Below are 288,358 nucleotides of genomic sequence, written 5' to 3' on the forward strand. Positions count from 1 at the left end.
GTCTGCCTTCGGCTCAGGGAGTGATCCTGGGGTCCCGGGATCAAGTCCCGCATCAAGCTCCCTGCATGGAGCCTGCTTCTCCCGCTGCCTGTGTCTCTGCCTCTCTCCCTGTGTCTCTCATGAATAAATAATGAAATCTTAAAAAACAAAAACAAAAACAAAAACATTTTCATCAGTTTTCCTTATTTTCCAGGCCCCTGGGGTTCAGATTACCTGGTTCTGGCCTCCCCGGGCCTTTCCTACAGATGGATATACTTAATCACTAACAGTGGATAGTGCCTTTTGATGTTATGGTCAAAAAGTACAATAATCATGGAGATATTTTGGACTTGCATGGATATCTTCATATATTTATAAGACTTGATCTCAAATTTATGGCTACATGAAATTTGAACCACAAAATATATTTCAAAATCTATTCCCATATTATTTTGTATTTGTTTCAAAACTGGCATCTGGGATCTTCCTTCTCCCTAGAAATAACCACCATTTACCCATTTCTAAACTGAGACATTTGCTAAAACCTTTACTTGGGGAACCTGAGTCTCTTAAATGTGATCTTGTTTTAAATGCTGTAATTAAAATGCAATTATTCTTGTCTAAAATGGGATGTATTAACTAAATGCATGCACTTTTGTTCTGTATGTTACATCCAGAAAGAAAGCAAAAGCTGCTTTTTAAAGCTGAGCCCCCTTTCTATTTTTACAACTCTAAATACATTATTTTCTTTGCATTTTGACTTGCTTTTGTTACATAACTTGATAGACTATAATGACTATCATTTTCATTAGTAGTTTAGAGAATTGTGTAATTTAAAATATGCTCTTAAATTAAGACAGGTTTTTAAAGTTTATTTTAAGTTTTTTTTCTCCTTTTCCTTCGCATTTCTACTTTTTAGAAATTGTGCACATAAAGCAGAAAGAAGTGATGTAGTACATATGAAATCAGTGCCACAATTTTAACCATTTTTTATAGGACGGAAATAAAGGAGATGCTCTTCAATGATGTCTCTCAAAAGAAACTTAAAATCTTTTAAGTGTTGTTAACATGCTAGGCAAAATGCTTTAAAATTATGAATTACTTAAGGTGCAAATAAATACTGTCTTAGGTCAGGCTGCTACTGGAAGGTTACCATAGAGTGGTAAGAAATGTATTTCTCATAGTTTTAGATGCTGCAAGTCAGAGGTCAGGAATGCCAGCTCTACATTGGTTCTGGTGAGAACCTAGCTCTGGGTTGTAGACTACCCACTTCTTGTATATTCACTCACATGACAAAGGAGAGTGAGCTAGCTCTGAAGCCTCTTCTTGTAAAGGCACTAATCCTGTTCCTCAGAGCTCCACTTTTATGACCGAATTACCTCCCAGTGGCCCCCACTGTCATAATCATCACTTTGGAATTAGGGTTCCAACATATGAAGGGTGGGGAGGTGAACCTACAAAAATATTGAGTCCATTGCCAACACATTATGCAAATTATTGTGGTAAGGCATTTCCTTTACCATAAGCTTAGGTACTAGAGTAGGAAAATAACCATCTGAATTTTATTTTATTTTATTTTATTTTATTTTATTATTTTATTTTATTTTATTTTATTTTATTTTATTTTATTTTTATTTTATTTATTTTTTCCATCTGAATTTTAATAAGCAAAAGAAAGTTATTTGGGGGATTTAATGTTTTTCTAAAGTGCACAGATCAGGAACAAATGGGTTATCATGGAAAGTATTTTTTTATATATATACTTGGTATAATATTCTACATTGTTGTACATCTTTTGCCCAACCTCCTGCTTGAGCAATTTGTGGAGAGTACATAGACTTTCTTTCTGAAACTATCTCAGAATTTTTTATGTAACAAAGAAGTAAAATAGAGCTAAGCCATATCTATCTATCCCTCCCCCCCTCCCTCCCTATAGCTATCTACCTAAATTAATTCAGTTTTGTAGAGCACTATTTATAATCCTAGATGGCCATATGTTTATTCTCTGCGAGATCTACTCTCTGATGGTAGTAAGGACCTTGTGCCACATTTATATAACACATAGCTGTCCCATTCATATCATTTATTGATCTAGGTGTATGCTCTGATTTCATGTGCTCAAAATGATGATTAAGTCAGACATGTAAACATCCATGTCACTTTTTTGAAAAGTTTTTTTAAGATTTTATTTATTTATTCATGAGAGAAACAGAGAGAGGCAGAGACACAGGCAGAGGGAGAAGCAGGCTCCATGCAGGGAGCCCATGTGGGACTTGGTCCCGGGACTCCAGAATCAGGCCCTGAGCCAAAGGCAGATACCCAACCACTGAGGCACCCAGGTGCCCTTTTTGTTTTCTAAGTTTTTTATCTTAATTCCAGTTAGTTAACATACAGTGTAATATTAGTTTCAAGTGTACAATATAGTGATTTGACAACTCCATATATTACTTGGTGCTCATCACAAGCGTGCTCCTTAATCATCATCACCTATTTAACCCACCCGGGCCCCCCACCACTACCACCTTTCCTCTGATACCCATCAGTTTGTTGTCTAGTTAAGAGTCTTGTGTCTTGGTGTTTCTGTCTCTCTGTCTCTCTCTCTCTCTGTCTCTCTCTCTCCCTTTACTCCTTTGTCTTGTTTCTTATATTTCGCATATGACTGAAATCATACAGTATTTGTCTTTTTGACCAACTTCGTTTGCTTACTGTTATACTCTCTAGTCTGTGCATGTCCTTGCAAATGGCAAGATTTCATTCTTTTTATGGCTGAATAATATTCCATTGTAAATATATACCTCTTCTTTATCCAATCATCAATCAATGGACACTTAAGCTGCTTCCTTATCTTAGATATTGTAAATAATGCTGCTATAAATATAGGGCTGCAGGTATCCCTTTGAATCAATGTTTTTGTATTCTTTGGGGGAATACCCAGTAGTGCAATTGTTAGTTTGTAGGGTAGTTCTATTTTGAGGAACCTTCATACTGTTTCCCGCGTGGCTGCATTAATTTGCATTCCCACCAATAGTGCAAGAGGATTCCCCTTTCCACATCCTCGCCAACACCTGTTGTTTCTTGTGTTTTAGCCATACTGACAAGTGTGAGGTTTGATATGCATTTCCATGATGGTGATGAGTGCTGTTGAACATCCTTTCATATGTCTTGACTATCTGGATGTCTTCATTGGTACCCTGGAAGCATGACCTGAGGTAAAGGCAAATGCTTATCTGACTGAGCCACCCAGGCGCCACCCCTTTCTCTTGTTGATGTGATGTATCACATTGATTGATTTCCAAATATTAAACCACTCTTGTAACATAGGAATATATTCCACTTGATCATAATGAGTAATTTTTTTATTATATTGTTAGATTCAGTTTGCTAATATTTTGTTGAGGATTTCTGAATCTATGTTCATTAGGGATATTGACCAGTAGTTCCCTTTTTTAGTGGTTTCTTTATATGGTTTTGGTGTCAGTAATGCTGACTTCATAGAATGAATTTGGAAGTTTTCCTTCCTCTCTAGTTTTTGGAATAGTTTCAAAAAAATAGGTATTAACTCTTCTTTAAGAGTTTGGTAGAATTTACCTGTGAAGGCATCTGGTCCTGGACTTCTGTTTGTTAGAAGTTTTGTTGTTGTTGTTGTTGTTGTTGTTGTTGGAAGTTTTTGATTAGTGAGTCATTTTTTTTGCTGGTTATTTATCTGTTCAAATTTCTATTTCTTTCTATTTCAGTTTTGATAGATTATTGTTTCTAGGAATTTATGTAGAATTTCTTCTAGGTTGTCCAGTTTGTTGGCATATAGTTTTCATAATATTCTCTTATAATTAATTGTATTTCTGTGGTGTTGACTGTTATTTCTCTCTCTACTTTGCAATTTTCTTTATTTGGGTCCTTTCTCTTTTTTTCTTGATAACCCTGGCTCAAGGTTTATCAATTTTATTGATTTTTTTTTTTTAAAGATCTAGCTTCTACTTTCATTGATCTATCTTTTTTAGGCTCTATGTGATTTATTTCTGGTCTAATCTTTCTTTTTTATTTTATTTATTTGGGAGAGGGAGCAAGCAGTGGGGGAGGGAGAAGCAGATCTAACATGGGGCTTGATCCCAAGACCCTGGAATCATGACCTGAGCTAAAGGCAGACATTTAACTGACTGAGCCACCCAGATGCCCCAAATTTCTGCTCTATATAATTTCCTTCCTTCTACTGATTTTGCATCTGTTTTTGTTTGTTCTCTAGCTCTTTTAGATATAAGATTAGACTGTTTATTTAAGATTTTTCTTGCTCCTTGAGATAGGCCTGTATTACTATAAACATCCCTCTGTTTTTGCTTCATCCCAAAGGTTTTTAACTATTATGTTTTCATTTTCATTTGTTTCCACGTACTTTTTAATGTCTTCTTCTATTTCCTGATTGACCCATTCATCATTTAGTATCATGTTATTTAACGTCCATGTATTTGTGGTCTTCCCAGATTTTTTTTAATATTGACTTCTAGTTTCATAGCCTGTGGTCCAAAAAAAGATGCTTTGTAGGACTTTGATATGATTTAATTTGTTGAGGCTTGTTTTATGACCTAACATGTTAACCTGTGGTCTATTCTGGAGAATGTTTCTGTGCAATTGAAAAGAATGTGTATTCTGCTGTTTTAGGATGGAATGTTCTAAATATATCTATTAAATCCATTTAGTTCAGTATGTCATTCAAAGCCATTGTTTCCTTGGTGGTTTTCTGTTTAGATGATCTGCTGATGTAAGTGGGGTGTTAAAATCCCCTACTATTATTGTATTATTATCAATTAGTTCCTTTATGTTTGTTATTTACTGTTTTATGTATGTTTTATGTACCCATGTTGGGTACATAAATATTTACAATTTTATATCTTCTTATTGGACTGTCCCCTTTATTATTATATAGTGTCCTTCTTTGTCTGTCATTACAGTCTTTGTTTTAAAATCTAGTTTGTCCATTATAAGTATTGGTATTCCAGCTTTCCTTTGACATCCACTGCATGATAAATATTTCTCCATTCCCTCACTTTCAGTACGCAGGTCTCTTTATCTTTAGGTATAAAATAAGTCTCTTGTAAGCAGCATATAGATGAGTCATGTGTTTTTTTTATTTTTTCCCCTTTATGCCTTCAAATCTTTTGATTGGAGCATTTAGCCCATTACATTCAAAGTAAGTATTGATAGATAGGCATTTTTGCCATTTTATTACCTGTTTCATCATTGTTTCTGCAGATTTCTCTGATCCTTTCTTCTCTTTCTTTGATGGGTTGCTGGTTTTCTTTAGTGATATATGTGCATTTCTTTCTCTTTATGTTTTGCATATTTATTAGTGGTTTTTGATTTGTGGTTATCATTAGGTTTGTAAATAACCTTTTCTGCATATAGCAGTCTATATTAAATTGATGGTTGTTTAGGTTTGAAACCATCTTTATTCCTCTCCTCCTCACATTTTAGGTATATATTGTCATATTTTACTTCTTTTGTGAGTTTCTTGATTAATATTTTACAGAAATATTCATTTTTACTGCTTTTGTGTTTCCTACCTTCGTACTATCACTTTTGGTCTTTCCACTCAAAGAGTGGAATAAAATATTTATTGCAGGGCTGGTTTAGTGATCATAAACTCCTTTAAGTTTTTATTTGTCTGAGAAACTCTTTATCTCTCCTTCTATTCTGAATAATAGCCTTGCTGGATAGAATATTCTGGGCTATAGATTTTTCCCAATCAGCACTTTGAATATAACATGCCTCTCTCTTCAGTTTCTGCTGGAAAACCCCCTGCTAGCCTAGTGGGATATCCCTTTTATATTACTGTCTCTTTCCTTCCTTCCTTCCTTCCTTCCATCCATCCTACCTTCCTTCTTTCCTTTCTTTTTTAAAGGTTTATTGATTTATTTTAAAGATTTATTGATTTATTTCAGAAAGAGAGAAAGTATGAAAGTGAGTTGGGGGAGGGGCAGAGGGAGAGACTCCTCAAACAGACACCCCACTGAGCATGGAGACAGACACAGGGCTTGATTCCATGACCCAAGTGATCATGACCTCAGTGAAACCAAGAATTGGACACCCAACTTAACTGAGCCACTCAGGCACTCTGTCTTCTTTAGTCTTGCTGTTTTTAAGATTTTTTAAAAGATTAATATTACTATGTTTTGTCATTTTAATTATAATATGTCTTGGTGTGCATCTGCTTTCCAAACATTTTCTGTCCCCTTTTCTGTCTCTTCTTCTGGGACTCCTATAATGTGACTGTTACGTTTGATGGGGTCACTGAGTTCCCTAAGTCTATTCTCATTTGCATATTCTTTTTTCTCTTTTATTCATCTTGATTACTTTTTTCTGTCTTCTAGGTTATTAATTTGTTCCTCTGATTCTTTCAGCCTGCATATTTCTAACCCCATTTATTTCACTCTTCACCTATGATTGTTTTTTTTTTTTTTTAATCCTTGTGTTAAGGGTTTCAGTGATGTCTTCCACTCTCTTATCAAATCCATGGAGTATCCTTAGGATCATTGCTTTAAATATTCCTTCAGAAATGTTACCTATATCCGTTTCACTTAAATCTTTGTGGCCCTTTCTTGTTCTTTCACTGGAGATAAATTTCTCTTTCTTTTCATGTTGTCTATATTTCTGTGCCTGTTTCTCTGTTAGAAAAGGCAACTACATCTCCTATTCTTGAGGGTAATGGCCTATGGAGCTCTGTAGTGTCCCACATTGTAGTCCCCTGTTCCTCAGGGGTTGGGGCTTCTGGTAGTGTCTCCAACATGTGCTGCATGTGCTCTGTTTTGCCCTGGCTGCTTTATCCTTCAGGCCAGTCATCTTCAAAGGCTCTCTTTGCCTGTTGTGGGCAGTGTTCGATCTCTGGTTTGAAGGGTGGCACATTTCAACTAGGTGTGCTCTTATCTGCTTGTGGAATGAGACTTGTCACCACTGCCACCAGCTGGAACCAAGGCTTTGTAAAACTATCATGTTGGGAGATGTGGTGTAAGTAGAAGTTTGGGTTTGCCTTCTGGGACAGAGGTCCCACACACTGACAATGAGGTAAGTGTGACATGAGATAAGGGCAGTTCCAGTAGAGCATGAGGCAGAGGGCAGGGCTTAGTGTAAGCAAGTTAGATGCCAGGTATTGGCACTGCACTGTTCCCACAAGTGGCCCTGTGCTTACATTGAGGGATGGGAGAAGAAAAATGGCACCTGCCAGTTCCTTTGTTCCCAAAGAGGTCTCTCTGTGAGTGCTGCCTCTCAGGAACAGGCTATGAGATGAGCAAGGAACCTCCCCACTGTGTGCCCCGGGTGCTCTTCTGGTCACTGTTTCCAGGCTTTATGTCCCTGGACTGTGCCCTGCCTTATCTCCAAAAGCTGCCCCAGTGCCTTTGGGTTTTCTCTGAGCCAAGCTCCCTGACCCTTAGAACTCCAGTCTTTAAGCCTCAGTGTTTGCAAGCACATATGAAGTATGGCCACTCTTGCTTTCTAAGACAAAAGCTATGGGGATTCGTTTCCCATGCACTCCCCAGTGTGTTAGTCTCTCTCACCTTTTGTCATGCCCTTGGCTCCCTCTCTACCTCAGCAGCTATGATCTGTTTCACTCAAATTGCATCTCTACACGTCCTACCTTCTTCGAAGTGAGCTCTTCCCTACCTTTAGTTGTGGGGTTTGTTCTGCCAGGATTCAGGTCAATTTCTGGGTTATTTAGGATGGATTTGACAATTATCTAGTTGTATTCAGGGGATGAGATGAGCCTCCAGTCCCCCTACTCTACTGCTCTCTTTCCCCCTAAATCATCGTTACTTTTTAAATAATCATAACTAATATATATTGAGTTCTATGTGCCAGACATTGTCCTAAGGGTTTTGTGAGAATAAATATATTTAATTTTTTAAAGATTTTATCTATTTATTCATGAGACACACAGAGAGAGAGGCAGAGACACAGGAAGAGGGAGAAGCAGGCTCCCTCCCTTGCAGGGAGCCCAGTGTGGGACTCAATCCCAGGACTCCAGGATGACACCCTGAGTCAAAGGCAGATGCTCAACTGCTGAGCCACCCAGGCGTCCCAATATATTTAATTCTTAGAACAATCTTAAAAGGTAGGTATTTCTTTTATTCCATTTTAGCACAGAGAGATCAAGTCACTTGCTTAATAGTTGGTACCTTGCTTAAGCAAGAACTAAACCCAGGAACATGGGCCTGGAGTCTTCGTTTACTGCTATGAAATGGTTTTCTTGCCATGAATTGGGTAATTCTCTCAAAGACAGTATTTTCTCTTCTTTCCTGTACTTTGAAACAAAGGCTATTTTGAGTATCTAGAATGTGTGAGATGTCATACATACATATGTTCATCATATTCCCCTTTTTAGCTTATTAGAGAAGGGAATGTATAGAATAGCCCAATTAATCAATATTTCTGCCATTATTCTATACAAGGCAGAATACTCCATCCACATTGTTATCTATTAAAATAAAATTGAAGACTGAAGAGGATGGACTCTGGCTAAAAAAGAAAAACAAAACAAACAAACAAAAAAACAAGTATGTGGAAATAAAAAATTCCCAACTAGAATATACTACAAGAAAGCTAGCAATCTCTGAATGTAAACATAAACTCTGTACAGATGCTATGAGGGAATCTTTTCCAATACCCCTTTCTAAAGCATGGGTCAGGTAGTGGACACTGGCAAAGCCCCTGATGGGACAGCTAGTGTTGCTGATTGATGAAATTATTCCACTGGCAAGAAAATTAATCAATAAACTAATCCTGGTGAGATTTGTTATTTTTGTGTGTGTGTATGTGCCTGATATGTTACAACCTGTAGAGTGGTTTCCATTTTGACTTAAGTATTACTTTAAAAATCTAACACTTAGACTTTTTAACTTATGCTTTGTTTTTGTTAGAACACCTATTCTGTATAAGTTCTTCATTCACCCTATTCCTATAAAGACTACATTATAAAAGATCATATAGGCCTTTGAAAAGAATTTGCATTAATTTCCCAGTAAATCAGAGTTTTCAGAATGCTCATGTTTTTAGAATTGTTTTTAGAATTTATGGCAATTTTTTGATACTCAAATTCCAATTTTAATAGAAAGATTTATATGAAAGACATGGTTCTGTTATTAAGACTAGCTTTATCAATTCTCAACTTTTAGAATAATTTGGTTAAAATATCAAAACATATTCATGTGAATATTTGATAATATAATATTAAGTAAAAAATAAAAGATAAAAGAAAATTCAAAAGAAGGAATAAATTATGCTTAAGCAAGCCTATGGTATCAGCGAGAAACACATATATAACCAATAAGTAACACTTACAATTTGCAAGCTATAAATACAATCTATGATTCAAAAAAGTTGCTTTTAACAGTAAGAATCAAATAAAACATTATAAAAAGAGGAAAAATATAAAATCAAGTGTGGAATAAGAATTAAGATTCTTCAAGAAACAGGGACAAACCAAGAGACTATAGCTAGATTTTATCAATTAGGAATTATACATCCATAGCATAAAAACTGCCTTACAGAGGAAAACATCATTCTCTCTTCATTGAAATCACTAGTGGTCACTTTGGTAAGAGCATGCTTAGAAAAAAGTCATTTTTAGCCCCCTGGGAAGTATTTTATTTATCATTAGATGAGTCTACTTGAAACGAATCAAGGCTGTATTTATATACCAACAAGTAGCCACATTAAATACAAATTATAAAGAGTTCTTTTCATTGAGAAAGGATAAATGAAGGAGTAATTATAAAACAGCAAAAATATCCATATAATATATGAAAACATCCATCAAAATAATACTCTCAACAATGCGCTTTATTATTATGAATAGTCTATGAAAAAAAGCCTATGCTGGATATAGGATATTATACACATAAACACACACACTCACAGAGTGATACCTGCTCTTCATGAGATTACAGTCTAATTCCATAACAATTCAGAACATTTCTACATTTAAAAGGAAAAAATTTCAAAAATTTACCTTCCAAATGACTACTTTACAAAAGAATATCAGATTCAAATTAGAGTTGCTATTTGTTTGCAATAAAGAACTTGTCATAGTGAAAATTGTTGTATATATGTTACATCAAATTATATGATGTAATGTCTTCTTTTCATTCTTATTCCTATTACTTCAGTTTTAGAAGTGACGTTCAAATGTGAAATAGTATTTCTCCTGTCTTTAAGTCTTTCAATGTTAATTTTTATTATGGCCTCATGAAAGTATGTAAAGCAGTGGCAGCTTCATTCATTTTATCCCACACTAGCCCACACTTATCAAAGCCATTTTTTCTTTTGTATTTATTTCTCTCTTTTAATTTTTTTTTATATGAGAGTGAGCGAGAGAGAGCATGAGTGAGGGGGAGGAGCACCTGCAGAGGGAGAAGCAGACTTCCTGTTGAGCAGGGAGCCCAACTCATTTGGCAAGATCCCAGGACCTCAGGATCATGACCTGAGCCCAAGGCAGATACTTAACTGAGCCACCCAGGTACCCCTGTTTCTTCCTTATAGTGATCTTTTCTAAATTGATGATTCCCACCTACCATGGCATATTCATTATGTCTGCAAGTCAATTAACCCTGGTGCATCAGTAACAAACTGTCAAAATCAGCACATCTAAAACACCTTCATCCTTACCTTATTGGCTATTTTTCTAATTATTCTATAACTTATAATTGAGGAGTTCCTGATGCCAACATTCTAATTTGCCTGCCTGAATCAAATCAAAATGTGTGCTCTTTCTACTATGGCATTACACAAAGAATTCTTACTACCATTTATTATAATTCTTTTCATTTTTGTCAAATTGCTGTTATCTTCCCCAGAATTTAATGTGTGTGTGTGTTTTCCATATGCATGGATAGATATCTATTTGTCTTGTCAACGTGTGGAACATAGACAATTTCATCACATTTTGGAGAATAATGTAAAGAATTAAGAGGAATTCTAATATCAATTACCCTATAGTTTATGTATATGACTTAACATTAACAAATATTAAAACCGCCTTATGTTTTAACTTTTCTGAGTTATATCAAAAAAGAAGAGAGATTTAGGAATACTTAAGGTCCATTTGATTCAAATTACAAGCCATTACAGAAATATGTTCTGCGATATCACTAGCCTGTAATTTCCACAGTTCTATATGTATATGTCCATCTTCATTATGTTACTCAGCCCATTGTTACATAACCTTAGTTTTCTGAAAGTTATATCTTCTGTTAAAGTAACCTTACCTTCATCTATAATGCTGGTTCTTTTTTGTGAAAGTTAAAATCAACCTACTAAACAATTTCAATCACTCTTTTCCATGACAACTTTTCAAATACTCCAGACAGCTGTCAAAAAATCCCATAGTCATTTTTTTTGTCAAAGCATTTTCTTATGCTCAAATATGTCTTGTACGACATACGGAGTAGAAAAAGTTACTATTGACTATTTTTATAATAGGCTTTGTATGTCATTTTTCATTGTAACTTCAATAGAAATTTACCCAAAGATAAGCTTATATATTTCAATATAATTAAAAACTGTTTATGGTATTTTCCTATATATTAGACTCACAATAAAATGGTTATACTTAAAAGACTATGTTTGACTTTTAATTAAAATATAATGAATTTCTAAAAAATGCCATTACCATGAAAATTGCTTAGAATAAGGAAGAGAAATAATCCCCACCCCCTGTAAATTCATAATCTAATTCAGAAGACAGACTATGTATGATGCATGCTGTGACCATGATGGAGAGAGGTCAGATGGCTTCAGAGACAGAAATGAAGGAAATGCAAACCAATCTAGGGGCTGTTAAGAGAAGGGACATGTAAGGAGATTCTTGAGTCATGAATATCAGCCTCCCGCTTTCTAGATGAATAATGATGGAATTAATAGATTTACAATAAAAGTATCATGAATTTGTCATATTTTCCTGATACTTCCACAGTTCTGGTTTGAGTACCTACTTCTTGACCCTTACTCTCACCAAACTCTATACTTCTATCACATATGCATTTAGCACAGTCCTCATTGTTTCCATCTACTGTAGAATATATCAAAAGAATACAGAAAATAATACAGCAAATTCTTGTATATACGTTACTCAGTTGTAAAGGATATTAATTTTTAAGCAATTTTGCCTCAGAAAGTAGAACATTCATATCCTTTGACCATAGTTCCCTACTTTATTTTTCAGTTTTGTTTTTTGATTATTTGGTTTTTTTTATTGAAGTATAATGAACATATAGTGTTATATTAGTTTTAGGTATACAATATAATGATTCAGCATTTCTGTAAATTATTCAGTGCCCATCATGATAAATGTATTCATAATTTCCTTTATCTGTGTCACTCATGCCCCACCCACTTCCCCTCAGGCAACACCCATTTTGTTCTCTGAATTTAAGTCTGCTTTTTTGTTTGTATCTTTTTGTTTTGTTTTGTAAATTCCACATATGAGTGAGATCATATGGTATTTGTTTTTCTCTGACTTATTTCCCTTAGTATTTTATCATTTAGTCTCATCCATGTTATAGCAAATGACAAGATCTCCTTTTTTATGGCTAAGTAATATACCATTATATATATACCGCATCTTTATCCACTTAGTGGATACTTGAGTTGCTTCCATATCTTGGCTATTTTAAATAATGCCACAATAAGCATAGGGATGCATATATGTTTTTGGATTAGTATTTTTTCCTTCTTTGGGTAAATACCCAGTAATGGAATTGCTGGATCAAATGGCAATTCTATTTTTAATTTTTTGAGGAACCTCCATACTTTTTTCCTAGAGTGGCTGCACAAGTTTATATTCCCACTAACAGTGTACAGGGTTCTCCTTCTGCACACTCTTGCTGATAATTATGATTTCTTTTTTTTTTTTATTTTAGCCATTCTGACAGCTATGAGGTGGTATTTCGTTGTGATTTTGATTTGTATTTCTCTGATGATTAGGGATGTTGAACTTTCTTTTCTATGTCTATTGGCCATTTGTATGTCTTTGAAAAGATGTCTATTCAGGTCATTGGCCCATTTTTTAATTGGATTATTTGTTTTTGTTGAGTTGTATCTGTTCTTTATATATTTTGGATATTAACCATATATTGGGTATATCATTTACAGATATCTTCTCCCATGCAAGAGGTTGCCCTTTTGTTTTGTTGGTAGCTTTCTTTGCCATGCAAAAGCTTTTAAATTTGGTGTAGTTTTAATAGTTTATTTTTGCATTTGTTTCCTTTACCTCAGGAGACATATCTAGAAAAATGTTGCTTTGGCCAATGTCAAAGAATTTATTTTTATGTGTGATGTAAGAAAGTGGTCCAGTTTCATTCTTTTTCATGTAGCTATCCCTCCACAATTTTTCCTATTTTTGATGGAAAAATGCACATAGTGCTATCTTCCTTCTTTTATTTATTCCTTTGTCTATTTATTATTAGTAATCCAGCCCTCCTGGTTGATAAGTTCATTCCAAAGACAACATTACAAGTAAATCTTACTCTGCTTTAGAAAAAACGTCATTGACATAAGGTGGTTTACATATTTCTTCTAACATTCATTTTTATTAGTTGAATTGTGTCTCCCAGGAAGATAATGTGAAGTCCTAATCCCCAGTACATCAGAATGTGATGTTACCTGAAAATAGAGTCATTGAAGACATATTTGGTTAATTTAAGATAAGGTCATACTGGAGTAGGATGGGCCCTTGATGCAGTATGACCAGTAAGTATACTTACAAGAAGATTATGAGAAAACAGAGGAAGAGGGATACCGGGGGGCTCAGTCAGTTAAGCATCTAACTCTTTACTTTGGCTCAGGTCTTGACAAGACCCCACAGCTGGCTCTGCACTGGATATGGAGCTTACTTAAGATTTCTTTCTCTTTATCTCCCTCTCCCTGCACCCTTCCCCACACCCTCTCTCTCCTGTTCTCTCTCTCTCTCTCTCTCTGTGTGTCTCTAAAACAAAAACGATAACAAAAGCCAGCAGAAGGAAGATGGCCATCTGACAACAGAGGCACAATGTGAATCTACAAGGCTGGTAATATCAAAGGTTTCCAGTAAACATTAGAAGCTGTGAGGAAGCAAGGAAGGATTCTACTCCACAGATTTCAAGGGGTACAAGGTTCTCTTGACACCTCAGTTTCAGACTTACAGCCTCCAGAATGGTGAGAAAATAAATATCTGATGTTTTAAAGTACCCAGTTTGTGATACTTTGCTATGGGAACCCTAAGAGACTAATACATTGCATCCATTTATTCCAAAGTATTTGTTTATTGCTATCTACCTGCAAGACATAAGGAGAATAAATATAGCTACTATTATTATAGAGCTTACAAGAAAAAAGAAAGAAGCTAAATATACTCTTACAAATTGTGATAAGTACTTTGAAGTGAAAACTAGAGTACAATGCATGATAAAATAGGAGTGGACCTTATATAGTTTGAATGATCAAAGATTACCTGAAAAAATAAAGTGAAGACTAATAAAGATAACTTCTGAAAGAGTATTCGAAAGATCATTTTAGAAATTAAGATCAGTTAAGAAATCTGGAGTGTATTTGAGTGCTATTGAAGGATATTGGAGAGTTTTAAGAAGGGAAAAAATTCATTTTAGATTTTTACAAGTTCAGTCCTATGCTAAGTGGAGAATTAATTGAGAGATAAATAAGAAGAGAATTAATTGAGAGATAAATGAATCAGTAGGCCATTGTGGTTGACTGGATAAAAATTTCTGGTGACTTAGAAATGGAAATAGAAAATAATTGGTTGTTTAAAGCTATAATCTATAATCTATAATTCTCTTGTAGACTCAAGAGAATACAGTGCTAAAATGTATTGAAATATTCTAGTAGATAGCCAAATAACTATTTTCTGATCATACAGAAACCATCTCTGTTTTCTAACAGTATCCAAATTGCCTTTAATGGTGTTGTTATACCCTCATAATGTATAGAACTAATAGAACAAGAAAACTATATATCCCATTTTCTCCTGAAAACTTAAAATATTCCTGAAGGCCCCTTTGTCAGGTATTTGCCCCTGGGAAAATATTAGCAGGGATTAGATACATGAAGCATAGCCCATTGGGCACAATCTCCTAAATGTTTTCATCTTGAGAGAGTGGTGAAAGTTGGAACAGTGGAGTTCATTGGCTGCAGGGCAGTCTAACTATTCAGTTCCTGCCAAGAGACCATTGCTAAAGCTCTTGTTTCCTGTCTGGATCAAAGCTTGGTTTTTCATTATTTTATTGCTTTTGGGAATCTAAATTTACTTAGAATAATTTTACATTTATGTTAGCCAGAGTTTGATTCTGTGATTTATGTATAAAGATTCAGAGAAATTCCCAGCTTTTGGCTTAAACATCTGAGTGAATGGTGGTGCAACCTGAGGAGTTAGGGAAAAAAAAATGGGGCAGACACAGGCTTATGAATAAAAGTGAAGAGTGAAGCTTTAGGTTTGTTAGTTTGAGGTGCCTCTTGATGTTTAAGGAAAGAGTGAGAAGCGGTTGGAAATAAATGTTTAGTGGTTAAAAATGGAGCATTAACTAAAAATTTAGGAACCATTATCATGTATATGGTATTTTAAAATGATAGACATTATGGAGACCATTAGAAAATTGAGAAAGACAGTGTGGAGAGTTAGGACAAACCTGGGAATTCCAACTATTAGGGATGGATTAGGAGGATAGGAGTCAAATGAAACCAAGATGGAGCAGCAGAACAACAATGGCCTACTAATGGACTTATTTCATAGCACAGCATGTTCTCACAGAAGAAACATAGGTAAACGTGTATATTAGGAAAAGAATGACCAACATTATGGATGCCCCTGAAAAACTAAGTAAGATGAGGACTGAAAATTATGCATTTATTTGGCAACAGAAGTGTCACTGATGACTTTAAAAGAATAAGAAGAAAGATTCTTCAAAAGCTATCTTGGACATTTACTGCTTTGAGCTGATTAGAATTAGAGCATCTCTTTCTTGGGGGAAGAATGCTAAGAACAAAGAGAGGCAAGTCTCTTTCCTGCTAAGATTTCCAATGAAGTTATGGCAGATTCATTCTCCCAGTGCCCTGGCAATTTAGGACTAAGGATTTGATTTAGATTCAGTCAAAACGATGCTCCTATGTGTGCTTTCAGTCATGATATAGTAAAAGAAAAGCTAGAAATTATTCAGTGGATGATCGTGGGGCTATAATGACAAGTATTGGATAGTTAGTGTTTAAGCTTTAGCATCTTCAATAAATATATCTTGTGATTAGACTGTGATTACATGATGTCCCTCTTGGTTCTTGTTAAATTTCCTGTTTCTACTGTACCCACAAGCTAAGTGGCCTAACACATTCACTTTATAATTCTGGAGGTCATGTCTTAAATTCAAGGTGTTGGCAATACTGTGTTAGGGGAAGGTCTCTTTACTTGCCTTGTCTAGCTTCCAGAGGCCAGCTGAATTCCTTGGCTCTTGTCCCCTTACTCATGTTTCATATCTATGAACTAACATCTTCAAATCAGTCAGTCAATTAATCAGTCTCTTTCCATCTTCTTCCTTTCCTTACCCTCTTTTGCTTTCATTGTGACTTCTATCATCACAACTTTCTCTCTTTGATCCTTCTTGTAAGGATCCTATTGATTATGTGTACCCACCCACATAATCCATGATAATCTCCCCATCTCAAGATCCTTTAGCTAATCACATCTGAACAGTTCTTTTCCTTTTGAAGTCATACATTCACAGATCCTTAGATTATGATGAGGATACCTTTCTGGGCACATTGTTCTGCCTAAAACAGTTCCTGATTGATTTCCAAATCTGGATCCCTGGGCTGTTAGAGATATTCTCGCCAGAATTCTATCCCCCACCATTTTTGTGCTTATATTGAGCATTGTATATTTCTGTGGTTTGAATTATAAATATATTAAAGATTTTATTTATTCATAAGAGACACAGAGAGAAGCAGAGACATAGGCAGAGGGATAAGCAGGCTCCATGCAGCGAGTCCGATGAAGAACTTGATCCCAGGACTCTAGGATCATCCCCTGAGCTCAAGGCAGATGCTCAACAACTGAGCCACTCAGGTGTCCCTATTTCTCTGGTTTGAAATAAAAAATCTTAAATAGCAGAAAGTTAGAGGCAAAAAAGTTGAGTCCTCAATGTAGAAAGTGAGAGAGCAATCCAAATGATTGAATGAATGGATCAATAAGATTATAAAATAATATGAAGTGCTTAATTGAAGATTTGAAGTTGAAGAAAATGGATATAATCACTAAATTGGCTGGGTGGTATTACTTTCTTGGACAGTATTAAACGCATTGGTACAGATCTGAAATAAAGAGATGAGGGGCGCCAGTAGATCGTCAGGTAAGTGGCTATCTTTGGCTCAGGTCATGATCTCAGGATCCTGGGATCGAGCCCCACATTGGGTTCTCTGCTCAGCAGGGAGTCTGCTTCTCCCTCTCCCTCTGTGTATGCACATTCTGTCTCTCTTAAATAAATAAATAAGTAAATCTTTGAAATGAAGAGATGGAGTCACTTAGGTTACAGTTTTGATAGCCCAGTAAAATGAATATTTTAACTCTTAGAAGATAACTCAGTTTCCCAATGTAACAGGATATCAAGGGCAACTTTTATTGATAATTCACAATTTTTATCCAGGGTTTATGACTGGAGGTAAAGTGTCTATTGCTCCAAATTCTAAAGAGAGTTAATGACACTTCACTCTCAATAGTGTGGCAAGCTAAGTATTCTAAGATGACTGTACTGCCTCAAATCAATGGCCCCTAAATAAAACAATTATTTCTGTGCACTTCTGGATATCTATAAATGATTATATTAATAGATTTGTTGAAAAGCAGAAATCATTATGAGTAAAAAAGAACTAGATAAAATATATCACTGACAATACCATAAAATTAAGGAATACTTGAGATAGAAAAGAAAAATGAGGGACAAATAAGCATTTAACTGGGTCTAATTATAATTCTCATTTTGTTTCGACACCCCTTGTCTAGTGTGTAGCTTACCTGGGTGGGTCTGGGAAGATAGTTGACCCTATGGAAAACTCAAGCACTCTGGCTATACCAAACAGTGACTGCTCCTTGGCCCCTCATTCTCTTTGATCTACCATATATCTTATAGCCTCCCTCTATGATATTCAGTTAGTCAGATAAATGATGAACAAGTCCACAAACACTGGCCTTTCATATTGAGGTCAAGACAGATTCATTCTCACAGTGCTTTGACAACTAAGGAATGGAAATTCTATAAGGATGATGCCACTCAATTTTGTTCACACTCTTCAGTGGCTGATTGTGGAAAAGACCTTGGTCCGATTAAAGAAATAGCAAATGGCAGATCGGAAATTTGGACCCAAGTTTTCTAACACCAGAGCCCCACTGTTTTAGTTTTCAAAAATGGAGATCAAGGAGCTACAGACTTAAGAGGTAGTTTTTAATGATGGAACTATATTAGATTTTATTTTGAAAAGGAAATAAACACATATCTTAACATGAGAAAGTTGCATTTATGAAACAATGTAAGTGCATTCAGATGAAACCATTATATAAAAATATGTTTGTGAAAGTATATCAACATTTTATGAAGTTTTGTGAATGTTTGGTAGCGGTATCATCAAATTAAAAGCACAAATTAAAGCTCTATATTGAGAAATTTGCTGAATAATTCCAGCAAGAAAGTAAATAAGTGGGTAAAATACAAAGTTCCCCAAATCTTTATACCTTTCTCTCAGTGGTCTAGATAAATCTCAAAATAGACACATTAATGTAACTTTGGAATTAACGTTATCATTATTAATTTTTTTTGCAAAATTGTACTTCCTTTCAAATAAACATACATATGTCTCATCAAAATACTCTGAATGTCAATATAAATGTCACACTTGAACCAACAAGGATAGCCATTAGACATTTTCTCTATGAAGTGTATAATTAACTGACACTTTGCACTTTTTAAAGAGGATAGACATGATTTGTCATTCTATAATTGGTCTGGTCTCAGGAATTTTCTAATTTGCTAGGTAGAAATAGCTGAGATGTAAGCCTTCATGAAGCAGTATCTTGGCATTTAACGGACTTGACTCTTTTCCATGCTGAAGGGAGACTTATTGATCAGAGAAATAAATGCCCTTTCTGGCCAACAGATTTTCTAGAGAACCAAACAATTAGATGGTCACCAACCATCTTAACCAGATTAGATTGGCTACTCAGCAGTTTTATCCATTGTCCTGTTTTAAACTTTTAAACAGTCCTGTAAAGCTAAATTGTCTTTCATTGAGGTTAATTTGGTACACTTGGTTGGCAGAGCACATTGAATTTTTTAAAAATGAAATGTAAATTAAATTTTAAAATATTTTTGTTTTCTTGAGTAAACAGTTCATTGATTTTTTTTAAAAAAAAGATTTTATGTATTCATGAGAGACACAGAGAGAGAGGCAGAGACACAGGCAGAAAGAGAAGCAGGTTCCCTGTGGGGAGCCCGATGCGGGACTCCATCCTAAGACCCTAGAATCACGCCCTTAGCCAAAAGCACATGCTCAATCACTGAGCTACCCAGATACCCAACAGTCCATTGATTTTTTTTTTCAGTTCATTGATTTAAAAATGTTTTCCTTGTGGCTTTAATTATTGCAGAATTGTGTCCATCCTTATGTAGAAAGAAACTTAAATAGTATCACTACTATATCAGGAAAATAGAGATTGAGACATCAATAGAAGTCTCTTGTAACTGTCCTCACCACTGATTTTTCTCTCCCTGGATATGAGTTGCCCCTGTGGTGATCACTCAGCAATCTGTGTTGGTAATTAGAACAGGTGACAGAGGCAGAGAGCATTCTTTCTCCCCTGCAGTCTTTGTTTGAAGGAAGATGAGTATGAGTCAAGGCTCTCTGAAAGTGTTGTGGGTGTTAAAACAAATTTAATTATATAGTTTATTGTCAAATTTAATTCTTTCTTTCATATACTCATTGACACATTTACATTTTACATTTATGACTCAAAGAATAAATTTTGAAATATTATAAGAAATCAGTCACCAAAAAAGCTGCAAACTGTCAGTATTCTTATATTTCATATAATACATAACCAGATTGAATAACATGGGGACATATAACCTAACTAAACCTGACAATACACACTAAAATGAATGTACAACTTTATTGCCCTTAAAAATGTGTCAACCTTATGTATTTTTTATTCTTATTAATAAATCACACAGATAAATTGAGGCTTGTTTTTTACATTTTTACGATAGACTCAATGTAGTACATTTTAAATATTAAAATGATATTTGTCAAAGTACAGTAATTTGAAAGCTGAATCAATGTTCATAAAGTCAAGAAATGAGTCAATTTTTAGATAGATATCACACTTTGTTAGTGTAACAAAAATCTATCTGTCTCTGAGTTTTAGCTTATGTGCAGTATTTTGGACAACATTAACCTGTAATGATTGGTGGACAATATAAGGACATTGATTTTAGGTTGATTAAAAATAAGAGGTTTTGAGTTAAAGTTCATTTTTAAAAGTCATTATCAGAGTTTCCTGTGCAACCAATATTTAACCCAAACTCAAAGTCATTTTTAATCTTTGAATTTTTACTTTTGGGCAGTACTTATTATGAACAGGTAAGTGCAATCCATTATATTTGAAGTATACAACCAAATACAAGATTCGCTGACCTATGGAATTTTAAAAGTTATGTATTGTTTACTAAGTGTGAATTATGGGTAAGTTATGGAAATCAAATACCCAATTGCCTCTTGTTATGATTCAGGGTGAGGTAAAATCCTGAACAATAGTTCAGTTACAAAAAAAAAAAAAAAAAGTTCAGTTACAGTAGTTCCATTAAATTGTATTTTCTCTGTGATCTGTGTCAATTATTAGGCTATTGGCTTCCAACTCCAAATCTACTTTTCTTTACTTTTGTGATGCGATGGCCATAATTTATGTTTCTTTTTTCTCCACTAACTTCTTGGTAGATTGTGCCAGCAGGACATAGAGGAAGACTAGTAGGATGGAGAGGAGGACCAGTACTACCTCCTCCTTTGGTGGCTCGTCACCCTAGTGACGAGCCTTCACATTGGTGCAGCCACCAGCTTGTTTGGCACTTCCAGAGTCAACCTCCTTATACCCTGAGAGGGACCAGCAGCTGTAGAGCTGTCTCCTTCCCTCAGAAGTCCCAGCTCCCACTCTGTGACAGCACATCTTTACGGTACCAGCAGAGACTGGGCTGCGTTGCTCAGCTCCTCAGAAACCCAAGTGTCAGTTCCATGGGGCTGCACCTTTCATTTTGTTCATTCAGCCCTGGGGTTGTGGCTGCTTCTCATGCTTCCTTGTTACCTGCGGTTTTCCATTTTGCTTTGCCTCAGCTCCCTCAAGGAATTCTCTCTGTTGATTTCTATTTTGCTGACTAGACTGATTGATACATGATATATATTTGTCCTTAATAATATTCATAGTACGTAGAACTGTGTTTGTCCCATAAAAGGTACCTAGTAATTGTTGAATAAATGTTTCTTTTGGTTCTTAAGAAAATCAGTGAAATGGGTAAGAAAATGACATGAATGTTCACTAAAAAAACACACCTCTCCCTTTCTCTCATTCTCTCTCGATCTTTTTTTTTCCTTTCTTTCTCCCACCCTCCTACCTTCCTCCCTTTTTTTCTTCCTCTCTTTCTTTTATAATTTCACTTAAATCCCCAGAACAACTGGGAAGGTAAATATCATTATCTCATAATTTATAGGTAAATGAACTGAGAGAAAATTAAAGTGACTTGCTCAAGTGAGAAATCCACTAAATGGCAAGGAAGGATTTGTATTGTCTGGGCCTAAAGTTCAAACATGATTTATTCTATCATCTTGCTGATGTAGTAACCAAATAATAACAAAAAATAGCAAAATAGTGGAGAAAATCCTTCTTTTCTTCTGTAATCTATAGAAAATGTCATTTAGATAATTGATATATAACATTATGTTCATTTCAGGTATACAACATAAGAATTTGATGTTTGTAAATTCTGTGAAATAGTCACCACAATAAATCTAGTTAACATCCATTAAAAAAAAAAGAAAATGTCATTTAGTATTCAAAATATATAGCAATTTTATTTTAATGTCTGGAGTTTGGCTTTCAAGTTTTTATAAGAAGTACTGTTATTACTATCCACTTCTAATATAAAGATTAGAAACCTAAATATTCAAACATAATTGAGATGGATATATGCCTTGCAGATTGGCTACTAAGGTCAAACCATGTAGTTTGAGAATAAAAATAAAGGAGCTTTATGGTATTTTACTATTACTCCTACCTTGTCGTTGGTTTGACAGAGAAAGGAAAAAGAGCTGTTTTGAAGTTTCTCTTACTTATAAATGTTGAGTTGAATTGCAACCCCAAAGTAGGTCCTGCTATAGATTACTTCTACGTAAAGATGTTTTATGAAAAATTTGAATTTTTTAAACGTTTCTTAAGCTACACAGAAATTAAACCATACATACATGATTTATTTATTTAAATAGAGTTAATATTTTTAATCTCTAATTGTATATTTAATATTGGATAGCTGAGTTTATAGAAATTTCACAAATTTTTACTATGTATATTACATACACACACACCAGGCACTGGAATCTAGGGATAAAATAATAAGGACACAGCCTTTGCCCTTGAGGAGCTTACAAATTTTTGATCATATTGAATGTTACTAAATAAAATATTAAGAAAAAATATAGGGAAGAATGTATAGAGTCTATAAGAGAGAAGAAAGATGTAAATATTATGAACCAAGCCCTTGGTTATGGTCCACACCTTTACTTAGAGAAAACAGAGCCTCAGAACCATTTTCAGTCACTATTGGAATGAGTCCTTTGTGAGCCAACTGATAGGAACTTCTAGACAATAGGTGGGTAACCTAGTACAATAATGATACAAATCTTTTATTAGATGGATAAAATGAAATCAATTAGGTAAATAAAAAGAATACTTAAGCATAATGGTAGTTTAATTCTCATGAAGATAGGGTCTTTGAACAATTGAATGTCCAAGGGATCAGAAACCCATCCACTGAGTTACAAACTCTAAAGATGAATATCTTGGGACTCCTGGGTGGCTCAGTGGTTGAGTGTCTTACTTTGGCTCAGGTTGTGATGGTGGGGTTCTGGGATTGAGTCCCACATCAGGCTCCTGCAGGGAGCCTGCTTCTCTCTCTGCCTGTGTCTCTGCCTCTCTCTCTGTGTCTCTCATAAATAAATAAATAAAATCTTAAAAAAATAAAATAAAGATGAATATCTCAGTATAAACTAAGCCTCATTAAACAAGTGTTCACAGAACAAGCTATCTAGAATTCTGGATTCTTTTTGTCTAAATCTGCCTCTGACCCAAAAGATCACATCCCTTCCCCTTTCAAGCTGTGAATAAAACTCTAGCTGTGAATGAACCTCTTGACCCAACCTGTATCTTGTTCTAAGTACCGCCCAGCTTGATAAGATGCCTAGAGTGACTTAAAACCTATTTCTGTTATTCAAATATATTTTATCAAAGCCTGGTATGACAACTCTCAGAAGGTGGGAGAAGTGGAATATGACAAAAATTGCACGAGAATCGGAACAAGTCCTAGAAGCTTTTGCAGTGGACATTTTTAAATTTTCAGTATTTTTGTTTTCAGTGACACTCATTTCTAGGCATAAATCCCTCATTTGTTTGATATTGTTGTAATTTGGAATTTACTTTTGGTCTAAGGTTTCAAGTAGATTTTTCATGAAGAACATTTTGGGTGTTATGTATTCTGTATCTGCGTATCCTATACAGGATTTTGTTGCTTTCCTATACAGGTGACAGGTGGTATGAATGTGGAATTCTGTGTCAGAGTGTTTGTCTTCACTATTTTATGGGTGCTATTTCTTTTGTTATTATATACCACTCAAGATTGCATAGAGAAGTTGAAGGCCAATCCAGTTTTGTTTTTTTTATATGGTATTACTTATAATTCCTTGGATTATTGTGGAATCTTTTTTCCTTATCTGTAGAGTTTGAAAACTACCCTCAGATTTTTTTATTTTTTTGTACATTTTCATGCTACAGTCATTATTTGCATCAGTAATGCTTTTCTTCTATTATTTATTATTTATCGTGGCTTCTCTGTTTCTTCCTAGTCTGTTCTCCAGGGAAGTCATCTTTTCTCTCATTGTGAACATTACTGTATCCATTTCCTCTAAGTTCTTAGACTATTTTTCTATTACATTTTCTACTACTGTAATTTGATCTTCTATGCCAAACTTCCACCTAATGCTGTCATTGTGATTTTTAATCCATCATCATTGTTTTGCTCTACTTGAAATTTTTTCTGACCTCAAAATATTTCATTATTCCTGATACAAATTTTAGCCTCATTTGTGCAACATCTTCTTGAATTCTTTTGAGAGCACAAGTCTAATACATTCTTTTTATTTTTAAGAGTAATTTAGTTCAAATGGAGACATTCGCAATTTCCTAAAGTGATTCTTATCTTTCTGAGATTTTCATATTTCTGAGCCCTAGGATCTTTTCCAAGACATTATGATTTTGCCCTGTATTTTCAAATCTTAAAAGAGCTGTATTGACTCATCCTATATTTTCTTTTTTTTTTTAAGATTCTATTTATTTGAGAGACAGAGAGTGAGGCAGAGAGAGAGCACAAGAGCAGAGGGCAGAGGGAGAGGAGAAGCAGGCTCCCCTGCTGAGCAGGGAGCCCGATGCTGGGCTCCATCCCAGGACCCTGGGACCATGATCTGGGACCATTGACATGAGCCGAAGGCAGCTGCTTAATCGACTGAGCCACCCAGGCACTCCTCATCCTATATTTTCTATATGTCTTTATTCCAAGATGTACAAGAACTGGGTTCTGAAAGAGTTTATTTACTAGGGTCACTTTCTGAGTTTTTGACAGTAGTATCTTCGAGTTATAAGAATACTTTACTTGCACATAGAATTGTTTTGTTGTCTCTTGTTTATTTTTAACACAATAGCCTGGTTGGGTGAGGGGGTAAGGATTAGAAAGAAGGAATAATTTTTATTCAAAGGGATTTTCAGCATCTTGACAGATAATTAGCTTTGAAAATGCACACTATTGGCATTCCCAAATCATGAAACAAAGGGTTCCACAGTGGAAGCACAAGTTTACAAAGCCAAATTATTTTTACAGGTGATGAAAGGCAAGTCAATTTGATTATCATCTCTTTATAATAAAATATTCTTTTAAAAAGTGGACTTTGCTGTAGGTTTTTTTAAATTAGTTTCATAAATTTCCCTGAAAAAAAAATCCAGTGTTAATTATAATTACACTGAGACCTTAGTCCTCATACATTCAGGAAATCAGAACTTGAATCCAAATTTATTTGACCATCGATAATTACCTTTTTCCTGAACAATAAATAGGTTGAGCTTTTATTGAATGTATAAATTGTTTCCATAGAAAATAAGTTATTTCTTAAGTTAGTGAAAAAAGAAAGATAAAAATACAAATTTACTTCTTTTGGTATGGTGGTGTTTTTATTTACCCACTTAGAATGAGTTACATTAATAACTCTCATCATTATCATTTATAGGACTTTATTCCAAAGTGATTCTAAAATCTCACTGTTAGTGTATGTTCTCATTCACTTGGGGAATACAAATAATAGTGAAAGGGAATATAAGGGAAGGAAGAAGAAATGTGCGGGAAATACCAGAAAGGGAGACAGAACATAAAGACTCCTAACTCTGGGAAACGAACTAGGGGTGGTGGAAGGGGAGGAGGGCGGGGGGTGGGGGTGAGTGGGTGATGGGCACTGAGGGGGGCACTTGAAGGGATGAGCACTGGGTGTTATTCTGTATGTTGGCAAATTGAACACCAATAAAAAATAAATTTATTAAAAATAATAATAAAAAAATAAATAAAATCTCACTGTTAAATTCTTATGTAAAGCATGGGATTCATTCACTTAAATCCAATTCTAGAGCGTTTACTTTTCCAAACTGCAGAGAATGGAGATGAATACCAGGGACAAAATTTAGAAGGACATGAACACAGAAGGAAGAAAACATTTTAAAAAGTGAACACATGCAGTTGTTGGTTTAAGCAACAGTGTAGCCCTCAGATCTTTGCGATCATTTTGTTCTATGAACATGATCTATCAATTTTGGAATAATGAAGTGTAGCAAAGGTCGAATCTGTAGAAGATGGGCTGCAAGAAGTGATGACACTACAATAATCCTGCTATCCTCCCTCAACTCTAATTTCATTTTATTGAGTTTAACAATGTGAAGGTGAAAGGGTAACTGCATTCTTTTCACCAACACCCATGTAAGCTGCCGTCCCCAGAGCATGGCGTTACATCAAGAGCTACAATAATTGTGTTAGTAAGGAAAGCATCATCACATGTTCTTACACATTGCAAACATCAGCTAAAATTGTTAGGACCAGGCCTTTAACTCTTTCTGACTTATATTTTTTGTTGTTGTTGTTGTTTGTTTGTTTTTTGTTTGTTTTTACTATACCTTCCCAATGGGCCAAACTGAATGGTTTTTTTTCTTCTTTATATCTCATCTTTTAAAAAATGTATTTGGGGTGCCTGGGTGGCTCAGTCAGTTGAGCATCTGACTCTCTGACTCTAGGTTTTGACTCAAGTCATGATCTCAGGGTCCTGGGTCAAGCCACCCGTCAGGCTCCATGTTCCGTATGGAGTCTGCTTGGGATTCTCCTCCCTCTGCCACTCACATGCACACACACACTCTCTTTCTCTCTAAAATAAAATGGGTAAATAAAATATTTTAAAAAATAACTAAATAAAATAAATATGTATTTGAAGTGGGTAAGAAGATGTATATTATTACAAGATCAAATGGAAGTGAGAATCAGAAGAAAGGGAAAGAGGAGAAAAATTATAAGATGAAGCAAGGGTTACGATTTAGGAGTGAAAATCCATATCATATGAATTTTTCACAGAATGAACTTCTGGGCTGTTTTTTCTTTGTTGAAGTCAAGTGAAAGGAGAAAACAACAGCTTCATCACTGTTTTTATTCTCTACTAAAGAGTGATTATACAGGTTTTACTGATGTAAAGAGGCAGAAGCAAGAAAAAAATGTCAAGTCTCATGTTTCTCTTCAAGATCCCTAGAAAATTTGTTTTCTCCTTCATAATACAGTTTTTACATTTTACATGTTACAAATTACTACCCATGGGAAAAACAAACTAAAATTCTCATCATGTTATCTGTGATTTTACCTGGTTTCTACATTACCACATGCTCTACTTCTATAAAAACAATGCATGTTCCAAAGTGACCACAAAATAAAAAACAAACTAGTCGCATAAGAAAGTGCAAAATTTGTTCAGTCATGAAACCTAAGATAACATTTCTTTAGAATTTTAATTGTTTTAATGTATGTGAAGAAGACTTTCTAAATAAACCTGTGCTAAATCACTGAATTTTTTTTTAAATTTTATTTATTTATTTATGACAGTCACACACAGAGAGAGAGAGGCAGAGACACAGGCAAAGGGAGAAGCAGGCTCCATGCACCAGGAGCCTGACATGGGATTCGATCCCGGGTCTCCAGGATCGCGCCCTGGGCCAAAGGCAGGCGCCAAACTGCTGCACCACCCAGGGATCCCTAAATCGCTGAATTTTATACCTGAAACCAATTTTGCCATGTGTTAACTAACTAGAATTTAAATAAAAGCTTGAAAAAATAAACCTGTGCTAGAAATGCAAGATCATATAATTAATGATCTCTGTTGACATTAATATACTAGCATCATTAGTTCATAGTTTCCTTCTCCTATTGGCAGTGTGCTGTCTCCTAATCCATGAAACAAAGTCCAAGAACAGGTTAGTAAAGTTTGCAAATTATTTTGTGTGTGCACTGAAAGATTATTCCCCTAAGAAAATTAAATATATTTCACAGTAACCAATAAAACAATAATGGAAAGTCTACCTGATGCTAATACAGAGTATTTCAAAGTAACCAATAGGGAATGTAAGTAGCAATCATGATGAACCAAATCTTCATGGTGTGGTTATGGATAGCCTTTTGTATATAAATCAGTTTGGGTCATTAGGTAATATTGCTAATGAAATGAATATATAATATTCAATCCTTTTATATCCCTGCTTGGTACAGATGGAAATTATTCAATAACCACAGGCAAGGCCCCTATATTATAAATCACTTGTTTCTTCATCAGATGTCTGCATTTTCAGGGCAAGTAGATAAAAGGATTCACATCTGCCAATAAAAACACATCCACTACTAAAGTATAATATGTTTTTACATATTATGTAGATATAAATATGTGGCTTGTAAAAATGATTATGTTCATAATGATAGTTTTTATAATAAAAACAACAGCACTGTAATTGCATTGTCAATAATGATAAATAATAATACTATTATCATTAAATTATCTATAACCTATGGAAAATATTAAATCATTGCCTATAGCAAGTAATCATTAATTCATTCATTACTTATAACACATACGCTATTACGTTATGTTATTTAGATACATGTTTGTGTTCAGAAGGGAAAAATATTTCTCTTTTCAAAAAGAGCTTCAGTGAGTAATTAGCAAAAGAAAAAAGAATAGATAATACATTGGAGGCATTAGATACAGCACTGACAGTGTTACCAAAATAAATCACTTCCTGGAAATCCTTGACTGCTTTGCTTACAGAAAAAGGTCATTTATCAATTTATCATGACCATTATAGAAAATTCATTTATGATGTCCATTTCAGTGCAGAATTCAAGCATACTTGAATTTGTAATACTCAGTTGTACAAATTGTGAAGAAATTTGCAGAATAAGAATAAAATTGATGTCACCCCACAGTTTTCATTAAGGGATGCAAGGAAGGTCCTGGCCTTGTATTGCTTCTCAGTGAGACAAATATCTGAATCTCTTTCATTGCTGGGTGTGTGCTCTCTGTCTCTCTGTCTACTCCTCTCTGTGTCTCCCTCTCTCCTTGTCTCCACCTGTCTCTTCCTGTCCTCCCCACCCCGCCCTCACTATGTATATAGAACATTTATTAGATATAGATATACCTTAAAGGGGTAGTCTGAAGCTAGCTTTAGCTTTAGCAATACAGTATTACCAAAATTCTACACATTTCCCCTGATCCTTTGTTGATAAATATGACATAGAAATATGTTTGTGACACATTGGATAAAATACATATAAATTCTGCTGCAAAGTAGTGAAAATCCTTCTTGGAAGTCAACAATGACTTTTACATCACCAACATCCTTTGTAATTAATCCATATTTTCATTCATTAAGACAGGTCTCTTTCAGGATATTTTCTACTTTGATATTTCTTGTTTTCTCTCCTTGCTTCCACCCACCAAGTTTAAATGCATCCACTAATTCAACACACTGTCTTCCACTTTTTTCATACCTTTAGGCAACACCTGTCTACAGATGACTCCAAATTGCATCTGTAATTCCAAACTGTCTCAAGTACAGCTTTTCAAATACATTAATTTCTCATTTACTTCTTAAACTCACCCTGTCTAGAACTAGTTCAGTCATCTTCCTCTTATACTTTTGACCTCCTCCTCTGTCAAATCCACTCCTATAGTCTCCAGATCAAAGCTTTGTAGATACACTGAGTGTTATTTCCATTTCTTTGCTTACATAGAATAATGTTTTTCCCTCATTTTTTGACTCTTCATAGTCTGCCAACTGGGATCCCTATCTCAAATCTCACTACTTTGAAATTAAGAATCAGTCTCACTTTCATATATGATGATTATTCACACACTATTCTCCTCTCATCCTGAATTAGTCAAGCTTTCCCAAACTGTGCCCTAATCTATCCTTACAGGCTAAGATTTGATTACTCCCATATGGTCCATAAAATGTTCCAATGATTTCTCAAACATGCCATTGCCTTTTCAATTTCTTCATCTTTATTCATAAATCTATTTTTTCCTCCTTAGCATGCCAATTGCCATCCTCCCCATTCTTTGAAATTATGTTTTTATTATAAACACGTTTTTTAAAAAATACATTTATTTATTGAGAGAGAGAGAGCACAAATGTGCGAGTGGGGGAGGGGGCAGAGGGATAGGGAATATCTTGAGCAGACTCCCTGCTCATGGGGGAACTCAATCTTACACCATGAGATCATGACATGAGTGGAAATCCAAGAGCTGGAGGCTTAATCGACTGAGCCGCACAGGTACCCTACTAACAACACATCAGACACTAAATATGTGGGTTTTCTACAATAGGCAATTCTCCAGTTCTCCGTAGACACCAACTGGGTGTCCTACAATTAAGGTCCATTTGATAGTAATTATCCAGAGTTAGCCTAGACTGTACAGGATAAGATCTCAGTCCCACAAAATTGCTCTCTCTTCAGATGCCAGTCCCAAGTCCCAACTCTAAATTGGAGTTCCTACAATCCCCTCTGTGATTTTGATAATTTGCTGTAACAGTTCATAGAACTCAGGGAAACACTTTATGTATGCTTACCAGTTTATTATAATGGATACTATATACACATGAACAGCCAAATGAAGAAGTACATAGGGCAAGGTAGAGAAGGGTCCTGAGAGCACGAATTGAGATACACCACTCTCCCAGTACGTGGGTAAGTTCACCAACTCAAAACACTGTGAACCTCATAGTTTATGCTTTTTATTTTTTGGAGGTTTCATTATGTAGTCATGCTTGATTAAATCATTGGCCATTGCTGATTAACTCAATCTCCAGCCCTTCTCCTCTTCTGATAGATCAGGGAGGAGGATTGAAAGTTCCAACCTTCTAATCATGGCTGGGGCTTTTGGTGACCAGATCCCATTATGAAGCTATGGCTTCCAGCCACCAGTCATCTGGTTAACATACAAAAGAATGCCCTTATTGCACCAAAGATTCTAAGGGTCTCAAAAGCTCCTGTGTCAGGAACCAGGGAACTAAGGCCAAATATTATAACAAAGGATGCTTATCCCTAGCACTCAAGAAATTCCAAGGGTTCTAGAAGCTTTTGTCCCAGGAACCAAAGTTAAAGACCAAATACATAATTCTCATTATATTAGCATATCCCAGAGACTCACTCAAATGTCACCTTTCCAAGGATTCCTTCTATGATTTTCCAAGTCCTACATTATCATAGTAGTCTCTAAATCCCTTCAGCAACTTCAAGTAATTTTCTTACAGCACATTATACATGTGCTTTAGAACAGTTCTTTGTTTGCATCAGCTTCTCCTACTAAAATGCAAGCAGTCTAGTGACAATATGGTACATTATGTATCACAATCACTCCCAAGACACATTGTACTTCATAGGATATCAACACATATTTGTCAAAGAAATTAATAATTGATGTAAAATTTACTTATTGAGTTGCTCAAAATGTAGCTCATAACAAAACAAAAGATATGTGAAGACAAAAGAAAAAGGAAAGGGAAGGGAGAAAAGAAAAGAAAGAAAGAAAGAAAAGAAAAGAAAAAAAAGAAAAGAAAAGAAAAAAGAAAGAAAAAGTCAGATACTAGAGATTATATGAGCCTGAACAAGTCACTTATCTGTTCTGAATGCAGGTAATTTTCCTATAAAGGGAAAAGTTGGCCTAGATGATCTCTGAGGTTCTTCCTGGCTCTAACATTCTATAATTTCACGATTCACTAGAGACTATCATAAGTCAATGCAAGCAGTAGGACATGCCTTGAGTTCCTGGCTGCACTGTCCACTTTTTTTCAGTCCTCTCCAGCTATGCTCCTATAGACAGAAAGTCAAAGTGATAAAGTGATTTAATTCAGCATGCAAATTAGCACAGCTCATAGCCTAAAAGAAATCATGCTGTGGGCAGGTAGAGAAAATTGGAAAGATGATCCACAGCTCTACAATGTGTTGGTTTGGAGTAAATAATTTTCTCATATATTAGGTGTGTAATCTCTATTAATTGAAGTAAAGAAAAATAAGCCGGTTTGGAAGTTATTTTAATATATATTATACAAACAAATACATCCAGGCCCTCGTTGTGATTTTATTGTTTTTCACTGTATGCTTTTATAAGTTACTAAGTGTAACACTTTTGGTCCTACTTTTCACATACACACTTAGAAATAATTGACATCTGTCATTTTATTTGAAATCAAGGAAAATGTTGAGTTGGTGGGGGTGGTGATTTTTTTGTTACTCTATTCTAATAAGATTCCAATTAATCATCATTCAGAGCATAACAGGACTCCTTAGTAATTAGGCTAGAACAAATCCCCAAACTACCTTGAGTTTCTTATAAAGGCACTCGAAACTTTTAATACTGGGTACATTAAAATATCACAAAACAAAGCTCTATGAGCTTCGCCATTTTCTTCCAGCCACTCTTAGCTTCATTTCCCTACATTTCCCTGTAGACAAACATATTTGGAACATTTTTTCCCCAAATGTGGGCTATTTATTTTGTTTCTAAATCACACAATTAATGCTATGTCATTTTCTTATTGGAAACAGAAAGTACACAAGGATAAGTTAAAAATAAGTAGTTCTTTCTGTGCAGGTGGCACGGATCTTATTTATCCCCTGGGAAGCACGTGCCACACTTGGGGAACCACTAGCCTGGAGTCCTACAACATTCACCTACTTGGATAAATTGCCTTGGGTCTTACCATCTTCATATAACGATCTTTCTAAAAACTAAGTATATTCATATCTTTCCCTCTTAAAACACCTCTGTCTTCTTTTTTCCCCTAGGATGAGATACAAAGTCTTTAAGATGCATTGTGAAGGCCCTGTATAAGCTGACTACTTACTGCTTTTTCTTCCATCTTTATCTCTTGCTATTCCCATTCTGCTCTTTCCCCACATCCCACAATCTTTTTTGTCCATGTCGAACTATTTTCAGATCCTCTACTGGATGGCCATGCTTTTTTCTCCTAAGACTTTGTGTATCCATTTAGTTTTACTTAGGACATTTTCTCTTTTCTCCTACCCTCTTCACATTGCTAAATCCTATATATCTTTGATACATCATTTCAGAACTCATTTCATCTGGATTGAATGAGATAAGCTTCCTTAGTGAATGAAACCCATCCTTATTTTGATCCATGCCACTGAATTTTATGGTCAGTGTATCTTTCACATTGGCTCAGTGGTTATTATACTTTGACATAATGAGAATCGTCTAGAAAACTTAAGTGCAATTTTTCCAAGTTCATCCCAAGACACTTTGGTTGCATGAGTCTGGGATAGAGCCCAGGAATGTAAGCTTTAAAAGCACCCAGGTGCTTCGTATGTGGGTATTTGCCCTGGAAGAGATGCTTATTTGCTGTTACATGTTCAGCATCTTCTAGGTGGGTTGGCCCATAACAGATGTTTTATATTTGTTGAATAAGTAATTGAGAGGAATCTGGTTGATAAACTAACTGGTTTCTAGACAGAAGTAATAGTAAAACCAAGAAGATGGTTGCATGGAATCTTAGCATTTGCCAGAAAACCTTCAAAAACAATTTTTCCTTCTTCCCAGTCCCCCAGATTCAAGTCTTTCAAAATTCAGTGCCAGAGACATAGAGTATGTATAATGAATGGGCTAACCTGAAGGTACTTTGTACAGCAACTAAGAAGAGGTTTCTGGCTGGTAAATTATCTTTTATATGAGTTTTGATCAAGGACAACGCAATTAGTTGGGTTAGAGTGTGTGGCTGGGAAAAAAAAAGGTTGTGGCTGGGTAGCAGAGAGGAAGAGGAAAAGTGGAGGCCAAGTTATAGAGGGTTTTATAGACTATATGAAAGGGTTTCAACTTCATCCTAGAGATGCCATCCTGGTCCCTAAAGAACACTGACTAACTCAGAACATTGACCAGACATGGGATATTAAGTTACCACATCTTCAGAGGCTAGAGTCACTTTCCTTTGGCTCCCTGCATTATGCAGAACCTGTGATTCATGCTTTTTCTCCCTCCTGCCACTCTCATTGCTCGCATGCATGGGTCCCTGCCAGTGCTGCTGTCACTGCAGACCCAAGCAAGAAGGAAGGCCTAAGGCCTCAGCCAAATTACTGCATACTTTTCTCAAGTCTCCACTGAACCCTTGTGAGGCCCAGGAGGCCACTCTCTTCTAGAACTTTAAATGTTCTCCCCTTCAGGTGCCTTTGATCATCCTCAAACTCATCCTGACAATACTCTGGTTTGCATTTTCCTGAACCCAAATTCACTTTTCTCTATTCTTTCATATGGGACTTGTTGGTGTATTTGCCTTGAAGTTTGTTTGTGTGTTTGGTTTTTCCTCATAGCCCTTATTCTTCATGGAATTTTGAGAACAGTAATAAATGACACTCTTTTCATACCCATATTTGTGAAAAAATTGATTGACAAACATGTAAGTAACATAGGTGGAGATCCAAATACTAGTTTTATTGTTAATAAGAGCAAGTTTGGAGAATATGGGGCTAAGATCTCCAGACAAGTGAGCTTGTTAACATTTTACCCCCAAAATTAGGTTACACACCCTTGCCAGGCATCAGACTGGACAGCTGTATGTCTCTCTCCATGGGCCAACCCCATGACCCTTCCTGTATAGAGGAACAAAGAAGTCCCTGACACATGACACGTGTACATGAAGATCCCCGAAACACGAGGTCAGAAGGGACCGCCTGAGCCACACATGGGCCGCTCCTTCTCCAAGTTCACCACTCATGGAAGTCAGTCTGCTGCTTTGGGTAAGTAAGTTGGAGGGAGAAGCAGAATTGTTATTTTAAAGAATGTCTTTCTGTGTGGGAACACGAGCGAGGAGTAAGTGACTTGCCTCACAGACCATAATCATTTTCTAAGAACATCCCTCCACCTCCTCTCTTTAGGTGTAAAGTCTCCCTTCTCCCATCACTTTCTCAAACGCAGGCTGCTTATGCACGCAGACCCACCTACGTGTACATCATGACTTAGAATCATTCTCTCAGTCAGCATCCCTGGTGCCATTGCAGAATCTTTACTCATCACCTTCGGGTGAAAATCCTGTTTTTTAGAGGCTTATAGTCTTTGTTTACTCCCACTGTCTGCCTAGCACTACTTCCTGTTCTCTCTCTCTTTAATTCAAGTATTTGCCCATGACTCCCACTCTGCTTCTCCATACCTACACCTCATGCAGTGGTATGAACTCATAATTAACTAATTAACCCACCCACCTAAACCCTCTATACCCACAGGCATGTCACAAACGCACAGTTTCATCTCCAGAATCACTAATGGAGGAATATCATTCTCTGCCAGTAACTCCCTTCATGTACCTCTGTTGCTCGTCCTCACTGAATCTTCCATTGCATTAACCTCCTCTCAATTTTAAAATCCATCTGACCCTCCAGCCTTCAGTCCCTCTCTTCATCACTATATAGCCAAGTACACTCTCTTACAAACATATTTGACCTTCTTTACCCACTGTGGTCAGACCATATCCATTGACAAAAATGCCAAAACATGGATAAGCCCAACTCATTTTCCTCCTTGCCTGTGTCTAGACTGGTGAGCGCAATTAAAGTAGATCGCACAATTAAGGAAAAATGCTATAATAAATCCACCAATACAGAGTTTTCCTGGCCTTCAACATTGCCTGGCAATTAATAGGATTAGGTTTCTCAAGGTAATGTACTCCTCAGTTATCCAGAAGTTTGATAATTTTCACTAAATCAAGCCTCTGATAGTTAATCTAAGTATGTATATGTGTGAGTGTGTGTGTGTATATATATGTGTGTGTGTAATATATATGTGTAATATATATGTAATATATATAGAATTATATATAATATATATTATATGTGTATATTATATATGTTATATATTATAATATATGTGTAATATATTACATATATGTGTTATATATATATGTAAGTGAGTGTGTGTGTATGTGTGTGTGTGTGTATATATATATATATTTATCCACCTGTGTGTGGTAGGGAAGGAAGGATAGTTATTTCTACTTTATTCTTACAGTTAGTCACTCAAAGAAGGCATATTGTAGTTGCAGGCAATCCCATTGTTCGAGAATGAAGTTAGGGTCCTGAGATACTGCCAGCAGGTAACCCTACATTCATAATGACCGAGGTACATGAATTAGATCTAGGCTCAGATTGATTTCTATCAGCAGTGTTTAATTTGTTTTTACAAATAACCAGCAAACAAGGGTAGAGGACTTTTTCCTAAAGTGTGCATATTAATTAAAACAAAATGAAAAAAGTCTCAAAAGCCCTAATTGTTAACAGGTCATCTTATTCATTATCGGTGTTTAATTCTCTCCATTTAATAGATATATTTTTACTCTAATCCATTCATTTACCTGATTTATATTTTGAAGACACAATCAGCCATAAACATTGATCCCACAATCTGGTGATCTTAGGAACTTAATCAAAACTTCCAGTTGAGATACGTTCAGAGTTGATCCATGGTGGGGACATAAATGTAATAATAGAAATCTTATTAGGATCATGATGTCAGAAAACATTAAATTCAGGTTCTCCCACTTTCCGAGTTCCATTTTGTATTCAATAGGGTCCTCCAGGTGATATTCTAATAATAGACCTTGACCCATGCCATTTAAAGTTTTAAAATAGTATTTTACTATATTATATGATAACAAAAGATACTCTCAGGTGCCTGGGTGGCTCAGTGGTTCAGTGTCTGACTTTGACTCATGTCATGATCCCAGGGTCCTGGTAGGGAGTCCCCCATGGGGAGCCTGCTTCTCCCTCTGTCTATGTCTCTACCTCTCTCTGTGTATCTCATGAATAAATAAAATCTTTTTAAAAAGATATTTTATCTCTCTCTCCTCACCTATGCAAAATAATTGGAAATTTTGGTTACTGTTCTCTATACATCATTCTGAAAAGTGGTCCAGAATAAAGGTAGAAGCAATCATAGGCCTTGCCCCATCTGTTTTTCTTTTCCTTGGGATGATAGTTCCCCACTTTCTGATGTCCATTTCTGAGAACAATTGCTCTGGCCGTCTGACAATTTTTTAGGTTGTTAACAATGGGGGCACAAATGTGGACTGTATGACACTTTCATGGATGAAAACAGAATTCAGAATTCAAACCTACCTTTTTATGCCTTTTTTTTTTCACAGCCAAGGAAAAGCAGGCTCATGAATTTACCTAACTTGAATAAAGAAAATGCAATAAATTGATAAGAAGCCAGGATTTGAAACCATATTGCTGCACTGAATATATTTAATTCCATTTAAATACTTAGTGATTCTTTTTTTTTAAAGATTTTATTTGTTTATTTAGAGAGAAGAAGAGAAAGAGAGCATGACTGGGAGGAGAGTTGGAGGGAGAAGCAGACTCTCTGCTGAGCAGTGAGCCCCACTAGGTGCTGGATCCCAGGACCCTGGGATCATGACCTGAGCTGAAGGCAGGTGCTTAGCTGACTGAACCACCCAGGCACCCCTTAGTAATTCATTTTTATTAATAATTTTACAGCACGAGACACTATGATAAGCACTATATATATATATATATATATATTTAGTCCTTTAAATCTAAGTATGAGAGCAGAAAATATATTTTAAATAATTTTGTTTTATTATACTGACTTTTAGTTGAAAATCTATTAATTTTCTATTTCAAATCTATGTGTGCTATCAGTCTCTAGTTCCGCATTGAGGAGATTTTACAGTAATTCATAAGTGTCTTCTTGATCTTAATTTATGTCTTGATATCTCTCATAAGGTATTTGATTTTGATCCCCCAACAATAATTACTGGTAAAGCTGTAGGACACTAATGCGTTTCTTGAAAAACATACTATTCAACAATTGAGATGAGCTCTTCAGGTCATATGTTTTGAAGATTTCACCATGATGCCACTAAACATAAAAATCAACATTTATTCCTGGAAATAAAGTTGCATTTTGGTTAGAGACTATTATGACACCATTCCTTTCCCAAATTTTTAACGTCTGCCCAGTGGAGATGTGTTAATTGAATCTTCCTTGTCATTTGTGTACATGATGGATTAAGGAGAGAAAGAATTGTCTTCCTCCCATGTATAACAGAATTCCCTAAGTAGAAATTTGTTTATTTTACTCAATCATTATGTATTTCTTGGCTTTACATCCTCAAATGTGAATGCTTTAATATCCACCCACCTCCAAATGAAACCCAAGTCTAATGTGACAATAATAGATTATAGTTTGTGTCATTACATTCACTAATCAAAAATAACAAGTGACATCATATGCTGCAATGAATACAGATAAGATTCAAAAACTGAAATACTCAAGAGAGAAATAAAATTCTGATGTTATCAAATCTTTCAATACACACATTGAGAATAATCAAAGGTAGACCAAACTGTAAACCTAATGGATCCATGTTTATTCTAGATTTTTTCTATTGTGGTATACTATTATTTTCATATATATAAATATAAACAAGTCCATATATAAGTCTGATTTTTGTAGTAAATTCACAGACTATATCCTTGGCACAGTTAATGTTTGATTTTATTTTTCGATTTGCAAAGTAAAAATGATGCTATGAGGAGGATTACAATGCCAATATTAACATTAGTACCATTTATTAAATGGCAGCTGTGCCCTAGACCTCAAATTTAATACTTAAGTTTTCTATTATTAAAGTCAAGCTTTGCATGTCTCAGAAATTCTCCACATTAAAACAACTTATGGAGGTATTTGGGTGGCTCAGTCAGTTAAGCCTCCAACTCTTGGTTTTGGCTCTGGTCGTGATTTCAGGTTCATGGGATCGAGCCCCACAGGGGGCTCTGTGCTCGGTGGGGTGTCTGTTGGAGATTCTCTCTCCTCCTTCCTCTGCCCCTTTCCCCCGGCTTGCATGCTCTCTCTTTCTAAAATAAAATAGATACATCTTTTAAAGAATGATAAATAAAACTACTTATGTGATTTTGTTTTAATACTAATGTCTACATCTCAACTATCAACGATTCTGACACAGTGACAGAAGAACTGGCTTTAGTAATTTATTACAATATTTCTGTATTCACAAGTGGTTTTATATATAGCAAGTGATAAGAACTTCTAAACAGTGCTGATTCCAGATAGGATTTTAATAGTTTTATGTCCCTCTTTTTTTTTCCTGTTTGAAATATATGTGGGTTGAATGTAAACACAGATAGTATGCAGAAAATCTGGGTCTTCTGTATTAATGTTATTTACAATTGCACTTTTAATTAAAAAAAAGGAATCACTATTTATAAAATCATTATTCAACGATGAAAAAAAATTTATATAAAAAATATAACAATGTAGAGGTTAAATCTGAGCATATGTTAAAAATTAAAAGTAAAGGAGTAAAGCACAGTACCTAGAGTGTAATCAAAAAATGAACTATCAAAAAGCAAATGCTATGGAGGAGTGAAATGAAACACAACTGTTTTTATATTTTATATCAAGTTTCATAATTTCAGAAGGAAAATCGAGACCCGTTTCAAATAGTGATAACTGAATACTTTTGCTTTTTTAAGATTTTATTTATTTATTCATGAGAGAACAGAGAGAGAGAGAGAGAGAGAGGCAGAGACACAGGCAGAGGGAGAATCAGGCTCCATGCAGGGAGCCCAATGTGGGGCTTGATCCCAGGTCTCCAGGATCACCCCCTGAGCCAAAGGCAGATGCTCAGCCGCTGAGCCACCCAGGTGCCCCTACTTTTGCTTTCTGAAAAACATTTTGAGGTTGCTTCGGAATAAAGGCAAACCTTTTAAGTTTACTACCCAGATGTAAAACTCTTGAGTAAAATAAAAGGAAATTATCATGCATTCTGTGTGACACACTTTTCAAAGACAAACTACTGCAAGGAGAAACAATCAGTCTGCAGGGAGCAAAGACTGAATTCCATAATACTCTGGTGTCACCATCTTTACATAATGTACACTTAACCATGAAGCACAACAATAACCAGCTACTTCCAAACCATTAAACCAAATAAAATTTAATTTTACATAAATATCTCTATCAAGATAAGATAATGAAAATGAACATTAGTTGCTGTAACCAAGACCTACCTCACAGGCATGTATTATTTCAAACCAATTACTGAATTCAGCTTCATGCTCACTCGTAAAAACTGACTTATCATTTTATGTAGCATCTACAATAGAACGTTTTCAAAATAAGCCAATACCACTCTCTCTCTAATGTCATTTGCATAAGTTTTGAATTTTCTTACTGACTCTGTTGACTCCCAGGCAAGATGGCAGTGCATGCACAAGACTCCAATGATGACCCTTTTAAATTTTAATTAAAATATCCAACCAAATGGAAAAATTGTGCATTTTCCCTAAATATATGGGTCTGAAACTCAGGAGAGATCGAACAGGAAAAACAAAATTGACAGTCATTAGCATTTTAATGGAATTGAAACCAAAGAAGTAGAGTTATGAATTGGCTCAGAGATGTCAAGTAAGGTATGTGCCCACTGAATTTAGCAACAACAGCGTTAGGAGTGACGTTGCAGACAGTTTAGTAAAGGAGCAGGGCAAGTAAATGGATGTTAGAGTGGAGAATTATGGATGTAAAGGGAAAAGAGCTCATTTGGCAGCAGAAGTGGGAATTCAGGGTCAGTGGAAGAAATATAACTTAACTTGCTTGTTTTGGAGGGCAGGAAATACTTGCACATGTTTTAAAGCTGAATTAGAGAGAAATTGAGCTAAAGAAAAGATTTTGGATGAGGATCCCTGAGGATATACGAAGAAGAGGTGCAAATCCTGGATATAGGTAGAGATACTGTCATTACGTGGGAGGAAGGACAAAATAGCTCTGACCACTTGTGGGCTGGAGAACATCTTAGAATATTTAAGATGAAAATGTTTGGAAGTACTAAGAAAATTGATAGAAACCTTGCAGTAGTAGAAGATTGGAAACTGTTTCTATCAGTTCTAAAACAATCAAATAAATGAAGTAAAGAAGCACAGAGAAAATCTAAAACACAGAGTTGGGACACCTGGATGGTTCAGTCAGTCCATTAAACATCTACCCTCAGCTCAGATCATGATTCCGGGGTCCTGGGATGGAGGACCACATCAGGTCCCCCACTCAGCAGGGGTCTGCCTCTCCCTCTCCCTCTACTGCTCCTCCCCCTCCCCCTACTCATGCTCTCTCTCTCTCTCTCAAATAAATAAATAAAATCTTTTTAAAAATTTAAAAAATAAAAATAATGAATAAATGTTGCTTAAGGAAAGATGAATAGAATTGCCTTCTGTTATTCTCAACCATGTTTACATAATCACAAAAAAATTAGAGTATTGCTAGTGTTTGGTTAAATCGGAGACAAATGATTCCCCTAACATTTTTAGGAGGGATCCAGGGATAACATAAACTCTAGACGACCTCATCTAGCCTCATGACTTTAAACACCCTACGACAATGGCTTCACATTTTTATCTCTAAGTTCAACCTGGTGTCTGAGCTCGAGGCATTATTAACAAATAATTTCTGGACATTTGCACTTAGACATCTTGTTTTAACATGGCTCCATAACCCATGAAGGGTTGATCTGTTGCCCCGTATCCTGCTTCTCTACTACCCTCCCTTTTTCATTAAAATCCCCAAAGTCTACCTTGAATATAAATCAGAAGCCTAGAAAACATCTTTTGACCCTTCCTCTCTTTCTTTCCTACGTTAACCTTATTACCAAGTACTGATGATTTTATTCCAAATATACATATGTCAAAGCTTCAACTTCTGTCCATTTCGACTGCCCCTTTCCTAATCCAAGCCACAAGCAACTTCCAGTTGAATTGCTACCAGTTCCTCCTTGCTCATTGTTTTTCCCTGTTGCACATCTAATCCACTTTCCAAGTAGAAGCCTGAGGAATCTTTTCATAATGCAGATCTCTTCATGCCCCACTGAATAAACTCCATCAAGATAATACCTCCTATTGCATTTAAAATAAGATCCAAATGACTTAATATTGCCTGTAGTTTTTGTGTGTGGCTCCAAAGTTATATTACACTGCTATTATCACCAACTCTATTTACTCCTTACGCTAGCCTGTAGGCCCTAGGGAGGGCAGGGTTTATGTTTATGTTATTCATTATTATATACATGCAGTGTCTAGCAGCGTCTGGTACAGAACAATAATCATAAATATTGAATGATTGAATAAGTATATGGTGGATTGCTCTTAGGACACAATCTCTTCCAGGCAGCTGGAATGAAAACTCAGCTCCTGCTGCCCGCCCTGTCGTGAAAGGACCCATTCAAAGGCCACAGGCATTAGGGCAAAGGATCTCGCTCTCTTTCTTTTTCCACATTTGCTCGTCCATGTTCTCTGGGCTGTTTTTTTCCCATTGCCCGAATATGGGGTTGGAATTGGGGAGAGGAGAGAGACTGATAATTGAGAAGACATGGCCCATTTTTGGTTTTGTTTGGTTTAGGTTCTAACCTACTGCTAATCCATAGAAATTTTCCACCCAACAGTCCAACTCACTGGGTTTCTACATTGGATTTAGATCTACCCATAGAGATCCATACATCTGGGACTCCAGAGGGGCGCCAAGGACATTGGAAGATTTAAGGTGCCTCAAATGACCATAGACAAAGTAATTTGGGGGAACTTCAGGGCCCATTGGTACAAAGGCATTTAAATGCAGCTGTATCCTGCACAACTCTTCCCCTCTTCTCCAGGCTCTCACCCTATCTATCATTTTCTTTCTTTCATAGTAACTCACAGTAAATATTCAAGAAGAGGAAAATCACCCATTAACTTGCACCCAAGGGGTTTGATCATGAATAAATTGGCTCCCACTTCCTTAAGTCCAGAGAGAGCATTCATTTGAGAAATACCACTTTTTATTCTGGGGACTTGTTTATATAACATCCTCATAAAGGATGTAACGTCTAACCCCACATATCATTCCAGTAGGAAGTCGGAACTAAATATAGCAAAACTGAAGCAAAAGAACTTACATTTCACGTGCTGAACGTTATACCCTGCTATGTAACGTTCAGTTCCTGGCTCTTTTCCTTATTTTCCAATACTGAAATAAATTATTACCCTTTTTTATTCTTTGTTCATTTCAATCAGAATTTGGGGTGAAGGGCAATTAAATGTGTTAGCATAAATCACAATCGTGATCTTGACACTTGCAGAATCTTTTTTTTTTTTAAGAAACAAATTCAATTAACATCACATTCTGTGCATTTCCCACATCATTACATATTCCTTAAGGCATGATTTTTAATGCCTTTATAGTATTCCATTACTTGAAAGTATAATGATTTATTTAATATTCTCCATGTTGCTGGTTATTTAAAGTTGCTTCCAATTTTGTACTATTATAAATAATTCTACCATGAATATCATTGTACATAAGTCTTTGTCTACATCTCTATTTATTTCCCTGAGACACATTTCTAAAAGCAGATTTACTGTGTCAGTGGCCCTTAATACTTATTACCAGATGGCTTTTCAAAAAATCTGTATTTATTTAAAACCCAACCAAGAGTGTATGTCAAAAATATTACAATTCATATAATTGCTTACATGACAGGCCTTTTTAACCGTATCTCTATTATTAATTTATCTTTATACTTTTGGAGATTCTTTGTTGATGCCCTTAAGCCTTTTTTTTCTATTAGTGTGTTATAACTTTTTTATATTAGTACACTGTAACTTGTAGTTCTTAATATATAAAAGGTATTAATCATTTTTGGTTCTATTTATTTTTTTCTAGTTTTATGATGTTTACAATGATTACTAATATACAGAATATTTTTTTTAAAATGTAGTCAAATGTATTAATTTTTTTACTTGTTATTTGTTTTACTTGCTAAAACCACATTCAGGCTTATTGTGCATGAACCATTACATTTGTATAATTGCTTTGAAATTTAATAATTTTTTGTCTGTTTAATCCATCTAGAATTTCTTTTTTGGTTTGTATATAACATGAGGATTGCATTAAGCAACGTTCTCCAGAGAACCAAAACGGTATAAACAGCGACAGAGAGAAAGAGAGAGTGAGACAAGGGAGAATTTATTTTAAAGATTGGCTCATCCTAATGGGAGGGCTGGCAAGTCTAAAATGTCTAGGGCCAGCCAGCCAGCAGAGTGGGTAAGTCTTGATGTAGTCTTGAGTCTGAAGTCTGAAAAATGGGCCAATAGTCTGGAAACTTAGGCAGAATTTCTCATTAGCAGGAGACAGAGTGATATGGTCTACGACTCTGGTGCCAGTGGCGCTAGCTGCAGTGGCTGACTGCTCCAGCAATGACAGCATGGTGTACTGGTACGTGTGACAAGGGTAAGCATCCTTCATGGCACTTCCCCGACTTACACAGGAGATTCTCAAAGCCAACTTGCATCAACTTTCCATAAGTCTTTACAAAATGTTTACACTACTTACCCATTAAGGAACCAAAGCAGAGGAGCTTAGAATAAGGAAGGCTTTTAGATAGAAAAAAAAACTCAATGGAAGCTAAATTCAATAATGTCAAAACCTCAGAAGCATACAGAGAAATCAACAAAATACTACATTTTTGCCCTTACTAAACTTAATCCACAACTCATTATTAACTTTCTGGCAGCTTTATGAGGTGAAAACGAGAGACATTTTAACTTGTGGTGAGCATGGCGTAGCATATAGACTTGTGAAATCACTGTGTTGTACCCCCGGAACCTACGTAACATTGCAGCAACTATATTTCAATTACAAGAGAGAGAGAGAGAGAGATGTATGACTGTTGTCATAGAACCGGGGAGCCAGTAACATTCAAAGTCATCATCATCGTAATTACTAATTTTCAATTTAGCTTATATGGAGATTTTAAGTGAGAAAGGTGTATTGAACATTTCTCTTGTGCCAAGTGGAAAGGTGGTTTTCTGGAAAATTCTAGCTGTTTGCTTTCTCCCAAGAGACCTTGCAGAATGCCTTTAATTACCTTGGTCCATTCATCATAATCCAGTATCTAATGTGCAACTACATGTGAACAGAAATCTAATTTTATACTCATAATGAATATGCCTTCATCTTTCCAAAGCATGCCGACATTATCCACCATTGATGAGTGATACATAAAACCTGAGTACAAATCTTTAAAACAGAAATCAAATTAGCATGTATTACAGAGTATCCATGTACGAGGAAAGGGTGCGCACACCTAGTAGATAGAACCACGTAGAGATCTAGACCGTAATCAGAAGTCTTCAATGAACAGATAAACCAAACACAAGTAGGTATTTAACTGAATCAAATAGTTAATAAATAGGCTGAGAAATAAATGCCCAGCTCACAGTAAATATGCTCTTGTCAGTGGAATGAAAATAATAAAAACTAGTGACCAAGACTTTTTTTCCACCCAGAGTTTATGTTAACATCTGAGATGATATTGCCAATCTACATGCAATCCATTTGTTAATAATTATCATCAAAAAATTATCATCAGCAAGAGTTACAACTTTTCTTATGTTTCTCTTGGCTTCCTTTTTATTGGATATGCATTTTATAGATGTGTTAATTCAGTCATGCTGAAAATCTAGTTTTCTGGTTGGGTATCCATTTTTCTGTTCAAAATACCTTTGCATATCCCTGTCTGTTTGCAATATATGCTTCTTGTTTTCAGTTTAACTCATGGAAGGAAGCTTTAACTTCTCGTTTTGTAATTCTTAGGGAGTATCTTGCTGTAACTTGCAGGTGCGGCATGTTTGAGTCTGGGGTTTATGAAAGGCTTTAGTCTGTATCTTTGTTGAAGTGCGGTATTAACAGTTATACAGTGTGTATGCATGTCTGTGTTCCAGATGGTTCTGAGCTCTCTGGGAGAGTAAGTAAAAATGATTTCATTCAATTTTGAGTCTCCACCATCAATGACTTTCCTAACACGTCATGGGCTTTTACTGTGTAAACTGTCTTTATTTGAAAACCAATGAAGGAAGAGTGAGCATTCATTACCGAAGTGAGGAAAGTGTATATTTGGGGTAAAAATTACCCCAAAATGAAGGCAGAACTTCAAGAATGACAGAGTAAATACTATGATAGGTCCTCTCTGCAGTAGCAAAACAACAATTGAACCAATGAATATTATTTTAAAAGATAATAACGTTTGGAAATTGTCCCGTGAGGAAACAGTAAATGGGGAAACATTCTTTGAGGAAAATATGATAATCTCAGTAGGACCAGTGAGAATCTGTGGCATTTGAGCCACAACCCGCTCCCTCCTCTGGTTCACGCAGCTCCATTTTATGGAAACCATTCTGGGCATTCTGTTCTGTGCAAGTGCTGCCAAGAAGACAGTTTCCTTCTCCCCCAGGCTCCAAGCCTAGAGTAGTGCTTTCACTCTGGGAAGAGCAGAACCCTGGTGGTCCTCCTCTCTCCAGTTTTGTGTCCTAGACGCTGTTCAGGCAGGTGTAGCCAGGAGGTCCGGGGCTCCTTCCTCAGACACGGGAGACTGAGAATAGAAGGACTCAAATTTGCTCTCAGAGTAGAAGATCTACTCTAGGAAAGACAAGCCCAAAGACCAGGGCTTGACCTTCCCAGTCTGGCCACTCAAAGAATGGGAATGTCACTTCAGGAAAAGGGACTCACCATCTCCAGATTGGGTGCAGGGGCATAGGGATTCTGTCCAAGGGAGAAGGCAAGCAACCTAACTGAAGAGCTCCAGGGCTCTGCCTGAGGGGGACTGACTTCAGAGCAGAGAGGAGGGTACCTTACCTAAGGGCATTATTGAAAGCAAGTTTAAAAAGGATGTAGCTCCAGGACACAGGCAAATATCAAAGCAGCTGGAAGTTTAACAGAGGGGACCAGGGAAAGATAGAGTCTTTAGGAGTCTTTTGGGGGGTTAGAGTCAAATCTAGAGGTTAGAAGATATTCCACATCATTAGTCATAGAGAAATGCAGTCAACAATCACAGTAAAACACCACTAAAACTCACATGGCTGTGATCAAATAGGGAGACATTAACAAGTGTTGGCAAGGATGTAGAGACATCTGAACCTTCATACCTTCATCACTTGCTGGTGGGAATATTAAAAACGCTCCATCCACTTTGGGAAACAGCTTCGCAGCTCCTCAAAATGTTGAGTATTGATTTACTGTATGATCAGTGAATTCCACTCCTAGGTATACGCATATGAGAAATGTAAAAAAGACATGCAAAAATGTTACACCGATGTTCATAGTAGCATTATTTATATTATCCAAAAAGTGGAAGTTGCCCAAGTGTCCATCAGCGGATTAAGGGCTAAGCAAAAGGTGATGTATACATCCAATGAAGTATTATTCAGTAATAAAAAGAAATGAAGCCCTGATACATGCTGTATCATAGGTGAAACTTCAGAGCATTACACTCAATGAAAGAAGCCAATCCCCAAAAAAATACCACATACTGCAGGATTCTGTTTATAGAAAATTTACACAGTAGAGACATCTCTTGGAACCAAATGCAGATCAGTGTTATCTCTGCCTGGGTAGATATTGGGGGGAAATAGGAATGACTGCTAATGGGTACAGGGTTTCTTTTAGAGGGTGGGAAGCGTTCAAAATTACATTATGGTGATGATTGTACAACCCTGTGAATATACTTTAAAAAATATGAATTTTGTATTTATACGGGTGAATGTGGGGTATGTGAATTATCTCTAAATAAAGCAGTTAAGAAAGAAGTTGGGATGAATTGTAGTGAGATATCCAGGTAAGACAGGCCAGGCTGTTGATCTGAACCCTGAAGCCCATTTGTCTGAGTGAAAAGTACAGGTTAAACATGTATGAATCCTATAGTTTTCTGCAGATCATCTTTCACTCACCCAACATAGATCTTTTGTGCCACAAAATTTCTCTTTACTGAATAAAGTCCCAGTTATTTAAAAGGATTTAATGTAGTCCTAAAATAGACACACAATTATTTATGTGTATTATTTATGTGTCTACTTATTTGCCCTTACCATATTTATCTTTGATTTCATTGTTTGTGATAATTAAAATATATCTGTATCTTTTAAGGAAAAGTATTATCTATTACCCAGTTAAATAAAGCCCATTTTTGCCAAATGGACTTTTTATTAAAAATAATAGACCAGGGCACCTGGGTGGTTCAGTGGTTGAGCGTCTGCCTTGGGCTCAGGGTTTGATCCCAGGGTCCTAGGATAGAGCCCCACATCTCCCTCTCCATTTGCCCCTACCCTGGTTCATATTCTCTCTCACTCACTCACTCACTCTCACTCTTTATCAAATAAATAAATAAAATCTTAAAAAGAAATAATATTTCACCTCTAGTAATCCTAATTTTTATTACATTTACTTTTTGAAAATCCTTTAGGCGATAAATGTTTTCTTACATCAACAAAGAAAGGAAATAAATATTATAAAAATAACTACTATTCATCATTTAATAAGTACATATTTTTGACTAGAGTGTCCTGTAATACCCTAACAGATTTTTCTCAATAAATGTCTTCTTTTTTAACCCTAACACTAACTTAATCACTTTTTGTTGCTCTTATCTTTCCCCTGCAAGCATTATATACGTACACTCTTACTGTATTTTTTATTAGTGTTTGATTTCTTTCGTTTTCTTTTTACAATTCTTGACATCCCTTTGTTTTGTTCTTATCCAGCAAGGCTTCAGCAGCCTTTCAGATGCAGAGTATTGTGTTTTTTGCCTTATTCCTATTTTCAAGGAAATTGCAGTCTGGAAAGTTTCAGTATAGAACCTTTCAAATGATTTTAGCGTTGTTCAAAAGTTGGAAATTTTAACATCTTTACATCACTATTAAACTCAACAAATTTGGGATGCCTGGAAAGCTCAGTGGTTGAGTGTCTGCCATTGGCTCAGGGCGTGATCCCAGGGTCCTGGGATCAAGTCCCGCATTGGGCTCCCCGCATGGAACCTGCTTCTCCCTCTGCCTGTGTCTCTGCCTCTCTCTCTCTGTGTGTGTCTCTCAGGAATAAATATAATAAAATCTTAAGGGGAAAAAAATTCAAATTTATCAAATCTACCCATATCCTGGAATAACATGAACTTTTATATCTGTTGGCAGTATACTCATATTTTATCAGTTCTTAGTGTTTCATGTTATAATTTTTCATTTTGTTTTTCATCACCTTGTGCATAAGAATTGAAAACATGGCTTTGTATAAACCAGGGGCAGAATCGGGAAGTGAGAGTCAACTATTAAAGAAGTTCAGGACAGGAATCCAAGTCAGAAATTAAAGTATTTTCAAAATTTTTCTTGACTCTTCAATCCCTAAGAAAGAATATGCTTCAATTTTATGTTCCAAAATAGCTTTTCATGAAGCTAATCATGTATGTGTTCTCAACACTCTTTTTGTTTTGAATATAAGCTAGGTAATCACGTAATTATAAAACTGCATGCCCGAGCTTCCTAAACACACATACGTACACAGTACACAATTTTAGTCCCTCCACTGTTTATCTTCACAGAGTTAAAAATCAATGAAAAAAACAAGACAGGCTGCTTCTTCCTCTAATATATTACCAATCATAAGACTGTTGTTGTTTTAATAATTCTGCTTAGTTGGTATCTCTTGACAGATTAAAATGAAAGTATGAAAAGTGAAATGTAGTACATTGATTTGGACTTGAAAATGCTGCAACCTAGAATCATAAATACCACGTTCTTTCTATAAAAATGATTAGCAAAACCAATATTCTTCATGAAATATAACAAGTGAGAGGTCTTAGCCCCTATAAATATAATGCCTATGCTTTAGAGGAGTTAATATTTTAGATACCAGGCTTTGTGCTATTGTTTTGTTTAACCCTAATTCCCTATAGCAAAAAAGCAAGTAGGCAGCTTTCAAAAAAGCTACTCTTTGTTCCCATTATTTCCCGTATCTTAAACTAAAGTAGTTTTGCCACTCTTCTTTCCATTATCAATTTTTACAGTGGCATTTTAAGTGCTCTGATATACAGTGTGAAAGAAATTGCCTGAATTAAAATACCTGGAAATTTCACATCAAGGGTAGATTTTAAAAGAAGAAGAATGCTCCATTATCAGAAGGTTATTTCCACATATTTCCACATGCCTATGAATTAATAGCTCTGTGTTGTTATTAAAATAAAAATGTGCTTAGAATGGCCCTCTCAGTTGTCCTTTTATCCTTAAAGAAAGGTAACAGATAAATGCAGAAAGGTACGTTGATTGGAGGTATGTACTTTAGGCATTGACTGGAAGGATGCTTCATGTTTAAATCACACAGTCATTTTGTGACTGTGTCTCACAGCATTCAACTCTCCAACTCTGATTTTAGAATAAACACGCAGTCGCTAAACTTCACAAAGTTATCAACAGGGCAACAAGACCAGCATACAGTCAGATATGCCAGCCGTAGTCCCCTAAGTCAAGAATCGCTATGTTGAAGCACCTTAACCAGACTAAACACAACACAGGAAATGTCCTAAATCTCCTCAGCAATTGTTAGCCTAAAGTTTCCAGTTTTTCCAGAGGATGAATTTAACTCACATTGTAACTGTAATATCCATTTGCTACTTTTAACCTGTCTTGGGTTATGACACAAGCTGTGACCTTGCAGCTCTAGCAGTTTTTAGTGCATCAACCTTACTGAAAGCCATCAACTTCTCTGCTACTCTTCTCATTTCTTGTGAGGTTGCAGAGAAATAAGTCTGTTTTTCTCTGGCACAGTCTTTCTGAAAAAGGAATCTCTTGATTTAGCCATTCTACTTCTAGGGATACATTATAAAGTACTAATAATAGATACAACTATAGGGATGTTCGTTGCAGTACGTTTATGGGAGTGAGAAAATATATGTGGAATATATGTGAAAACTGAAGTTTTGATCCGTTTGTAAAGCATGCTTCCATTTTTTTCTAAAAAAAAAAATGGATGTATACGCTTGAATAGAAAATTGGGAATGATGACAACATGTTGGTGGTGGATACATTTGGCTATGGCATTATGGCTGACAGTTTTTTACTTGTACTTCTTTCATATTTTCAGAAGTTTTTAGAATAAACATTTATTATTTTGTAATTAGGTTAAATTTCAGTTTTCAAATGATGATGTTTCTTTGTATAACAAGGTTTCCTGTTTTAAATCTGGTTCCAAACCATTAAAAAAAAGATAGTGAGAGAGAAACAGTATATGCCTGTGTTTTATTATCATTGTTCTTTTTTTGAAGATTTTATTTTTAAGTAATCTTTACACCCAACATGGGACTTGTACTTACAATCCCCAGATCAAGAGTTGCATGCTCTACTGACTGAACCAGGCAGGTGCTCCTATTTTTGATGTTTCTGTTTCATTGTTCTCAAAATAGGACAATCATTTAAAGACAGAACCTTTAGTTTTGCCATAATGCATCCTTCTGGTTAGTGTAAAACATGGAATTATCTATTTATGACCAAATAAGCTCAAATCACATTTAAAATTTTAAAAATTAAGGGAAGATATTGCTTATATTAATATTCTCTAGGGGAGATATATATAAATATATAAAACCCTTCTATAAGTACCATAAAAATCATCCATATGCTACATTTGATCCTCAGTTTATATAACACCAAAAATCAAAATACACCATCTGTGTTAAATGATCACACAATAGAAATCCAGGCCCATCCTATAATCAGATAGTACATTTTAACTGAAAGAGTGATTTTTAAAATGTGATTCGTTTGTATCAAGAATGATAATATTTTTATTCTGGTAACATAGTAAAATGTTTGAAAACAACCTAGGCTCCAAATATGTACTGTCATGTATCTACTCTGTTGTATTTATTTTCACAAATTCTGTATTCCAGTCTTTCTGCTGACCTCCTGATATAGAGCTTTTGAATACTCTAATTGTGAGGGATATGCACAAGTGCTGGGGGGAATGCAGAAAGTTCTTTTGACCAGATGCTTCATATGCATAATTAATCAAGCCTCAGCTGACATTGATACAAAGTATAAGCCAGCAGACATGGAGTCATTAAGAGATGCAGTGTCATCTCAGATGTTAGAATGTTTAGCTTCATAGGAGACTCCAAGGTAAGCTCCAATCTTCAAGGATGGTGAAAGCCTTCTGATGCATCACTTTGGGCTTGTTATTTACTTGAGACTTGATGACAAACTTGATGACAAAATTGACAGATCCTTGCCAAGTGCACCTGTGGAAAGTACAAGGTTAATATAACAGCTGAGGGTTTGCCTTTGGTTCAGGTCATGATCCTGGGGTCCTGGAATCGAGTCTGAGCCTCAGGGAGCCTGCTTCTCCCTTTGCCTGTGTCTCTGTCTCTGTGCCTCTCATGAAGAAATAAGTAAAATCTAAAAAAAGAAAAAAAAACAGCTGAGCGAATACATCTGGTAAATGGGAGAGCAGAAAGTGTAGTTGACTCAAGACTGCTCAAGACTGCAGTTGGTTTGATATCCTGGAGAAGTAAGTTTTCTAGAAATCGGTTTTCAAGAATTGTAATTTAAACATTTTTAAATATTATGTGTCAGTTATCATTTTTGTTGCATTAGGTTTTTTTTAAAAAAATCAACAAGATTGCAGCCTTATTGTAGCAAAATAAAGCACAAAGGCCAGGAGTCTGAAAACTAAAAATTTCCTTTCAAAATTGTACATAATATGTGACTGTGTTTACTTGAGAAAAAGTTAAATGGTATGGCTTTGTGGAACAAAGTGGCAATGTATTGTGAAGTGTCCTTGGATCTGCGTGGTTAAAGTTAATAACCACCCCTCCTCAATTTTACATAATGCAGAATGATGATTTTGTTTGGAAAATAATAGGCAGTAGACAAATAGAGAAATAATTTCCACTTCAGCAACCTGCAGAGGAATCACGCAGCTTAACTTCAGAGCAGAAAATTCAGGCTGGAAGAACTGATATTCAAAGGTGTGGTAATAGGATGTTTAAATATGTTAGCCCTATGTTTGTCCCTTCATATATTTCATAAGCACTGCATAATGTTTGGTCTCCTGTGGGGCCGCCTAAGACAGTGGTTCTCACTGGGACAGGTCATAAATACTGTCCTGCTGCTCACTGCCTTACTGGGGTTGAGGGTAATTGTGTGAAGCTTAAAAATATATTGGTATCATGACCCCATGCCCCCATGAGCTCAACATGAAAAGAAAGTCATGAACATAGAAAGTTTCCATTTTATTTGAGGGTCACAAAGGACAAAAAGAAACAACACAAAGCCCCTTGGCATATAAGATGATCTAAAAACGATTTCACAGAACTGTGCCAGGGCGGTGACTGCGAGATGGAGGAAAACTTCCTTTTGCTCTCCTGTATGGCGGATGAGCACACATGAACAAATTCTTCTCTTTCCCATTCGCTCTGAGATGTATTTTAATGAGAAGATAGGCCAGAGGTTCGTCAGGTGGGCTCTTGTATTTTCCAGGTTAGCCAAATCATCTTACCATTTTTAAGTAAAGTACTATTGGCATCACAGGCAACATTATCTTAGCTGGTAAAGATAAATGGAAGCAGAAGAGCTCTGTGTGACTTCTCTCACCTGAAGAGTTATGTCATGGAATCAAAGACTCCATTCCCCAAGCCAAAAGCTGTGAGCACAAGGCTCTATGTCTCCCTTTTATTTAATCCCAACATGATGACATGCCTGATGCAAAAAAGGTGGGTCATAGAAGTGGTTAAATTGCAAACCATTCCATGATATGCTCTTTCTTGAGGCATGCTGTGCTTTCTTTAACAGATTCTGAGGTGCCCTTAACTATGCTCCATAAGTTCTCATAATGACTTCTTACATACTTGGAGTGACTTTTTCCTCCCATAAGACAAGACAATCCAAGAGAAAGCTTACCAGGAAGGCCACCTTCCAACATTTGTTCCCAAAGAGAAAGTTTAGATACATGGTAGTGGGTCTGTGCACACAGATTACGGCTACACGCTAAGGCTGGGTGGAAAAGTATAATAGATAATAGAGCAGTGCTTCTCAGTCATATCAAAAGCAATATCCCTTTAAAACATATTTTGTTATCTCCCTTTTACTATCTGAAATGAAATTCATCTATAATACCTACATTTGTAACTTGAAGAAACCAATATAAATCTGACATCTACAAATGAGAAAACAGTAATGTTATGATATAATAGTATGTATTCCAATACATCAATATTGGAACATGGCTACTAGAAGATGTAATCAGCCAGATGCCTACACCTACTTATATTTAACAGGTATGGCTACAAATAAAATTAGGTTCAGTAACCTTCCTTAAAATAAATGTAAGAAAATTAAAATGAACAAACATTATATGGTCTCATTCATTTAGGGAATATAAAAAATAGTGAAAGGGAATAAAGGAGAAAGGAGAAAAAATGAGTGGGAAATATCAGAAAGGGGGACAGAACATGAGAGACTCCTAACTCTGGGAAACGAACTAGGGGTAGTGGAAAGGGAGGCAGGCAGGGGGTTGGGGTGCCTGGGTGATGGGCACTGAGGGGGGCACTTGATGGGATGAGCACTGGGTGTTATGCTATATGTTGGCAAATTGAACACCAATAAAAATAAAAAATAAATAAATGTAAGGGGCCATTAAAAAAAAAAGAAAATTAAACAAATAAGAGAAATAAGAGTAGACACTAGAATAAGCATTAATGTTAAGTAATGAAATAGCATACATATTTGAAATTGATTACACTAGTCCAGGAATACAGACTAATCATAAATGGAGAAAATGAGCAAATATTTTCATAAATGAGTGAGTGTATTTACATTTCCTGTGTTATGACATGGGGTGGAATAAGAAGAGTGTCCTAGATACTTCTTTCCTGTTATGTCTCCCATCTTGAAATCAAAGTCATGCCTTCAGTCTCTGATACTTTAAAGATTTCAGAGACCATAATCTTCATTAAGGGGAATACAGAATGAATTAAAACAAAAACAAATAGTAACGTTAGTGTTTTAAAAGAAGTCTGTCGGTAGGCTTTAGGATAAGATCGAGAATGTCGGGCAACCCCAAAATAATTTTAACAAGTAATTTTCCAGACATATATCATCATTTTAATAGTTAGAAATTTCTTAGAATAATATAACATGAAACATTTTAAAAATAGTTCCAACATGTAATTTTTTAAATAAATTTATTTGGGATGCCTGGGTGGCTCAGCGGTTGAGCGTCTGCCTTTGGCTCAGGTCGTGATCTTGGGGTCTTGGGATCGAGTCCCACATCAGGCTCCCTGCATGGAGCCTGCTTCTCCCTCTGCCTGTGTCTCTGCTTCTCCCTCTGTGTCTCTGATACGGGACTGGATCCCACGACCCCAGAATCAGGACCTGAGCAAAGGCAGACGCTCAACCACTGAGCCACCCAAGCACCCCTAACATGTAATTTTTATAACATTTTGAAAACATTTAAAATATAAATGTGATATTATACAATATTTGTAAAACAATCTTTATTTTTACAATTCAGTGAAACTTCAATTTTATTGTATCTATTTTAATATTTTTTGTAAACATGTAATCTTTTATCATATTTTACTGAGTGAAATTGTTCAGAAGATTCAAAGTGGCAAAGACAACGTAAAATTAAACATTTTAATGATGAGGCGTATGCTTTTCCTTAACATTATGGCATAACTGCTTCTGACTTCAACTCACAAAAACACTTTTTTGTTGCTGATGTAGTTGGGTTTTGTAATGATGTCAACAAATAAGGAGATACTTATTCAAGAAAACAGTATTAGTCTATTAGAAGGACTATCAAATATCTTCCAATAAACATTTGTAGTAGTATTTGTGTATGTAGTCGGATATGACACAAGTAATTTAGTGTATATAAAAGAAATGAGAATACAACTCTTTTTGACTCTTATAGGGAAATCTGCTTATTCAGTGGTTACTACAGACCACCAAATACTTCTACAAAGGTGAGACTTTTGCCATCGGTTTTTATTATTTAAAAAGTAACAACAGCAACATAAAACAGATGTAACTACACAAAATGATTATTTATTTATGACTTTTGCTCATTCATGCCAATGTTTCGGCTATTTATTTTTATTTTTTTAACAAGTATAGTTTACACACAGTATTATATTAGTTTCAGGTATACAACATAGTGATTCAGCAAATCTATGCATTACACAGTGCTCACCCTGGTAAGTGTGGTCACCACCTGGCTCAGATGAATGAGCCAGTTCAGCTAACTTTTGCACTGAGATACCTGAACTTCTTTACAAAAGCCACTCGGCTCTCTCCTACAGTAACATTCAGTATGTCTGCATATGTACCCCTTGTTGTAGAGTATAAAATTGCTGATATGGGACATTTAAAGTACTACTTGGCTCCCAAGATTGAGGACGAAGAAGGATCTTAGGTATTATTCTTAAAATCCAAGAAAAAAAATTAAGCTCTTTAAGAACTGCTTCTGAGATGCCAACATGTACTTAAGCTTCTTCTGTCATCAAATTTGTACCTCTGAGTACATATGTAGATATTTTCTGTAAATAACCTATTTTTTTCTTCATTCTTTACAATTTGTTTAAAGAATGAAGTCAAATCTGGTCTTGTTAACCTAGAAATATTTTCTGTCTTACCTAAAAAGTTCTCGTGATTTTCATAACAAAAGGGTTTTGACTCTAAATGCAGTTTTAAGAATTTTTTTCAATTTAAATAAAGGTTATTTGAATTTCAAAAAAAGAAAAAAGAAACTATACAAAGTTGTTATGATCTCATTGACTATATTCCCTATGCTGTACTTTTCATCCCTGTGGCTTACTTATTTTATCAATGGAAATTTATACCCCTAATCCCCTTCACTTCTTTCACCCTTTCCCTAATCCCTTTTGCTCTGGCAACCACCAGTTTGTTCTATGTATCTATAAGCTTGTTTCTGTGGATTTTTTCATTGGTTGGTTGGTTTTATATTTTAGATTCCACATATACATAAAATCGTATGGTGTTTGTCTTTCTCGGTCTGACTTATTTCATTTAGCATAATACCTCCTAGGTCCATCCATGTCACAAATGGCATGAGTAATATTCTGTTGTGCATATATGTGTGCTGTATGTGCCTGATATATATATATATATCACATCTTCTTTACTCATATATCAATTGATATTTTAAGTTGTTTCCATTATCTCCTCTATTGTAAACATAAAGGTACATATTTCTTTTTGAGTTAGTGTTCCTATTTTCTTTGTGTGAATACCCAGCAGTGGAATTGATATTTCTATTTTTAATTTTTTGAGGAAACTGTACTGTTTTCCACAGTGGCTGCACCAGTTTACATTTTCACCAACAACGCACAAGGATTCTTTTTCTCCAAATCCTTGCCAACACTTGATATTTCTTGGGAATATAAGTTTTGTTTGATTGGATTCCAAAAAATTTTGGTAATTTGGTAATTTTATTTTGCCATTAAATATTTTCCTTCTTTTCAGCTTGATATTTATAGAAATACCAAGAAACACATTTTACGATTAATGGCAAATATTAAATCATGCAACATTGTGTTGTAAATTCAGTTATATATATTTTTAAAGATTTTATGTATTTATTCATGAGAGACACAGAGAGAGAGAGAGGCAGAGACACAGGCAGAGGGAGGAGAAGCGGGCTCCATGAAGGTGCCCGATGCGGGGCTCCATCCCTGAACCCTAGGATCATGACCTGAGTCGAAGGCAGATGTTCAACCACTGAGCCACCCAGGTGTCCCTCAATTATATTTTTAAATGTAAAGATATATGGGATTATTCCTCATGTCTTTTTAATATGATCCAATTAGGGGAAATATATATTTTTTCTAAGTCATTTGGGAATACACTTTAAGCCTATTTTTGTCTTTCAATGTTGGAAAACACTCTCAACAGGCGTCTTTTTTTTAATGAGTAAGTATGTTTATTAATTTCACAATTCTCTTAATTTTAATGAGTTTTATCTCTTTACAAAATTTTTAAAGACAGCATTTACATTTTGCATATATTTAACTAAAAGATATGATATTGCACAATATTTAAATGTTGATATTTAAGTGTCATTGATTTAAAATAGGTCACCAAATACTGCATAGCAAACAAAAATTTTTATAGCTATTTTCTTTAGAAGCCTCTCTTATTGTGAGATGAGATATTTGAGTTCTTCCTCGGTGCCATTGCATCCTTGAGGAAATAATTTTTCAAGGAATTATATTTAACTTTGCTAACAGCACCTACTGAAAAATATTCAATGGTTGTTGTCATCTGTCATTAAACCTCATTTGATTTCTTTTGATAATGATACTAAAATAGTTTTTTTTTAAGATTTTATTTATTTATTCATGAGAGACAGAGAGAGAGGCAGAGGGAGAAGCAGGCTCCATGAAGATGCCAGATGCAGGACTCGATCCCAGGACCCTGAGATCATGACCTGAGCCGAAGGCAGATGCTCAACCACTGAGCCACCCAGGCACTCCTATAATGATACTAAAATAGTTCTAATTATCCTGGCTAGATAAGCTTTTTTTCTCTTTCCCTAATACTGTGTGAATGACAGTACTTTGCAAGTTTGTGTACTTCTTGTATGAAATGATAATATATATTTTTTACAAGAAACTTTATGAACATCTCATAGTGAGTTTTGAGTCTAGTAGTTTCTAAAAATTTTAAAATATGGCAAATTTTAAAATATGACAAAATATGGCAATATGATTTATCAATATAATATAAAATACTCATTTAATGCTTTATTTTTACAACAGTACGTCAGTGATAACTATTTGCAAGATGACTAAAAAATTTATTGACACATCAATTTTTCTGATATCTGATACTTTGAAATATGAATTAAGAATAAATATAACATATCTTTTATACATTCTGGCATCCTTGGATTTACTTATTAAATGCCAGTTGTCCCCATTAGTTATGTGAAAACCAATGGGGACCATTAGTTATGTGAAAACCAAAGGTATCTGCATTTTCAGATCATTTTAGAGGTGGTAGTAGGGGCACATTGGGACTCATTGAGCTATATAGATGACAAATGTTAGATTGACAGAACAATAAACAGGTGGACAGAAAGACAGATGGTGCTTTAAATGGTTAAATTAACCAAGGGGACGCTACTAGTGCTTTTATCAGCAATATACTTTCATGGTCATTTACAGCTGAAAATTTCCCCTAGACTTAAAAAAAAAACAAAAACAAAATTATCTTCTCACAAATTGAAGGGTCTAGAAAAATCATGGACCTACATAGGCCCTGAGAACTTGTACTTTGAGATTTCATGTGCCACCATTTTCATAGATATGCATATTATTTTTTACTTTGCTAGAATAATGTAATATACTTATCTACCTTGGAATAACCTATTATTTTTTAACAGGAAAGGAACAGTATGTTAAGGAGAAAGCTATATAGCTATCGAAGTAAAGAAAAAGAGAAAAAGATATTTCCTGTAGGAAAGAGGAAAATTTCAATAAGTGGAGTAGTTAAATGAAATAAAAGGAATGAGGAGGGATATAAATAATTTACAGAAGTCTGGAAAAGAAAAGGAGAAAGAAATTTAATCAAATACTTTTAGAGAAAAAGTGGGGGAGAAGAAGGGAGAGGCAGGAAGAGGAGAGAGAGATTGGGAGGAAGAGAAAGAGAGGAATTGATGGGAGAGGGAAAGAAAGAGGGAGGGTGAGAGAGAGAGCAAGGAAGGGAGAGAGAGAACAAGCCTATTCAAGGAGATTAAAAGTTCCAGAAGAAGAAGAGTAGGCAATTAAAACTATCCAAGAAAGAATGATAACGTGATAAAGATAATTGAACTTGTAGAATTGGAGTATAAAGAGCTTAGCTAATGGAGTCAAACAGAATGAGCCTTGCTATTCCTTATCAGCTATGGGATCTGAGGCTCAGGTTTATAATCTGGGAAATGGGCGTAATGGTAATTACCTCATAAATGTGTTGAGAAGTAGTTTTGCTAGCACCTAAAAAACTGAGCGTTTGTACGCCTGGCACCTAGGAGGCACTCAGAATGGGTACATTTTCTGCATAAAGAAATAAATATAGAATTTGTTGGTATTCCCTGTCTATTGCACCTCAAAACAAAATACCTTGATCTATATCTTGATCTGGATTTTAGTGGCATATTAACCTGGATTACAAAATCCTGTAATTATGAGAAATTTTAAAAGTATGACAGCATCAAGATAACACCCTAGTATAAATGGTCTCAGATATAGTAGAGATGTATTTAGTTACAGTTACTTTCACTTAACTAAGTAACTAAGTTTAAACTTCCTAAAAGCCTAGTACCCCTGTGTTCAAGGAAAATAACAATATCTTGCAGTTTAATTCTAAAAAGGAATTTTATCTTTCATTTTCTAGCAGTCGCCTGCCCATGTAAAAATCCATTACACGTGTTAAGACATCTTTGATTAACCCTCCAGGGGATCTGTAGCTGTTCAAGATGCCAACAGAAGCTGAAAGAAGAATCTAATAAACAAACCCTCACAATGTTGAGAGATTTAGCAATGCCATTTTATAATAGTATGAAGAAAAATAATTTACAAATCAATAGAAAAATTACCAAATGTGTTATAGAGTTTTATTTTTCTGTAGTCAAGTATGTCTACCTGCACCTATAGATAAATAATAGTTTTTCCTTGTTTGCTGATTAACTACTTTATTGTGATCATTGCATACACTGCTGTGCTAAAATTTGAGAAGGTTGATTTTATAGAGGATAATTTTGATAACAGCATTAACATTTGGTTTCTGGATTTTCTCTCAACCGGGAAATCTGTTGGGTGATGATTTCAAGAAGCTCTTCTGGAAAACAGAAAAATGGAACAAGATTCTACTATAGAAATTCTATGACAGGGGAGGCCAGAAATTACTACTGAAACTATAAATAATTGGAGTGATTTACAAACACAGGCAGCCATGAACTAGGGGCAGAGAAAGAGAGTGGAACAAAGAGGAGATGGTGTGTCTTCAGAGAAATATGATGGCATAAAATTCTAAGCATTGCCTCTAAAATTTTTTATATGTCATCCACTGTCTAAAAAGGGCATTTTTAGCCTAGTAAACATTTTCTTAACTATAAGAATATAAAATACAGGTGGTGAAGATTTTCCAAATTGTTCTAAAACTGAAGGCATTATGTGATTTCAAAGCCCAAGGGTTACTTTAGCTATCTCTAAATCCTGTATGAATATGAAGAACAGACTCTATTGAGAATTGAGTTAATACTTTCCTTGGCATTAATAACTTCTTCAGTTACACACCTTGTCTTTTATTTATGCCCTTGATATATTACATTAAAAAGATGGTGACATACATGAAGCAATCTAAGAAACAGCATATTTTTACATTGACTTTTGGAAAATATTAGATGTGTTCCTTTTGTGTTTTTAAAAACTGGTGCATATTGTACTAATTACTTCTCTGAATTATTTATTTGAATAATTGGCTGTACCATCATCCTCTTAGACAACATGAGTATGGTCATGGAAAACCACCTAAACAGAGATCTCTGGGTGACTCAGTGGTTGAGCGCCCGCCTTTGGCTCAGGGCGTGATCCTAGGGCTCCCTGCATGGAGCCTGCTGCTCCCTCTGCCTGTGTCTCTGCCTCTTTCTGTGTGTCTCTCATGAATAAATAAATAAAATCTTAAAAAAAAAAAAAAAAAGGAAAACCACCTAAACACGAATTAAGCTGAATTTAAGATTCTTAGTTTCTTAAATAATGTTAGGGAATATGGCATAGTGGCTAAGAGCAGAGTTTCTTGAGCTAGACTCTGGATTATATCTCAGTTCTGTCACTTACTGGAAAATGTCTACACTCTCTTTGTATCACTTTCTTTCATCTGTAGAGAAGGAATTTTGCTGCGGGGTTGTTGTGGGAATCAAAAGAGTTACACAGGTTCAGGGCTTGCCAGGCATGCAGTAAGTGCTTAACATATTAATAATCATCAACCTCTAGTTGATTTTCCTATAATGTCTGCTTTACAGAGTCAAATGACTAAGTAATGCCAAAATTATTTTTTATTGACCTCATCATACCTTAATTTAAAAATACCATCAAACATCAATTTAAAAACACATCTTTTTTCTGTTAAAAATCAAGATTCATTTGATATGATTACATGAATTTAACATTCTATGTGAACTTTCCCTCTGACCTCACACTCTAAAAGAAAATCACCCATTCTTTTCTTTCCCAACAAAAATCCCATGTGATATGTACATCATGACACTCTCTGTTGACTTCATGTGCTTTGTTTTGTAAATATTCAAAAGGAAAGCAAATAATGTCCACTGTTTGTTTTGTTTTTTTCAAAATCTTAAGGCAAGTGTGCTTTGTCATAATAAATGTTTTCATCCCATATTTAACTGATTTTTTTTCTTTGAATTTTTACTTTCTTTTGTAAATAATTGCTTGGCTGCCTTAAGTATATATCGATGAGATTTGGTTAGAAATTGCATGCCCAAAAAAGCAGCCCTTCCCAAATACGCCCTTTTAAAAGCAATATAGCCCTGATCACGATGTTAAATACTTGAATATTTTCCCCAAATAAAGTGTTAGTTTTTTCCCTTAACAATGAAAACAAAAGTGGTGGGAGTGGGAGTGGTGGTGGTCATGATGATGATGACAAAAACACCAGTTATTGGTTATGGAATATTTATGTACTGTTATGGATATATTACTCAAATTATCTTGATTCTTTCAAATATTCTGTATCTTATAAGGTAAGAAAGATGAAAAGATGAAACTACGATCTAAATGGTTAACTTAAAATGGTAACATTACATAGATCTTAGGTTGATAAGGGACAGAATCCATTTCCAAAATTGATTCAAAATTATCTTCAATCCAGTGTGTGAAATGCCATGTTAGAAAATTAAGAAATACTATAGCAATATGATTGGAAAAGGTCTTTATAATTTGCATTATCTGGGTTTTGAGCTCCAGCTTTACTACTTTGTACTGTTAGATATAAATGGTAACATTATGATAGAAATTACCAATATTTTTTATTTAGGATTTTTCTTTTTGTTTGTAAAGATAGCTACCCATGTAAAATAAGTTTGGTCCAAGTGAGGAATACATTAGAAGGCTTATTAAAAGGAACTCAAAGAACCGCCCAGGTGGCCCAGGGGTTTAGTGCTGCCTTCAGCCCAGGGCCTGATCCTGGAGACCTGGGATCAAGTTCCATGTCAGGCTCCCTGCATGGAGCCTGATTCTCCCTCTGCCTGTGTCTCTGCCTCTCTCTCTCTTTCTCTCTCCCTCTGCCTGTGTCTCTGCCTCTCTCTCTCTTTCTCTCTCGCTCTCTCTCTCTCTCTTTCTGTGTGTCTCTCATGAATAAATAAATAAAACATTTTTTTAAAAATGAAAGGAACTCAAGGACAGAAGATAAATAAATGGCCAATAGGTATATGAATAGATGCTTGTTGTCACTAATCATTAGGGAAATACAAATCAAAATTTCAGTGAGGTTCCACCTGTAACCTATTGAGATGGCTGAAAATAAAATTAAATAAATGTATATATAAATATAAATAAAATGAAATTAATGTTGGCAAGGATGTGGAGAAATTGGGTAATTTGGTGCAGTTGGTGGAAATGCAAAATGATATAGCCACTCTGGAAAACAGTATGGAGATTCCTCAAAAACAAAAACACCAAAAATATTATAATTATCATATGGATCAGCAATGGTGCTGCTCCATTTTTGGCTATATAATCAAAAGAATTGAAAACAAGATCTTAAAGAGATACTTGCATATCCACGTTCACTGCAGCAGTATTCACAATAGCTAAGAAGGTGGAGGTAAAATAAATGTCCATCAGCAGAAGAACAAATAAAATATGAAATATATGTGTAATGGAAAAGCTTATATATGTATAAGCTTTTCCATTATATATAATGGAAATTATATGTATGTAATATAGAAAACAAATAGCAAAATGAAAATAATAACTTTTTTCTTATCAGTAATTACTCCAAATATAAATAGATTAAACTCTCCAAGCGAAAGAAAGAAATAGAAGAGTTTTAAAACAAAAACAAAAATATAATTCAACTATACGCTGTCCATTAGAGAATCACATTAGATCTGAGGATATGGATAGGCTGAAAGTGAAAGGATAGAAGAAGATATCTCACGCAAATAGCAATGAAAAGAAAGCACAGATACCTAAACTAAGATCAAAGAAAACAGACTTTATTGAAAAGATTAAAAAGAGAAAGATAAAGCACCCGGGATGTGGGAATAATCTCTTACAAAGAAAGAAAAAGAGGGGTAGAGACTTGGAGCTGGTTGTGCTGAAGCATCACTGTAGAGGGCTGCAGGAGTGAGAGGGGACTGAAATGCCCTGGCTCTAGGGGGGTTGGTTCAGGTCTGCTGTTTTAAAAGCACTCTCACCTCCTACAGTGACAAATTTGCAGTAATTTCTTCCCCATTCAGGGTTAAAATTGCCAAGATTCAAATTGGACTTTCAACACTAGTTGTGTGACCTTGAACAAGAAGTCATTTACCATATCTTAGCTCAGTGTTCTCATATGTAAAAGTGGGATAATGACCTCATTATGGTTATTATGTGATAACCCAACGCATGTAAAAAAAAAAACCTTAATATGATACATGCTATGTTGTCCTTGATAAATGTTAGCTATTACTATTTTATTCATATTGAGAATGGGAGATAGTGAGAAGCTAAGGTCAGCCATGCCAGTTAGGGCTCGATTAGTAGCTGTTTTATCTTTAGCCAGTGTCCTAACTTTCCCTGAGCTTCATTTTTCTGATAAATTAAATGGGGCTGTTATCTACTCTTAAGAATTATTGGAAACCATAATTGTATATGTTAACTACTAGAATGTAAATAAAAATTTCAAAAGAAAAACAATTGCAGAAAAATAAAAATAAAATTGATGGGCAGGTGAGGGTGTTGATTGAAATTATTTTGCTAATTTGAAAGTAATATTTAAACGTTATCTGTTAAAATAGAAAAGATACCTAACCAGACCAACAGTTGTCAACATCTACTGTACATTAAGTCCACTGGGGAGCCTTAAAAAAAATACAAATGTGTGGGCCTTACCTTTCTCACCTCTCTGGATTCTGATTTGATGGGTTCCTGTATATTCTGGGATTTGGTATTTCTGTTTTAATTCTCTAGTCGATTGATATTTGAATCCAAGGTTATGAATTATTGGATTAGGTATCAGCCATTATTTAGACACACATTGTTAGTATACATCAGAGTCACCTGGAAAGCAGACTATTAAAACACAATGTTGACCCTACCGTCAGAAGTTTTTATTTGCTAGGTCTGAAGTGGGGACCAAGGAGTCACATTTCTAACATGGTCCCATACTTTGAAAAGCACAGAACTGAGTCAGTTATGCTTAAATTTCTGAAAGTGATAGAACATTTTTAAAAAGTTATGAATAGGATTAACATACCCTACTCCCAAAAATGTATATACATTCAATTTTTTACATTCAAAATATTACCTACAACTTCAAAGATTTCCCAGATTTACTGAAGGTCATCCACTGAACTTCTAATTCAGGCATTTGAGGTTATAACCCTTGATCCAAACAATTTTTGATATTATCATCTATCCTTTTAGCATAAACATCAAATGTCATAATTATGGGAAATAATGTATTTTACTGTGAATCAAAAATTAAACGTTTAGATTAGCATTGAATAAATTATATTGAAAACTAATGTAACTTTTGAAATACACAAAACATTATTGAAGTCTTGGATTAAAACTTAGTATGGTCTCAGATGATAGTTTTATTTTTTACATATATACTTTGTCAATTTTACTGTGTGAATTAAGCTTAATGTTTTAGTTATTAATTTTATGATAACTATCTTGAGCTTTTCTTTAACCAAATCCTAAACACTTTATAGATACCCTTAAAACGTTCAATTCTACATTTTAATATCTTATTTGCTTTTGACTTAATAACATTTGTTGAGAGTCTGTCAGTAGTCTGTTACTTTACTTGGTCCTGGGATATCACAGTAAACTAAAAATAGACATTGTTCTGGCTATCAGGGAACTTAATTTGTGATGATTTCTAGCATAAGATGGCTTTTTGCATTTCCAAACTCTTGTGTGTTTTTAAACTCGTACCATTAGCATAAACTTAATCTCTTACCGAATGATTAAAAAAAATATTGTCTATGTATTTTGATGTTCATGGTAAATAAATTTTTAACAAGTTAGTAACAGACGGTAGCTGTTCAGTACATAAGGCACACATGACACAAATAGACATCATAAAGGCTTGTAATATATTTTGGACTCCCGTGCTATATGAATGTTACGTTGAAATCTATGCTGAGAAAATATATTTTATTTTATGAAATCTAATTTATAGTATTGAAATATATTCAACAATGGTATTGCAAATACAATGTGGAAATAGATTTCAAGATAATTTGATCTATATAGAGTCTCGGTACCAAGGTTTAGCATGTTCAGCAAAATGTAACTGCATAGTTAAAGAAATGCACCTGCTGAGGTAGTGTTAGTTAGATAGCCATGTTCTGCATGTCATTGCTAGCTTCGCTTCATAGAGCCACAGAAATTGCTACTTTTGAGCTTGATAAATTTTGCTTTGTTCATTTAGTTTTTAATTTCTAACAGTGCCTTAGTTCCAGTGTTACAAATCATCATTGCCTGCTGTATTCACATTCCTTTTATTATATTAAAAATTTTTTATTGAAGTATAGCTGACACAAAATGTTACATTAATTTTGGGTGTACAACGTGGTGATTTGACATTATGTTTTTTATATATGTTCTTCACTTGAAGAGGCACAAAAGACTCATTTCATGTCAGCTTCGTATATCATTTTAGTGGGACTTGATTGAGTCCTTCAAAGGCAAACTGAAGATCATAATAAGCATGATCAGAAAGGCCAATATTAGGTTAAAGTCTTTGTTTTTATTTTAATCATTGCTGTTCTTTCTGTCCTTATATAAAATGGATTGACAATTTCCTTTCTGTACTGGAAAAATGCCTAGAATATAGTAGGGTCATACAGTTTTAATTTTTTTCATTTTTATTTAAAATTATTTTAAAATCAAGACAATATTTATTCGGAGGTAGAATGGATGAATGAATTCATACTTTAAAGACAAATAAAAATTAAAAACGAAGCTTAAGAGATTTTCTTCCCCTCCATTTCCTCCAAGCTTTTGCCTTAGAAAACTTGTATTTTCTTGTCTCTTCAAAATGTATATAAATCCTTTTGAAAATGAGACAGTCCTTTTGTCAGGTCAGCTTTTGTCAGCTTCATACCCCAGCAATACTTTCTCAAGGACCTGAGTGCCATCCCTTTGGAATGTAAGCATCAGGGAGGGTAGTGCCCCTGACTTCCCGTTTCTGTGACAGAGTAGGAGCCTAACTTCGGGGGGCATCTTTCTTCAAGTTGCAAACCCACCTCTAGTCATAATGATATAAGAAGTTTATTTCTCCTCCGGATGAAACCAATTATGTATACAGATGGTTATCCCAACTACCAGGTAAATTGGGAAAGAAGTATGCATGACAAATGATGCTGTCAAGTATTCTTACTTGAGGATTAGTTATTTTTTATCTTGAAAGCATGTATATAGTGGGTTATATCTCCTTGGCTCTAGAAGATATAAGATTTCTTTGTGCCTTTGCAGCCTCTTACCAGATTGTCCGTGATGTGCCTCATGCTCTGGTTTAACACATATTCAATAATAAAGGTGTCTTATTTCTCTACTATATTTGTAGAAAGGATTTCTGGGTTGGGAGAAGATGTTTAGTTATTTTCCTCAATTTTTAGTACAAACAAGGGTATTACCCTTGATATTTATTTTTTTTAATTTTATTTATTTATTCATGAGAAACAGAGAGGGAGAGAGAGAGAGGCAGAGACACAAGCAGAGGGAGAAGCAGGCTCCGTGCAGGGAGCTTGACGTGGGACTTGAACTGGAGTCCCCAGGATCACACCCTTGGCTGAAGGCAGGCGCCAAACTGCTGAGCCACCAGGGCTGCCCACCCTTGATATTTATAACCTAAATATTATAGGGAAAAAAAAGGCCTTTCCACACCTCTGATAATTCAGTGAGCTGAAGACCCTGATGTGAGTCTTTTTGAATAGATGATGGTTTAACTCCTGCACACAACATAGAAGAATTTCCCATAAACAGGAACTTGATTTACATATTTGATCAACAGCAAGCTACTTCAAGACATACATTAATTCCAAATTTTCTGGTCACTGTCTTAAAACCTTGACTTTGTAACTTCACTACAGAGATTTTTTGAACTGGAGGAACTGTGTTGGCAAACCAAAATAAAATGATAAATTCAAATGAAAGGGCTCCTGGGAGCATCCTCCAACCATCTTTCAGACATCACTACTTCACTGTCCTTGTGTTCCAATTAAACCAAAATTTTTAGTAGGGTTTAAGTACCTGGTTTCATGTTCCTACGTTTGTACTTTAACACATTCTCTTTCCTCAACTGGCATCCTTCTTTCATCTCCAGATGTTAAAGCAATATCCATCTGTATTTATACCTTTATTACAAAATGTACTTATATGTTTGTATGTGCATGTGCTTTAGGCTCCCTATGATACTATCAATCCTTGTGGGAAGTGTCAATGGTACGTTTCCCTTTGTCTCCTTCAGAAAACCAGAGGGGAACAATGGAATGGAATATTTTTGCAGTGATGACCAGATGCATTGTATGTAAGTAATGCCTTAAATGATACCACTTCATGTTTTTCTAACTCAAGATGTGAGAAAATAAATCATAATGCTATAGTTGTTTTATTTCACATATGCATATTTAGACATTCAAACCATTTCTTATCATATTTGTGGGTTGCCTTCCAAAATTTCTCCTATTATGTCTCAGAACTTTGTAGTAGGGAGTGACATAGTTTCACTTAGAATGATTAGCTCATGCATAGTATTTCATGCATGAGATCATGATGATCTAATACAAAAGCCGACACAGCAATTTTATTGAAATTACTGTATATTATAAAGATCACCTTTTGATGTAAGTCAAATGAAAAGTGAAAAACTATAGTTTTGTCTACTAGACACTGGAAACAAGTGGAAGGAGCTATAAAATCATTATATTGCTTGGTTAAATTTTTTTTATTTTGTTAATAAGTATACCCTTTTCTTTGATTTTAAACAAAGAAAGTCAATACTTAATGTATAAAGATGCACCAAAAGCTTTTTCAGAATTCAGATGCCTCTGTATTGAGAGAAGTTTTCAAATTGTTGAATGAGAGAATTTCTGAAAATAATGCCTAAAAGCAAGTGCCATTCAGATATTTGTCTGAGAACACTGAATTTAAGCTTATACCATTAGAAAAAAATACCATGAACCTTTTTTTGAAAACCTCTGTATTTTCAATAGATAGAAAAAAAGATAAATGAAGTGATTTAATAGCAAATGGGAAACTATATTTTAATAAACCATTCAAAATATCAGAAATCAACACGTTAGGGCTAAAAGTGTTTTTATTTTCCAAAAAGCATAGGAAGATTTCTGGGAAAACGTGGTAACCTAAGTAGACACATAAATATTTGATTCTCCACTCTGCTCCTACCCAAGAATCATCCTCCAAAGGAAATGACCTACTAAATTTTAAAATAGAAGAAACTCTGCACTAGCTATGGAAATTGACAAAGATATCAAAATAATATAACTTCAATAATGTTTTGGTAGATAGAAAGGCAGAAAAGACTAGATTAGCCTGAAACCCTTGGGTTGCATTCTTTTTGCTAGAATTTACTTCCGAGGATCCTAGACCAACAAACATACTTTATGTTATAGTGAGCAAGGACTAGAGGCCGAATTGGTCTCTGGGTTCCATTTAAAGCTACTTTTAGGCTTTGAAAAGTAATATAATCGGAGGGTGATATTGGCAGTAAAGCATAATGACTGCCAAAAGCAGAAGTTCTTATATGCTTAAGTCAGGACAGTTAATTTTTACTTGCAACCAACAGAGTTCTATCTACGAGTCAGCTACACTAGTCAGATGTCCAAGAACAGTGAAGAAAGGAAGTGGCAATGATGCTGTAGATCAAAAGGTGTAATTAATAAAGGAAGTACAGTTCTCCATTGACAAGATTGGAATTGACGTTCAGTAATATTAGATAGGAAATTTTAGTAGTTTTAATAGTGTAGATAAATCAGATCTATTTTTGACATATGTCAAAACTGTCAATCTGGGAGATTCAACTAAAAAATAATTATAAATAGTAAGAGTTCAATAAGATCACATAATAAAATATACAAAGCAGGCTCCATGCAGGGATCCCAGGACCCAGGATCATGCCCTGAGCTGAAGGCAGACATTCAACTGCTGAGCCACCCAGGTGCCCCAGTATTTGTCTTTCTATGTCTGATCTATTTCATTTAAGATAATGTCTTAAAGGTCATCTCTGTTGTCACAAATATCAGGCTTTCTTGTGGCTGAATAATATTCCATTTATATGTGTATGCACCTTTCTTTCTTTCTTTCTTTCTTTCTTTCTTTCTTTCTTTCTTTCTTTCTTCCTTTCTTTCTTCTTTCTTTCTTTCTTTCTTTCCTTCTTTCTTTTTTTCTTCTCCCTCCCTTTTTTCTTTTTTCCTTCCTTCCTTCCCCATTCATCCATAGATGGACACTTAGGTTGTTTTCATATCTTGGCTATTGTGAACAATGTTGCAAAGAACATGGGGAGTGCAAATATCTTTTTAGCAATAGTGAATTCATTTCCCTTCAGTCTACTCCCAGAAGTAGGATTGTTAATCAAATGGTAGTTCTATTTGTAATTTCTTGAGCCATTCTAACAGGTGTAAACTGATATCTCATTATGGTTTTGGTTTCTGTTTCCCTGATGATTAGTGATGTGGAGCATCTTTTATTCTTTTCTATCTGTTGGTTATTTGTATGTTGTCTCTGGGAAAATGCTCAGTTCCTCTGCCCATTTTTTAATATTTTTGCTACTGAGTCAAGTTCCTTATGTATGTTGAATATTAACTTCCTGCCAGATAGGTGGTTTCCAAATATTTTCTCCCATTCCATAGATTGTCTCGCATATACAGTCAAACTTATAGTTGAAAAGGGAGTCAAGATTACTCAGTGAGGAAAGAATAGTTTTTTTAATAAATAATATTGAGTAGACTGAATAATCACATGCAAAGGATTAAAATTAGACCCCTGCCTTACACCACTCACAAAAAAGTAACTCAAAATGTATTAAAGACCTAAAGATAAGAACCTGAAACCATAAAACTCCTTGGATGATGGGGGGAGGAGTATGGGGAAAGGCTTCTTGACATTGGTCTTGGCAACAGCTTTTTGGTTATGATACCAAAAGCAAAAGGATCTAGAGCAAAAACAGCCAAATGGGACTATGTCAAACTAAAATCTCCTGCACCACAAAAGAAACAACCAAATAGATAATTTAATGAAAAAAATACCAAGGAATGGGTAAAGAACTAGATAAAGATCTTAGCAAAATGATCATAATGAAAACAAGGGAAGAGGAAGAAATGGAAACACAGTAAATTGATGAAATGGCATGAAATGGCCATAACATAGGGTAAAACCCCATAATATCTACAAACTTTGGAAATAATCTGATTTTGATCTGTTATTAAATAAAGCATAAGGTAAAAAGTATCAATTACCCAAGGGGCACAAAAAATATAAAGTGTCACAGGGGAAATAAAGTACTTCTCTCCAGCAGCATTATAGAGTATCAGAATATAAGTGGAACTAAAAGCTACACTCTGTAATCGCTGTGATGCAAACTTCAGCATACAGTGAAAATTTTCTTTTATCTTCCCACCCACTCCCCTTCATCTGTCAGTTCCTTTAATAGAGGTTTAGCTTTCACGTACAGTCCTGCACATTAAAAATCAATGGGAAAATGTTTTAACTAGCAATCTAATTGACCTCAATTTAGTCCAAGTATGTCAGGAAAAAAAAACAACTTGTCACTGGCAGGCTTCACTACGACTAACTCTTTCCTATTTGAACCAACCCGAACTGTAAAATAAAAATTCTAGAGTTGAAACAAATGTAATTTTTAAGATGTGAGGGTTTTTTTTTCCATTCTGGAAACTCTCAGATTTTCATAATTAACTATATTTTGAGGAAAATAATTTTCAGTCTTTCATGGGCTAGGTATGAATATTTTTATCATATAAATAATAAATATCCTTTAAAAATTCCTTAGGATCTCATTTCTGGATCCCACTAAATTTTGCACTTTAAAAAACCAAATTCAAACTAAATACAGCGGTCATATGACCATCTTGGGAAGATAGGAATATTTATGGCACCTTATGCCAATGACATAGCATTAAAGTTTCATTCAGTAAGTAATAATTCAGATTACTAAAAAATAAATAAAATAAAATAATTCAGATTACTGAACAGTTGTATATATTCTGTAAAATAGAATGTGAAATAAATGAAACTTTATTTTTAGGAACTATTGGATGGACACAGGGCTCATTCATCTTTTATTTTTCCCAATAAATTGATTTGATCGATTTAGATGTTTCTAGACAGAAACTATGACACAAACTGATTTAAACAGTAAGAACTGTTTCTTACCTCACAATACAGAACCTGAAATAAGGTTTTGTTTTTCTGAGGACTCAAAGACACTGATGAAAACCTAAGTTTTATCCTGAATGGTCAGATGGCCTTTCATCCTCGCAAAGTGTGGAAATTCTTCACAAGGTGGACACATTATTTTAAAGACACTGTCTCATTCTGTGTGTCTGATTTTAGATGTGAGTGAATTATTCACCAGATGCCTCCCATCCACCATAGAATTTTCTTATGAATTATTAGCCAAAGTTTTATTATATGCCACCTTTAAGCATAATTCAATTCAAAAGCTAATTCAAGATTAGGATTTAGCCTTGATGAGGAAGTAGAGTCAACTTCATCTCAACTGAGTTTCTATTAAAAAGCAGAAAATATTTAAGTAAAAAGTAATATGTCTTCACCTAGGGCAACTCATAATGTCTTCAATATAATATCCATTATTAATATCATATCAAAAATCATTAACTTTAATTTCCTCTGAAGAATTAAAGAAATTAAAAGAATTCTGACATGGGAGCCAGAAGATTTCATCCAGGATCTGCCATTCTTCAGTCACATAGCCTTTGATAAGTTTTTAATCTTCTTGAAAGTTGATTTACATATTTGTAAAACGAGAATAGAATTAATAGCCTCGTATACCCTTTAGATATTGAGGATAGAACAGATAATGTATTTCAATGCACTTTATAAATTATAATGTGTTGTATAAACCAGAATTATAATTATTATTTAAGCTTTACTCATATCGGCATATCAGTTTTCATTCCCAGTGGAGAAACAAGTTGGCAATGGAAAGTTAATGAAAAGTAGGCTATTCAACAAGGTGTATTCAGGCAGTAGAAAATCATAGAAATTTTCTTCTTTGCACTTCTCCAGTTGCATTGATTTCAACCCTAGGATGTTTTATCATATAGACATGCTTATCAATAGTTATTTTTGCTGTTTGTGGTTGTTGCCAGTAAATACACAGACACAGATGGAAGAAGAGCAAAAGTACAAAAATGTGTAAGCATTGTGCTGGGTGGATTTTATGTCCATTAAGAGGACGGATAGATTAGAAACACCCAACCCTGACTTCAGAGAGATTTTGCAGTATAGTAGAAGAGACAACCACAGACACGTGAAGCCGTAGAACATTGAAGGTTAAACACGTGGAGTCAGAAAGATCTGGGTCCATGTCTCAGCTTTGGCAAAGACTTTCTTTTTGACTTTGGGCAATGTAGTTTGTATTGCTAAGCTTCAGGGATCTTTTTAATATACCACATGCTGTTCCCAGACTTGATTCTTTATTACTTATTCAAAATTAAGAAACTGACATATTAATATGATGAACTAGCTTGGGCAAGAGACACTATAATATATGACTTGTCAAACAATGAGTTGCGTACAAGGTTCTATATGAGTTTATGGCACTTTGGGAAAAGAACATAAAATCTGGAGGAAATGGCTCTCAGCATGGATTTTCTAGCTCTTCTATAATAAATAAAATTATCTATTAAAGAGCAAATAAATTCTAACTACTATCAGTATAGAACCTAAATAGTTTGACCAAATCAAATATAGTACACATGTATCAATCCAAATACGTTTTAGGTTTCCTTTTGTTCTCTAAGCAATGGAAAATATATGTTCACTTTTTATAGTACCTACACAAAATCTAATCATATCATCTGCTTTGGGCTTTTTAAAGCATCATTAAGTAGAGAGCTGAGATAAGAACCATTTAATGTTACTCTAACCCTGATGCTTGATTGTATTAAAAAGTGTCTGTGAGAAGAACTGGTCAGACTGGCTCATTTGAACTTGTCAGCAACAGAGGCAATTTAAAATTGTTATCAAAGTAATGACCCAACTGAAATCATTTCAGTGTGGCTCAACTCTTTCATTGCATAAGAGCAAATCATAGCATTCCGATTGTTTTCTGTTTAAAATTATTTTATATCAAGCTAACAAAAGGTCTTGATTAGAGTAATCAAAATTATCAATCATATTGAACTTTTGGTTCCAGGAACTGTAGGATTCCCTATGCTCATCACTTGTAACACATGATTGAAGGCTGATTTTTTTTTTTTAATGTAACTTCCCTCCTTTTTTTTGTGCGCTAATATATTACCCTATACAATGCTTTTTGAAGTTTCCTTTTAAAGTATTCTTCAACATATTTCAGATATGAGGTAAACATTTTGTAAATCAAGGGGAAATATCTTCTTATATGGTTAAGGATAAGGAATGCCAGTGGGTTTCAAAAAGAAGACACACAAGCATGTTTCCTTTGTACTTTGATATAAGAAAAAAAAAACTCCCGTAAACAATTTTTATTACCTGAAATCTTGACTCAAAAAAGATTCCAAATATTTTTAAGAATATTTTATTCATAACCTGTTCTTTCTCCTATCATGTTTGTGGGAAGCTCAAGGTATAGTTGAGGTAAAGACTATTGGACACTTTTCTTTTTGATTAGATTTGATATGTCTAAAATATCTTGGCATATTTTCCACCTCCTTGATTTGTTAGTATATGAAAAATTGGGGCAACATGTATCGACTGAACATTCTAGTCAGAGTATAATCATAATGAAAATAGAAGTAAATATTTATAATATTTTTTAAAAAATCATTGCAATCTTGATAGTATTAGTGCACATTAGTACTTAGGAAAAACCCTGCTAATAACTTTTATATCATGGAAATTATATGTGTGTGGCATATATATATATGAATAATAATATAATGAAATATGGTAGTAAGTTTTGAATAGTGGATTTTCATTTTTTGTTACTTCATTGTGTAAGATGTATTGAATGAATGTCAGTATATATTATTATAAAATAGCTTAACTGAGAAGAGATACTCATAAGCATAATAGTATTCTAGAATAAGGCTAAATCAATATTGACATTGAGATCATGAGATATTAATAATGAAGAAGCATGTCAAAGATAGCAAAATAAATAACTCAGAGGACTCAAAGATAATTTTTGTACCAATTCCCCACCAGAAAAATTAATTGCCATTTAACAACCAGTACAATTTGAGAACTGATCTTACAAATTCCTGTGTCCTAGGAAGTGAAGAGCAAATAATTTTAGGAGATAACATTCTAAAAAAAATACAGAGAAGATAATATACTATAGAAAGCAATATCTGAAATACATTCACTTTGCTCCATTTTCACTGTCATTTCCCTGTGAGCGGTTAACGTGGCTCACTTACACACTGAAACAGCTTTCTCAATTAAGTGGTTCTATCACTACCCCAAGGATAAAATCGGAATTGCTTAACACAATTTGAAGGCCTTCCATAATGTTTTGTATGCTTAAAAAAAAAAATCCATTTCACTTTTGCCTTTTCTATGATTATTTTTGATAGCTTTATTGAGATATAATTGATATGCATAGGCTGTCCATATTTAAAGTGAACAATTTGATGAGTTTTGAGACATGTATACTAACTTAAAATCATAACCATAGCAAAGACAATGAAGAAATCTGTCATTCCCAAGCGTTTCCTTGTTCCTGTCCCTATCACCCCTCCTCATTAAATATCCCCCATCTTTATGCAGCTGCTCATCTGGTTTCTGTCGCTATAGATTAATTTACAATAGTTAGACGTTTAATAAATGGAATCATATAGTATGTACAGGTTTTATCTTGTTTCTTTTACTTAGACTAATTATTTTGAGATTCAGCTATGAGGTTGAATCTAGCAACGATTTGTTTACTTTTATTGCTGAGTACTATTCTATTTATGAAAGTAACATAATAGGGACACCTGGGTGGCTCAGAGGTTGAGTGTCTGCCTTTGGCTCAGGGTGTGATCCTGGAGTCCCAGGATCGAGTCCCACATCGGGCTCCCTGCAGAGAACCTGCTTCTTCCTCTGCCTTTCTCTCTCTGTGTCTCTCATGAATAAATACATAAAATCTTCTTTTTTTATTTATTTTTTTAAGATTTTATGTATTCATTCATGAGAGAGAGAGAGAGATGAGAGACAGAGAGACAGAGACACAGGCAGAGGAAGAAACAGGCTCCATCCAGGGAGCCCGATGTGGGACTCGATCCCGGGACCCCAGGATCAGGCCCTGGGCTGAAGACAGGCACTAAACCACTGAGCCACCCAGGGATCTCCCAATAAAATCTTTTTAAAAAAGTAACAATATATTTATTTGTTCACCTGTTTTTATGTAGTTAGTTTTTTCCCCAATTTTGGCTCATATGAATAAAGCTTCTACAAATATTTGTTTAAATATCTTTGTGTAGATAGACGTTTTCATTTATCTTGAGTAAATACCAGGTAAAGGAATGGCTATATCATACAGTAGACGCATATTTAACATTTTAAGAAACTGTCCAACTGTTTTCAAAATCATTGTACCATTTTATGTTCAGACCAATCTTTGCTTCAGTGGCTTCCTATGCATTTTCCAGGCATCTTAGCCAAAAACATCAAGTATACAATAAGTGTATTTCTTTTTCTATAACTCAGCTGAAACTTTGGGTTTCAATAACCTCTTATTGTAGGAAAAGTTGAAGTATTCATTTTAGGTAAACAGTGAAATTAGCAGTTATGCATTGTTTCGACCGCATTTAAATCAATTCCAAATTCATTCTCAGCAAATGTGGGGAGTTACGTCTTCCCTCAGCATGTATTTGAGCCCCGGCCCCTTGGAGCTCAAATTCCTGTGGATACCTATCGGGCAGACAGTGCAAGTTGGGATGAGATGTATCTCTTACCCTGCTATCAATCAGATGGTGTATAGTTTTCCTCCTAATTGTTTGCATTTGACCTCTATGACATAATCATTGGCATCCATCCCTGCTAGCATATGCTGAAGTCGCCTAAATCTTAACATCTGTAGGTGGCAGATTTTTTTCTCGTCCCAACCCCAGGTCCTATAATGTACAGCAGTCTTCTCTCAGCCACTTTCATACTGAAATTGGGGGTTCACAGATATTTAGCAGTTATCCTTGTGCCAGAGCAGTGACAGATCCCTTAGGACCATGTCCTTAAATTTTCCCCCTAACCATTGTTATTCTACTATTCAGATGCTTTGCTGGGTAGGAGGCCTTTCTACTGTATTACAGTCTCCTTGAGCTACAGTCTGCAAAGTCAGGGATAGACTCCTGCACTGTGCTGAGATCCCCCCAAACATAGGAGCTCCTTTTACAATTCACTGGAATGAATCTCTCAAAAGGGAACCCGTTGTGAGGCTACTCTGATGCTATCTTTGTCCCACTCATTTTTCTGCTTCTAGCTGCTTGACTTTATCCTTCTTAGGACAAGAAAATTACCCCTTATGCCTTTTGCTATTCCTTCACATTTATTAGGGTTAAGTTTATACTAGGCCCCCAGGACCACTTTGCCATAATTTGAATATTTTTTGGTGGTTTTTCTTAATTTCTATAGTTTCTTACCTACCTTGTGATAATCACATGCCATCTTTCAAAAAGAACTCTTTGACTCCATTGGTAGAGTGTTACACACTAAAAGAAAGACTAAAAATGAGTATCCATTATTAACATTTCAAAATATTATTCCACTACAGTTCTAATGATGGTATATATTTTGGCCTATGTCCTCGGGAAGCCAGACCCAGTTATCTGCTGTAAATTATTTTTCCCAGAATGAAAAATCATTCATGCCAAGCATTATGTTCCTATGTGGCTGACTGCCAGTGGCATCCCCCTTTCTTGCACACCTACCCCAGACACAAGGAACATGTTACTATAAGGGGCAAGCCTCCATCCTACTGAAAGAACTTTGTGGAATTTGAGTGAAACATGTGAGCAAATGTATTTGCCTAAACCAAAGCCCTCATGTACCGGCATGTGGGTTGAAATCTCCTGCCATGTGCTTCTCCTCCCCACACCTCTGCCTATGTCAGGAGAAGAGTGTTTGTACCCAGGCTCTTCCGAGACTGGAAAAACCTCTTTGGCCCCTGTCTGCTTCTGGAGTTTCCTCAAGCTTACCAGACTTTCTACATTACTGGCAGGAAGTTCTTCACTGTGAAGTTTTTGGCTTTACTACAAACAAAACAGAAAGAAGGAGGCTTGCACTCCTTCCAGCAGTTACCCTAATCCTTTCTGGGGTCAGCAGTGTTCTTTCTAGCCTGGCTTTGGAGTCAGCTCTCTGCCAGTATATCAGCTGTTCTCTCATGTCCAGGTGACCTGTGCTTGATGTGTCCTTAGTTCTTAGAGATGTTATTTGACACAGAGTTTGGCATGAAGTGCCTCAGCTACTCTAACATTTGCTCTAAATCCCCCTACCTTCAGCTTATCACCCTGTACCTCTTCTTTCAAATTCACTCTTAAAATTGTCCAGGGCATTTTCAAAATCAACAGAGATTTCTAAGACTTCGTCTTATCTCTGCACAACTCTTTTCCACAGGATAACAGCTATTGCCTCCAGATAACTTGACTTTGTAATTCTGCCCCAGCCTGACCCTGGTGTAGATCTACACTGCAGGCGCCTTCTTAGGATCGCGGACGCCTACCACCCGTAATGGGCCTGTATTCCACAGACTGTCCTCACGAACAGGCCATGTAAACAAACGGTATCACAAACAAACCTAGATCTCTGTTTTCCAAACTCGGTTTCTATCTCTTGATGACATGTGGTTTGTGCTCAAGAGCAGAAAACGAATAATCTAGCTATTTTCAAGTACACTCAATTTAAACATCATTTCAGGTTTAACTAGTGAGGTGACAAGTGATTTTAGCTATAATTAACAGAAATCACTTGTTGCCAGTTTGTGCCATCGATGGCTGAACTATGGAACCCTTAGATGTGAGCAGTTTCACATTCATTACCTTACTTGATATCTATTAACTCCAGTGAGGTAGGCAGAAAGCCCATTAAAGAGATAAAGAAACTGAAATTTAGAGAAGTAAACTGAGTGCTCTGTGGCTACCCAGTCAGTGCTACAACCAAGAAGTCAATTTTGTTGAGATATATTTTGTCCTGGTGCTTCTGGAAATTAGGATTTTAGATCTACCGGTTTGGGAATTTGAATTCTAGTCCTGAGCAACTTGTCTAACTGCCCTTGTCTTCGCCATCCCTGTTTTAGAAGATAAGCTGGCAGGATACAATTATTTCAGTCACCTTCCAACTCAACATTCAAGATCCTGCCTACGTTAGCAAAAGAAAAGCATCAGCAAACAAGATTAGGATAGGAGGTCGTTTTGTTTTATTTTATTTATCTAAGAACATGAGCAAATGGTATTCTGTGGAAGATGAACAGAAATGAAAGGGTAACTATTAAAAAGGGCTAATAAAAGACGCACAAGTGCCAATGGCATGTATACAGTTTAAGTTTGTAAATAGAGGGGGCATCTGGGTGGCTCAGTCAGTTAAGCATCTGACTCTTGGTTTTGGCTCAAGTCATGATTTCATGGGGCCTGAGATGGAGCCCCCACCCCACCCTCCTTGGACTCCTCTCTCAGCAGGGAGTCAGCTTGAAGATTCTCTCCATCTGTCCCTCCCCCCACTTGCCAGCCCATGCATTGCACACACAGGGGTGCTCCCTCTCTCAAAATAAATGAATCTTTAAAAAGAAATTTGCAAATAGAGGGATACTGTGGGAGTTAAACAGAAAAAGGTCAGAAAGAAACCCAAACAGGTTGTTTATTGCTTCAAGACCAGGGAAGAAGAAGAGAACCACTTGAGTGGTTCTGTTAGTAGAGTAAAATTTCAGTTTTTTGATTGTGGGAAAGGAGATACGTAAGCTGTAAATACAAAGGCTTTAAATTTTGGAAGAGGGTAAAGACAGAGAAGAAGTGCAGGAAAATATCAGCCATGATGATCAGGGAACAAAAACAGAAACGAGAAGCTTAAGAAAACCAGGCAAACTGTTATGAGCATCATTTTAGGAAAATGAACAAGACAACAATTTGCATAAACCATATACCATTAAGAGTAAGGAAGGCCCAGATGACAAACGTAGTTTTTAAAAGCAAGATCCTGGGGCACCAGGGTGACTCAGCAGTTAAGCATCTGCCTCTGCTCAGGGAGTGATCCCAGGGACCTGGGATCGAGTCCCACAGCAGGCTCCCTGCATGGAGCCTGCTTCTCCCTCTGCCTGTGTCTCTGCCTCTCTCTCTGCATCTCTCATGAATAAATAAATAAACTCTGTAAAAAATTAATAAAAATAAGATCTTTAAAAAAATAAGATCTTTAACAGTGAAGGACTCTTTACATGCAGAGATGAATGGCTATGCATAACATATGTAGATCCACATTTTAAATTTGAAAATGATTCTCATTACTGAGTTCTAATATTGTTTGCTTAGAGTTCCTAGTTTATTTATTGAATGGGAGGAGAAACTCAAAGGAAAACAAATCTTCAACAAGGGAAAGTACTTTCTAGTTTTTTGAGTACATGTTAAGACATAGCTAACTAAAAGTTGTTACTGACTCTTGATTTATTTCTGTCAGGTGCATGATAGAAAATAAATAGGATAATTGCAATAGGAAGAATATGAAATTAATTTCTCAGTGGAAAACAGGATATCTAGGATACTGAAGTATAGAATTCGTTATCCTTCCTATAAGCATTGAGTTGTGTCTACTATTTCCTGATGAAGACTTACTACCGAAGCCCAAAGCATGTAATACTTATGATGACAAATTATTTATTTTTAAAAACTATGTCGTGCAGAGACACTTTGATATTGTTCCAAAACTCCGAGGATCAAAAATATTTTATTCTATTTTATTTTTTATTTTATTTTATTCTGTGATTGATGACTTATAGTGAGATAAAGTTGATATATAACATTTTACTAGTTTCAGGTTTACAATATAGTAATTCTATATTTGTATACAATACAGAGTGATCACCCAAGAGGTCTAGTTACTATTGTCACTGTACTGTTGACTTCCTTCACCCATTCTCTTTTCTAAGTTAAGCATCCAAAAATAGAAAAAAAAAATCCAAAGCTATAAATTATCTTGTAAGCACTGCTTCAACTGTGTCCCACAAAGTCTGATACACTGTTTTTAAAATTATAATTATATTTACATTTTTAAAAATTTCCCTTTAAGTTTCATCTTTGAGCTATGGCTTATTTAAAAGTAGTCTTTAAATGATCCTTTTGGGGGTGAATTTTCCTCTAAATCTTATTGTTATTTCTGTCATGATTATAGAACAAACTGTTTATTATTTTAGTAATTTATTAACCTTTTTAAATTTATTGAGACTTGTATTTCATCCAGTGTATGTTTGTTGAAAATGCCATATGCACTTGAAAATGATGTATGCTCTGCACTTGTTCTGTATGTTTTTCTCTAAATATCAATTATATCAGGATGGTTTATAGTGTTGTTCACATCTTTCATTCTTTCCTGGTTCTTTGGTTGTTACATCAATTGCTCTGAAGTGAGTATTAAAATCTAAAACTATGACTATGGAATTCTCTGTCTCTCCATTTAATTCTATAAATATTTGTGTCCCGTGGTTGAAGCTCTGTGTTCTAGGTGCATGAAAATTTTGAGTGATGTATTTTCCTCCTAAGCTGTCCTCTTAATCATTATGTAATTTCTCTCATCATCTCCAGTAGTTATTTTTCTCTGATGTCTATTTTGTCTGATGTTAACATAGTTATTCCAGTGCTCTTACTCTTACTATTTGCAGTGTATTTCTTTTTTGCATACATTTATGTTCAACCTAGCTGTTCATCCTACTTAGGGTACTTCTCCAACTCAACTGGCCATGGAGACAAAAATAAATATTACATTATAGAGCAATGGAAAGATTATTACAAACAAACATCTTAAGGGTATAGATAAGTCATATAATTAAAATCTGAAAAAATATTTTTAGTGCTCATTTCAGCAACACATTCGCTGAAAAAATATTTAGAAACATAGTGATCATATTATTACCATTATTAATATCATCATCATCATCCTCATTTTAAAACACAGTGTTAGACTTCTTATTTGCTTTCAGAAGGATTTGATTAAATTTTCTAGTTAAACTATGTATCAGTGACAAAGGCAGTTGTTCTAGTGCGGACTATCATCCTAGCCGTTTCCCGTTCTGTGTGATTGGTTAGGTTCTATCAGTCCTGTCCAATAGAACATTCTGTATTGATGGAAGTGGTCTATAACTGTGCTGTTCTGTGTGGTAGTCATTAGTCCATTGAATGTTACGCTACTGAGTGCTTCAAATGTGGTTAGCATGGCCAAGGAACCAAACTCTTAATTTTGATAAATGCTAATAAATTTAAGTTAAAATAGTCACATTTAATTTGCTAATGTAGAAGCTATTGTGGAAGTCCTGTTTCCCTAACTCAAGATTTTGTATGATGCTTTGAGACTGATAGTATTTCTTTTCTGCTTTCACTCTGTTCACCTCAGCATCTCTAAACATCAACCCTCAAACCTGTACTGGCCAAACAATGATTTTTTGAGTAATTATCACCATGTATTATTAACCACAGCATCTATCAGATAAGATCCTTACTCTAGCTCCAAATCACATGTAATGCTATTATGAGGGTCTGAGGATAGGGAGAGGAGTACCCAAATAAAACAAAGCAAAACAAAACCATGCACAGAGAATATGTCACAAATTCAGAAAACCTGCGATTTTCAGATAACCACAGAGCTCCTGAATGGAATGCAGAATAGGAGAAACTAAGACTTCCAGCAGAAGAGATACCATGAGTACTTTGACTATTTTCCTCAAATTTCAGCTTCATTTTCAAGTCTAAATAGGTCGTAGTATGTATTATATTAGACACCATATTTCTAGAGGATTGAAAACATGAATGACTTTCAGGTATTGTTATCATATAACTCAAATATGTATTCCACCCACAGGTAAATTTCTTAGCTAACAGCAGCACAATGTGAAACTACAAGATAAACTCATTGACTTCTTAGTTTGAGGTTCCCAAACCTTGCTGATAATAAAGTCATCTGGGGAACCTGTTATAAAATAAGTCTCAGTGACATATCATAAATCAAAAACTCCATTAATTTTTAATATTTATAATAATAGTAACAATTACAAAGGATGGAAAATTGGCAAAATCAACAGATGGTCTGTTCAGAAAGAACAGGTTTAAAATTTTTTAACATAACAGATTATATATTTCTTATGTAAGAAATTTTGGAAACAGTGGTGTGATAAAGAGCCGGTTCCAACATTGTCTTACTCAGGTTCCTGTGTTCCGACTTGCTAGATGACTTCAGGAGGCAATCTCAATATGGAAAGTAATTATTTCCTCCAAGACTACGTTTAATCTTTTCACACTTTACCAGTATTGTTTTGAGTTTACCATTTAATGCAATCCACATATAACACCACAACATTTATTGCTTATTAAATAAATGTATATATACATTTAGGCTGATCTACACCCAGATATTAAAAATCACATTTACATATTTATAGAAACAACATAAGAACTCCACTTATTTATTATTTCAAGCACTCTTCAGAAAATATTTGGTAATGCAGGAAAAAAGTCTTGAGACAGGGAATGATGGAAAGTATACATTCTATTCTGTATGTTCATAATAGAATTTGATTTTCCCCCAGTTTTCCCCATACAATTTCTTGGACATAAAGCAATTATTTCTATTACAGGGGAAGCTTCTGATAACTTTTTTGCCCACTGCATAAGGATTTGTAGAGACTGTAAAATTCTCAAACAAATTGAGTATATGGTTGGACTTTCTATCTCCTAAGTGAAAGGTAAAATGAGAAGACATTTCAGCAGCAGAATTCCATGCTCTTGTAGTGGTTAATATACAGTCAGTGTTGGTGTATGCCTCAATATTCAAGTAACTTATTTGATCCACAGAGTGAAAGGGAAGAGAAGGGATAATGAGAAAAAGAGAATAAGAGAAACCAAAAATATTTTCAAAACAAAAACGACGTGGTTTTAGGCATCAGAATAGAATTGTGTGTCGTGATGGGCCCCAAGTTCTTGTATTCATGGTGTGAGTATGTTAGAAATATATACTTACTACCAAAGACATTATTTATCTATGTCTGATCCAACATGCACAATTTATTCAACTACACAATTAGGAGCAAAAAGAAAAAGTTGTATTTCTTGAAGTGCTGACATTTTTTGGATGGAGATCTCAGTAAGAAAAATACTGTTTTCATTAACTACCCATTTAATCATAAGAATTCTATCATAACCAGACAATCACATATATGAGGAAAGAATCTGATAAAAGCTGAAAATTACCTCAAAGTGGTGATAGGTAGCCTTATATCTTCATCTCGAGTATTATTCTCTAAATTTATGCATAATTTATCTAAAGAAGTAGAATTTAAAGTCTTACAAAATATCTAAAAGATTAGTTTTATCATAGTTGAACTTAAAACTATTCAACTGCATTAACAATGTTGTATTCTTTTTAATACCTTGATTCTTTTTGAAAAGGTTGTATAATAGCAACAAAAGCAAGACCTTACTTTTGTATATTAGTGCTTCCGAATTTACAAGACATTGTGTATCTATCATCTTATTTTGTCCTCCAAACAATTATGTTAGGTAAGCATGAACTCCATTTTAGATGTAAATTTAGGGTCAGCCATTAGTTTGTGAATAGCCTGAGGTTTCTTTCTCATTTAAGTGACAAAAATCTCCATGCTAGTGATTTCTGCATTGTGCTTACAGTACATTTTGTTGAGATTTAGTCAAATAGATGGTGTAGAAACTCAGTGAATATAAAATATTCCAAAGTTTTTAAAAATAATGCCAATATGTAACTATTATATTACTGTATTTCAAATAAATCTTGTAAGAACATTAGATTTATAGCACAGGATTTTTCCCTATTGTTATCGATACAATATTTTGTTGTTTAAGGAATTGGACTAATAAATTCTGGTAATTTCAGCTGCTCTCTTTGCTCTTTTGGAATGTAACTCTAACACCTGAATTGTAAATAAATATAGTGCACACCTAGCTGTGGGAGTAAGTGTAATCTTCCTCCGGAAATAGAGAATTGAGTATTAGAAAGCCTTGTTAATGCCTACCACAAGCTTCTTAAGAATTGTAAGCAAATTAACAAACATAAACATTTAAATTTTCTCTTCAAGTTCCTTCAAACTTCCCTTTAAAATAGGGGCAAAATCATTAGATAAACATATTCACTACCATCCAACAAAAATAATTTTCCTATCTTTGAAAATGTAATTTTTTTGTCTGTAAATGTACCCCCAAAAGCACTTTTGAAAAAATATCTATATTCTTGACAACACAGGTATCCCCTTCCTTAAAAATACATTATACTCCGACAAACTCTAGGTAATCTTATAAAATATTCTTTCATAAAAGCTGGTCATAGAAACTGAAATATTTCCTAAAAGCTTTGACTACCCTTTTTAACTCAAAAATGTAGCTTAACTGTAGTAATAACTAATGTAAACCTAATTTTTTGGTGTTAGAAGCAGAAAACCATGTGTTACTGAAAGTAAAAGGAATAGAGATCACTGCCCACCCCACCCCACCCCCGCCCCCCAAGGATGGCCACTTTAGAACCAAATAGTGGACTTGATATCAAGTCTAGAAGGAAAGTCATCTGATTAAATCGCACTAAGGTATATGTGATTGATGTTATCTCAGACTATAATTATTTGTATTCTTACAGGAAGATTCCTTTAAACATAAATAATGATCAATTGTATTTTCCCCAAATAATTACAATAGGACATTGAATTTTTAAGGTAATCTGAAAGCGAATTGTATTTGGTGGTTAGGGTTAGAAGTTAGAATCGGAAAGTTTGTTTCTTTCTGTGAGTCCAATTTTGAGGTCAACTGTGCTTGGTTCTTCCAGATTTTTGTTTCCTATTTCCTTGCTTTTGACCACACACAGAGCATCATAACACCATTTAGTTTTTCCCACAGTTCTCAGCACAGGAGTAACTCTCATTTTGGCATTGGTGAGACAGGGTAGAAAGAGATTTAAGAGCCAACACTTGAGCTACTCAGCTTGTTTGCTAGTCTTACCCTTAGCCCTCAGCCAATTGTTATTCAGCATTCAAAGATTTATAGAACTCAATTGAAACGGAGTTTCTGTTTGTTATGATAAAAATGTGATAAATCTGTTTTATTTAACATTAAATATGTTAATCATTTTTTGAAGTGTGTCCAGAATTCACATAAATAACTTTTATACTATGTAGAGAACATTTATTTTTCAGGCAAGTGAGGGATTTGGAATGCTAATGACAAAACAAAGCAAAAAAGCATAACATTTCCAATAAATCCCCTCAGGAAGTTCAGTGGTTTAAAGCTAATTAGCTGTATTTGGTTTAGAAGAGTTCAAGGATCTTAAAGATCTTAAAATTTGATGTGAGTATTTCCATGAAAGTGTATTAGGAAAATTTATGTGAAGTTACCGAAAGAGTCTTCACTTTTGTAGAATTATTTTGGCCAAATATTTCTTTTTTTGAATAAATATTTCTAATAAATAATCTGTTTTTAAAAATAAAACCACTAATTATTTAAACTAAATGTCTTTATATTCTGAACCAAATGCTATTTATCAATTTGGATTTGAGTTTTTCCTGAAATATCATTTTTTTAAAGATTTATTTATTTATTTATTCATAGAGACACAGAGAGAGAGAGAGAGAGAGAGAGAGACAGAGAGACAGAGAGACAGAGACACAGACAGTGGGAGAAGCAGGCTCCATGCAGGGAGCCTGATGTGGGACTCAATCCAGGGTCTCCAGGATCATGCCCTGGGCCAAAGGCAGGCGCTAAACTGCTGGGCAACCGGGGCTTCCTGAAATATCATTATTTTAACTGAATTATATTATATTATAGTAAGTGAACACTGACATAGGACACCTAGTGCTCATCACAGCAAGTGCCCTCCTCAATCCCCATCACCTGTTTCACCCATCTTCCCACCGCCTCCCCTCTGGTAACCATCACTATGTCCTCAACAGTTAAGTCTATTTATTGATTATTTTATTTACTAACCCTTTACCAGATACATCATTTGCAAATATCTTCTCTCATTGTGTAGACTGCTGTTTAGTTTTATTATTTCTGTTGTTATGCAGAAGCTTTTTATTTTGATGAAAATAAGATATTAGGTATTTAAAAATAATTTATATCTGTTAACTGATTGCAGTGAAGACAAACCATTGCGACTGAAGTTTCGTCTCAATTGCCATGAACTAGAAGCCAGTAGCTGTTGATTGTAGGGTATTGCCAAGTGGATAATCAATCAGTTGATGTTTTAAATAATCAATTCTATAAAAATGCAAATTAACTTATAGATTTTTTTTTAATGTTTAAATAACTACTTGACTTTTTTCCCTTTACCTTTTGTTACTTTGGTCAGGGTTAATTAATATGTTAGTGCAGGCTCCTGGCACTCACTTCAAAAAAAGCAAATGTATATGACATTTGAATCCAAATTATAGAAAATATGAATTTGCATAAATACAATTCTCAATTTTTTTTAATATCTAACAAATTTTTTAGTAGAAAGACAGTCACAATCAGTAATACAATTATTCCTTTGCTATGTTTGGATGTGCATATGTATGTATTTCTAAATGGCCCTGGCATGATAAGCCAAAGGTGTCAAAATTAAGGGAAATGCTAAATTCTGTATAATAATTATGTAGTGCTAAAGCTTGTCCTGGTGAAACTGGTACATATGAATCATGTTGCATCAACTATTAGTAGCATATAAGATAATACTAAAGCCATTCTAAGTGTACAAGCAGATACTATTGGATATTTTCCAATACTAAAACCCTTTGCTAAAATGTTTACTTCCTCCAAACTGTGCCTGAACAAGAACAAGCTCATCAAATGAATACATCAGTTTTATGTTTGTGAAGTCAGTTCCTACCACAAAAATTTCTGAGTATATTATGCCAGTGAGTAAAAATGCTTTGAGGAAAATCTCTGATTCACAGCAGCAACAAAAACAAGTTTTCAAAACCTCAATGTGTGAACCATCCAATCAAAATTGTAAGACTTGGGAGAGAAAAAATACTAAGAGGTAAGGGAAAAAAAAGAACAACTAAATTCACTGCATGTCAGGCAAGGTAATGCTGCATCACCCGAAAGAAAGTGAGGCCCTTAGAACTACAAGTGAAGGGATTAGGTTTAACATAGCTCTAAAAAGAGGAAGTTTAGGGGAAGGACTGTAAATTTGTCTTTGGAACTGAATATTGTATTGCTCTATTTCACAAAAGTGCATAGTTCCCACCAAGTCTGGAGTAGATTATGAAGAGGACTCAAGATCACACAGCAGACACATTTCTCACATGCTTGCCTGAAGATAGGGGCTTCCCATTTCTGATGCAGACATAGATTACATACATATAATTATACCATATACACTAATAGCATAATATTAATATATAAATGCATAATAAGATATAAGATCTATATATATATACTATAATAATATAATATATAATATATATAGGATATAAGACCTATAAATATATAACATAATAAATTATATATAAATCTTTAATATGAAAATGTCATCTATTAATATGCAATATGTTAACATAATACATATTAAATATTTGTTATATATTAATATAGCATATTAGAAATATACAATGTATATATAATCTATAAAATATAATTATTCCATACTCAGAAGCTGCAAATAGAAGGCCCTATAAGTGAGGGTTTTTTGTTTTGTTTTTGTTTTTTGGTAACACACACAAAGAAAAGTGCACAAACCATTAGTCTACGCTGCTGCACTGCTTGGGATGTGTTCACCAAGTGGATGGCTCCATGTAATACCCTCCACCTCGATAGACACAATATTATGAACACCTCCAAAGCCACCGTCATGAGCCCCTAATGGTAACAACTATTCCGACTTTCGTTCTCCCAGATGAATCCTGCCTATTCTTGAGCTCCATGCCAGTGGAAGTGTAAAATATCTACTCTTTTTTTCTTTTGTATTTTTTTCTTTCTGTTTTATTGAAATATAATAATTGATATAATAATCCAAATTATTACCACAGTAAGTTTAGTTAAATATCTACTCTTTTTGTACCTGGCTTCTTTTGCTCAGTATCTCTAAGACTTGTCCATGTTGTTGCATACAGCAGGAGTTCATTCTTCTGCATTGCTGTTAAATGTCTCCCTGTATAAATACACTGCAATCCATCCTTATCTATCTACAAGGACATAAAAATATCTTCTAGATTTTTATGGCCACCTGGGTGTCTCAGTCAGTTAAGCATCTGCCTTCAGCTCAGCTCATGATCCCTGGGGACCTGGAATTGACTCCTGGAATTGAGCCCCGCATAGGGCTCCCCACAGAGGACCTGCGTCCTCCTTTCCCTCTGCCACTGCCCCTGCTGGTGCTCACTCATTCTCTCTCAAATAAATCAATACATAGATAAATAAATAAAATCTTAAAAAACTATCTGCTAATTTTTTATAAAGGATATATTATTTTATGTTTTATAATCTGTATGGAGTTGATATTATATATATTCGAGGGTTAAGGTTCCTTTTTTTCCTATATGAATATCCAAGTTGCCTGGTACCATTTTCTTTTTCTTTTTTTTTTTTTATTTTTTATTTATTTATGATAGTCACACAGAGAGAGAGAGAGAGAGAGAGAGAGAGAGAGAGGCAGAGACACAGGCAGAGGGCAAAGCAGGCTCCATGCACCGGGAGCCTGACGTGGGATTCGATCCCGGGTCTCCAGGATCGCGCCCTGGGCCAAAGGCAGGCGCCAAACCGCTGCGCCACCCAGGGATACCTGGTACCATTTTCTTATTGAAAATACCACTTCTCCACTGACTACCTTTGTCATAAATCAAGTAGCCAAGTAAGTATAGGTGTATTTCTAAACTGTTCTATTCCATGGGTCTCTTTGTGTATCTTTGTGTTGAAAATACAATCTTTTAATCAGTGTGGCTTTATAATAAGTCTTTTTAAGAATGTTAGTCCTCCAAGGGGACTTTTACATTTCAAGATTGTCTTAATTATTTTGGCCACTTTCATTTTCACATATATTTTAGAATAGTCTAGGCAACCTACGTGCTTCAATTGCTTTTTGCTTTTTTGAAATTTTGATTTAGGTTGCCTGGTACAGTCATTACTAAATACATTTTTGTTGAATGTGCATAAATTAATTAATTAATGAGTCAGGTAGCATAGTAGAGGAGTTATTTAAAAAGCTTCCCATAGGTCATTTTTATACCAAGTTTCTCTGCAGCACTAATGGAGGGCCATAGAAATGAATACCCTTTATAGCCATCTGAGAAAATTCAGTTTCTCTCACTTACTATATATTTTTAAAGCATAATTTATTGCCAGGCACTGTGCTGTTCACTCAGTATGCAATGATGAGCAAGATGTAGTCTGAGTTTCTTTATTTAGTCTCAAAAAACAGAACCAGGTTAAATTATGCAATATTCCCCCAAATATCAACAACGCTGTATTTTTTAAACGTTTTTATTTTCCATTTTTAACATTTATAATTATAATTATCTTAATTAGTAGTCTTATTTGTTTTAATAAACACTTTTTTATTTTTTTTAAACTTTATTTATTTATGATAGTCACACAGAGAGAGAGAGAGGCAGAGACACAGGCAGAGGGAGAAGCAGGCTCCATGCACCGGGAGCCCGACGTGGGATTCTATCCCCGGTCTCCAGGATCACGACCCGGGCCAAATGCAGGCGCCAAACCGCTGCGCCACCCAGGGCTCCCCAATAAACCCTTTTTTTAATAAGGAAAAAACGTACATGGAACTTGACAGTAATCTGAGAGAGATAATCATGCATGTAAGAAGCCTAAAAATTAATATTATATAAACAAAATTCCACCATGGTTTCTTTTATAAAATTCTTGCAAAGTCGGGGAATCAAGTAATTTCATGGCTCATAGCATTCTAAGTGTCGATACTTTTACAGTTTTGTTTGTTGGTAAATTGTCATAACTTTTATTAATATTACTTCATCAGAGGACAGAACAGGCTACAATGGGAAGCTTTGTGTTCTCTGGTCTTTCTATCTTGAGTGATCAAACAAAACATAACACTCCTAAAAGTAACTGGTACGTAATAATACCAATCAGACAGAAAAACCGAAACACAACAATACTCAAAGTAAGGAGCAGTGTCTTCAGGATTGGGAATCCTGATACAGAGAGGTAAGGGCCTAAGAAAGGAATTAAAAAGTTATTGAGGTCATAGTAGGTGGACTATATACAAAGGTGAAGTTAATAATAGCAGGAGTGTAAAGGTCTATCTTGGCACATCATCATAAGCCTACTAATTTCTGCAGCAAATTTATGGTGATAATGTTCCCCTTTGGTAGATAAGAAGTAAAGGATATTATTTTTTTTAGAAGTAAAGGATATTCTTTAAAAAAAAAACTAATTTGTAACATTGCAGTGAAGAAGGAGATATTTTTCAATTAACAGAAAACATTAATAAGGATCTAACTTGATGACATATAAATACTGTATACCTCCCGAAATGTTATAAAGTGAAATAATTTTACATAAGTCTTCTTGAGATTTAGCAATCTGCAACCAGACTTATTCCATGACTAAGACAATATTATCAACAACAATAGAATGGTTCAAACAAAGCAAAGTAGAAATTTGTGTGTATATATACATGTTTATGTATAAATTCATTTAAATTTCTATATTTGTGTAGTATTTGCTACATGTTTATAAATCAAAACATGAATTGTGTATTTGGCCAACTATTCTTTTAATCTTCCTAAGTATAAGCACATTTGATCCTAAGGTATTTTTTTTTTAAGATTTTATTTATTTATTCATGAGAGACAGAGAGAGAGAGGCAGAGACACAGGCAGAGGGAAAAGCAGGCTCCTTGCAGGGAGCCTGACGTGGGACTCTATCCCAGGTCTCCAGGATCATACCCTGGGCTGCAGGCGACGCTAAACCACTGTGCCACCGGGGCTGCCCAATCCTAAGATATTTTAATTCTGTATTACTCAGAGTTAAAATATGACCTTGGTATATAAGATGAAGAGTAGTTACTACCCATTGTCATATACCCAGACCTATGCTATGTAAGTCGTAGACAATGGGTAGAAAAAAAATGAATAGGTATATTTCTGACCCCATGTGTATAGTAGTACCTGCTTATGGAGACTATAAACCCAAGAAAACTTTTCAAGATTGAGGAAAGAGAATTTATTTCAACTCTCACTGACATAGCTGACATAGAGAAGTTACTAGGATGGGATCAATCACGCTACTATTTTATGGTGAAGTTGGGATTCAGGTAGCACAGCTCCAAAGCTTGAATGTTCAACCATTATTCCACATTACTCTAAGAACAATAAACACAAGAAAATACAGTCTAGCTTATCATAATTAAAAATGCTAATTAAACAAGAATAGGTACCACCTTTCAATTCTAACAGAGATATAAAAGTTGATGTGCACAGAGACTACACAAGACATTCAAGACAGAACTGTTTATAAAAGTAAAAAAGTGGAAATTACCTAAGTAATTCTCATTACATATATGTTAGTATATTCAAATAATAGAACAATGCGTGGCTATTAAAAAATACCTCAAAGCAATTGTGTCAATACTGACATGGTGTGTTGTTCTTGATATAATTTCTATTGGGGAAAAAAAAGAAAACCAGTGGCAAATTGCTGAAAAAAGTTTTTTTTTAACACATTAATTACAAATGTTAATATCTGAAGTATACTTAGAAAACCTCTGGAAGGATACACTTGAAATATTAACAGTGGTTACATCTGTATAATTTGGTTAACAATTGGGGAGATGGATTTGGGTCATTTTCACTTTTTTAAATATACTTTTTCTCAATTTTTAAAATAATTTTTAATATATATTTTTAAGATTTTATTTACTTGAGAGAGGGAGAGTGAGTGTGGGGGAAGGGATAGAGGGAGAAGCGGACTCTCCACTGAGGAGAGAACCTGATGCAGGGCTGGATCCCAGAACCCTGGGATCCATCATGACTTGAGCCAAAGGCAGATACTTAACCGACTGAGCCACCTAGGTACCCTATTTCTATTCTGAATTTATTTGAATGAGTGTGTACTACTTTAAGATTAAAATAACTAGATAATTATATAATGTGAACCTCTTACCTTCTAAAAATATGAAAATAGTACATAATAATGAGTAGTACATGCTTCCCAAAATAAGCACAACACCACCCCCATGGCCCAGTGAGACCTGGACGCCAGCCACCCATCCCCAGCAGAGTGCTTATGTTCAGAAAATGGAGTCTGGTATCCAGTGTCTATTTGGCCCCATTTGGATTTGTGATAGAATCTTTCTTGGCAAACAAATTCTCATGTTATCAGTCTTACAAACAGCTCCTCAGGGCTTTTCTTCTCGTTACTTAGTATGGCAATTTCACAAAACCACAGCAGCATATAAGTTTCTGAAATTGCTGTTAGCTTCCAGAGCGTGGGAGCTCAGGTGACATTTTCTTCCCTTGTCTCCAGGTCCTGTCCATTAGTGCAGTATCTTGCTTCCTGTGAGGACTCTCATAGACCTATCACCTCTTTCTTAGGAACTTAAATTGATTGACCACATGTCATCAGACTCTCAACTCGTACCACGTTTCACCATTAATATCAGTAGAATTTAGTGTTCACAAAGAGGACACAAATAATAAAGTGTTTAGTATCACAGCAAAATGGTATTTCCCACTCCGTTTTTACCAAGAAGAAACCTCATGCTTTCTATCCTAAAAGAAGTAGTTTCCTCGAACAAGGGAAAGTCAGAAAGCTAGGACTTGGACCACATAAAAAAAAGAAAGGTTTTTACCTCTAAAACAAGCAGAAGAATGCTTTCTTTTTCCTTGCCTTTACGTTCTGTAAGATTTAAATTCATAAGAACTTTCAGTAGCAGGGTACACCAACAACAACTAAAAGGATGCCAGTGCCACACAATCTGTAAACACAGCAAGAGATGAAGAGTAGACACCGAAAATATAAAAGTTCATGTGTTCTCATGTGTTTGTTAAAGGACATAAAATTGAATCCATCCCTAGATGGTCAAGAAATAGTGTGACTACATAGATAATTTACCTTTCCAAAGGAAATTTTATTTTTTCTGTATATTTTTATTGGAGTTTGATTTGCCAATATATAGCATAACACCCAGTGCGCATCCCGTCAAGAGCCGCCCTGAGTACCCGTCCCCCAGTCACCCCAACCCCCTCCCACCTCCCTTTCCACCACCCCTTGTTCATTTCCCAGAGTTAGGAGTCTCTCATGTATTGTCACCCTCTCTGATTTTTCCCACTTATTATCTCTCCCAAAGGAAATTTTAGAGTGAAAGAGTCTCCTATTAGAAATTATTACAAGACAACAGGCGTAGACTGAGACTCTTCCAAGCAAAACAGAACTTGAAGCCACCCTGTCGAAAGAACAGCATAGCCTGGTAGACTGATCTTGGCGTTAGTGTGAAGCAGATGTGTGTTTGAATTCCAATTCCCCAGTTTTATGATAAAGCGTTTACATGAGCATCAAAGGCCTCTTTTATCAAATTGACTTAATACAGACACCTTGGAAGTGTGGGAATATAATATTAAGATATCATACAGAAACCACACAGTTCACTGCGGGTATTCAAAATAGTAGGTCAAGTTTCTATATTAATAGCCCTGTACAAAGACTAAAGCTCTTGCTGTTTGCTGACCTCTCTGCATTTAAAGCTATTAACTTCAGCAAGTGAGATTATTATCATACTTTTCAACCATAGTGCTTTTTTGCCAGAAGAAAATGAACTAAGATATTCAAAAAACTAAAATTAAATGTGAGCTAAAAATTTTGTATTCATAGAGACTGATTCTCAAGTATATAAGGTATAGATAAACTATTATCAACAGGAAGAACTCAGAGGATATTGTTCCTGTGAGAGCTCCGTGGGGAACCTACTGGAGAAAAAGCTTTAGGCAGTCAAATGAGTAGACAGACATATGGAATTAGACCTATAGTTATTTGGAAAACTAAAATTAAAAAGATTGAAAAGGAGAAAGCGTAGTGTATAGGGGCTAATATGTACACAGAATGGATTGTGTTTATGGTGGTATTATTTTATTTCTATTCTAAGACTATTGTGATTACAAGGTAGGATAAAGTAAATGAACAGTTATTCTAAATTTATGTCTCTGAGGCCCTGAGGAATGATGATTCTTGGTTTGAAAGAAAGAAGATACATATATTAAAGAGGCTAAATAGTAAATGACCTATTACACAATCTGAGTTAGGAGAATCATTCTGAGAGGATGGAGTATTTTATAAATATATATATATTATTTAATATAAATATATATTTCTATATAAAATTAATAAATATATTTATTTTATAATATAAAATATAATATAAGAATTAATATATGTAGTATAAAATAATATAATATAGAATTTATATTATTTTATATAAAAATAAATTTATTTATTATAAAAATATATTATTTATTTATTATAAAATATATACATATATATATGAATGATACCTATATCTGTATTTCCTAGCTCTGTCCACTGAAGAGGGCTAGAAGCAGTGACCAGCCAGGTACATTGAGCATCCCTGGTGTATAGATTGTGTTCTGAAAAGTACAAATAAACCAGGCCAGAGGGGATCCTTGGGTGGCGCAGCGGTTTAGCGCCTGCCTTTGGTCCAGGGCGCGATCCTGGAGACCCGGGATCGAATCCCACGTCAGGCTCCCGGTGCATGGGGCCTGCTTCTCCCTCTGCCTATGTCTCTGCCTCTCTCTCTCTCTCTCTCTCTGTGTGACTATCATAAATAAATAAAAATTTAAAAAAACATTAAAAAAAATAAACCAGGCCAGAAAAAAAATTGTGTTCTGAAAAGTACAAATAAACCAGGCCAGAAAAAAAATAAAATAAAATAAACCAGACCTTGGAAAAACATCTCCTTCTAGGCCTAAGTCAGAAAATGTACCAGATAAGCCTAGAACATATTATATCAAATTTCAAGGAAGTAATCAAAGCTCGAGTCAGGTCAGAAGGACTCTAGAGTCAAATCTGAAGAAGCTCCTCCTTCCTGAAGATGAGAAAATTTGGACAACTTCTTATAGGAAATAGAATCTATTGCAACCTAACAAATATACTTGAATCACCTGTGAGTACCTAAAATTAATTTAAGGAGATGGAAGATGACGAGGAAACAATTCTTTATCTTGAAAACTGGTCAAAGAAGGGAAGGAATCCAGAATTTATTTTACATTTCCTATGTGAACTTAATTACTGGATATCCTAGTACTAGATAAAGAGAAATGACTGAATTAGAATATTTTTCATCTCTAGCAGCTTAGGTTCTTCAGAGGTAAATTGTAAAGGAAAGAAAGAATAAAGGCATTTTTTTAAAAAGAATTATTTTAAAATGAACAAGACCAACTTATAGTGTCCAGAATGCAGTCTTGGGTGATAAAAGTATAAAGATATCCAAAGAAGTAATTAGTATACAAGTCAAGTAGTGGCTACTTTGGTGAAGTACAAAGGATTGTGATGATGAGATGAGACATGTGGAAGAGTTTCTGGGGTGGATGAGACATGTGGAAGAGTTTCTGGAGTGGAACTGATGAGTTCTGTTATTTTGCCTGTGAGGAGGGTATAAGGGCATAATAATCTGTACAATAACTTAGACAGTTTTGATGAGGTTATACAACAGAGGAAAATACTCACTGGTCCCACTACCAGAGATTTTGATTTCATTGATGGGACATTGTGAGAGATTGTTGCATCTCCACAGATGATTTTTTTTAAGATTTTATTTATTTGAGAGAGTGAATGAGTGGTGGGGAGAGTGAGTAGAGGGTGAGAGTCCACAGATGATTTTAATATGTGAATATATTTTTTCCCTTTGCTCCTACAATACGTTGAAATAAGGGACGAGTTATTTGAACTTGTGAAACTCACAGTCTAGGCCAAATCAAAATTAGTCCTTTATGCCTTTTTTAGTCATTGGATGCATATTAAAGGTGCCATAAGAGGAAACTTACATGATATTTATTTTAAAGAACAACCATTTGTGTGTCACTGATTCTTTTGCGTCAGCAATTTAACCTAGAATTGCCTCAAAGTCATCTCCAGTATTTGTGGTTCCACAAAACTAAAGCCAAGTCCATTTTTTTCTTTTTTAAAAAAGACTTTTCATATATTTAAAAGATATACAAACATTAATTTTATGTGTAACTATAATAATATGAAATTTATACTGTATGCATTGTTGAATATTAACATATAATATATAGCCTCTGCTCCAAACATTTTCTTACATGAACTCTCTCCCACAGTGACCTAGCTCTCAAATCTCTTCAGAGTTTCCTGGACCCTCTTCATTGTCAAGGTTTTGCTGTTAATTTTTTTTTCTTCTTTACTCTGCTTGAAACATAAAATCTTCAATTCTCTTACTTAGGGTTTCCCAGGTTGTAGATTTTGTAAATGATCTTGACCCCTTGGTTCTCCTTTTTCTCATCATTTTTGTTATTTATTGGCCTTTCCTTTTTTTTTTTTTTTATTTAGAATTTCCTCCAGAGGATAGTTTAGGAAAGTTAAATTAGTTGGCACCCAAGTTAAATTAGTCCATGCTTATTACAGTTTTTATTTAAAAGTCTAGGAGAACACAGAGTAGATCAAAATTTCTGCATTTCTGGCTATAAATAATCAAGCCTTCTCTGTTTAAACTGATGATGGTAACATTTCACTCTTGAAGGAGCCTTCATTTTACTTTTTTTTTTAGTAGATGGTGTAATAGTTTTGCATTTTTCTAATCATAGTTTCAAAGAGGCAGTAGCTGTTAAAGATGCTATGAAACCCAGGCACTTGATTTAGTACTCTGGCCTGACTAAAGTAGTCCCTACCATTATACGTAACTAAGAGTTAATTTGCCTGTCAACACTAATGAAACAACAATCCTGTATCTTAAGTGTAAATGTTTTTAATCAAATATTTATTATCCCTTTCATTCCATTACAATAAAATTATGATTCAAAGCACTCCAGTCTAGCATTAAATGACTTGTTTTATTTTGCCATGTTTCTAAAACTATCACTAACAGTAACAAAAACAAAAATTCTTCTACATGCAATTTATTTTGGGAGGGCACAGACCAAAGCTAAAAGTATTCCTCGTGTCCTAACCACAGACCCACTGACAACCATAGCAGATCCCTGCATATAAGCAAAAGGCTACTTTAACTGTTTTTTTCACTCACATACACTGAATTGCCACTATCAGAATGCAGATGAAAAAGAGAAGAAAAGGAAACTATTGTAAATTCCTGGTATTTAGCTATATGCCTCAGTGAATCTTACTTTCTTTTTCTAAAATCTGATATTTAGAGTGGCTTGAACAAAGACATATTTTCTAAACAAACTGCTACATGTGTTAACTAAAGCATACTTTTATTCTTGAACACATGTATCGAGTTATCCTTTTTATTTCTGTCACATAGCCACTTTTCTAGTTACTGTAAAATTTCCCAGGCAGGGAAAATATGACAAAATGAAAAAAATATAATTAGTTTAGCTAATTAATACTTCTGGTAAAAGTTAAAAGTTGAAACTTCTGGATAAAATTAGATTTTGGGGGCTTATTTAGTTTTTATTTGTCCATATAAACCTAATTGTCAGGAGAAGTGTGTTTATTTTTGGAGCATTCCCAAAATGTAAACAAAAATTCCTTTATCTTTTTTTTAAAAAGATTTTATTTATTTATTAATGAGAGAGACACACACACACAGAGATAGAGACACAGGCAGAGGGAGAAGCAGGCTCCATGCAGGGAGCCTGATGTAGGACTCCATCCCGGGTCTCCAGGATCACGCCCTGGGCTGAAGGAGGTGCTAAACCACTGAGCCACCCGAGCTGCCCATCCTTTATCTTTGATTAATTGAAAATAGTCATCCACCAAAGTCTCCTCACAATTAATGGTCTAGAGGAGACCTATGCATTATCTACCTCCTGGTTGCAATGAAAGACATACCCTCTCCCCCCAAAAAATGAAGAAGAAGAATAGAAAAACAACAACTTTACATATTCATCTCCTTAACTTGCAAAAATATCGTCCACTTTTATCACTTATCCACTATTACCAAGATAATTTCATAAATACCAAAGAAAAGCATCTGAGTCCAAACATTTTTATAGAATGTTTAAAAATAAAAGTCAATTGTATAACTTTCACATAGATAAATTTGTGTTGTCATTAAGTCATTGCAACATAATAAATTATCTACTTAACACATTTTTCAGGTTCTAATATTCTCAACACTCAATATTTACTATAAGAGAGCTATTTATGGTTAAAATATAGTATATAAAACTCAAATTTTGTGTAATTACATTAAGACATTTCCAAAAATTCAAGGCACAGATCCTTAAAAGCATAATTAGAAGCCTTAGAAAGAAAAGGACAATCTAATAATATGTGAAGAAAAAAATTCATCTTCATTGCGGCATATTAAATTTTTAAAACCTACTTTAAGGATGTTCTGTGGTCACATGGGTTCCATTAAATATATAGCAGGTGTTCAGAGATTTGACAATTTAAGATATAAAGTGCAGGAAGTACCTGAGCCAAATAAGCCAGGGGATTTGACTGTATCCCTGACCATATGAGAGTTTCCCCCATGGCCAAATTTGCCTTATGGAGCAAAATTCACCCTGAGTTGAACCTTTTTGAATGTACTAACTGGATAAATTCTCTTTTCCTAAGTTAAGAGCTCTAAACAGATTGAGCAACAGTCTTGAAACCTACTGATGAGAAGTCATGTCTAGCTTCTGATAATTAAAACAGTTATCTGGCTGCCTCTTATTATAAGATGATCAGCCAATCCTTTCCCATTTATGTTTATAAAAGCCATGTCCCTAGTGAGGCCATATTGTTTTCCCTATGCCAGGATTTAATAGGGATCCTGCCTACCCATATGGAACACAGTACTGACAACACAAAATGCCTCTACTCTCTTTCTTCCCTAGGGTATTTCTTTCTTGCCTCTTACTGTTCCTTGATCATATCTTCCAGGGATCAAACAGACACTTACTTACATGGCCACTTTAGGTGTAGTCATGGCCCTTGGTGGTTTTTTCCTCCTATCTCACTAATTACTATGTACATCCCTTTAGTTCATCCAAATACACCTTTACAAAACCAGTACTTTCTCTGCCTGTCCTGGCTCTGGTTGTTTCCAACCTATGGAGGGTAGTTAGAGAACTATACCTGTTATTAAATTAATTTAAATTAAACTAGCTAATTTAATTTAAATCTAGTATGAATGTTATAATGAAAACATTCATTCTATAAAAAAGTAACTAAAAATTACTTTTGATGTGTGTTAAAGCAAGTGAAGACTTCAAAATATGTGTAACAGATATTGGAATCACTCTTTTTTTTTTCAAATTGGCAACTGTACCATGAATTCTGAAAAGCTTACCTTATCACCAAATAGAGAAATAATGATGAACTTTTCAAGGATATATACGGTACCACATTTACAAATGTAACTTTAATATTTAACTACAGAATAATATTTTGTAAAAAATGATTTTGTGTGTTCTTTGAACTATTCTCTATAATGGTAAAAATAAGACAAAACACCTAAAAGGAATAGTTTTTCAAATATTAAAATACTAAAAATATTAAAAAATAAAGCCATGACATCCTGGGTTGCTTCATTGTGAACAATTTTCTAAATGATAATTTTGTCTTACAACCTCTTGCCTCTGTTATTTCTGACCTACCTATATGCTGCCTATAGGAGACTAATTTTAGACCTAAAGACACCTGCAGGTTGAAAGTGAGGGGGTGGAGAAATATTTATCACACAAATGGATGTCAAAAGAAAGCCGGAATAGCAACGCTTACATCAGACAAACTAGAATTTAAAACAAACACTGTAAGAAAGAGAGAAAGAAGGGCATTATATAATCATAAAGGGGACAACCCAATGAGAAGATATAACAATTGTGAATATTTATGCACCTAATATGGGAGTGCACCAACATATAAGACAATAATAAACACAGAGGAACTAATTAATAATAATAATAGTAGGGGACTTTAGCACCCCACTTATAGCAATGGGCATATAACCTAAGCTGAAAATCAACAAGGAAACAGTGGCTTTGAATGACACACTGGACCAAATACTTAAAAGATATATTCAGAACATTCCAATCCTAAAACAGCAGAATACACATTCTGTTCAAGTGTACATGGGACACTCTCCAGAAAAGATCACATATTAGGTCACAAAACAGGCCTCAACAAGTACAAAAAGAATGAAATATCATGTTCCTTTTCTGACCACAACATTAGAAACTAGAAGTCAACTGCAAGAAAAAATTTGGGAAGACCACAAATACATGGAGTTTAAACATGAAAATAAACAATGATTGGATCAACCAGGAAATCAAAGAAGACAATAAAAAAAATGTGGGAACAAATGAAAATGAAAACACAGTGGTCCAAAACCTTTGGGATGCAGCAAAAGTTGTCCTAAGAGGGAAGTATATAATAATAAAGGCCTGTCTCTCAAGAGCAAGAAAAATGGGACACCTGGGTGGCTCAGTGGTTGAGCACCTGCCTTTGGCCCAGGATGTGATCCTGGAGTTTCAGGATCGAATCCCACATCAAGTTCCTTGTGTGGAGCCTGCTTCTCTCTTTGCTTCTCCCTCTGCCTATGTCTCTGTCTCTCTCTCTTTTTCTGTGTCTCTCATGAATAAATAAATAACATCTTAAGCAAGAAAAATCTCAAATAAATAACCTTACACCTAAAGGGGCGAGAAATAAAACAACAAATGAAGCCCAAAGCCAGCAGAAAAAAGGGGAAAAAATAAAGATTAGAGCAAGAACAAATAACATAGAAACTAAAAACAACAACAACAAAAAAAACAGTAAAATAGATCAATGAAACCAAGGGCTGGTTCTTTGAAAAAATCAACAAAATTGATAAACCTCTAGCCACACTTAACCAAAGAGAAAGGAGAAAGAAGAAATAACAACAAATACCGAAGAAATACAAACAATTATAAGAGAATATTATGAAAAACTACATGCCAAAAAATTGGACAACCTGGAAGAAGTGGATAAATTCTTAGAAACATAAATTACCAAAAGTGAAACAAGAAATAATAGAAAACTTGAAGAGGCCTATAACCAGCAAAGAAATTGAATCAGTAATCAAAAATATTCCAACAAACGGAAGCCCAGACTAGATGGCTTCACAGGTGAATACTACCAAACATTTAAAGAATCAATACTTATTTTCCTCAAACTATTCCAAAAAATAGAAAAGGAAAGAAAACTTCCAAATTCATTCTAGGAGGCCAACATTACCCTGATATCAATGCCAGATAAAGATCTACTAAAGAGGACTACCAGCCAATATCCCTGATGAACATGGATGTGGAAATTTTCAATAAAATACTAGCAAACAAAATCCAACAAAACACTAAAAAAATCATCACTATCAAGTGGGATTTTTCTTCCTGGGTTGCAAAGGTGGTTCAATATTCATAAATCATCTACATTGTACACCACATTAATAAAAGAAAGGATAAGATCCATATGATCCTCTGAATAGATGTGGAAAAAGTGTTTGGCATAGTAAAACACCCATGCAAGACAAAAACTCTCAAAGTAGATTTAGAGGGAATGTACCTCAAACATAATAAAGGCCATATATGAAAAACCTACACCTAATGTCCTCAATGCCAAAAAACAGAGAGCTTTTCCCCAAAAGTCAGGAACAAAACAGAGATGTCCACTCTCACCACTGTTGTTCAACATGGTAGCAGAAGCCCTAGCCTCAGCAATCAGGCAACAAAAAGAAATGAAAAGCATCCAAATTAGGAAGGCAGAAGTCGAACTTTCACTATTTGCAGATGAAATGATACTGTATAGAGAAAACCTGAAAGAATCCACCACAATTCAATAAAGTTGCAGGATACAAAATCAACCTAAAGAAATCTCTTGCATTTCTATGCATTAATAATAAAGCAGCAGAAATAGAAATCAAGAAATCAATCCCATTTACAATTGCACCAAAAACATTAAGATACCTAGGAATAAACGTAGCCAAAGAGGTAAAAGAAAGGTATTCTGAAAACTATATAAAACACCGATGAAAGAAATTGAAAATTACACAAAGATATAGAAAGACATTCCATGGTCATGGTTTGGAAGAACAAATATTGTTAAAATGTCTATATTACCCAAAGCAGTCTGTACATTTAATGCAATCCCTATCAAAACACCAACAGCATTTTCCACAGAACAAGAAAAAATAATCCAAAAATTTGTATGAAACCACAAATGACACCAAAACAATCTTGAAAAACCAAAGGGAAGCTAGAGGCATCACAATTTCGGGCTTCAAGTTATATTACAAAGCTGTAGTGCTCCAAACAGTATGGTACTGGCATAAAAACAGACACATAGATCAATGCAACAGAATAGAAAACCCAGCAATGAACCCACGACTATATGGTCAATTAATCATTGACAAAGCAGGAAAGAATACCAATGGGAAAAATTCTCTTGAACAAAAGTGTTAGGAAAACTGAATAGCAACATGCAAAAGAATGAAAAACTGGACCATTTTCTTACACCATACATAAAAATAAATTCAAAATGAAGTAAAGACCTAAATGTGAGATCTAAAACCATAAAAATTCTAGAGGAGAACACAGGCAATGAATTTTATTTTTAAGATTTTATTAATTCATTCATGAGAGACACACAGAGAGATGCAGAGACACAAGCAGAGGGAGAAGCAGGCTCCAGGCTCCATGCAGGGAGCTTGATGCGGGATTTGATCCCAGGACCCCAGGATTACACCTTGAGCTAAAGGCAGACACTCAACCGCTAAGCCATCCAGGTGTTCCATAATTCCTTTGACATTGGCCATAGCAATTTGTTTCTCAATATGTTTACTGATGCAAGGGAAGCAAAAGCAAAAATAAACTATTGGGACCTCATCAAAATAAGCTTTTGCAGTAAAGGAAGGAATCAACAGAACTAAATGGCAATTCATGGAATGAGAGAAGATATTTGCAAATGACATATATGATAAGGATTAGTATCCAAAACATAAAAACCTTATAAAACTTAATATTCCAAAAATTAATATTCCAATTAAAAAATGGAAGAAATCATAAATAGATACTCTTCTGAAAAAGACATTTGGATGGTCAACAGACACATGAAAAGATATTCAGCATCACTGACTACCAGAGATCTACAAATCGAAAGTACAATGAAGATGTCATCTCACATCTGTCAGAATGGTTAAAATCAACAACCCAAGAAACAATGGGTGTTAGTGAGGATGGGGAGAAAAGGGAACCTTCCTGCACTGTTGATAGAAATGCAAATTTGTGCAGCCACTCTGGAAAACAGTCTGGTGGTTTCTCAAAAAATGAAAAATGGAACTACCCTACAGTCTAACAATTGCACAACTAGGTATTTACCCAAATAATACAAAAATGCTAATTCAAAGGAATACATGCACCCTGATGTTTAATAGCAGCATTATCTACAATAGCCAAAGTATAGAAACAGCCCAAGTGTCCATCAACTGATGAATGGATAAAGAAGATGTGATATATAGAATATTATTCAACCATAAAAAAGAATGAAATCTTGCTAAGCAAAATAAGTCAGAGAAAGACAAATCCCATATGATTTCACTCATATGTAGAATTTAAGAAATAAAACAAATGGCCAAAGAGGAAAGAGAGAGAGAGAGAGAGAAGCAAACCAAGAAACAGTCTCTTAATTATAGAGAACAAACTGAGGTTTACCAGAGGGGAGCTGGGTGGGGAGAATAGGTGAAATAGGTGATGAGGATTAAGGGATGCACTTCTTATGAGCACCAGGTGATGTATGGAAGTATTGAATCATTATATTGTACATGTGAAACTAATACTATACTGTATGCTTACAAACTAGAATTTAAATAAAAAATTAAAAAAATCATAACCCCAAGAATGCAATATGATTTTGAAAAGAAAAGACTGATTTGTGACACAAGCCCTCCTATAATTTATAGTTGATTAGTGTATTTTTACTCAGTAAAGTTTCAGGAATATCACTCAGATTTGGATGGGGGTGGCATAGATTTTTTTGTGTCAAAAATTTCAAAGAAGTATAGGCTGTATTTAATTCTGTCATAATCAGAAGTTCTAAAAGCTTTAAAAGAATATTTCTTTGTAATCTGCACATAAGTGACTGAAAATCATCATAAATGAAGTAAAGTACTGTCCTTCAAATTTTAATTTGAAAAAAAAAAACTAATCTGTATTCACTTGAATGGACGGGAAACAAAAGTATTCCACATATTGTACTCACCTGTAAATTTACCACATGTGGATAATGCCCTTTATTTATAAATATATAACTGGAAAATAGTAACAATAATAATTTACAAAAATGCCCTGAAGTACAAGGAAAAGAAAGCATTACTCTGAAAACTCAGGAGGTTAAAGGAATACCCACACTATTTATAGCAGGAAATAAAGTAACACTTTACAAATTGTATGTCTGGTTCAAAAGCAATAAAGGGATAACAAATAGGATGCAAAAGATAGTTAAATAAACAAGATCATAAAAAATTAGGGGAAAATATGCTAAAATGGTAGAAAACATTGCTCTTTAAAAGAATGCAAAAACCAAATGAATTATTAAAATATGCAATAGTGTAAGTAAAAAGAAGATATGATGCTGCAAAACACTAAACCATAAGTGTTAAGAAATACTTGGGAAAATTCAGAATATATAAACAGAAAGAAGAAAAAGAAAAAATTAACATAAAGGGTAAAAAGAAAGAACCAATCTATAAATTAGTGTTGTACCTAGAGCTACCAGATAAAATAAAATTAAAAAAGGAGAGAACTACTTCTCTCCTTGTTCCCTCCCTCCCTTCCTTTTTTGGCTACATTTGGTAATCCTAGTTGTACCAAAAAATAAAACCACCATGGAAGAAGCACTAATTAAGATATAATAGAAAAATAAATTTCTAATGTGTAAAATTAACTACATGGAATGGAAACACATGATATTCCAAGAAAAAATAATAATAGGGACAAAGGACATTTCCCCCATATAATTTCCTGGAAATTTATAAAATAATAAGAATAAGAAGGAAGAGGAGAAAGGAAAGAATGAAGAGATGGAGAAGGAAAGATATAAAAATCCTCTAGAGTGCTCTTTATTTAGGCAACTTGGTATAATGGCCAGTATGAATGAGACAGTAAATTTAAAAAGATAAGGATTCAGTATAACTCAGCCTTTTGATGATGCAGTGCCCCGCTTCTTTCACTATTACACTCTCAGAATACCAATATCAGTGAACCAATGTCATATGTTCCTGGCAGAAAATGCGAGAATAGCTTTTTGGAGAACGCCAAATAACCTAAGGAAAAAAAAAAATGTGCACATACTGACATTTTGAGATCCTCAATAAAAGAGCTTTCTGCCCTAACTAGTTAGAGTTAACCTCTAAATCTCAATACCCAGTTGTAGGGCATAATGATAAAGAAAACCCTATTTCTAATATCAAAAAATATTAAATACTTAGGTTAATATTTAGCTTAACAAGAAACATTAAAGAAAAAACCTTATGTGAAGAAAAGTTATGACATTCATGAAAGATACAATAGTAGACTTAAGCCAGTAGGAAGACGTCCCCTGTTCTTGGATAGAATGACTGAATATTGTAAATAATTTAAAAAGCAAAAACATCCAGAGAAATATTCCAAGAAGGGAAATCAGTTTTATCAGACATAAAACATACTAGAAAGCTTCTGTAATTAAGACATCTTGTCATTGGCAAGTGAATACATGAATAGCAGAGAAAGCCCCAAGATAGACTGAAATAATGGAAATATATTATGTCAAAAGTGACTCAAATCACTGAGCAAACCCATGTTTGCTCCATGGGTGGATATCATAAAAAATGGGGCTGAGGTCACGGGGGTGGGGGGAGGCATGTGGGAAAAGATAAAATCAAACGTATGCCATCCTCCATGCATATGAATAAACCTCGCATGAATTAGGAATCTAAAATCATACTGAAGAATAACAATGTTAGAAGGCACCATGGTTGGATTTCTGTTTAATCTCAATTTAGAGCAAGACTTTATAATAGCTTGAACTCTAGAGGAAAAAAATAAAGAAAGGATAATAAATTTAATTACATAATTTTCCCCAAAAACAAATGGCAAAGGAGCAACATAAGCCAAGTCATAAGACAATTGACAAATGGAGAGAAAATATTTACAACATATGGGTGAAGGGCTAATAACTAATGTATAAATAACTAATAAAAATTGAGGGAGAAAAGGGCCAAAATCCAAAGAAAAAATATTTACAAATAACATAAAATACAGATTAAATGGCTCTTACACGTAATTTGAACTAAAACTTCAGTCAGTCTGATTCTCATATCAAAAATTGGCAAAAACAGTAAAAATCTGACAGCACAATCTGGTGTCTGGGCTTTTAGGGGGTGAGAACAGCACTCCTGTGTATTGCTGGTGGGAATGCAAACTGGTGCAAACCTTTTGGAGTACAATTTAGCAGAATCTATCAAAATTACAAATCCCCATACCTTATAATCCAAGCTTTGTGATTTATCTCAAAATACATGAATGTGCACAGTGCATTCTTTATAGCACTGTATGGGACTATAATGTACTGGGCCCAACTATGACAGTGCCCATGCATTGGGGAGTGCTCGATCAGAAATACAGTAAATATACATCATGGAGAACTATGCAGCTGTATGAACTGACAGGGAGTGATTAGGTTCTATTATTACATGAGGAAAGCAAAGGGCAAACAAATCTAATGTAATAAATGAGAGAAAATGATAAAACATACATGCATCTGCTCATGTGTGCAAGTAGAAACACAAGAGGGATAAATTAGAAACTGAGGAAATAAAATGCATATGGCGAGGATTTATAAGGGCCCTCAGGGGTGTACATAGAAATGGGTGGAGAAAATGGAGAATAAAACAGAGGAGATAGAACCATTGGAGGAATAGTGACACTACCCTGAGTAAATCTCTGTATATATTTCTGACTCTTACAATATGTTAATGTTTTACACCTCCAGATATATAAAATCCATAGGGATGGGGTTCAAAGCCCAAAATGGAATAAAAACAGAAACAAATGAACCTGGCTGTACTGTAAATGAATAATGTAACTCATCAAAGGGACAGAAGGAGAATCAATGTAAATAATCTTGAAAACAATGTTTTGACTGTATTCTCTAAGGCTAATCATAAAAAAGAACTTTACACAAATATTGTACTCTAGTTGGTAGGTTTGTTTATTGCGGAGATATAGATTAGCAATTTTGAAGCTGTTTTATGCAGATTCTAGGTTTGAGCAAATAAGAAAAATGTAGTGCATAATGAGAGTCATGTTTCTCATTACTGTAGAAAAGAGTTATAAATAAGGAAACAGGGAAGGCTAAAATGTGCCCCATGGTGGTGTTAGATATGTGTTGGAAATATCAATATGACATTGTTTTATATACACACACACATACCTACCTGCACACTAATTTTATGTTCCACCTTACGTTTTCAGGGAAAAAAAAAAACAAACCCCTATTATGGGGAGAATGTGTTCCTCAAAATAAGTGAGTAAAGCAAAAAATACACAATATCTAGGATACAGAGATTCAACACAGGTGTGAGGCTAAAAGAGCAAGGAGAAACACAAGAATGAGAATTGTTCATGAGGCTTACTGATGAACCAGTCCAGAGAGGAAAAGAGGATGTAGGTTCCAGGAAAGATGTCCCTAAGAAGGAAAGTGGACTGATTGATATATCTTGTCCATATGGAGTTTACCATCTCTGGCAAAGATGTGGGCAAATTATTACTAGCTAGAGAACAAGCCATATGAAAAATGAGGCAATTATTAATTCCAACAAATTTATTCTCTTTCATTTTATTTTTAATTACAGTAAAATTTAAAAGATACAAACTGGAAAGGACAATTAATCATAATGTTTGACATTATGTTTCTCGGTAGTAATTTTGAATGAAAGATGACCATGGAGTGAGTATAAGTTTTAAAGAATAAAAGAAATAGAACTTTGAACCTATAGTTTTATGTCCAGCTAAATTTTTGCTTGAAAGGCAGAACATAATAAAATTATTTCCAAACATTCATGGTTTCAGAGATTAATCTCATAAATACTCAAAATGAAGATACTCAAAGCTGAGAGTACAAAATTTTAAGCCAGCAGAACACAATTTCATCTATTCAATGGAAGACAAATAGAATACTAACAAAAAAGTACAGTATGTAGAAAATTTGCAGAAAGATGATAGAAATAAGTGCTAATATTAGAGTGATTAGTGTCTATTAATTAAACTTATCCATTGAGATCTAGAGGGTCCTAGAAAGAAAAAAAAAGTATTGAACCATATGCTGCTTTTAAGAGATACATGTGAGAAATAGTAATACAACTGATAATAAAGAGATGGAGGGGAAAAAAAGAAACAGGCAAAATGAACCAAATGACACCAGAATAGAAATCTTAAAATCTGAAAGAAGAATAAGGCAAAAAAAGTCATGACACAAGACAGATATTATATGCTTATAGAAGGACAATAGGACAGAAAGATATACCTGTCATAGTCCTATAAGCACCTTAAAAAATCAGCCTCAAAAAAAAAAAAAATCAGCCTCAAAATACGTCAAGCAAAAACTGGTAGAGTGGAGAGATTCTTTTGAAAAATCTTTTCAGTTTTACTGAGATACACCTGACAGGATAGAAATATTTTAATAAATCTAGATCAGAGTTTGGCAAACTATGTACCATTAGCCAAGAGCTCCTGCCACATATTTTTGTAAATAAAACTTTATTGAGACACAGCTATTCTCATGCATTCACATGTTGTCTGTGGATGCTTCAGCATTACAGTGACAAAGTTGACAACCACTGGGCCCAGAGCCAGAAATACTTACTGTCTGGTTCTTTGTAGAAAAAGTTTGCCAACCTCTGATATAAACAATACAGATATTAAGTTCCAGTTCCATTTAAGGAAATATTTATAGAATTCTACACCCAATGATCAGATAACGCACATTTTTTTCAAGCACACATAGAACATTTACCAAAAGAGATCGTGTTCTAACCCCCATAAAGGAACACCTCAAAAATAAAAAAGCAAGATTTCAGTATTATAAAATTATATATTTATTTTTCAACGAATAACCAAAAAATCGCTATGTATAAAAACAAAACAAAATAAAAAATAATCTATAAGTTAAAAAAAAGGAATAAATAGTTTTTTAAAAAACTGGTAATAGTTCAAGTTCAATATATCTATGGAAATTAATGAAGCCAAGTCAAATGAGAACAAGAAAAGGTGACGTTCAGAGATGGCTGTTGCCAGGGAGTTGAGCCATCATACCTATTTTTGCTAAGAATTCAAATTATTTTTAAAAAATTTTAAAAAACAAGTTATTGATAGCATTTCTTACATATTTTAAATTTTTTATTCTATCTGAAATGTTGCTTTATTTTCAACATGATTGTTGCTAAATTGTGTCTTGCCTTTTTTTCTATTGACCACTGTTTTCCAGAGTGTTATCTGTATCATTAGCCTCTAAAAAAAAACAGTTTAAAAAACTTACAGATACTACCTAATCCATTTTTCTGTCACCAATATTTGCCATATTTTTATTTTTGTTCTTTTACTTTCATAGGACTATGGTGCTGTTTTTTATTTTTCCTTTCAAAATCCCTAAGTTAAATGTTTACCTCTTTAATGTTTTCTTTTTCTTTTCTTTCTTTTAGAAGTACATATTATTATTTAAATCTTCAAGATTACAGGGTTTACAAGTTAAGATGCTAACAAAGAAAATATTCACTTTGTTTCTGTGCTTAACCAGATGCAGTATTTTGGAACATTATAGTACTTATTTTTTAATTCAGTCATTGTTTCCTATACTTTCCCTTGCACTGGGAAGGTTCCAGGACATTGTGTCAGTTTTTCTTTAAAGACACACTATCAGTAGGTAGCATAAACATAGACTCCATACCCACACTTGAGGTGTTAATTTTTCCGTAAAGTGATATTTTCACCGTTTCTCAGAATGTTCAAGGTGGGCCTTTTAAAATGAAAGAATGAAGAAAGACAAAAGGAGGAAGGCCCAGGAGCAGATCATCCAAAAAGGGAGGGGACTGATGTTTCAGTCAGCTTCTGTAGGTCTCACTTTTAAATATGAATAGACAGCTCAAATCATCTGAGAAATGCACAAAAGAGTAGAAAGTCAGTATCTCAAAGTCAAACCTTTGCAAGCTGAGGTAAGGAAGAGCAGAGGCAGTTAAGAGCAGGAAGATGGAGGGCTGTATCCCTCAGGCTCCCTGGAATAAAATTCTGGCTTCATCTCTTGGTGATGTGTAATCTTGAGTACGTCACTATGGTTCTCAAAGGCTCAGTTTTAGAATAAAGATTATTTTAACACTTCCTACCTCTTAGGTGTTTTAAGGACTAATTAAATTAATTCACATGACACATTTATCTGAGTACTAGACAAAGGGTATCAATTACTAAGTAGTAATTATTTTATATTTTTGTCTCCCACATCAGGACAAACCTATCCATAGCAGACTAAACAGGTAGCACTTTCTCTTCTTGAGAATTTTCCAGTTGGCCTCATCTGTCCTCCCAAACCACACACCAAATGCAGTCCTGCCTCTTGCCAATTGGTCTAGAGTTGCACTGTAGGGTGACAGAAACCACTAGTTAGGTGTGACAGTGTAAATGTCATTTAATAAAGGCTCACAGAATTCAAAATTCTGCTCTTCAGTTACACCGGCCACATTTCATATGCTCAGAAGTCCTTTGTGGTTAATAACCACCATATGGGATCATCACAGAAAGTTCTCGTGGGCACTGCAGAGAGAGGAGACACCTTAAGTTCCACCACCCACAGTGGGAGCCAGTGGGAGCTGGAGATTTGAATGAAGACACGTGGAACCCTGTAGCAGTTAGGAACCCATCCGTTGTTATCCACACCCTAAAAAGAATGCTGTGAACTCCTAATGCTGGGTGGGAAGAGATGGCCTCATTATTTGGTTCCCAAAGCACAGAATTTCAATCAATTCTCTAGATTCTTCAGTGTACCCTAACAAGTGACAAGGCAAAAGAGCTCTACTGAAGTCGCAGAGGTCTTCTTCGAATGAGTTGCTCTACTTTTAGCTTTGCTTATGATGTTTTTCAACAGAAAAAAAACTACACTTCTTATTAAGTTAGATCTGCCTATATCATATCACTTCTGAGATTAACAGCACGCTCAGGAAGTCCTATCCATTTCTACGGTTATTAAATTTCTTCTGTTACCTGTATAGGTTCGTGTTATTTATGCTTGTCTTATTTCTATAGGATTAATTTCCCAAAGTGGCATTGTTGAGAGTATTTATTTTATTGTTTTAACAATACAAATAATGGTAAATAATTTAAACCATGCGAAAAGCTATAAAGTGACAATTAAATTCCCTGACACCCCTCCCTACAGCCCTGCAGTTTCCTTCCCTAGAGGAAAACACATTTATCAGTTCTGTGCGGTATACTACCAGAGATAATTTTCTCCTTTTATGGTATTAAATCTAGATTTCTAATCAACTTGTAATTTATTCGGTTTGGTTAAAGGCAGAATTGCATTTTTTGTCAAATAGATAGCCAATTATCCCAGCATCATTTATCTGTAGAACAGTCCATTATTTCCCCAAGGATCTTTAAATGCCGACATTTTCATACCCTAACTCCCCATTTATACCTAAGTCATTCTTGACTCTCTATCCCATACCGTAGAACTCCTTTATTTTTCTATTCTCACACTGTTTGTCAAATAGCTTTAAAATTATGTATGGAAAATAGAATAAAATAGAGTTTTAACAGAGAAACTAAGTTTAAATAACAGTTGGTTTTGTGGCAGGGCAAAGTTCTTCTCGCTGTTCTTTGTTTTGTTTTCAATTATCCGTGTTTTAGAACTTTTTAATCAAATTTCTAAGATCTGCTTAATATCCATTGGAAGTTGGCATAGGATTGGTTGAACTCATAAAATTACTGGGGAGGGGTGCCTGGGTGGCTCAGTCAAGTATCAGACTCCTGATCCCAGCTTGAGTCATGATCTCAGGTTCATGAGTCTTGATCTCAGTGTCATGAATCCAAGCCCCATGTTGGGCTCCATTGTGGAGGCTACTCATAAAAAAATTATAAGGGAAAATATATTTTACAATGAAAAAAAGGTCTTCAATCAAAAAATAGATAATATACACATAAGTACGTTAAAAATGTAAAGCACTGTATAAATTATTATTAGAAATCACTTGAAGTTGAGAGGGAAATTTTAAGCATAAAATGCTAAAGTATGCCTGACTGTCACAGAACAGTATTCCTTTTGGCATACTGTTGAATATATTTTGTGATTACAAAGTAGCTAAGTTAGATCACAAGGCTATATTTAGTTAAAGCCTCAAAAGTGAATTTCAAAAGAATGACTGCATTTTAAAAAAGACACACAAAAAATAAAGTTGCTGCATACACAGACAAGTGTGGAGGAGGTCAAAGTTATCAGTTATATAACAATTCAGCTTGTTTCCTTGACTCACAGCTCTCCTTAATTCACTGACTGCACCATAAGGGAAGCGTGGATAATTCCGTGCTCACTGCATATCAGGCTCCGGCATTTTATTCAAACTTGGGTTTGGGCCATTCAGATTACCATAAGGTTGTTATGCCTCTATAAGTATTATTTTACATATAAGTGACTTTGTTGTAATTGCTAATCTTTTTTTCTTTTTTTAATGAAGTGATCCCATGTATCTTCATAAATTCTCTTCTCTTACCACCTCCTGGGAACAATTTAAAAATTGGTTTTCTGTGGCACCTGGGTCCTGGGGACCTGGGATCAAGTCCCACATCGGGCTTCCCACAGGGAGCCCACTTCTCCCTCTACCTATGTCTCAGCTTCTCTCTGTCTCTCATGAATAAATAAATAAAATTTAAAAATATAAAAAATTGGTTTTCTTATTTAGCTTCTTCGCATGTGAAACATTTCTCTATCAACTCTGGCACCATTTCCATTAGCTTTGGCGAGCTTATCAAATTCCAGTAAGTTTCACATTCTGGACGAAGGGTAGGACTACATAGATATTCAACAATGGAGTAGAAAAAAATGAACACCACACTGAAACACTACCTACAGTGCAATGCATAATGTTGACTCTTAATGGAATATGTATTGTACAGAGTTCTAGTTCAAAACTAAATACTTTTATATATTTGGTTTTCAATTGGTGTTGAATATATGATAAAAGACAGCAATTCATTTATCTGTGGCTTGACAGAAAAAGACTGGGTTTGCTTTCACAGTCTGAGGAGTGCCAACCACAAAGGCTGACCATGGGTTCATACTTCTAGGTTCTTCTCTACCACTTGCTTTACCAAAGCCAATAGTAGAGGAGAGAACATTTGAACAGAATATTAGGCTATTAGTCCTGACACTGCAACAGGCCTACTTTTTGTCTGAGACAAACATTTCTCAAGGTGAAGTGAGACAAACCCTTTGGGCTTCCCCTTGAAAAGGACCATTGTAGCACCTCTTAAGGTGAGGCTATTGGAACTGATAATAGTATTTTCCCCATCACCTACTTTATCAGTCAGTTTTTGAATTGAGGGTCAAAATAGATAACCCCAAGTCATACCAATCCTTTGAGTTCCAGTTCCATATGTATAACACTACCTGAACATTTCTTTCAGGTGTCTCAAAAACACCTTAAGGTCAGTAAGCTTGAAACTCAGTTGATGAACTTCTCCAAATCAGGTACTTTTCAATGAAATCACCAAAATACTTGTTCATGACTAACATTCAATCTTGTTCTCCTTAGCTTCACACACAGTTGATCACCAAGTCCTACTATTTTTTCCTTCTAAAAATCTCTAGAATCCATCTATTTCTCCTCAGCACAACTGCCAGTTCATTAACCCAAAGAGTTCTCATCCTTCATGCTACCTAAATGTGTCTTTTGTTCATGCTCACCATTTTGGGCCCCTCAAACTAGGTATTCACCTACAGATAGATTTCCTTTTTTCAGTATGCATTCCTGATTATGTCACATAATACTCCCACCTAAAGCGTGCTGTTGGATTTTTTATTTCTCTTAAAGAAGTAAATTTGTGACATGCTGTGCAGCTGAAGTTTATCTTTCATTCATCGTATTATTCCATGATGCCTCCCTTATTCTCTGAGTTCCAGTTACCATTGATTCTTTGCATATGCTTATCTTTTGGTAACTTTTGTCTGCACCTCTTTCTCTATTGCAAACTTACCTAAAATACTGCTTTTCATGGAAACTTTTACTTACACACCTTCTCCCTCATTTATTAGGTCAGATCCGTCTGATATGTCTCTTGACTTTATATGCCATTTATTTATAGAATTATTCAAGCTAAGGTTTATATCTATTTTTTAGTGTTTTATTGAGATATCTTCCTCATAAATGTAGATGCACTGAGAGAAGAAACCACGTCTGTTGTGCTCTTCATCATATCCTCAATGTTTAGCTCAGTGCCGAGAAAATCGATTAAATATTAATTCAATAAATAATGGCTTAATGAATAAATAAATATATTGTGTCCCTACTATGTATCATCCACTCTATTAGCTCTTTAAAGGATATGAAGAAAAATAATATAGTTCCTTCCTTCAAATATTTTTTAATCTAACAGTCTTATAGTCCAATCACCTCCATACTTAAAACTGTTAACTCCTCTCCCCCTCTAGAACTCCTATTCCTCCTTACCCTGCTTTATTTTTCCTTGGCACCTCTTACTTTTTAATATTCACTTTATAGTTTGCTTAATCATTATGTCTACTGAGAGCAGGAATTTTTGTCTCTTTGTTGACTGATGAGTCCCAGTCATTTAAAACAGCTTGTAGCACATAATAGACATTCACCAAATATTTGTTCAAGGAAAGAATGAATGAATGAAGATTTCCAAAAACAATCACAAAATATCTTATTCATCCATTTCTACCGTAGTTAGCTACATTAGACACCCATAGTTGTGTTCTCGGCAGAGGTGACCTTCTCTCCCTGCCCACCCAGGGAGCATGTGCAATGTCTGGAGATAGTTATAGTTGTCACAACTTGTTGTGGAGGATGATTATTAGTATCTAGTGGTACAGGAGGAGGATGTTGCTAAACATCCTCAATATACAGGCAGCTCCCCACAACCAAGAATTATGGGGCCCAGAGTGTCAGTAGTGCAAAGGATGAGAAGATCTAAACCATAGTCTCTACTGCTCTGTGTCCTTGCCTTCCTTTCCATCAACTTGCATTACTTCTTGCTCTCCAGTGTCAGAGGCTTTCCTTCAGGGGTATCCCTTCTGCTCTCACTTGTTTGCACCTCAGGCCTGCCAGTGGGCTCATGACAAGCTTTAATTTGTATTAATGAGGGCATTTTAAGAAGTTGTTGAATTTCAGTTTACTAGATGAGATGTCTTATTTAACTCTTTCTCTTCAGTAGAGCTTAGAACATGGATTCCAGCTCTGTCTATGAACCAGGCTGTTTGAAATCAGCGTGGTTACCTCACCTCTTTTTGATTCAGTTTTGTCAATTTGAAATCAAATGCTACTTTAATGATATTTCAATACCTTCCTTGTATTTTGGGGACCCAAGACCAGAGACCTATCCCAAAGATATATGCCCAAAAGGTTGATCCCTGATAATAACCACTCAGAGCACTGAATGTGAGAACCCATTTCATTTCAAACAGCATATGTTTCCCTTTCAAACAGTTAACCAGGGATAATGTATAGTCACGCTGTGGAATTTGGGCATAATTCCTCAAGGACTCCCATTAATTCACATTCTTAATAGAATAAATATTAGGAGTTACTCACACTCAATGAAATAAAATATATTTGAGTACTAAATAACTCCTATGTGGGCCAAATAAAATAACATGCATCCTCTAGGAAATATTATGGATAGCTTATTCATCATGACATTATTGGTGCCTTACATGGTCTTATCACATACTAGGTGTTCAATAAATGTTTCAGCAGGAGGTAAGCAAATACAGGGCATTCATGCCTATTCTTTCTTTATGAGTATACATGTGAAATTCCTAAGTGTTACATAAATGTTATTTCTTTTCTACTAAATTAGTAGAAAATAACCACAGTGATATTCTGAGAAAGATACTGAGCATCTATTGAGGCTTATTGGGGAAAAAATGGTGGAGCAATTATCTGGCATGAGTATAAGAATGACGAGTGGCAACATGAGTGGCTTGCACTTAGTATCCCTAGCTCTTGTTCAGAATAGCTAGGGAGCTTTCTCTCTCTTGATTTTAAATGGGTATTTATGTGCTACACTGGATCTATGATAACCACTGTATTCACGCCAGTTGACATAATTGCGCATAAGAATTGTCACTTAGTTGTATGGAAGTGGTCTCAGTTTCCTTATGGATATGTGAAAAATGAGCCAGATTGAGTCTACCTTGGGATGTGTGCCTGTGTTTACAGGCATGCATGTATGGATCTGGGTAAGATTTATAGGAGAGAGGGAGGTTCTTTAGGTCCTTGGCACAAATTGATCCTTGATAATGCTTGTTGAGCATTACTGTTTCAATCTGGGCTGCAAAAGAAGGAAAAATCACATGTGTGTATGTGTGGTGTGAAGGTACCTGAAAAGGAGTCTAGAAAGCGGGAAATTAAAAAGGTATGGCCCCCCTTGATTGATTTTTAGGTTCTGTGAATGAAGAGAAGTATACTAGTTTTCCATTGCTGCATAACAAATTACCACAAAAATGGAAACTTAAACAACATTCATTAATTATCTCATGGTTTCTGTAGTCAGAAATCCAAGCACAGCTTAAGTGACTTCTCTACTCAGGGTCTCATAAGGTGGAGATCAAGGTGTTGGTCAGGTCTGGGAAGCTCAGGATCTTTTTCTAAGCTCACATTGTTGTTGCCAAAGTTTAGTTTCTTGTAGCTGTAGAACCCATAGAGGCTTGTAGAGCAGTAGGAGAATCTCAGACTTCTGGAATTCTCTTCAATGGCTTATCTGATTAAGTCAGACCCATTCAGGGTAATCTCTCTTTTGAGTGACTCAGTGTTAACTGATTTTGGACCTTAATTACAGCTGCAAAAATCTCCTTGCCTTTGTCTTATAACCAAATCATGGGAGTGACTACTGCATCCTATTCTCAGGTCCCACCCATTCTCCAAGGGAGAGGGTCATATATGGGGCATCATCTTAGAATTTTGTCAACCATAGTCTAGTTAGAGAAGAAGCCAAGGGAGCTATTTTCACACCCATAGTTGATGTGAAGTCAGAGACTAGGAGAAACACAGAACTGGGGAGATAAATCTAACAGAGATCTCTGGGAAGCTAGGGCACACCGAGGGCTCACGGTAACCCCAGAAGAGAAATACTCCAAGGCAGGACCACATCACTGGCATGGGACATGACAGGACACCAGTCCTTCTGTGGGAACCAGTCATAGTGACATCATGAAGTTCTCCAGGGATGAAGGGATGATGAACCTGAATGAACCCAATTTCAAGTATTTGTAAAATATTTTATGGGGACTCTAAGAGTATTCCAGAAAGGTTTTGTTAGGGTTTGGGGGAAAAGTCTTCTGAGTTTTGGAAGTTTAAATTGCAGTGGCTATGAGCTATCAAAGTGTAACTTTTTAATATAGATTGACTCCTTTGTTATATATAAACTGGTTACTTATAGTAACTCAGTGATAGTTTATGTTAATATGATTTCTATTAGTGATAGAAATGATGATGTGATTCATGCTCTGATTAGAAGCAACAATCAACACTGGGCAATAATTAAATGCCCGTGATTTGCTCTGCTGAAGCCTACTCCTCTGAGATCCTGCAGTCCATGGAATTTTGTAAGATTCTCTACATTTTAGAATAAAGAAAAAATACTTAAAGCCTGAGAACTACAAGAAATGTGTCTTCTATTGCCAAGAATCACTGTACCGTATGGCCGTTTACTGTGTCCTGTTAGTAAATGGCCCTCTGGTAGCCACTTGGAGAAAAAGTGTATTTTCACTCTCACTTTTAACTGTCTCAGGCCATCTTGTATTGAGGATTAACTTTTGAGTTGTTCTGTAATATAATGGAGATAATCACTGCTTCTAACTGACCTGTAAGTCACAAGAGAAAGTATAACTTTCATCTGTTCTCATAAAATAAAACCTTTCCATTCTTCCTTTCACCGTTCTCCTCCCTGGCAACCAGGAATACACTCCAGTAAACACATTCACTTAAAGTATCTGAAATGAGAGTTGCCTTGTTGGAAGAATTATGACATCGAACAATAAACAGCATTTTCACAAAGAGAATTAAGTACTGGAGTTATCACCAAAAAGCATACGTGCCTGCTGTTAATAAAAGAGCTACAAACTGTGGGCATGTCTGCTGACTGTCTGCTTTCTTGTGATGGGATTCTAAAGCTAAACAGTCACTAAAGGATCCTTTCACTTCCACAGACCATCAGAGTCACAGGGGATTCTGACAAAGTGGATTTGCTTTGGGTGGGGGACAGAGGAGAAGAGACTGTACTTTGGAATAAGGGTTTGGGTTGTCTCAGATATATAAGAATCTTATTCCTAATGCAAGAATTGCAAGGCCCACAGTTGCCTTGCTAGGAAGAGGCCCTAAAGCCCCAATCAATCCTGAAGTGATCCATTGCATTTATGTATGGTTTTACAATTTTCAAAGTGCTGTAAATATGTTACTTAAGCCTTACTCCACACTGTATCCAATCTAATAATAAAAAGGAGTGAGAAAAAGGAATTGGGGCTCCATTCTACATATAAGGAAGGTAATAAAGGGGAAAGGAGAAAAAATGAGTGGGAAATATGAGAAAGGGAGACAGAACATAAAGACTCCTAACTCTGGGAAACGAACTAGGGGTGGTGGAAGGGGAGGTGGGGGGGAGGGGTGACTGGGTGACAGGCACTGAGGTGGGCACTTGATGGGATGAGCACTGGGGTGTTATTCTATATGTTGGCAAATTGAACACCAATATAAAGTAAATTTCTAAAAAAAAAAAAAAGGAAGGTAAAATCATGAGACAGTGAGTTATTTTCACATATATGATGTATATTTTATATTTTATATTATATATGAACATAATTAAATATATATTTCAATTATATATATAATTGTCAAAGTGGCATTCATATTTCTATATATGACATAGCCTAATATTCAATTCCTGTTACATAAAAGAAAAAAGACATTTAAGTTAGAGGAAACCAAGAGATGTATATGACAATAGGAAGGGCATGCACATTGATGTTTGGAAAACCTATATATAATTCTTAGATTTCTCACCTTGAAAAAGATTCCTGAGTTTTCCAGCACAAAAACATATCTGTTGGCCCTTTGGCTTTTCATAAACCCAATTCTTGTTAATTCACATGTCTACAATGTCTATATGCAGATGACAATCACCTGTATTTTAATAACTTAAGATTGACTCCTACCCCCAACCAAGAAGAAATAATAGGAAATCAAGCTCTTTGGCCATAAATAATAAACACCAAAAGGAATGACAGTTTTTTGACATTGAACAATAGCAGTGCCACACTGTGATCCTCAAGAGTAAGGAAACAACTGAGTAAAGATTACAATTACATCAGCTAAGTTTCTGGAAACTGAAGGCAGGGGGGTGGGGTGAGGAGACTCTACACAGAATCCAATGATCTTGCTGAGAGGAACACACAAAGGTTAGAGCTTTTAGAGAGGTCAAGGTGGCTGGACTTTGCCTATTCATCCAAAATGCTTGAGATGACAGTGGCATAATTTTCTGTTTTCAAATTGTGGTGGTGGAGGGACAATCTTCTGCGTAGTACTTTTCTATGAGTCACAATTGGCAGATTGTATTTAAATACACGACATTAGTCACAGGGACATATCCACATTTTGATCAAACAAGGAGATGTGCAGGTGAAAATAAGCAAAAAGAACTACCCATTTAGCCCTTGCTTTTAAGATTAATTTTACAAGCATGAAAATAATTAAAGATTTACAGCAATCAAAAATTGGTATTCTGTGAATAAAAATAAATGTGGCTAACCTCACTTATATAGCATTCAATTTTGTTTTCATATATTTTAATATTTTAAGACTCCACATGCAATACCAATAAAATGACTAGGTAGTTGTCTATGTCAGAATTATGCGCAACTGGCAGAAACCCAGAGGCATTGACCATAGGGTGCGCAGAAGATTCAAGGACCAGATCTTGATGCCCAAGGTTGATTATAGGAGCATCAAGGAAGCAAAGCCTGTGCTGCCCAGTGGCTGCCGGAAATTCCTAGTCCACGATGCCAAGGAGCTTTACATGCTGTTGTGCAACAAATCTTACTGCCCAGCAATTGCTCGCCTGTCCCCTCCAAGAACTGCAAAACTGCTGGGAAAAGAGCAGCTCAGCTGGCCATCAGAGTCACCAGTCCCAGTGAGAGGCTGAAATAGATGGCCATGTACACATAGTATTTATGTTAATAAAACCATAAAACTGGGGCACCCAAGAAGGGCTCAGCACTGGACTCACAGTCTGTTGAAATTCTCCCTTCCTGTCCCGCACCCTCTACCCATCTCCCCACTCATCCTCTCTCTCTTTCTCTCTGAAATAAATAAAATCTTTTTTAAAAACCCATAAAACTATCAAAAAATAAGATGTCTAATTATAGCTCAGGTTCGGACTGAGAGAATGAACTAATAGCACGCACAGACACCATTATGTGTGTGTCTCTCTCATCCAAGCACACACACACACAGGCTGTGCATAGATGCACATGCATAGGGTCATGGTTCTAGAATAATGATGGTTTATATATTTGATCCTGCTTCACACTGAAACTCAATTGACTGAAAGGAATGATGCAAAGCCATCCTAAATGATGACAATGATCTGTACTAATTTACAGAGGTTACCAGTTGGTGCTTTAGAGGACTCCTGCATTACAAATGTAACTATTAATTATCACGTTATTGGAATATTTGTAATCATTTCAAAATTAACCTTTGTTATCCTCAGGAGGTTTGTATTTATAAGAGTCACTTGGTGTCTCATAGAGAAACTAATTAGTCAACAAATGATAAGTACAGAAAGAACACAAATTAGTTCTTTGTCTACTGCTACATGGTTGTGCCATATAATTTGTATTGTAATTAAAATGTTTTATATCACAAACAAAAAAATATTTAATTCAGGGATAGATAATTACAACAGTTTCAAATGTTGCAAGAAGTATGTTGACACATTCACTAGGGTTTACTATTTAGGCGCTCACAATACAAGAAAGGAAAGGTGGAAAAAGAACTGCAGTCTAAACATTATCAAAAGCCCTCCTTCTCATCCATTACCATTGTTGCAATTACTAAAAACTTATCTTCATCAAAGTCAGCAAAGATTTTGGAAGAGAGAGAACAAGAACATCCACGCGTGGGGGATAGGTTATTTTCTTTAATGTGGCAAAACATATTTTTCCCTATGACATCTCACACACACACACAAAATAGTGTTTTCAAGTAAGAGGAGGGAAAAAAAACCCACAAATACATGGAGAAAAGATTTCCAGAGAATCGTGACTCTCTCAGTTAATCATATAAAGTCACAAGTACCACTGTGTCATGTCGTTGATCTTGTTTATTTTTTTTTTATTTTTATTTTTTGTTGATCTTGTTTAATAGGGAATTGAAAAGAGGAGAAAGTTTGGGGACTCAGATTTTAGTTCTCTTTATTATTAGTTCTATTTATTTAGTTCTATTTAGTATCATGATTATTCTGCATGAATGAAGGCCTTGATTGTTCCTGCTTATTTCAGTTTATCAACAAAATGCCCCTCCTCTGTGCTACTTATAATGCTAAAGAAGCAGAACACTCAAAGATTAAGGCATTTTGTTTTGTTTTGTTTTGTTTTGTTTTGTTTTGTTTAGTACAATGATGACAGATTGAAATTGCATCTTCTTTGTGGTCAAATTTTGTCTCTTCATTGATAGAGCTTTTATTTCATTTCTAGTAATTGTGATTGATTCTTTTTCATATTATGTTCTCATTCTATTTCTGACCATTTTCTTGTTTCACTTTATGATATTTTCTATTAGACCATCTGTGGCAGATTTATTTCTAAGTCCCATTCAGATTGCTCAACTTTTTTTTCCCCCCATTTACCTGGATCAGTCCTTCTCCTGACTTTTGATATTGGTAATTATTGTTCTAGTGTTGGTTTTTGTCATGGTTATCAAAATAATGACTTTGTAGATTGTTTTGAGGTGAGAGTTTGTTGGTGTGTTTTTCTCTCCAGTGCTTATCCTTTGTTGTCCAGCAATTTTTACTTTTCTGGACCTAATCCCTCCAGTCATGGAGGCTTGGCTCAAATTCTGACTATTGGACTATGTTTACTTTCTCCCATCCCCCAAGAAGGGGGCTTTAAGTAAGCTGTAGCCCAGTGATAGTTGCAAGTTGTTTTATCTTTTTCTTTTTATTTTCACAAACAATGAAACCTCAATCCATCCCTTGCTTTCTATCTGTGAGGCTTACTCTGCTCCCAGACCTACTGGAATGTTCTCTCAGCAGGAGGCTTACTCTGTTCCCCGACCTACTGGGATGTCTCTCAGCAGGAGGAGCTTCCTTGGCTTTAACCCTATTTGACATATTGTGTATTTCAGTCCTATAAGTGGGACAGAGATGCTTACCTTTAATTGGCTGTTGTTTTAGGTGTTTTCAACTCTGTTCTTCTGGAGTGACAAGAAGCTGCATAAGTTCAAAGGAAAAAGCGCACAGAGCCTTCTACTTTTGTTCTCTACTCTTATTCCCAACCATATAATTAGTAGACATTTCTTCTTATCCTGGCAATATATTTCCAAACTTAGTTTCCACTATGGTCTAGTAAAGTGAAAGTTTTTAACATAATGTAGCAAAGTGGGTAAAAGGCATGGGCTTTGGGGGTATGGCTTTGACATTAGAGACCTACAGTCTAATCTTAACTACTTTATCCTGTAAGAACTTGCAGTCTGTCATATAAAATGAAGATAACAGTATTAATTGAGTTACAAAACAGTTTAATTGAGAAGAATAATGAAAAGTGCTTAATCATAGTAAGTGTCCACCAGATAGTAATTATTTTCATTGTTTATATATTTATAACTGTTTTCTTTTAACCTTATAAACCATCTTCTACTGAAAATCATGAACTTAAGCTCAGAGAAGATGAACATGTCACCTTCAGGTTCAGTTTAAACTCCGTTTATACTCAGGCTTTAACATTTACTTAAAAAATATTCACACTTTCTTTTATTATCAGTATCCACCCATCATGTGTCAGCAGAATTTTCGGGAGTTAGCGGTTTTGATGTTCCTTGTGACACTTTCTACTACTTTTTGGTTATGACCTCCTGGAAAAATAGGCAACTCTGAATTTACCATTAGGATACACTCCTCACTGCTGAATCAGCAAGAACTACCGTTTTGCTTTTTAGAATGAAAAATGGAAGTTTATGCATCCATAAGGAACATCCTTCCTATAATTCCGAGAATATGAGCTACAGGCTCTTATCATTGTGAAAGGTCAGCTACTAGAAGACAGTCTTGTGGTCCCTCACTGACTGAATCACTTACTGTGTGGTGTTAGACACCTTACTTAGTGTGCTTGGCTCTCAGTTTTTCACCTCTGAAATGAAGAAATAATATTCTATAAATTCATTGGGAAGACTAAGTGAGGTGACATGTGAATTGTTACCAAAGTGTCTGATAGGCGACTAACGTAAAACTTAATTGGCATCTTTTTCTTTTTTTCTTCAGAAGGTCTGTTTTCAAGATCCAGTGGAAAACCATCATAACAGTGGTAACTTCGCTCACATAATGCCTTTACAAAAATTGTATAATGTCTTTAAAAATTAGATTTTCCTGTTATATGGGAAAACAATGAATCACTATTTAAGACACTTGAGTGGTTTTCTGCTATTAGCTGCCAAATGCTTTGTATTCTGACTCATCATCTAGGTTTTGCTCCTGATGAGCAAATGATAAACTGAAGGAAGCAGTATTGGAATTAGAAATCTAAATATCTGGGGTCACTCAGACAGTAGTTACATTTTGAATGCTGATATTTTATTCATATAATCCACTTCTCAGGGCACCAGGGTGGCTCAGTAGGTTAAGTGTCTGCCTTTGGCTCAGGTTGTGATCCTGAAGTCCTGGGTTGAGCCCCCATGTCAGGTTCCTTGCTCAGTGGGGAGCAAGTGCTTCTCCCTCTCCCTGCCCCCTTTGCCTCCTCCACTCCTCTTGCTATCCTCTCCCTTTCTCTCCCTCTCCAAATAAATAAATAAATAAATACAATCTTTAAAAAAATAATCCACTTTTCGTCTATTACTTATGCTTCCCTCCTTCCATATATTTAAGTTAGATTTTAAATTAAAGTAATATGCATATTAGGTAGCAAACCAAATAGCACAGAAAGAAGTAAAGTGCAAAGATATTATTCTCCAATCAGCTATGCAGTGAAATCCCTTTCCACTTTGTTATCTTATTTTCCTGGTACTTTCCTCCATATTTCTACAGAATACAGTTGTGATTTTTTTTTTATTTATAAAGTTTAGGCATTATTTTTTTACTGTTCCATTATTATAGATGATGATTTAGCTCATATTAACCTCCATAGCTCTCCTTATCCTTCTTTTTTTAAAGATTTTATTTATTTATTTATTCATAAGAGACACACAGAGAGAGGCAGAGGCAGGCAGAGGGAGAAGCAGGCTCCACGCAGGGAGCCCAATGTGGGACTCTATCCCCAGGACCCTGGGATCACGCCCTGAGCTGAAGGTAGACGCTCAACCACTAAGCCACCCAGGCGTCCTCTCCTTATCCTAATATTGTCATATCATTCACTTTATTTAAGAGTATTACTCTGTATTTAAATTATCATGAACAAAATAATAAGTTTGTACTCTCTTTTTTATGCGGCTTTCCTCCCTAGGATTTTCATTTGCCTTGATGTGCTTAATAGTGAGGAAATATTTCATTCATTTCACTTTCAAAAATAGGTCCATTCATTCAGATGACTGACATCTTTCACTTCTGGAAAATTTGCCTTCACATTTGCTTATTACCTTTGTTCCATTTTCTCTGTCCTATCCTTCTGATACTAAATCTCATAGAATCTCGTTTCAGTTTTTTTTCCTTTCATAATTGCTATATTTTTTTCTGTTTTCTAAGAAATTTCTTTGATTTTCATCTAATCTTTCTGTTGGATTTTTTTTTTCATTTTAGCCTTTATAGTTTAAACTTCCAAGAGCTCTTTCTTGTTACTTTAAATAGAACTGTATTATTTTCTATGTATGCAAGTATTTCACGTACCTCTGAGGCAAATGAGAAGTGGGTTTTCTTACATTTTAGTAGGATAGAGAAGATGGAAGTTTTCTTTTGTGCTGTCAGGTCACAGTGTTTTGTCCAAGTTCACATGTTTGTTTATTTTATCGCCTTTGCTCATGTTCAAGAGTTTATGCAAATGTTTCATTAATCATTGACTCATCCATTATATTTAACAATAAGACAGTAAAAAAAAATAACTAGAAGTTCTGGGAAGGGAAGAAAGGTCTACATCAAGCGTGTCTGGGAAAAGTTTGCTTTTTTCACTGGAGAACTTTTCAAATGTCAGTTTCTTTCATACTCTGGAGAGAGTAGATATCAGAGTGCTTGTCATTTGAGGGTTGAAGGTGTGGCGCTTAGAAGTCAACCAATTGGCATCAAGAGTTTTCCTTCATTCTCTATTTTCAACTCCGTATGTCACATTCTGCCTTTAATCTCTATTTGGCATCTCTGACTCAAGAGCCTCCTTTATTTTTATCAGAGTGGGGCTGTAAGCATTTGGGTCTTTTCATTTGGTAAGTGAGGTGAAGTGATTCCCCCAAATATTGACTTCCAACCAATCCTCATGTTGTCATTTAACTTTCTCTGCCCTCTGTTTTAAGCACCATCATTGAGACGAGAACATCTCTGTGATTCACTGAGTCTAATAAAATTTCTTCTCCTGTGCTTCAGTGAGAGCCCTCTTTCTAAACTTTCCTCCTCTCTCTGGCTGCATTTATTTGTGCAAAAGTTGATAAAGTCTCTTATCTACTGATCTCTCTCCCGTTTTTATCTTTATGGCGTTTCATCTTTTCCGTGGTTATGTTTTGTGAGCATTGGGAAAACTAAGAAATGTGCTCAATCCACATAACCAGTAAACAATTTTTTTAGATGACATATGGTATATTTACATAGTATACAAAAACTAACACTAGCATAGGGCATACCAAAGATAGCAATTAGAATGAGTTCTGAAATACTTGTCTCTCTATGAATATGGATTGGGGAGTGCTCTCTCAAAAGAGCCAATCAATTGGTAAAAGAAGAGCAGAATAATGAGTAAATATTTGGAAAATATTGCCAATTAGAATGGCTTAGAGTAATTGGGAGCATTTAGCCTAGAGGCAGTAAGTTGGCAGTGAGGGATGACTTAGTGCTCAGATGTTGTGACCACTTTTCCTCCTGTCTTCTATTGAAACAAACAATAAGCAAGCGAACTGTAAAGTGCTTGCCTCAAAAAATTTTAAAGAATCTTACCAATACCAAAATACCTTCTTAGTGAAGGATGGAACTTCATTGCATAGACTGAAATGATTTAGACGTGTATCCAATGTTATATAAAAGAGTTTATGGACCTAACGTAGAGGTCTCTAGATTAAGAGCGTAAAAGACAAAATTTTACAATAACAAATATAGGCAGTCCTTGATTTTGCATAGTACCTTGTAAATGAAACTCTGTATTAGCTTCCTGTGTCTGCCATAAAGAATGACTTAGTGGGTTAATTAGTAGAAATGTATTTTCTCATAGTTCTGGAGGCCAAAAGCTCAAAATCAAGCTGTCTGCAGGGCCTCACTCTCTCTGGCTGTAGGGGGAGAATCTATTTTTTGCCCTCATCTAGCTTCTGGTGGCTGTTGGCCTTCCTTGACTTATAGGCACATCACCACAATCCCTGCCTCTATGATCACCTTGCTCCCCTCGATTTCTGTCTTCTACCTGTCTCAAATTTATTTTTTTTCCTTTCTTTTATAAAGACATTTGTCTTTGGATTTAGAATCCAGGATGATCTCCTCATATCAAAATCTTTAATTCATAACAGCAAAGGCCCTTTTTCCAAAGAAGGTAACAATCACAGGTTCCAGGGATTAAGCATTAGCACACTTTTTGAGGAGCCACCTTTCAATCCACTAATAGGCTCATGTGTATAGGAATCATGTCCTCACATTGATCTAAGTTATCATGGAACTGTGCAAAATGAGACCTACCTGTAATTTATACCAACTACCTGGATGGTCAAGGTGAAGAGTTAAAACCTGGAAAACTGTCAGATTATTCAGTGTGGCTTAGCATGACAAAAAGAACATCAAAGATGTGAAGAACTAAAATATAGTATTTTAAGAGCCTGGACTACAGTCCAGGTGATATTCTGGTGATACATGACCAGAAATGTGAAGACAAAGCTATAAACTGTGTACACCAGGGCTTCTATGAATATCTACCAAAGTAGGGCTAGATGCCTCAATGTGATTCTCAATTTCCATAAAAAAATTATTCCAATTAGTCACTGGTCAATCTTCTTTTTTTTAAGATTTTATTTATTAATGAGAGATGCACAGAGAGAGGCAGAGACATAGGAAGAAGGGGGGAGGGGGGAAGCAGGCTCCATGCAGAGAGCCCGATGCAAGACTCAATCCCAGAACTCCAGGATCATGCCCTGAGCCAAAGGCAGATGCTCAACTGCTTAGCCACCCAGTCTTCCCTCATTGGTCCATTTTCATGAAGTCACATATGTTCACATTATGTTGAAACTTATGTCATTACTGGTTTTAAATCAATACTAATTTTATTTCTTATTTGTTTGCAGAGTCATGGGAAAAAATGCCAAAATAATGGAAAATTGGTTATTAACAACAGAACATAGAGTAATTTAGTGTATTCTCAACACAAATATTCAAGAGTATTTAAAACAAACAAAATGAAAATTTATAATTTAATCTTTATGTGAATAATATAAATATCAGTAGGAAAAAGTCACATTATAGTATAGACATGGAATAACTATCAAATCATCAAAATATAAGAGCATGTGTTTGTTATCTAATTAGTGATCTTAAAATATGTGTTAATTAATGTAGCTTTAACTTTATGATTTAATTAAGCAAACAAGGATACAATTAGGAACATTTCAATGGTCAGAAAATAGTTCTGTGGATGGATTTATTTTACAATTGGAAAATGTTACTCATTCAAAGTAAGTTAATATGGAGAGAAGTCATATAGATATAAAGTAAATGTAGTAATATAAAAATGGGTTCAAATCCTGAATTCACTGCTTAGTAATCCTGTGACCATGTATTAGTTCCTTAATATCTCACCTCAGGTTCCTCATTTGTAGTAGAGATAATAATGCTTCTTTTCATTAGGTTATTGTTAAGGTTAAATGAGTGAATATCTTACTGTAATTATTATAATTTTTAAAAAGAATCTTGGGAATTCTCATGTAATTGAGGTGGAATCCTCATCAAATATCTTATCATACTTTTTTATACAGCAGCAAAAGGGTCAGTTCTTAGCTATCCAATTATAAGCATAAGAGACTAGAAGTAAGCCAAAATACTATACCCAATGCCATAACTAAGTTCATATTTTATTTTTTTCTCTTGCTATCCATTTATTGACTATGAAATATCTAAGGTCATATTTTAAAGTTTTTATTTAAATTCTACTTAGTTAACATATAATAGTGTAATATTGGTTTCAGGAGTAGAATTGAGTGATTGATCAGTTACACAACTAAATCATTTCTGAGATATTTTTAAAATCCATTCTTTATAGCAGTTATTGAGCTGAATTGAAATACAAAGATGATTAAATATTAGTTTCAGCCTTCAAAACTTTACAGTTTAGTTAGGAAGAGAGTTAATTATATAATAACTCAATACAAGTATTACAAGTACTGCCTCAAAGAAAGTGCCTAGATTAATAAAGGAGGATATTATTTTGCCACGTAGGCTTTGTAGTTCTGTAATAAAATGGATTTACTGACACTTCTTAAGATGGACTTTAAAGTCTGAGATTGATGAGGATGGCATATGAAGCAGATTGTGTCCACAGACCTGGAAGAAGTGTAATTGGAAGCAAATGGCATGCATAATGGGTTGAGGGTAAATAAGGAAGTAGCATTTGCTTGAAACTTAAACATCAGGATGAGGAGTCTGTATTTTCTTCAATGACAGGGGCAATTGTTTTTTTTTTCTTTTTGAGTATTTGAAATGGCATATTGAAGCTACATTTTAGAAAGATTGATTTGATTTGTAATCTAGGATGAGTTAAAATAAGGAAAGAGTAAAAGTAAAAGAAGCAATTGCTCAGCTACTTATATATAAATATCAGTCTACATGGGAGATAATGCAAGTCTAACCAACATACATGGACATGTAGGGGGCATACGTAAACAGCATTATGAAAGTCAAATCAGCAGGACTTACTGATTGTCTGTAGTGGAGACCAGAGGAGATATCCCTAGGGAATGGGATCCAATAAAGGAGAATAGGATCTTATAGAGAAGAATGAAGGATGCTGCTAGGTAATTATAGTCACAGAAACAAAGGCAGACTACATACCAGGTAATAAGATAAAAAGTAACCCACTGAAGTGGGAGTTGTCATAATTAGCTTGAATTTTGAGATCATTGTGGCTGCAGGGTGAAAAAAAGAGGTTATAAAGAAGCCAGTGAGAATAAAGAAAGATCATTTAGTAAAGTAATGCAGTAGACTAGGAGATATTAAGCTGATTTGATCTAGGGTTGGAAGGGGAAAAAATTGATGAATTTATAGAATATTTAGGAGGTTCAGTTGACTGATGGGACTTAGTGATGGATGGCAGGACTTAGTGAAGGAGAGGAAGTTGTCAAGGATGTCCTTTTTGGCATAGAATGATGGTATCATTTATTGAGATAGGGAACTCAGGAAGAACAGGTTTTGGAGCAACTGAACTGAAGTGCTTTGTATTTGACATACTGCATTTGGTATTCCTTTGAGATTTCTTAGTGACAATGTCAAGTTAGCAAATGAATTTACTGGTCTAGCACTTAGTGGAGGAGTCTAGGTCTAAGCTATGAAGTTTCTAAGAGCTAGATGAGAAAAACAAAAATGGTTAAAAAATATGGCCAACAAAGTAGGTGGAAGTCCAGTCTCTGAAAACAAAGGTAAGAAAAGTTTGCTTTTGTTCAATTTCATTTTTGTTTTTGTTTGTTTTTTTTTGAAGGAGAGAGATGGTAATAAAAAATGCCTTACCCTGCTGAGAGGGCAGATAAATTAAGAAGCGAAAAAATACCAAGTGGTTTGGGAATGCAGACGTCATGTAATAATCTTAGACAAAACCGATCAGCAGAGTGATGAAAGTAGAAAAAAGATTAGAGTGGGTTGAGGTGAGAGTGGTAAGTGAGGAAATAAACAATGGAAAAAAAAAACTGATTGAGAAGCTTATCTTAAGAAGAAGGTTGGGGGATCCCTGGGTGGCGCAGCAGTTAGGCGCCTGCCTTTGGCCCAGGGCGCGATCCTGGAGACCCAGGATCGAATCCCACGTCGGGCTCCCGGTGCATGGAGCCTGCTTCTCCCTCTGCCTGTGTCTCTGCCTCTCTCTCTCTCCGTGACTATCATAAATAAATAAAAATTTAAAAAGATTAAAAAAAAAAAAGAAGAAGAAGGTTGGGGGAGAGATTCTTCTCCCAGCTATTAAGAAGTAACTGGGACGGAATTTGCTCTCCTTACGTAAACAACTAAAACACCAGACAAAGCAAGTAGAATAGCTATTTTCAGAAATTGGTCAGCTAGCAAGGCTGTGTCGTGACCCAGGAGAGAATGAGATGAGCTCCCATGTTTGTCGAGCTTTTCTGCCTAGAGATTCCTGGATAAGAAGGGATATCTTGAAACATTCATAGAATCTGGGGAAAATGAGGAGATACAAATGAGCATTCAGCAAGGGGTGGGGGTGAAATGTACAGAGTAAATTAACAGAGAAAAGGAGACTATACAAGGAAATTGCTCAAGAAATCTGTTCAGGACCATCCTTCAATCTGCTGCTGAATACTAAACTACAAATGCATATATGGAAACTCCATGAGTTTAAGTGGAAAAAAACATTCCAGAGAATTCTAAGAGAATTCTAAGAAAAGCAATTTCCAGAACTAATATAGTGCTGGAAGATAGTAAGGTTCTGGCCAATAAAAAAGAGAGAGAGAGAGAACTCTTTCAATACCTAAAAGAAACCCTTAGACGGTTTATACTTTATAATAGAACAAAACAAACCCAAAAATGGTGGTTCTCAATTGGGGGTGATCTTACTTCCTCAGAGACCTTTGGTAATATCTGAAAACATGTTGGTTGTCACAGTTGGGGTATGGCTGCCATCTACTGAGTAGAGAGAAGTCAAACATACTGATAAACATCCTACAGTGCATGGGATCGTCCCCACAGCAAAGATTTATCCAGTTAACAAATGAATGGGTCTGGGTTAAGAAACTCTGTACTAGAGTAAAAGAAGTTGTCCTTAGATGCAGACAGGAACCCTGTCCCTGGTCCCATGCGTCAGGGGATGCCCCTTGCTTTACTTTTTCAAACAAACAAAAAAAAAAGTTCCCTTATTGCCTAGGACAGCTGAGGCTAATAGTGACATATGAGTGGGGTTTCCTTAAGCTCTGACCAGATTTTGAATGGGCCCCCATCCCCATCTCCCCTTTCAGGGTTCTCAGGACTTTCCCATGCATAGTACCTACCAAATGCCACAAGAAGTCCCAGCACTCCTGTTTATAAAGTTGTGTAAAAGCTGTGTGATTCTGCAAAGGAGCCCTGGCATGCTTATAATGTCTGAGGACTAGTAGAGTATTTCTTTGACAAGATCACGTGAGATTGGGTCACCAAAAGGGTACATTCATGCTGATTTGTTCTGATGCTCACTCATGATGGACACAGGTGAATTTAGTAGTCTCTAGTATGATGAAATTCTGCTAACCCTTGGACTCCAGAAGCTTGTAAGTGGGCTAGTGGATTAGCTCTTCCAACCATGCACCACGACCTCTGGGCTTCAGCACCTGAGCGTGGTGAGGTGGGAGCAGGTTTCCCTTTCCCTATTCATTCTACCATCACCTCTGACCCCTGGGAGAGTCGCTACATCACACTCATGGGCTCAGATGTCATACCCTTGTCCTCCAAGAATTTTCAGACCATTGCCCTGCAATACCCATGAGTTTGTCTGGTTATGCCTCCTCTTGACTCCAGTCTATATGGTGATGTTTGCTTTTCTGGGTTAGCTTCATGCTGTTCTAGGTGAGAAACAGTTACCCCTTAATCAAATGGCTCTGCTGTTAACACTCTACCCACAGGTCTTTCACCCATCCTTCCCATTAATGGCAATGTATGGGAGTCAAGAGTGCTCTCAGCTTTGAAAAAGATTGCATTTTGTGAATGACTATTGCACCATAAAAAGTTCAAGAAAAGAAATAGTTAGAAGATGTGCTGTTCTATACTTATAAGATTCTGAATGGGAAATTTAACATAACCAGAAAAATAAAGTATTATTTGCATTTTCCCACATATTCCAATGAGACTTAGATTTCTGGGGCAGCGCCGGTGGTGCAGCAGTTTAGTGCCACCTGTAGCCCAGGGTGTGGTCCTGGAGGCCCTCTGCCTGCCTCTCTCCCTCTCTCCCTCTCTCTCTCTTTCTCTCTCTCTCTCTCTCTCTCTCTCTCTGTGCCTCTCATGAATAAATAAATAAAATCTTTAAAAAAAAAAGACTTAGATTTATGTTCATCATCAATAAAACCATCCTTACAGTCATTATTGTTAGACACCCCCATCTACAGTTCACAAATAGGGGATGTATATAAATATATTTTAGGAATAGATAATAAAAAAAGCACCATGCAAAATGTGCATTTGAATCTGGTAGGCATTCATAAATATGCTATAATCGCACTGTGAAGAGAGACTTCTCTCAATATTAGATCCATGGAGCTATTGCTAGTCTAGCTTGCATAGGTGCCTTCTACAAAAAAAAAAAAAAAAAATCCTGTGAGTGGCATTTATTTAAATTAGCCTACATTAAAAGAATGTCCTATTATGTTTATTGCTTAATAAAGCATTAGCTTAACTTGTAGTAGATTCACAATATTGTGTAATTAAATTTTAACTAAAAACTCAATTTTGAAGTAATTTGGCATTTCTTCCATTTAGTTTTAAGGCATATTAAAACAAAGTAAATGAATCTTAGTATTATGAAAATAAATGACAAAAGTATCGAGAAAAATTAGGAAAAATGCTTAGTAAACACATTCTGAATTAAAGAATATAAAGGAATTATCTTCTTTATTTTAAATACTGTTTAAAGGAAATCTAACCTTTGGAGTAAAATGAAAAAGAAAAACAGCAACCTAGCAGAAGCTGTATATTCTTAGACCTTTTATATTTTTTCCATTGGGAGGCTTATGGCAGGAATCATCAGCATACATGGGAACTGCCTGGGGCAACTGGAGCTGCCTGGGGCTTTGGGTGTACAGGTGAGATGGGCTTTTGGGCTCCCAGAAGCCTGCCTTAAGTCTGTGTGGAAGCATCTGAGGCAGAGATGTGTGGGGTCACTGTAGTCTTAAGGATGAGCTGAGAGTTGGCAGGATCCCATCCAAGATTTGGTGCCATGGGGTTATCTAGGATTACTGGAACCAGATTTGTTGTAACATGTTCAGAGCCTGAGAACCATGGGCCTGGTGTCATGGAGAGCCTCCTCAGGCCTTTGGAGCCAACTGGTACCAGAGATGGCCTTGGGCCTGGTTTTCCAGGAGCCCCCAGGGAGCCCTGCTATGGAAGCTCCCCTGAACCCCACAAAAGGCCTAGAACCATAGGCACCAGATGGGGTGGTAGAGGCTAGATTTGTGGGAGCCTCCATGCAGCCATCTAGGGCTGTGGGAGTCAGCTGGTGCTGGGTGGTGGCTCCAGGGGCCTATGGATCTGGGGTCCATGTTACTCTCCTTCTGTGGAGGTGTCTCACTGTTTTGGGTAGTGGGAGTCCATATTTCCTACCCCCCTCAATGTTCTCTTTCTTATTACTGTGTGTCATTCAAGTTCTGTAATCCCAAGGACCCAGAATCTGGTCTTGTGGAGGCATTTTCTGAGCATATAGTTAGTTGGGGGAGGGTGCTGACATGACTGGTTAGTTAGGGGAGGGGGCTGACATGACATATGCTGCCATTTTGCTGCTTGCAGACAGGAACCTTAATTATTGTAAATATGTGGAATTATGCAAAGAAAAATATGGACATAATGAAAAGAAAAAAATACTAAAAAAAAAAAAAAAAGACACCTAAGTGAAACTTCCAGAAGATGAGAAACTTCATGTCTGAAATGAACATTTCACTGGAAGATCTTATTAGCAGAAAAGATAGACACTCTGAAGAAAAAGACCAGTGAACTTGAAGACACAGCAATAGAAACTATCCAAAATAAAGCCCAGAGGGGAAAAAGACTGAAAAAATTTAAAAGCTTCAATGATCTAAATGACAGTATCAAGCATTTTAACATACTTGGGAGATAGGGAGCAATTCAGAAAAACAGTACATGTAGAAATCATGGCTGAAAATTCACCTGATGTAATGAAAAGCATAGCATAAATGCATGAATCCAAAAAACGCAATTGTACTGAAGCATGTCATAATCAAATTGCTAATAAAAATTGTTAAGAAGTGAGAGAAAAGGACTCATTAGATATAGCGGGGTGAGGTAATAATTGATCACAAACTTCTTGTGACAAACTGGCAAGCCAAAAACATTGGAATAATACTAATATGCTTAAAAGAATATTAAGAAAAGAATTGGAATAATACTAATATGCTTAAAAGAAAGGAAAACACAAATTTCCTAGAATTTTTATCCAGTAAAAATGTTCTTCAAAAATTAAAACAAAATAATTTTTTTCAGAAAAGCAAAAGCTGAGTAAAAATATCTCCAGCAATACTAAACTAATAAATTTTTTTAAAGTTTTAGTTGAAAGGAAAAAGATATGTAGACACATTCTAATGGTTTCATTGTTATAATTTATTTCTTTTTATTTGAGTAGGTGAGATTTGGACATGGTATTACTGCCTTTATAGATCTGAAGATAACTTATGCTTTTTTATTGAAACTCTTTAAATGGATTTCCAAATATGCCTCTCAGTTAATGAGCAGGTCTTAGCTTTGTAACCATAGAATAAACACAGCCTAGACCAAATGGCTATGATTAACATGGGTTTATATGACCCGTTTTGTAAATTGATTTGTTTCAGACTCCTTTAGAAATATATTATTGATGAACTTGACTTTGAAATACAGTCTAATTTCAGTTCTCTATGAATTATTTCCCTTCATTATTTGGACGAGCCTTACTGTATTCTGTGTATATTTTTTTCACATTTGATGTCTTTAGCTTAGTAAAACTAGAGTTAAACCATTTGTTTGGTGGAGTAAATTAAGGTATGATTTTTGCTAATTTTAATTTCGCTTGAGCAAAATCTTTACAACTATCTATTGCACCTTACTTGACCCACAACAGTTAATTAAAACTTTGTAGATTAAGCAAATTGCAAGTATTTTAATGTTGTTTATCCTTCATTATTTTAAACTATTCTATACTGTGTAAGCCAATTTATTGAATATGCTAAAATATTTGTTCTTTCAATTAGTATTTATTTTATTTTTTTAAAGATTTCATTTATTTATTCATGAGACACACACACATACACACACACACACACACAGAGGCAGAGACACAGGCAGAGGCAGAAGCAGGCTCCATGTAGGGAGCCCCATGTGGGACTCAATCCCGGGACCCCAGGATCATGCCCTGGGTCGAAGGCAGGAGCTAAACCGCTGAGCCACCCAGGGATCCCCCAGTTAGTATTTATTTTAAATGAAATTATTTAAATGAAACTCATAATAAATAGGTATAGGAGAATTATATCAGCAACAGAAAACTACACAGCTCATACTAAGAAGGAAAGTATCTTGTGTTTCACTAGAAAATCAGGTTGAATAAAAATCTACTTCTATATTTTTATCCACCAAACTTGAACATTTGTTATCTAAAATATGTAGTGTCATGTGCACACCACTTAATATGAGTAAAAAAGAGCTCATTTCATCCATTTGAACAGTTCTCACAGGAAGAATTTGCTGTCACCCCAAATGGAAAGAGCTTAACATGATAAATGTTTCTTAGAATTGAGTCTGTCCACCAAAAGTAGATAGATAAATTCATGAAATCCCATGCATATATACTCAGATTGCTGAATGATTTGACAGTATCAGGTACTGCTTTAAAGATTTCCTCTAATGCAGAAAGTTTTTGTTTGTTCATTTGTTTTTTTTAATAAGCATGGCTTTATTTTAAAAAAATGACTTGGAAGTGTTTTCTTATTTTGTCTTCTAGTTAAGTATTGAGGTGATTATTGATATTATATTCTTGGTATTGTATGACATATTGGTCTTTTTCCAACATATACTGTATGAGTTATATAATAATCTATTTTTGTTGCTAATAATATATTTTGCATATTTCTAACCAAAGGCTTTGACTACCTGGAAGGAAACCAAAAATTAGAGGCAATGACTCTAATAAGAATAGGAAAAGATTGTATATGCATGCACATAGACATCTCACACATCTGTGCATAAACACAGACATTCATGGGTACAGACACCCATACCTGTAATACAACCTGAAACAAGAAAGCATGGCAAATAGGAAAAGAGCAGGTAAATCATATTCACATGCCATTTCTGGATAAGAACCACAAAGAGAATAAAGCATTGGCCCTATAATTGATGATCAAAAGCACTTATGAACAATGAGAGAAGACTTCAAAATATTTGTATCAATCTTTACAGACATCCTCTCTCACACTGATAAAAACATATCCAGCATTGCCACAGACATTTCCATTGATATATTGTTAGTAGCATCCATCAATCTGCAAGCTACGCTGAGATATCAGTGAAATTTGACAGTCTTCTGATTGCACTTTCTAAGGCCTGAATCTTTCTGCTTTTGATCCTTCCCACTTCAATCTCCAGCCAATTTTATCTCAACATCTTGCTCCATTGCATTTTGTAACTAGTTGATATATTTTTACGTTTCCTGTTATTTGTAAGTTAATGCCTCATGTTCTAAGACTCATAATGGAGAAAATATAAAAGATCCAAGAATATAAAGCTTCTATTGCAAGTTACTGTCTTTCTCCTTCATTTTATCCCAATGCTAGTTTTATTTAAAACAATATTTAAAATAAAGAAGATAATTTCTTTACATTCTTTAATTCAGAATATGTGTTCACTAAACATTTTTTCTAATTTTTCTAGATACTTTCATCATTTATTTTCATAATACTAAGATTCATCAATTTTGTTGTAATATGCCATAAAAATAAATGGGAGAAATGACAAATTATCTCAAGATTAAGTTTGTATTTAAAATTCAATACACAATATTGTAAATCTACTACAAGTTAATACTACATTCAGCAATAAACATAAAAGATGATCTTTTAATATAGGCTAATTTAAATAAATCACAGGATTTTTCTGTAGAAGGCACCTGTGCAAGCTAGACTAGCAATAATTCCATGGATCTACATTGAGGGATCCCCCTTCATAGTGGATCACAGTGTATTTATGATCCCTCTTCACAGTGGATTACAGTGTATTTATGAATGCTTACTAGGTTCAAATGCACATTTGCATGGTGCTTTTATATTATATAATTCCAAAATGTATTTACATTTCCCAATCGTGAATTTTTACTGTGATGTGTAACATAATTGTTAAGGATAATAGCATCTAATATTTACTGAAAATTTCTAATAGGCCTGACCCATATGAAGACTTTATACAAGGCTTTTATATCGAACCCTCATAAAAGCCTTATGAAGTAAGTGGTAGTATTATGCTCATTTTATAGAAGAAGAAACTAAAGTTCAGAAAAGCTCAGAAAGTTATCCTTTTAAATGAAAAAACATGTGAGAAATATTTAGGGGATAGCCAACAGATTGACTCATTTGAAATAAGTTAATATAGTACAATAACCAGTGCAAAATAAAGTTGAATAGTTTGAACAAATAATTTTTGAGAGATAAAACAAAGTATTTGGAAAGAATGAAAAGAATATTCAACAATTTAACTTTTGGATCAGACCAGGATTCCCATTATTACAGTTACTAGTTACATGATCTGGTGTGAATTTCCTTGGGTGTAATATAATGGTATTTATTACTAATGCTTTATAGGATTGTTGGGAATGAGATGATCCATCATCGACTATGATTCTATAGGAAAAGTATAATCATTGAAGGTTTTTGAGTAGGAGGTAATGTTGCAGAAGAAGCTTTAAAACATCTCTCTGTTTCAAATGAAAACTTAGAAGAGACATGAATTAAATGTAGAAATGCCTGTTAAGAAGCTAAACAGCATTAACGGATGGACTTCTTCCCTTTAGGGCCCATTAATAGCAGTGAGATGGAATATAATGGAAAGCAAGAGGAAAAGAAAAAGAGACAGAGGAAAAGAAAGGGACATTCCTACCAAGTAGAAAAAGAACATATATTGAATAATCTCTGCTGACAAGAATAAGTATTTAAAATAGATCTTTGCTTCAAGCAGCTTTTACTGTATAAAAGCAAATTCCTTATTATAATGACCCAAAATATCTTGTATCTATCTAGTGCCTTCACACTAGTGTCTGAATCTGTGCCCTCTGATCCCATGTCCACAGAGTCCTTCAAATGACCTAGCCCCCTTAAATTTTCCACAAATAAAGTTCTTCAGGTGCTTTAGTTGTTTGTAAACTGAGTTCTTAAATTTTGTCACTATCCTTGTTCTTTCTTAATGAGCTCTTGTCTGTCCTACTCTGAGAGGAACTCAATATTTGACCTCTCTTCTTGCAGTGTTGACAACCTAATGTGGTGTGGGAAGCTAAACACTTAGATACATACAGGGCTGTCACAGAGGTGTGCTCAAGGTGGTAGAGATAAGAAGTATCAGGGACGCCTGGGTGGCTCAGCAGTTGAGCATCTGCCTTTGGTTCAGGATATGATCCTGGAGTCCCAGGACTGAGTCCCACATCGGGCTTCCAGCATGGAGCCTGCTTCTCCCTTTGCCTATGTCTCTGTGTGTGTGTGTGTCTCTCATTAATAAATAAATCAAATCTTAAAAAAAAAAAAAGTATCAACTCACTCTGCCTAGAGAAGAGTGACTTCGGTGAAGACAGAAGTCTTCAAAATAGGGTAAGGTACGAACTTGGGCGATTAGAAACGTCTGAGTTAGAATAACATCAGTCATATCTTTCAATGTATGGAGTTTGAAGAAAAAGTACAACATGCTAAAGAAAAAATGTGAATCCATTTCAGATGAATGAAATTTAGGGTTCCTGAAGAATAACACTGGAAAACAAAAGTTGGAAAAGAAGATGGGAACAGAGTGTGAATGATGGTCCAGCATACTAACACTGTGGCAAAATAACATGTCTATTACATGAAATGGTTCTTTTTTATATTTTTTAAGATCTTATTGATTTATTCATGAGAGACACAGAGAGAGAGGCAGAGACACAGGCAGAGGGAGAAGCAGGCCCCATGCAGGGAGCCCGATCTGGGACTCGATCTCAGGACTCCAGGATCACACCCTGAGCCAAAGGCAGATGCTCAACCACTGAGCCACCCAGGCATCCCATGAAATTGTTTATTATTTTTGTTGTTAAGACTACTAAAGTCACTAACTTATTTTGTTCATACTGGTTTCTCCTATCAAGCTATGTTTTACCCAACCTAAATTTAAGCATTTGATTTATTGGATCCAATACACGAGTCATCAGTCAGGCATATGACAATTTTTTCTCTATCATGATTCTGTTAAATATTTTCCTATCTTCCCATTATCTCATACTCCCCAAATTTGTTCATCATATTATGACTTGAAGTATAGTGGCTAAGAAACAGTATTAGAAATTCTGGCTGTTACATCACACATCATATACAAAGATTAAATCAAAACAGATCATAGATCTAAATGCAAAATTTGAAACTGTAAAACTTCTAAAAGAAAATATCGGAAAAAATCTCTGTGACCTTGGCTTGGGCCATACTTTTTTATATAAAACACCAAAAGCAAAAACAAAAACAACATACACATGCATAGACATACACAAGTAAGTGGGACTTCAAAATTAAGAAAATTTGCCTTTCAAAAAACACACATAGCTGCCACAGCTTGGGAGAAAGTAATTTCAAATCACATTATCTAATAAAGGACCTGTACTCAGAATACATAAAGATGTAAAAAAGTGGGCAAGAGATTTTAAAAAACACTTCACCAAAGAAACATTTCAAAAAATCACTTTAAAGAAACTCAACATCATTATCCATTAGAGAAATGAAAATTAAACCTGTATGAGATACCACTGCATATCTGTTAGAATAGCTCAAATTAAAAAGACTGACCATATCAAGGGTTGTTGAGCACATGGAACAACTGGAACCCTCCTGCACTGCTGATGGAAATGTAAAATGATGCAATCACTTTGAAAAATAATTAAGCAGCATCTTACAAAATTAAAACATATCTACCATATTCCATATTGCACTCTTAATAGGTATTAATACAAAAAATAAAAGTATATTTCCATACAAAGCTGCATTTACCTATCTATAGGTGGATATATAGATATAAATATAGATACAAATATTTATAGTAACTTTATTTATAATCACCAAAAATTAAACAACCCAGGATGGATAACCAAGTTGTGGTATATCTATTTACCCAATGGGATATTATTAAAAGAAATGAGCTATTGATACACATAAATATGGAGATGAATCTCAAAATAATCATGTTGTGTGAAAAGTCCAGATGAAAGAGTATATACTATTAATTCCATTTGCTTAACATTCTAGAGAAATGCAAATTAATGTATAAGTTACAGAAAGCAGAGCAGTGATTGCCTGGGGATGAAGAGGAGGTAAGAGGAAACTTAAAGGATGATGAATGGGTTCATTATCCAGATTAGTAAGTGTTTCATGGATATATACATATTTACAAATGTACACCTGAAATATGCACAGTTTATTTTATCAGTTGTATCTCAAAGATGACTTAGAAAAATATATCAGATGAATCTCTCAGTTTGGGCATAGCCTCCAAAGATTTGCTGGATGATGAATGTCCTGTGTTCCTAGATCTTGCCTCTGTGTGATCATGGTATGCACTAATGAAAAAAAATGGACATTTCTCAGCTACTTCTTAAGAGCTCAGAAGAGAAGGATCATGATTTAGGATGGAAAGCATCTCTTGAATCCTGGGAATGAGGACTTTGATAGAAGATTTAGCTAATCAAAAGGAGGAGAACATCCAAGTAGCTCTGGGAAATCTATTATTACAAATGATGTAGTAATTCTGTGGCTACTTCAATTATTTATCATACTTTTTTCCAAATGTTCATTTTACTTATCTGCTTCCCCACTTAGACTTGAAGCTCTTTTAAGAAAATAACCTCTATCTTTTTTATCTATTGCCTGGCATAGTTCCTGGCACACACTTGTGCCCAGTAAATTTTGGTAGAATGAATAATTGAATAAAAATTGGGTAACACCTTGTATGCCATAAGATGAAAACTCATAATGGGAGGAACACTAAGAATTATTTATTAAAAATAAGTTGGGAAGATGGTTGGAAATAGTACCAGTGACTTCAAAAGATCATAGCTTCTCTTATTTGAATATCTTCTTGCATTCAGGCTACTTTACACAAAGTGCCTCTAACCTTTAAAATGAACAAATGCAATAGTCATCATTATCCACTTCAAAAATAAAGAAACCTTACACTAACAGAGTTAAATGACTTGTTTGCGGTGACTCTGCAAGTCAGTGATGGACCTAGGATTTCATGTGGAGTTAGGATTTAAAGCCAAATCTGCTGAGTATAACCACCATGCTTTCCCCCCCCACACACACACATGTTGCTGGTACCTAGCATGTAAAAACAAGTTTACAGACAACTAATTATTGTAATTTGAATTTGAGATAACAATAAAATACAGTGAATATTCCTTTCTGTCCTCAATCTTTAAAGGATGGAATTGGAATATGTCTTTATAAGAATATTCTCTACTTAAAAATCCAGTTCCATGAGAAAATACTAGGTTTATTTCTTCCGAAATGAAAAACAAACCCATGGAACAGTGCCCTCCAGTTCTGAGGCATTATATAGGCGAGATGGAGAACTTTAATTCTTCAGAAGAATACTTATCAGAAGTTTTAATCAACTAAAAACATCTGACAAGTTCTTGATTTTTCTTACTGCAAATGTTGTCTTCTAGAAGATATAAGATGTGATGGTTGAAACAATAAGTGACACGTGGGTTCAAATAAAAGGAGAGAGGAGTAGAAGTGATGTCATTGGGGAAGAGTATTACAAGCTTCGTGGTCAAATGAAGAGAATGGCTATGTTCCTGACCCAGATCAATATCTAAGTTCAACATGTTTGAGAACGTTCATTGTTTATTGCATGTTAGATTCATTACATTGGGTTGACTCCAGTATATCTCTCTCATTACCACCATCTTGATCCACAGCATGCCTCATTATTATTTTCAATAGCAATTAGAAAATTAAAAGGGGAGTAAAAATTGATAGATACAATATTGACTTTGTTGACATTTGAAATTGAGATGAATAGGTTTATAATAAGCAATGTCTACTGGGTAAATATAGCAGTGTGTCTGGAGTACAGAAGAAAGTTGATCCTGATCAAAGTTTCAGAGCCATATGTATAGAAGTGAGAGCAAAGCTTTGGAAATAAAAGAGGTGTCTAAGGAAAGGAATATAAGTAGAAAAAAGAGCAGCAGGCCAGTGATTAAAGCTACTGCCCAAGGAGCAGAAGGGAATATAAACATGTTTACGAGAAGTCAAGGTGTTTGCTTAAATGGGAGTTATCAGGTTTTTATCAATTAATGCCCATTTTTTAAGTTAAGAATTGAAGTATTCTGTAAGGCAGCAGCTTACTTTGCAACGAAATCTCCTGTAGTATTATTTTAAATTTTAAGTAATGTACTTGGAAGCACAGAAACATTACAACCGACAAGAATGGTAAAAAGCAAAAGCACATATATCCAATTAAAAACATGCTTCTGTGGAACTGATACCATCTTAGTCGAATATCTTATATTTGCTACTCAAAGGAGCTTTGTTGTCCTTTAAAGAAACTCATTTTCTAGCAGAAGTTTGAAAGCATTTCTGGTATTAAAAAAAAATCAATGAGGGAAAAAGCCAGAAGGATGAGTGGTAAACTCTCATTTAAAAACCTGTACACTCGACAGAATGCCTCTTTGCAACCTTTCAATGAGACAGGACTTCTTTAATTTGAACTGGAACAGCCTGTGTTCTATATTCCTTAGCCTGGCTGACATAGAGGTCAGAGATTTAATATGGGACAAGTTAGAATCGCTTACATATTATCCTAAATTTAGATGTGGCCTAGATTTTTTTTCTGAAATGATGAGAGACATGGCAATAAAACGAAACTGCTGCTTTTATCGTTTTCTACTTGCGAAGTTAAAAAAAAAAAAAACATAAAATAAATTGTGCTTAAAGAAACCACTGAACTCATCAAGTTCTGTCTCTTTAAAATGATTAAATCACATATCTCCCAACCAGCCCTGAATTGCTTTCTCAATGACCTTGTGGCATTTCCTCAATAGCCTTTCCCACCAGGCACATACAAAAATATACAAATAGGAGAATACAATTACGTGAACTATATTATGTTCAGTTTGAATCTTTGATGTCTTTTTTAGGTACTACCCCCTACTACCCTCCCAAGTGTGCATCCTAGTCACTATTGTCATAGAAAAATATTGAATCAATTTAGGATATTTATTGATCACTCTAAGGTGAAATGTACTCTGTTGCTGGAGGTGTGCCTTCTTACAAGAGAATTATAGTTGAAGAGGCAACATATAATTCCATAGAAACTGTAATAACAAATATTGAAACAATTCAACCAACCATAAACTGTGTAGAAGAGGAAGAGATCACCCTAAACTGGAATGGCTAAAAATAAATAAATAAATAAATAAATAAATAAATAAATAAATAAATAAATAAATAAAATAAACTGGAATGGCTGATTAATTAAGAAATTATGTAACAAATTCGTCCAAAAACCAACTCAAGGCTAAAGTTTTGATTCTTCCCAGTAGGTTGGTCCTAGTAAGTCTTTCCTCTGTTCCTATTTCAAGGCCTCAGCTGCTTCTGTCAAATTACCAGATGCTCACTATCCACAGACAGGCATCTCCACAGTTGCTTTATAAGAGATCTCAGTGAACATCCCATAATCAACTCCAACTAACCTTCCTAACCTTACATCTCGGATCACACACACAAAAAAATCCAGTGAGTAAATTATACCACTAGATTCAAGTGTGAACGTGTAGGTGCAACAAGAGGGGCTAGAAAAGACACCATGAGGTGAGTGTTCCAGTCTCCGTTAGGATTCAGCCTGACAGGGCATCTGGTGCATAGACCACTCAGCATCAATGCAGTGAGGATTGGGATTAAGCGAAGGAAGTTAGCTAGAAACCATGAAAAAACACAAAAGTGTGGGACAGAGCTACTACACTCCCCCTCACCTGTCATCAATAGTTAAAGCTCATGTGTGAGAAAGTGTCTGACACAAAAAGTTCCAGACTTGGTTCTGGAGTTTGAGGGAAAAGCCAAGGAGGGAAGAAAAACAGGAGGGTAGGAAAACAGGGCTTAAGTGTACACAGAAGATACAGGAAGAGAGTCAGTTGGAGCCCACAGTACCCTAGGAATTCCAACTGAAAGAAAGAAAGCATTATTAGAAAAAGCTCTAGTGCAGGCTAAAATATGATGATATGTGGGCAGTGACAATTTTAAATAACATGGTAAAGAAAGACTCACTAGAAGGTGCTATTTTAGCAAAGAATTGAAGAAATGGAGACTTTCTCCTTCCCTTTCTCCTGCAGTGTTCTGATAAGGAGGAAGAAAACTCAGTATGTGATAGTTATCTTCATACTTCTATTACTTCTCCCAACCTGCTCTATTCTTGAATTCAGGATTTTGTTTTGTACTGAAAATCTTCAGAAAGAATAAGGCCAGATAAAGTCCGTTGTCTTCATGGAAGAAAGAAATATGTGCTACCAAACAGTATCACGGGCATAATCATAAAGGAGATAAAAGATTATCAATAAACACTGCCAAATTAGAATAAGAAGGAAATGCATTCATTTATTCATCGATTTACATATTTATCACCCTATCACATCCTAGGCATTGACAGATTCTGGTGACAAGAGAAATACAGCCCCATCTTCATAGCGTTTCTGATCCATAAAGATCAGTCTGCACACTATGATGGAAACATACAGATGTAATCCAGGTCTACATAAGAAGTCTGTGGAGTTTGGGGCATCTGGGTGGTTCAGTTGGTTGAGCGTCTCACTCTTGATTTTGGCCCAGCTCATGATCTCAGGGTTGTGAGATTGAGCCCTGCAGCGTAGAATCTGCTTGAGATTCTCTATCTTTCTCTGCCTCTCCTACTTGTGCACCTGTGTGTGCACTCTCTCTAAAGTAAATGAATAAGAAAGAAAGAAAGAAAGAAAGAAAGAAAGAAAGAAAGAAAGAAAAGAAAAAAAGAAAAGAAAAGAAAAGAAAAGAAAAGAAAAGAAAAGAAAAGAAAAGAAAAAAGAAAAAGAGTCCTGTGGAATCTTGTCAAAAGGAAACAGAGATTAAGAAACTAAGTAAGAAAAAGAAAAAGAAAAAGAAACTAAGTAAGAGGGGTGCCTCGGTGTTTCAGTTGGTTAAGTGACAACTCTGGATTTCGGCTCAGGTCATGATCTTGAGGTGGTGAGATGGAGCCCTGCATTGGGCTCCGCAGCAGGCATGGGGCCTGCTTAAGACTGTCTCTCTCTATTTCTCACTTTACCCCATTCTCACTTGCTCTCTCTTAAAAAGACTTAAAGTAAGACTTAAAAAGAGGGGGAAATCTAGAGGAAGTAGAAGATTTTGTGCTAGAGCAGAATGGTCTGACTCAGAAAGGTGTTAGAATGTTAACAAAAGAAGACCAAATAGTAGCTATATACTGAAGAAGAAGAGAAGGGTGGTCAGCTGTGGGTATTCGGAGGAGGTGAGTGTTGAGGAGAAAGGTCACAAAGGGCCCTGCCACTTAAAAATTTGGGTCTCTATATTTCAAGAAATGGGAAGCCAGGGAAAGGTTTTTTAAATAGAAGAATGAAATGCATTTCATTTACACTCTCTGATATAAGCTTTTGGTGTTTTACTTTGACAGCTGAATTGAAAATGTACTAGAGTGAGGCAAGAGTGGGATGTTGGGACATGGGTTAGCAGCCTGAGATGTGGTTAGTTTAGACGAGTTCATAACCATGGAAATGGACAGAAAAGAACAGGACTTGGGACATGCTTAGAGGTTGAGCGCCTACCTTCCACCCAGGGTGTGATCCTGGAGTCCCGGGATTGAGTCCTGGGATCAAGTCCCACATCAGGCTCCCTGCATGGAGCCTACTTCTCTCTCTGCCTTTGTCTCTGCGTGTCTCTCTCTCCTTTCTCTCTCTCTCTCTCTCTGGGTGTATGTCATGAATAAATAAATAAAGTCTTACATATATAGAAAAAGAACAGGACTTGGTGTTTGATTGGCTGTAGGCAGTAAGAGATGGGATACGTCAGCAATGAATTTTCAGTTAATGTTATCAACAATTGAGGAGCTTGAGACGTAGTGACATAAGGTTCACCAGGATTAAAGCAGGTTAGGAAGATTCTAGGGAACAGGCAGAGGAACTAAAGATGCCTATGAGCTGAATGGGGATCAAACTGGCATGATCTGGGCCTAACAAAGCCTAGTTGATGAATGGAAATTCCCCTATTGCTAGCCCTCATCTCCGGTTTATTCTACACAGCACCAGAATGATCCTTCTGAAATATAAGTGGAACATTTTCCTGTCTGCTAAAATCCCTCCTGTGGATTCCCATCTTCCTTCAAGTACTCTCTTGTGACCACCTCCCCAGCCTCATTTCCAGCCTCTGCAATCACTGCTCCACTTACTTCTCACTCCCCATCTTGCTCACTTTCCCCTGTCCCAGGGGTCTCCTGATATTTCTGTGATTAATGCCAAGTAATTCCTATCTCTGCCTGGAAAGATGATCCTCCAGATAGCCCCATGGATTACTCCATTACTTTGGTAATGTCTCTGCTTAAGTCTCATCTTATCAGGCCCTCATTAAAACTTATCTAAAAAACCCACTCATTTCTCTACTCTGGTTTATTTTCCTTCTCAGCCACCATCACAACTTGATTAATTGTATAGTTATGGGTTTATTAAGAATATAGGTTCCTTGAGACTATTTCCTTCCCTCGTGTAACTCCACTGCTTAGAACATGGTACAGTCTGTGCTTAATTCATACTTGTCAATTGACTATAGATTTTGTTCAGCACTTCCACTCACCAATATCCTCTTCTCCTATACTTCTGCCCTTTTAAAATGCTCATGGAAACTCGTTTAAGAAATCTTTCCTAATTCAACTTTCCAGATTAACCAGTGCCATTTGTTCCCTCTATAAAGTCTGATGTTTAAAGAATAGCGAAAACCCACAGCTGTTAAACTGCTTCCTAGCATTCTTATTTACTTCTACCAGTAAATCAATGGCATGGGTTCCCAGTCTGTTCTACCAGTTGGACTTGTCAGTGTCATTACATAAAGTAATTTATTAATATGTAAATCAATGAGTGTGAAAGGGAAAAAAAATGTTGTTTCTGAGAAACTGATTTGAATAATATGGAAAGACTTGATCAATGAAATTTATGTTTAAAAACATTGCTATTGGCTGTCAACTTTAAAAGACTGAGGGAAAAAATGTCATAAATATACAGATTTACTTACTTATGTGTGTGTGTGTGTGTAGTTGTATTTTAAATATGTTCAAGTTGAAGATCTTAGATGCCATATGGGTATGGTTTACACCAAAAGAATGATGTGGAATTTCAGTTAGTGACAAATAAAAGTCTTGGATAGGCAAAAATTGGTAAATGTACATTTATTTATATGTTTCGGGTTAAAATAAAATGTCAGGGAATTTATGTGTGTTTTAAATTTTCCAGTTTAACTCTTGCTTTTTCTATTAATTAACTCTGCTAAATGTATTCAGTAAATTGGTTTCTCTTTAACCTAACCGTATAGAATTTTCCTAGTCTGCCCTTCCTTCTTTCATCTCAGCATAGGTGAAAATAAAATTTCATTTTGTGTATAAATTGGTTGATCTTACTCCTATGAAAAAGAATTATAAAGCTACCAGAGAGCTCACAGGGAAAAGTGATTAGTTACCTGTTAGGGACATGGAAGAGAGAATTGTAATCCCAATGTTATACTTTTGCTGTTCTTGACCTAAACACTTCATATCTCCCCTGGGAACCTGGTGTCATGCCCCCCGTTACAGCAGCACATGAGGTGTCTCCACCTTGTTCTGTGTCTTGTATCTATCATTATCCTGCCCCATTTCCTATCATTCCTAGCTTTCATTTATTTCCAAACTCACCTCCTAGTTGTGGGTGGACCTAAGAGTGGTTGTTAAAGGCACATAAAAATCAAGGTAAAACAAACATGAAGCTGAGGAGAAAGAAGAAAACAACCCAGCAAGGACATTAAAAGATTTAGGAAATACAAAAATGTATGGTGTAAAGGCAAATCTACATGCTACATGTAGACTACATAGTTGGCTCTAATAGAGAAAGAACAAAGAAAATCCAGAAAATAAAAGCAAGTTGATTCTCAGAAAAGCAAAATTATTCTTAACTATCAAACGACCATTGTCAATATCACCCCATCTACCTAGCTTGGGTTCTCTGGAAGTGGAGTAATTTCCATACATGCTTTCCTTCCTCTGAAATCCTGTGGTATTTCCTGTGTACTACTCTATTGAGCAATTTACCCATGTTTTAGATGCTTCAATTATATATATATATATATATATATATAATTTTATGTCCTTAAAAGAGATCAATACAGTTGACCCTTGAACAACACAGAGGCTAGGGGTGCCGACTCCCCCCATGAAGTCGAAAATCCACATGTAATTTTTGACTTCCCAAAACTTAACTAGTAAGAACCTACTGTTGACCAGAAACCTTATTGATAACATAAAGTAGTAGATTACACATATTTTATATGCTATTTGTATTATATACCATATTATTCCAACAAAGTAATCCAAAGAAAATGTTATTAAGAAAACCATAAGGCGGAGAAACTGTATTTACAGTATTATGTTTATTGAAAAATAAATCCATGGATAAGTGGACATGTGCAGTTCAAGAGCCATAATTCTTTATCATGCAGTCCCCACCTGTGTTAGTTTGCAAGGGCTGCCATGGCACAGGACAACAAACTGAGTGGCCTAGAACAAAAGCAGAAATAATGTTTCGTAGTTCTGGAGGCTGGAAGTCTGAAACCAAAGTGTCAGCAGAGTGCTAGGGAAGGACCTGTTTCAGGTCTCCCTCCTAGTTTCTGGTAGTTACGTGGCAGCATAAGTCCAATCTTTATATGGCCTTTTTCCTTTTTCCTTTTTTTTTAAAGGATTTACTTTTTTTTAATTTTTTATTTATTTATGATAGTCACACACAGAGAGAGAGAGAGAGAGGCAGAGACACAGGCAGAGGGAGAAGCAGGCTCCATGCACCGGGAGCCCGACGTGGGATTCGATCCCGGGTCTCCAGGATCGCGCCCTAGGCCAAAGGCAGGCGCCAAACCGCTGCGCCACCCAGGGATCCCTATATGGCCTTTTTCCTGTGTATGTGTCTGTGTCCAAATTTCCCCCATATTGGGATGCCCTGGTGGCTCAGCGATTCAGCATCTGCCTTCAGCTCAGGGCGTGATCCTGGGGTCCCGGGATCGAGTCCCACATCAGGTTCCCTGCGAGGAGCCTGCTTCTCCCTCTGCCTGTGTCTCTGCCTTTCTCTCTCTCTCTGTGTCTCTCATAAATAAATTTTAAAAAAAAACCCACAAATTCCCCATTTTATAAAGACACCAGTCATATTGGATTAGAGATCCACTTCCACTGCAGCATGACTTCATCTTCAGTTAGTTAATTATATTTGCAGTGACTTATTTTCAAATAAGGTTAATTGTGAGTTACTGAGGGTTAGTACTTCAACATGAATTTTGGGTGAACATAATTCAACCCATACCACTGCTTAAACCAGAACTGTGAATATAATAGAAACTTAGTATATTCATAAGAGAAATAGTAAGAGGGGAATAAAAAACAAGTGAATAAGTAAAAGTATGAATGCTACTACTTCCTTTTCCCATTTCTTTGCTAGTCCTATGGTTTATCCTCTGAAAGTCATACTCACTTTGCCAACAGCGATGAATTTAATAAGCCAATGCAGCAAATACACAAATGGACAGATACAAGTAGTAAGAAGCTCACAAAATTGTGTTTTATTTCTCATATTTAACTACATCTTTCAGTGGAATAAATTTCTATCTTTTTTTTTTTTTTTTTTTTTTGGTGCCAGGCATAGACTTTATACAGGACTCTAGTTCTTACCTAAATATTAAAAAGAATTATAATTTTGGTTCAAGATTATACAATAATAAACACAATATGTTTGAAGAATCCTTCTTCCCAACATTGAAAAATGCAGTATCAAAGCACTCTTAAATGATTATTTCCATAATAAGGAAACATATATATCTGTACAAAAATGACAATCTGAATGACATGCTGAAATGCTTAAGTGCTCAGGCAGGCATAACCAAATTGAAGTGAAGTTCTGAGCAATTATTCATTGAACATAGAGCTTATCATATAGCCAGTTTAAATATATTAACTGAATTAAAACATCCAGTTACACAGGTACTTATTAATCCTCTGGTATTCATAAAACTCTGCTTTGCTTTATAAACCATAACGAGTAGGTGAGCTTATCGTGGCTTCCAGTTTTTTATTTTTATTTTTTCTATTTCTAAGGGCACTTTCCTTTTCAATAGTGAAACAGTTCTTACGTTGAAATATGCATTAGCAGTGCTTATGTCTTCTCTTTGAAGTAATGGGTGATTCATCATTAGGACAGGTGTGGTTTTTTTGTTTTTTGATTTTTTTTTTAAGGTTGACTCATTTATCTCAGCATGCAGTCTAATCATAAAAAAAATTCAATGACAATATCAGTAATGGCTAAAAAGACATGCACACAACTTACATGTGCCTTATGCCAAATTTTAAAATATCAAAGGAAGATAATAATTTTCTTCATCTATTATGAAGAAAGCAGTTAATCTCAAGAAAATAAGTTGTAGCAAATAATGTTATCCTCACAGAACTGAGTTTGGGGAGCCAATGATACAAAGAAGAGACTATCATAATATATGGTATTTTTCAGTTGATGTGATTCCTGTGTCTCTCGGTTGACAATTATTTTGTTTCTCAGTTTATTTTGTTTTCTAAATTTTCTCTGATCTTCACAGCAGCGGTCTCATGATATTTCTCCCCATTTCTCTTTATTTCTGTTAACAGCATCACCATTCTCTTAATTAACGTACCGAATCTTGAGCTTCGTTCATCCATTCAACAAATAAATACCCAGTGATTGAGAACTGAAGCTTGGTGAAACTGCTCTAGCACCTGAAGATATAAAGGTAAGAAAAGACAACCTGAAAACAAAAAAAATCAGACACTACTTCATACTCACAAGATGGAAAAAATCGAAAAGCATAAAAATACTGTTTTGTGGATCAATAGGATTTGTTACATACTACTGGGAATGTGTAACAACTTTGGAAGACACTTTGGCATGGTCTAGTAATATTGAAGGTGCACATAGAATATGCTAAGCAATTCTACTTCTAGGCATATAATCTAAAGAAACTCACACCTGTACACAGGACATACAAGCATATCTGTAGCCATAGTAGCAATAATCCTTGCGCACGGTGTATACCCTGGCCTTCCAAAAAGATAGGAAGGATAAGTGGATAGGATATGCAATGAAATGCTAGTGAGAGGTGAATGTTTAGGTGTTACCATTACTGTTGTTGTTATTTCTTGTGTATAATTATTCTTTCCTAGGAATTTAGTTTTTAAAAGTAAAAGAGATAAAGAAGTACTGGTAATCATAAAAATCAGATATTCATCAAAATAAAATGGAGAGAAATATAAACTGATAGTAAGAAATTATAAAGAATCTATAAAAAATCATAGAGATGAAAATAAAGCTATTGATGTAGAAAGTAATGAGGAAAACTCTATACTTGCACAATCAAGACATTTAGCAAAGGGGTATTCCCTTTGCACTGAAGAAATCACTCAGAACACATTTCAGAAAGCTGCTCTGGGTAAAACACACACCAAACCCATAATACCACCCTGTGCTGAGTTTTTATTGCCTGGTAGCTTTGAAATTTAAATGAAGCTTCCAGAACTCCCAATTTCTATTTTAAGACTAACTCTCCCTCTCTGATTCTGCAGAGTGTAAGGCCACAGACCTCTGCCTTCAAGCGTGTGCTTAGACGTTTAGTTTGCTTTGTGAATTTGTAAGCTGATTTCTATCTGTACTGTATTCTTGTATAAAACGAGGAAAATAATAGTGCCTTCCTAGTATTTTGTTAAGATTAAATGAGATAGTATATGTAAAATGTTTAATGTTTGCAGCATTGAATTTTTCCTCTTTTCTTCAATTTCTGTTTCATTTTGCATAGTTTCCATTGTGACCGTCTTTCCTTCTGCAGCGTGGAATCTGTTAATAATCTCATCCATTGAAATTTTCACTTCAGATATTTTGGTTTTCATCCCCAGAAGATTAGTATTGGTCTTCTTTTTATATCCTCCATGTTTCTACTTAATATAAGTCATCTTTCCTTTACCTTTTTGAACATACGGAACATAATATAGAACTGTGCTAATGCCCATGTCTACACACGGTATGATCTGTGTCATTTCTGGGTTTCCAGTGATTGACTTTTCTTTTCATTATGAATTGTATTTTTCTGCTTCTTTTCATGCTGGGTAATATTTGATTAAATTCTAATTACTGAGTCTAGAAATTTTGTATTTCTATAAATATTCTTAAGCTGTTTTCTGGGATACAGTTGTGCTACCTGGAATGGAGTTTTGTCCTTTCCAGGCTTGTTTTTAAGTTCTGTTAGGTAGAACCAGAGCAGTCTTTGGTCTAAGGCTAATTTTATTTCATTACTGAAGTGACACCATTCTGAGTACTCTACATAATGCACTTGCTTTTCAAAATTTTACACTCTGGCAAGTGGAAACACAAACTGTTCCTGGCCGTATAAAAGCTTATAGGGATTGTTCAGTCTGCTGCTTTCAGGTGGTTCTTTCCCTGGCCTTGGGTAGCTTCCTCACAGGAAAGTACTGATCAACGCTCAGCTGAAGACTCCAGGGAGACTCTGAAAACTCTCTGAAATTCACTCTCTTTTTGTCTCATGAAACACTATACTCTGTTGTGGGAATTCTAACTACCCTCCCTTGCCTGGACTCTCAACCCAATCTCCTCAGCTCAGGAAGACTACCCATACCTGAAAAGAGCTGTTTCATATATTGTTTTCCAGTTTTTTTTTTTTTAATCTGGTTCATGTGGAATGGTAAATCGGATCACTGTTCACCCTCTTGGCTAGCAACCAAAGTCATGTAAACTATTATTAATAATGACACTTTCCTCTGAATCTTAGCTAGCCCTTAGCATTATACATGGCACAAAGTGAGCATATATGGATGTGTATACATTTATTAGCAACACAGTTAATTAACTTCAGATGAGAAAATAGGCATCATTGCTTTCAACATGGTTTCAGCCATCTATCTGGTGGAGTTCATTTCCCATTGACCCTCATAGTCCAGAAAGGTTCTCACTTACTCCCTTCACACTTGCAGTCATCCCTCTTCCCTCCTTCTGACTCTTCTCCGAACATTAACCTCTGTGTAACAATTAAAACAACAGAGTTGCTCCTCTAAACTTTTTGTATGATGATTCTGACCTTTTCTTTGCAGATTTTGTTTCACAGCCTTCACTCAGACTCTCTAGACTTTACTTCTCTAGACAAAAGCAGTTACTTCCTTAAGTAAAATGACTGGGTCAGTTGTAGAGATGGTAAGTACAGTGGTTAAGTACTGAAGTTATGAATCTGATTTCAGCTCTGACTTACTCTACCACTTGACCCTAAATGACTTTAGCCAGGCCACCTTGGTGCATCAATTTTACCACAATTGGTATTATTAGAATTAAAAACGCTAACAATACCAATTCTTCAATTCTACCATCTGAAACCATCTGAAAACAATGGTCATCATGCACCATATTCCAAAGAGTTGTTTTGAGAATGGCACAAGATAATGTGTTTTAAATGCTTCATACAATACCTGGTACATAGAAACCGTACAATAAGTGTAAGTCATGTATTTTGAGAAGAAAAAAAATCATTAATTTGCTATTTATTAAATCAACTTCACAAGTTAGGAAAATAAAGCTCAAATGTTAAGTGACTTGCCTGGGACTTAATGACCAGTAAGTAACAGAGCCTGAATGTGACTTCATCACTTCTTGAACTCTCAGAAATGCTGTGACTATTCCTAACCCTCATTCTGACCATATTCTACTCTTGTAACAATTGCATTCAGAAATCATATCATTCTTTTTTTAATATAAATTTATTTTTATTGGAGTTCAATTTGACAACATATAGAATAACACCCAGTGCTCATCCCATCAAATGCCCCCCTCAGTGCCTGTCACCCAGTCACCCCACTCCCCCGCCCACCTCCCCTTTCACCACCCCTAGTTCGTTTCCCAGAGTAGGAGTCTCTCATGTACCGTCTCCCTCTCTGACATTTCCCACTCATTTTTTCTCCTTTCCCCTTTATTCCCTTTCACTATTTTTTATATTCCCCAAATGAATGAGACATTAGAAACGACAAATACCCACCATTTGCTGCGACGTGGATGGAACTGGAGAGTATCATGCTGAGTGAAACAAGTCCATCGGAGAAGGAAATCATATCAGTCTTAAAACAATCAATACAAATAAGACCATCATAGCACTATAGTATTGGTGAGGGACGTATTTCTACTGCCATTGTAGGCTTAAGGCCTTTTCTAGAAGTCTAGAAAACTTGACAATGATATACACATTTATATCCATTACAGTGGTTAGAATTAAAAACTCTAACAATGCCAAATCTTGAACAAGACAAGAAACAACTAGAATACTTCTACGTTGCTGGTGGAAATACAATTCAATACAACTATTCTGAACAGAAATTTAGTATTTATTTATCAACTTAAATATACATTTATCATATAACACAGCAGTTTTCCTCCTACATATTTATCCCAAATAATGAAAACTATGTACATAAAACAACTTACATGCTAGTGTCCATAGCAGCTTTATTTACAATAGCCAGAAACCAAAAGAGCTCAATGGATAAAGAGATTGTGAAATACTCACGCAGTGGGAACCTCAGCAATAAACAGTAGCAGTTATTTTTACATGCATTAACATGGATGAATTTCAAAGTGAAAATGCTTAACTGAAAGAAACCAGAGACAAAAACTATACATGTGGTATGATTCCATTTCAATGAAGTTTTAAGAGAGACAAAGTGAATCTGTAGTGCTAGAACTAAGATCCGTGGTGGCCTAGGGTAGATGGGAAGTTGAATGAAAAAGAACACAGGAGAACTTTCTATATCTTTATTTTAGTAATGATCAAATGAGTATATACACTTGTGAAAATTTATCAAAATATGCACTTAATATGGGCTCATTTTATTAATGTAAATTAGACCTCAATAAAGTTCATTTTTAAAAAAAGAAGTGCAATTGGCAAAATTTTCACAAAGATGAATTGCATTCTTAATGAACATACGATTTAAACACTTTTCATTGAGCTCTACTTAAAAATAGTTTGTTCCCCCCAATTCTTTTAATTTTCTGTGTCTCTTTGCCACAATGCTCTTTCCCAAAATATCAACAGGATTCACTAGCCACTTCTTGAGATCTCTGTTGAACGTCATTTTATGAAAGCTACCTTCCATGACGCTCTATGTAAATGGTCCATCTACACCCTGTTCCTATCACTCCTTCTCCTTAACTTGCTTGAGTTTTCTTCATAGGACCTGCACACTATGGATGTATTTATTTATTTATTGTCTGCTTTCTCCCACTGCTCAGTTAGGCAGAGTCTTTGTTTCCTTCTCTTCTGTATCCTAAAACATGCAGGTGCTCACATGTCATGCTCAATAATATTTGCTGACTAGTGGCAAAGGATGCAAAGGCAAAATTAGTGAATGGCAGTCAGCAAAGAATGTGGTTGTTGCTGCTGCAGGCCTGACCATGGAATTGAAGGCAATGGAACTCAAGTTTCAGGAGAGTAGAGCAGTGATCTTAAACCCGGGCTGCAAATTAATGGTACCTGGAGAGCTTTTAAGTAAAATACTGCTCATATACAGTCCCTGTCACCAGAGAATCTAATTTAATTGGTCTAGAGTTGGACCCAGACATTAATTTTTAAAAGCTCCCCAGGTGATGTTAATGTGCAGGCAGGGAGGAGAACCGCTGATACATAAGAACAGCCCACTCCTGTTCTCTGACTTGACTTTTGCTGAGGCATCTCTTCAGTATCTTTACAGGACAAAAACTATGACCATTTTCCTAACTTTAAAAATCAAAGCCCCCAAGCAACAAGCAGGGAAGACTACAAGGCATTTGTATTAGTATCAAATGTCTGTGAGTTTGTGTCCACGTGTGCATCTGCAAGTGTATAGGTGTGTGTCTGTGAGCGTGTGTCTCTAAAAGAGAGAGAGAGAGAATGAGAGAGGGAGAGGGTGTTTACCATCCTCAGCAGGTTGCAGAGAGTGCAAGAATGTTTCTGAGATAACCTCCTGGTCCAGAAGTAAAATAGTTGAAAACAAATTTCAGTCAGTCTGAGGCTGGGGTGAGAAATCCAGCGTTAAGTGGTGGGATAAGGTAGCAAAGGGACAGTCAAAAAGATCAAGCACGGGGTGCCTACATGGCTCAGTGGGTTAAATGTCTTCCTGCAGCTCAGGTCATGATCCTGGGGTCCTGAGATTGAGCCCTGCATCAGGCTCCCTGCTTAGCAAGGAGTCTGCTTCTCCCTCCCCCTGCTCTTGCACTCTCACTCTCTCTCTCTCAAATAAATAAATGAAATATTTTTTTAAGGAGAATTGAAAAAAAGAAGATCAAATACACAGATTTGAAAAAGATGAGAAACTGAAGCAAGAGGTACCATAAATGCTATGTTGTGGGCAGTGTCTCATCTCTAGCTTCCCTGGGGTATGGAAATGACCTTCTGTTATTATTCCATATTCTATCCATCCCATTAATACAGCATTGAAAATAAAATAGGGCAGGGAAAGGAGCAAGGCTAAACAAAGCAAAACAAAAAATGACATTTAATTACTTTGTCTACATAGTACACATATGTTGGGAATTAATTTTTTACTAAACAGACTGTTTAGCCTGACTTTATTCTCTAGTTGAATCAGTCTAGGTCATTAGATACTGAAAAAAAAATTACTAAAATAAACTAAAAAAAAATTCACATTTTTAAAATGCTAAAATAATTTTAATATTACATAGGCAATTGACTGCAAGTTAGGAATAACTTTTTTAAAGATTTTATTTATTTATTCATGAGAGACTCAGAGAGATAAAGAAGAAGAGACAGGCAGAGGGAGAAGCAGGCTCCATGCAGAGAACAGGACATGGGACTGGATCCCGGGTCTCCAGGATCACGCCCTGGGCTGAAGGTGGCGCTAAATCTCTGGGCCAGTGGCGCTGCCCAGGAATAACTTTTTAATATAGTTGCATAGAAAAAAGACTCGAGTTTTCAAAGTGTATATATTAGGGGAAGTTTTTCATAACACCAAGAACATACTTTTAGAAATGGGAAGATGTCTTCCTAGCAGGGAAAAAAAGTGCATTTATTAGAGAGTACTTCTTACAATGAAAGACAAGTGGTATCTAAATATGCAAAGTAATCATAAAATATAAACAAGATTTATATCACATATTAGATGAGGAAAAACAGAATGATATGTTAATAGACATGAAATCAAGAAAGTTAAGATTTCAATCATAGTAAAAGAACCAACTGTACTAGTTTAAATACCACTAGCTCCCACTAGTTTTTCTTTTAATATTTTATTTATTTATTCATGAGAGACACAGAGAGAGAGGGAGAGACACAGGCAGAGGGAGAAGCAGGCTCCCTGGAGGGAGCCCAATGTGGGACTCGATCCCAGAACCCTGGGATCATGACCTGAGCCAAAGACAGAGGCTCAACCACTGAGCCACCCAGGTGCCCCAGCTCCCACTAGTTTTTGAAAGCATTTTAAGATGTAGTCATGGGCGGGATGAGCACTGGGTGTTATTCTATATGTTGGCAAATTGAACACCAATAAAGAATAAATTTATAAAAAAAAAAAAAAGATGTAGTCATGGGGTGCCTGGGTAGCTCAGTTGATTAAGTGTCTGAGTCTTGGTTTTGGCTCAAGTCATGATCTCAGGGTCCTTGGATGGAGCCCTGGGTCTGGCTCTGCACTCCGTGGGGAGTCTGCTTGAGGATTTCCCTCCTTCTCCCTCTGTCCCTCTCTCCACTCAAGTGTGTGGGCATGCACTCTCTCAAATAAATAGGATCTTTTTAAAAAGTACTAGTATTTCCAAATACACTAAGAAATAGAAGAATTCTTCAAACAAAACGATTGAATCACATTTTTAGTGAATCTTTCGTGTGAGCTACTATAATTACCCCTAAATTCTCTTCTATCTCTGTATCGGTCAGGGTCCAATCAGGAGCCAGAAATCACATAGTCATTTCAACAGGTAAAGTTTAATATATGAATAAATATGAACTACTTTTAGGGAATTAGCTACTACTCCAGAGGATAAAAGGAAAACTCTAGGGATCCCTGGGTGGCGCAGCGGTTTGGCGCCTGCCTTTGGCCCAGGGCGCGATCTTGGAGACCCGGGATCGAATCCCACGTCGGGCTCCCAGGGCATGGAGCCTGCTTCTCCCTCTGCCTGTGTCTCTGCCTCTCTCTCTCTCTCTCTCTCTGTGACTATCATAAATAAATAAAAATAAAAATAAAAAAATTATAAAAAAGGGGGGGGAACCCCCCTTGTAAAAAAAAAAAAAAAAGGAAAACTCTAAAGAATACACTAGAACTAAGAAAGAATACCAAGAATGAAACAAACTTGGAAAGAATACCAAGAATGAAACAAACTTGGGTCCCTTCCCAAGGCTGGAGTTTAGTTGTTGTCCCAGAGAGAATTGTTGAGTGCAGTGGATGCTGGAGAAACTCACTGCATTCCCCAAAGCCAAAGCTAGCCCACAGTCAGTGATGTGAGGCTGGTAGGTGAAGAGCATCCCGGTGATGTCAGTGAAATTCAGTAGGAAGCTGGTTGGACTCCCACAGAATTCACTAGAAGCTGCTGCAGGGGCAGGAGAGGGTGAGAAATGCTGCTGAACCCATCAGAAAGCTGTGTGGGCACCCAGGGAGTCCCTAGAAGGCACTTAGGAGTGTGTGTATGTGGGGGGGGGGGGTGGCCAAAGGGTCCTGAGAAACTCAGGAGAGTTGGAGTACTGGACAGAAAACCAGATGCAGTCCTCATAGATCAGGACTCCGGGAAGGCTTCCCCAGGATGCTGCTTCTGGGTGCTCTGTGTGCCAGTCTAACACTGCAGGAGCCACTAGAAGGAGCACAGCAGAGTAGGAGGGCCCCATGCCTCCTGCAATGTCCCCCACCCTCTACTGGCAGAGCTGGCCAGGAAGAAACCTCAGTGTGACCAGCATGGCAAGGGAGGGTATGCTCACAGCTGAGAGGCAATACATTGATGACTGATACCTCCCCCTCTCAATTTCTAATAATGTCCGCCTCAAACAACCAGTACTTTGGAGCTCTGTTTTTGAATATTTGATTACTGTGTTATAAGATCCTTCATGACTAGTTTTGATATGTTTATTACAAAATAAAAAAATAAATAAAAAGTTTGTTACAAAATGATATCTGGCAACTTCTCTTTCAAGATCAGTTGCTAACAAATTAAAAAACCCAGAATATCAGTAGCCTTCCAAAAAAAAAATCAGTGGCAGTGACCTATTCATGGTTAATATTTCTTAGATGCTTTGAAGATAAAGCTTAGTATGTACTTAGTACTTCCATTGTTACATGGGGCTCAATGCATTATTAAGGAGTTAAAAAATAACATTAATACATTTTTTTCTCATCTGCCAAAGCTACTTCTAATATATAACTGAGTTGTATAAAACTAATTCACTTTCGTTTTTTAAAATCCCATGTGAACTTTAAAAAATATTACTCTGTTGAAAGTCATCTTTTAATGGAGAACATCCAAAATATTTGGAGAAATATCCTTAAGGCCATAGGAGAGTTTAATGCTCTTTTCTAAAAATATATATATAGGGATCCCTGGGTGGCGGAGCGGTTTGGCCCAGGGCGCGATCCTGGAGACTCGGGATCGAATCCCACGTCAGGCTCCTGGTGCATGGAGCCTGCTTCTCCCTCTGCCTGTGTCTCTGCCTCTCTCTCTCTCTCTCTCTCTGTGTGTGTGTGTGTGTGACTATCATAAATAAATAAAAATTTAAAAAAAATAAAAATAAGAAAAATAATATATATATATATGTATATATATATATCCTGGGATAAAATAATATTCGAAAAGCAAAATCAGCCACTTTTCTAATGTTTTTCCTTATAAAGTTTTAGTTGCAAATGCTGTTTATTTTGAGTATTGAAGGACTGAGGAGAGAAATGCTTCCTAGGAGTCTGTGGTAGTACTTCAGTACGAATAGGTAGGTATACAGAAAGACGGACCTTTACTGCAGTGCTGCCAGGACAAGATGATTGAAAGCAAAGAACCTCAAGGCCACAGTAAAGAGCCAACCTTCCTAGTAATCTTTCCATTGAACTCCGTTTAACACTTTCTTACTACTCATCAAAGGCATCTAAACGAATGAACCTACTGACACCATTTGTTTCACAGTTGACCCACTTAATTCAAGAGAATTATTTCCTTGTTCAGTATTTGAGAGGATAATGGAATCTATAATGGCACAAAGTACTGTACTCGCTCTTATTTATAGAGAAATTCCAACATACACATGTATATAAATGTACTGTAAACCATATAGATTATTTGTTTGCACTTAATAGAATTCCTTGCTGTACTTTCATGTTGTTTGGCTCTACATTGTATGTGTGCAAAAGAGCGGGAAAGAAAACAGTGAGTGCTTGAATTGATAGAAAAAAAAAAAAGTTTGGCTATTTATGGAGTGTTCCTACTCCAGATTTCAAGATGCAAAGTGCATCCAAATAGGTTGTCTCATTCATACTATAAATTAAGTAACCACAGGATCCAGGTTCCCAAAATCTGAGAGCAAACAAGCAAGAGCATGGACAGAATCCCCACTGCTTGGTGACCCCACGGAGCAGCACCAGCCTTCACAAGAAAACAGCCCCCTACCCTGAGCTGACTCTGCAGTGCTGGTAATGTTGCACAGGGTGAAGCCAGACCCAAGGATGAAGGTCACTTCACAGAGGTCAGGCCAGCATGTTTTCTTTCAGTGGTTGTGCCAAGCTTCTGTGAGCCATTTAGACTAAGAGGAAATGGCATCAACACCCCTGAATCTGTCCAGGGACCAGGGATGCATGTGTGCTTGTCTCAGAGAAACATTTGCTATTATCTTCACGGAGAGCTATTTCCTTCCAAACACACTGTAAAAATCTCTGACGATACTTCTGCTGGGAAGTTTGCCTGGAAAAGGACATAAATGTAGGACCAGGGTAGGTAAACGTTGTTTGGAATTTTGAGGCCCTCTGAGATATTTCTCCTTTTACGAAGCCCAAGATACCCATTTACCATTCCAGATAGTATCTTCTGAGTGCCAAAAAATGCAAATTCTTCTGAATGCTTAAATCCCAGCCAATCACAATTAATTAACTGAATTTCTGTGAAGCAGCATGACCTAAACGATATGGGAATTATGACATCCCAGGGCAGCGTGAAATGATGGAAAGATTCTCTCCAAATCCAGTGAAAACTGTCATTTCACTTACAGGATCCCATTTACAATGTGGAAAGTCTGGAAGTCGTTGTCAAGACCAATCACCTCGAGTTTTCTGAAAACCTTGACATGCTCGCATTGATTATATGATCATCTGAGTAGGATGGAAATGCAAGCCGCTCCTGGTTTTTCAAGGGCTAGTTTGTGAGCTAACTAGTCCTTGGAGGCCTCACCCATTTCTCTTTGATTGTTACATTAAAAAAAAAATACTCCTGGGATAAAAACTTTAATTACAATTAGAGCTCCTTTTATATTTTTATATCTAGTTTATCATCAACTCCCCATGCTAACCACAGTCACACAAATAACACGTAAGGCATAAAAAGGGGTGGCAATGATTAGTGACAGATAAATCTGGCAAAATCACCTTAATATTAACAAAGGCCATTATTTGGTTTCCCCTCAGTGTATGCCCTTTTCATCCATGCTGCCGCTCTCTCCTTCCTTCTCCAAGGACCTTCTCCAGATTTCATTAATAGAATTTTGTTCTCTGCAAACTAAACTAGCATGGCAGTGGTTAATTTTAAGTTATGTTTAGCTAATAATGGCAAAAGTTATAATCTTTCAGAAAGGCATTTGCATTTTAGGACTTGAGTTCAGTTTTTGGTTTCATGGGATATGTCAGGACACTTCTTGTGTATCTATCCCTTCACATCCTTTTAGCCCCATATTTTATTCCAGCCACTGGAGACGTTTACGTTCTCTGAAATTTGGCAAACTCGGATCAGATGAAATTGGAAACTTGCCTTCCTCAGCTCTGTACCATGTACTTCTCATTTTCTGTCCTGAGGCTCCAGAAGACTTCCTGTAGGACACCCACTAGAGCCCTGTTGGTACCCAGACATGTGAAGGGACATTTTGTGTGGAAAAAGAAGAAATCTGAAGTAGGAACATACATCATCCTGGGAAGTGACCTCTGGTCTAGTAGGAACATACACCATCCTGGGAAGTGACCTCTGGTCTAGTCATTTGAGCAGATGCTTGACAGGAAACGTTTGGAAGATTAGTGGTAAGGAGGTCTTGGTGGAGAAATATGGATGGACAGATAGGATTTGGCAAAACACGTGAAAATTCCTGTACAACTAGAAAGTAGCCATATGGAAGGGTCACCGAAGAACCAAGCAGACAAAATGATCAGCCTGCTTTCGTCATAAGCACTCCAGAACCAAAAAATGGGTACATGAAGGGGGCAGATGTGCTGGCTCTATATGGGCCCAACAGCAAGGACTCCAGCACACTAAGGCCTGTCTAACCAATGATGCTGCCTCTAAGTATCCAACATGTGAAGAACAGAAACCATCATTGAGCCCTTAGTAGAATGGAAGGTGGATTACAGTGCTCCCCCTTTTGGAAGGGCCGTAAGTTTGTCTTTACAGAGACAACCACCTATCCAGGTATGTGCTCACCTTTGCTGCTCCGAGAGTCTTAGCAATCACCACTGCCTGAGGGCTTAAGGGAGTGCCTGATACACAAATATGTGACCCTACACAACACAGCACCTAACTAGGGGGTGTACTTCACAGTAAAGAAAGCATGAGAATGAGCCCATTACCGTGGGGTCAAGTGATCATATCACATGCCGCTCCATCCGACGAAGCTAGACTGATAAAGCACTGCAGTGCTCTTCCAAATGCACAGCTGAAGTGTCAGCTAAAAGCACATTCTGAAAACGATGGTGTGCTGTCCTTCAGGATATGAGATATGCATTAAGTCAGGGACGGTTATAGATGCTATTTCTCCAACAGGAAGAAGCGGGGCCCAGGGACAAAAGAATAGAAGCAGGAGTGCCCTTATCCTCAATCACCCACTGAGGAACTTCCAATCCCACGACTCCGGGCTCTGTAGGCTTAGACACCCTTTTCCCAAAGCAGATGCATTCTTGCCAAGGAACACAATAAAGATCCCATTGGACTCTAAGCTGCAGCGGCCACCAGGCTAGTTTTTACTCCTTGTGTCTAGGAACCAACACGCAATAGGGGAAATCATCTTCTTTGGGAGAGTTATTTACCCTAATCAGGAGGACCTAGTACTGTTTTAACACTTTGGAGCCAAGAAGGAATATGAGCTGAATGCAAGTGATCCACTTAGGTGCCTCTTAATATTCTCTCGCTCCATTGTAACTATGAATGCAGCAACTCTGGCCTGAAAAGAGTATGAAGCCCTTTTAATGACGTCCTTGAAACTTCCCTCACCCATCAATATGGTAAATTAGAAGCAACAGCACATCTCAAAAGAAAGTGTGAGGATTGATGCTGCTACCATCGAGGGTTTAAAAGATTTGGGGGTGGCAATGTCCATTATATCCTCAATCAATAGGTTTGCTGGACTGTAGGAAAACTGAATGGATGATGGCAGGTGATGAATTCCATAACTATGCCCGGTGGTGGCCCCATCACAACTGCCGTGCCAAATGAGGTATCTTTACTGGACAGGATAATGAAGCACACGGTACTAGGCGTGTAGCGATTGATCTGGTTAGTGCACCCTTCTAAGTCTTCCTCAGTAAGCAGAATCCAAAGCAGTTCTTTGTCATTGCACTGAAAAACCCATAAACTCTCTTTGCTCTATGACCATATTCATTCTCCTGCTCTGTCATAATATGAACCTTAATTATTTTGATATTACAAAGAATCTCATGCTTTTCCTAAATTGGTGGCATCATGTGAACAGGACTTGTTGAGCAGATATGGAATCACTCTAGATACCCTAATAAGGCATATGCATACCGAAGGGTAGGAGGTAAGTCTTAGAATTACTCAGGGGGCTGCCCTATGGGTGAAATATTAAGGGCTCCAAGAGTCTGGAGCGTAGCAAGCATACAGAGTGTTGCAATTTGGGCAACACTACCACGAAGAAAAAGGCACCTGGTAGGCCGCCTTGAATTGTGGAGGCAGTAATACCACACTTTGGAATTGTGCTCTATCCCATTTTTTAGGGGACCTAGAAGAATGCCGATTTGGAGTGGGATCTAGAGAAAGAGAAGGCTTTATGGCAGTTTCAGGCTGTGCTGCCTGGAGCCCTGATTTTGGGCAATATGGCCAGCAGATATGATAGTGCTAAAGGCAGCCGTAATAGATGGGAGTTCTGTAGAGTTCTTGACAAGCCTGAGTAGAAAAATTTCATGATATACCCCTAGGATTTTGGAGGAAGGCCCTGCCTTCTCTTCTAGAGAACTGTTCACTATTTTAAAAAATAGTTCCTGTTATGCCCCTCATCTCTAGTAAAAATAGAGTGTCTGGAAATGAGACAAGTGATCATAAGACCAGGAAAAAACATTAGGAACTGGGTATTATCATACCATATCATATGATGCCAAGTCATCATGGTGGATGGGATCAGCAGCAGTTCCTCATAGAGTGGAAACTAAACACTCAGGATTGGGCACAAGTAATTATAGAAATTACAAATAAATCACATGAACAAGTAGCACAGATTTGCATGTCACCCAACTCCGCTGTATTGTCACTTTTTTTCAACTCGGTCATTTGGCCTCACGGAGGATTTCTTATGTTCAACTGATAGAGAGAAAGGAAAAAAAAAAAAAAAAACTTTACCAAAACTCATGCCTACCACACAAATGTATTTACTTTCCCTTCCCACTGTTCTTTTGCCGGCAGCCCCAGAAGTAAGGGAATGCCTACCTGGATCCCAGATTGATCAGCACTAAGTAGAATTATCGCCATAAAGGCACCGCTGCCGTACTAGGACCCCCTCAGACTGGGCCGCATGGTTAATGGTGAAGGGTGACTCCCTCCTAATGGCAAAGCTGTGAGAAGAATCACATTTGATTATTCAGTTCATTGGAAGAAATGGCCTGAAATAAGATAGATGCCCTGGCTGGTAGCACAAGGATTGGCTGGCTTAAAAGACCTAAAAGAGCAAGCTTGGGATTTGGGGAAGAGGCACCCAGTTGGACATATCAGAGAAGGCCCAAAGTGTGGGGATCTCTGTGTATCATGTCAGTACCACCAGAGAGCGAACAACAGAGCGGAGGCAGGACGGAGCCCAGCGGGTGGGGTGACTCAGCCACCCTCTTTTTGTAGTCACCCCAGTAGGGACACAATTGGTGCCAACCCCCACAGTGGGGGAAATGTACAATGACTAATGAAAAGGGAAATGAATGATATGATTTACAGCCTCTGCACCCACTGTAGCAGGGAGGATTGTTTTCCCAGTAAACCTCTTATATTAAGTCCTTATAGAGTTTATGGTCAGCAGCAAGTTAAAGAGGACTCCACGATATTGAGGATTTAATAAACGACACAAGCACCACTTCAGATCCTCTCAGGCCCTTTTCTCTCTTACTGAACAGCTGTGACGTGACCAGTTTTGTGCAGGATTCATTCTGCCTCACACAGTACAAGTTTCAGTGCCTCACCACAGGCCTGTACGCCCTCGTGCTGTTCTAGGTCTTCTCTGGTGTCCGGGCATGGGATGCTCAGGGGCACCCAGTCAGCACTCACAAGGCAAAGTTCCTAAGGGCAAAAGGGCCACCATCGACTACAGGACTTGAGAGCAGATGGATGAACCTTTGTGCTTTTATCCTCTTGGCAAACGGTTCTAAGGCATATTTTCTGTGGTTCTTTAGAAGATGCTGTGGGCCTGAGCACCTGTGGTGGACAACTTGGTCAAGCATCCTGTGTTCTCTGTCCTTTTCTGTTCAGTCCCAGTGTCCCCTGCCCTGGAATCACCTGGCAAATCAACTGTATGAAAGAAAGCCTTTATCTCAGGCTGTGGTTTTAGAGGATTCTAAGATCCAAATTTCTTACCTAAGACATAGATTTCGTATGTCTATAGAGTAAGTCTGCGTTCATCTGTTTGCACTTTTAAAAAGTCCCTTAGATTTCTATATTGCAACTAAGTAAGCAATTATAAAGTTGTTTGAGCATTTATAGCTTTTCACGGATTATAGAGATTAATACAAACTCTTTGGACATATTAATGCAATTGGGAGATACACAAGGGAGAAAATAGAGTGCGTCTGTAACACCAGCACTAAAATAACTCCAGTTCACATTTCTTTGAGGCTTTTATATGCATCACACACACACACACACACACACACACACACACACACACACACACACACCTAAAAGGAAATGGACCATATCATACCTACTCTTTTAGAAGATGATTTAAGAAAAGAAAAAAAAAACTCATGGAAACAGATTTTCTGTATATTTCATACCAAAATTACAAATATATTTTTTACTTTAATACTGCAGCATATTGTTAGATTATATTATAACTTATTTAATCAATTATCTCTAGATAATTAAGTTGTTTCCAATTTCCTCTGTAAACAATGGTCCAGTGATTTCCTAGATAATGTGCTTGTGTGATTTGTCTGATGATTTTCTTAGAATATAGAACTAAAATTGAATTTTAGTGGGCCAAAAGATACATAACTTTTAAAACCTTAGATGTATGTACAGAATGTCACCTCCACCTCCAAGAATTTGATCCTTTTGCATGGCCACCAACATTTCTTCATACTTTCACTGACATTATATAACAAGAATGGAAGAATGTCATTCGGCGGTATCTTCCTTGGGTAAATTTGCCCTCCCCACTCTATTTATTTGGTATTTAACCCCCCGCCCTCCCCTGGGTTATTTCAGTAATAGAACAGTAGCACTAAACCACTTTCTTAGTTGCCTGGTCCTTTTAAATAGAAGATCCTTTTAAATGTCTTTTATTGATGGTGATGAATTTGAGTGTTGACATTCGGAAGTAAAAGATAAAGCCCATTAGATTGTTCTATGAAAGAAGGAATAAGGAATTGTGAGATCTCAGAGTGTGAGATCTGGAGACCAGAAGAAAGAAGAAAAGCAAAGGCAAAGGACAAGGAATGCCTGTGTGAGCAGAAGGGAAAGAGTGAGGGAGAAAGGAGACAGAAAAAGATGAAGAGGGGGCAGGGAAAAGAAGGGGGCCAGGAGGGAGGAAGGGAGAGAGAACATAGGTGAGCATTCACATTAATGCAAAAACCATAGGGATCCCTGGGTGGTTCAGTGGTTTAGTGTCTGCCTTTGGCTCAGGGCGTGATCCCGGGGTCCTGGGATCAAGTCCCACGTTGGGCTCCCTGCATGGAGCCTGCTTCTCCCTCTGCCTGTGTCTCTGCCTCATTCTCTCTGTCTCTCATGAATAAATAAATTTTAAAAAAACTAAAAAAAGCCCCCACTATATTCAAAGGGAAAAGAGAAGTGTTTAAAAAGGAAAACTAGAACTAGAACGAGTGATGAGGACATCTAGAAGGGAGGAAAACAGGAGTTTTTAAATGGTCTGTGCTAAAATGTCCAATATAGGCACTTAAAAAAATCTTCTGTAAAGTCAACCTTTTGTATTAATGCTATTGTCAAGCGCAAAAAAAGAGGAACCTGGGATAATTCTGAATCCCCAATTTTTCATCTGCTTAGCAGTGATTCCCAGGGTTTTGTCAACATTTCTGGTGTATTCAAAGGGCAATTATGGGCAGTTTAGGATAAGTGAGAAAGCACTCAACCTGTGGGCAGAAGACTAAATCCCAGTTCTAATACTATCATTTTAGTGATTGTGAGACTCATTTGAAGCCCTCTGGGGGGGGAAAAAAAACAACTCTTTAGTCATAATTTAAATGATAATACCGAGCTTTCTAGGTTTATTAGGCTGATTAAGGAGATCATTTTTGAAGGGGAGGGGGGAGATTTACACAATGTCTTGCATATAGTAGTCAATTAATAAATGTTTGCAGAATCCAAAAAGACCATAATTCTTAGAAACACAATAGACACAACCCAGAATAAAATATGCAAAGCAGTGGGACTAGGTAAAAGGAGGCAAAGGGATTTTGCAACTCTGTAAAATAAGAATTGCCCATATTATTTGACTCTAATTTGACTCCATCTCTTATTTACAAAAATCACCTTACTGAATTTCCAAATAAAATAATAATGTGTAACTGAAAACGTATTTGAAAATTCCTACAAAGGAAATATAAACTTTTCTTTTTTTGATGATTATCTTTTGCCCTCAAATAGTTAAAAAAGTTTGATTTAAGAAATATTTGACTAAAAACACCAACAATGTTGTCAATTCTTATAATTGTTTAAATATTTTTAAATATTAAAAAATACTTATATTGTGATAAGAATTTTCTGCTTTTTTTCAGTTTCTACATACTTGTTTCCATAATCAGAGAGGTTTGGAGGGGGTGAGTTTAATTTTAATTATCATTGCCCATTTGATTGACATAGGAATATATCTGATTACTTACAAAACTGCTAACTATATAAGTCTATCTCTTCAGAAGATATTGACTGAGAAAACCCTAATAATCTAGTGTCAAAATATGTACTCCAGGTGTTGTTAAAATATGAATTATTGATCCAACTAATAGCTCCAAAGGAGCTGTTAATGTCCATCATTAAAAATATTTAATGACATTTTAAAGCAATAGTTATTCACCTAATTGACCTTAGCAGTTGCTTTGGTAGAGTTATGATATGTCGTCTCATATCTAGTTAAAGACTTTTTTTTAAACTACAATTATTACTTCCTTATACTGTCACAGAAAGGTAAGTAATCACTACTACCAGTCGTCAATCGGACAGCAGGATTAGCAGCTCACTTTCACTGTGAGAATAATTTTCAACAGTGTAACATCAAGATGTCACAATAGGAATGAATTTACCTGTCAAGATGGCTTGGAGGCTTAAGTGTGAGGGTTACTAGAACCTCATGAATTGAATCCATTTTCCTAACTTCTTTCCCTCTCACTTATTTTTTTTTCCTTGTCCTCTCCTTCCTTGCCATGTCTCCCACCTCCTCATGTCATTCTCTCCTAACTTTATTAGCAATTTTATACTGGTCTTAGGTATACTGCTTGACCCCGGGGAGCACAGATTGAATAAAACCCCTTCCCTCTCTCATATCTGGGTGGAATAGACGGAAAAGTTGATGAAGAGTGATGACACAGTGCATTAGATGTTATACAGGTACGTGCAATGGCATCATAGAAAGATGTCTTCTCATTCAGATGGGAGAGTCAGAGAAGGATCTCTAGAAGCAAGGATGGCATGGAGCCTGACCCTTTATGGAAAGAAGTCTAGACAAATAGATCTGGAGAGAGAGAGGGTGCACCGTCCATGGCTCATGGCATTGAATTGTATTTAACTTATCTCAAACTCAACCATCAAGGGAGTTGAATTTTCTTGTCTTGGACTTGCCAGAAGCAAATGCAACTCCTACTGTCCATCTCTTAATTCAGAGTTTGCATTTACATTTAACTAATGTTACTTCAAGTAAGATAAGAAGATACTTGTTACAAAAGAATATCATTCATGCATCACAAGAAAAAAGACCATTCTCAGTTTGAAAAGCTTAGCAGACTGCCAGGTGCTGCTTGCTCTTTGCTTGACACGGCTATGTGGTATTGAAGGTCCTGTAAAAAAAAAAAAAAATGAAGGTCCTGTATTTTACCCTTCTGATGCTTGGACAAGAGAAATTAAAGGTAAATTTGTAGTGTTGTAACCCCTGAGTCATCTATTGTTTCTGATCCTGATCCTGGTGCCTCCTGTTATTTGTTTGAATTAGTATCATGGTTTTTCCAGAAGTGGGGGACACTCACTCAAAATGTCCTTGCTTCACTTACTCGATGATTAAGTCCTCTCCTCCTCCCATTACTGACAAGCAAGAATGGGTAGTAAATTCAATTACTGACGGGATTTATGATAGCAGAAAAAGTCTGGAATTGGAGTGTCCATTGCAAAATTAGTTGACATTCTAAAGAAGAGGAAGGAAAACCCCTCAGGAAGATTATCAGGGAACAAAAGGATTAGAGGAACATTATTATTTGCTGAAGCACATCACCACCATCAAGTTGGACTGAAAATCATACTGTCCTGTCCACAGATGCTCAATCTTCCTAGGGCGAACAGGAGAACAGTATAGCAACCTAGAAATTTATAAGAGCAAATTTCTGACTTTGGATTTTGTTTTGTGTTCATGTGTCTGGGATCTGAAACAGGCCTAAAAGAAATATTACAGCCATAGTAGAAATATGTGCAGCAAAGAAACAGAATATAGTGTAATCGAATAACTAAGTATTTCATTTCAGTATGTCTGGAGTCTAAGATGCACACATATATGTGCACACATGTTCTCGTGTGGGGTTTGTGCCATGGCTTTGGGTGGAAGTAGGGAGTCAGTAAGACATGAAGCTACACAAGATAAGTATGGAAGTGATTTATTAAACTGGTTTTATTTGGCCAGTTTGGGAATTTAGACTTTATCCTACAGATTAGATAGAGAACATTTGAGAGTTAGTATGGGAGAGCAGTGTTCGTTTCTGGAAACAACTGTGGTTTGCTTTCACACTTGAATGCAGGATAGATGAATGGGGTAAAGGTCTGAATGAAATTGAGCTGATCAGTAAGGAGGTCCTGGGTATTGCAAGAATTAATCAAGAGATGGCCTGTGCTTTAATTAAGCATTGCCAATAGCACTAAGAGGAATGAGTGCTAGATAAAAAGCATTCTCGGGTGATAGTGGTGATAGCTGCACAATGATGTGAATGTACTCACTACCACTGAACTATACACTTAAGATGATGGTGATGGTAAATTGTATGTGCATTTTGCCACAATTTTAAAAAAAGTGAAGGAAAAGGAAATGAGAGATTTAAGAGATATGTAAGAGGCAGAAATGTGTTTTAGGGTCTGTTTACCATGGTGGATAAAAGGAAGGAGGCTCTGAAGCTTTTATTTCCAGGTTGTGCAAGTAACTGGGGAAGGTGGAAACGGGGAAGAGTAGATTCTTCGCCTGGAGGCGGGGACAGGATAGGTCATGTGTTTACTGTTGGGCATGTTGATTGCGAGATGTCAGCTGCTGTCGAGCGTATGCTGTCCAGGAGGCAATGAGAAATATAGACACCCGAGGGAAGAAGTCTGAGTGAGGGATATTGGAGACATAAATTTAAGTCATAAAATTTGAAGTCATAAATAGGAGTCATAAAATTTGAACTTAAAGCTATGGAGGTGGCAGAGAGAATGCCAAAGAGGCTTAGATGGCATGAGAGCAGTTCCACGCTGAGGATCTAACCCTGGTTGCCTCTGTGTGAAGGGGGCAAGTGGAGAAGAGTAACCCTGGAAGAGGGAAGAATCAACTGCCAAGAAGGGGGAAAAGATAATAGGAGGGATTGAAATCATAGGATCTAAGAGAGGATAAGATGTCAAAACAGAGAGACCTGAGCAGTGGCAAATGGTCCAGGAAATAAAAACAAGACCATGGACAGGAATACATGCCATTTATAATTAGGAAGTGTGAATGCGGTGGGGGTGTGATGAGCAGAGCTAAATGAGGGTGATTGGTAAGGAAGTGCTACCGGCAGGGGGAGGGATGCAGTGCAGACGCCACCTGGACAGGCAACATTTCATGCTTCCTGTGAAAGGAAGTCAGCAGATAAAGGCTTTGACCTTGGCACCCTGCAGAATGCATAGACGTGGGATGAAACAAAGGTTTTTATTTTTGTTTTCTCTTCACTTTTAGATGGGAGAGACTTAGATGTGTGTCTGTGTGAAAGGAGTCAGTATACAGAGAAAGGGTGAAGATGTACATGGGAAGAAGAGTGGGGTTCTAGAATGCAGGTAGTGTTATTAGCCTGGAATAAAAGAAGAAACAGTGTCTTGGCCATATGGAAGTGTCATAGACTCTCTTAGCATCAGAATAACACTGTTACAAGCTGGGGCTCCGAAGAAAGATAAACGGTGTGTTCAAATCCCAGGCACCCTGCTTGGGAAGGTCACCTAGGTTCTTTCAAGCCTGTTTCCTTATTTGGAAAATTGAGGGTGATGTGAAATTAATTGAGATAATATATATAATCAATATATATAACAATCGAGTGATTATTATATTGCATAGCAAGTACTCGCTTCAGGTTGGAAGCTAATATTTTATTTAGGAAACAAAAGAGAGAGAGAGAGAGAGGTAGTCACCTAACGAAGTCAGATATATGGTGAAGGTCTAGGGAGGAGGGGAGGGACTTGAGAGAGTTGGCTGACTGCAAGAAGTTCCACGTGGCATTGAGAATTTTGCTGAATGAAGCTGGGAGACCAGTAACACCATTCAAATATACGAGGCTCAAACACCTAGGTATTTTGCAGCTTTTTTTTTCATCATTTTTTCCCATCCAGTCTTGTATTTATATGGCTTCAGTGGGTTCCCATTAAAAACTTCCCCCCCCCCAACTGATTTTTATTGAGCAGCTTCTATATGGCAGGTGCTGTCCCAGGTGCTGAGGATACAACACTGGCTAAAACAGTGGCCCTCATGGGATTTCAGTTAAGCAGGGGACTTGTAAGGAACAAGATACATTAGTGAAACAAGATGGCATGTTCACTGGCAGTAAGTGGTGGGAAAGCACAGAAATAAGAGGAAAGAGGGCTACCCTGTTAGGATGACAGGGAAGGCCCTCCTTGACAGGTGACAGTTGAGTGAAGATTTGAGAGCAGTGAGGGTCAGGGTGATGAGGGCAACTGAGGAACCCCAGGTGCTGATAACAGCACGTGCAAATACACTGAGGCACAAACACACCTGGCACAGCCCAGAAACCATGAACACTGGACACAATGATTAAGGAAGCAGTAGAAATGTACTAGACGATTGTGCTCTTACTCTAAGTGAGAGAGGAAGTGGCCAATAACATTTTAAAAGATTCACTCTTGGGATCCCTGGGTGGCTCAGTGGTTGAGCGTTGACCTTTGGCTCAGGGAGTGATCCAGGGGTCCTGGGATCAAGTCCCACGTAGGGCTCCCCGCAGGGAGCCCACTTATCCCTCTGCCTGTGTCTCTGTGTCTCCTATGAAAAAATAAATAAAATCTTTAAAAAAAGATAAAAAGCTCACTCTTGCTACTATGTTCCACAAGGGAGAAAAGGAGAAGCAGGGAAGCCAGTTTGGAGACCATTACAGTAACACAGGCAGGAGATGCTGATGATGCCCTTGAGTGATAGGGTGAGAAGTGCTTGGATTCTGGGTACATTTGGGAAGTAGAGCAAATTTAAGGTATGAGTATTGAAAGTGCTATCTGGATGTCCGTCTCTCTGGGCGCTGCTCCTACCTCTTATTTGCCTCTAAAGATGGAAACAGAAGACTAATATTAACTTACACTCCACCTCCCAAGCTACCACAAATTCCCTTGTGTTTGTTTCTGACATCTGACATCGTAAATTTCAAGACAGGATTCAAGGATTTTACACTGTTCTCGTTTAGGCTTCCTCTATCATGACTTAAAGTATATTTATCTAATTTATTCTGACGTAAATGTCCTGAGTTGGGTCTAAAAAAATGACATTTAATGTAAACGAGAACCTCTCTTAAATCTCAGTTTTTCAAATGATAGAATTAGGATATTAATTTCTGCCCTTCTAAATTCACTCACAGCAGTATTTAGGTCAAAATTGATCATGTGTGCTGTAGAAAATGTCCTGGGGTATTTGTATCACTTCTCATACATAAGCATCTTCTAGAAGAGCTTTGCCTTTTACAGATTTTCAGTCTGCCATGTGATAATTGGTTTGCTTACTTTTTATTCATCTTTGATCCCTTATGTGACAGAGCAATTAGAAGAAATTAGAAAGAGTCGATTCTTCCCAAGGTACCATCATAGAGATCAACCGTTGTTATTTGTGAAAAATAAAAAATATTTTGAAATAAAAGCACACCAGTATAATTTCTTTAAACTTCCTTATCTTAAAAAAAGAGGTACTTGTCTTTCTTACTTGTCCCATTTTAGTCTTGCTGCAGAATTGTAGTTAAAATCTAAATATATGTCCAGACATCATTTGCTAGAACCCAAAGGCATATTATTAATAATGGGCATTTTTGTCACAATGTCCACATACTTTGAATGAAGTGGAAGGAAACTAAATTATCATTCCACTCAAACAAGTTCCTGTGACTCTGTACAGTGTACTTAAGCAAACTGTTATTGATATTTGCTTGTTAGAAATTAGCTGCTTTGGATTGGGGGAGAAAAATAAAGCTAAGTAGATATAATCACATGGAAAATCAGTTTTTAGTATCAAAGTTCAACCCACTTCATTTAAAAAAGAATACTTAACTATTTTCATAATAATGAGCTGCACACGCGAGGTCTAGAAAACCACTTGATTATAATGCATTGTTAGTTTGTCCTGAGTTTTAAGCTGTTTCAGGGAGGTTTTACAAGGCTGTCAGTTTAAATAAATAACTAGTACTACTGAACAATTTGAACTTCAACTAAAATAAGTGGAAATTTATCTCCCAGAGTTTATTTAAAAATCCAACTGCAAAATGTTTTAGAACTAGTATGATTTTCGCCATTTGTTTTGACATTTTAAAAATAAACCTTACAAAACTTTCTTCCTTTTGCACTAGTTCCTAGTGATATATATATATAACTTATATCTCCCTGAGCCACATACTTGATAGGAAGTATTAAATTATAGGATACTTCAAGACAATGGGAAATCGTAGGAATTGCATACACTGTCAAAATTTTACTTATACAATGAGAGTTTGGCTGCTTTATTATTCATCGTTTTAAAAGAAACTGAGTAAGTGCATGTGTCCATTTAAAGGAGAAACTATATAGCTATAAAACCATATATAGGGACTGTTCTGGGTGACCAAGAGCCAAAATGTTGTAATTCTTAAAATGCACTTTTTTTTTTTTTTTTTTTTTTTTTGCATTTTACTGTCTCTGACATTGTGGTACCTCTTACAACCAACAAATGGTATTTTAGCTTTAATGAAACATGGTAACCCTAATTCCCTTTACTAATACAACATTTTTTTCAAAGGAGATTAAGTCGACTAAACTGGTGTAAAGAGTTTGGGGGATAAAGATACAAGTAGATCTTGATCTCTTAGTTTATACACTGGGAGGAATCTTAGGTGGGTATTTGTGTCATGCTTTAAATCATGTGTATGTGTGCAAAGACTTTAGATTCTCAAGTTTTGAGCTCCTTGAAGCAAAGGGTAGCAGAGTATTCTTCTGTTTCCTCAGACATGTAAAGAATAGGCACTTATTAAACATTTATGAGGGAATCGAGATGTGATCATGAGGACAAACTACAAAAGGAAGCATTTTTCCTTTCTCCCATTTAATTTGTATTTTTATTCCATAAATCATAATTTGTAAAGAGTCATTTGCTTGAATTTTTAACTATATAAGTATTTTCAATGAATATGTATATATATATATACACATATATATATATACCCACAAACATATAATTTTCTTTATTATGGTATCTGTACTTAATAATATTGTGTGATGGGTTCCCTGGGTGGCTCAGTGGTTTAGCACCTGCCTTCAGCCCAGGGCGTGATCCTGGATACCGGATTGAGTCCCCCATCGGGCTCCCTGCATGGAGCCTGCTTCTTCCTCTGCCTCTCTGCCTCTCTCTGTGTGTCTCTCATGAATAAATAAAATCTTTAAAAAATAATAATAATAATATTGTGTGAATATTGACACTCACTTGAAGGTAATAAAACATTTTGACCTGAAGCTATATCTATATTTTGAAAAATCCAAGATTAAAAGTTACAATAATTTTAGATATTTTGGTATTTGACGTGTTCAAAATCATGTCTGTCTGTCTATACAGGCAGATAGAATCATGTCTATCATGTCTATACACAAAATCAGTGTATAGAATACTGTAAACCTATTTTGAGTTCCCTCAGAACATAAAATAAAGCACATAATAGGTCCCAACTAAATACGTGGGTGTTGGGCTAAAGTTATGTTCCTAGATAGGGTTTTTCCTCTTGACCCAGGATTGTAAGAGAGAGAGAGAGAGAGAGAGAGTGTGTGTGTGTGTGTGTGTGTGTGTGGCTGTGCATAATGCTAAAACTCCCTTCTTTCCTGCCCACAGAGACACAGATGGAATCCCGCAGGGAAGGCTTGTAACCCTTCCTCATCTGCTTTTAGAAATTTAACTTGGTTCAGGGCAGCTTCGCCCCAAGAGCAGGCCAGTAGCTTGCTCGGAGGTTGCTAACAAGGACTTGGATTTTGCATGGGGCACAGAGAGTACCCCTAGCTTCCAGAACCACATGGGCCAGTTCTCCTGGAGGCCTGGGACGGTGGTACCCTTTCTCCTCTTCCTCCCACTCCTGCTCAGTACCCTTGGCCTTTGTTAACCCTTCCCTTTAGTTCACATTTTGTGGGGTTAGCTGTCTCCCGGTTTCATAAAATGGATTTGTGAACCTTGTGCTTTGTATTTCCTGTTGCTTTCGGGTAATTCTCAGGAAGGAAAAGAAATGCCCCAATTACCCCATCATCCTCAAAGCACATACTCTCTGGAAATGTTTCACTATAGCAGGAACCACTGGATATAATTTTACTATAGACACAATGACTTTCTAAGGAACTGCTCTCAATAAATGATGAGCAGCTAACTGTTCACCTATGTATTCCTGCCTCCCCTGAGTTACTGTGGTTTCCTTACTTCTGGCTCTAGGATCCAGGGAAGCCACATTGTAAGCTGGACTTTGCTACACCAGGAATTATATCAATTCCCATTACTATCTCCTAAATTGAGTTAAACAGGTTAGCTCCTGTTAAGCAAGGTAATTTTGCGATTGGTCTGCTTTCTCCCAACCACCCCACAGACACAGTAGAACATTTTTCTACCTATAGACAAAATCATTCTAAGTATTTGCCTTTTATTCTGCTCGGTGGCAGTATTTATGACCTCTGTCATCAGTAGTGTATTCCTACATCCCAGGATTGTTGTTGGTATTTGTTTTTCCTCAAGCATTCTTCTAATAGGATTAGATCTCTACTCCAACTTTAGGTATTTATATATTAAGCTTTTCCAATCTTTTGGGAATTTATAATCTAATGCTTTCTCAGCCTTCTTGGGGATGCTGTACTGCTGGTTGACTTCCCTGTTGTGACTTTGAACCTCACTGAACTTCAAGACCTGAACATGCATTCACTCAGCACTATCTACTAGGTTCTAAACCTCTAGCTCTGGAGCTGTTTCCATGCCCCGGAACCCTAGTCTCTGCCTCAGCAAACCGAATGCGAGCATCTTCCCGATGTAAACAAAATCTGCTGCCACTGATTCTCTGCTGTGTCAACATCCTCAGATACACTAATTTTTTAACTATGCAGAAAATAATATTCTCCATAGTCTTTGGAAGTGCAGTAGAACCTATTTGTTAAGTACCTTATGCTGGTTTAAAGCAGAAAATTCTCAAGAATCAAGAGAAGCATAAAATGAAAAGTAAAGAAAAAGTGCCAAATTGTGGCTGAAGGAACAGCTGTGGCCTAGATCTAGAAGAGCTATAACAGTGGTGCTCTCGATTTAAAACTAATCCTGTGAAAGTCCTGAATGGCAGATCTCAGAGAAACCATATTTAAATGTCCACATATAAAATTAAAGAACTTTCTTTTATATACAGAGCAGTAGGTATCAGGAATTCAAAGCTCATTTCTCTTAAACAAATGTTCCAAAAGCTCTTCTATAGTATTTCTCTGTACCTCTCTTTTTATCTCCCTAGAAACTAATCGCCGATGTTCATGTATTACCATTTGAGAATTGGTCGATTTAACAATATTAAAGCGGTAGGAAGTCTGAATGTTACTGAAAATATTTTTTGGTAGGTTTAATGAATAAGATGCCGTTTTGTCTATTTTGTTTTGAGAAAGTGTTATGAACATTTATGGTAATACACTCAAAAATATAATATCATTAATAAAGGCGTTTTACAGAATACAAATATATTAAAGATAAAATTAAGGCACTCTGAATTTTGAATCAGTTGATTGGCTTGTTCAGTTGTTTCCTTTTTTTAATTGAAGGAGTGAGGCAATTATTCAATTATTCAGGCAATTATTTGTTTCCCTGAGAGCTTCTCTTAGAAGAAAAAGTGTATATTTGGAATGAGGAAAATATTTCTACAAAGATAATAAACCCAAGATGTATAACATAAGACAAAATATAGACATATTTGACTTCCTACAAGTGAATAAAATGAGTATGATAAATATAAACAAAGTGCAAAGACACATGCTAGATCGAGACAAATATTGATAAAATATGGAGTTAGATGAAGGGTCAACAATCCTACCATTACCAGATGTCTATAAATTGTGAAGGAAAAGACAAACAACCTAAAAAAATTAATGAATGATATGAGTGAGAATTTCATAGAAGTAGAAATTCAAATATTCAATGAATCTATGAATTCCTAAGTTCATTCATAGCCTGGGAAATGCAAATAAAAGGAATAATAAGACGCTATTTTTAAGCCATCGCATTGGCAGAAATTTAAGATTCATGATCCAGTCCTACTAAGAACATGGATGAATGTGCATCCCAATGTACTACTAGTGAAAATGTAAATTGTTAAAAATATTTTTGGAAACTAGTCTGGTAATATCTATTAAATTAAATATGAATGGACCTTTTGAGCTTGCCTGGTTTGGGAATCATTACCATAGATATAAAAGAGTTAGTATGTAAGAATATATATGCTTACTCAACAGGATATTAAACAATTATTTAAAAATATTTATTTAATTAATAGCTGTTCATGTGGAATGACATCCAGGATAAACTGTTAAAAGGAAAAAGAAGTTACAATATAATGTGTACTAAATGTCCTCATTTTAATAAAAACAATTGTAAAACTAAGAGCACCATTTAAATGGGTTTATATGTTCGTGTATATTTGTATTAGCATGAGGAAAATAGTGTATGGATCAAACCATTAAAATGAATAATCCTACATGCAAGAATGAGAGTTTGAATGCAAAATTCATTTGCAATTTGAGAAAATGATTTCATAAAGACCTCAAATATAAAAAGTTAATAAAAAATAGACATAATGTATCTCTATCTCATATTTATCATGGTTTAAAGAATGAAGTTGGAATCAAACCTTAATTTATCTTCCCAAAGATCATTTAGTTGTCTGAGCACCATTTATTAAATGTCCCATCATTTCACCTACTAAGTTGAAATACAATTTATATCTTCCATGAAATCTTCATATTGATCCATCCTATTTTGTACCGCTACTGCACTGTTTTCATTTCTGTAGCTTTATAAAGCAATCTGTATTATGTAATTGAAATAATATAGTTATACATATATTATATAATTGAAATTATATAATTGAATTATATACTTGAAAAATTATATTATTGCTCTTTATTATCATTTTCTTAGATACTATCAGATGTGAGTTTTGCCATATAAACTTGAGCATAATCTTGTCAAATTCCAAAAAATTTCAATGGACAGTTGATTAGGATTCTATTTAATTTGCAGTTTTATTTAGGGAAAATTAGTATTTCACTATATTCAAGTTCTTTCCCCCAAAAAATATGTATTTTTGTTTATTTGAGTATTCTTTCAGAATATCCGAAAATTTCTCATTTTCATTAGGATTCTATTTAATTTGCAGTTTTATTTAGGGAAAATTAGTATTTCACTATATTTAGTTCTTTCCCCCCAAAAATATGTATTTTTGTTTATTTGAGTATTCTTTCAGAATATCAGAAAATTTCTCATTTTCTTCCTGTCAGCTTTGCACATTTTTTTATTTGAGAATAGGTTATGCAGCTACGAAATATGTTATCTGATTCAGCTTTAGTTGAACAAAACTTAACTGTATATACTCTTTAAGTTTGAACCTGAATAATTCAGGAAACTATCAAACACACTTCAGTAACTGGAAAAATGCTTTCATGGTTGGAGACGGTTCTTAATACAAAATGTATTCTATGTCTTTACAATGTATAAATAATGCCTTATTTTAAGTTCTTTGGTTTTTAGTCTTATTCTTTATTCTAAATTGCATCATGCTAATAATTTTTCAATATGTATGAAGGAAAAGAACACGGAACTGAAGTCAGTCACAGTTTTGTTAAGTCTTATGGGAAGTTTCTGATAGACTGTAGTATATTTCTCAGTTTGTAGCTTATTGAGTCACAATGTTTCCTATAATAAGCATTTAAAAATAGCATTGTCTATATTTGAGGTAACTTCTAAGTATCTATGATAAAAATATTTTTATAATGTAAAACCAAAGACCACAATTAAGGTATAACTGGAGTAGTATTATATCCTAAACCAATGAGGTAGTCTGACTCTTCCTTTCATTGCAACAAATTTTATTCAACAAATATTTATTTAGTCATTCATTTAGCAACAGTTCTGAATGCTTAATATGCACCAGGAAATGTACTAGATGCTGAGAATATAGAAATGACTATCAGTGGAGCATCTATGCAAATACTCCAGCAATTGTAACACAGTGTATATATAGTATTTGCAACTTCAGATGTAAGCCCAGGGTGTAGGATAGGCTCCTTGGCTGCTCAAGCTTTTGGTGAGATCGGGAACGTGGGATGTCAGGGAAAACTTCAGAGAAGTGATGTTTAAGCAGAGAATTAAGAAGGAGTAGGAATTAGTATGTACAAGGTGGGGAAAGAGAGTCTGGCCAGATACCTCAGTGTGAGGAAAAGCATGATAGGTTCAGACATCTTCAAGGGCTGGGCCAAGGAAGATGTATATTTGAATTTGATGTGTTTTTTGTTTGTTTGTTTGCTTGTTTGCTTTTTTTTTTCACCCAGGAAATGGTAAAAAAAAAAAAAAAAAAAAAAAGAATTCAGTAATACCCCTGCTGTATGCAAATGTTGAAAGAAAAAGTTTGTCTTCAGTATTTATTAATAAAACGTCTATTGACAGAACACACACAGTTACAGCTATAGATTCTTAACATATTATGCAAACCTCAAAACATCTTTGGTTTCTGATTTCTTCTATACGGGCTTTTTCTTTTTTGACCCTTAAGGCATTTAAAAATGCTGAAGCAATATTATATTTTACCCAAATTTTTAAGAATTCACTTAAAAAAAAAAACCTAAATGAATATGATCTAGTTGAATAACTGAGTAAGTTATGTTTCAGTGAGGAATATCTTCTTCCAAATGAGATGAGCCGAAAGAATTGTGATACACTTAACAATTTGAGCATATACTAAAATATTTAATATGCAGAGCTTGCAGAAAAGTAAAAAGCTAAGACTTCAAAAGGGTCGGAAAGGGCAAGCAAAATGGTCTTTTTGGCACAGGAAATACATGGTAATTCAAATAGTATCAATAATATTAAGTACATTTGTGTTCTCTACAGCAAACCCTTGCATTCTCAACATAAACTCTTTTCTCGTTAGACTTTTTATCCTCAGCGACTTCCTTGCAAATAGCCAAATTCATGCTGCTTCCTTTCCTTTATATAACTTCAGAGGTTGACGGGTTGACCCAGTTCCTTCAAGAGCCTCCTCCAGGTCTTCTTCCACGTGAAGCTTTCTGTGAGCATTCTAACCCGTATCGATCTTCCCATTCTCTCAAGTTACCTGTATTATCAATAACATGCACCTTGACCTCATTCATCAGCCAATGAGTGGTGCCTGCCCTGTGCCGGGCACTCTGCTAGGTGCCAGGGAAGCAATAATAAATGAGGCATGGTGCCTTCTCAGTTGCTCACAGTCTACTAAGGAACACAGACATGGAAAAAATTACAAGGAAAATGCTATGTTAAACATATTCTCCACTTGGAGAAGAGGCTAGAGTCAGTCATACTCTACTTGTATTTAGTTATTCCAAGTGACGTGTATACTGCTATAGATCTCTTCTTTGCTATGAGTTTAGCTCATAGCAAGTACTACCACACTGAACACCTAGTGGCCTGTTGATAGAATGTTTAAGTATTTTTATTCATGGAAGAGGTGCACCTGAGTGGCTCAGTTGCTTAAGCAACCAACTCGATCTCAGCTCAGGTCTTGATCTCAGGGTCCTGAGTTCAAACCCCCCCCCCATTGGGTTCCATGCTGAGCATAGAACCTACTTAATTTTTGTTTCCTTCATGAAAAAAAAACACATTTTTTCCCAATTCTTCTGTGAATCTAAAATGTCCTAAAGTAAATGTTTACTTTAAAAGATAATACTAGGGGCAGCCCAGGTGGCTAAGTGGTTTAGCACAGCCTTTGGCCCAGAGGGTGATCCTGGAGACCCGGGATTGAGTCCCACGTCAGGCTCCCTGCATGGAGCCTGCTTCTCGCTCTGCCTGTGTCTCTGCCTCTCTCTCTCTCTCTCTCTCTCTCTCTCTCTGTGTGTGTGTGTGTGTGTCATGAATAAATAAATAAAATCTTAAAAAAATAAAAGAAATAAAAGATAGCACTAAAAACTATGTCTAAAGGGAAGGAATATTTATAAATTACTCAAATTCCCATCCATTCCATGTATATTTTGTCTCTTAATATCTTTGAGTCAGATCGGATCACCTCTTCCACAATATCTGTGTTTTTTTTTTTGTCTACAATTCTCCTACATCTTTCCAAATTAGTTAAAACCTTAAAGATGATGCAAGTTGATTAACATGTAGTAGTTTGAACATGAGCACAAATTCCAATTTTGAAAAATAAGTGTGTATCCATTTTTAGCGTTATAGCTTAGAAATATCTTTTGGCTGCATGTGCATGTGAAGCCTAGACGCTGAGTGTCTGCTAGTCTAGTTTGACCCTTAAAAAAAAGAGATTTGTAGTTCTTTGTAGAGGCAGCCTCAGATAACAGAAATATTCTCCACATTACAGCATTTTTCTTGCACCTGCTGGAATGTGCTTGTATCTGTTTCCTATTGCTACCATAGCAAATTACCTCAAACTTTATGGCTTGAAACAACACAAATTTATTATCTCACAGTTTAGGAATTCAGAAGTTCAAAGTGGGTCTTAGTGGCTAAAAATCAAATATCAGGTAGATCTGAGTTCCTCCGGGGCAGTCCTAGGGGAGAATGTGTCTCCTTTTTCCAGCTTTGAGAGACCACTCATATTCTTTGTTTCATGGCCCCATTCCTCCATCTTCAAAGGCAGCAACAGTAAGCTGAGTCCTTTCCACACTGCTACCTCTGTGATTTTCTTTCTTCTGTCTCCCTTTTCCACTCCTGAGGACTCTTAGGTTTACACTGAGCCAAACTAGATAGTCCGGGATAATCTCTCCATCTGTAGGTTAGCAGATTAGCAACATTAATTCCACCTGCTTCTTTAATTCCCATTTGCCGTGTTACCCAACAGATTAGAAGGTTCCAGGGATTAGAACATTCTTATCTTTGGGCAACTATTATTGTGTCTGTCCCAACATTAATAAAATTTCTACCCTCTTCTGGTAGGACAAGACAGTCCAGCTTTTCAGGATCCCACAGTGTAGAAACTACACTTGATACTTTGCCCTCAGAAAATGCAGGACCATAAATAGCATAATGAGTAATGAAAACCTCTATATTCTCTTAAGTTAGGGATACTCTCCTTCTCAGGAGGCATATCTGTTGAAATCTGTTTTGTGTGTGATAAGGCTCACTAGGTTAAAAGCAAAAGAGCTTGTTTGCAGTGTTCTTCCTGGAACTCAATTTTAACAATTTTCATGATGGAATATTAGCTAAGATTTATTGTTTGGTTATCAGATTAAGGCCAATCTTGATTAGACGTTGCTATTGAGAAAATTCAGATACTGTATCTGTGCAGTGGATGGGATAGCAACATTGTTTTAGCAGGTTTTTATGCTGATCATGAGTTTGGGCCTCATTAATGATAGGCTTAGGATCATTCTAGACATTCAACGGGAATTTGTCTTCAACGCAGTGAGCTAACAAGTGGGGATTCAGAGGAAATAAAGACTGATATGGTCTTATCTAAATAAACTTAACATTTTACTAGGAGGTAGAGATGAAACTTAGTCATACAATGAATCAGTAATGAAACTACGATCATACAATGAATTATTTAATCACAGCTGTGGCCAGTGTTGTAAAGAAGATCACAGCTCTATATATCCAGTAATTCTCCAACTTTCATCAATTAGGTTAGACAGAGGTGCTCACAAAAAGGAAAAGAAAGCATTAATGTAGTGGAAATTCTGCCTGTTTAGTTCACCACTGTGTATGTATCACTTTGCATAGTGCATGGCATTTACCAGAAATGTATTAAATATGTATTAAATATTTACTAAATGAAAGAAGATGCTAGAATGGAAAAACCAGGGTATGTTTATTAGGAATTATATTATTAAAAATGTATAGTATTTGGACAACAGAGCAGCCTTACATAAACCACATTTCCCATAGGTTTATACAGAGGGGAAATGACTACCTGTGTTGAACAACGTAACCCATCCTGTTCTATGCCAGGTCGTTGACAAGGCCCCCTCATAAGTTTTCTGAGCCCACTGGAGATGGCACATAGATTTGGCATGCTCAAAGCTATGGTTTGTGGAGTAAAATATAAGGCCTAAACTCACTGAAATCACATTTAAATATAGCAGCAAGTCTGAAAAGGGACTAAGATAAGAACCAGAAGAACAAAGAGAGAACAGATCTGGCAAGTTCTGGTGAGAAGGCAGGCACAGAAGTTAGGAATATGTTTGTTAACGTTTGCCTAATTACATTTGTCCAGAACTACACTCTTCTGTCTCAGGTTGTCTTATGAAAGTCATAGGACTTACATCCCATTTTCAGCTTCCACAGACTTATCCAGACACTTCAAATCTGATAACTGACACGCTTGCCTTCAGAAAAAAGAGGTGTGGAATGAATGACAGGAATGTTTTCTTCTAAATCATCATGAAATAAAACTAAAAGTAAACATAGAGGAGGGGAAACAAAAAGTTTTATTCGTGTTATTTTCAAAATATGTATAATCTCCTAATACAGTAAAAAAAATTTAACCCTATGGTCTTCTCACCTGCATATCACATCTCCTCCGAAGAAGAAATCAATTGTAGCCTTTCTTATTTTTCTTTTCTTATTCTACTATCTTTTTAAATCTGTCTTGGAAGCATTAAGAAAGGCAAAGTAGTCTCACACTTCTTTCAGTCAAAGGGAAAATAACCTTGAAGTCGAACAAAGAATGTCTATCATCTAAAGTAGAAATGAAGGAGATCTGATTAAAATCAGAATTCCCATCACTACATCTCTACTCACCACACCAAAATCGGGAGCTATTGATTCCTTTAATTAAAACAGACCTGATATGGAAATACTACATTGAGACCAATCCCACATGGACAAGTCTGTCAGGATTTTTTATTTTTTGGCTCACACCTCAGAGATAGACATACTTAAATTTCAATTAAGTATTACAGGGCCATGATGCATGCTCATCCACTGGAAAATTCCAAGGGGAAAGTAGGAACAAGTGGAGAGAAATGTGGGAAAGTGAGTAGACTCTCATGTGTGAAGGGGAAAATACAATAAAATCCCAAAACACAGAAAATAAAGAAAAAAATTAATGGAAGCAAATCATTAAAATCAAGGTGAATGATATAGCAATCCCTCAAATCTCCAAAAGCGCATAGCCAAAACACTATTACTTGAAGTTATAGTCATGGAGTATAGACATGTGCTAAAAGCAGCATCTAAAGATTATTTTTGCATTAGCCTTAAAAATCTGAATAGACCTTGTTTGTTGTAACCCCTTGTCTTTCTGATACTATCATTCTGTAATTAACATTAGAGAAAAAAAAACATTAAAGAGAGATCTCTGCTGAGTAATAGGAGGCACTTTATAATTTATATTCTTTCTTTCTTTCTTTCTTTCTTTCTTTCTTTCTTTCTTTCTTCCTTTTTCTAATAAGCAGTAATAACTACAATTCAAAGGAACCATCACCTTTGTGGAAATATGCAAGTTGACACCAATTAATGACTTTATGTAGGTTTTCTCTTTCTCATATATTAGTATTCATAACATTAATGTGGCAGCAAAGTAAGGAAAAGAGGAGTAGGAATTGGAAGGAGAGAGAAAGGTAAGAACATAGGACAAAAAAGAGGAGAGAGAAACTGTGTCACTTCATAAATGGACCTGGTTATTAAATTTTCATGGCAAGTTATTTCAGTTTTACATTTCAAGTACTTAAAGTATTTTAAAATACTCACACTCCTTCTGTTTATTAAATGGCAAGCTGGTTTAATGTTCTTCGGTCTGGGACCACGATGCTGGCATCTAAAGCACAGCCAATTCTCTACACTTATAAAACTGTCCTAAATATCTATTTTCTCCATGTATTATTAATAATAAATTTTTCTCTCCCTGGGACAGACGCTTTTATATTTGCACATGGGGGGGCGCTTACATGCAAAATGCAGCATAAAAGGAATAAAACTACCACAGCAACTTGCAAAATTCTGAACGGAAAATAAGGAAGGCATAAAATAAACAAACCTACAAGAAATGATAAAAAGCAAATGGAAGTAAATGAAGAAACATAAACTGTAAAACAGGAAAAGATGCCCAGAAAACAAGGTGCAGATCAATTTGCCGGAAGAATGATTATAAACTGTTCCAGACATGACATCTGGTCACCTCGATTGTTTCCATTGGGGAGACTGATTCTTGCAGACCTTTGTCAATGATTTCTCTCCCTGAAGGACCACAGCTGATTGATTAATCTGTCAGATAAACTATAAACATTTAAAGGCGTTTCTTCTAGTGTGTTTGTTGCACCTCAAAGCTCAAAAATATTCAGGCAATTCAAAATTTTCTTTACAGTCTACCAAAATGGTAGGGAAAATATCACTACGTATTACCATCCAGTAAAAGAAAAAAAAAAAAAAAAGAAAAGAAAAAGATTGAAATCATTAGTTTTTAGGGGCATGGTTTATATACCAAAGGATTGATGATCATTTTCAATTTATAGTCTTCACCACCGTAGAGAAGGAACACTCCTTAGAAAAGAGAAAGCAATTTGAAGTCATGGAAAATGTGTAAGTTTCTTAGCTGTGATACTTAAAGATCTGAAGAAGCCAATCACAATTAGGATGGCTGCAAACAAAAGGCTGTGCTCCCTCTTGCCAAATTTGCCAAGAGCAGGGAGGGTCCTTTTAAATGTCAAAGATCTGGTTCACAGAAGAGTTCATGCAATTCTAAGAGGTTAAAATTAGGGGCAAATTCTCCCAGTGGTCATATATTCTGGGAATGTATTGCAGGAGGGGTGAATTTTATGGTCATTGAAAGTGATCATAAAAACTTTCTTGGCCAGTGTCAACATAATTTCACACTAAGCAGATAAAGGAGGGAAAAAAGTGCTGCAAAGGGGGAAGGATGGAAAAATAGCTTACTATTTGTTAAAAAATATAAATAATAGGCCTTATTTTATTTTATTTTTCCCCAAAGGAAAGGGGTTGGTGAAGAAGGAAGGAAACGCAACAGGAGGATGAATTGGCTACTCCAGAGGTCTTAGTTGAAGGCATCCCGTAGGTCCTTAAGACCATCAGTGGTAATATCATAACAATAACAACAATTAAAGTTTAAGGAGAGTGTACTAAGGAATGTACCAACTGTTTTCCATGTATCCTTCTATTTAATTTCCAAAATAGTGCTAGGAGATTGCCATTTTTCTACTATAAATAGGGAAACCTAAATACATGAAGTTTAAATAACCTGTAACTGAGCTGATAATGGGTTACTGTTACATTAGCTATACGTGTCTGAAATTGAGGGGACGCCCCCAGTATCAGTCAGGGACCGACTAAGAGACATCAACAGTCATTTGAACAAGAAATTTAGCAAAAAATCATCAACTAAGAGTAGGACAGTAATAAGAGTCACAGAAAACTCTAAAGAACACAGGAAAAGCAGAATAGGGAGGGACCACTAGGTCATGGCTGAGGGGGAGCTCACTGGGAAGGAACACATCTGGAAGAGCTGTGCTCTACCAGGCTGAGATCCAGACTTGTCCCAAGACAGTGGGGCCTGGTCCACTGGATGGCAGAGGAGACCGCTGGGGGCTGGGGTTGGGGCTGGGGCTGGAGCCAAGTACACAAAGAGCCAGCTGAGAGGCCAGGGAAATGGGAGTGGATGCCCCACTGGTCTGCATACACATGCCACAACTCTCCACAGCTGTGTGTCAGGCTGCCACACCATAGGATGCAGAAGGAAATTAGAAACTTGGGAAAGAGGAGAAGAAAGAAGCGCCTGCCTCTTCCCCTGTTCCCTCCAACACCCTCACCTGTAAGGTGAAAGTTGAGCTCCTGAGAACATGAAGAAGCCCTGAGAAAGTCCAGCTCACAGATCACAAAGAGCAGAAAGGGGATGTGTGAATTAACAAATTGATACCTGGTACAATCTATGATGACAAACACAACTTTCTTATCTTTTAAAGATTTATTTATTTATTTGACAAAAAAGAGCAGAAACATGGCGAGTGGCAGGCAGAGGGAGAGGGAGAAGCAGGCTCTCCGCTGAGCAGGGAGGCTTGATCCCAGGCCCCCAGGAAACGGCTTTATGTTCAAGTGCATCATTGCAGAGAATTTTCATATTTGAAAAATAATCTGGGGTTAAATTCCTTCAGATATTTTAAAAATCTTGATTATTTCTGCATTTATTTTAATTGATTTATATTGGAAAAGGGAAAGTCCAATTCTTTTTTTTTTTTAAGATTTTATTTATTTATTCATGACAGACACAGAGAGCGAGAGAGGCAGAGACATAGGCAGAGGGAGAAGCAGGCTCCCTGTCGAGATCCTAATGCAGGACTCAATCTCAGGACCCCGAAATCACACCAGAGCTAAAGGCAGTCAGTCAACCACTGAGTCACCCAGGTGCCCCAGGGAAAGCCCAATTCTATGAGTTTCCTATAGATGGTAAAGTACGCTTCTTCAAATAAGAGTTATAGGGAAACATACTCCTTTAAAAGCCAAGGAAATGGTGGTGGCCAGTAGGTTCTCCAAGTGCACAAGGTATTCATGCTTTTCTTGGTGTGAGAATTTGGACCCTCGACTGTCCCTTACTGAAGAACTTGGGCTAGGTCTATTCTATTTCTTTACTTCCTCCCTACCCAACCCTTAGTGTCTCCCGTGATCTCAATTGGATGTGTCTGTTCCAGTACTTGTTCCCATGGGAGCCCAGTCTGTACTCTGGTCTCTCACTTGGGTCAAAACCATCCCCTTAATAATTAGGTGGGTTAAGTGTTTTTACTGAGAGTAGTTTGAGAAGTTGTCTCCACACTTGAATAAATATTTATATTGATTGGTAGATATTATGACACTCCCCTCACCTCCAACTGAGACAACAAATATCCTACCATAAAAAATCCACTTATAGAAATGCTGTCTTTTCAGTAATATCCTGGTGGTGCCCACTCCCTTACCTGCAGGCAAGAGGGGATCTGGTGCCCCAGTATCTCACTGGTTATACACCAAAAGTATTAAAAACAAATATAAAATTATAGAAGAGTTGGCAGAAAAATAAATTATTTTTCAGATATGTAAAGTAGTGATAATTTTCTCAGCTATGGAAAAATAAAGAGTCAGGAAGAAAAGACTGACAGTTTCAAATTTCCAGAAGCATTTTTTTTTTATTCTTTCAGTAAATATCTAGTAGTGCAGTTGCTGGGTCATAAGGTAGTTCTATTTTTAACTATTTGAGGAACTTCCATACTGTTTTCCGGAGTGGCTGCACCAGTTTGCATTCCACCTATACTGCACAAGTGCCCCCTTTTCTCCACATCTTGGCCAACACCTGTTGTTTCTTGTATTGCTGATTTTAACCATTCTGACAGGCAGAGGTGGCATCTCATTGCACTTTTGATTTGCATTTCCCTGATGATGAGTGATGTTGAGCATCTTTTCATGGGTCTGTTGGCCATCTACATGTGTTCTTTGGAGAAATGTCTATTCATGCCTTCTGCCCATTTTTTAACTGGATTATTTGTTTTGGGGGTGATGAGTTTTATGAGTTCTTTATATATGTCGGCTACTAACCCTTTATCAGATATGTCATTTGCAAATTTCTTTTTCCATTCCATAGGTTGCCTTTTAGTTTTGTTGATTGTTTCCTTTGCTGTGTGGAAGCTTTTTGTTTTGACGAAGTCCCAATAGTTCACTTTTGCTTTTGTTTCCTTTGCCTCAAGAGACATGTAGGTAAGAAGTTGCTATGGCCAATGTCAAAGAGGTTACTGCCTGTGTTTTCCTCTTGGATTTTGATGGTCCCTGTGTCATATTTAGGTCTTTAATCCATTTTTTAATTTTGTGTGTGTGTGTGTGTGTGTGTGTGGCATAAGAAAATGGTCCAGTTTCATTCTTTTGCATGTTGCTGTTCAGTTTTTCCAGCACCATTTATTAAAGAGATTGTCTTTTTTCCATTGGATATTCTTTCCTGCTTTGTCGAAGATTAAGTTGTGGGTTCATTTCTGGGTTTTCTGTTCTGTTCCATTGATCTGTGTGTCTGCCTTTGTGCCAGTATCACACTGTCTTGATCACTACAGCTTTGTAATACAACTTGAAGTGAGATGCCTTAACTAACTGGAATTAAAAAGAAATTTTTAAAAATTCCAGAATCATCTTTATAATGAAAACCAGCAAAACTGAGTCCATGAAGGAAAACATATCCTGGTAAATGTAAATATTCATGTATGACAAGGAATTAATGATCCTATTATGCATAGATTGCATTTGGATTTCTGAGAAAAATATCAAAGACCCCAGGAGATATGTAGGCAAGAATTATGAATATATTATTATTAACCAAGGAAATGCATATATACTGTAATGGTAAAAATAGCTCATCCTTACTGCTAAACCTAGAAATGCATATAAAATCAATTAAAATACCATTTAATACTTCTAAGTTGTGGGAGAGGAAGTTCTACTCAGAACTATTTATATAGGGGGATAAAGAGATATACAGTGTACCTTGTTGAATTTTGAGTTGGCAAAACCCTTTAGGCAAATAATATAACAATATGTGATAAGTGCAAAAAATGCTCAAATTGTCCCAGGAACGTTCTCTGTGGAAATTTGTCATGAAGATAATAGAATGGAAGAAAAATATCCATAGGTAGAAAGGAACTCATCACAGTGTTGTCAAATAATAACCACCCCCCCCACACACACACAACTACATTTTTTATTAACACATAGCAAACCCTGAAAGAAATATTTGCAAACATTAAATAATAATTTTGAAGACTGTAGAAAAGAAAGGCTATATAGAAAATTCAACATAGACAAAGTAAATGGGAAAAGAATAAACATAAAAGAAGGGAAGAACTTATACCATGTTTATAAATATATAATACAAATGCTTCAAAAGACCAGCAGTTAATTTGTAAAACTAAAATCATGTTAAGATGCCGAGATTATAAATAGTCTATTTTTCTAACATGTTAGGAATTTTATATTGGTCTTAATATATATCAAAAAAAGAAAGAAGCTAGTTCTTGCAGAGATTTGTTTCTGGTAAGGTAAATCATTTGTCATTCTCAGCACTGTCATAAGAAAATTATAAGAGTTTTGACTGCTACGGAAATAAATAACTTCAGATTTTAGTTCACACTAAACCCTATTAAAATTTTGATCCAAAGAGAGGGAAAAATCTTGGAGAAGGTCAGATCTCTTCCCATTTAAGGGACACCCCAACTGTCATCAACACCCCAAAATGCAGCATTTCTCTCTGCTTACTTAACTGTATAAAAGGCAAAGGAAAGTCATGAAGACAAGGGAGCTGGAACATGTGTAAAATTATTAGAGCATCTGTATGTCAAAGAAAATAACAACAAGTCAGCCTCGGATCTAAAGTAGCTATCGGTCCAGCGACAAGAAACAGCAAAAACTTCTGATATTGCACTGACCTGAAGCTCCAGAGACCCCTTTAAACACTGAGAAGGATTTGGACAATAAAGTGCAAGAAATAGCTACATGAGTTCCAAGAAAAATAAACAAGTGACTGAATTGTAGATACACCTCGGGATTTCTTGTTAGGAACTAACAACAACACTCAAATATTTCTCACCTTTTAAGCATCACAACATGAAAGTGATTTTTTAAATTAATTTTTGTCAACAAATAAGTGTGCCTGTGTTTTAAGGAGTCAAATAGTTCTTTAAAGATGGTTTATTAAAGAGTAGTATCGGGCACCTGGGTGGCTCACTCGGTTAGGCACCTGCCATGGCTCAGGTCATGATCTCGAGGTCCTGGGTGGAGCCATCATCTAGCAGAGGAGGGCTCTCTGCTCAGGGGGAGTCTGCTTCTGCCCCCCTCCTTGCTTGTTCTTTCTCTCTGTCAAATGAATAGATGGAATCTTAAAAAGATACAAAAGTGGTATCTTTTTGCATATTCCATTTCCTCTTTCACCAGAGGATTCATTTTAGCTAAATCTTTTCATATCTGCTTCCTTATCTTGAAATAATTGGTCATAGTAATATTTTTTAATTTATTTCCATTTTTAGGCACTGTGAAGTAGGTAATGACTATCTTCTACACACACACTTACACACACACACACACACACACACACTTACATTTCCCAACCTTCTAATCTCCGAATTTGGTTGATAAATAATTCTCAGTTTTACTTAACTAGATGCGTGATAGTCACATCTGAGATATGTTCTCTGCCATGATTACTTTTATTTTCCTGAACAATATTTTGTTTTCCCTATAGCTAATTTTTTCCCTCATTTGCTTGCTTAGGTCTCTATGTACCTACGATTAATTTAACCCTCCTAGCTCTTTTCCAGATCTGTAAGCCTCTCCTCAATACACTGAAACAATTAGTTATTACATTAATTTCTTTTTACTTAAATCTTTTCCAGAACAATTTGCTCTGCATTAGTCTGACCATCTTTTAACCCTGATGCATTGTTCTTTTCTTGGGAACATCTCTCCCTGAGCATTTCCTTTGCTTCTCTTCTGTTTCTGCTTCTCTTCTGTATCTCTGTATTTTTCTTTCTCTATTTTTCCCTAGTTAGAAATAAGCACATAGATAGGAAATAATTTTCCATAAGAGTTACTGAGCTACTGCTTAGTAATTTCCAGTGTGTTTATTGAGATTATCTGATGCCATTCCAAAATACTAGATCTTCTTTTCTGTACTATTTGGAAATTTTAGAATGGTGGGCATCCCAGTGGATCTGTTTCCTCCCACATGCTGTACACCTGGCGGGGGGACTTTCAATCTTGGAAATGATGTTCCTTTCTACATATTTTCCTTGAGTTGTATCTTTGATGACTTTTCTATTCTCTGCTTTCTATTTTCTCTCTTTCTGGCAAATTATACCATTCTGGTATTGGACAACCTGGACTGATCCTTTAATCTTGTAATCTTTTCTCTCCTGCTTTCCTATCTTTGCATCTTTTTGCCCTATTTTCTGGAGATTTCGTCAGCATTATCTTCTTACTACTTTTTGAATTTTTCCTTTTTATAACATTTTCAATATCCAAGAGCTCACTTTTACATATAAATGTTCCTTTTTATAGCATACTTTTCTAATTTAATCAATATAGCATATTTTCCTATTGCTCTGAAACTCTTAGTGGTATTTTAAATATTTTCTTCTCCCTTAAAAGTCCCTACTTATTTGAAATTGAGAGGCCGTATCATGTAAGTGGCTATTGGCCTGGACTCCTGTAATGAAGTGCTTGTCTTCAAGTCCTGGTTCCACTGCTTATTACTTACGTGCCTTGGAAAAGTTAGTTAACCTTTCAGTGACTCAGTTTCCTTATCTATAAAAATGATGATAAGTAATTGAATTGTTCTGAATATTACATAACTAATACATACAAACAACTTAGAGCAACGGTTGGCATAAGATAAGCCCTATATGTATAGTGTTAAACGAGAAGCTGATCATTTGTTTTTCTACCTGTTAATTTTAGACTCTGCCATTTGTAGATCATTTATTTAAATATCTTGTGATTTCCAACTATATCCTAATCTATTTCGAGAGTACATAAAACCTGAGTGGAAATCCTGTGCCTGTCAGGGGCCTTTCTATTTGCAGGCTTCCCTGTAGACCATGCAGTTGGAGAATCCTGGATATCAGTATGTTCATATTTTGAGCTTATCAGATCTGCCTCAAGGTACATACCTATCTGCCAGGTAAGAGAAGATGGCTGGGGAGGTTTTCTTTAAGAAATTCACCCCATCGCTCTGCTTTATACTTTCTGGAGAAAACACTCCAGTGTTCAGTCTAGGAGGGATGAGCTCAATTAAGAAGAAACACTAAGGGCTTAATTTCCTCTTAAGCAGATTTCTTCATTTCGGTTATTTCTCAGATTTCCCTATCACTGGCTTGAGAATTATATCCTCTGATCTGAAAAGTTAGTAATCACTTAACCACAACGTCCCAGTTTCCAACATTCTCAACAGAAGTAGTATCGTATCTCGTTATAAATCCCTTTGCTAGCTTTAATTTGATTTTACAGGGAATAAAGTAAACGGGACTGTTGAATTTGCCATCTTTAACCAGAAGTTGAAATGACTATTTAAGACAATGAAAAGCCATTCTTAGTGGGGAAAAAAGGTGTTATTGTGTCTACGCATTTTGTCTCCATAAATGTCCCCTTCTTACCCAGCATTGATGCTTTGGGAACAGCACTTCTGAGTAATTGCACCCTGTATCCATTAAAAAAATTTTTTCTCAATAACAAAGCAGAAATAAAACCTTTGTTTTGAACCTCACTGTGGTTTTCAGCCCTCTGCTTAGCCAGCACTGGCCCTCTTCTGAGAGACTCCTGGCAGTGCCAGTATTTGCATCAACCACCAGGCACTGCCTTCCTCACTTTGCGCTTACTTGTGTAAACACACTTGAGTTTGCCTGTTAGTGAGGTGCTGCTTATCGAATATTATTTTTGCAATCTTCTATGGAAAGAGTTCCAGAAAGAGATTTAAAAGGGGGGGGGGGGTCTAGTGCTTCTGGTGAAGCATAGAGGAACATCGTCTTTGGAGATAATTTAGAAAAGCTCAGCAGAAGAGAGTAAGAGAGCAGAAGACATCCATTTTCTCTGCGTAGGGTCTGGTGTGTGGAGCTTTGCTTGTAGGTTTGAGTTTGCTACAAGCAACACTGTTCTTTTAAACAGAATGTGCTTTATGGTGACAATTATTTCAGGAAATTTTTTTTTTTGTCTTACACATCATTTGAGGGGAAACAAATTAAAAGCACTTAATTGGTAGTAGGTGTATTTCTTTTCTAAAATATGGTTTCAGCAATGCTAATTAATACTGCCACGCTTAGCTATTCATCTCTTCTATTTTTTAAATTAAATAGCATTAAAATTGAATGGAAAGACATCTTGTTTTCTATCTCCTTCACTACTGCTGTGGGTTTTGAGGCAACGGCTATTACTAAAACACTTCTTCAGTGATGCCATGATGGTAGCATTATTCCTACTGCAGGAAAATGTCTAGTGGAGATCTGTAGCCCCTTCAGTACTATGCCATCAAACCAACTAAACATCCAACATGACAACAGCATCTGGAGCAGAACATCTCAACACCAGGTCAACTGAGCTTATCCTCTTTGGAAGCACTGTCTCTGTCTCTGTCCATGACGTATTAACACTGATCCAAATGTCCCAACCAGTGTGAATATCAAAGGAACATAGTGAATGATTTAAGCATATGAGGAATGCTAATGAGTGAAACACTTTTCCTGCTGCTTACTACAATCCATCTATTTTGTGTGGTTAATTCCTGGCATGATCAATAGCTGTTACAATGCAACTGCTCTGCAGATGTCTCTGCACTAAATAGAATTACTAAATTAAAAAAAAAAGGAATTAGTAAATTATTTATGTTACCAAATAAAAAAATATATTCAGTTCTTTTTTAAAAAAGATTTTATTTATTTATTCATGAGACACAGAGAGAGAGGCAGAGACACAGGCAGAGGGAGAAGCAGGCTCCCTGCAGGGAGCCCGATGTGGGACTCTATCCCGGTACTCCAGGATCATGCTCTGACACAAAGCCAGATGCTCAACCACTGAGCCACCCAGGCGCCCCTAATATATTCAATTCTTAAACTTAGGTATCCTGAGGATGTTCTATTCTGCACTAAAATTTGAGATAGTCATCCTGAAAAAAACTTTTTGATGTGAAAACGATTTGTCTTATATATCTAAAATTTGTTCCATTTGGCACATATTAAAAATTAGATCACTGATGGCCATTATTTTATTTGGAAGAATTGCACAGCTATATTTACAAATGTAAATATGTATGTTATATATATATGTGTGTGTATGTATATATATATATATATATATATATATATATATATATATATATATAAAATTTTTTTGGCCAAACAGTTAATCTAGTCAGACTTCTTGAGTAAATTTGCTGACTCCACAGAGGCCTATCTCTCTACTGTCCAAGATTACCCATGCCTCTCACTGTGTGTTAGGATTTGATTTGGAGAAGAGTGGAGAATAAGATCATGTCATCATGTGGAAAAGAGAATTTAAATCATCTCAGATAGGCAACAGTATTCATTATAAAATATCAGAAACTTAAAATCACTGATTCCCCTTTATTTTCTTTTCTTAAAGTGTACACAAGCTGTAAGATAGGAAAGTGGCCTTGTAGCCTCACTGAACAAGAGCATGTGTCACATCTTGCCCATTCAAAAGTGTGCTCCTTGATAGAGATTGAAACTGGAGAGAATGCTAATGGAAGGACAGACTCTGAAGTTCTGCGGAGGCTGTTGCTCAACGCAAATGAAAAATGCAGAACACAGCGCTCTGGGCTCTTTGGCCTGTTCTGCTGAATTGAAAGGGAAAATTGAAAAGGTTCCAATTATTCCATTTATTACCCTAATGAGTTTTTATAACATGAAATGTATTTTGTGATTAATGAGGATTTTATGTAGACGGTGCATAAAAAACGTCATCCACAAAAGGCAAATAGCATTATATTCTGGCTAGAGAAGGTGAAAATGAAATGCAAAATAAAGTTGATTGACTTAGATTTAATATATAAAAGGTAGCCCTAGTTAATAGAGTATTGATTAAAGATATAAAAAGGGATGGTGACAATTCATCAAATATTCTAGGTCCCCAGGGTGACTGATTAATAAACATCTTTTCTTCTGACTTAGATTTTCCTATTACTCTTTTCATATCTTGTTTCTTTTTTCTGTAGACATATCAAATTCACACACTACCATCACAGCAGCACATCCTCACACAAAAAGTATTATTTCAAAAAACTCTTAGTTTATTTTAACATCTTAAAATGGGCTGAACCTAAAATAGGAGAGGTACCAAAAAGTTGGGGATAATAATGAAAACACATTAGCCCGAATTAGTCAATTCATTCAGGCACAAAACTATAGTGGAAAAATAGAGAACTGTATCTGTAATCTGTATGCATTTAATCCATGTAATAATAATTTTACAAATAATTTAAATATATGACTCATTAATATATGAAATTAGTAATATAACTTGTTTCTATAAAACACTTGTACATAGAACCACCTTTATAATATATCAAATTGTAAAAAATTTCCTAAATCTTAGGCAAATGCTTGGTTTTCTAATTGAATTTATCTTCTCTTCCGTTTTACTAGATATTGGACTCTCCACACACAAGACAACTTGAGCCCTCAACACACACACACACACACACACACACACACACACACATTCATTCATTCATTCATTCCAGCTTCAGTTCAATTTTTAGCACTGTTAAAAGGAAGCCACAAGCAGCCTCTCCTCAAAGTGATGCAAAAACAATTCTGAATCCTAATTCAGGAAAATATCTAACTACTTTATATACAAGAATTTCCTTCTTTGTTTTCCTCTAAGTCATGACACATAAAATGATGGGCAAGTCCCTAAGCATTACACTTTGCTTTCAAGAGAATGTCATAGATAACATTCTGCAACTCACAAATCTCAGAAGTAAACAGAATGATATGGGGGACAATCACCCTACTTATCGTAGAATGTGTTAAGCATTTTCTTCTTTATCTTAACAGATAATTTTGTCCCATGCTTGGCAATTTGAGTCTAAGCAAGATCAGCGATTCTGAAAAAACTGTCAATCGATTCTACTCTGTGATTACATATGGCCAAATAAATGTCCTCTGATCCAGCACATGGTGAATGGCCAACTTAACAATCGATCCAATTGGCAATACGGTCAGTTGGCCCAAGAAACATCTAGCTAGAACCAATAGACAGCTCAAGGGAAAATACATTAAATAAATATATTATGTCCTACTTAGGTTTCATAGGTGTTTTTTTAATAGATAAAAACAAAAAAATACAGTAATGCATTCTATTTATTGATGTAGAATAAAGAAACAGGATTAGGAGTTGCATTACTTCTGCTCACAAATAGGATCCCACATAGTTGAGAATACTCTGTACTCTCTTTCTTTTTTTTTTTTTTTTTTTTTTTTTGTACTCTCTTTCTTGAAATGATATAGTAACAATAAAAATATTTGCTAGATTGGTATCTTAAAAGGGTTTTAAGCTTAAAATAAAAAACAAACACAAATGTGGCATATGTTTTTGCTCCAATTTCTCATTTATGGTAAAAAGAAATGTATAGCACTTCTCTGTATGTCTGTCTTTTATAGTCAAGGGTAACCATTCTTGCCATTTACCTCCCAAGATAATAGAAACTAATAGCATTGTGGTGGAATAATTTTGAACCCTCATAAGAAAGCTGCTGACTATGGTTAAGTATTATTATTAATCACTAACTATGCTCAGGATCAATATAGCTACGCATTAAATTTAGCTTAGCCTGAATTATGCCTGAAGATATATTTAAACAATTATGTGATGCTTTTACATAGCTGTGTGGACCACACAACCCAAATTTTCCAGTTCAATTCCAGTGTTAAGTATTATATTTCACTGTCAGCCCATGCATTCAGGTTTTATTTTGAAAAATTGAGTCACTTTATATATTGGTGATATTCCATGATTCACAATATTTATCTGCTATATTATATAATTAAAGTTTCCTCTTGCTGCTTTACTAAATCTAACACCATATGGAAATAATTTGGAAGTGCCGTATTATTTCCAAAATTCATGAGCATAGCTTTTTCCTTTTATAATTAGTCTAAAAGTTAGTGTAAACAACAAAAGATAATACTCTAGTGTTTGCCATCTTTCCTTCTTCTGTATAGTCATCAAACTGTTAAATCGCTAAATTATAGTATACACAAAATCAATCAATGCTCAGTCTAAAAATGTGGGCAAAGAGATTTTCCCACAAATAGTACAAGAAATATCTTCACAGAGGATATATTAGGAACACAGTAGGTAAAAACATGTAGCTACTCATAAGAACTTAAGTCTGTAATATTTCTAATAGTTTACAAAGTAAGGTATACTTTGGAGATGTTGAGGCTTTGGTTCCAGAACACCACAATAAAGCAGACATCACAATAAAGTAAGTCAAATGGATTTTTTTGGTTTCCTAGTTCATATAAAAAGTTATGTTTATACGATTACTATAGTTTATTAAGGATGCAGTAGCCTCATGTCTAGAAAAAAATGTACATGCCCTAATTTAAAAATATTGCTCAAAATGTTAACCATCATCTGAGCTTTCAATGAGTCATAATCATTTTTCTGGTAGAGGGTCCTGCCTCAATATTGATGGCTGCTAACTGACTAGGGGGGGTGGTGGCAAAGGGTGGGGTGGCTGTAGCAATTTCTTAAAATAAGACAACAATGAAGTCAGCCACATTGATTCATCTTCCTTTCAAAATCAGTATCTCTGTAGCATGTGATGATGTTTGATAGCATTTTACCCACTGCAGAATTTTCAAAGTTGGAGTCAGTGCTCTCAAACCCTTTGGCTATTTTGTCAATTAAGTTTAGGTAATATTCTAAGTCTCTTGCTTTCATTTCAACAGTTTTCACAGTATCTCCACGTGGAGTAGATTCCATCTCAGGAATCCATTTCCTGTGCTCATCCATAAGAAGCAACTCTTCATTTGTGAAAGTTTTATTATGGAATTGTAGCAACTTTGTCACATCTTTACACTCTATATCTACTTCTAGATCTCTTACTATTTCCATTACATCTGCAATTAAGTCTTCCACTGAAGTCTTGAATCCCTGAAGTCATCCATGAGGGTTGGAATCAACTTCTTCCAAATTCCTATAAATGTTTATATTTTTACCTCCTTTGATAAATCATGAATATTCCTAGTGGCCTCTAGAATGATGAGTCCATCAGAGGAATCACTATCTATAGCAGCTATAGGTTTATGAAATGTGTTTCTTAAATAGTAAAACTTGAAAGTCAAAGTCACTTCTTGATCCTTGGGCTAAAGGATAGATGTTATGTTAGCAGGCATGAAAACAATACTAATCTCATTGTACATCTCCATCAGAGCTCATGGGTGACCAGGTTCATTTTCAGTGAGCACTAATTTTTTTAAGATTTTATTTATTCATGAGAGACACACAGAGAGAGGCAGAGGGAGAAGCAGGCTCCTTGTGGAGAGCCTGATGCAGGACTTGATTGCTGGACCACGGGATCACAACCTAAGCCAAAGGCAGACGCTCAACCACTAAGCCACCCAGGTGCCCCGAGCAATAATATTTTGAAAGGAATTCGCCCCCACCTCTCCAGCCCGAAGCAGTAAGTCTCAACCATGAACTTAAAATATTTAGTAAACCATGTTGTAACGAGATATGATATAATCTAGGCTTTGTTGATTCATTACAGAACACAGGCAAAGTGGATTTAGCATAATTCCTAAGCACCCTAGGATTTTCAGGATGGTAAATGAGCATTGGCTTCAACTTCAAGTCACCACCTCCATTTAGCCCCTAAAAAGAGTTAGTCTGTCCTTTGAAGGTTTGAAGATAGACAGACATTGATTTCTTCTTTCTAGCTATAGAAGACCTAGATGGCAACTTCTTCCAACAGGCTATTTTGTCTACATCAAAAATCTGTTGTTTAGTGTAACCACCTCCATTAATTATCTTAGATAAGATAATAATTTATTGTAGCTTCTACATCAGCACTTGCTGCTTCACCTTATAGTTTTATGTTATGGAAATGACTTCTTTCATGTTATGGAAATGACTTCTTTCCTTAAGCCTCATGAACCAGCTTCTGCTGGCTTCCAACTTTTCTTTTGCAGATTCCTCACTTCTCAGCCTTCATAAAATTGAGGAGACTTAGGGCCTTGGTCTAAATTAGGCTTTAGCTGAAGGGACTGTTGTGGCTGGTTTGATCTTCTATCCAGACCTTTCAAACTTTCTCCATATCAACAATAAGGCCTATTTTGCTTTCTTATTTATCATTTGTGTGTTCACTGGCATAGTACTTCCAATTTCCTCTAAGAACTTTTCCTTTGCATTCACAACTTGGCTAACTGTTTGGTGCAAGAGACCTAGCTTTCAGCCCACCTTGGCTTTTTTTTAAAGATTTTATTTATTTATTCATGAGAGAGACATAGAGAGAGAGGCAGAGATACAGGCAGAGGGAGAAGCAGGCTCCCTGCAGGTAACCCGATGTGAGACTCGATCCTGGGACCATGGGATCACACACTGATCCGAAGGCAGATGCTCAATCACTGAGCCACCCAGACATCCCCTACCTTGGCTTTTGACATGCCTTCCTCACGAACCTTAATCGTTTGTATCCTTTGATTTGAAGTGAGAGATGTGTGATTCTTTCTTTCACTTGAACATTTAGAGGCCATTATAGAGTTATTATATGGCTCAATTTCAATATTGTCATGTTCCAGGGAATAGGGAGGTTTGAGGAGGGGAAGAGAGATGGGGAGAATGGCCAGTGCCATTTATGTTAAAAAGCAATTCACAGCACATCTCTATATGTATGCCTTTCATAGTCAAGCATAATCATTCTTGCCATTTGCCTCCCAAGAAAATAGAAATAATATCATTATGCTGGAATAATTCTGAACCCTCAGCATGCATACAGCATTTTCAGATGAAGTTCACCATCTTATATGGGTACAGATTGTGGTGCCCCAAAACAGTTAAAATAAAAACACCAAAGACTACTATAACAGATCATTATACAAAATATAATATACAATATAATAAATTCAATAATATAATAATGAAAAAGTTTGAACTATTGCCAGAATTACCAAAATGTGGCACAGAGACACAAAGTGAGAAAATGCTGTTGGAAAAAATGGCACCAGTAGACTCGCTCAACAGGGTTGCCACCAACCTTCAATTTAAAAAAAAAAAAAAATGCAGTGTCTCCAAAGTGCAATAAAGCAAAACAGAATAAAATGAGGGATGCCTATAATTTCATATTTTTTTACAATTTATTAGGACTAGCTCTGTAAGATTCCCACTTAAAAGAAACAAAGTTATTAAAGTAAGACTCTAAATGATGAGGTCTTGTCATTTCAGCCATGTCTGTCGGGTCTTTGGAGAGATATAATGATTAAACTAGTGGGGCAGACAACCAACTCCCAGGAAACAATTTCCCCCAATCTGCTGCTTAATGATTTTATCATTACAAGTGGTATAGAAGGAAATGATAAAGTCAAGATTCTCAAAGTTGGCCCAAAGAAATCTGGATGGAAGTTGAAAGAATAGATGATTCTGAAAATAATTTAATGGAGACTTTTTTTTTAGTGTATGTTCACACCTTGTCTGGTTGTTAGGAAGAGGTTGGCTGATCTAACCAAGAAGGAAGAAGCCAAAATAAGAAAATAAACTCTTTAAAAATAAGAGTGTGGTAGTGCTAAAGCATGGACACAAATTCTTCAACACTCCACTCATCAAGAGATAAAGTCTATGCCCCTCCCCCTTGATTTAGGTGGAATTGTGACTGCTACCATCATAGAGTGCAGTGGACATAACACCAAATAACTTCTGGGGATAGTTCACATAAAACCATGCAATTTGCCCTTGTCTCATTGGAACACTTTCTTTCAGAGACCTGAGCTCCAAGTTTGACTACCTTTAAGTCTTCATGCCATGAAGAAGCCCAAACTACCAAGAGAACCATCTGGAAGTCTCCAGATGATGCCAACCCCCCCAGGCATTCCAGTCACTCACAGCCATCTGGGTCTTCCCAGCTATGGCCCAAATATTGTAGAGACAAACCATAGTCACTGTACTCTTTCTAAAGGTCTGATTCACAGAACCTGGGGGCATAAGAAAATAGTGGTGGTATTGTAACCTTAAGCTTTGGGGTAGTTTGTTACACAGTAATAGGTAATAGATACGAAGGATAACTTTGACATGTGTCAGAACAGGGTTTTATTCTCCACTTCTTTATAGGAGTAAGAGTTTGATGAAACAAATAAGATCAGAGGAAAAGGGAGGGATGGAGTGAGGGGGGGAGAGGGAGACCCAGTTTGCCTTATAAGGGATACCAAGTAGCTAAGAGAGGCAGTCAAAACCAGGATAAAGTTTTGTTGTTTTTATGGCTGTTTTCCTCTGGAAAATGTGAAGGATTTAAATTTTCCCATCACACTCAGCGTAAGGACCAGAATGGTCTGTTGCCTCTTCTGATTCAATAACAGAGAAACAGAAGAACCTTGTTCATCCTTTTAAAAATGCAGTCTGGATCTTAGGAGGACAGCATTGTAGTAGAAAATGCAGAGAGAAACATGGACAATGAGGGGAGACAGAGAGACTCCAGGATACGTATCTGAGGTAGATGCCACATGCACCAACAAAGGAGTCCAGGAAGTTTTGCACCATGTCTAGACTCAAAAGATACACACTCTCAATTGCAGTTTTCTAACATCCAGTTCTCCGCTTCTAGCCATCTAGAAAGAAGAATAAAACAACTGCAATGAACTGAATTGGGTCATCTAGATACAAATAGGGTACCTTGGGTTAAAAAAAAATCAGTATAGGAATGGAGACTAATTTTAGTTGCTGTGCAGTTGTACAATCAGCAAGGAGAACCTCCACTTCTCCACTTACTTTTGGGGAGTTGAGATATAGTAAAATGTAGAAAGGAATCACCTAAAAGCCTAATCCAGCAGACTGAGTGCTATCATTTCTCAGAGAAAGCCACTTTTTAAAATTTTGGACGCTTCACTTCTTTCTCACTAGTGGTTTATATTTCTTCTAGGAATTCCTCTTATTTGTAATAAAAAAAATTCTTATTTGTAATAAAAAAAATCAGTCTTTAAATTTTATCTGACCAGCCCCTGCTATGAATAATAAAAAGGTGATCCTTTTAGAATTTGTTAATAAATTTCAGCATACAGAAAAAAAAAACATGTCTTGACAATGACAAAACCTAATGTAGTTCAAAATTATTTTATAACTAGGCTGGAATGTCTGGGAAGAAGGCAGAAATAAGGAAAAAAAAGACATTGTTTATTTGCATTTTAATAGAGTAAGAATCCCATTTTGAAAACTGCAGTTTCGTTTTAAACCAAGCCATGTTTGAGTACACCCATTTCAGCATTTTTAAACACCTCTGTTTCCCATTAAACCACTACACACATTTAATTTCCTCAATTGAAACTCCACTGAGATAACAACATACAGAAAAAAGCCTGAGCATTTTGGGCAATCCACTGACAGACGTAATAGTATTCGTGTGGTATGTTCCATCTCAGTGCCCAAAAAAGCACTGAATCTGACAAAATAGATTCTTACTCTCCTAAATGGACAGACTCCACTACACTAGCTCAAGATGACTACATAATATTGCCACTTTTTAAAGGAGAAGTTCGTTTACACATGCTTCCTTTCTCTTTGGCTCTAAACCAAATGAATTACATTAGCTGGAATATTTTGCTTTGCCCAGTGACATTATAAATCATATTGAACATCAAAAGAATCCCTGTTGTGAGATAGTTGATTACTAGATATTTACAGCTGGTAATGTGAAAGGGCTGTGGTATGCATTCATATAAAGAAACTAGAAACTAGAAAGAAACTAGAAACTCGGAACCGTTGAACTACTATTTATGTAATGAGGTTTACAACTTTTAATTTTAAGTTAGTGCCACTTACTTCTCTGTTAGGAAACTAACTTTCACGCAAGTTGATTAGAAATAAGTGCATTACACTGAGAGGTTATCCTACCCATCAATAAAACTGATCCTAGGATGTTTTGATGCCTGCCATTCTAAAACTCATAAATCTTGAAAATAACACTGCCAATTCATAATTTTCTCAAAATCAATCTCATTTCTCCTCCTCCCCTGCTGGTCCAGTGGAGAAATTATCCCTAGCCTTTCTCATGACTAATGTCTCTGTATCTGTTCTTGCTTTTATCTGTTACTGCTTTTTTTTTTTTCCAGATAAATCCTTCTCTAGTGGATAACACTCTAAGAGTTGAAAGACGTAGACTTTCAGGAATAAAAAGACTTAGGTTCAGACCTTGACAACTTACTGCTTCCTAGTTCCTAGAGGGGTGACCTTAGGGAAATTACTCATGTTGCCTTGTAGGTAAAGAGTTTGCAAAACTCTTTTCCCTGTGACATGAAACACAGCGGTGGGTTAGCTTTAGCCAAATGAATCCTGCATGGTAAATTGCACCTGGACAGGGAAGAACTATAAACATACTATGAGTGCTTTATGTGGAAGCCATAGGTAATGGACTTCCCTAACTATAAAGACTCTTCCAACTAGCACCTTCTTTGCAAGGGCTCTAGAAACTGCTCTTGCAGGTTCAAAAGCTGTTGGCTTCTGTAAGCGTGAGGCTTCTAAGTCAGACCTATTTTGCATCCTCTTAATGAATCCTATCTCCTAATACCTGAGCTGTCATCTGCTGCACTGTCCCTTGGTCTCACACATGAAACAAATGTAGGATGCTTCTCAGCTGGCATTCTGTGCTCCTGTCTTACGTGTCCTTTTACATATTTAGTGTCACATATGGCCTATGGTAGTCTCATAAGTCTAAATGTTTAATTGAGACTAAGAAGATCAGTCCCCTCAATGAGCAATGTAGAAGGATGATAAAATCTACTTTACAATGATACTATGAAGATGAAATCAGACTGCACATAAATACGTGCATGCATAGTGATTCAAATACACCTTTATATGTTTCCCCACATATATAGTAAGAGAAGCTCATTGCATTGGAACTTTATCACAATTATAATTTAAAATGTTTTTGTATATATAATTTATAATGTCAGTCTTCTGCTAGTAAATTATAAATTTGATAAGGGCAGGGGTCACTATTTTCATGCTAGCATTCCCAACTCCTGTCAGGAGTGCTGCCACATCATAGGTATTCAGTTCATGTCTGTTCTTTCCTATCACTGCCTGTCACTGGAGAGATCCCAAATTGAGATCAGTGGGAAGCCACTTCCTTATAATTTTGACATGTTATTCTATGTGGGGCAAAAAAAAAAAAAAAAGACTCCTTGGCCAAATAAATTTGGGAAACAGAAGGTTAGGTGATGCGAACACATTTTCTTTTTATTAGAGTACTTCTTGTAACTCTCCAAAATGGAGTAGAATGGGAGAAAGACATATACTTACTGCTTGTGCAGTTTCATACCTCTCTTTTTTTAAGGCCAGCTTTTGAGATGGGTTTTATGCTGGAAATACTGCCAAAAATCTAAAGATAGGTCCTCTTGGAGCCATAAGTATCCCTGAATATAAACAGAGGCAACTAATTCTCTCATATACAAGTGAGGAGAATGAGGACAGAAAAATTTAGTAAATTTCCAAAGATCCCACAGCAAATAATATTTCCCTATAGAGTTCACTCTCTTGCTGATGAAAATTGCTCATACAATTGCCACAGCTTGACTGTATTTATGCTCCCCTCCCCCAACACTAATCACTTCAGATGATAACACAATGAGATAAATTAGAAAACAGAGCATGTGTCCAAGCACCAGAAGGATCCTCGGATGCTAGGGCTGTGGCGGTAACCCTGCCTGGTCCTCACACATCTAACTGTTGGAATGTCTGCCCTCTACAAGGGCAAGTTGAAGTTTTCCATTGTATCTGCTTTCCCAGTCTCCCTTGCATCCTCCTCCCTCAGCTCAGTGATAATAAACCTGTGTTTCCCTTAGTGTTTTTAAAGCTCTTTAAGAGTTTCAGATCCTAGAAGGGCCTCATACCCACATTTGTTTCTTTGTTTGCCTGCGCAGCTCAATCATAAATTCCACGACAAGAAGAACCATAAATCACTCATTACTGCACCCCAGCATTTGGCACCCAGCATCTACTTCCCAAACATTTTAGAAACGAATAGATGAACCAATGTGATGAGAATTTTAAAAACCAGAGCTGATCTGACCTAGGGACACTGGAAAATGCAGAACTGAATAACTCTAGCTCTGAAAATCAAGAATTTTAGAGACAGTGGAAACAGTAATATTTGCCAGATAATGACCAATCTTTCTGTTTCTGCAAATAGAGTGTGCGGAGCAGATGGAGATAATAAAATTCCATCATTAACTACTATAGCCATATAAGCGTTTGCTGATAATTTAGGACCCTTTGACAATTCCTGCTATATTTCACATAATAAAGACTATGTCGAGTCTTGAGCATCTAGGCTGTCATAAGTGTTAAGGTAAATATTTAAATATGTAAGTTTTTTTTACAGAAGCCTCAATCGGAGAAGGACAAACATTATATGGTCTCATTCATTTGGGGAATATAAAAAATAGTGAAAGAGAATAAAGGGGAAAGGAGAAAAAATGAGTGGGAAATATCAGGGAGGGAGACAGAACATGAGAGACTTCTAACTCCGGGAAATGAACCAGGGGTGGTGGAAGGGGAGGTTGGCGGTTGGGGGTGACTGGGTGATGGGCACCGAGGGGGGCACTTGATGGGATGAGCACTGGGTGTTATTCTATATGTTGGCAAATGGAACACCAATAAAAAATAAATTTATAAAAAAAATAAAAAAATAAAGAAGCCTCAATCTAAATCTTTTTTTTTTTTTTTTTTACTAGAGCAATTTTATTGTTGGTTATTATAAAAGAAGCCATAAAACCTCTAAGCCTCAGAAGTCTTAAGAGAATTGAGAAAAGGAATCTATTTTATTGATAAAGAGATGCTGGGGGGAGAAGAAAAGAGGTAAATTTATAATTAGATTGTAAAAATCATGAAGCTTATTGATGCATTATATGATGTATTATACCATCAAATTTTACTCACAAGAAGAAAAAATGGCCTTTTGTGAAGCATTTAAGAGAACTTTGCCCTATACTTGTACTAAGACAGAAGGAGAGGTCTAAGGGTCATATGGATGGGTTTCAAGAAAAAACTCTTATTTTCACTGTGAGGCAAAGGAAATCAGAAATGTGGTTTGAAACCATGTGCAGATATCAAATTTGTTTGACTAAAAAGGAATCTGAATCTCTCTACCTACAATGACTCTTAATCATCATCTTACAGATAAGCTCCCCCATTCTAAAAGTTCTTACTCATTCAAGCTCTTGAGATAGTAAGGAATGTGTTGGTTACAAAGAAATCCAACTCAGAATAGGTTAAACAGAACAGGGGATCTGATTGGATAGAAACTCCAGTACTTCATGAAAGAGTTGGCCAACCAAACCAAATGAATAAATGAGCTTATATGGTAAGGGCAAGAGTACAGGCTGGACCTCAGAAAGCACAGCAACAGGAGCTCAGGCACCCACTATTTTCCTGCTTCAGCTCTGCTTCCTTTCTGCTCACCAATTTCATTAGTCTCACTCATTACAAACTTACAAACTGCGTACATGGTAAAGGTATGGTTTCCAAAAACCCTCAAAGTTTATTTTTTAGTGTTTCAGCATTGAGAAACTCAATGGGCCTTTTTCTCAGGGTTCCAAAGGTGTGGCTCAGCTGGGATCAGGTGCTCAAAATATATTAGTTAATTGTAATTAAGGGAGAAAGTTCATATAAAAACATAACCATTTCCTTAGTTCCCATATGGACGAAATGAGGAGAAGAGCTAGTTCCAGAGGGGATCTATTCCTAGAAGAGTTGTCACCAGACAAATCACACTACAATAAGTAGAGTAATAGTCCTCCAACAAAATCCACATCCTAATCGCCCTACTCCCCAGAACCTGTGAATATTGTACTCTGTATAGTAAAAGGAACTTTGTAGATGTAACTTAGAGGTCTTGCAAGGGGGAGAGTGTCCTGATTACCTGGACACACCCGACATAATCACAAGGTCCTTAAGGTCCTTAAGAAAGGAGGCAGGAGGGTCAGAGTCACAGAAATAAGAGATGCTAAGCTACTGGCTTTGAAGATGGAGGAAGGAAACCTAAGCTAAGAAATCCAGTCTGCTTCCAGAAGGTAGAAAGGCAAGGAAATATTCTCTCTGAACCTCCAGAAGGAACACAGCCAAACTTACACCTTCATTTTAGCCTAGAAAAACCTATTTTGAACTCCTGACCTCCAGAACTGTAATAAAATAGATTTGTGATGTTTTGAGCCACTAAATTTGTGGTCATTTACAGCAGCAGTGGGAAACTTATACACAATTGGTAATGCCTTAATAGAGAAATCATGTTTCTACTTCTCATTCCTTGTGTATGAAATGTAGACACATTGGTAGACTCCATTGAGTGTAGTGTCTCTCCCCCCCCCCCCACACACACACATTGCATATAATGGGTAATTAAGAATTATTAGGTACACAATTTGATGATTTGATGAATATATCTATTTGTGGACAAAAATCACCACCCACACTCAAGCTAAGTAACATACACAGGTTCACAAGCTCTTTTAATTCTTTTCTATTCCTGATTTCTTTTGTTGTTCCTTCTTCTACCAATTCATAAACTTCCCTTCCTCCCGTGTATGATCTATTCCTTCTCTGCCTAGTTTCTTGAAAGAACGTTGGCTTCCTACAACGTTCAAGCACCCAGGTTTCAATCCTGTCCATGATGATCAATAGCTGTGCAATACTGTCAGATTGTTCATCAACATTTCATTTCCCAAATAACCAGAACACCTGCTAATACAGTTGTCACATTATTATTTTACATCATTTAAAGAAATCCCCTCATCCTTTTATAGTCGTCTTTCTGTAACCCTGCCCTTCCCTATGTAATTCAGAAACCACCTACTTGCACATCTCCATAAGGATGCCCTTGCAGCCACACTTCTGAAATCCTTCTCATTTCTCCCCTCTTATAGACCACAGCTGCACCTCTTCTGAGCTTTTTATCATCCTAACAGAATTATAAATAGTCTTTCACCCTGACTGTAAGGTTAACAGTTGCCTTCCAACTAGCTGTTTCTCAAAACCAGTTGATCATGAAATATCTCAATTGAATTCTACACAGCATCCACACTGCTATTTCCAAGCATTTTCTATTTTCATTAAGTTCTGATTTCTAACCCTACCATCTTTGCTTTCTGTAATGATACTATTTTATAATTTGATGAAAAAGATGTTCAGTATGAGCTACCTCATTTTGCTGCCTCTTCACCTCAAATTTTCTTAACATCTCAATCGTACTCTTACCCTTCTCCTTATATCAGAGAAAGAAAAACCACCTTTCCATTCCATCTACCTTTGAAAAAGGAAAACCTCATGGCAATTAAGAATAACTACCCCAGGGATGCCTGGGTGGCTCAGCGGTTGAGCGTTTGCCTTTGGGTCGGGGCAGGATCCTGAGGTCCTGGAATCGAATCCCACATTGGCTCCCAGCAGGGAGCCTGCTTCTCCCTCTGCCTGTGTCTCTGCCTCTCTCTCTCTGTGTGTCTCTCATGAATAAATAAATAAAATTAAATTTAAAAAGATGAACTAGCCCAAGTTTAAGAGTTCAAAAGACCCGGATTCAATTCCAAGCTTCTTTCAGTTATCATCTGTATGATCTTTAACAATTCTCTTTGTCTTGTTTTACTCAACTGTAAAGCAGGAAAAATAAATACCTAAAAAGACCAAGGTGATAATTCAAAATAGAAGAGCTTTGGGACAGCGCCTTTACCCTATTCTTGATCCCATTTTCTTTGGTGATGTTCCCGTGCTCTCTATCATATCCACTCTCTGATTACTAAGTGTCTAACCACAATCTCATCTTATTAAATTGAAATTAGTGTTTGATAGATAAGATTAAGGGTACATTTACCTTGATGAGGACTGAGAAATGTATAAAACTATTGAATCATTATATTGTACACTTGAAACTAATATAACGTTGTAGGTTAATTATACTTTAACAAAACAGATAATTTTTAAAAAGAAACTAGCATTTAGGACTAAATACCCTTTTTCCAATCTAGATTGTCTGAAAAATGTTTAATCACCATACAGGGCATTTTCAGATTCAGCAACTAGAAATACAAGATACCCAATTAAATTTGAATTTCATTTAAACAATGAATACTTTTCAGTGTACTTTTTAGTGTAAATGTGTTGTATTCAATATTTGGGACACAGCCATACTAAAAAATATTCATTATTTATCTGAAATTAAAACTTGGGTCACCTGAGTGGCTCAGTGGGTTAAGGGACTAACTCTTGGTTTCTGCTCAAGTTGTGATCTCGAGGTTGTGAGATCGAAACTATCACTGGGGTCTGCACTCAGCGTGGAGTCTGCTTCAGATTCTCTCCCTCTCCCTTTGCCCCTCCCACTCATGCTCACTCTCTCTAAAATAAATAAATCTTAAAAATATATCTGGCAGCCTTAACTGTATATCATTTTAAAGATACATGAGATCCTAGAAAAACCTCTGCTTTAATCATTTTGAGGGACTTAACGAGAAAGAATGTCATAAAAGTTAAATGAGTTCAGGTATGCAAAGTATCCGGAGACATGAAGTACACATGGTAAATATCTATTCAGTGCTCATTATTTACCATAACTTTTGAAATTCTTATAGGTACTTCTGTTAACCCTGACAAATATTACTATTTTACAGATGATAAAATTTAGTCTCAGAAAGAGTAAGTTACATCATTAAGGTCTTGCTAATGTATAACGGTGGGAACTCACATCGTCTAACTGCCAAGCTGATGCTTTTCCTTACTATTCCATTCTGTCGTTTGAGGTTATTGCCATGAACTGTTGTTAAGTCTTGATTTGTGCAGCGAAACATGGTGTTACCACAGAGTACTAGGGTCTCAGCCAACTTGACAATATGGTTTAAAAAGGTAAATCTGCTTTAATGAAATGAAGGAAGAAAGATAAGGTGGGGAAGAAAAGAGGGGATACATTCCACTGAAAACAGATGATCCATTATCACTCTGGGTTTTGTGGTTTAATAAAGGTAAGCTCATCGCAGATCATAAAGCATGAATACACTCCCTTCTGGTGTGTGATTCACGCAACAGAAAAGCATCCTGTTGTCTTTACCCCCCTCCTGCCAGTGGGCAACATACTCTCTTCTAAAGAGTTGTCTTCATTAGATGTGGTGAGGACAGTATTTAAGATAAACTCTTTGTACTCCATCCACAGACAAGAGAATTCAGCTCTGAGAAAACCAAATTGCTGTCTTCCTTCTCCATGATGCAGGTTGATTGTGATACCATTTCCTGGGTTGTAGCCATGAAGCATGACCAGCCGAACAGGGTCAACCCACGAATGTGTGTAGGCACAGAGTACTCTCAGGTTGTCTCATTGTAAAGACACCCTGGAATATGCCTGTCTTGTGTGATGTGTAACCTCTGGCACAGTATTAGAAAGCACACGGTGTTGAAGAGACAAAGTACAGGAGTCTCGGTATCAAGAGCTGCAGAAGTAACTAGAAGAAATGTATGTTTGACTTGGAACAAACATTCAAATACATATGAAGGATTTAAGCCTATTTTGCTTTGAATCAGCCGTGTTAAACCTCCTAATCATCTAAATGGACACATGAGAGACCTGCTTTTATCATTTAATTCTTTAAAAAAGCAGATTGTTAATATTTATTTGGCTTTAAAACTAAATGGCTATACCTATTGGTGACACAACAAAGTCTCCCCACATACAGGTTGACCTGAACCCGGATACAATGGGCAAGTAAGGATTATGGTGAAGAATAACACACAGCTGACTTTCTAATATTATCTACTAACTCATTTGAGAGCCAGAGCATTTGCCACCTGTACTATCTAGGTTGAAGATCAGTAGCAACTGAGTGTCTGGACTCCTGTTTTTTATGATATTTTAGTAATTCTTGGACTGCAGGGGTTACTCCAATGTCATCAGTAAAAATAAAGCTATTAAAGAAAAGTGCAACATCTTCACTAACCTCCCTAAAAAACTCGCTTCTAAGTAACCACTTCAATCACTTCTTCTGCTTGGCTAGCAGCAGGGTTTTTCCTAAAACTTTTTAGCGCTCACAGTGGCCCACACACTATGACAAGTTTGCCTGCTTATACTTCGTGGTCAGGTTGCAGAAGTGAAAGGAGTTAGGGGAGCAAATATACTTTCCCTCAATCAGAATTCTAGGTGCAACCCGCAGGAGACTTTTGTAACAACCAATTTGCTGTAGCCAAATCAGTCACAAGCCCTATGCAGGGGACATTTTGCAAAATGGGTTCACAATGGGACAGCCTCTGATGAAGAACCATTAGGGTAACTAGTGCCATCAGCATCAACGGGACCTGACTGATTCAGTTAAGCATAGTCCCTTCCCCAGGCAAACATATCATAATCAGAAGACTATTATATCCAAAATATCAGACATCTCAATTTAAATCCCTGAATATAATTTGAGAGCCAAAGGACATAAATAGATGACCCAAACTATCGCAATTGATAACCTACATATAATTGATAAAACAGTAAATAATTAACAAAGAACCTCTCAATTTTATGGTAAACCTTAAAATTGCTGTAAAAAATGAAATCTTTTGTAAAAACCAATAGTTAACAAAGGTGTATGCATCATCAGGTATTATGTGAACAGTGACAATAAAATAGTGCTTCCAGTTTAAACAATTCTTAGGCTCCAATCTGAATTTTTTAGCTACAAAAGACAAGCCATTTTTTTTTAACTTGAATTATTTTGTTGTAACACAAATCTATAATTAGTTGTAAACTTAATGTATGAAAAGCTATTCCAAATTTATAAAGTCTTTAAATAAACAAAAATTATAAAGTTATCAAACCAGTAATATCAAATTTTATATCATTAATTTAACAGGTTGTGTTATTTTACTAAAACTAAGCAATTTTAAGTTTTAAACAAGATATATATGACGCATAGTGCGATGATAAGGGTTCTAAGCTTAAAATATGTATATCTACTTTTTTCTTGTGGCAAAATATACACAACATAAAATTTACCATTGTAGCCAGTAAGCGCACCTTCTGTGGTATTAAGTGCGTTCACACTTTTGTGTAACCACCACCACCCTCTGTCTCCAGAACTTTTTCAGCTTCCCGAAGTGAAACTCTATGTTTATGAAGCACCAACTCCCCATTTCTCTTTCCCCCAGCTCCTGGCCACTACCCTGCTACTTTCTGACTGGATGAATTTCACTATTTGAGGTTCTTCATATAAACAGAACCTTAAAAAAAAAATAAAAAATAAAAAAAAAAATAAACAGAACCTTATAGTATTTGTCCTTCTGTGACTGGCTGATTTCCCTCAGCGGAAAGTCCTCAGGGTTCATCTGTGTTGTATCACGTAATTTTCTTCCTTTTTAAAAGCTAAATAATATTCCATTGCGTGTATGTATCACATCTCATTTATCCATTTGCCTGTTGACAGACACTTGAGTTGCTTCCACCTTTTGGCTGTTTGAATAGTGCTGCTCTGAATATTGGTGAGAAAAGATCTGTTTGAGTTCAAAGTTCAACTGTTCAAGTTGAAAAATTCAACTCAACTGTTGAGTTGAAAGTCCCAGCTTTCACTTCTTTTGAGTGTATACCCACTTCTTTTGGGTGAAATTGCTGGGTCATGTGGTTAATTCTATGTTTTATTTTTTTGAGTCTTGTCATACCGTTTTCCATGGCAGCTGTACCAGGGACCAAGTTATAATTTTATCCTAACCCTTTTTAGCTATACCCTGATCTTGAGAAGAAGAAGTCCTCCAGCCTAATTTGGACTGAATGTGTTTGCTGCTAATAAAAATGATCTTGAAAATTATGCTGACCATGATGGTCCTCAGATAGTCTTGATTTTAATGGATGAAGATTTCTCCTGAAAGCCCTGTTAGCATTCAATGACTGTTACTTCTAGCCTCTGCCTCTTCAGGGCTCGTTGCATTAGGACGTGCATGAGATGTAACAAAGAGAGAAAGACACTTCTGTTCAGGAAAGACACAGTCTATTCAGGAAAACAGGTTTTCTTTATTTGTCACCCTGCATTCATTTGCAAAGCACTCAGTATTTTTTTCCTCTAGTAACTGATCCTAGTGTTCTTCTTGTGCTGTTTCCCAGGACTGAGTTTTCTCTAGGTACAGTCTCAGATCTACTAGTCTTCTGAGCGCTGTGAGTGATGTCCCTGGGCACACGCCTGAGACATGGGAAATTCTGTCCTGACTCTGAGATCAGTAAGCTCACAGATCCTGTCTTCTCCTAGGTTCTTCAAGTGGCTACACCTTTCAAATCTACCAGAAGTGGCTCATCTTCATCACATTTTCCTGATCACCCTTGACATTTGGATTCCTGCCAGGTACAGTTTCTGAGCTCTCACAGCCTCTGTTTGAGGCAGCAAGAAATAACTTCTGAGCACCACTCTGCTGAGAAAATAATCACCCATCCAATTTATTCTGATCTTTTCTAATCTCTCCCTTAGAAAAAAAAAGAGTAATTCAGGATATATCTAGAAGAAAAGGAAGTAGAAAATAGATATATTCATCAATATTCCTTATAAGAAAGGATTTCTGTCCTTAAGTATAATGGAAAAAGTCAAAGAAAAATGTAACACTTAGGGCAGCCTGGGTGGCTCAGCGGTTCGGCACCCACCTTCAGCACAGGGCGTGATCCTGGAGACCTGGGATCAAGTCCCACGTCTGGCTTCCTGCATGGAGCCTGATTCTCCCTTTGCCTGTGTCTCTGCCTCTCTCTCTCTCTCTCTCTCTCTCTCTCCCTCTCGTGCTCTGTGTCTCTCATGAATAAATAAATAAATAATTTTTAAAAATGTAACATTTAAAACACTGGTACATCAAGAATTTCTGGGACATGGACAGAACTGGAGAATGTTATGCTAAGTGCAATAAGCTAGATGCAGAAAGGCAATTGCTGTGTTGTCTCACCTCTATATGCAATCTAAAATAATCAAAGTCACCAAAGTGGGAAGAAGAATGAGTAGGTGCCAGGGACTGAAGGGTGGGTAGGGGGAAGTGCAGAAGTGATAGTCAAAGGGCACACATCTCAGTTATGCAAGATGAATAGTTCTAGATATCCCCTATACAGAATAATGCCTATAGCTCACTGTATTATATACTTAAATTTGCTAATAGATTAGATCTGCGTTAAGTGTTCTTATCTCCCCACCCCACCCCCACATACACACACAAATAAATGAATGAATAAAAGAAAATAATAATAAAAGGGGGCAGGTAGAAATTTTGGGAGATGATGGACATCTCTTTGATATTGGCATTGATAGTGGTGATGGTGTCACAGGTATATATTTACCCCAAACTCATGCAGCTGCGTGCATTAAATATATACAGCTTTCTGCAAGTCATTCATACCTCAGTATTTTTTTTTCCTTAAGGAAAGACGGCATGTGACCTAGAAAGAAATGCTTCAAAATTCTAGGTGTAATTAAATGTTGAGACGATCAGTGATTTGTTTCCTCACAGGTATCTTTGTGTTTTCCTCCCCAAATAGCTATATGTTATTCTCATTATCAGCAAAAATATGAAATAAGTTCATTAAAGTAATTGATGATTTAAACAAAGTACATAAGAGTGGAAAGACGGTGTGCATTGGAGGCAGATCGTGTTGAGCATGAGTCTTGTGTTGCACCACAAATTAGCCATACGGGCTTGGTAAGGTACATAAGCTTGCTGAACCTTAGTTAACTCATCTGAAAATCAGGACTATTTTTAACTTGAAGGGTTGACAGAAGGACTGTGGGTAAACATGAATGTGAAGCCCCAAGATGTTACCTCGTAAGTGCTCAACATATGAGAGCTGCTATTACCTCTTGCGACGTTTTTACTTCTTCATCATTCTTTTCTCAGCCTCTGGAGAGAAAGAGACACTATGTTTAATACCCCAAACCTGTGGCTTGCATTATTCAACTCAGCAGGAAATCCATTTAAACACCTTTAATGCTTAAAAGTTTCCAGCCCTGCCTGTGTGCCTGTACTAATGATCCCCAGCCATGGGAGACCTGCCTTGATGCCTCCAATGAGGCTCCGGCCCCCACACAGTGACTGGTTAGGTGCCTCACATTCTGTCTTCGGCTGGCACCACTGTTTAGGGTACCATAATAACGTCTCAGAAAGCAGACTCTACATCCACCCAGGTAAACTTTGCTATTCCGTGGCACCTTCTTGCAAAGTCATTAAATGCCCTAGAGTAAATCCTCTGGCTCTGCAGTCTAATAGGGAGTCACTCCGAGTTGTGGAATCAATTACATTCCTGTTGCCGGCTTCCCACTGCAGAAGAGGATTGACAAATGACACACAGAGGCCTGGTTAGTGAAATGAGTCACTTTTCCCTTAACTGCAACTTAATCAGCGTGGTAGTCTCAGTGCTAATGAACATTAGTCCAACCACATTTCGGCTGGAGGCTACCCAGAGACCATCACCAAGGCAGTCATTGTACAGATGAGAACATTGAAGTCCACGGAGGGAACGCACCGTGGGACACTGTAGGCACTGAATACAAGCTCAGTCAATGAGTGCACTTTTATGTCAGGGCGCTAAATTCTTGTACCAAAAATGACAGCTAATATGTTTTAAGGGCTTAGTATTGTCACATACTATTCTAAGTGCTTTACGGGTATTGGCTTAGGTGAGCCTTGCCGCAACACATCTTTACAAACGGGAAAACTGAAGCCTGTAACGCTTTGGTGACTTGGCCAAGGCCCTAGAGCTGATAAGTATGGAGGTAGACTTTGGTCCTAAAAAAAAATCTGTTCCCAGGTCGCATACTCTTAATAAATAGCCTATGCTCCACCTCAGATTAGGGCTGCAGTCCTGCATTTCTGTTTTAAAATGATCTCCTAAGTCTGTTATTTCTTTCCACCATTAACATCAGTCAGGTTCAGCATCCACCCTCTCTCACCTCCTTCCCTAAAACATCTTCCTAACCATGTTTCTTCCTAACCAGGCTTCTTATCTCCAGTCTTTCCCCTTGACTGTCCTTCCCAGTACTGTCAGATGGATGTCTCTAAAAGACAATTTATCCGTACCATTCTCTATGGTTAAAAACTTGTAATGCCTTCTCATTATCCTTAGTCTGTAATTCAGCTTATCAATGGCTTGGAGGACCCTTCATAATCATTTCGCCCTGAAACTCATACGCCTGTCATACTGACCTTCTTTCACCTCCTACGAAGCAATACTCTCTTTACTCTCTACTCGTCTCGCCTTTGCCCTTGCTGGCTTACTTCTGTTGATTCTCTGTTGCTGCGTAGACTTACTTGGATGGAAAAGCTTTCACCTGACCTCTCTCTCAGGTCTTGCTTCGCTGCCCCTTCTTTGCAGTGCTTCTCTAGCATAGCCCTTATCATGCCAAGATTCTTCTGACTTGCCTGTTTCCCCATTAAATGATTTTACTTAGGCAGGAATCAAACTACATCTGCCTTTTCATCATTGGATCCCATTTGCCTTAGTAAGTTTGTTGACCTCTCTGTACTTTGATTTCCTCAACAAAGATGGGGAGGATGATACTTAATTGAATTAAATGAGAAAAGACATATAAAGTATATAGTGCCTGGTGCTTAGTAAAGACTTCACAAATGACAATAAATATAGTTTGCAGTATATAAGACTGTGTGATATTTCATTAGGAAGACAGAATCATTATAATACATTATGTTCGTTATCAGCTAAAATGGTATCTTATGTGTTTAAAATGAAATGCTGGGGCATCTGGGTGGCTCCGTCAGTTAATCATCTGCCTTCGGCTCAGGTCATGATCCCAGGGTCCTGGGATTGAGTCCCGCGTTGGGCTCCCTGCTCAGCAGGGAGTTTGCTTCTCCCTCTGCGCCTCACCCCCTCATGTTCTCTCTCTCTCAAATAAAGATATGAAATCTTTAAAAAATGCTTTTAAAAATTAAATGACATATAAGTTTGATTTTGAACAGCGCCAAGTGAAAGAAATGCTAAGAGACAGGGTGAAGAAGAGAGCAAAGGGAAGAGAAGAGGCAGGGTGGGGAGGAGAAGAGGGGGCAGGACAAGCTCTCCTTCCAATGAGACTGCAGGGCTCAATATCATCCTGTGCTGAGTCCTCAAAGCCTCAAACCCAGGGGAGTTCAGCCCAGATTCCTAAGGGAAGGAGGAACCTACTGGAGTGGAATAAGAAGTTCATAAGGCATATTGTTCCAGTATGGAATATTCCATATTAGTTAGGACATTTTCATCTAAATTTTGGGGAAAGAAAGAAAGGAAGGAAGGAAGGAAGTTAGTTCTATCTACTTGCAAAATCTTGCATTTGCTTAAAATAAGACATGTATTCCATAAGAAAAGGTGAAAGACTTAAACCTTACAAAAGACATTGGAGCTAATAATTTTAAACTCTTTCATGCTAAAGTGTAACCAGTCTATCAGCAAGTTGCTTGGCAGTTGTTAGTCTGTCCATCTTCATTTCCAGAGGCGAGTAAAGAGCAGGCCAACTTGAGTACACCAAATGTTGAAGTATGGGTCAGGGTAGGCAGGGTTGCCCGTAGTGGGCATGGCATCAACAGAAGAATAAATCAGACTTCCCAGACTCACCTTGGTTTGCCGTGGCTTGTAGGGGAGGATAACATGGGAGTGAACTGAGATTGTGTGCAATGGTGTTTTTGTCTCATTAGACTTTGAATTCACAAAGTTCTGCTTCATGTATTTTAAGGAGACATGTAATTATTTAGTGCAGACTCTCCGTTCCCGGGAGAGTTCTTCATTCTGTGGTTGTGTGCACAGGAAAACCGCTCTCCAAGAAGCTGGCAACTTAGGACATGAACTATAGTGATACCTGTGTGGACTTACGGCTCAACCACGATTGGGTTCATACTCACTCAGAACCCCCTTTGCAGAAGTCACTTTCTCATCCTCTCCTCCTTTTCTCATCCTGATTTTCTAATACCAAGCTTGCCACTATCAGAAGCAGCTGAGTATTCAAATATGTTGATAATTCAGCCTTCTGTGCCATTTGGTAACACTTTCAGAGAAAGTGTCCAGCTCCAGAAGTAGCACTTTCTTGTTACCTGCCCAGGACAACACTGCCGATAGCCTTATCAAGATCCAAACTGCATCTACCTGAAAATCCGTGTTTCTTTCTAGGCTGAGACTGCCTCCCCTCAGAAGAAATCATAGATAAAGAACATAGTCCACTTAAAAAAAGATTTACATCACAGTAAAAGTTCTCCAGTGCACTTCGTAGGCTTTTGCTATATGTATACTCCATGTCCGTGTGTGTATATGTGTATAAAAACACAAAAATGGTTTGTGATATAACATATATATATATTTATATATTATATTTAATATAATTTATATATATAAAAAGTATACTTGAATTAAATTACAGGTTTGTATATATATTTATGTGTATATATATGAATGTATACATAAAGTAAAAATAATGAAACAAATTATTATAAACTACTTTTTTCAGTCATGGCTAGCAAAATAGGAGTAAAGTTGTTGCAGTAAAATCATTTGATTTGTGAGCACTAGCTGTGTAATGGCACTTTAGATGACTCCCCATTCATCCTCACAACAACCTAGAGATAGTCAGTCGTTGGTATTCTGATATTACTGTATAAGAAGTTGAGGCTCATAAAGATGAACAAAATAGCTCAAAGTGATACAGCATGTCAGAATCAAAACTCATGCCCTGCTCTACTTTCCTAGCCTAAAGATTAGGTGATAGACCCAAACCACAGTACAGATGACCCTTATGTAATCTCCAAGCGAATTAGCATCATTACAGAAGTACCTGATTTAGGGCACATGCAAACAGAAGCAAAGGCAAGTAAAGGCCCCAGATTACATAAACTCTAAAGAGAGAAACAAAGTCCAGGTTGGACTATCCAGAAAGCATTCCAAACTATAAAGAATGCTATTACTTTTTTTTAAAAGATTTTATTTATTTATATGAGAGAGAGAGCTCGGGCACCAGCAGGGGGAGGGCCAGGGGAAGAGGGGCAGAGGAGATGGAAAAGAAATAGGTTCCCTGCTGAGTGCAGAGCCCAATTTGGGCTCCATCCCAGGACCCTGAGATCAAGACCTGAGCTGAAGTCAGACTCTTAACCAACTGAGCCACCCAGGCACCCCAAGAATGCTATTCCCTTTTAAAGGCACCCTCACGATGCCAGGCTGCCAAGTATTTCCTTGGCAGAAAGGTATTGTCACAATTTTCACAGGCTCCCAGCGCTTCCTACTCCTTGAACAACCCCATGCCTTCAGCCTCCTATTTGCTTTCTCCTTATGAAAATGCCCTCCAGACCCAAACGTAGTATCAAACAAAAATAGCTTTTATTTCATTAAAAGATAACTTCAGGCCAGAACAAGGATTCTTACAGCTTTATCTTGTTTTTATATCAAACATCTTAGTTGAAAAAATAATTTACAGTCATTGATTTCCCTAAATTCTCACTCCCAAAGCATATTCCAAGTATTTATCTCCTAGGAAGTTCTGTATTAGTAGATTGTTATTTCAGGTACATTGAATTATGATCTATCAGACATTTAAAATAATGTAAGCAATAACTAAAAATACAACCTTTCAATCATCCAAAGAGAACATAATAGGCCTATGTTTCCTACACTTTATGACAGTGAATGAAAGGAGACAAATATATAACTATCAGCGCAAGATAATATTCTTCAGAGATGGAAGTGAAAATAGGAAGTAAATCCCCTGGTAAAATTAAGAAATCCCATACCATGTTTGCAGAATTTCTCAAACTTTAAAGTGCCTATGAACCACTGTGGGATCCTGTTAAATTTGAAATTCCATTTTAGTGTGTCCAGAGTAGGACCAAGATTTTGCATTTCTTAGCAGACGCTGGATGGATACTGAGCCAGGTACGACCCTTCCAAGAGCAGGAGCGTGGTGGTTAAAGGAGTGGCTCTGGAATTAAATAACAGGTTTGGATCTAGTCCTGCAGCCTAACAGCTGTGTGACCTTGGGTGTGCTGTTGACCCCTCTGCTCAATGCCAGCTGTACAGCAGGGCTAATCAGTGTGTTGTTACCTAAGATGGTGTACGTAGAACATTTGTCATGGTGCTCAGCACATAACATATAATTGGAAGAAGAAGCATTTTCTGTTCATGTGGCAGCTTAACAGACATCGAGGGATATGTGGTCAGCCGTATCAAAACAGTGGAATGGTGTGTGAATGTGTATGGGCTTGTGTGTGCATATGCGTGGCCGGGGGGGGGGGGCTATGTATTCACCATTTCACAACTATTCCAGTATTTATGCTATATATTCATACTATTTCATGGATAAATACATACAGTGTCAGCTCACATCTTAGCCTTTCTCCGAAAATAATGAGGATGAGTGATACAAGGTTAAGAACCCCTCAGGTTCTAAGAGCAAATATCCATGGGGCACCCAATGTCAGCATCTTGGCCAAGCCCAAAATCCTAGGGCTGGGCTGAAAGCCAGAAGTTTCAGAGAAGTCATGAGCTCATAAGACTGCGGGTATAGTGCTGAGAAGTTTCAAACAGCCACTCAGAGCCAATCTCTCAGGCAGAGGAACATCTGACCAGCCAGTGGTGATAAACGATTTTCAGGAGGAGAAAAAGTTAACTGGTAGGAAGAGAAAGACTTTTAGGACAAAGGCAACAGCATGTGAAAAGGCAGTGTGACCAGAGACAGCACGGTGGGAAGGAATCACTGCAAATGGCTAGCACTGGGGGAGGGCAGAGACCCGCAGGCTACCTGGCGTGGGATGAAGGTCGCTGGGACAGGTGCCAGACCATGCCTGACCCGGAGGCCACACTAAGGAACTTTGTGGTGATCTGAAGAGCACATGCAGGTTTGAAGCAAGCACTCACATGATCAGACTTCAGAGTCACTGTAGACAAGATCTGGAATGAGGCCAGAGCTAACACTAGTTAGGAGACTATTAAAGTAGCTGAAGACAATGGTGGAAGAATGAGAGGGGGCGGTGGTGCATTGGCATTGGAAATCATAGAAGGATTTAAGCAGGGGTCAGGAAGGTGTAAGGTTGTCATTTTAGAAACACGTACAGTAGATTGAAGATGGCAAGCCCAATGGAAGACCAGTTAAAAGGGATGACGAGCCTACAGGGAGAAAATATGAAGGTCTGCTGTATGGTTAAGGGGTTAGAGAAGATGGATTTAAGCAATTCTTAGAAATCCAAATCCATTTTTTTAAGCCAAGATTTTGGTGGTTCCCCCAGGATTCGGTGACATCACAAGGGAAGGACACAGAAAAGGAGAAAGGGATCTGAAAGGCAAGATTAGAAGTTCACGACTTGCAATGTGACTTAGTTGAGATACTTACTATACTTTACAGTTCACCAGCGAAGGTACATCTTCCCTCAATCCTTCCACCTTCCTGCTAAGAACATTTCAGAGTGAGCACTGTTCTCAGAACAACACCCGAAGTCAAAATAATGCCACTGAAGTGGAATTCCCCAAATATTTTCATAAAGGGGAATTATGTCCTGACCAAGAGGTTGGTATCCAGCGGTTTAAGAGCCAGACCTCAAGTGTCACATTTAATCAGCTGTAACTTGATGTGTGAGTACACCGTGTGAATAAAAACCATTTTGTCCAGAGACAAATGCCCACGTCTGTAAACCACACTGAACTTCAAGAATAATGCTGGTTATCCCAGGGTTTAGCCATCTGAAACCCAAAACTGGAGAATCAAATCCTGTGAACTGAAACGCACTGGGAGTCAATAGGCCAATGTAGTATTTGCTGTAATGGCACCAAGCAATCACACGGATGGATTGGCAGAGCAACGTACGTGGGAATCACTGCTGTCGAGCCATCCTGAGCTCGTCTTTAGTCTGAACTATCCATAAACGAGCTAGAAGAGCCACCTGGCAATGCCCCTAAAGGAAATGCTGTGGCTTAAAAGTAGACGATGCCAACATGAGTGTCTATCTCCAGTGCAGAGAGCTAGATGGCGGTGCGGCCTGGGAAAGTTCCAGAGACACAGCTCAACCTTGATGATGAAGAGATCAGGGCTTCCAGAGAAAGAACAAAACACACGCGTTGAAGCAAGGCTAGATAAACCTGGTTTTGCAGTGAGGTGTTGCCCTTCCTGGCTTTGTGATCTTGGGGGGAAAAAAGAGCTGAACCACATTTCCTCCTGTGAAATAATGACTGGCTCCTGCCAGGCACAAGGACTAAAGTGCTAATGTGCAAAAACACATGGAAAAGTGACAGGACAGGGGTGCTCAGGAAAGGTGTGCTCTTTCCTCCCGTCTCTTTGTTTGGTGGCTCGAGACCTTAGTGTACATAAAAGTCTTCTAGGGGGCCTGTCATGATGTGGGTTCCTGGTCTCCAGTAATTCCAACTCATCATCGGGACTGACTACTTGTGGCCAGGGTGTTACAGGAGAGTGCAGACAGTTACTCAGGGACATGAAGAGGCAATTCTGGAACCACTGTTATAAAACAACTCTAAGTTCTGACTCAGAATACACTGCAAAATAGCCCCCACGCTCCCTAGAGTGGCCCAGGATCTCCATCAGGAAAGGAAGGTGTTCGTTATCTAGGGCCAAATGTAGAATTTTGCTCAGAGACTCCGATGTCACCGACATTGAAGACCACACTCTGCAGAGTCACCTCGGGTTTAACACAAAACCGTAAGCGATTGTCCTGGAACCAAGGATATTTTATTTCAACAAGTGAACTCTCTCGGTGGATGAGATTTCGGGGAAAAAAATAAACCAGATATTTGAGTGTTAAGAGGTATGTTTTTCTACTCAAACCCATCAGTTCCTGCTTTGCTATCTCAGAATTCCTGAAGAGTCGGTTTTCTTTGCAGTAGCCCTCTCCCCACACTTCCCATTTCCGTGCCCCAATTCTGTACGTGGAGCTCTCATATTTAAGAACAATGAGTCAGTCCTCCTCAAGCAGGAGAAGGTGGTTTATACAGTGTTCAAACACAGCAGCAAGTACAATGACATCCTACCTGCATTTCCAGAACTGTTCATTTCGCTAAGCAAGCTCCATTCATTTACCTAAGCAGCCAGCTTGGCACTCGAGCAGTGTTAGTGCGTGAACCAAGCATTTTCACTCCCAGGTATTTTCCCATTTATTAAATAGCCTTGCTTTTCCAGATGTGTGAATATATTAAATCACTCAGTGCCGAGGGGTGGTAAATCATAGCTTTGCACGCCCAGCTTCCACTAAAGCTGCTGACAAGAAAACCTCATAAAAGGAGATCACTCGATATAATAATCTTGTTCCAGATATGATTTGGGGGGAGCCAGGGCCATAAAGGAAAGAAAAGGAAGAGAGGAAGAAGATGTGACCATGCAGCATGAAACAAAAATGAAAAAAAAAAAAAAAAACGAAAAGGAACATTTTTAGGTTGCTTCTTTTAAAATAGCTTTGGTATATGAAAGAATGAGAAGATTTCCCCTAAATCTGAACCTGGTAAATGAGAACTTAATAGATCATTTAAAAGTTGCTCATCATGTTCAAATTCAAGTGGACCTTCAAACGCTCAAAAACAAAAACAAAAATCACCAGAGAAACCCACAAAAAAACCAAAACTCCAAACACCTCTCTCTATTAAGTCTTTTTAGGGCTCCGGAGAGAAATCAAGGAACTGGTAATCAGCACTTTTGAAGATTAAATCCTAAGAGTCCCCAGACAATCAGAAAATGGAACTTTTTTCTCTTTTTAAAGGTTTCTGTAGTATGTGACCTGACAGTGCAATCAGGTAAAGAACATAAAAGGGCTGATTCTGAGTTTAGACCCAATTTCCAGAGGTACAGGGGAGAAAGAGAACCCCAGAAAAGGGAAAAGGAAAAAAATTCATTTTTCAATCTCTATCTCTCAAAGCTCTTAAAACAGCATATCTTACCATCTCTGCAGTTTTTGCAGCTGTAAGATGTCACCTCGAGCTAGAGAGACAAATGAATTAAGGAATAGTTTAAGGAAAGTATCACTGATATAAAGAGTGCTGGGTATTGTCCGAGACTGATGAATCACTGACCTCTACCTCTGAAGCCAATAATACATTATATGTTAATTAATTGAATTTAAATAAAATTGAAAAAATAATAATAAAAAAAGACCTGAGCTGAAATCAGGAGTCAGGCACTTAACCAATAGGGCCACCCAGTAGGCCACAGTGTAACCCCTTCAAAACCTGCCATCCTCCTGGGCAAGACTGGATTCCCCACCCAGCATGCTGGTTTCTCACTTTCCTGAAGGCCTGCAATAGACCTCTCTGCAGACATCTCCAACCCTTATCCAGATCTCCTTTCTCTGCAAACCGACCCTTGCGCGCAGGGATATGAGGCCTGGAAGTCATGTTAGCAGTGGGTAGCCCATTCCTGAGACACAGTTCATTAGATCAGCAGAGATCCTTGACTGCGGCCATGCGAATCATCTTCTCTCTCCTAAGAGTTTACAATCGGGCTGCTCGGTTGAACAGAGAAAACTCTGGGCCTGTGAAGTGGCCTCCTTTGCTCATGTACATGCCAAGCAGTGAAGTCCAGTGTGCAAAAGGAGATTAGGAGATTATTGAAGCAGATATACAGAGCAGAAGCAAAAAAAAAAAAAAAAAAATACAGAGTATCCCTTGAATTATTAATGTTTTATATGTACTTTTGTAACATGGCTTAGTGCCAGCCTGCCCTTGGATTTGTTCCAGGAACTATCCCTAGATAACTATATCCAATACATTTTCTTTATTATTTTCTTGAGTTACTTGGAGAGTTTTAACTGGAGTAATTCTTCATGTCCAGTTACCTTCTCCATCACTTTTCTTCAGTCACATGGGCCTTGGCAGCACCCCAAAGAGCTCTACCTCCGGTATCGGCAGGGCCAACATCCCTCTTCTGACCACAAATTTATGTGCTTCCAATTTGGTTTTTCAACTAATTCCTCTACCTATTCATCAATCCCACCTGCTCCTCCAGCCCAGCGGCACCTTCAACCTTCTACCAAAAGCACACTCTTGTGTGTTCACTTACCTCCCGATTCAGTTTAAATGCTATGGTTTTTCCGCTCCCACCACTTGTCAATAAACTTAACTTCCTTGCTGCTTTGACCTTCTCTAGGCCCACCTGAAAACCAAACATCATCAGCACAACTACTTGGATGAATCCAATTATCATGTTGGTGGTGCTGTTGTTGTTTTTCTATACCTGCTCTTGGACAGTGAATATATATTTAAAAGCTTCTATGCCAGGCACTATTCCAAGTTTTGTTTTTTGTTTGTTTGGTTTTGGTTTTGGTTTTTTTTTTTTTTTTTTTGCTTACAAAGACTCATTTGTATGTGAGGTAGGTACTATTAGTAATATTTTATAGCTAAATAAACTGAGGCACAAAAGAAGCAGCAGCTTCCCAAGGTCACACAGCCAGTAAGAGGCAGAGCCAGGATTCAAATCCAGATCACTCTGGCTGTACAGAATCTGCTCTTCGCTAATCCGATTTCACACAAAATATATAAACTCTGTCTTACAGAAATTCTCTCCATATCCCACTAACAAATCTAGAAGGAGGTATATGTCCCCATTCGTTCTTCCACTCCTCCATTCCTCCAATTAGAATAAGCCCTCTATTGACCTCTGGATTGTCATTCCCTGGCCCCATCTTCTCAGAAATCTTACTCTGGTTATTATACTCTCTTTCTCTGCTGCATCTAGACCCTAACATTATGATTTCTGGGGTATTTCCTGTTCTTACATTCCAAACTTTTTTTTTTTTTTTTTACTCATTTTGCTATTATATTTTTAGCCGCCAAGGGATATTTCTTGGTGCTACTGCTTTCTTAGTTTTACATTCTTCTTGTTTAAGGTGCACAAAAACTTTCCTTGTCTCTCAAAGGACATTAATTATAATATTTCAAAGGTTACTTTGTTTTCTCCATAATTATCTCTGTGTCATCCTTGATCCTTTCATATTTTTGTTATGATCTGCCTTTCAAGGTAGAGATTTCTTTTTTTTAAGATTTTATTTTATTTATTCGTGAGAGACACACACACACACACACACAGAGAGAGAGAGAGAGAGAGAGGAAGAGACACAGGCAGAGGGAGAAGCAGGCTCCATGCAGAGAGCCTGACGTGGGATTCAATCCCTGGTCTCCAGGATCACACCCCAGGCTGAAGACAGGCGCTAAACCGCTGAGCCACCCGGGCTGCCCCCAGTAGAGATTTCTAAAGCATGCTGTTTGCTCTTTGGCTATACGTTCATTTTTAAAGCACTGATGAGCTAATGGAATCACTGTTTTGCGGAAGAGCTTTCCAATCCTGACTTCTTTGTAGAGTGGTCTGAACTTTCTGTTTGGAGACTCCAAAATATATTGAGTTAATTCAAGTTTGACATCTGTTTTGGCTTGAATAGTAGTCCCCAAAAATTCATATGTTGGAATCCCAACTTCTGTTACTTTGGAATGTGAATTTAATTGGAAATCAAATTTTTACTGATGTAACTAAGTTAAGATAAGGTCTTGCTGGAGATAAGGTCAGCTTCTAATCTGATGTGACTGGTATCCTTATAAAAAGAGGACATTTGGACAGGGACACACAGACGTGCGTGTACACACATACACACATACACCCACACAGGGAGAACATCCTGTGAAGATTAAGGCAGAGATTGAGGTCATGCAATAGAAGTCAGGGAATGCTTTATGTTCTGTCTCCCTTCCTGATATTTCCCAACATTTCTTGAACACCAATAAAAATTAATTAAAAAAAAAATAAAAAATAAAATAAAATAAAATCCCCAACTAAAAAAAAAAAAAAAAAAAAAAAAAAAGAAGTCAGGGAATGCAAAACATTATAGGCAAAACACTAAAAGTTAGAAGAGAGGTGTTGAACAGATTTTCCCTCACAGCTCTCCAGAGAAACAAACACTCGCTGACACTTAGATATTGGACTTCTAGGCTCCAGAACTCTGAGACAATAAAACTAAGTTGTTTAAGCCATCCAGACTGTGGTGTATTTTCATGCAAACCTAGCAAATGAACACAACAGCTCTAAGTGCCTTCCAGGAGACCGTTCCTAGCTTCTGCCATTTAAGGGGCAAGGTGAAGAATATCACCTGGGATGCCCACTCTTCAGTATGTAAACTTCCACTTAATTCCTTTGTTTTTAGTCCTATACTTCACCACCTACACACCCACACACACACACACACACACACACACACACACACACATCTCTCATGGTGTCAGGTGTCCTGAGCTTCTTCAATTTAATGTCTTCAGAGAAAAAGTCCTCTGGATTGCTGTGTGGAAGGATGTTTCTCCTGGCTCTGCTGACTGGGCAATCGATCAACAACCCCAGGTCCTCCATACACAGATCTTCGAAATCCCTCTCTTTTCTTCCTATGCCTTACTTTCCGTGGTGCATAGTGTCTCTAAGATCTCAAGCTCTGTGGAGGGTCTTAAGTCATTTTGGAGCGCCGAAACTTCAACCATGTTGATAGCTCCCTTAATAAGAGCCTTGTTTCTAAATTCACTTGTTCCATAAGTGATTTGTCATCTCTATATCTGCTTTCTGGCTTCAAAAGTGTGTTACACACTGAAGTCTACTCCTGAAACCAATATTGCACTGTATGTTAACCAACTAAAATTTAAATAAAAAGTTAAAAAAGACACAAAACTGTGTTACATCCTCATTGTCATCACTGTAGATGCATAACTTATCTTAATCCCCTTATTTTCATTTTAGTTGGTTTTGGTAAGAAGTGGAGATAAGCCTTTGTGAACAATTTGTCTTCCTTCCACAAAACTCCATCAGCATCGTTTCTAGTTCTATTGAGACATAATTGGCATACATCACTGCCTACGCTTAAGGTGTACAGCATAATGACCTGACATATATATCGTGAAATGACCACCACAGTAAGTCTAGTTGACATTCATCATTTCATATAAGGGTGTGAGAGCCTCACTTCTCTCTCACTGAGCTTCTGCTCCTATATCAGCTCCAATAAAAATGCCTGTATTATGTCCCTTAAGACTTCAATGTCATTAATTCCAATAAACACTATTCTGTTGACTTCTCATCGGCACTGGTTAGATGACCATCCCCTACTCCTTGTTGCAGACATTCTCATTCTTACAACATGCCTCAACATGCCTTTACTTCCAATGCTGTGTCTTGTTGGGGTTCTTTGTTGGCCAAATCTCCTCTACCTGAACTTTAAATGTTGGGCTTCCCCAGGGATCTCTCTGAGGCACATTTCTCTGCATTCTCCTCCCATGGTTACACTTATTATCTATTCCCTTTATGATCCTTAGATGTACTTCTCCAGCTCAGACTGAGTCTGGGACCCACTGACCCATGTGTTCAGCTACCCACTTGACATCTACTTCCAGATTTCTTACAGGCGTTTCAAACTAAATATTTAAGTAGTAAAAGGAAAGGTAATATACCAGAACTGTGATGTGAAAAACAGAAAAGCCGGAGTGTATAAAGAAAATGTCACAGTAATAATCACAAGTGTAGAGGAAACTAAGAGTGCTTGTTGTCAAGGAAGACAATGGAATAGAGTCCTAAAAGGATGGATTTCTAAAACAAGCTATTATTAAGATCTGGTAAGGAATAACACTTGGAGATTGGTATGAGGTGAGATAAATTTTGCAGGAAGATTGGGGTTTCAGCAAAACTGCGGTTGTGCTATTATAGAGGCATTTAGTGAAGGTCTTTGGGCAGCAGAGAGATCAAATAATGGCATGAGGGACGGAGCCAGTTACTAGCCTCTTCCTGTATTCACAGCTTGCCTTGATGTTGGTCCTGATTTTAGATTTAATCATTATTATGGTATTCATGTAGGAAATATTTATATTTTCAAGTCATTCAATGTTATGAACTACTTCTATCCATGCAGGGGTACAGACAGGACTCAATTTGAATATATACCCTTTAGTCCATAGTTTAGCTCCAGCAGCTAGATCCCCACAACTCATGGATAAAAGCCTCTTCCTCACTATGTGGGATGAAGATATGGAGCAAGGTCACTGGAAGCTGTGACCTCTGTAACATCTGAGCACATGTTTCTTCTTCTTCTTGGAATTTGTAGTTTTCCCCGCTGGTAAGGGCGGGGACATTTTCCATAAAAATATGAGTAACTGCTGCCAACATTACTTTTCCACCTGTGTCACTGGGGTGGAATGAGCCATGCTGGTTTGTCACAAGAACAAATTTGCCATCTCTTCGGCAAGAAGTCTTGCCAGGGTTACTAGGGTGACTAAGGTTCATAGGTTAACACCAGGGTTAATAGGTTGAGCCTCTTGTTTTCTTTCCCCCATAGCTCTGACCCCAAAAGTGTGTAAAAGGCTTGTCCAGAGCCACCAGTCAGATCACCCTGTTCTCTAATTCTATCATTCTGATGGTTCTTTAGTTTTTGTTTCCTGTGCCTCATCTTGGAACTAGGTCTTGAGATTGTTTCTCTTTGTTTGACATGGATGTTCAGTTTCACAGGGCAGAGCAGGCCCTGCCTTTTCCCAAGGAACTGGTCTTTCTCCTAAGACTTCTATCCTGCCACGCCTCCCAGAGTCTAGCCAGCAAGCTCAACTCAACTATGTCTCTCTTTGGAGCTGTAACTGTCCATCATCAAGCTCATTTTGAGAAACCAAATTCATTCTACATTCCCAGTTTAAGGATGAGAAAACTGACACTCAGACTAGTTCAGTTCTTTTAGCACATGCATAAAGCTAGTTAAATGAGATACTATCCATAAAATGCTCAGCAGATAAATTATTTATAGTACTTCCATATAGCCACCTGGCCAAATCACTCTCTTTCATCCAGATTATACCACTAGGCTCTTACCTGGTCCCACAGTTTATTATTCACTCTCGCATAACATCTTGGGTGATACTTTTTTTTAAATTTTATTTATTTATTCATGACAGACTCAGAGGGAGAAAGAAAGAGAGATAGAGAGAGAGAGAGAGATAGAGAGGCAGAGACATAGGCAGAGGGAGAAGCAGGCTCCTTGTGGGAAGCCCGATGTGGGACTCGATTCCGGGACCCCAGGATCACGTCCTGAGCCGAAGGCAGACACTCAACCGCTGAGCCACCAGGCATTCCCTTGGGTGACATTTTTAAAGTGTAGATTTAATTATGTCATCCTGCAGCTCAAGTCCTCCTGTGGTTTCCTGTCTCATTGAGAATCACAACCGAAGTCCTGACAATGCCCTAGAAAGCTGTCTCTGATCTGGCCCTCTATGACGTGTCTCACTCGATCTGAAGCTATTTTCCCTTTACTCACCTGCCCCTGTCACACTGGCTTTCCTGCTGTCCATAGACTGCACCACGCGTGCAGCTACCTCAAGGCCTTTGCACGGCTCTTCTCCACCTACGCAGCCCCCACCCCACACCAAGTATTTGCCCTGCTAGCATCTTTACCTCCTGAAGGTCCTTGCAGCTTGCTGAACCACCCAGTTTTAAGTCATCACCCTCCAATGACTCCTCGAACTCCCCAACCTCCTCCCTTTTGCACTGACCTCCACAGTACCTTTTTATTATTTGGTATAATCCGTGTTTTCGTTATTCTGTTTCTTGTCTCTCTCCTCATCTCTCTCTCTCTCTCTTTCTCTCTCTCTCTCTCTCTCTCTCACACACACACACACACACACACACACACCATTGTAAGCTATAACACCAAGAATTTGTGTCTGTTTTGTACTCTGCTGTATTCTCAGTGAATAAAAAACTGCCTGGATACCTATTACATATTGAATGCTCAATAAATATTTGTCGAATTAATAATGAAAACTCTTTCACGTAGTAAAGCTTAATAAATATTTGGTAATTTTACTATTGCTGTTGGTGTTTTGCCACTGTACTGTTTCTGTTTGTATTAGCCGGGACAAGCGCCCAGTTCTTCCGATGTCACATGTCAGTGATCTCCTTACTCATCCAAAAATACTGTGGGTGAGGAGATAAAGACAGAATAAATTATAACAGCATAGGTAAATAAATAAATAGAAAGAAAAAGCACTCCAGTATAAGAGCTAATGAGTTTTCATCAAGTGTGCTCGGAAAATATGAAGGATGCTGCGCAACTGCTAAAATGTGTTCCGTATCCTCCCACGTTATCTTCCAAAGTAGCATGGGGGCCAGTGATGCAAATAATGATTCAGGTGTTGTTACCCGAGAATAAGCATTACATGCTTCAAGGTGCATGAATGTGTACGTGCTAAGAGTATTTGGGGAAGGCATTTCTTAAATCAACAGAAGCTATCAGGGTGGAAAAGTTTAAAACTTCTTCTCTTAAAAGGAAATATTGAGCATTTTTCCTGACACAGGACTGGAGGGCACTAAATATACATTCACACAGTAGCAAAAAAAAAAAAAAAAAAAAAAAAGGAAATAACTCCCAAAGGCCCTCTCCTTAATTTTGAAGGTTAGATTATTCCCATGAAGATGCTCACATTAGAATTTCCCCTAAAGACACCTGTGCCTGCTAAAAGAAGTATTTTTAGCCACCGGCCTGTTGTATTTTTTGGTTTATGGACCATGTCAGACAGTCACTAACCTCCTGTCCCCTGTCACAACATGCACAGTACATGGAGGCCACCAGGTTGGAACCCGTGTCCTCACTACCTGGAGGAGCTTTGCAGTGCTGTCAGCTCCCGTGCACCTTTGTTTTCCCATCTGTAAACGGCTATCACTGCATCCTCCTCACATGCTTATTGTGAGGATTAGAGAGATGATGGGTGTAAAGTTCCTGGCACAGAGCCTGGAAAATAGCAGCTGCTTGAGAAATGTTCATTTCCTCTCAGTTCTAGATGTCCCAAATCGGGAGGCCCTTGCTCAGAATCATTTTCTGAGTCCTGAGTCCATGTTAAATATGTCACCCCTCACTGATAGTAGAAAACATTCAGATGCAATGAAACGTCGGGACACCTGCACCCCGATGTTTCTATCAGCAATGGCCACAATAGCCAAACTGTGGAAGGAGCCTCGGTGTTCATCGAAAGATGAATGGATAAAGAAGCTGTGGTCTATGTATACAATGGAATATTCCTCAGCAATTAGAAACGACAAATACCCACCATTTGCTTCTACGTGGATGGAACTGGAGGGTATTATGCTGAGTGAAATAAGTCAATCGGAGAAGGACAAACAGTGTATGTTCTCATTCATTTGGGGAATATGAATAATAGTGAAAGGGAATATAAAGGAAGGGAGAAGAAATGTTGGGAAATATCAGGAAGGGAGACGGAACATAAAGACTCCTAACTCGGGGAAACGAACTAGGGGTGGTGGAAGGGGAGGAGGGCGGGTGTTGGAGGGGAATGGGTGACGGGCACTGAGGTGGACACTTGACGGGATGAGCACTGGGTGTTTTTCTGTATGTTGGTAAATTGAACACCAATAAAAATTAATTAAAAAAATAAATAAATAAAACACACACACACACACACACACAAAAAAGAAAACATTCTTCGCGAAAGATGCCCTATGCCAAAATAAATGACATAATTGATAGTAGTATGACATCTAAAGTGCATAATACATAAGTGTATTAGTGTATAAGACATAAGCAGCTGACAGCGTCACCTCGGTAAACCCAGATCGGAGTAAAATAGATTGTGTAAATGCTGCTAAGAAATTACGAGACAGGACTGTGGTGGACAGTTGTTTTTGCTGCCCAGCTCCCATGCAGTCTTCTCTTAGGCATTATGCTTTATGGGAACCAACTCTTCCCTGTCCTCAGATTGTGCCTTTGGGGTAAAGTGAAGCCTTCTCTGAGCTGAGAAGTGGAACATCTGGCCTAGGCTAAGTCAGGCAATGCAGCCCACATCTGTGTTCCCACTGGATGTCTCAGATATGGACTTGTCCTGAGTCTGACCAGTCCAAACCAATGAAACCACTTTTAAGCTCTCCAGTGAGCTCTTCTGCTGTACTGAGTAGGCTAAAAATGTAAGCCCCGAGCTGTGGTTGCCCCCACGTAGCACCCAGGAATGAAACTATCCCAGAGAAAGTAGAACTGAGTATGTTTCTTGTGGTATAATGGAAGCCCTGAATTAAAAAAGCTCATGTGAGGGGTGCCTGGGTGGTTCAGTTGGTTAAGTGGCTGACTCTTGATTTTGGCTCAGGTCATAATCTCAGGGTCCTGAGATGGAGCCTTGCATCTGGCTCCACCCTCAGAGGGAAGTCTGCTCCCTGTCCCTTTGCCCCTTTCCCTATTCCCAATCTCTCTCTCTCTTTCTCAAATAAATAAATCTTTAAAAAAAAATAAAGTAAAAAGCATATGTGACAGATATTGTTAGTGCCCTGCCCTTATCTTTCCAGCGCCTGTAGTTCTGTGCCTGCTCATGACTTCCTACTGCCAGCAACTGCAGCTCTCTACCTGAAACTTGCCTCTTGCTGCGGGAGCATGCCTGAGGGGAGGGCAGAGAGGGTCACAAATGCTTGAGAGGCACAGCCCCTAGGAACAGCCATAAATGAAAGATAGACAAAAGTTGGAGAATAAATACTTCAGCTTCCTCACCCCTTGGACTTAACAGTAACTCTAAGACTGTCTTGCACTATTCCTAGGTGGATCGAACCGAAGTTTTCCATAGAGGCAAACTGCTAACATGTCTTTCCTTGGCTTCCTTCCTGTCCTCTCTTTCCCTCCCATTCCCCTACCAGTTCTGCCTGGAATTACTTCCAAAATAAAGTACAGAAGTACACAAAGCCTTCTTTTGGAGTCTGCTTCTGAGAGGATCCAACCTAAAGGGAGTTGACGTCTGAGTAGCCTCAGGAAGCAGGGAAATTCTTGAATTAGATCACTCACTGGCCAGTGACCAACAAGACCCCCACAGCTGGTTTGTGTTAGTGGAATTCCTGACATGAGATAGTATCAAGATTGTGAAGAATCCTACCTGTGATAAATTGGGATGGGGAACAAATGGAAGGTAATGTGTGGGCTTCTACAGTATTCTAGCCTTTGAAAGATGTGGGGGCGAGGGTAATTATAATCATTACAGAGTTGGTAGGCTGCTGTTCCTAGCCAAAAGATCATAGAAGCACTGGATCATATGGGGTTTCTATTTTGAATTTTTTGAGGAAGTTCCATACTGTTTTGAGTAGTGGCTGCACCAATTTGCATTTCCACCAACAGTGCATGAGGGTTCCTTTTATGCCCCATCCTCACCAACACTTGTTATCTCTGTAATTTTTATTCTAACTGTTCTGATAGGTATAAGGTGATAGCTCTTTGTCATTTTGATTTGCATTTTCCTGATGATTAATCAGGTTGAGCATCTTTACATGTGTCTGTTGGCCATTTGTATGTCTTCTTTGGAAAAAAATATCTGTGTAGGTGTTCTGTCCATTTTTAATTGGGTTTTTTGGGGTGGGGGTTTTTTGGTGTTGAGTTGTAGAAGTTTTTTAATATATTTTGTATATTAACCCCTTATCAGATAGATCATTTGCAAATATCTGCTCCCACTCAGTAGGTCGCCTTGTCATTTTGCTGAGGATTTCCTTAAATATGCAAAAGCTTTGTATTTTGGTCTAGGCCCAATAGTTTATTTTTGATTTTGTTTCCCTTGTGCCTGAGGAGACATATCTAGAAAAATGTTACCAAAGCTATTCAAATGTTATCAAAGAAATTACGACCTATATTTTCTTCTAGGAGTTTTATGGTTTCAGGTCTTCTTAGGTTTTTAATCCATTTTGAGTTTATTTTTGTGTATGGTGTAAGACAGTGCTCCAGCTTACTTATTGGGTATTTACCTAAAGCAAATGAAAGCACTAGTTCAAAATGATATACGTACCCCTATTTAGTGCACCATTGTTTACAATAGCCAAGATTTGGAAGCCACCCAAGTGCCCATCAATAGATGAATTAAGAGGGTGTGGTATATATACCCAGTGGAATATTACTTAGTTGTAAAAAAGAATGAAATTTTGCCATTTGCAACCACATGGATGGATCTATAGGGTGTAATGCTAAATGGGTCAGTCCGAGAAAGACAGATACCATATGATTTTACTCGTATATGGAATTTAAGAAACAAAACAAACGAACAAACAAAGAAAAAAGAGACAAGCAAATAAAGAACCAGACTCTTAAATACAGAGAACCCATTGATGGTTGCCAGTGGGGAGGGGCAGGGGATGGGTGAAATAGATAAAGGGGATTAACAGGTTCAAACTTCAAGTTACAAAATATAGTCATGGAGATGAAAAATATAGCATAGGGAATGTAACCAATAAGATTGTAATACGGTTGTTTGGTGACAGATGGTGACTGCACTTACTGTGGTGAGCACTAAGTAACGTGTGCAACTGTTGAATCACCGTGTCATACACTTGAAACTAATATGACACTGGATGTTAATTATTCTTCAGAAACATAAATAAAAAATGAAGAGTGCCCACAGTACTTATATTTTTTTAAACAATCACTGAAAGAAGAAAATGAGACAACTATCAGAGGTGATTCTCATTACCTGAAGGCAAAGAGAAGGTGGTGCTCAAAGTGATGCCCAAGCTTTGGTTCTAAGTGTTGTGTTAGCAAAAAAGCTGGATTCACAGCTCTGACAAGTCTCCTACTCCAATGTCAGAAACTTGACAGGAAAGGAAGGAGGCCCTGAGTCTTAGGATGTGGAAATTTGGGATAGGAGGAGGAGATGAGAGCTTGAAATAATTGGAATACAGCTGACTCTGAATCCTGTGGCCAAGGTAAGTGACTCTCTTCTCCTTATTAGAGTATAACAGCCTGCTCCTGCTTGGAGACTCCTAAAAGGCTTCATCTGAGCTCATATTTCACAAAATTGTGCTGGTCCTCTTCCAGATATACCCCCACCATGCCACTGTTTTATACCACAGTCTCTTAACAATGACATTTTGAACAGAATAACTTTTTGTTGGGAAGAGGGGCAACCTGGGCATGGTTCAGCAACATCCTGGCCTCTGCCAAGTAGATGCTAATAGTGCCCAAATGATGCAAACCAGAAACATTTCCAGACTTGGCCAAATGTCCCTTGGTGGGGGAGGGTACAAAATCGCTAGTAAGGTCAAGGAGGAAAATAGTAGTATCTGTGCTGTGGGATGAAAAGGATTATTTATTTATAGAAATTGCTGCAGGACCAGAACAATAAGTGTTAGCAAGAAATGGGAAAAAATGTCTAGGGATGGTTCTTGAGGATCCTGGTTATGATAGGAGAAATAATGCCCTCCCACCTCCCCAAGGATGTCCATGAACTAGTTCTCAGAACCTATGAATATATTATTGTACATGAAAGAGGTGACTCAGTTAAGGATTTTAAGATTGGGAGATTAGTTTGGATTATCCAGGAAGGCCTAGTGTAATTAGAAGGGTCCTTATGAAAGGGAGGTAGGATGCTTAGAGTCAGAGAGAGAAGATGTAAGGAAGGAAACAAAGAGAGAGGACACTATCCAGCTATCTTTAAAACTGGAAAAGGGGGCCACAAGCTGAAAAATATACATGTTTGTTGGAAAGTGGATAAAGGCAAGGAAACGAGTTCTCCCCTAGAGCCTCCAAAAGGAATGCAGCCTTGAGGACACATCTTATGTAGACTCTTGACCTTTAGAACTGCAAGGTACTGAATTTGTGGTCATTTTTCAGAGCAGAAATAGGAGTCTAATACACTCGACCAGGGAGGATGTAATGTAAATCCAAATAAAGAAGAGTTAATTATGTGAGAGCACATGATCATGACTGAAGTTTTTTTTTTAAGATTTTATCTATTTATTCATGAGAGCCATAGAGAGAGGCAGAGACATAGGTAGAGGGAGAAGCAGGCTCCATGTGGGACTCGATCCTAGGACACTGGGAACACACCCTGGGCGGAAGTCAGACACTCAACCGCTGAGCCACCCAGGCATCATCCCATGACTGACGATTTAATCCTAGAGAGCATGCCTATAGCTGATCCTAATTTATTGCTAAATGGTTTCTTGAAGCTTGATGATAATGGTGATCTTCATTGAAGAAATGAGGAAGACTGAAGCTGCCTTGGTGGAAAACTGAGAGAAGGTGATCATACTGTAATGAACATGGGACTGCAGGTGTGTCTTTAATTCTTTTGGATGTATGCTCAGAAGTGGCATTGTTGTCATATGGTAGTTCTATTTTTAATTGTTTTAGGAACTTCCATACCGATTTCTGTAGGAGCTGCACCATTTGACATTCTCACCAACAGTGTACAAGGATTTCAATTTCTCCACATACTCGCCAGTACTATACTTTTTTATAATGGCCATCCTAACAGATGTGAGGTGGTATCTCATTGTGGTTTTTATTCTCATTTCCCTGATGATTAATGATGTTGAGCACCTTTTCATAGACCTCTTGGCCATTTGCATGTCATCTTTGAAGAAATGTCTAGTTAGTTATTTTGCCTATTTTTTTTACTTGGATTACTTGTGGATTTTTTGCTGTTGAGTTAGGAGTTTCTCATATATTTTTTTTCTCATGTATTTTAAATATCCCTTTATCAGAAACAGAGTTTGCAAATATTTTCTCCTTTTCTTTAGGTTGCCTTTTCATTCTCTTGTTTCCTTTGTTGTGCAGAAGCTTTTTATTTTGCACAATAGCTAATATATGGAAATAACCTAAATGTCTGTCGATAGATGAGTGGGCAAAGAAAATGATTTAATTGTACAATAGAATATTATTCAGCCTTCAAGAAGGAAATCCTGCAGTGACAACATGGATGAAACTTAAGGACATAATGGGAAGTGAAATAAGCCAGTCACAGAAGGAGAAATACTGTATGATTCCACTTACGTGAGGTATCTAAAATGGCCAAATTCATGGAAACAGAATGGTAATTATAAGGGACTAAGGTGAGGGAAAATGGAGAATTGTTTATTGGGTATAAAGTTTTAGTTATGGAGGATGAGTAAATTCTAGAGATCAGCAGAACAACTTAGTACATATAGTGAACAATACATTGCACATTGCAAAATTTATTAAGATGGTTAAATTTAACCTCCTGCGGAGTTTCTTACCACAATAAAAAAAAAGTGCTGGGAAGTGGTCATTTAAAAAAATCCATTTAATCCATAGTATCCACAACTGATTAGTTTTCTCTAGAAAAGCCCAAAGAATGTTCTTTCATTACTTTTTAGTGATACACTGGTGAGGGGACATGAGAAACACTCACTGATGGGCTCAGTAAAGGTTGACCTCCATACACAAAGATTGATGATAGATGATGGGAATAGATGATCTATCTCATCTAATAGATGGGATAGATCTGGAACTGGGCTCTATGGAGATGATAGGATTCTGAAATAACAAAGGCCAGGGAGTTGCAGTTAGCCATTTGGGGCAAGCAAGGTAAATGTAACTATCATAATGGGTCAGTAAAATCTAAATGACAACCAATGGCCTAGACTCACAGGGATGTGTGGCTATGGGCAAGATAGATGGTCAGCCAGGGAGGGTATTCTTACTTGATTAATAAAACCCAAAAAGATCAAGATCAGGCTAGCAGATCTTTGATGTCAGCTGCCAGGGGCATATAGAGGTCAGGTAATTAAGGGAGTTTGGGACCAAGTTTATCTCATAGTAGGTCAAATCTGCTGTGTACATACGCTTACTCTGGGGTCAGTTTCTCAGATCCTGAAATAAGGTAGATATACTCGCCACCTGATAGAATTCTCACCACCTTCTGAATTCTAGACGGTCAGATCAGTTATGATGGTTGAGGCCAAATGGAAGCCCCTGAAGCTATTTCCCACCCCAAAAAGGTAGAAAGCTAAAAGCAATGCAGCATCCTAGGTTGGTCCTGGTGACTTACATGATGGAAGTGTTCCCATTATATTCCCATAGTGCACCACTGCGGCCCCTGCAAAACCCACATCCGGCAGTTGAAATCCTTACCAACACAACAGGAACCCAATCATTTGGAATGCCTGCACTCATAGTCTTACTCCAGAGCCATGTTAACTCTCCTGGTCCCTCTCATATCATGGTCCAAAGGACCACCTTGATCACCTTGGACATTGATTTTCTTGATTTCTTTTCAGCCAAAATCAACATGCTGGTCCACTTTAATAGCGATACTAAGTGAACCAGACTGCTAAACAGGAAACTGCAGATACCCTGCATGACTTCACAGATAAAACACATGTGAAACAGAGAGTAGGTAGGTTTAAACTCGAGAGAGAGCTAGAGGCCCACTACATCGTTAGGTTTTTAGGGGCACATAGTTCTGGGTCACTCTAGGAACCTCCTAAGTTAAAGGATATTATTGCACCCTGGACCTCCTACTTCCTATTTTTAAGAAAGAGGTTCCGTAGCTCCATGTTTGATAGGCCTTTTAAACTAGATGACTGCTACTAGCTTCACTAACTTCCTTGATGTCTTTTCTTTTTCTTTTTATTTTTTTTTAAATTTTTTTTTTAATTTTTATTTATTTATGATAGTCACAGAGAGAGAGAGAGAGAGAGAGAGAGAGAGAGAGAGAGGCAGAGACATAGGCAGAGGGAGAAGCAGGCTCCATTCACCGGGAGCCCGATGTGGGATTCGATCCCGGTTCTCCGGGATCGCGCCCTGGGCCAAAGGCAGGCACCAAACCGCTGCGCCACCCAGGGATCCCTCTTTTTCTTTTTAGAAGTTGTAGCCAGCTGCTAACTTGAGGAATCCATGACAAAACCGAATGAACAGATTAAGGTAGAGAAAGAGTAGGTATCAGTAGTACAGGAGGGGATTGTAGGTGAGACACATGCCCTCTGCAGTCCGCATCCCTTTGCAAGCTGAGAACTGGCTACTGCCAGGACCTTGATTGTCCTTGGGCTCTCTCTGGTGGCAGGTAGAAGTGCCTGCAAGTCAGTGCCTGTGAGCCCTCCACCGATGACAGGATAAGCCGGACGTGAATAGCCTAGCTCTTGAGTCTTCGGTAGAGCAACTCTTAGACAGAGTCTACACTATGTCCAGGAGGGAGTCTGTTGCCCACAAGGAAAACATGCTCACTTATTCGACCTGATTTGGTTTTTTCCTCTCACCTGTCTTCTTCCCAACTCCACCAATGGCATCACAGAGACCATGTCTTAAACAACATGCACTCAAATCTCTACTTTCTGGATTCTTTTCTAGGGAAAGCTAATCTGAAACAACACCTATAATTTGGACTAACTCTAAGCATTTTTGCTTAGGTGAGCTAATTAATTTCCCTGTTTGTATAAACCTATTTGAGCCTGCTCTCCTTTCACTAGAAACTAGAGAGTTCTGCCTTTTACAGAGGCTACAGTCAAGTAGTTTTATGCTTATTTTTAAAGAACATGCTCTATTTTTACCATTCTGGAGACCAGCTCTACTTCTCTTAACTATTACTGACTATGATACAGATTTTCTGCAGTATATAGTCCTCAGAGCCAGGTAGTGGCACTGCTTTGTTTGTAACTTTCACAACTCTTCTTTTTTTTAAGATTTTATTTATTTATTCATGAGAGACACACACAGAGAGAGAGGCAGAGACACAGGAAGAGGGAGAGGCAGAGTCCTTGCAGGGAGCTTGATGTGGGACTCGATCTTGGAACTCCGGGATCACACCCTGGGCCAAAGGCAGACGCTCAACTGCTGAGCCATCCAGGTGTCCCTCACAACAGGATCTGCATCCCCTTTTGACTCATGTTCTAACAATTTCCCATTTTTCTTCTCTGCCTTAACAATTTCCCATTTTTCTTCTCTGCCTTTTAAGAATTAGCATTCCCTAGGTTCTTGTCTTTGACTTTCTTATATTCCTTTTAATAAAAAAAAATATTAAAAACGACCTCATTTATCTCTCTCACACTCTATAGTTTCAACTTTCACCTTCTTACTTCTTACCCCAGAAGTTTATCTTCTGAGCTTCACACTAACTGCCCACAAGACAACTTGTGGGCTAAATCTCAGCATCCTAAATTAACCTAACTCTAAAACTAATCATTCACCATCCCCATCCCTCCCATACCAAAACGTGTTAACTTGTTACCTCTAAATAAGTGATTTTGCCCACCATGGAAACTCCAGCACTAGAAAAACTCTACTCTCCCCTTCTCTTTCTCCCTTTCTGTCCTCCTTTCCTTAACCTCCCTTCTCTTCCTCTTTCTCCATCATCTACTCAACAAATGAGCATGATTTGTTAACTGTTACCAAGATTCCATCCATAAAAGCAGAAGAAGAAAGGCAAAGGGACCAAACAAAATGGTTTGTCCTAATTGGTATATGGATCAAGTCTGACCATCCTGGGCTAATGAGAATCAATTCAGAAGTTAAAATACCCAAAAGAGTTATGTAAGTATCTAGAATATCTTCCCCGTTGTTTTTATCACATAATTAGTCAACTTATGTTAATTTTAACACTTAATTATTTCTCACTGATTTCCTCCCCTCTTTTTTGTCCATTTGCATTGGCCATCCGAGGTTACTGTAGCCTGAGTACCCGACTCCCTGTATCGCAGCCTCTGTGCTGCTGCTTGAATGCTGTTCCTAAAAACCCAGATTGGATTCTATTTCTTCCTATTTAAAACCTTCTAGGTTATGTCTGTCTTAAATATAAGTATCTTGACAATACTAAGCCTTTCATGACATGATACCCATATTCCTCCCAATCTCAAGCCCAGCAGCTCCCATGCAACAGTTCCCCAAACTTACCTGGTTTCAACTCAAGTGTCACTTCCTCTTGGAAATCTTCCCTGACTCCCCAAAGCTGACTTTGTCAAGTGCTCCCATTTCTGTCCCCATGACATTTTGTTCAGATCCATTATGGCAAATCCTCAATCTGTTATATGTTTCTATCTGATACTAAGGCCCTGAGGGCAAGCACCGGGACTTACTCAACTTTGATTTCCTAATGCTAAGCAAAGTGCCTGGTATGCAGCAGACTTTTAATACATACTTACTGAAAAAAATAAATGACTGAATGAGCAGTTTAGCATGACATGTGGCATAGCTCCTCTCCTTAGGATTGAGGGTCTATAGTAGAAATTTATTTCTGAATATTTATTTGCTTTTTCAAATGGCCCATAAAGATGCTCCAAAGGGTCCCAGAACCACTCCCCTCTGGGTATTGGAGGAGAATAGGGCAGCTCAAGTCTTAAAATGGAGTCTGAGTAATGAAAGGTCATCTATAGAGCAATGTAATACACTTCTTTGGAGCAAAGCCTTGTGGCATATTTTCAAAGACTTAGCAATGCATTATGTATTGTCAGTAATATCCAGACTGCAGCCAAAGAGGTTTGCATGCGACTAGAGCACAAGGTCACAGGAGAGTTTATGGTGCTTGTAACTGAACAGCGTAAAGTCAATCTTAAGTTCAATGAAGGAAATAACACCACTGACAGCATCACTTTCCAATATGAGACAAATAAATTGCTTTTATGATTAGAGACATGTAACAGAAGTGTCCCGTCTCTATTCACTTCCAGGAATGAGGACAGCTCTCATCTAACCCTACCCTTCAGGGCCGAGCAGGTTATCATAAGACAGCATGACACTGTCACCAGCCTCTTTCTACAGTCCATCCCCTGCCAGTAGTCCAACCCCAAAGCATGTGTGTGTGCACACGCATAGAAGAATGTGTATTTTTGGACCTCTGTCTGACCTAGACTCAGTGATACACTTTTAACAACAGAGGGTCTTCCTACCTTTGAGCTCGTATTCTTTTGTACTATCTTCTCTTTCTCTGGGCAACACTCTTTGTCAAGACCAAATATCAATTCTTTTTGGAAGACGTTCAGTCCATCTTGTTTAAAATGGGTTATTCCTCCATCCATACCCCCATGGCCCTTTGAACAAAATACATATATCAAAGTTATTCTAATTATTTGTTTGTCCCATTTTTTTCACTTGATGGTGAACTCAAAGAATATGATTTGCTCTCTTTAATGTCTCAGTGCACAGAGAGATGCCTGGAACATCTCAGGTACTCAGTATATGTTGTTGAATGAATCAATCATTAGATTGCAACTCTAGCTTTCCCATCATTTTTTTTTTTAAGAATACAACTTTAAGACAGATAAATAATTCTGCTTAGACATCTATGTGACTATAATTCCAGCATCATTCATATCTGGGAAGAGAAAACATAAATGGTCTGTCCAAGTGGCGGTTAAGAGCCTTATGTCCCCAGTCCTGTTCCCAGTCCTTTCCAGCCAGACTGGCGCACTGCCCTGCATTCATCAAATGCTAGTTCCTATCATAATAACTTGACTTATGCAACATGCAGGGTTCTTCTTCCTCTTTCTAATATCCAGCACCCATCCATCTTGCAAGATCCAGTTGAAATCTCGCTTTCTCCATAAATTCTCCCAAGTCTGGCCCTGATTTATCCCTTCATTCCAGGACTGGGGCCATGGCTATGCCTTGCACCTGACCTGAAGTTATCTCTCTCTTATCTGCACAACTTCTTGATTTATATCCTCTACAGCACTCAGCTCTTGTAAATCCTTTCCTATATTGCTTTTCAATTATTTTTTCTACCTTATCTCCCAAGCCCCCTGAAAGATATAGGGCATTTCAAGTGTTTCCCTTTCATAGCATTCAGTAGATATGGATCATTTACATTGCAACTATAAACTTTGCGAAGTGCTGTACTACTTTGTAAGGAACTGATTAATTTCCTAAATATGGCTAAATCTGAGAATCTTGATTGCAAGTATGATATCAAAATATAATCAAATTTCTCAGAACCTATTTAGTATGGAATAACAATTTTAAGAAAAAAAAGTTAGACCTTTGGCTACCTGACACATTAGGGAAAGAGAGTTTCTTTCCTTAGGGCCAAAATAATTTAAATAAGTACAAAATTCATGGAAACGCACAGTCATAGCAGTTTATTTGATGATTCTTATAGAAGTTTATATTCAGGGACACTGAGAAATTCAAAATCTACCTCTAGCAATGTGACAGAAAAGTTTTTCAAGTAAATGTCTATAACATACATACACAAGTAAACAAAACACACCTCTCAGAATTTCTGTAACGGTTGAACAATGTGTTCTAATCTCTGTATCTAATACATAACTGCATTAGTAAAAGCATAAAAACATACGGGACTTAATAATACATGACACCATAGAGCCCATAATACTAATTTGTTGGAGCACTAACTTACATAATTCTTTCAAAGAGAAGGTGGAAAGCATGGGAAAAATTATAAGGGTATAGTGTTGGGTGTTTTCAATCATTACAATTTTGGAAATATATTTTGTTAGAAAGGTACTTAACACAGTCTCCTGATTGCCTCCCAAAACCAGAATGCTTGCTGTTAGGGAAGTTTGGACAATCTGCTTTATTTTTATTTTTTATTAAGATATATTAAGTCTTTGGAGATGTAACTTGCCCAGTTCTGTTCAGTCATGATTTTGTGAAATGTCTTTAGATTTCAGGAGGGGAAAGGAAAGAAATTGCATTTATTTATCACTCATTGTGATCCAGGGATCATGCTTGTCATTTAACCCTTATTACCTCCTGTGCTGTCTTGTTGACAAGTCTGTGTACAATCACGAATATTTGCCTTGAGGCCACTAGCATTTTTAGGAGTATAGTGTACAGTATATGTATAGTAGTACAGCTGACTCTAGAGTGAGAGTATCTGATTCAAATCACAACTGTACTATGACGTCTCTGTGCCTGTTTTCTGACCAGGAAAATAATAACATTAAGACTTCTACCTCATGGGTTTGTTTTGAAGATTAAATTGTAGTTTGATAACTTGTGAATCTCTTAGAATAAAGCCATAGCAAGTGGAAGCGCTCTCTAAATTTAGCTGATTTGAAAACTAATTATTTCCTGCTCAGGATGCAGCTTTTGTTATGGATGCTCCTAGGGTGTCAGTCATGAAATCATGGCGGCAGAGTCCCCAATTGGAAATGAAATGATAAGCTGAACTCACCTAAACATACATTCCTCGATAGATTCGTTAAATCAGTACTTCAGAGACAGGTGGATGGTGGGGGGTTAACCAAATGACATTGTAAGCAAATTTAAGTGGTTTTATTTAGAAAGCAATCATTTTCATAAGTTACAGGCACTGATGTGCTAGCAAGCCAACTCTCTGGGGAAAAAAAACTTTGATTTTTTAGTGTTGGCAGATTTCTTTGGTGTAAATTCTTGCACTGATGCTTTAACACTAACACAACTCCTGGATATTTGCTATTTGGTTCTTATAAGCAGTCATGAGCCAGCCCCCCAGACCAGGTGTATTATCTACCTTTATTCTTGGTCTAACCAGAATCCCCCCATCCGTGACAGGGGCAGGGCATTATTTTTGTCTTCTACTTGCTTTTCCACGTATGAGCTATTTTGGTTCCGTGTGACTAGAGCCTTTTGACGGCCTGTGTATTTACACAATCTCCAGCCATTATGTCACAAAGGGTTTTAATGTGCTAACTGCCAAGAGAGCCCCAAACAGCAGGGTGTAACATAAAGGTCACCACCCTGGAGTCTCCAGGCTGAATCCAGCTTTCAGAGCAGTTTTGCTTTGATCAGTCAACAGCTTTCTGAAATACTGAATTAATTAGCAGCATCTACAAATTAAGAGATTTCACATAAAAACATAAATTCTCAGTTTGCTTGTGAAGTTTGAAGCTCTGACAACACCAAGCCCACATCCCCGCCCGGCACCATCTCCCTGGGGCCCAGAGCCCCTTGAAGGGAAGCAGACCCTCGCCCGTTTGCTGTGTCCTCCACCCCTCATGCCTCACACCCCAACCAGGTTTACTCATTTCTCTTCCCTACCTGGCCCCCCAAAAAATTTTGAATCGGGATCTGTGGCATCATGTGTTTTTCTCAAAAAAAAAAAAAAAAAAGCTCTAGAGTTAGACAACCCTGGGAAGGAGTCCAGCTCTGCCTCTGCCTAACGTGTGAACATAAGCAGTGAGGGAGCAAGCCTGAGTCAGTGTCTTTTTCTGAGAAATGGAAATAGAAATGAAAATTCCCTTCTGGGGTTATGAGGAGCCCCTCCCCCCCAGGGTGAGAGCATGGGCAAACCCTGGGCCAGCACCCAGCACAGCACAGGGCTCTGTATGCTGCTCCATCCGCCTCTTCCCTGAGCTGAACTCCACTTGCCTCCCTTCATATTCTGTTCATATCACTTTTAATGAGCTCAGGTTCTCCTATGCTGGCTCGCTGAGCTGAGCTCACTCTCACACAAGGGCTTCTTTATTTCTTTTTCCTCTACCATTTCCTTTGTTCCGAGGTGTATTTTCTTTGTGCAAGTGCTGCTTGTCTCAGGAATGTCAATTACCTCCCTGGTCTTATTTTTTCACCCTGGTCCTGCCAATCATCCTAACTGTGCAGGCCACAGGTCCATCTGCCGGATCTGACCCCTTGTCTCATCTGTCCATGCACAGGGAAAGAAATGGGGAGATATCCCTGTGGTGTAGGTTGGAAATAACTATTTACTGACCAGCTCCACAAGCCCTTTCCTGCTCCACAGAAAACAAAGTACAGGCTTTCACTTGTGAGATAAGTAAGGTCTGAGAACTGAATGCAGGTGACTAGAGTGGATCGCACTATATTTATATGGTTGAGATTTGCTAAGACAGTAGAACTTAAATGTTCTCACCAAAAAAAAAAAAAAAAAAAAGTGAATATGTGAAGTGTTGGATGTGTTCATGACCTCGGGGGAAATCCTTCTACAATGAATACGTGTATGTACATCAAGTCATAATGCTGTACACTTTAAATGTCTTATTGCTTTATCAGTTATATCTCAATAAAGATTGGGGGTGGAGGTTTGGGGGGACAAAGGAACTTTGCCCTTAATATATGCCCTGTTCTTTCAGTTTGAAACTTTTTCCTGCCTATGGATGAGGTAAAAATTGCTACAAATCTAACCAGCTGCTGAGTCTATTCATAATTCTGATGTCTCTGCTGAGAAGTGTTTCTATCACTTCATCACTTTTGCTTTGATAACTCCTTCCCGCTCAGAACACATATGCTACCAACCATCTAACTAAATGAAAGTACTTGAAATTTGTGTTATTAATAATGATAATAGTAATGGCAATGACTCCCTCTTTTATTATCACTGTGTAAGTTACCAAATCCCATTGATTCTACCTCCATTATATTCCTGGGAGTCTATCGCTGTCTTTGCATCTCTGATAACATCTTCCCAAGTCTGAGCCACGCCAATTTCTTGCATGGAAAACCCCATGAGCTTCCCAGCGGCTCTAGCCACATACATTTGGACCCATACTGACCTCGTCTACATCCAGCAGAAGAGTGATCTTCTAAGTTATCAAGTCTGATATTGTCACCCCCCTGCTTGAGACACTTCAAGGACTTCATTGCCCTTAGGATGAATCTCAAAGACCACGATAGAGCAGTGTAAGATGACTGATAGATAGTACAGCCAGCAATAAGCCAGAGACAGGCCCTGCCTTCTGGGCGTTTAACATCTTGTGGCAGAAACAGTAAAATAATAAAAACATAAGTAGCTTTATGGTTATAATTTTGGTATGTTCTGTGAAGGAATTTTCATAAATGTCTATTTAAGTACATTTATAACTGTTATTTGTATTTTTAAAGTTGCTGTGACAAAGTTCTGGTTAGTAAAGGAAAGGAAGGTGCAAAGTTTTAATTAATAGCAGTTTCCTTCAATAAGAAAACTGTTTTCTAAGTACTTTGTGTGCATTCTCTCATTGAATGTTTGTAACGGTCCTTTATCCTTGTGCAAATATTGATTGACTCTGATATGCCAGGCATGGTGTGAGGAAATGATGTTACAGAAAGGATTAAGAAGAGAGAGAGAAAAAGAGAGAGAGAGAGAGAGAGAGAGAGAACTTATAACAACACAAGAACTGACAGTAAAATTACAATTAAAATAATTACTGTAAAGGAACAGTTGAGGCTCTTATGAGGGGATAACACGGACTAATTAGGGGTTAGAAAAATATTTAGGCTATTTAGGCTAAGCCCTAAAAGAGGAATAGGATTTAAAGAAGAGATAACAGATTAAGAAAGAGGAAGGCAAGGCACAGTGTAAAGCTAAGGTGCCTAGATTAAAAAACTGGAATATAGAAAGATTTAGTAAGCAGATTATCTCCATTTTACCAATGAAGAAACTGAGGCTGGGGAAAATTAACCTGTCCAGGGTCACTTATCTATAAAACGCTAATTCGAAGATTTGAACCCCAGGCTTTCTTGTCACCAGATCTGTTCCTGGACTGCAGGAACTGCAGTGTTATGCCGCCGCCTGGTGCTCTGCCCACAAAGCAAAAGCATGTGTTTAAGTCAAGAAACCTACCTTTATTTTATTATACACTTAAAAGAGCATGTCCTTATTACTTTTAATAACTGAATATAGAATTTTAATTATAAGATAATTTCGCACATTAAAAGCTACATAGCAATTGAAAAACAATGATCCACATGATAGGGTATGAGGATTTATTAATTGCATAATTAATTCTATTGATCCAAAGATCCAAATCACTTAATTACTTAAATCTCATAGTTTAGCAGTCTCTATTGACCAAGAGACTTGCAAGATTGCCAAATTCCTACTCTGTTTCGAACTCCGGGTAGAGGGTTTTTCAGGATTTTGTTAAGTTTAGTTGTTGTTGTTGCTGTTGGTCATATTAGCATAAAAAAATAATTGTATTATGAAAATATTTGTATGAAGGCCCTGTCTCCAAATCTTATCATATTGCAATAGAGAAACAGATGCAAAATACAGATGATTCAATGTCTCTTTCCCAGAAGAACAGAATGTTTCAATGATCTGGGTAGAATAACTGCCAAATCAAGCTGGATTACCATTTTTATTGAACCTCCATGTTTCAGGATGGGACAGGATAAGAAAGGTATTCGTGTCTAGCCCACTTTTATGTGCTTAAGTCACCTGTCAACATTCACACTTGGTGGTTATCTGGCATATAAATGAAAATCTCTAGTGATAAGGCACTTCTCAAAACAGCCCATTCACTCTTCAGAAAACTTGGTTAGAAAATTCTTCTTCGTCTGGAACTACAGTCTCTTCCCCATGGTTCAAGTTTATTAAACCCAGCTGTTTTATTTGAGGCATACAGAGCTAGGCTGGTCCCTCTTCAACATACCTAGCCCACTGGATGTCTGTTAAAATGTCTCTTTATTAACAAAGCAGAATAACTGTTGTGTTACATTTGAATTTTGCCTCCTACTGGTCAATGTGAGTGAAGCTTTATTTCTGATCCTATATCTCTGCAGAAATGACTGTCATTGTAAAGTCTTGCAGCCCTTCCAGGGCTGTTTACCCCAGTTGTTATCTGGTTAGTTCCTTCTCCATCTTCCTTCCCTGGGCTGATCCATTCAGATTCCAACAAGCAGTTGTCACAGAAGAGAGCTGTAACTTCTCTGAGCACATTCCTATTTTATTTGCGTTCCTCTAGAGAATAATGGCTCAATACGAATTCAACAGTTAATTATGTATATTTTTCTAACTTTCTTGATTACAAAATTTAAAAAGAACACTTGATTACATTAAAAAGAGAACCTCAAATTAGGGAAAAGTTCTAGGGGAAACCTTTTTTCGGGCTTAATAGGGCACAAGGCTGCTGGCAATGAAGTCAGGGACCTGCTTGTCATAGTTGAGTCCGTGTTGGCTTCGTTCTCCAGCTGCAGCTCTCTTTTACATTGCACCAGCATCACAGAACTGGGAAGAGAGGAACTCATTTTCCTGTTCTCTTAGCAAAATTCTTGAATTGACATTGACTTCTTGGTTTGCTCACATGTCTACTTTTAACTCCAAACCTGGATCTTTGGGTTATTCTATTCATTTTAGTGAGGCCTAAGTCATGGGCCCATTCCATCAGTCCCATCAAACTGCATGGGTTAAAAGCTAATAATAATAGTGAGTTCTCTTATACCAGAAAGAGGAAGGCTGGGTAGGTGAAAATATGATACTCACTGTATAATAGGAAGAGCCATAGTGACAGTTCTCATATGGCCTGTGATTGGACAAAAGCAGAAAATATCTTTTGGAGCATTGGAAAGATTCCATATAACATACACATAGCCCTTAAGTTACTTTAAGTTAAGAAGAATCTAGGAAATTTGTCCAAAATTTGAATCTTTTAAATTCACCAATGTGTACCCTAGCACAGTGCTTTGACAATAGTTGATGCTCAGAAAATATTTGTAAAAATGTTACTGAAATTTTAAGCACATATATCCACATGACACCTAAATATGAATTATGAATGAGTCCAAATATACATCACCAAAGCATAAAACCTTAAAGACACAGTAAGTGCCATTCGTTGTGCAAACAAATTTATATAGGCCATTTATTTAAAATAAGTGAGGGAGATATAAGGGGGTCTTGGGCAAAATAAAAGGAAAATTATATACAGGATCATAGAAAAACAGCAAAGGAAGGTGTGCATCAGTAAAACTCCCTAACTGTGAATAATACATTTAATTATTAAAACTGAAAGCAGAGTAAACACTCTGTTTACTTTGATTTAACACTCTTCCCCCTTTTATCTCAAACTAGAAGATGAAAATAGACAGGTTCATTGTAATTTTCTAAACAGTCAGTTTCACTTCTTGATCACAGCATAGATTTTTCATGGGTTCACAGCAAGGCAGAGAATTTGTTGATCCAATGAAAACAATTTCCACGGATTTTAAAATTTAATTGAATGATAGCTTTCCCATCGATATTAAAGTTCATGAAATTCATTTGCAAAATGATACTAAAAGTTGATACTCCTCATTGTGTCTAAGAAAATAGTAAAAAGTAAAATGAGAACTGTCATCAATAATCACTTACAGTTGTATAATTTGAATCCTGCAAATCACATTCCAGTGATGGACACAATGAACAAACAAGTAAGCAAACCAGTAAAGTAATTTAAAAATATAAGTCTTATCTAAGAAGCAAAAAAGGGGCTGACAGAGAATGATAAAGGGTGGTTTGGGTCAGTCTCTCTGAGAAGGTAATATTTTAACTAAAACAAAAATGATGAGAAGGGACATTCCATACAAAGACTGAGAGGGAAAGTATCCCAGGCAGAGAGAATAGCACATGCAAAAAGCTCCAAGGTGAAATGAAATTTGCAAATGCAATGAACTATAAAAAGCCCTAGTGTGGCAAGTGTCTAAAGTAAAGGGTTTCATGTACAAAATAGAAAGAGTTCAAATCATGAAAGACATTATAGTAAAGAATTGAAGTTTAATTAAGTACAAACAATAAGATGCATCGGAGGATTTAGAGGAATGATATGATTCAATTTGCATTTATATTAATGTAAACAGTAAATTGAAGTCATCATATATATGCTATAGGGACCCACTGTCCTCATCATTAAATAGTGACCCTAATCCTGCCACATCTTTTGCTCAGAAATAATAAAAATACTTTAACCATCATAGAAACTGTCTAGATGCCTACTGATAGAAAATAAATAGGAGCAACTTCTGGAAATGGTGAAGGGAATAATCTCAAACTTTTTAAACAAGATGTGGAAATAGTTCTAGTGAGGGGTTTTGGATAAGGCCAAATAGATCCTAAGAAAAAGCTAAAAAGAAAAAGATCAGGGGTAATTGGGTGATGGACATTAAGGAGGGAATATGATGAATATGAATATGATGTAATGAGCCCTGGGATATTATTTAGGATTGACGAATCACTGACCTCTACCTCTGAAACCAATAATACATTATGTGTTAATTAGCTGAATTCAAATAAAAATTTTTAAAAAGAAAGAAAAAGAGCATTATAGATTGAAGAGCAAACAATTATTGAACACTTACTGTGGGCAAGATAATATTAAAAGCACCTTGTTTGTGTAAACATATCTAACTCTTGTGATGTATTAAGGCCATAGGGCTTTACCTAGTTTAACTCACTTAATACTCAGAAAAATGAGATAGTTACCATTATCAGCCCTGTTTGCCAACAAAATTACAGAGGTTTAGAAGTAGTATGTACCTTGCCCAAGATCATAGAGCAGGGGTTAGAGTGAGATACGTGTGAGTCCAGGCAGTCTGGCTGCAAAGTCAACACTCTGAAACACGCTGTGTTGCACACGGGAAAGGATGGCCTCGCTTGGAGCACTTGCATGAGTGTGTTTTCTGCACTTCTCTCATGGGCCAAGCAAGCTCACATGTCACTTTCCTCCCAGAAGCAGGTTCAAACAATATAGAAATGCACCAATGTTTGCTTGAAATTCTAGCAGTCTTGGTTAAGAAACACGGGATTCCCCCCACTTTGCCTTTTTTTCTAGGAAAGTCTCTTTTCTTGGATCCATCATAATAGAATACAACCTGACACATGAACACCAGTGATGGGACTTGGCAAGTCTTCCTTGACCAAACTTAAGTCTGGTCAAGTTTACATCCTGTAAGCCCTCTTCTTGACCAAGTCTCAACTTCTGCGGGCCAGCCCAGTTTTAGCAAAGAATCCTGCTAAGCCAGTCAGTGAAGAACTCTCCCATCCTTGATACCTGATTATTTTGCCCCTTTTTTAACAAGAGTCCTGTAAAGCCAGTTTAGCAAAAATACTCCTACCCTTGATGTATAATCAAGTTCCTCTTTGTAACTTTCCGTCCATGGACCCCTTTACTCTGCTTGTTAGCTATAAATGCCCCGCTGTCTTTGTTGTGTTTGGAGTTGAGCCCTTCCATATTGAACAATCTAATTTCTCTCCTACTGAAGTAGTCTGGATAAAAATCTTTCTTGCCATTTTTAACAGGTGCCCAGTGAAAAAAAATTTTCTTTTACAGATTCTAACTTGCAGAAAGATTCTGCTTCTACATACCCATAAAAAAAGATAAAGTGAATATATCTAAAATATTTACTTGGGGCAAAACGCAATGTAACAGGAACCATCCACAGAGGAAGAGAAAGAACTTTATGTGTTATATCTTTAGTTATAACTCATATGTTTAACTACTGCTATTTCTCTTGTATATGTAGAGAAACCAGTTAATGTTGTAGGACACTAAAAAAATAATGTTTTATGTGCCCAACTAAAGGATCTTATGTATTTTAAATTGCATAAACATATGTTGAAAATTATTATATTCTATAATAGAAGGATGGAAGAGCCCATAATAAGTAAGCTTAGTTTTTTCCCCCAAGTTTTTGTTAACATACCGTATAATATTAGTTTCAGGTGTAGACTTTAATGATTCAGCACTTAACATCCAACACCAGTGCTCGTCACAAGTACCCTCCTTCATCCCTCTCATCTATTTAATCCATTCCCACCCCATCTCCCCTCTGGTAACTATTTGTTCTCTAGAGTTGAGTCGGGGTTTTTGGTTTTTCTTTCTCTTTTCTCCCCTATGATCATTTACTTGGTTTCTTAAATTCCACATACGAGTCAAATCATATGGTACTTATCTTTCTCTGACTTATTTCACTTCGCATAGCACGCTGTAGCTCTGTCCATGTTGCAAATGGCAAAATTTCATTCTTTTTGATGACTGAGTAATATTCCGTGTGTGCATATATGTGTGTGTGTGTGTACACACCACATCTTCTTTATTCACTCATCGGTTGATAGATACTTGGGCTCTTTCCATAATTTGTCTATTATTGATGCTGCTATAAACACTGGGGTACATATATCCCTTCAAACTAGTAATTTGGTATCCTTTGAGTAAATACCTAGTAGTGTAATTGCTGAATTGTAGGTTCATTCTATTTTTAACTTTTTGAAGAACCTCCATACTGTTTTTCAGAGTGACTGTGCCAGTTTACATTCCCATCCACAGGGCAAAGGGGCCTCCATTCTCCATATCCTCACCAAAACCTGTTGTTTCCTGTGTTAATTTTAGCCATTCTGACAGGTGTGAGGTGATATCTCTTTCTAGTTTTGTTCATATTGTATTGTTTGTATATCCCCTGATGCTGAGAGATGTTGAGCATCTTTTCACATGTCTATTGGCCATCTATATGTCTTCTCTGGAAAAAAGTCTATTCGTGTCTTCTGCCCATTTTTAAATTAGATTATTCATTTTTTAGGTGTTGAATTTTCTAAGTTCTTTATATATTTTAGATACTAACCCTTTATCAGTTATGTCATTTGGAAATATCTTCTGCCATTCCTTAGGTTGCCTTCTAGTTTTGTTGATTATTTTCTTTGCTGTGCAGAAGCTTTTTATTTCGGTGAAGTCTCAGTAGCTTATTTTTGCTTTTGTTTCCCCTGCCTCAGGAGACACATCTAGTAAGAAGTTGTGTTAGCTTAGTTTAAAAATAAAATTTAAATGTTCAGAAACTCTCATAAGGAATGTCAACATCCCTCTTCACAATGTTGCTTAGAGGAGCAGGGCATCCTTCTGGAACACTATGTGACTGCTTGCAACTTCTCCAATTTCTTTTGTTAATTATTATTGTTTAAAACTCATTTTATTCTGATTTTAAAAAGTTATTAAAAGAGTAATGTATTACAAATACTCAAACTATTATGAAATGTATAAACTAGAAAGGGAACATCCTCCTTAATTACATCCCACAGAAATAACTATTGTTAACAGCATATTGCATTATTTTCCAGGTCTTTCTCAGTCTCCTTTCATTGATATTTTTAATTTGTGTGAATGTGAAATATAAGTTTATGATGAGCATGTTGTTCTACAGTTTCATTTTCATTTAACAAGATATCAACATGCATTAAACATCTTTCCAATGAGTCTACTACATTCCATTTAAGGAATAGAAATCTGCTTTTAAACTAGCAGTCATTCATAAAATTGGATGGCCACCGTATAAACGGAGTCTCTCTCCATGATTTTACCAGATTTCTATTCATCTTTCTACTAATGAAAAAGTCAACAAGGAACACTGGGGAAAAAAATGAGCATAATGCCTAACAATTGAGGAAGGTAAAAACAAACCTTAGACTGAGTCACTCACCACTGTGCATGTCTAAGGGTGAAATGATGGCACGAATTTAAAGGATTCCCACAAGGAAGTACTCTACATTCACACCGCCGTGGCATATAACGTAGTTTTATTGTTAACCAAAAGTATTTTGTTAATAGTGGAGTAGTCGTTTTGAAAGCTAGTTTTGGAGAAGACCATTGTTAAAGAAAAAGTCTGTCATCCCAGTCATGCCAGGGTTCTGAGGGTTATGGAAATAGACTCTGTCAGGCTTGTAGCTCAGGAAATGGAGTGTAACAGGTCAAGTACTGTATCAATTTGGGGCAGGCCACTAGATAGAGGTGCTCCTAGCATGGGTCAGTGCCCCAGCCCAAATGAAAAAGAATATAAATGGATCCAATTAAAAGCAATCCGCTTTTGGAGGTCACGTTGGCCTTAAAATAAGACAGGCAAGCAGATCTGCCTATCTTGTGGCTTAGGTTTGAGGGGGGAAAAAACCCACCTCTCTAGGTTTCCATGGCTGGAGGTGGAATGAATAACTAGGAATAAAATAAAGTTCCACAATCACAAATAGATTATCTAAGGAGACTTGTGTCAGCTATTTGGATGCTGCAATCCCATTTCTGTTGCAGAAGTATGACCTTAGGAAGTTAACTGTTACAATAACTCATCTTGGCTAAGCTTCCGTAAGCATTAAGAACCACAGAGTTAAAAGAATTTTTTAGACGATTTGGGGAAAAGACCATTTGAGGCAAACTTCTCCCCCCCTTTTTTTTTTCTAAAATAGCTAGATCAGCAAAATATATTAGATGAATTTACAGCGTGGGCCCAAATTTCACAAATATTTATTGAACACTCTATGTTCAAAAACTCATGCTAAGTACATTCATCTAACTTGCCCTCATTTGAGTCAACAATTATTTGAGAGGTATTATTATGGCAGACTGTTGCTCGGGGTTACGAAGTAACATGCCAAAAAATCACTGTTAGTGAGAAGAGCCCTATTTGAACCAAATTCTCCATACACCACTGTTGTAAAATTGTTAAATGTTCTTCTTCTCTTACTAGAAGTGGGTTCTGCGACATGTGACATCTGGTTGTACACGGTGACCCATCCCACTTTTCTTACAGCAGGATCCATCAATAAAAAGCCCGAGGGGCTGCTCACAGAAAACCAGGATTTCAGCCCTGCTACTCCCCTTAGCTGTATTATCTGGAGCAAGTCAACTCAACTGGCTTTGGTATCCACAAAATAAGTGGACTGGTAAAAAGAAAAAAAAAAAGCTAAACTCTTTTCTAACTCCAAAATGAACATTTTAATGGTTATTATCAATCATTCAAGTTTTGATCTAGATTAGGTAAAATGTGTTGTAAGAACCCAATGTGTAAAAAGGTACTATACCAACCATTTTTTCAAAATTTAAACATTTTATCTTCCCAATAATCCTATGGAATAGGTATTATTGTTCCTATTTTACATATTTTTAAAAAACTAGAATCTCAGAGAATGTAGAAAAATAAGCTTTCATTGATTGTAAATGACACAAACCGTAATTTATATCTAGTTATTCTGACAACAAGCTCAGTGCCTCTATCACTACCACCCAGCTGTCTCTTGGTCATGGTAGATGAATTTAATTTATTTATATCTGCTCCATTACCTTACAACTCCCATCTCAGGACCATTGTCGAGGTTGGGGTTCCAGGAAAACAACGTAGAAAAATTCAAAGGTAGCAGGATTTTTTAGAAAGTTGCAATAATAGTTTCCTTCACTGTGTAGAAGCTTTTTATTCTGATGAAATCCCAATAGCTTATTTTTGTTTTTGTTCCTTTTGCCTCAGAAGACACATCTAAAGGAACATGGTGGGGGTGGGGAGCAGAAAGAGAGGCAAAGAAACAGACTTAACTATTGAGAACAAACTGATGGTTACCAGAGGGGAGGTGCCTTCTGGGGGGATCGGTGAAATAGGTGATGGGCATTAAGGAGGGCACTTGTGATGAGTCACTGGGTGATGTGCGTGTTGCATTACTAAATTCCACACCTGAAACTAATATTAAATGATATGTTAACTAGAATTTAATAAAAACTTGATAAATAAATAAATAAATAAATAAATAAATATAAATATAAATATAAATACATATATAGATACATACATACAAACTTGAGAAAAGGGGAGAAAAGGAAAGTTGCAATAAAACTGAAATACATGATGTTGACTGTAAGTTGCTCACACCTTTAATCAGCCCGAGCCATTCACAGGAAGACAGTCTGTTATTACATTTGTATTCTTAAAACCAAAAATCAGAACTATAATCTGGCTAAGAGAAGGGACTGTGATGGCAGCATTTGTGGCCTTAGGATTTGAGAAAGTTCTCAAGGCAGCTTTTATATTTCATCCGTTATTCTATTTCCAAGGTCTGTTCTTTCACAAGTTGCAGCTGGGACTGCAAGACCAGAAGAGAGCATACATACAAGCATCTTTTATTAGTGCCTTCTTCCTTTGAAAACACACCCAGATTTCTACATTTTAGGTTTTTTTGTTCTTACGCAAGGACTTAAATCTTTTTCCAGTTTTGCTGAGATTAACTTGACATATAACATTGTATCATTTCAAGTTCTACAACATAATGATTTGATATATGTTTATATTGTGAAATGATTACAGCAGTAAGCTCAGCATCAATTACCTCACCTAGTTATAATCTTTCTTGTGACAGGAGTTTTGGTCTAGTCTCTTAGTAATTTGGTTTTTTTTGCTTTACAAGAGTAATCTTTATTACATGCTTAAATGAACAATCACTGTTACACTTCCTCATTAATACGATAGTAAATCATGTGCTCTTTCACCTCCTTTTTCCATAGCATAAACACAACCAGTAGTGGAGGTTGGATGTGTATTCCAAAATTTGTGATAGCATAGGTGGAAATTTAGCCAAATATGATACTATGTCATTTATGCTACTTTTTTAAAAAGTAGTCTAGGGAAAATGGTGAATTTTTTACTTTTAAGAAGGTGGCATATTGGTGGTGCTTTAAATAAATTTTTGTGCCTAAAGATTTTCTGTGCATTTTGTGACCATACTAATCACATAGTCTCTATAGATTTCCTTCATGTTTATTGGTTTACTTAAAATGACCCTCATAAAATTCATTTGTTTTTATACCCTCTCCTCAAATAGATAAAATTTCTACAGATAGAGACTAAAAGTTAGTCTAGCTGCTGAATGGATAATGAATTAGGAGATGAGATTGGAAAAAGAAAAACAGTCAGAAAATGGTAATGACAATTCAGGGCTTAAATAGGCCAAGTACAGTAGGTTTTAAGTGTATTTGAATCGACAGATACGGAACCACAAATAAAGTTTGTAGTGATAGACACTTGGCAGGAATGACTCTGACTTTTTTGGTTTCAGGTCTCACATGTTTAAGTCTTTAATCCATTTTTAGTTTATTTTTCCATATGTATGTTTCATTCTTTTGTATGTAGCTGTCCAGTTTTCCCAGAACCATTTATTGAAAAGCCTACCTACTTCCCACTACATATTTTTACCTTCTTTATGGTAGAGTAATTGACTATATAGGGGTTTACTTATGGACTCTCTGTTCTGTTCCATTGATCAGTCTGTCTATGCCAGTACCATACTGTTTTGATTACTATAGCTTTATAGTATATCGTTAGATCTGGGATTGTGATACCTCCAACTTTATTCTTCCTCACGATTGCCTTGGCTATTTGGAGTATTTTGTATGGTTCCATACAAATTTTAGGATTATTTGTTCTGATTCTGTAAAAGATGCTATTGGTATTTTGATAGGCATTACATCATGTGCATTCCTTCGTGAAAAGAAAGAAGTTTGGCAGATGGAGCGCACAGTTTATCAAATTTATTTGTGCATATGAAGTTTGAAGCGCCTGTGGGAAAGCTAGTGAAAATGGCAAATATGTGGCTGTAGGAGTGAGGAATGTAGACCTTTAAAACAAGATGTCTGACTTGGAGAAATCTGGAAGTTACCACCACAAGGTTGTAAGCAGTGGTGTGAACAACATAGGAGAAAGAGTGCAGGAAGGAAATTTAAGAGGACACTAGGCCAATTCCCTGAGAACTGTGCTATTGAGACATTGGGAAAGGAGTCGAAGTCACTAAAGGAGATGGAAAATAAAAGCCAGAAGAGTACAAAGACATTAGAAAAGACTGTTTCACAGAGGAGTGATCATGAGCATTATCTTCTACTAAGAATGGTAAGATAAATACAAAAAAAAAAAAATCCTCTTCTGTATTAGAGTTCTTAGTAATCTTAGGAAGAGAAAAGTGAAATGGAAGAGGCCTGCACAGGAAGAAAATGAAAAAGGACTGGAAGAGGCATGTGTGTGAAGAAAATGCAAAAGGATTTGCAAAACTTTTGCAGAAGGTTGTGGAAAAGAATGGAGGAATAGAGTGGTAGTTCTATTTATCAGGATAATTTACACTAACAGTATGTAATAGATAAACTCTACGTCTTTTTTTTTAAGAATTTTATTTATTTATTCATGAGATATATATAGAGAGAGAAGCAGAGACACAGGCAGAGGGAGAAGCAGCCTCCATGTAGGGAGCCCCAAGTGGGACTGGATCCTGGGACTCGAGGATCACGCCCTAGGCCGAAGGCAGGCGCCAAACAGCTGAGCCACCCAGAGATCCCCAAACCTAGGTCTTTACACAATAAACGTTTATGTGTCTCTCACACAGTATTCAGTGACTCCTTGCCCCCCATTTGTAATTATTCTATTTGGGACATGTGGCCTCTCCATTCACCACGGTGGCAGGGAAAGGATCAATGGAGGAGGTACACCACCAGCTCTTAACGTTACTTACCACAATCCATGGGCCAGAACTAGTCTGACCCAGAAAAGTTAGAAATTTTAAAGGAGCATTTGAAATAGTTGGTGCACACACATTACAAGAACTGAAACAGCCTGTGAGGTCAAGGAATATTTTTATTTGTTGATTGTTTTGTTTTTTTGTCTTGTTTTTCAGATGGCAGATACTAGAATACATCATCTGATGAGAACAATCAAGAATAGAGAGAGAAGAGCAGAGAAGGAAAATCTTAGCAGGCAAATTTCATGAGACGGCAAGAGGGAAACACACAGGAAGGAATTGGTCTCTGACATTTTATCTGAGTCGCTGTCATAAATGGAGGCAATGGAAATTGGTGTCGGTTTATATATAGATTCGGTGATGGAAAGATGAAGAAGCACCCATTCAATGAGTTCTGCTTTTTTTTTTTTAATCATAATGTGAAGCAAGGCTATGATCTAAAACTCAAGAGGCTGGTGCATGATGGGATGGAAGCCCCAGGAGACTGAGGAACGTGGTAAAGAAGTGAAATAGCTTCTACGGAGAATAGAAGTCTTTCACTTGACAACCTATTTGACTTATTTCCTGCAACTCTCCCCCAGACATTCAGTTCTCCAACCACCCTAAAATGTTTAATATAACCCAAATACACCATGAACTTACTCAGGTTCAATGAATTTATTCTTGCTTTTCCTCTGCCTCCACCATTCTCCCCAGCCCCACCTTATCTGCCTTGTAAATCTCCAGTCATCCTTCAGCTCTTGACTCAAATAAGGCCCTTTCATGAAACTTTTTCTGTTCCTCTAGGAAGAGTTAGTCCCTTCCCCTACCTTCTCCAGTAATCCATGTCCTTCCCATTAAACTTTAACTTTCCTAAGATCTTAAAACCTTTGCTTTTAAATCCTTGCACAAAATGCAGAGATGCTTATCATGTTTATGGACCAGTTGTAGGCAGTTAGTATATACTATATTAAAGACTGTGAATAAAGTTTTTTGCTCTAAAAATCTGATCAAAATCTAAACTTTAATTAAATATTTAAAATACCATTAAAAATAGCAAAACAGGATAGAAATCAGTCCATATTTACTAAGGAAGGATGGCTGTTTTCTGCCATATAAGCAGCCAGTTCCAAGTCAGAAACACTGTAAATAACTAATTAAAACATCTTTTCTGTTGTAATAAAAATAAAATGCCTTAAGCAGTCTAACCTGCTTTCCCCAACTCATTTAGCAACTTCCTTACTGTGTAAACGCCCTTTGCAAAATAGACACCAGCTTTGCAGAAGGTATTTTTGAATAATTGAAATATGAAAGCAAAAATTTTAAGGCATGCCATCTGTTTTGTTTTTCTTGGAGCACAGTGATTTTATCTTTCCTGAGATTCAAACCACCTCACCCTTTATAGCAATTCATTAAAACCTCACTGCAGGGAGAAGGTGAACAGGAGAATCACAGCCATAGGATATGAAAAATACAAAAGATAGCTGCTTCTGCTCTGATTTCTGTATTCAAACCCACCAGTTAATCCAGGATGTTTCTATCACTTTGAAAGATTCCTTTCAATTCTATAGGCTTGATGGGCAGGAAAATTTGGAGCTAGTTTCCTATTTGGCAACTCAGTTTTTAACCAGCCTACACTGACGTGGTCATGTCTTCCATACCATTGCACACATCCAGTTAAAACCACTACCATCTAGGTGATAAAGTATTGCCCATTTATCAATATCAAACTGAAAGCAGGTTTCCAAAGTTGCCATCACCACCCGCACACACACACACCTGCATGTTATCAGGAAGCAAGATATAATTAGTGGGCGAAGCATTTATGGGGAGCTCTGAAATGTATAAGGCTAAAGGCAAAATTTTAGAACATAGTCCTTTATCCTTCATTAAATTACAAAACTAAATGTCACTACAAAAGTAGACAAAGCTCCCTTTCCATGGGAAACCCTGAAACCAAACTGCAGTATAATAGTCACAAACGCTGGCCTCTCAGGTTGCAACAATCCTCCCACCACCTGGCTATGCAATAAATAGTATCCTTGAATCTTAGTTTCCTCACCTGTGAACTGAGGGCCCGAGGCCTGATTTCTAAGATGAGGCTGGGCCCCAAGCTTGGAGAAATACAATAAGTGTATTTCTTCTTCTTCACAAGTTACTGTGGAACTTGTCTGTATACTTTTCATATACTTTTCATGTAAAGCTTGATAGCTGTTCAATAAATGGCAAGGAAGCAAATGAATGCTTACACATCAGCAGGTATTTGCAAAGATTTGTAAGAGTCCGTGGAATGCCAGAAAATAGAATAAAGGAGCAGGGATAATGGGTGGTGAAAAAAGAAAAAATAAATAAAATATTCATTTTTATTTCGCATGCTTGCTCACTGCTTCTGATTCACCTACGACTTACTCTTCTTTCAGGTTCTGTTTCTTCCCAAACTGGCAGTGAAGGGAATTATTAAGTATTAAAGTATCTGTTTTAATTAGTATTTAGCTTAGCTACCAGCATCAGAAAATCCAAAATAATAGTGGCTTAACTGAGAAAAAAAGATTAGCTCCTGCTCATGTAAATTAGGCCCTTCTAAGCCGGTGGTGTAGCTCTAGGACCATCAGAAATGCAGGCTCCCCTCTGTTCTTCGCTCTCATTGTTAAAAGGCAGATTCCACCCAAGAGCCAGCTAAGATGGTTGACCTAGCTCTAGCATACCAGCATGCCAAGGAAAGACGAGCCTTTCCTTGAGGAACATCACTTCCTCTTACTTGCAAAGAACATGGTCACATGGCTGCACAAAGATACAGACGAGGCTGAAAAGTTCAGTCTGTTTCTATTATTGCCATTAACATTTGGGGGATTGTCTTGTTACTTTGAAAGAAGGGGAGAATGGATGTTGAAGGCTGATGTCTTCCAGTCTTCCATTGGATTTCTGGCCTATGCACAGGATTTTGTTCTAAGCTCAGAGGCAAAATTGTGAAAGATCTTTTAGGAATGCCTGGCTTCCATCTTTTGTGTCTCTCTCATTCTTATACTGATTGCTTGTTTCCTCCCAGGATTCCTCAACCTGGAAGAAACTAGAGAAATAGCTCCTCAGTTTTAATCTGTAGATACTCAGTATGGTGTCTCTCCAAAGAATGTTTGCATTTTCAAAGAAAATCTCAAGAGGTCAAAACTTAAGCCTAGAAATGAAATAAATGTCTGGTTAAATGAAATCGCATTGAATAAATGTCTCAACGAAGGAAAGAAGAGCTTTAGGAGTCGATCTTCCGAGAGCAGCTCAAATGATACCACTAAGCACCATCCAGTCCATCTAGCAGTAGGACCAACCTTGTAGCACATTCACATTTGTTTTTGCTCCAGTAGTTCTGGCTCCACCACCCTCCCACCCCATTGGGTTGTGGTTTTCTTTTTCCTATGTTCTTATTAAATATTACAGAATTATATGGTATGTAGCAGAGTTTTATCTTTATTTTAATACTGTCATTAAATTTGATTTTCTCAATCTAAATGAAGATTGCGGTTTCGTGTCGCTGAAAACTTCAGGTTAGATGTTCACCAAAAATATAACTATCACAATCTTAGTGGATAACTACTTTAGAGATGCTAATATGCTCACATTCCATTAGTATTAAATTTTAATTGAATAATAACTGTGCTAATTAAAGCAACAATAATGAAATAAGTGATATCTATTACTAGAAGACATTCCAACTTATGAAAGAACCTTAGCCCTTAATATACCCCTCTGTGTCCAGCTATTAGAGCACAGGGATTACTTTTGATTCCATTTTGTGAATCACTTACCATTCACTTGGTTTGCTTTATAGTCACTATGGTCTGCTGGGTAAAATCCAGACTGTAAATTAAATAGCTAAAGAGCATGACAACTCTCCCTATCTATAAAGTTTTACATATTTAAAACAATGTAGACTGTTAAAATTGTGCTAAAGCATCTGGTAGGTGTTATTTTATTTAAACATAGTACACTTTTATCCTAAATTAAAAGACTGGAAAATTTTAGGATTCTTTTAAAGATATTACAGTTATGCTCAGGAGTTGGCAATAACTGGCACCTGGGGCCATGACCACCTCATCAGCCAGAGCTCTAAAACCTCAGACAGCATTTGTTCAGGGTTCTCAAGGCAGTTCAAGTCAGACTTGGTCAAAGATATGCATAAAAGTATCTGGGAAACTCTTAAAAGCACAAATTAATGACAATTCCTGGTATTCAATCTTGTAAAGACAGAGTGCAGATAAAAGTGCAGAAATTTCTCTCTTCCTAGTTACAAGAAAAGTAGGTAATTTTTTTAAGAGAGGAAGAGAGAGTGTGCCAGCATGAGTGGGGGGCAGGGCAGAGGGTGAGGGAGACCCCTAAGCAGGCTCCACCCAGCATGCTAGGTGCAGGACTGGATGTGGGGCTGATTGCAGGGCTGAGAGCCCGGGAGGCTAGACGTGAAACCAGACACTGGGCTGGATGCAGGGCTCCTGCCAGGGCTCCTGACAGGGCTCCTGTCTGGGCTCAACCTCAGACCTCACAACCCTGAGATCATGACCTGAACCGAAATTAAGAGTTGGGTGCTTAGCTGACGGAGCCCTCCCAGCACTCCAGAAGCAGATAATTCTCATAGAGGTTCTAGGGGGCAGGACAGTTCCCCATCCTCCACTCCATCCCAAGCCCTGGAAACTGTGAGTATTTACCTTATACAGAAAAAGAAACATTGCAATTGTAATTATGGCAAAAGTCCCTGAGATGGGAAAAAGGGCCTGGATTATCCAGGTGGGCCCAGTCTGGTCATGCAAATCCTTAAAAGTAGACAATCTATTCCACCTGTGGTCAGAGGCAGGACTAGGGAAGAATGGTCAGAGAAATGCAAGGGATTTGAAGAGGGAGGAAGGGGGTCATAAAAACAAATGCGGATGGCCTCTAGAAGTTACAAAAGGCTAGGAAAGAGCTTTTTTCCCCCCTAGACTCTCCAGAGAGGAATGCAGCCCTTCAGACACCTTAATTTTAGCTCAATGGGAGCCTTGTTGGACTTTTAACCTGCACAACTATAATCAATTTCTGTTGTTTTAAGCCATTAAGTGTGTGATTGTTACAGCAACAATAGAAAGCTACGCTGAGAACCACACTTTGAAGTCCTATTAAGCATTCAAAACTACTAAAACACAAAATCAAATGACATTTGAGTGGAGAAAGAAAGTGTGGCCTAATTCTCAAAAGAGAGAATGTTTTCTTTAGCGTTTGTTTAAAATCAGGGGCATTCTTATACAGTTTTAAAGTGTATGCAAAACTATGTTTTTCAGTTTTGTTAAAAACGTAAAAAGTAAGGAGATACGAGGATGAGGGACTAAAACCTTGGAGGTTGGAAGGGAATGGGGGGGACAAAGAACGAGCAAAAAGAGACTTTTGTACTTTTTATTTGTACTTGTGTACTTTTATTAGGGTAAGCAGCCTGATAAAGGATTTTAATGATTTCATATTACAAACAAATGCAAAGGCCTGAAAAGCTAAGAAAAGAATATCATGAAGTGGCCTAATGAATGGCCACAGCTGTTCTACAATGTAGTAGAATTTCTCTGAATATGCCAGTGCTATTATGTCTTATGAAGCACATGTGCGCCAGTAATTTTTCTTCTGTTCTAAATTTGGCTCACACTACTCCACTTTCAATCAAAAACGCTTGCATCTGTCGTCTCCAAACATGTTCAGTTTCATTTTTTTACTTCTGTAATAAAATCTCTGAGTCTGCTAAATACTATGTATTTCTCTAATCCTGGATTGCAAATCAGTACACTTTAAGACCCAGCAACCCAAACGAATTTCCTCCTCTTTTCTGGCACTGATGATGAACTATAAATGAGGTGAGGTATGTCTTGGAGTGAAGAGTTTTATCTTGCAAGAAGCTGTAGTCCCATAGCTTGGACACCCCCAAGGTTATATGGAGAGCCCCTGGAGTGTTTGTAAACCCTAGGCTGGAATACTTTGGGAGACACATGGAATGTTTGAGTTTCCATACTTCAAAGCAAAAGATGAACTTCAGAAAAAGTGGCAATTTCCATGTACTAATTAATATGCAGACGCCATAAATGCAGCTTGGTAAGAGCAAGGAGTCTAGGTAAGACTAGATCTCAGGCCCTGATCTAGCTAAATATCCCATTAACTCCATGTGTGCCATCTTGGGAAAGCCTTTTTTCCACTGGGTTTTTTTTTTTCCAGTTGACTACTCTCCTTTACCAGAAATAAGTCCATGCTTACTACCATGTTTATAAAAGTACTTTGTTTCTGCTGACACACCAGTCCACACGGATCTTAACCTCCCGTAAACCTTCCTTCTCTATTAGTATCTCTGTCCACCTTTCGTACTTGGTTTCTCCTCCACACCGCTACGAGTGTCTCCAGCTGTCAATGATCGTTGTGTCAGATCATTATGGATAGTTGACAGACCTTCTTTATCCAGAGTTGCCCCTCCTGTGTTTTAAACTCCCAGGAGGCACTAATTAAGGAAGGAGCAAGGCAGGATTCAAATGAAGCCTCTAGCCCAGTTATCTTTACAATGTGGCTCAAGAATTTTTACAAAAAGTAGTTAGATTTGGATGAAAAAAAATATTTTAAGGCAGTCAATGCAGATAAAAGGAAGAAATTAAAATGATCATCCTTTTGAACTGAGCTAAGCATGAGCAAAAGGGATTTCTTAATGGGGTGGACAATGCTTTTTCTGCTTTGAGTCTGAAACTCAAGCACAGAGATTTGCAAGAAAAAGAATAGGTGATACTAACACTGCTGACAGCATGTGTTATCATTTCTCATGTAGCCCCTGCAAGAGGTAGAGGAATGAACAATAAGTGGATCAAAGACTTACATATAAAGAACAAAACCATAAAAGTTCTGAGAGGAATAATATAGAATGTGGTGGTGGTGGTGATAATTGTGTAGTGAATAATCCTGTGTTTTTTACATTTTCACTATTAAAAAATTTCAAATATATAGTGTAACAGGCAGGACAGTCCCCCAAAGATGTCCACACCCTAAACCCTAGATCCTGTGATTATATTACTTTGCAGGATTTAAGGGACTTTGCACATATAACTGAGGGAATAGACTGTAAGCTAAAGGGATGGCCCTGGTTATTGAGGTAGACCCTGTCCAATCACATGAGCCCTTCAAAGCAGAGAACCTTCTCTGGCTAGAGTCTGAATAATGTGGCAGAAAGAGAAGCTGGAGACACTGAAACTATGAGAGGGATTTGATCCACCTCTGCTGAAGGGAGGCCATGTAGAAATCATGAGAAAGAATGTCCGGCCTCTAAGAGTTAAGACTGGGCCCAGCTAACAGCCGCAAGGAAACTGGGAATCAGTTCTACAACCAAGAGGAATATATTTGGCCAACAACCTGAATGCTCTGGGAAGCAAATTCATTCCCCGAAACATGGGAAAGGAACTCACCTCTACTAATTCGATTTTGTGATGCTGAAAGTAGAGGTCTCAGTTGAATTGTTCCATACCTGGTCTTCCCGCCTACCTGCTGTGAAATAATAAATTACAGCAGCAATTAAAAAAAATCTAATTCATATGAAAAATCTTTATAAAAAATACACTGAACCTCTATGGTTACTACTTAGATTCAACAATTTGTAAACATTTTGCCTTTTTTTTTTTTCATTTTGCCATGTTTATGTAGTGTTTTGCTCTTTTAGAAGTGATTTATAGAAGATATGACTTCATAACTAGATACTCCTAATCATGTCCAAAAAATGATGCTCTATAACTGTAGTATCATTGTCACAATTAACAACACTGAAAATGCAGTTTTACTTTCATGCTTATTTTGAAAACATGAATTTGTTTCAGTACAATTAATATATTAGGCAACAGCTTGAACATAACAAAATTTTGATTTTCTGATTTTTGTCCCCAAACTATAAACACAGCTTCTCTTTAATTCAGAAAGGATCCAATCACATATGACAGATTGTATATGGTTGTTATGTCTCTTAAATCTTTTATCTGGAAGAGCACTACTTTTTTAAGGGCCATCAATTTTTTAATGAGGCCAAGTTGTCTTAATAGAATGTCTTAAATTGTTTCTGGGCTTATCTAAGTATTTCCTCGTGAACTAAGCTAACTTGTTCCCTTTCCCTTACGTTTTATGTAGAAAGTTGGATCTAAAATGTTGGTTAAGTAAAATATTTTGGGAAGAACAATTCATAAGTGATAACTATACACCAACTTTCCTTCGTCTCTCTCTCCTTTCTCTCATCAACTGTTTCTTTCCCCGCCCCCCTTGGTCATGAATTCTAGTGATAAGTGAAGGAAAATGTCTAATTCTTCCCCTTTAATTACCAATTTTCAGAATAAAGAGTAGGTGTAATAGGAATACATCATTCCTAAGAATGATACAAAACTCAAAAGCCATAAGAGAGAGGATTAGTATAAATGAGTCATAATTTTTTAAAAACATATACATCATAAAATTATGATAAAATAAAAAATTGGAAAGATATGTTTTTACTCATTATTATAAATAATAGCCATTTCTTAAAGGAACAATCTCCTATAATTCAGTAGGAAAAATACCAAAGCTTCAATAGAAAAATAAGAAAAACCATTTTCTCACTATAAGGAAATACAAACGACTCTTAAACATAATTATATTTAACATTCAGCTCCCTATCCATTTGCCAAAGATCAAAGCTAATACTAATGTATGATGTTTATCAATATATAATACCTAATGATAAAAAATGCATTGAAATTGAAAAGAAAAAGAAAGAAAGAAAATGAAATGATGTGGAGAAACAGGTATTCGCATGTGTTACTACCAAAAGTCAAAACTGATACAAATTTTATTGAAGGCCATTTGGAAATGATTATTGAAACTAAAAAACTATATACTCTCTAAACCAATAATTCTCTTTTCTAAGCATTTAAGCCTTTGGATACTCTTCAACAGATTCAAAATTAACTTATTAAATAGTATTTCAATTATGTGTTTAATAGGAAACTGGAAAAAACCTATATGTCCATTAGTTGGGATTGATTGTGAATTTGGTGGCAGGTTTATAAAATGAAATACTATGCAATAATAGAAAGTAAGGAGGCATAATACTGTGATATTATTTTAGACATGTTTTTGAGGGGAAAAGCCACATGTGACAGCGTACATGCTAAAAAGTGATATTTATTTAAAATATAGGTATATATATGCACACACATCATATATATATAGGCTTGTATCTGCTTGTGTGTGCATAAAATATCTATAAGAGTAAGTGATAGCAGTCAACTCCGGATGAGAATGGTGTGGCTGTGAAAAATGGCTGGAGAGAAATTTCATTGTATATTTTTTCATACGTTAATGTTATGCTTTTCAGATGCATGTAACTGGAATAAATCACCTAAAGAGTGAACTTAGTAGCTAGGAGAAAATCAGGAGCTTTATTCCCTCACAGTTCTGGAGACTAGAAGTCAGAAGGGCCACGCTCTCACTGAAGACTCTAGGGAAGAGTCCTTCCTAGATTCTTTGCCTTCCAATGGCCCCAGGTGTTCCTTGGTTTGTGAGGGATTAATTCCAATCTCTGCCTCTGTCTTTGTATTGTCCCCTTTCTGTGCATGCCTCTGTGTTTCTCCAGGCTCTCTTCTCTTCTTATAAAGATGCCAGTCATTGGACATAGGCCACACATCTCCCAAACCTAAGATCACTTCATCATGAGATGTTTAATCACACCTGCAAAGACCTTTTCTCCAAATAAGGTCCCCTGTGAGGTTTCAGGCAGACATGAATTTTGGAGGGGCCACTAATGAAGCTACCATGCATTCCAACTAAGGGAGCTGAGAAGCATGGCATTTATTAATTTAGGATTTATTCTGAGTAGCCATGGATTCAATGACTATTGAGGAAAAAAAATGGTTAAGCTGATTTGGAAGGAGCGAGCTGGTGCTACCTCACACTTTATTGGCTACCTAATAGTTTAGTCTTCTCTATCCATTTTTCCAATTCAAAATGTTGGAGAGCCTCAGATCCTCATTCTCTAATTCTAAGATTTCCCTGGGGAACTGAGGAACAGCTGGGACCACTGGAAGCTAGAAGAATGAGGTTTAGATTCAGAATCCCTAAGACACTAACTAGCCTCATGTGCCCTCAAACTTGTGCCCAGGCAAGAGCCACAGAGCATTTCCCACTCAAGTCAAGGAAAATGGAGCCAGGCAGTCCTCTGTGGCAGCCAGCACAGGACTGGCCTATACCTTCATTCCCACTATGTCCATTCTCATTCCTTTCCTTCATGCTTTCCCCTCTATCTGGAATTTTTCCAACTTTCCATCTGCCTGTTCTAGTGCATCTTTCAATTGTCAGTTAAATAGGGCTGAGAGAAGCTTTCTCCACCCTACCACAAATTAGGTTGCATGCTCCTATGATACACAATCTGAGTTCTCCACACTTTTCCTTTATCACATTTATTTCCATTAAATTGAATTCCTCATTTATACAACTGTGTATTTAATGAAAGATAGCACTAGGTTTAAATCTTGACTCTAACTTTCTAGATTTGTAAACCTGGGCAAATTGCTCTACTCTCCCCAGCTTCCTAATCTGTAAAATGGATGAATTATAGTACATACCTAATTAGTTGTTGTAGGAATGTACATTAAAGATGTAAATATAGAGGTATGTGAATTAATATATCTGAAACATGTGATGGCACATGGTTCAGCCATGGAATAATCTTCCGTGGGCAACAAAATATTTGTCAAGACTATGAGTGACACAATAACTGTAGGTATTATGAAAGCTGGAGCTTATTTCATTTTATAATTGCAGATGATTTGAGGTATTTTTACATACTTGATAACAGTTTATGCTTCTTTAAACAACATGTGTATGGAAGATACCATAGGTTGGCTTTAATGCCCAATTTCTATTCTTCTCCCCTGGTCTTACCCAAGGTACAGGCTTGAGTGCAGAATATTTGAACTCTAAGCTTTCTAGAAGCCAGAAATGACCAGGAGACCAAAATCTGGCCAATGACATGAGTGCAGATACCCTTCTTATTTGGATTGTCTTTGTGCAACTCCATATTTGTTTAAACATGTACATCCTTGCTTTTCTGTAACTCAAAGCTAAGTGAAATCCTGATTCACCATTGTTGATTTTTTTTTTTTTTGCTCTTTTCAGTGATGAATTTTTTACTTGGCAAAGAAGTCTATTTCATAATGCAGTTGCTTCTTAAACTTCAACGTGTGTATAAAGGTCTTGGGTTTCTGAGTTATTAGATCTGGGGTGAGCCCCGGGACTCTTTCTTTTTTTTTTTTGTTTTTTCAATGCTCTATTTCTTTTTAAATTTTATTTATTTGAGAAAGATAACAAGAGAGAGATAACTCAAGCGTTGGGGGTGGGAGGCAGAAGGACAGGGAGAAGCAGACTTCCCGATGAACAGGGAGCCCAAGGCAGGGCTCAGTTGATCCCAGGACCCTGGTATCATGACCTGAGCTGAAGGCAGATGCTTAACTGACTGAGCCACTCAGGTATCCCTCCAACATTCTGTTTCTAACAATCTTCCAAATGATGTCCGTGCTACTGGTCTGGGGCACACACTTTGAGCAGTAAGGCTACAGAGGATACATTCCAGCAAGCATTTAGACTTCCAACTTCTGCGGTAGCAATGTTGTAATTAAAAATACCAATCTTTACCTTTTTATCAGGGAGAGAAGAGTGTGAGAAAGGCAGGAGTCCAGCCAAAGAAGTGAACATGGTTTTTCATATTCTCCTTGCCTCTGATTCTTTGGTGTCCAGACCTTCTCTGGATTTCCCTTTCTAGACCCTTTAGGTAGGCAAAGTCAGAAAGAGTTTGTCAAAATGCACTGGAAGAACAAAAATTGAATCTGAATCCCTCATTCAAACACTGTTTTTCTTGTGAAATGAGATGAGAAACCATGCTTGACAGTCTGGGTGCTGTAGTCCTTGACCACCCATCGGTCACACAATCTGGCCCTCCAGTACCAAAGTGATGATACAGCAGTGCTTTGGTAATGAGATGAAAATGTTTTTAGAATGAGGCTGCAAAGTGTTGAATCTCCAACAGATAAATATGAGAATGAGAGATAAGGGAATTCATCAAATATTCTTTCATTATAGCCACATTTTTTTTACATTCAAAACAAACAGCATCTCCCAAGCTACTTTCTTATACAAACAATATCACAACAACAAAGGAAGATGCACCCCCACCGTAAGAAAAAGTCTACTTGCTAACATCACAAGAAGATGTGCTCTGAATTTCTGAGGGAGATTTTACATTTTGAAAAGTTAGTAAGACTGAGCCTGAAATCTTAGTAAAACAAATGCTTCACCAAAGACCTGGTCATCAGAAGAAATAGAATCATTGAACCCAGTAGTTAAATCCTTTTTTTTTTTCCCCCTGGAGGTCTTGAGATGCAAGACACTCCAATGTCCAGCAGTCATAGAGGCAGTCTTCAGTCTCATTCTTGTGCCAGCTGGTTTTAGAAACATTATGAGCAAATCTGTCAAGCACACATAGTTTTGTGAATTGTAAATCAGACTGGCTGCTCAGTTCACGGAAAATAAAGCCATTATCATAACCATCTCCCTTGCACCAGGAGATGCAACACCCACTGAAAGAGTGAGAGGCTGTTATGTCTCCTGATATCTGATAAATGGATATATGGTGTGTGTACTAGCAATTACATCTTAAAGATATCATCTGATAGTCCTTGTGCTTTGATAGTAAACAAAGTAAATAGGATCTTAAACTTGGTAGATGACCAAGACACTCCTAATCTTTCTCTTGACTAAAATTGCTTGACTAAAAGTTAATCAGACTTCTTGACTATAGGCCCTGGCCTTGCTTTTCTTATAGAATTTACCTTGGAAATTTGGGATTAGGAATTCTTTCTCTGCCCCCTTGAGAGCTAAATCTTCCTAAAAGCTTCTTACCAGTTTTGCAACCTAGAGCTGTCTTTCTGAAGGATCTGCTGGCCCATCCCTTTGAAAACAATTAAGGAGAATAGAAGCCCCCTATCTCCCAGTCTCTGTAGGAAAGTAGGAGCCTAACTTCTGTGGGTGCCTGGTTTCAAATTGTAAAGCTACTTCCTGCCTTGAAGATACCAGACAGTTTACTTTCAGTGGTGTGATGGGGTATAATGGCCAATTAGCAAACACAATTAGCAGACGGCCTAAGGATCCACCTTCTTCTGCTTAAAAGCTCTACTACCTTTTGGTTCAGCCAAGTTGAGCTCAGACCCTGTTCTGATCTCTCTCCCTATTGCATTAATCTCGAACAAAATCTTCCTTGCCTGTTTAACTTTATTCAATGCAGTTTTTGTTTTGATGTGGACCTTCAATTATGTAATTTATTACTAAAGAAATATACCCATATTTTTTAACATGTTCACAATCAAAAGTAAGAGGGGGGCAGTTTTCCAAGTTGTACTAACATTCATCATCACAACAAAAGAATAAGCCTTCTGGATTGGAAGAAGGTAACAGTGAATTAATTTGTTTACTAAATCACACAACAACTACGTTAAGTTTATACCCTATTCCAGGTAAAATGTCAGATGTATAGGAAAGAGAAGTACAGAGAAGAAAAAGTACACTCCCTGTTCACTATCACACACTCAGCTGTTAGGGGAGTCTGGAATGTAAATCAACAATTGTAATTCAGTATGGTAATTGCTTTCTGAGGTGTGCATGCACTGAGTCTTTAGAAGGTCAAAGAGGAGCATCTAATTTAGATTGGGGAGGTTTTAGAAAGCAAGTGACATTTTAATTACAATTTGAAGGATCAGTAGGTATTAACCAGGCAGAAAGTTAGAGTAGGTGATCTAGGTAGCAGGAGCAACATATACAAGCCATGGTAACATGAGAAGACCTAGCATAATCTGAGATGATGCACAGTTTAGTTGGTGGCTGGTTCATAAATTGTGTGTGGAGCCCTTGACTCTTCTTCCCTCACCCCACAACACATGCACTAGCAAGTGCTTTCAATTCAACTTCTAAAACAAAATCTGTTCATCCACTTCTTTCTACCTCTATCCCACTCAAGATAACTTTGCAAAACAGAACATACTTTAAGGATTCCATTTCAGAGGCTCAGATTTGAGTTTCCATGGCTTGAAGAAAGCCATAACTTTTGTAAAATGGCTAGCACAGAATTCAATCACTTCTCGCTATCTCTGTCCCTCCTGGGCCCAGCGATTAGATCTTTGATCTGCTTCCTAACTAGTCTCCCTGTTATAATTCTACCAACATATTCTTCAAACTGCAGCCAGAATGGTCCTTAAAATGCAAATCCTCTCATTCTCTTGGTTGAATTTTTGCAGTAGCTTCTCAGTGCCCTTAGAATAGAATCTACACCTATTTTTTTTTTTTTTTTTTTTTTTTTTTTTTGGAGGGGAAGAAGAATACATCTTTTCTACGTCTCTGGTTTCACTAAGGGTTTTTACCAGAATCTTCTTAGGCTTTTGTTCTATTTTAAAATCCTCCCCATGGAACTATTTATAATTACTGGATGGTAAATTGGGAGTAAAGTGGGCACAGATAGCTCAGCTCCTCCCTTTGGGGTCTGTGGACTTGCAGAGAATTTGCCCAGTGGTGTGCTCTGTGCCAAGCAGAGAAAGGGCCTGGCCTCCATGGAGACTTTTGCATGATTGGCTCCTTCTTATTTAGGGATGCATCTCAAATATCACCTGACCGTCCTGTATAAAAGTAAACGCTCTACTCCCATCATTCTTTTATATAGGAACCACTGTTATTTTCCTTATAACATCACTCGGTGCCTGATATTTTCTTCATTTTTTTTTCTATCTCCCTACATGGAAATGTAAATCCAAAAGAGATGGAATCCTTTCCTTCTTATGCACTTCTGTCTCTCCAAAGTCTAGAGCCACATAGGTAATCAAATAATTATCAAATAGCTCAAATCTATAAATGTAAGGAAAGGCTAGATAATGAAAAACACATGTGCCTTGAGGCCTCAAATTTTATAGCATGAAGACTTTGCCATCCTCAAATAGAGCAGCTTAAAAAAATTAAAAATTTGAAAGCATTATTCAGAATTTCCAAAACTGAATAAAATATAAAAGGAATGGAAGTAATTAAACCTTCAAATGATTTTTATAAAACAGGTTAAGAATTAAAGTAACAATAGCTCTGCAGAATATGTGGTGTTTTTTTATTGGCTAGTTGAAAAAAATACATCGTCGATAGGCAAGTCGGAACTTGGTTATATCAAAAATGTGACCAATTTTTTATTAATTACTAAATACCTTAATAAGGTAAATTTACAGTTTCCCTATACTTACGAGCCTGAGATATATAATTGGATGTCTACTCTATGTGAATATCTCTAATTTTCATATCCTATTAATCACTTATAAATTTCATATTCAAGGAAATGCTGATGTCCCTAGTTGTCTAAATGGAAACATTCATTTTGTAATGAATGCAGCTATAACTTGACTCATTAATCTCTAACTTCACTGGTGATTTAAAGGACCTGATTTTGAAACAATTGTCTTTCTTGTACTATATAAAGACTGTTTTTAATTTGCTGTCAATATCTTCTGGTCACTTGCTTGTGGTTTTAAGATGAGTCTAAGCTAATGCATCTAGCTTGATTTAGAAAAACCTAAGACATCATATATCTGAGGCAAAGATATTGATCTTCTTGAGTGACATTGTTTAAATTCCCACAGTCCATATTCTCCAAAAGCAGTGTATTAAGGGGAGTGAAGATGCTCAGGATTTACAAAGACAAGAGTTAATTTCTTCTTTAAATGCTTCATACCATTGATTCTAACTCCTCTTATCCATGAAGTTTGGTAAGACATCTGGGCAACAAGATTATCATTGCTACTATCGAAGTGACATTTGATTAAGCCAAGCTTTTGGGCTTATATTTAAAAGTACTGGATTCTAATGCTAAGAAGTTAATCCTTGTGTTTCTGATTCAATTACATTTGCAGGTTTAACCAGGGTTTTTAATACTGTCTCTTCCATGGGTGATTACTTTGAAGGAGTTCCAATAGTCTCAGTGATGTTTGCAGTTTCTTTTGGAGATCTTTAAATAAAGTAATTTCCTATGCTGAAAACCTCTTCCTATTTTTATAAAGTTAGGAGGTTATTACATTCTTTCAACTATTGATTATTATTGATTTTTCCAATGGCTCTAAAACTTAATGTCCAAACCACTTTGAAAAAACAAAATATCTCAAGGACTATAGGCATTAAAAATTAATTTCTGGAAGTGACTTAAAATTTACACAAACATAAAACCAGACATAAAATCATATTATTTCTAAATCTTAATGACTCTAAAACAGAAATAAATGGAAATATTAAACATTAAAAAACCCCTACAAAGCCCATAAAATTATAATTGTATTTACTACAGTGGATGATGTTATGTCACTGGAATTAAACTGCCAGAGCTGGGGCTTAATAGTTAAAAGATGCATCCTCAGGCCTAGTTCTGTATTTCTCAGTTTTAACTTAATATTAATTCAGAAAATAGATTTCTGCAAAAATATGACTGTAAAATGCATTAATAATTGTCATTTCTGTTTGCTATTTCAGAAAACTCAGCCACCTCTTACAAAGCACAGCCATCAAACATAGTCTCACATGCCAATATTAATAGTTGATAACCTGAAAACTTTCTCACCCAAAATAGCATTAAACTAAGTTAGAATCCAGCAGATGATGGAATTAGGAAAATAAATATTCATTTCCTGTGTACTACCAGAGTTACTAATGAAATATAGTAAATCTAACTTGCATAGATCAATTTATAATACCTCTGATTACAATATTTATAAATAGTGTCTCAGCACAGGTTCTTAGTACTTGGCTGGCTATCCTTCTTGGTGTCTCATGATTATTCAGTTTCCCGCTGATAGTCTCTGAGCCACACCAATACCTTCGTTCACACAATACATCACAATGTATTTGGCCTTCTTTGGGGGAAAACATAAACAAGTATGTACTTATATGACCGTCCTCAATAGTAAATCTTGAGCCTCCAAGATCTTGTGCCCACATCCATGGAATTTTTTACTTTAAGTGATTATTCATTTAACCATTAAAAAAAAAATACATGGATAAAATTAGTGAGAATAGCATCTCTTTCAAGGAAAGCCACACTCTTTTCCCAACTTTTTTTTTTTTTTTAACCTCCTTTTCCCTTTTCTCCTCCAGTCCCAGGCCAGGAAGGGGCAGATAAGAAGGGTTGGGCCAGGGTAAAATTACTAGGCGTCTTCTGTGTACCCGGTGATTTACATAGTTAATTTTGTTTAACACTCATGTCATCTTTGAAAGTTGCTCGGTCAGGACACAGTTCAGAGAGATTATATGTAATTTGCTTAAACCTATAAACAATTATTAAAATCAGTCTTCAAAACTATTTTTTCCCCTTTCTCCAAAGCCACGGCTATTTCTCTTAGAGGTATAACTTAAAAAAATCTCTATCATCAAATTTAAGTGATCATCATGCATTACTAGTTCTTTGTTTTTTGTTTTTTGCTTTTTTCTTCAAAAGAGCAAACTCCCTAAGAGGTGTGATGCCCTGTTCACTGTGGTAAAAGCAGTCTAGCCAGTGTGGTGACATTTAATTGTCCATGACTACATTTCTGTTAAGAAAGGAAAGGGAAAAGAAGGAGCACATTTACTCCTGGGAATAAAATCTTCTCTTCAAATAATCCAGGTTTAGGTCATTCTCTGCAACTGGAATGAGACCTGATGCTAACTTCTATAAGCCTGCCAATGATGACAACCCCAGAAAACAGGGAACAAAGACCTGGGCTATCTGCCTTCTGGAGCTAACCCTAGAAAATGGACACCTGGTTAGAGAAACTACCATTTTATTAGTTACTGGGCATCATGAGCTACAAGTATAGGGTCAGAATCTGAATGATACCCTGTGCAAACAAAAAGTCTGGCAAGAAAGTTTGACGAGTACATCTACTCCATTTGCCAGAGCTTAAAAAGAAAAGGAAAGAAATTCCTAATTTTTTTAGACTGTGATCTTTCTTATGGGCTACTAAAAATGACATGTATATCTTCCCTGAGGCCTTCCACTCATTCATTCATTTAGCTAATTCATTTGATTATTACTGTTACCTATTTTCAACACAGTGCTGGATTCTAAAGAGTATGCTAAAAACAACTTAGTAAAATATGTGTTGTCCTAAGGGGAAAACAATATCAGAGTAGAGATAAGAAAATGATAAATCGGGATCCCTGGGTGGCGCAGCGGTTTGGCGCCTGCCTTTGGCCCAGGGCGCGATCCTGGAGACCCGGGATCGAATCCCACATCAGGCTCCCGGTGCATGGAGCCTGCTTCTCCCTCCGCCTGTGTCTCTGCCTCTCTCTCTCTCTCTCTGTGACTATCATAAATAAATAAAAAATTAAAAAAAAAAATTAAAAAAAAAAAAAAAAGAAAGAAAATGATAAATCATGGAACAAAAGGGAAAATGCAAGGCAGTATAAAGATAAATGCTAAGTTAATTGGTCCTTACCTTAAATATAATAAGGAATAATAGCTGTCATACCCATTATAGTATAGAGTACAGTGAGCAACCACCCAAATTCTATTTTTTCCAATTATCCTTCATTTATATCTTTGACAAGAGGAATAATTATTGTCAAAATGTGTTACCAAAAGGAAGTATGAGAGGTCTATGCAGTTGTTCTCAGGAGGGGACTGAAAGTGTCAGCTTCAAGAAGACAGTGACCATAATGAGTTTCCCAAAGATGAGCCCTAGGGGTTTTTATTTATTCTTTATAAGACTACGGATAAAGGATTCTCCCCCAAATCTCCTATGACTTAGGGAAGGCTAAAGCTCAAGTTACCTCAAGTCACTCCTCATTTCCACCAGAAAAAGCAAAACATGTTTTAAAGATGGCCACTGCATTTTCTCTCAAATAGTTTAAAATTTCCTTTGCTAAAATATTCTTTAAAAATGCATGAAAATAGCAGAACAAAAATTAGATTTTTCATTTCTAAGTTGAGTCCCTTTACCTTGATACTTTCTGACAGAAGCATTATAAAACATAAATTTATACCTGTATGGAAAAGTTCCCACTAATTTGTTTCCATTAGATATTAGATGAGTACTATAATTCACACTCCAATACTCGCTAGCAATAATATTTATATGTGCAAAATTAAATTCAGAAATCTTGGAAATGTATTTTAAGTAATTAAAATAAGTTTATTTAAAACTTAAAAATTGGAATTACTTGAAATCATTTGAATTATTTAAAAATATCAATTATTTGAAATTGAAAAAAGCTCTGTCTTAAACGTGTAAATTGCCCTGGGTAACATTGACATTTTTACAATATTAATTCTGCCAATCCATGAGCATGGAATATTTTTCCATCTCTTTGTGTCTTCCTCAATTTCTTTCAGAAGTGTTCTATAGTTTTTAGGGTATAGATCTTTTACCTCTTTGGTTAGGTTTATTCCTAGGTATCTTATGCTTTTGGGTGCAATTGTAAATGGGATTGACTCCTTAATTTCTCTTTCTTCAGTCTCATTGTTAGTGTATAGAAATGCCACTGATTTCTGGGCATTGATTTTGTATCCTGCCACGCTACCAAATTGCTGTATGAGTTCTAGCAATCTTGGGGTGGAGGCTTTTGGGTTTTCTATGTAGAGTATCATGTCATCGACGAAGAGGGAGAGTTTGACTTCTTCTTTGCCAATTTGAATGCCTTTAATGTCTTTTTGTTGTCTGATTGCTGAGGCGAGGACTTCCAGAACTATGTTGAACAGCAGTGGTGAGAGTGGACATCCCTGTCTTGTTCCTGATCTTCGGGGAAAGGCTCCCAGTGCTTCCCCATTGAGAATGATATTTGCTGTGGGCTTTTCGTAAATGGCTTTTAAGATGTCGAGGAAAGTTCCCTCTATCCCAACACTCTGAAGGGTTTTGATCAGGAATGGATGCTGTATTTTGTCAAATGCTTTCTCTGCATCTAATGAGAGGATCATATGGTTCTTGGTTTTTCTCTTGCTGATATGATGAATCACATTGATGGTTTTACGAGTGTTGAACCAGCCTTGTGTCCCGGGGATAAAGCCTACTTGGTCATGGTGAATAATTTTCTTAATGTGTTGTTGGATCCTATTGGCTAGTATCTTGTTGAGAATTTTTGCATCCATGTTCATCAGGGATATTGGTCTGTAATTCTCCTTTTTGGTGGGGTCTTTGTCTGGTTTCGGAATTAAGGTGATGCTGCCTCATAGAACGAATTTGGAAGTACTCCATCTCTTTCTATCTTTCCAAACAGCTTTAGTAGAATAGGTATGATTTCTTCTTTAAACGTTTGATAGAATTCCCCTGGGAAGCCATCTGGCCCTGGACTCTTGTGTCTTGGGAGGTTTTTGATGACTGCTTCAATTTCCTCCCTGGTTATTGGCCTGTTCAGGTTTTCTATTTCTTCCTGCTCCAGTTTTGGTAGTTTGTGGCTTTCCAGGAATGCGTCCATTTCTTCTAGATTTCCTAATTTATTGGCCCCCAGAAGTGGATCCTGAAATGTATGGTCATCTAATATTTGATAAAGGAGGAAAGACTATCCATTGGAAGAAAGACAGTCTCTTCAATAAATGGTGCTGGGAAAATTGGACATCCACATGCAGAAGAATGAAACTGGACCACTCTCTTTCACCATACACAAAGATAAACTCAAAATGGATGAGAGATCTAAATGTGAGACAAGAGTCCATCAAAATCATAGAAGAGAACACAGGCAACACCCTCTTTGAACTCGGCCACAGTAACTTCTTGCAAGATACATCCACAAAGGCAAAAGAAACAAAAGCAAAAATGAACTATTGGGACTTCATCAAGATAAGAAGCTTTTGTACAGCAAAGGATACAGTCAACAAAACTAAAAGACAACCTACAGAATGGGAGAAGATATTTGCAAATGACGTATCAGATAAAGGGCTAGTTTCCAAAATCTATAAAGAACTTATTAAACTCAACACCAAAGAAACAAACAATCCAATCATGAAATGGGCAAAAGACATGAAGAGAAATCTCACAGAGGAAGACATGGACATGGCCAACAAGCACATGAGAAAATGCTCTGCATCACTTGCCATCAGGGAAATACAAATCAAAACCACAATGAGATCCCACCTCACACCAGTGAGAATGGGGAAAATTAACAAGGCAGGAAACAACAAATGTTGGAGAGGATGCGGAGAAAAGGGAACCCTCTTACACTGTTGGTGGGAATGTGAACTGGTGCAGCCGCTCTGGAAAACTGTGTGGAGGTTCCTCAAAGAGTTAAAGATAGACCTGCCCTACGACCCAGCAATTGCACTGTTGGGGATTTACCCCAAAGATTCAGATGCAATGAAACGTCGGGACACCTGCACCCCGATGTTTCTATCAGCAATGGCCACAATAGCCAAACTGTGGAAGGAGCCTCGGTGTCCATCGAAAGATGAATGGATAAAGAAGATGTGGTTTATGTATACAGTGGAATATTCCTCAGCCATTAGAAACGACAAATACCCACCATTTGCTTCAACGTGGATGGAACTGGAGGGTATTATGCTGAGTGAAATAAGTCAATCGGAGAAGGACAAACAGTGTATGTTCTCATTCATTTGGGGAATATGAATAATAGTGAAAGGGAATATAAAGGAAGGGAAAAGAAATGTTGGGAAATATCAGGAAGGGAGACAGAACATAAAGACTCCTAACTCGGGGAAACGAACTAGGGGTGGTGGAAGGGGAGGAGGGCGGGTGTTGGAGGGGAATGGGTGACGGGCACTGAGGTGGACACTTGACGGGATGAGCACTGGGTGTTTTTCTGTATGTTGGTAAATTGAACACCAATAAAAATTAATTAAAAAAAAATAAAAGAAAAAAGCTCTGTCAAAAAAATGAGTTTCATAGGTAGCCTATATTTTTCTGCTATTTTTAGCCTATTAGGGGATGTTAATAAATGAATAAAAGCTGTATCCTTTGGTATGCTATTAGAAAAAAGTCTTGTTCTTCCTTTTTTTCTAACATTTTCAATTTACTTTGAAATTGTCTATTAACATTAATACAAAATTTCACTATGTCCTTTATAACTAAGCTAACCCATCATTTATTAGAATGGTGTAAGGGATTAATTCTGCATTAATTTTCCAGATCATTTTTTTAGCCAAGAGAGACATGGACCATATTCATATGCATTTTCTTTTAGCTTGTCCCTTGTAGCTTCAGAAAGAATTTTACCTTAATGTTTCTTGTAGAAAGGAGACAGACGGAGAAAAGACATACAATACACAACAGAGAAATATACTAGTAAATATCATTATGCTAATTCCTTCAGCAGGTACTAAAGTGCCAGGGATGGTGGTGGTCACAGAGAACACCATGATGAGCAAGACTGTTCTTTAAAAAATCATTCTAGGGATCCCTGGGTGGCGCAGCGGTTTGGCGCCTGCCTTTGGCCCAGGGCGCGATCCTGGAGACCCGGGATCGAATCCCACATCGGGCTCGCGGTGCATGGAGCCTGCTTCTCCCTCTGCCTGTGTCTCTGTCTCTCTCTCTCTCTCTCTCTGTGACTATCATAAATAAATAAAAATTAGAAAAAAAGAATTATTCATAAAAAATCATTCTAGAACTTCGAACTGGTTGGAAATAGAACATTCCAATATTCCAGATGGGGAACAACCAAAAACTTACCTTAGCAAGCCCTGTGAGGGAAATGATCAAAAAAAAAGAAGGATGGGGGCTGGACCTAATGGAAGATATCATTAGAAGGTGGTGAGATCAGATGTTTGAGAGTCCATGAGGAAGGGGACAGGGATGGCTAAAACATGAGCATTAATGTCGAATAAAATGGGAAATTGAGTTTCAGATAAAGAATGTGAACTCAGTGAAATTATAAGCAGATGTAGCTGTGCTGCAATGAGTTTCCTCAAACCATAAGTCCACATATTAGTATTATTTAGCCTAATCAGGTTGTGTTCCATGGTGTGATCATCTGTTTTGGTTTTTGGGCATTTAGAAAGTAGGATTTCAAAAAGCAGATATCATGGTGTTTGTGTGTGTGTGTGTGGTGGTGGTTTTGTTTGTTTCTGTTAATGTGTTTGGGAGGAGGAATTTGAAGGAGATAATTTATCAGCCAATCAAGAGAAATAAATTCCAAAACCACAAAAGCATTATAGAAAAAGCAACATTCACTCACTTGACCAGAACTTTTCCTTTGGCGGTTCACTCCATTCCAGGCACTGCTTCTATATCTCAAGTGTAAGATGGGGGAACCAAGAAGAAAATGTCTCCACTTTGAGGGAGTTTGCATTAAAGTGAAACAGATTTTAAAAAATAAAGAAATTACCATATAATACAATGACCGGTGGAGCTATCTGCCCCGAGGAAAAGTACAACAGGTGTAAGGAGTGTGGAAAGAGTAGTGGGCAGCATGGGTGTTATAGATACAGTTGAGCAAATATAAATGTCAAAGCAAATATAAAGTCAAGTGACATTTGAATAAAGACCTGAAAAAATGAGGAATAAGTCATGTGGGGATCTGGGTATGGGAGGACAAAGAAGGGTGCTTCCAGAAAAAGGGAACAGTGAGTATAATTGCCCCAAGGGGGGAACTTCACATGTTTGAGAAACAGCAAGGAGAATAGCGGGGCCACAAGCAAAGACAGTGGAAGGAGAGAAGGACAGAGAGGTTATAATGTAAGACTTTATAGGTCACAGTGAAACCTTTAAATTTTAAGCCCAAGAGTTACATGATCTGGTATGTGTTTTAAAAGGATCTTGTCCCTGCTTTGAGAATAAACCGTAGGACACAAGGCCAGAAACAGAAAAAATACATAAAAGGCAATAATTAGCAACAATCTAGCTAAGAGATTCGGTGATGGGAATATGTGGAAACAGTGAAGATGGTCAAAAGTGATTAGATTCAGAATATAATTTGAAAAAGTTCCAGCAGAATTTGCTAACGGATGTGATTCATGACGTGAGCATTCATAATGACACCGA

Source organism: Vulpes vulpes, chromosome 16, assembly GCF_048418805.1.
Source record: "Vulpes vulpes isolate BD-2025 chromosome 16, VulVul3, whole genome shotgun sequence".
NCBI classification, from domain to species: domain Eukaryota; kingdom Metazoa; phylum Chordata; class Mammalia; order Carnivora; family Canidae; genus Vulpes; species Vulpes vulpes.